Below are 283,841 nucleotides of genomic sequence, written 5' to 3'. Positions count from 1 at the left end.
TTTGTGATCAATATGGGGTGATGTGACATAACAAAGACAACCGAATGTTCGCAAATGGTTGTAAGAAGGAGCTTTATGAAACAAAGACTCAAAAGGAGTTTTATTGAGCAGTAATGGGGTAGGTGTTCTGTTGATTAGATAAACAGCAGCTAAAACACAATCTCCCCAAAAACGAAGGGGTAAAGAGGCTTGAAATCGCAAAGCTCTTGCTATTTCAAGAATATGTCTGTGTTTACGTTCTACTACCCCATTTTGTTGAGGTGTATATGGGCAAGAACTGAAATGAGTCACACCAAGAGATGAGAAAAACTCTCGGCATTCGGCTTTGAAGAAATCAGCAGCATTATCACTCCGGATAGATTGAACTTTAGTTGAAAATTGGCGTGTGATCATGGCAAAAAAATTCTTGAGTAGACGAAGGACATCAAGTTTTGACTGCATAAGAAATGCCCAAGTACCTCGGGAAAAATCATCAACAATAGTTAGGAAATATCTATCCCCATTATATGTAGGTGTTTGAAAAGGACCCCATATGTCAATGTGTATAAGCTGAAAAGGATGCAAAGATTTTGAAACACTCGTCTTGGGAAATACCAACTTGGTTTGTTTAGATTGTGGGCAGATTGTACAATGTCCCAAGGACAAATTATTAGTTAAAAAAGGTAACAAAGACATTCGAGAAACTGACATATGACCTAATCTCTTATGTCCAAATATCACAATCAATAGAACTCTTGGAAACAACAAGACTATCCTGAACACGTAAAGTGTTACAACGAGAATTGAAAAAGGAAGGTGGATACTCAGTAGGTGCTGTATTTGCTGGTTGAAGCCAATGAGTTGTGAGGTGATATAACCCATTTCTCTCTTTACCAATCCCAATTATCTTCCCATTCGTTAGGTCCTGAAATATACAAAATCGTGGAAAAAATATGACGAAGCAATTATGAGTCTTGGTGAACTTAGAGACAGATAAAAGATTGAAATGAAAATGAGGAATGTAAAGCACATGAGAAAGGGTAAGAGTAGGTGATATCCTAACTGAACCAACATGGCTAATAACAAGTTTGCTACCATTTGGCAGTCGGACAGAACTAGAAGAGTCTGCCATGGACTTGGCACAGTGCAAAATAGAAGAACAACCTGTCATGTGTTCATTTGCACCAGTGTCAATGATCCAATCATCACAGAACTGCAGCATGTTACCTGCCATGTTAGCAACCGGAGCCTCAGGATGATGGATGGTATTAGCCCCCAGTAACTTCATGATTTCCTCATACTGGGCGGAAGTAAACACTGAAGCAATGGGCGGAGGAATGGATGACTCGGCAATAATAGGTGGAGAATCCTCTGCTAGATTGGCAGTCATAGATGGTTTCCTTGATGTTCCATAACCTCTGAAGGTTTTCTTATTATCAGAACGAGAGTTCTGCTCATAAAGACGATGCCAAGGAGGATAGCCAACTAATTTGTAACATGTAGCTTTAGTATGCCCTGTCCAGTTGCAATACTCACAATAATTGGACTTGGAATGCTGAATCTGAGACTTCTTAGGTGCCTCAGATTTATGTTGAGAAGAATAAAAGACAGAAGCTGGCTGAACATCTATGGAAATCAAAGACCGATGTGATTCCTCTTGTGATATAATGGAGAATGCTTGGCCAACACTCGGTAAATGATCCATCATAAGTATTTGGCTACGAATTGACATGTAGCTCTCATTCAATCCTATAAGGAATTGCAGTAACTTCTGCTGTTGTTCATGCTTCAAATACTGCCTAGCAGTGTCACATTCACAAGAGGGGAGAGTGACCAAGGAGGAATACTCATCCCAAAGATGCTTTAGTTTCGAATAATACACAGATATAGTATTACTTCCTTGAACCAGGCGACTAATATCCCGATGAATGGAGAAAATTCGAGAACCGTTTACCTTGTCAAATTGCTCTTTCAAATCCGACCACACCACGGAAGCATCAATGGAATAAACAATACCGCTAAAAATCTCTTTGGACACAGCATTCATGATCCATGATAAAACCAGAGCATTATAGCGTTCCCACTGATTCAAAGTCGCATGGCCAGATTCAGGTCGTGGATATGATCCGTCGATAAAAGTGATTTTGTTTTTAGCTCGTAAAGCGATGATCATATCTCGACTCCATATGCCGTAATTCTCAACGCCCCGAAGTGACTTAGTCACCAAATTCATCCCTGGCATGTCCGAAGGATGCAGAAACAACGGGTCCTTGAAAGCGGTAATGGTTGACATTACAGAAAAATTGAATCAATTGCAATCAATTACAATCGGAAGAACTCAATTAAGCACTGATTTGCTGGAAAAAAAAAAATCCAATCGCGAGCTAGATCTCGATTTTACTTCAAGGAAAAAGATTGCAGGTAACGCTACAATAATCGCAGCAAGCTGAGCTAGACATTGTCTGCATTTCAATTGATAATCAGCAATCTCTCATCAGAAGTGATTGATCACAAGCTCTGATACCATGTTAGAGTGTGCAAGATATGAACTGGAAATTTATTCTGTATTTGCACTAACTGTTTACAAGGAACAAGCAAGCTACTATTTATAGTAGTTGGTCAAACAAGGAAACGTAAAACACCTAAAACACGTTTATTGGAATACCCAAATATACTAGCTAACAAATAGTAAATGTTTTTTATTTGAGAGATTATATTGAAATTAAAGCTTTAAAAAATTAAAATAATTTTTTTGTTATGAGTGATATAATTATTTAATTTAAAAATTAATAAATATAGATAAAGATTTAAAAAATATGAATGCGTGAAAATAATTCATATAAATTATTAAATATTTGTTGGTACAACATATTATATCGTGGCATAATTATCATTATTATTTATTGGAATAATTAAAATCTTATCTTAGTTGATTTTTTAATAGACATAGGCAGAAAATATTTTTGTTTTGAATGAATTCGACTCATATAAAACGATAATATTTTTACATTATTGAAAATCGGATATATAAATAAATTTTAACAATAAAACCAAAATTACAAATAAATTTTTTTGATTAAATAATGAATTGAAGGGATTATGTATATGTAAAACTAAAATAAAATATGCTTTCAAAAAAATTACAATAAAATATGATGGGATGATTTTACAGAATTAACGAAAATCACAAAAATTCATATGAGATTGTCTCATATATTAATTTTGTAAATGGAACTTTTATCCAACACGATTCATGAAAAATTATTACTTTTTATATATAAAAAATTTATTTTTCACTTCAAATATGAAATGAGACAACTTATCTAACATGTATATATCCGTGAGATCGTCCTTAAAAAATGTAACGAGCTTCTGGATATAATTTTTTTAATGGTTTTTTAATATATTTTCTCCAAAATAAACATGGACGGAAATTGCCTAAAAGTAGGAAGAAAAAAACATCAGTAATGCTACATGTACAATCAAATTTGTATAATAATTCTTATAACACAAAAAGTTCAATACAAAAATTCTATTTATCAACATCTCATGATAAATTCAATGCAAAATCTCACGATATAATAACAAAATATCATAATTTAATTGTTGTGAATATCGTTGTACGATATTTTGATTGTAACTTTAGCATTACTCAAAAAATATTGGGCAAAGTCGTACATCCAAACGAACACAATTTCACCTTTCATACGTCAAAGTAAACTTTTATTTATCAAGAATAATTTATGGAAAAAAAGAAAAAATAATAATTGTATTATCATCCACCATTTTATTTTCAATATAGTTGTTGAGTTCAGCATATATAAGTGAGATATGTATTGAGATCGATGATCTCTTGTGAAGCTCTCGTGTGTTAGCTGTCTAGACAGGTGAACCTTAAAAAAAGAGACATTAGATACTAATGAGTGAGATATTTATTTATATCTACATAAAAATACGAGTATGTATCTTGTGAAACACTCCACGTATCTATATCCGTGAAACGAGTAGATCCAATCTATACCTATAGTGAAAAATAATATTTTAGACATAACAAATAATATTTTTTCATGTGTCTAGTCGATTTGGATATTCATCTCATAAAATTAACTAGTGAAATGGTTATGTTTAATAAATTGTGTACTGAGTTCAATTTATTAAATAATTGACGAGGTTAATTTATACAATGAAATGCTTCAAATTTAGGATAATTCAATAAAAATTAAACACTAATAAAAAATTTAAAATACAACTAAATTAATCATAAAATTATTTTATAATAACTTGATAAATAATAATTATATATTTTTTTAAAAAAATCGTTTTAGGTTGGGGTGTTCTTACTCAACAAAATAACATAGGAATGGGAATTCTTGCACTCAAAGTCAGAATATGGGACTTTGATAACTGCCACACTCAAATTGCGTGCCACAACGGAACTACCGACCATAAATCGTGTACCACGATGTTTGTTAAATGTCTATTTTATTGCCTTAAAAATAGACTTAGAAGTCTATATTCTATATTATACCATATTTTTATTTAAAAAAAGTCTGTATTTACTTTTTGATATAATATAATTCGTCTTCTCGAACGAATATAATTCCGAATAATATTTTGAATTTTTAAATAAAAATAATATTTGATTATTAAAAATAATTTCATTCAATTCTTTTATATTTTTTCGATACCAATCATTGGAATAAAATATAACTATCGTTCTATTCCTATCTTTATTCAATTCCAATATTGATTTCATTCATGATACACAACTCGCTAAAATATAACAAAAAAATTCTTAATCCAATTGGATTGTTTACAAAACTCGCTAAAATTATAATACAATTTAAAATCAATTAATATGATATTTCTTTATCCAAGATAAATCGCATCAAATTAACCAAATTTATTATAAAATAGGCTTGGTTGATTTTAAAATCAGTCCAAATAGACGTCACAAAGAAATCTCATTCTCCCAATATCAGCCATCTTCACGTACCACACATGTGAAGTCGTCAAGTTGTGCTATTATTGATTGTATCAAACATATCGGGATTGATAGAAAGTGAAATATACGTCACAAAGAAATTAAAATTGATTAGAAAGTGTGAAATTAAAATTGATTTTATCATCTATGAAAAGCATTTCTACCATCATGTTATGAGTCTGCTGACTCTTTCAGTTTTTATCGTTACTACAGAATAGTCATTCTCAACTATGAATATCGTCAAAATTAGGATTCAAAGCAAAATAAATGATGATTTTCTCTCGGATGTATTGATGTTATTTAATTAAAGAGAAACTGCTTAAAATATTTGTATAGATGTTATTATTGAAAAAGTTTGAAAATTTTAAGGAATGTCGAATTATTTTTAGTTAGAAATTATCTTTTTAAAACGTATTGTTTATGTTTAGTTGAATATAACCGATGTAAATTTTGTCTTTCTTCTTTAGAAATTTTGTCTGTATTTTATAAGCGACCCCTACAGAGTCGAAATTCTAGATCCGCCCCTGCGTATAATCGATGTAAATAGGGATCATATCTTTATTTTCGAATATTTGTGATGGACTACAAATCATGAATCGTTAAAGTTATAACAAAAATAAATTAAATGACCTTATATTTTGAAATTTATACTAATATTTAAACTATATTATTTACTGGAAACCTCTTTCACTATCTTTTTTTTACTCCACAAACATGTCAACTTGTATTTTTCCTAGAAATTAAATACCTTTCTACACAATATAATTATATTTTAAAATATGAAATATAACAAAATTAATTTTGAATAAAAAATTACATGCATGTGTCGCAAGTTAAAATTTAGCTGTAATTATTGATATTAAAGTTAATTTCAATAGTTGATATTATAGTATGTTTCCAATGTTAGATTTTCATATATTTCCAAGAATTCAATTATTAGAGGGATAATTAAAACGCAATCATTGGTCTATGTTTGAAGAGTAATAAAAACGTGATGTGTGAGTTGTTGTGTGATTTTAAAAAATTAAAGTTACAATGTTATAACTGACTATAATTTTTTTATGAAAAAGTCAAAATTCGAACCAATAGACTCGTGATCTAAAAAATAAAAAATATCATAAATTTCAAAAACAATAAAAATTATCATATTTTAATAATAGTTCTAATAACATTAAAAATAATATTCTATAAATGCAGGGATATAATTAGGAAATAGTAAGTATGTGTATTTTTTTTAAACTTGGGTCAAATATTTAATTAAAAAAATGATTTATATACACTAAATTATTTTTTTAATTAAATAATTGACCGAAAATATTTTACAAATTTTCAATATTACATGCATAGGAATCCAGCATCAAAACTTTTTCACGTTTTTAATTTTTGGTTCCTTTTCCGAGCAGGGAACAATAATGGGATTGGAAAGTGGGGGTGAAAGGGTCTCTGCTTGTGCGTATAAATGGACCATAATTCTGCAAAAACAAAACGTGATTTTAAGAACCACGACGGAGATTTCTTGGAGCTAAACTAGAGGCGAGAATCCCTTGTGTTATCTTCAAATTTTCCAGCTAACTTTAAACACCCACTGACCCACATAAAGATTTCTCAAGCCCATTCAGTGACCCGCTTGCATCTCCCACTTGCGTGAGAAAATTCTTTAAAAAGCCGAAATCTTGGGTAGATTCTGAGCTAGGGGAATCATTTTTTCAAATGGCTGGCTGGGTTTTATCAGAATGTGGTTTGAGGCCGCTTCCAAGAATTTATCCTAAACCAAGAACTGGCTGTGACCAGCCTCCCTTGAATCCCAGTCTCTCCAAGTTGAGATTTTTACGGGTAGATCGTGGAAATGGTTCCTCCTCATCTTGTTTGTTTAGTGGGATCGATAAAGAGAGAGACTGGGCTTTGAAAGTAAGTGCCCCATTCAGAGTTCAGCAAGCTGATGAAGAGATCGAGGGAAGGGATAGAATATTGAACGGTGGTGAGGAGTTTTTTGACCCTGCTTCACCACCTCCATTTAAGTTATCTGATATTAAGAATGCGATTCCTAAGCATTGTTGGGTTAAGGATACATGGAAGTCCATGAGCTATGTTGCGAGAGATGTAGCTGTGGTTTTTGGATTGGCCGCTGTCGCGGCATATTTTAACAATTGGGTGGTTTGGCCTCTGTATTGGTTTGCTCAGGGGACCATGTTTTGGGCTCTCTTTGTTTTAGGACATGACTGGTGAATTTCCTCTTTTTTTTTCTAGTTTTTCTTTGATTGATTTTCAAGAAAGTGTCTTTTGTTTGATTAGCTATTCTGTGTTGGATTTTGTTTAGTTATTGTGCTATCTGAAAAGGTTTGATTTCTTTGATCCTAATATGCAGTGGCCATGGAAGTTTTTCGAATAATCCCAAGTTGAATAGTGTTGTTGGTCATCTTCTTCATTCTTCGATCTTGGTTCCCTACCATGGATGGTATGTTACCATGTCTCATATTTTAATTTAGGAATTCCTATTGCTTTGCTCATGAGAAAACATGTCGAAAATAGAGTTGAATGAGTGTATCCTGCAGGAGAATTAGTCACAGGACTCATCATCAGAACCATGGACATGTGGAGAACGATGAATCTTGGCACCCTGTAAATATTACGAAGTTTTCCTTCTCTTTTATTTAAGAAACCTTGATGTATCGTTTCGGTGTCGAAAAAATATGGATTAAAACTTTTGGTTTCTTGATTTATTTTATCTCCAGTTGCCTGAGAAGACATACAGGGGTTTGGATATTGTTACCAGGATATTGAGGTTCACGTTGCCTTTCCCCTTACTAGCATATCCCGTTTATTTGGTATGCTGCTTGTTTTTTTTGGCAAGTCTTTTACTGCTTTCGATACTACATTCTACATGTCCTATATATATGTATGTCTGTACATGTAAGTGATCGAGTTAATGGATGCCATAGTACTGAATAAAGTAGAAGATTGGGAATGATATTTCTTTAGCATGAGCAGTTCCAATCTTAATCTAAACAGAGTTACCTGATTAGTTTTGCTTGGTTTGTTTTATGATAGTGGAGCAGGAGTCCTGGGAAAAAAGGCTCGCATTTTGACCCTAACAGTGATTTGTTTGTCAAGAGCGAGAAGAAAGACGTAATAACCTCGACAATTTGTTGGGCTGCAATGGTTGCATTGCTTGTAGGGTTATCATTTGTAATGGCTCCTTTCCAGCTGCTCAAACTCTATGGTGTACCATACTTGGTTAGTAGCTTCTATCTATTTATTATGTGACTAACGTTGTTACTGAAAACAAAAGTATTCAGACAAGCAGCGCAATTGTAATTTCAACTCGAAGCAACGAATTTTTATGCGCTGCGAAATGAAAATTTCTTCCGATGATTTTAAACTTTTCTCGAAAATTGAAAGTAGATACATCTGTGGACTTTATGAGTTGAATAACTTTGATTAGGAGTTGGCTTTATCATTCTTGATATGTTCGTTTGAAACATCTCTGTAAAACATGAAATTTGAATTCGTGAATGCAGGGCTTTGTGATGTGGCTTGACTTGGTTACCTACTTACATCACCATGGCCATGAGGACGTGCTTCCTTGGTACCGCGGAAAGGTTATCTATCTTTGATATTTTTTACTGATGCTGTTCCGGCATGCAGAATTTCGCCCTGGAACAACCCATTTTTGTTTTTCATCTAAACCAGTTAACTGAGAAATTATAAACATCCAAGCCCGAGAATTTTCGAGACTAGGCATTTTTTTCTGGCAGTTTATAATATTTCTGTGATACAGGAATGGAGTTATCTGCGAGGGGGTCTCACGACTCTTGATCGTGATTATGGATGGGTAAACAACATCCACCATGACATTGGAACTCATGTTATACATCACCTCTTCCCTCAAATCCCCCACTATCATTTGATAGAAGCAGTAAGTGTTGGCTCTTCCCATACAAGCTTCTCCCATCAGTTTCATGTGATTATCGTTCAATCTAAACTTCATGGTTACCAAAATCTTGTGCTGCAGACTGAAGCAGCTAAGCCGATATTCGGAAAGTATTACAGAGCCCCTAAAAAATCCGGCCCTCTTCCACTTCACTTGATGGGAATCCTCTTAAGTAGCATGAAAAAGGACCACTACGTAAGTGACACCGGTGATATAGTGTATTATCAGACTGATGTATTATCAGACTGATCCTCAACTCAGCAGGCCTAAAAAATCGTGAGTCTATTCAATAATATTGTCACTGAGTTAGGAAGCCACCGCCGAGCTATTGATTATTTGTGATCTTCAACTAATTCTTTGTGGGTATTGAGTAAACTCGCTCAAAAATTCAGACCCACAACTTCACTCGAGAATCTCGGATTCTGAGTGACAATGAATCTTTTTTTCTACCCTGCATAATGATGTAGCATGTAGGTATTCCTATTGATACAAGAATACGAAGGCATTGTATTGAATCTTGATGTTTAGAATATGAAGGCCTTGTATGCTAGTAGTGCTTATATTTTGTTCATAGATTTGCTCAGTGGAAGGCATTTCATTATATCTGTTCTGTGTTATTATGGTACACACATCTTTATGGTGGCCAATAGAGAGTGACATAAGTTTCTTCTTTTGATTCTGGCCAAAGTGGAATCACATGAATACTCAATATTTTTGTTTCTTTGGCAATAAATCATATGTTGATATGCTTTATGTTTTTTGCCATTACAATCCATCTTTACCTCAAGCCACACATTTTATGAAATTTTATTTTTGTTCATACAAGTTGATAAAATATGATTATGTTCTTTAAATTTTTTTGATATGTAGAGTCTTAATTTCACTCTTCGTATTTAATGTTAGAACATATTTAGTTTTTATGATGTAATAGTAAAACATAACAGAAGAAGTGCATTTGTCTGAATCGGCGTTTTAGATCGAATGTACTTATTCGATCTAATAGAATTATTTTGTCGTATCCAGATTAATACCAATCCAAGCCATTTCATGAATAAAATGTGACCAATTAATCAATCAACAAAACTATTTATTACAAATAAATGTCTTGTTGTTGTATAAAAACATATAAATGTTGACTAATCTGGCTAATATTGAACTTGGTAAAATGAAATGGTTGAATAATTGAAAAATGAGATTATTCGAGAATACATATTGCCCATCTTTGAAATCATTTTGGCAGGCTCCACACCTCGTAAATAGGACATCCCGAAAAACATAGACAATAGTTTATAATAAAATACATTGAAATTATAATCATTTAATGCATAAACAAGGCCCAACACAACCCAAGCTCGATCATGAGCTCCACTGGCGGACCGTTCGTCTGGTGTTGAAAACTACTTTGGTGACCTATCATGTGCCCAAAAACAGCCACAACATTCTTTAGTAAAAATTGATGTTATGATTTCGATATGAAACCGTTAAATAACAATGATAATAAACATAAATCATACGTAAATAATATCTATATGTATATATATGAATGAATAAGCAAAGCATGAAATCGAGCTCAATACAAATGGATAACATGAGACACTAAATAGTATGATACAACTGGAACAATGCTCTAGTAATAACATACAAAAGGGAGTCATGTCATAGCTACAGCTAAACCGTCCTGGTCCAAATATGTCAAGAATATTGTGATGTATTACCGAACTGCCATCATGGCTCATCTCCATACTACTACGATACAACAGGAATGCACAACACCATAATATGCTATCACAATCCCGAGTGAACTCATCACACATGCAACACTGTCATGTATATGTGACTCAGGGCCGTCTTCAGAAATTTGGAGGTCCTATGCTATTTTTTTAGGTGAATGTTTTATATAATTTTTTTTAAAATTAAATATACAAATATCATATAAAAACTGATGATTAAATGCACATAATTAATCAACAGTATCTAATATGCTACATAAATTTATTTAATTATAGGAAATGACATATATAAACAAAATCAAATAACAAAATGTTCATATTCTCCGCGCTTTTTGTTGCGCAAAAGTGAAGAGAACGATCGATGATGGTAACTGTGAAGAAGATGAGATGAAACAATGAAATTTCAGAATATTAAGTTATATGAGTTTTTTTTTCGGGCTTGATTTTCTTATTGATTAAGTCCACTTTCAAATTTAAAAAAGCCCAAAACTAAAGCCCTAATTATATTAGAGGCCCTAACAAAAAGAGAGGCCCTAGGCGACTGCCTAGGGCGCCTACCCCTAGAGCCGGGTCTGATGTGACTCATATATAGGATGTGTCAATAATACAATACATTTGTCATATAATTATAATCAAGACTTCTAGAAGGCACAACAAGTTGGAGAGATCGGAGATGTTCATATCATGAGACATATCGATGGTTTTATCAAACCTAGTTTAAAATCCTATTGTTCATACATTGTTACAACGTAAGTAAAATTAATGGATGACTAAATTAAAATTGGTTTTGTTTTAAATCATGGACCTTTCTCTCTCATCATGATTATGATCGACCACTGATTTGACACGAATCCCTGGTTGTGGTGGTCAACGTTTTCAATATTAGTTGTCTCACATCGATTAGATAAAATACTTGATAGTTGCATATATGAACTCGTACAATTTTTTTATTTTGAGGTTGAGTTCAATTCAAGTCTCAATCTTAACATTCAACAATTTATCTGCACTCCATCTCTTCGAATACACATTTAATTCTGGGCGAGACTATGTTGCACGAGTTGTTTAATGCAGCTAATGGATTCGGACGTGTCAACACGTGACGTATCGACAATATCAATTGTAACGCCTCCAAGATGGGAGAGTTGATAGAGCAGCTGATCAGGAGTTTGATTTTATTCATCAATATTTTTGTGAGCGAGTATATCACATATAGTTTGCTTAGTATAATATATTTAATTAGTGTGGTTTGCAAGTTATTGTGTTAGCTCGAAAATTTACCTAGTACATAACGAAGAACAACAGCTTTAAAAAAAACAAAGATATTAAAACCGAACTTCATAAAAGAGTTTAAAAAAGCGAACAATAAAAAAAAATCATATTCTTGAAGTTAGATTGTTGAAAATTCAAAGATGGAATTGAAAACGAATTTGTTGAAGTGGTGACGGTCTCCACCAACTATCCTATTTTTAATTCAAGGCCGAACTTTAAATGATCATAATTTGTCAATATTCAAAATATTTTAAATTATAACTTGAGATGGCCCCATGACCTATTTTCGTCATTTTGACTTAATAAAACATCGAACAACTTGAAGAAAAAAAGTTCACAAAAGGAAAATCAACCTCAACAACCAAGAATTGTTATAAGATGTTGAAAACAGACAAGGAACATCAAGTTTAGGTAAGAATTAGATGGACACTTAATTGTACCTATTGAATTAATTGTACCTTTTTCAATTATTATATAAATAATCGAAATTTAACATTTAGAGCCAATTATTGGAATTAGAAATTTTCTATCCAAATAACATAAAATTTTGTAAATGTCAAGAAGAAAATGTTGGAAATTTGAATAAAATTATGTCTCATGAATGTGGGAGTGTCTTTTGGCTTTCCACATTTTTGAGTTAATTGAAGAGTTTTGGCTATTAATATTCTTGAGTTAATGAGAAGATTAATTAAGTTAATTAATCTTGCATGACTCTTTCTGTGCATTTTGGAACTTATAAATAGTGTGTTCATTTCCTCATTTCATGTACATGAAAATATTTTCTCTTTCAAATATTCTCTTACATTTCATATTGTTAGCTTTTTATTTGGCTTCCGTTAAATCTCGATGATAAAATAAAGGAATGTTTTCAGTTCTCCGTAGCAGTGTCTCGTGCTAAGTCACTGCTAATTGTTCCGTTGTATCCTGGGAAACAGACGTCCAAGACGATCCTCTAAGCACATACAGGAGGGGACGAATATATTTTAAGGACACTGTACTTCGTACAGACCTCAGTTTTGTTTAATTCATTTATAGCGTTTCTCTACTGTTTTCTCTTCACTATATTGCTCGCTGGTTTTATTGATAAAAACATTTATGTACTGTACCATTTGATATATTGTGCAATAGAAAATTTTGTAAGTAGCACGTACGTTGCATGTATATAATATAGTTTTCTTCCTCCATCCAAATAACCTAAAAATGAAGCCAAAATTTTTGAATTTTGGATTACCAAAATCAAAAGATTGTGCTCCGACACTCCAACCAAGTTTTTTTACAAAAAGTACTACGAATCAACTTTATTAATCTCGACCCTTCCTTCCTCACATAGGAAAGGTGGACATAAAGCGAAAAGGATGGTCTCCAAATAATTTATTTCCCAAGGGATATATATATATAATCATTCATTCACGTTCCTATGAAAAGTAGGTCTCACCACAAAAATCAATCATATTATTACAAGGACGAAGATAGACTTATTACCAACTCTATAACTTAAAGCACGAGTGACGTACCAAAAACTCAAGCAACAAAACTCATCTCTTTCACAAATTTAATTATTTTTATGCTTGTTTTGTTTAATTTGGGAAGTATATGTGTTTTTTTAGTGTATCTCTTATTATTTAACTAAACTTGAGAGTTGTATAAAAACTATGACGGTTTCATGGTACGACTGCTATTGTATAATACTAAAACCTTACCTGATTCAATGGTTCATGTTGCTAGCCGAGGAATAGGTAATAGCCCCAGATAGATATCCAGATAGCCACTGTGGCAAAGAGTTGGCAGCCTGAATGGAATTGATCGAGGTCGATTTCTCTCTCCTTCGATTTACGCCAGCGAAGGTTCTAGAGAAGATTCTTAGAGCCGAGGGACCATGATCATAAAGTGAAACTCCGGGTTCTTCCGAACCAAAAGACTCTGAAATCGCAGCTAAAGCAAGAGACAATGAAATATTTTTTATTAATGTTATGTAAACACAACGTGTATGCATCGATGATTAGTTATTCATTACTGTTAAATGACTTTTATGTAAGGATGAGATCATTAATTTTCAATAGTGGTTGAAGTATTTGGATTTCTCTAGTATATTCACAAGCTAGATTTGAGAGTCACGAGTATACTATGAGATACACCAACTAAAGGCTGTTTGGAAAGTTGAAAATTTGTTATATTTTCACAAGATTATTATTCATTTTGGAACTCCAAAAAGTCAATTTATTTTCTTCATCTCTATATATTCTATGTTGATTAAGGTGTTGATTAACATTTTAAATCATTTCTAAGATGACCGAACATGACTCATTATGTCCAAATTTAATATCCAACGTCCTCATAAAACCTGAGAAAAGAATATAGGACCTAAAGTCATCCTTTTTTTTATTACAACGGGTGAAAGTTTCACTTTAACGTGAGATCGAATACATATATCTCTCCTATTTGGAGCGGTTTATATTTTTACACTAATAGGGTTTTTGGCTAATATTCTCCAATTTTGCGAACATGATTTTGTTGTCTTCATCAAGTGGTTTAAATTCAGTAAATTCTAGTCCACAAATGAGACCAAGTAGAGGTGAAGTACAAGGATCCAAGGTTCAAGGGGTCAAAACTTCCTAGTCTTTCTTGATAAGTTCTCTTGATCCTATTTTAATAGGATTTATATTTTATTAAGAATAAATCTCTTGTGAGTCGGTCTCACGAATCTTTATATGTGAGACGGGTCAACCATATCGATATTCACAATAAAAAGTAATACTCTTAGCGAAAAAGGAATATTTTTTCATGGATGACCCAAATAAGATATATGTCTCACAAAATACGACCCGTGAGACCGTCTCACACAAGGTTTTGTATTTTATTAAAACATTAGAATTTTTTTTTATTTGCAATATATACTTTTAGAAAATTGTAATTTTAATCTTTTAAATTAGTTTGTTTCAGATTTTAGTATAATATACGCTCTTTCTCGTTTGTTCATGTTTAAATGTTTTTTTTAGGGATTTTCATAATTGATTTTGAAATTATGATATTTGTATCAATTAGAAACTTTTACTACACTTACTATTTTTATTTTATTTTGGGTGAATTACACAATAATGCATGGTCCCCAGCTTCTTCTTTTTTGTTAATACTAATAGTTTCTTTGGAGCTAATAATTGCATATTATAGTGAAAGACTTCTAATTATTAAACAATACATAACGTAATTAAAGGATTATAATGTGACTTAATTAAAGTCCATATTTTACGTTTATTCGTGTTAAGTAGCTCAATTGGTACAGGATTGCTGTCAAGATCTATATAAGTCCAGGAGGTCTTGGGTTCTAATCCTGAGAAAATAAAAACTCCAGTACCTAGGATGGATAAATCCTATGCATAATGGTGCGTGGGTATGAACTGAGGTTCATGCTATGTCATGACTCATGACCATTACGTTGTAATTAAGTAGTCATCACAAGTCTAGAGACGACCTGATCAAACGTGATTGTGCTTGGATCGATGGATGATAGATGAGTTTTAAGTGACATTTATTTCGAATGTAATTGAAATCGATCATAATTATTATTGAAATTACATATTTTGATGTTGAACAGATTTAAATCCATCACTTTAATTTTTTCATTAGAGTAGATCAAAAAATTTCTATCGACAGATCATAAATATTTTTAATTTATATAAAAACTTCTATTAAAGTTTGTGTCACAATAATTATATCGCATATGTGAACATGACAAGAATCATATGTTACCAACACAAAAGTTATCTACATTTATTGTGAGAAATTGACCGACGGAGAGAGGTTTCCATGTTGAGGTGGAAAGTATTGTGTTTATTTACGGAGGCCATTTTTTCCCTATTTTAATATTTAATAATTAATAATTATATAAAAGAAAATTATAAATAATTTTTTTGGCGGTTGGCTTTTTTTAAAGGAAATATTAGCAAAACAATTTGCATACTTCGGTTTTTTATTCTATAATATTATTTTTGTTTTTTTTCTAGGGTTTTTTTCCTAAAAAACATTGATATAGTGCATGAATTGTTGACATGATATCGATACATGGACTAGACGTTGCACTATTATTAAATGAATAATTTACGAGTGTCCAAATTTAGTTTTAATTTTTATTTTAACTTGTGTAGTGGGTTTCATATGAGACCGTCTCACGGATCTTAATCTGTGAGACGGGTCAACTCTGTCCATATTCACAATAAAAATTAATACTATTAGCATTAAAAGTAATAATTTTTCATGGATGGCCCAAATAAGAGATCCGTCTCACGAATACGACCCGTGAGACCGTCTCACACAAGTTTTTGCCACTTGTGTATAACGCAATAATTGATGGGCAAAAACTTGTGTGAGACGGTCTCACGGGTCGTATCTGTGAGACGGATCTCTTATTTGGGTCACCCATGCAAAAGTATTACTTTTTATGCTAAAAGTATTACTTTTTATTGCGAATACGGGTAGGAGTGACCCGTCTCACAGATTATGATCCGTTAGACGGTCTCACATGAGGCCTACTCTAATTGATGATATGAATTTTTTTTAAAAAAAAACACTATCCGAGTTTTGGATTACGTAATTGGAAAACTTACAAAAATTATCATATAAATTGAAGTTGATATCCAGTCTCTTGTGAGACGGTCTCACGAATTAGATAAATACAGAAATCATAAGAATTGCTAACAATCATGTGTCATAATTTTTAATCCTCGTCGTCGCAAATGACAATCTATCAATTATTAAATAATATGATAAAAATTTTAAATAGTGAATATACTTAATTAGGTACATAGTGACGTTATTAAAAGAACATAGATGGCAAAATATTCGGACAAAGTAACATAATTATGAGCACCAACTTTAATCATTAATATTTATTGTTAATAGATCTCAATCTAGAAATAATAATTTATCATCATAAAACCGGACGCGTTTCCGTTCAATAGCATTGTTATAAGAGACCAACTATAACATATAATTCCGATTTAAGTAACATTTCATAAATTTGAGTTTAATAGTCACGTAAAATAATTACGTTAGGTACAAATTTTGTTGTTAAAACGACATGTATTTGATATTGTAATTAACATCGGAGTAAATATCAAGTGTTACATTTTCATTATTACCAAGATAGTTTATTTATTGAAAGAGATATTATTATAGAACAACAATTATGTCTGTTAGAAGAGTAGTTATATGATTTAAGATATTCGAGTTTTATCGTTCTAACCATCGATCATGCATATTTTTGTGTGAAATGACAAACGTTTAATTGTAAGAAGAGATTTAGTAACAAAAAAAAAAAAAGTGAGTCTCATGTGAGACCATCTCACGGATCTTAATCTGTGAGACGAGTCAACCCTACCTATATTCACAATAAAAAGTAATATTCTTATCATAAAAAGTAATACTTTTTTTATGGATGACTCCAATAAGAGATTCGTCTTACAAATACGACACGTGAGACCGTCTCCCACAAGTTTTTGTCAATAAAAAATGATATTTATATACAAAATTCTGACCATCAATCGGATATAGAAAAAACAAAGGATCACGAAGGAATATTTCCAAATATTCTTCGATTGATTCAGAAAAGGCATAAAATTCACACACGTTTGCAAATTGCGGACAAAAAATGGTCAAACTTTCAGATTTTAAATTTTCGTTTTGCGTGATGGCAAATTTAATTTTTTTTCTTCCTAAAATTGATGCAAATACATATATGAAAACAAAGTTTATCCCTTTACACCACTATGTCAAAACTTGTAGTGCATTTTCAATTCCAATTTTCACTTTCTTTGCATTTCATTGATTTTAGTTGTAAAATAAAAATTATTTTCGGAGACAATATCACTTTATCATTACAAATTTATTTATATATATATAGGATTTTAAATAAATTAATTGATGAAAGTTTATGTATTTTATTTAAGATAATAGTAGGTCTTTTGTTAGACGGTCTTGTCAATTTTTATCCGTGAGACGGTCAAACCTACCGATATTCACAATAAAAAATAATAATTTTTCATAGATGACCTAAATAAAAGATTTGTATCACAAAATAAGACACGTGAGAGCGTCTCACACAAATTTTTACCTAAAGATAATACTCAAAAAATAAGTAAATTGTATGTTTAAAAAAAACAAAGGGCCCTCTTAAACGTGAAGATTAGTGGGCGACTACTTCTATTTCATTTTTAAAAAAAATATTTTTTTATTATCAAATTGAAAGAGGGCTACTAAGCTATTATTCAAAAGTTAAACATGTTTGAAACGATCTCATAGATCGTATTTTGTGAGACAGATAACTTATTTAGGTCATTTATAAAAAATATTATTTTTTGTGCTAAGAATATTACATTTTATTATAAATATCGGTAGGGTTGACCCGTCTCACATATAAATATTCGTGAGATCATCTCACAAGAGACCTACTCTTATTCAAAAAACAAACTTGTAAAAACTTTATATTTGACATATTTAAATAATAACTAAACGTTTTATGAAAAATAATTAATATAATTCTTATAAATTTTTTTGAAACAATCTAATTCTTATAGAAAGCATCCCTCGAAAATCATCATAAGTAAGAATTTAATATAATCTTCACTTATGTGAAAAGTAAGAAGTTAAACAATTTATAATTTGGCGAAATTTATTTCTTTCCGACTTCAATGGTGTAATCAAAGATTTCTTATATAACTAGAACGGCCCAACTATGCGCCTATCACGAATAAGAAATTCAAGGAAGGAAATCGAGTCGAATAATATCAATATTAGAAAACTTTGAATTAGCAAATTCAAGGTCAAAAATTTTAATCTTTTTTGCGCTTGTTCGATTCGAATAAAACCTCAAGTTTGAGCTTAACTCGAAATTCGAACATGTTCACGAGCTATTAAGAAAAAAAAAATTGAAATAAATATATTCAATAAATAATTATATTATTTTAATAAAGACAAAAACTTGTGTGAGACGGTCTCACCGGTCTTATTTCGTGAGACGGATATCTATTTGGATCATTAATAAAAAAGTATTACATTTTATACTACAAGTATTACTTTTTATTGTGAATATGGGTAAGATTGACCCGTCTCACAGATAAAGATCCGTGAGACCGTCTCACAAAAGACATACTCTTTAATAAAATATTGAAGCTTGCAATAACTCGTAAGTAATTTAATAAAATAATTTGAAATTTGAGTTCTGGTCAAAAAAATTGAGAGATATTTGACTTTCAGATTTAATAATTTCAAATACAAATAAATATTATTTTAGACTTGTCTTAACAAACCGACACCTTTCTCCCTCACACAGCTACACACAAAACACACCTTCTTTCTCAGTCTACACCTTTACATACACCGTATACATATATATGTACAAAGAGAGAGTGAAAGACAAGGAACATGCAGAGAATCGACTGTTGACCCTTCAGACAGCAGCCCGCTCCAATCCCATGAATTTCTTTTTATTTCTCCTCCTGCTCCTCCTCTCTTGATTCCAACTCTCCATTTTAGCTTCAATGGAAGAGGTTAAATTCGAATCGGTGTTGGAATTCTTGAGGAAGAATGGTCTATCAGTGAGTGAATCGGCTCTCATGGAGGATGTCAGGGACAAATCCCACCTGGGCTCTTCTGATTTCGAGAAATTCTTATTCCCAATGGAACCGCCGCCGCGGCCGTTGAGGATTCCGTCCTCTCGGCTGCTGCTGTTTGGTGGAGACGGCGGCGGCAGGAGCTCGAAGGGTTCGTCTGATGATGAGTTTGTCAGTTTGGGTTCGTCTACTACTGAATTATGCTCCTCTGGTATTAACTTTTGATCTTCCCTTTTTTCTTGTTGCATAATAATTTAGTTATTATTATTTAAATATCTAGTTGATTAATTGTTATATTTATTTTTTTTGGTAAATGGGATTCGTTAATTTCTGTGTTCTCTCTCTTTCTTTATCAGTTTCTGGGATTGAGTCTTGTTCTTTTTGGTTACTATGTACTGCTTTTGTTTCTGGGATTGGTTGGTTTTGTGTTAGAATTTGATGTATGCTCCATTTTTGGTGAGTAAATGTGCTAAATGTGTGTCAGTTTTAAATTCATTTTTTTGTAATGGCATCTGTTTACATACAGTAATTTAGTTGCTTCTTACCAAAATAAGCTGTAGAGTTTATCAACCAAATTTTCGATTGGAATATTTAGTTGTTCTTGGTTATATTTTAATTCAGTCGAGAACTCGTAGGATCGATTTTATGTGTGTTGCTAGTGCTTGGCATTGTTCTTGATTCTTTGTTCTTCTTCTGCTGTTTATTTTCCAGAATTTACAAATCCTTATGGGATTCGTACTACTCGACCAACATCTCAAGCTTCGTCTGACAGGTTGTCACAGTTTGGTACAGCTCGAGATTACCCCGATTTTGATATGCAAAATGATCTGTTCTGGTATAAGGAGAAAGATGAAGACTTTGATATGCCACCACTTTTTGGTGATGGGGATTTTGAGGGTGATCCAAGTGAGGACAAGTATATAATGACGGTCCAGACAGGGGAACATACCGAGGATAAATTCGGGTATAACGTTGAGTCTGTAGAGGGCGCTTGGGATTTAAACTCAAGGGAATACTTTAAAAATGAAGCTAAAAGAGATTATTATAAGTTGGGTGAACTGTTTCAGCTTGAGAAAAGTGAAGAAAAGTGTGAAGAACATTGCAATGATTATAGTTGTTCGGCTTCTCTCTGTGCTTCCTGCAGTAGGTTGCGAAGGGCTTATGCTGGTAGTCCCACATATTATGGCCTCGGAAATCTGAGCACAGCCAATGCACATCAGAGTCAGCTACAATCTCGAGAGGAAAAGCATGAGGCAGGTGTGACTAACATTTCGACTGAAAGGAATTCTAACGATTTTGTTGGAGGTTTCATTAATTCCCTTGATTTTTGTTCTGTTCGGAAAGATAGCCAATCCAATGGAAATGAAAACTTTGAATACATTGAAGATGATGTAATTTCGGGAGAATCTCGTGAACTCCAAGCTGCAGTAGAAGAAGAGGATGGTGCTCCATCAGATGAACTTATGATGTGTGGTGACAAGGAAGATGATTATGAAATATTCGACCTAAGAATTATACATAGAAAAAACAGGTGAATGATCGTAAGAAAAGGTCAAGTTTTTCAAGTTTTTTTTTCAACTTTGATGTGCAACATGTTAGCTTTTAAAAATATTTATATGCGAAGTCCCCGGAATTTCAGGTTTTGCGTATTTTGTACAGGTCTTTATACTATAGTTTACATTGCCGCCTTATTAATATTCCTGGCTCCGCTTATATCATTAATTGAGTTACCATCACTTTAATCTGTTTTAAATCTAGGATTTGAGTTTGTTTTTGCATTTTAATTTGTAGTAATACATTATTCAATAACTTACACGATTTCACAGGACCGGGTTCGAAGAAAACAAGGAGCTACCTATTGTTCTGAATAATATCATAGCGGGTAGATACTACGTCACTGAATATCTGGGATCTGCAGCTTTCAGCAAAGTAATCCAGGCGCGTGATCTTTACTCGGGAATGGATGTTTGCTTAAAAATCATAAAAAATGACAAGGACTTTTTTGATCAGAGCTTAGATGAGATCAAACTTCTAAAGTTTGTTAACAGGCATGATCCTGCTGATGAGCACCATATTTTACGTCTTTACGATTACTTTTACCATCAGGTCGTATATGACACATTGTTTAATATCTTACTTCAATTGTAAAATTGAACCGTGTGAAAGTTAGTTCGATATTTGTTTGATCTTATTGTATTTTCTGTTTAAATTTCTATTGCAGGAACATTTATTTATTGTTACTGAACTTCTACGCGCAAACTTATATGAATTCCAGAAATATAACCGGGAATCCGGTGGGGACCCGTATTTTACGTTGAATCGTCTACAGGTTCATTTTATTGAAAAATTCTTCTATCTGATCTGATTTCACTAAAAAATATTTTTGCAAAAATAAATAAGGTTGCCTGTTTTATTTGCAGGTCATAACTCGACAATGTTTGGAGGCAGTATCGTATCTACATGATTTAGGGATCATTCACTGTGATCTAAAGCCAGAAAATATACTTATTAAAAGTTACCGAAGATGCGAGATAAAGATCATTGACCTTGGCAGCAGCTGCTTTCAGACAGACAACTTGTCCTTGTATGTACAATCTCGATCTTATAGGGCTCCCGAGGTTATGTTAGGCCTCCCTTATGACCAAAAGATTGATTTGTGGTCTGTTGGCTGCATTTTGGCTGAGTTATGTACCGGGGAGGTATGCATATTGATGCATTTATTTTTAAAATTTTCGGAAAAAATTTGAAAATGTTTCTGCGACAATATAATTCGGTTAGCTGCAGTTAAATGGTTTACTTAGGAGAAAAATAAAAAAGAGGATCATAAAACTGTAATAGTATTGTAGGTACTCTTTCCAAATGAAGGAGTTGTGATGCTTCTGGCACGCGTGATAGGGTTGCTCGGTCCAATCGACGTGAGCATGTTAAAGAAGGGCCAGGAGACACACAAGTTTTTTACCGAAGAATATGATCTGTATTACTTAAATGAGGTAAACTTTTTATTTATAGATCAAATTCCCGATTTAAATGCTGGAATTCAGTAGGGGCAAATGGGTGCAGTTGCCCTCAAAAACGATCAAAAGAAAAATTTACTGTTTACTAACTCTTCTTGCATTATCTTTGTAAATATATAAATTTTGTTCCAGGAGACAGACCAAGTAGAGTACATTTTCCCCGTGGAATCATCCCTAGAGGATCACCTTCAGATTCCGGATCCTGCGCTCATTGATTTCTTGAAATTCTTGCTTCAAATCAATCCAAAGAGACGCCCCACGGCAAGAGAGGCACTGGAGCACCCTTGGTTTTCCCATGCATACCAGGTCAATTCTTTCGGAGTTCAATTATTTTCTTGAAGGAAGACTTTATGATTCCGGGATCATTTTCAAGAATACCATGTCCATGTTTCTTAACATTAACAATCCAGTCGTTTGACGCCGTTGATTTCGTCTAGTACATAAATATTCGTATATAATTTGCATAGGATTCGGTTTTTTTTTTGTTTTTTGTTCCAAAAATACAGCTACTAAGCTAATAGTCGTTGCGGGTTACACGTTTTTTGGGGTATCGTAATGGATCATATACAATATTTCCGGCATATTTTGTTAAATACTATGTGAGTTTAATGAACAGCGTGCAATATGTTCCTGTGGTGGTGGTTTTTTGTCATAATAAACGTGACTTTTTATAAGCTTTGCAAAAAAACTTGCACGTTGCTTGAGTGGGTTCATTTCACCCTACCTTGTGAGGCACTGTCCCCATGAGGTGATCAAAGGCCCAGATTTACACACACATACACCCCATGAAGTGATCAAAGGCCTAAATTTAATCACCATGTAAAATCAATGGCTGAGATCCTGTGAAGACACTGCCCCACAGGTAGCATCGACATTACCGCTTGAGTGAGTATTCTCTCATAGCTTTCAAAACAAAAAAAGGGTATTCTCTCAATAATTGGGTTTCGTATCCGATATCTCATTAGTGTCAGATGAACTACAAGTTATCAGTTACTATTGATTTTTTTTTTTTTTGGAACTTACAATGGTCATTATTGCACCATTTGTGTTTTAATACCAAGGTTCTCGGTTTTTAAGCGATGGATCCGGTTTTTTTATACATTTGGTCGTTGTCTCGATACGAGTAATATGTAGAGGTTTTTAGATAGATGTTGAAAAAAGACCAATTACAAGAGTGAATATAGAGGTTTGAGGAAAAGATCAAGGTTTTAAAAAACGTGAAACGTTCCAAAATGCGGATGTCGAGTTCCAAGCTTTTGAAACGTTTTTTTTTAGTGTAATTATAATTATCTCAAACCAATAATAGATAAAATAATACATAAAAATATGCTAAATTTAAGTTTGATGTATTAATTATCATATTTATAAAATCATAAAAATCTAAAATTGCAATCTTTATTTATTTTTGCAACTAGATCACATTAAAAATTGCTAAATATTTATCAAATCATTATTAAATATATTAATCATAATTAAAATTAAAAAATTAATATCTAAATTAAAAACCTAACTTATTATTATAAAATAAAAGACATACCTTCAAAATAAAAAAATTAAAAATAAATAGATGTGATTAGTTATGCTTAAGTACACTAAATTACGTTTAATTCAGACAAATTATAATTTAATCGTTTTTTCCAGTTTTTCTCCGAAATGGAGTGTATTTATCGAGCTTCACATTTTAGAACACTGGAAAAAATTGAGAGAGTATTGCTGTGGAGCCTGAGTCCCCTGCTTTGGCATGTGCAGTGGAATACAAGTAAAATGCCTGAATCCTTGTGCTTACGAAAACATTGGGCCGAAGTAGATGGACCGGTCTCAGATCTGAATGGTGATGAGACCCGGTTTGCGGGTCCAATTATCTGGTTGGAGTGATTCTACGAGTTCTAGGCTCGGTTGGATCGATATTTTTATTGTAGAGCTATTGAAAAAAGCAAAAAAAAAAAAAAAACATTTTCTCCCATTAACATAATACAAAATATGATATTATGTTCACCTATGTGGCGATGAAAACAGTGGATGGACGTCATATCAAAACTGTAATAGTAGATTTTTTACATTTGTTTTGGATAACCACATTTTATAATATAATTGATTTAAATTTTTTTTATCATTGCTACTTTAATTAATTAATAATGTTAAATACATCACTCTCTTTATAAAATTTTAATTAATAAAATTTAGTATTATAGCGATGCTAGTGGTCGTGTGCATTATGTTAGGCCAATGCTAGTTTAAACCATATAATAAAAAAATGTTTAAAGGTAATCTTGTCTATTAAAGATAGAGAAATAAATGTGCGGTGTTTATAACAATTTCTAGAATCTAAAAGGTATTCTCTTATTTAATTTTGTGCTAAAATATAGGATAATAATCGATTAATTTTGGAAAATATAAAAACTTAATTTTAAAAAATCAGAAATTTATATTTTGGGAAAAAAATAAATAAAATGGTAACGTTCCAAGAAAAATTTCCATGTTGCTTAAAAAATAATAGACTTTGCAAATAATTAATTTCATTTAATATTTTTTATTTTTTTATAAAAATGGTTACTTATGTTTCTCATCATAATTAAAGTTTGGCCTACCTCCCTATTTTAATAGATTTAGGGGGTTAATTTAATATTGGTGGGAGGATCTCCTGCCAGCTTAGTTGAGTTGAACTTTTCTCCGGCAGTATGATGCATCTTAATGTGGCAGTTTCCCCGAATGTTGCGCACTAAAAGATTGGTCTACCAAGCCGGACCAACTTCAAGACAAACAGGTCAATCGTCTTCGATTCTCTCTGAATGATGCATTTGGTTCGATAGATTTGAAATTCATTTATTTGTTTTATCGATTAGATTTAAGTCAATTATAGATACCCTCTTTATTTTATAATTATTATCATATTGTAAGACCGAGCGTTTGACGTTTTACCAAAAGTTATATCTGTTATGACAATAAATATTTCTATATTGAACAACAAGTGAGCAAGAATGATTGAATGTACTTAGGTGTTAATGATTTGAGATGTTGTATTGCTATAGACAGGGCATACCATACCGCCTAAGAGCACACAAAAGAGTTTTTGGATGCCATGAGAAAATATCTCAAGTTATTCAAACAATTATTACAATTTATACAAGCATACAACACTGAATATATCGATCAGTTTTGTGCCATAAATTAGAATATTTTTGAATTTTGACATTGCAAAGGGTGAAATAAATACCTAAAGAATTTAAAAAAATGTGTCCATTCAAATTAAATTAAGTCCTCTCTTTTTTATATTTTTTTCCCTAAAGAAACCTCCGGTGGTGAGACTGACACAATGATTTTGTCTGAAATTTCTGGGATCGTGTCGGAGCTGAAACCGATGAGCCCATGTTCCAAAAAGCTGCGTGCGCAACGAATGGACGGATAATAACAATATAATAACTACGATTCATATACAAACACGAATTCATATACAAACACGAATATTGCTTTTACATATTATATTACAAAAGAAAATAAAGGTCACTTTTGTGGTAGCCTTAATGTAATACTATATGTGCCTGTGGGTTCATTCACTCGGTTAAATGGCAGTAGCTAGAAAAGGAAAAACGGTCAGATTTATTCGCTCGCGTTTGGTTCGTTTTTTATTAATCTATAGACACTTGATTATGATTGAAAGCCCACACTATACATGTTATTTGTGTCATTAATTATACCTCCTCAAAGGATGTGATAATTAATAATTTTTGAATAGTGATCATGATAAGATTATATATTGACCATAATACCCTTGAATTGTTTTCTTCAATGTAATATGAAAATTAAAATTAGTGAAAATTTAATAATTAATATAATATTTAAATTTTTATTATATTTTTTTATAAATTAATTTCATATATTTTAATTATTTTTAATCATTTTAAAGAAAATAAATTATAATGCAAATCTATCTTAAACTAAATTTTTATAAATTTGTAATCTTGTTAATTAATTTTTTTTATGAAAATAAATATTTTTTCAATTCTAATTTATTTTTTTAATGATTTAAATTAATTTTAATAAATGTAAATTATAATTATAAATATTTAATTATATATCCAATTATTTTAAAAATATATATTTAATTAGCATTTGGGTCATTTTGATCATTACAATAAAATTTACAAATTAATCAATCATTTTAAAATCATACCAAACACCATGTTATTTATCCCACCATACTATTAATCCATATATCTTATTTTTTAATCACTCTAATTATTAATTATTTACTTATTCTATCACACATACCAAACAGAGCCAAGGTATATAAACTGGATTGTTAATTTGGCACTCAAAGTTGATGGCATATAGCGTCAATATTGTTGACGTCTCTAATGTCTTATCAATATTATGATTAAATAGGACCAAACACTATTCTTATGCTCCAAGTTATAAAAGCAAAAAGAAAGATGCCAATCTCTCATATCAGAGTTGGTGCCTTCTAGTTCTTATTTTGGTACTCTTTTGAAATTTTTTAGTTCATCCGGTGTATGTAACGTCCCCCGTCCATTGGACATTCACGCAGGCGTCATGCCCAATGGATGGTGGATGTCGCACCGGGCGAAAATCACCTGGTTTAACATAGTATTTGTCCATTTATTTGTTTGTTCCATGTGGTATCTTGGTGAAAAGAATTTTTGTGACTTTTGTCACCTCTCACCCGGTGTAGCATAATATTTGCTCATTTGTGGGGTTTGTTTCACACTACCCGTGCAGGCTCTGCCTGCACGGGCAATGAACGGCCCGGATCACTCCACATGAGTGATCCGGGCCCACCTCCATGTAAAAAAAAAAAAAAAAAAAATTGACTCGGAAAAATCCGAGTCGTTAGATCGACCCTTGCGGGCAGTGCCCGCAGGGGTAGGGTCGAGTTAACCCATTTGTGGTGTGTTCCTTGTGGTGTCATCGTGAAAAGAATTTTGTCACTTTTCATATCAAAGTTGTTACATATTCCATGATTTTATTTCCCCTAGCTCTAATATTTGAGTGTATTATAATATTAAATTAGTAGTTAATTAGGTATTTTAACAGGAAAAATAATAATTATAAACAAGAACAAATGGAATAAAAGTATGTCGTTAATTAGCACTATACTCGAATTTTGTTTTATCTTTCAAACCACCAATAATTTCCCTTTATAATTCATCTTAATTTTCTCAATTTCTTGAAATAAAAAATATATTTTTAATCATTTAAGCCATTGACGTTCACTTCTCCTCTAATTTGGCTTGTGTGTCCAAGCACGATAACCTTTTTTTTTTAAAAAAAATTTGTTTAGTAAAATATCATAAAATTCTAATTTAATAAATTTATAGCATACACATAGCTATCATATTTCATCCAATTTTCAGATGTTATAAATCTATTCATTTTTTGTGCAAATTACAAATATGCTTAATATAGTTATACATTATTTTTCTAAAAAACTGCATATTATACAAATAATATTTAAAAATTAATGTAGCGAAATAATTAGAAATATTTTCAATATAATTGTTCATAGCTTTATATAAATTAATTAAATTGATAAATAGTTATCCAAAAAAACGATATGTACATATACGTGACGCGTATATTTTGTCATTGATAATAATAAAAAACATTCAAAAAATAATAATAATGATAAAGGAAATCCGACTAAAACGGGTTATTTCCCGGACAAATAATATATAAACAAGAGTAGGTAGTTTATGAGATGGTCTCACGAATCTTTATCTGTGAGACAGATCAACTCTATCTATATTTATAATAAAATATCATTTTTTTTTGAATAGAATGTTTTTGTTTATAAACGACGTGTCCATATCTAAACCCTTTGCTTTCTCTCTCTACAACATTTTGCCTTCTCTCTCTATACAAATGCATCGAAACGTAACTCGCCTCACATGACGATACAATTTCCAGTCGCGATCGCCACCACGATGTTACTTCTGGCCACCCTGTCGCCACCTGCTCATGCACTTGGCGGCGGAGCATCCACCCTCGCCGTAGTATACGGTTCCTCCACCACAATATGCAGCATTGTGGCGGATCAGCCAGTTCAGCAAATTCAATGCTGGAGAAACGGTCAAATGCTGCCGCCCATACTCCCCACTACCTCCTTCGACGCTGTCTCCGGCGGCCGAGACGTGCTCTGCGGCGTCCGGTCCAGTGGGTTCAGTCTCCTCTGCTGGAACATCACCTTCACGCCCAAGCGGATTTACAACGACCGCGCAGCTCCGTTAACTTCTCTTACAATTGGTGACGCACAAATTTGTGCTCTGAGAAACGTTACTGCGGTTAACAATGCCATTTGCTGGCGAGGAAATTATGTTCCTTCGACTCAGTATCCCAAATGAGAATTCCCAGTTCGGCGTGATTTCATCTGGGCTTGGATGTACATGCGGAGTATTGGGGAGTAACAATCGGGTTATGTGCTGGGGAGATGATGCCTTCTCTTCTTTGATACAATCAAAGTTCGAAAACTTTTCAATGACGAATATTCATGTTGGTGGAAGACATGCTTGTGGAATTGATGATCTGGGATTCATCGTTTGTCGAGGGAAGCAACGGTAATGGACAATTGAATGTGCCTGAAAATTCAGCTTACCAATACAGGGCCCTGGCTCTTGGATGGAATCACAGCTGTGCAATCAGAAGATTGAATCGGACGGTTGTTTGTTGGGGTGGAAATGGTCAATTTTCAAGTAATATTACTGATGGGATATCTTTTGAATCCATAGTTGCAGGCCTAAACTTCACCTGTGGATTGATTACAAGCAATTTCTCAGTGATTTGCTGGGGTCCCGGTTGGCCTAATCAGGCTTATTTTTCACAAACTGTGCTGCCATTGCAGAAAACTCTTCCTGGACCTTGTGTTAACACTGCTTGTAAGTGTAACTTGTATCCTGAATCTCAAACTCTTTGTTCTGGAAATGGTCATATTTGTAGGCCTTGTGAGTTACCCATTGCACCACCTGCTATTAGTCCTTCCCCTCGCTCCTCTTCCAGAGGGCTTAAAAGGGGTCTATTTGTTTTCGCCATCGTTGGATCAGTTGGAGGATTTGCAGGGATTTGTGGCGTGGTTTATTTTTTGTGGACTGGTGTCTGTCTTGGGAAAAAGAAGATTCATAACTCTGTGCAGCCTACCATTACAGGTTCTAATGTAGCACAACAATCAAATAGCTGTAGTCCACCGTCCCGATCATCCACTCTTAAACGACAAGGGTCGATTTTGATGAGACGTCAGCGGAGTGGTACTTCGTCGAAGCATGCTGACAGGGCCGAGGAATTTTCTTTCTTGGACCTACAGGCGGCTACAAATAAGTTTTCTGTGGAGAACAAGATAGGTGCGGGGAGTTTCGGGGTTGTTTACAGAGGGAAACTGGTTGATGGTCGTGAAGTTGCTATCAAGAGGAGTGAGACGGGTCCAAAAACGAGGAAATTTCAAGAAAAAGAAAGCGCGTTTGATTCGGAACTGGCATTCTTATCTCGACTACATCACAAGCATTTGGTTAGATTGATTGGTTTTTGTGAAGAGAAGGAAGAGAGGCTCTTAGTCTATGATTATATGAAGAATGGAGCTCTTTATGATCATTTACACGACACTAACAACGTTCAAAAGAGCAGTAGTTTAGTGAATTCTTGGAAAATGAGGATTAAGATTTCATTAGACGCAGCGCGTGGCATCGAGTATCTACACAACTATGCGGTTCCGCCCATAATTCATCGAGACATCAAGTCTTCTAACATATTACTTGATTCAAACTGGACTGCAAGAGTGTCTGATTTCGGATTGTCCTTGATGAGGCCGGACAATGATCGTGATTTTACACCCACAAAGGCTGCCGGTACAGTTGGATACATAGATCCGGAATACTATGGCCTAAACGTCCTGACAGCAAAGAGTGACGTTTACGGCTTCGGAGTGGTGCTACTAGAGCTTTTGACAGGTAAGAGGGCGATTTTCAAGACTGGGGCTAACGGGGTTGACCCGATAAGCGTGGTAGATTTTGCTGTACCAGCCATAATGGCCGGAGAAGTAACCAAGATTTTGGACTCTCGTGTCGGTCCACCGGAAACGAAAGAATCCGAGGCAGTGGAATTGGTGGCATACACTGCAATGCATTGTGTTCATTTGGAAGGGAAAGATAGACCTAGCATGAGTGATATTGTTGCTAATTTGGAGAGAGCATTAGCACTGTGTGAAGATAGTCGTGGCAGTATTTCCAGCGATCCTATCTCCATTGCTTCGGAATGAAATTGTTATTATTATTATTATATAATTACAAGCATTTGATTCTTTTTCTTTACCCTTTTTCTTGTTTTTCCTAATGTTTTTTCAGCTAAATGAGTGATCAACACATGCTGTCGGGTGCAATAAACAAAATGCTAAACAAAACATCATGTTTTCTTCTATTGATATCAAACAGAAGGACTAATCACTTTTCAACTAACGTTGATTGTTCTACGTCGTCTTGTACAATTCTTGACACATGTTTGTAACTATTCAAAATAAAACTATTCAGTTTGAATAAACTAATTTACATTTTGATAGCATTTAATAGAAATGTTTAAATCATCAACAAAAAATTTCCCTCGTGACCTGTCTACGTGTTTTTATACAGTGGAGTCACTCGATAGCGCAACTCTCGCTCTCTTTATTACCATTTGATCGTGTGGATCCCTACATCATACAGAAAATGTTTCAGAAACGTCTTTGTGACAAGCAAGCAAGCCAAGATAACAGCCGACAAATTTAAAAACTTCCCCACTCGTTTTCTCGACGTTTTATGTAAACGAACAAAGATTTTTCTTCCAATCATGCACGATAGTAGTTGGTGGATGTCTTTACGATGCTTGTTCTAATAGCATGTTTTTTCAAATTATCCAATGGGCAACTGAAATCAAAATTTCATCGATGCTCATTTAGAACAGGCAAAGCAATGTTATGATCATATGATAGGAAAATGTCAGACAATAAATCATCTCTCTTGTCTAAGGGAAGAGGATAGGTTAAACTAGTTACAAAAAATATATATGCCACCAAGTTCCTATCTTTAGTTTACTTTCAAATTAAGGTAAAAGAATAATGAAAGAATTGCGCCACCAGAAAGAATTACACTTTCAGATATCTTGTCCAATTTAGCACGTCATCAATCATGAGACATAGATGCCATTAGCAGATAAAGGATTTAGACAGAAAAGTCACCTTCATCCATCTCGATAAGGGAAGCTTGAATGTGCTGACTATATTCGCGAGTACCTTCTTCTCTGTCGAGTTTCAATATCATTCATCCAATCTGAGAGCTGCATTAGACCTCTATAGCTAAAATATGCCAAAGCAACTATAACTAGAGCAACAATAAGATACAGAAGAAACCGTTGAAATTCAGCGACAATTCTCTGCAAAAGAATCAGTTATTCGTATGTTTAGGAGAATCTTAACAGGTAACAGTGCCACAGGTTAGGTAGAGAAGTTAGACCAACCTGAAATCTTGATATTTTCTCATCTTCAATTACCCTTTGTTTTCTCTTTCTACGTTTTGCAACATTATTGGTCGTATCCAGCTCCTTCACCTTCCAAAAGTGTAGACAAATAAGTATTAGTATTTCCCTCCCTAAAATTGTAAGCCTAGTCCACAAAATATTAAATATATCATGTTGCATCCCTCGACTAATCTGTAGGGTCACTCCAAGCCACTCACCCTCTCCAACGAGCTAAAAGAATCATATGTTATTCATTTTTTAGCTTCTACAAATCCATATCTTGAAAATGACATATTGTAATAACTTATAGAATGGATGGCTTTACCTCCGTGGGCTTTGCATTACGAAAATGTAGCTCAGTATCAGTGACCTTCAATTTGCTTTTGCAATCATCGCCACAAGGAAGAAGACCGAGTCCATATTGGTTCTTTGATACATCTTTAGGATCACAACCCGCTTTATGGTATGCTTCTTGTACATTTTGACACAGCCACTCCTTTTTTATAGTTTGGCATCCGCAACGTACGGTTACCTAGCACAACAAACTCAAATAATTTACTAATGACACTGACAACAGCTCAACTCGTCTTCTTTCTTGTTCCAGTTTTGAAGGTGCTAGTAAGCACATCAAAACCTCCACCCCCCCCTCCCCCTCACCCTCAAAAAAAAAAACAAGTATACACATTATTTTACCATTCCTGTTTTACTAATACTTCTCTCTTTTAACATTAATTCATTTATGCCACATTCGTTCTTTAGTATTTAGAGATATTAATTTTTCGCTAATTTAGTGTTCAATGCTTTATAAAAATTATTTTTATCTAAATAAAATTATAAATTATAATTTTTCATATATGTTTTCCAAAGGGACACATGTCTCTTAAATCAATACACTATATTCTAAAATTTTAAAAATACCCCTATCACATTACACACGTAAATATACATGATGTGATACCCTTAAATCCAACACACTTTGATATATCAAAATCAACATTAAACGACTTCTCCCTTAGAAAATAAAATAAAAGATCCATCATACTCTCCATTATAATCTCCATCAACATACTTTCACGAAAGTAATACCCAAAAATATCGAAACGAAACCAAAAAAATCATTAGTTTTGACAAGGTGCAGACATTGTTTTAAAACATAAACTAACATTTTGTTCATGCAATTTGGATGCTTTGTTTTTAGCCAATCAATTTTGTAAGAAAACTTATTGTTTGTTGTCTTGTTTATGATAAATGGTTCTAAGATGCTGAAAAGATAAGTTAAAAAAGAGTGACCTTCTTAGAACACGTGTCTGGTGATGGACAGGGCCCAGGATGACACATCTCCGGACATAAATGGTAACAATTCTGCAACTTTTCTGCAAATTTAACGTTGTAATCAAATGTTCGGTCTTTATACACATTACACACCAATGTATCATCTTTATGCCTTTTAGAAAAGAGATAAGAAATTAAAATATTTCAGGGACTAGAAGATACTCAGGAGAAAAAAACAATTATGGATACTAAGCACCAGTTTCACTTTGCAGGGCTAAAACAAACAAACACCACCAGCTTAGTAAAATGCATCCAAAATTTATTCAATTGATTGTATCAAAGGAAATATCTTCATTGTCTTTTGAACTATTTGATATCATGATAAAAGTTTTTAATTAGCCAAATTACCAAAAAATTGTTCGGATCCTAAATTATCAATCTAATAGCATAGAAATAGATAAAAACCCACGTCACTATTTTGGTTACATTTTGTTTAGTTTCCTTCCCCCAGGCCCGAAGACAGATGATTTCCATCATTAAAAGTCAAAAGGTAAATATTATACGGCTATAACTGGATAGACGGATATGGAGCAAGTTAATTTCAAATCCACACTGCAAATCTATCATTTTCATTTGGGCCAAAACAATATAGCTGGATTCTTTCCAAGTTTTAGACTGAACAACTTTTTTCATGTATTTGTAAATTACATGTCAGTACAGCCTACATGTATCAGCTTGCTTGCATGGTGCGGTTAAATCTCAGGCACAAACAACCAAAAAAAAGGTTAAAGAACACAATCTTAGGCGATAGAGGTATTCACATGACTGGCTTGTTTCCTTCAATGAATCGTGTCCCTGACATAGTCTGTCTCTTTCAAATAGAAGCATATCAACTTCAAGGAAAGCAAGTATCATGCAAAATATAGAAATTACCTATGGCAAGGCCCTTTACAGGAACGGGCATCCATTTGCTCTTTCTCAGACATTTGATTAAAATTTATGCATTCAAAAACATGTACCATAGACCCACAATGGCAAGAACGTTTAATAAGTGTCTTGCAAGAGGGGCATTCTCCCGGATGGACATGGCTGAGGGCAAGGATGAGGGCACGAGGGATCTCTCTCCTGAGTGAAAGAAGATATAACACTATGTTAAAAAAATGACAATCTTAGCCAGGCACACTTGAAGAAAAATAAATGTGATTCATATATTTCCTGCTTAAGAAAAACGACAAAAAAATACATTTGTGGTACAGAATTCGATGATGAGAGGGTAAAAACAGAAGATCCTCACCTTATGACAGGGAAGGCTGCACTCTTCACAAGAATTGTCTTTTCTTAGTGAATCTGATTTTGAAGAACTACTTTTCAGGGAATGACATTCATAAGTGCAATAATGGTTGCCACAGGAAAGAGGATTTCCGCACAAGTTACCACAAGAAAACTCTGCTGACTTTGAGCACACCATCTGAGAAGAATAAAATAGGATATAGAACCCACTTTTATACGACATAAATTAAAAATCCAATAGCAGTCAAGGCTTGTAAAACAAATTTTACATCCGCCAAATACCCATTTAGAGAAGTAACAAATAGGAAAGTAAAAAATATATGCATGCAAAACATTAATAAAATAACTGTTGCCAGTATTTCAAGACCAACCATCTTCTCGGCTCCTATGTGAAGGCCAACACATAGCCTTAGCACAAGTTCTGAGCAAGGAGGACAAGGAGAGCCAGGAATCACCTCACCCTGATGGTTAAACTTCTTCTTTTTGGGTTTTAAAGTGAATTCCGGAAGAGGAGCGGGTTTAGGTCCATGGCACCTGTATATAGCATGTAAAGAATCAATTCATTAACAATGTCTCTGGAGGAAATATTAGATATAATACCATATTTAAGGCAAACCTTAGTTTGCATTTGTGACCACATAGGTATTCCTCATCACAAATTAGCTGACAAGTGGGGCAAGGTCCATAATGGCACCGATGCGGCTGTAAAGGAAAAAAATATTAATACCCTGTCATTTATGACTTAAATAGCATTACCAGAGAAGCCAGTCATGCCTTGCATTTTGGCCCATGCCCACATAGAGGAGCTATACGGCATCGTTTTGGACACTTTGGAGGCTTTTGCTCTGCCTCTGTACCACAAGGTACCTAATTAAGATGAAAGATAATTAAAAAAGGAATGGTGGCATCTCAACTCTACAAATTATTTCAAAGACAGACATAATGATAATTTTATACAGCTCATAGTTGTGAAGGGCGCAAGGCGCACCGAAGCGCACAAGGGCTATGGAGCCTGAGGCGCAAGGCGAGGCGCGCGCCTTACCGAAGCAAGGCGCACATTTTTTATTTTTTTTAAATATATTTATCTTAGATTAATATATTAAAATATGAAATAATTAAGTCACAATGTCACACAAAATAACAAATAATTAATAAGTTCATAATAATAAGTAACACGATTAAAATTCTTCAATCATCCAAATCAAGTTCATCTTCTTCTATCGAATCATCAAAGTCCCTAGAACTTTTGGAGAAATTGCATTTTCAATTTGTGAACTTGGGCTGCTAGGGTTTGGGTTTGGGATTGGGTTGGGCCTTTTGCAATTTAAGTTACTAATTTAAAAAAAACGGAAATGCAACTTCTCTGTTAGTGAATTTTTTATAAAGAAAAAAAAGCAATCTCAGGCGCGCCTAAGCCTTTTGCAATTTAAGTTACTAATTTAAAAAAAACGGAAATGCAACTACTCTGTGAGTGAATTTTTTTTAAAAAAGCAATCTCAGGCGCGCCTCCCTTTCAAGGCGAGCCTAGGCGCACACCTGGGCTCACCTTTGTGAATCGTTGCGCCTGGGGCCGCAACGTCCACGCCTGGGGACGCAACGTCCACGCCTGGTTGCACCTCTCGCCTCGAGAGCCTTTGACAACTATGAATTGCAACTCACCTATAATTTTTTGCATGAGATACTAGCAACACAGCCCAGACACATGCCTAGAGAACATTAAACTATGACATGCTTTTTTATATAAACTTATAAGAAATGCAGGGACACATTTTATTTGAGTAGAGAAAAATATAAACAAATACTAGTAAATAATCCTTAACGCTTTGACTATTTAATTGAAATCTAATATAAAAATCCATGTGTTAACACCAAAAACCCGTTAGTGTTTACCTCGAAGTATGTTTCCCCACATGAACAAGAAATTCTCACCATCAGCGGGCAAGGAGCACAAGAACCTCTACAAGAAAACATGCCAAGCGATCATCATACTAGTTATATGGCCCATTCTATAATTCTATGCATGTGCTGTTCGGAAAAATAAAGGATTTCATTATTGTGAGTTAAATTTAATTAGTGTTCGTAAGTGACTCTAGATTCATTCTATCATTAAATCCATGTCGAGTTCAGAAGAGTAAAGAAGTCCATGCTCGGAAGTTCAATTAAATGCTTGTTCATAAATAATATAAAATCCAACTTATGTTGGCATCTAAAATCAAGACACTTGTCATGTAGAATAAGCCTTAATATATAACTAGTCGTTCCTAATAGCAGCTACTCAAATATATACTAACTGATGGTAAAAATTGAAAAGATAAACAAAGGGCTTTTCAGCTCACAAAATAAAGGTGAGCCATATGATGGACTGGAGCATGAGATTTCAGTTAAATTTTTTTCTTGAAAATCAACCTAGTTGCATTATAACGACCCCTCCTACATAAAGAATCAGTCTTTCCTAGGAATACACAATCATTTGTAAACTTATCTGCATCAGATCTCATCAGTCTCTCACAAGATTCATGGCATCATTCCCAAATCATCTCACTGAAAGAATTCTGATATCATTTACTTAAAAATTAAATTTTATACCCAAAACGAAGTGATAAACTTTTCAGTCTTTGTCCTTACAAGAGAAAGGAACTACCCAGTGAAAAAAAACACTTCGCAGGAAGATAGAGGTCAGAATAAGTTCAATCAAAGTTTGCTGGATATACTTCATGACTGCAAATGACGAGTTCATACTTCATAGCCACAGTAACTCATTTTAAGTGCTTTGTTTCATCATTTCATTAGCTTTTGCGTTCGATTGTCTGTGAGTTCAGGCATCCAACTAAATTTCAAAAACTTAGATGGCTCCTATGACTTCCTCCACATATCGCACAAAATTATGACAACAGCAAATACCTATGACATGGAGCTGGGCACTTGTGGTTCCTACATCTGAGCCTCTTGTCACAAACCTGCAGTCCAAAAAAGTCATCCGTTTTTAAATTTACATTTGCCCGTTATTGAACCCACAAAGCAAACACATTATACCAAAACCAACCTCAGAGCATGGTGGACAATCCCCATCACAGCATCGACGCTTACAAGCATGCCGTTCACAGTCCCTCACTTTCAGGCACTTCCTCTCACAAGTCAACTCTTGAAAGCAGGGAACCTGTTCTTAATTCAGTGCACATACCCCATCTTACAGACATTATAAACATGGCCTATAATGATAAGGATGAAGGATGAAAACATAATACGTCTCATAAACAACCAACTAATACCTGTTTCTTCAAGCTTCCACACCTACACGATTTTGTCACCATTGTCCTACACGTCTCAATGCAGGGTCCTCGATGGCACCTCTCTGGGCACCTATGGAAGCGGCAACTCAAAAGTTTATCACAGGTTGCTCCACACAATGGCACGGCCACGTCACATGGTGTCCCCTCATATACATTCTTGCCACAAGGACAAGTTCTCTTACCTTGAAGTGGGCAATCCTTGCAATCACCATCGTGACACCCCCTTTTGCAATCGTGCCTCCCGCAGCCCAACATCTTATTGCAAGGACTCTCACACCTGAAATCCCTCTCACAACACGCTCTCTCCATCTCCATCTTCCCGCATTGACACCTATAAACCCCCTTCTCTCTACATGGATGGCACGACCCATTGTGGCAAATGTCGACACACCTATGAACTTCGCACTCCAACAACTTCTCACAAACACCGTCGCAGGAGAAATGCTTGAACCCGCATCGCCGTGCATCCTCCACCTTCCCACAAAAGCATTTATTCCTGACTAACTTCGGGCAAGTTGGGCAAGGACCCGGGTGACATAACAGGAGACAATAATGCCCACAATTGTACTTCAATGCTCGGCGGCAGATTTCCCCACAAGAGTGAGGCAAAATCCATGGATCAGATTCTGGATCCTGAACTTTCCCACAGAAGCAGTAGTAGTTCTTTGGCGTTTGAGATTTCGAGTACTCGATACGACACTTGGGACATGGCCAGACAAATGAATTTTCATCAGGGATCACTGCAGCCCGTAAGACGGCGCGTGAGGCAGCAAGGGTGGTGGATTGGCGGGCCCAAGACTGGATGCATAGAAGGTGGAAAATGGCGAAGCAGCGGGAGGAGCAGGACCAAGCGGGATCGAGGGGTTTGATGCGTTCAAGACAAATGAGGCAGGAGAGGGCGCCTGATCGTGAGGAGGTGAGGAAAGATTGGATTTTTTCGAGGTCTTGATCAAGCCGGCCGTGATTGACCGAATTGGAATGAGAAATGTAGGATTGAAAAATTGAGGAGGAGAGATCCGTGTGGCGGTGGATAGCGGAAGAGTTAGTAAGGGAGTCGGAGTCGGATTCGGAGTCGGAAAGAAGCGGCGGAGAACGAGGTGGCGGGGTGGCGGATGGTGGAGGCATCCTTCAGGTAGCGAGGTGTAATTGCCAATCTGATTCGCTAATGCGGATACAAATTTATATACATTTACTTACTCTGCACACGCCGCTGAAAAAAAAAAATATATATAATATTAGTATCGTATATGAGTAAAATTGAAAAAAAAAAAATTGACACTCAAGTACAACCAAAATATCGTACAATGATATGTACAACAATAATATCGTGATATTTTATTATTATATCGTGAGATTTTGTTATTATTTCGAGAAATTTTATATTAAATTTATCGTTAGATTTTGATAAATGGAATTTTTGTATTGGATTTTTTGTGTTGTAAAAATTGTTGTATGAATTTGGTTGTCCATGTAGCATTCCTCTATTATTATCATATCTTCACACTTAATAATATTTTATAGATGATTTATAACAAGTTAATATCTTGATAAATACTATTTAAATATTTTGATTATATAATAAATATTGTAAATATTATATATTGTTATTGAAATGTATAAACGAATCAATTCAGTTTACGAATTTTTTGAATCAGCTGGATCAATATTTAATTCGTATTTGAATTTATCGAACTCGATATAAAATCGAATATGTTCGAACCTTTTTCGAACCGAACTCGACCCAAAGTTATTTTATTTGATAATTAACAAATTATTCGCGAATTTTAATATTTTATTAATTTATTTAATATAATCATATAATATTATCAATATATGTGTGTGCATTTTAAATTTTTTGTATGTTTCGACCTTTCAAATCTTTATTGTCGAATAAAGAAAGCAATGAATTCGGTCTAAACTCGATTTCGTATTAAACTCGTCTTGGCTGAGCGGGTTTAGATATGGTTAAACAGGTCTCAAACGAGTTGGAGGTGGGTCCAATTAATCACGTAAAATTGTTGATATTATCTAATGAATATATATAAATTTTTTATTATTATTATAAAAAAATAGTTATACCATGTAAGATAGTACTCAAATGAGTATAACAATATTCTAACATTAAATTGACCTTTTCACAATTGTATTCAATATATTGGCCGAGTAAACTGTTTTAAAAATAAAAAATATATATTTAAACAACTATATATTATTTTATCTATCAGAACTTTAAATTATAAAAAAAATATTTTTCATAAAGTAAAAATCATTGTCATTATTAGATGAATAAATTTTATGTAAAATTTTAAATTTCTTTGAGAACATGATAAAAACAATATTTATAATAAAGTTCAAAATAAGATATATATTAATATCAATTTACGAACAGTCAATATACCAAAAATTCACGATGATAATGTTCATTAAAAAATTGTAAAATATAATATAATGTAAAAAATTTATTAGTTATTTAATATTTAATAAAGTAATGAGAATTTAATATAGAAAGTAACATGAAACTCAAAATCATAATCGAAATTAAATGAAATGATATAATTAATGCACATGTTTAAATATAATTTATATTTTCAAATGACATTAGATTCAAATTTAAATTTTATAAAGGAAATCGAAAATAATTAACATAATATAAACATTTAACATTATTGGGTTGAGTGTGCATATGTGCGAGTAGTACTTGGATGTGTTACTTCTTGAGAAGTTATCGTGCGTCAAGTTGCTAACGTTGTACCGCTTGATCTAATTGGCTAGATGAGTTGTAAAAAAGTGACGTCAGATCTTAATGGATAATAATATTTTTTTTGGGGACATGGTCGCGGATATGGAAATGGTAAGATTGATAGTTAAATGAATAACAGCTAAGCTGTATAGACATGCATATCCATAAATTCATGGGCCCAACAGCTCAATCCAGTAACACACAAGTAGGTGCACTCTCCCAAAAAGGTCGTTTGATCCTAACAATTAGCTATATCTTTTAGCATAATGATAAATGTTTGATCCTAACAATTAGTATCAAAGCGAGCTCATTAGTTCAAATCTCCCAAAAAAACATATTTATATACTTCTTTGGGGAGAAAATGTTTGGTTAAACATGCATGCGTGAAAGTAATACTGAGAATGGTGACCTTCTCGGAAGTTATCGTGCGTCAAGCTTCTGACGTTACGCTGCTTGATTTGGTTAATTAAGTGGATCGTAAAAGAGTGACATCAAACCGTAACAAATAATATTGTCTTTGCTATAAATATGACCAATGATATGCAAAAGATAATACCGATATCTAAATGTTATAAGACAACACAACAAAGTTAACACATAAGTAGATGATACACTATGCGCTATCAGAAAAATAAGAAAATAAAGTTACGTCTTAACTAATATTTATAACTTTTAATCTAATAATAAACATTTGATCTAATAAATACGTTACGTCAATTACATTATATAATTATTTTTTTATTAAGTACGAGATTTTACTATAATTTACAAACAATTAGATTAAATGAAAATAATGTGAACTCCATTAAGCCTTTTATCCTTTGAATTTAAATGGGCTGTAAAACAAACCCGTGACCCCACTTAAAATTTCAATTGGGTTAAATTTGGTATGGTGCTCGCCAAACATTGTTTCCCTTTTTCAGACAAAAACCGTGGACAGCGAGAGAAAACGATCTTATTTGGGCGAAATGGCTGCCGATAAGAACCCTAAAAAGGCCAATCTTTTGGAACATCATTCCATCAAGCACATTCTTGATGAATCCGTTGCTGAGGTCTGGACGGTCACTCTCACAAATCACAATCACACACTCGCCAATGGTTCTGCTGAAATCTTCTTTTGGTTTCCTTTTTTTTCTGCACTTTATACATTTGCAGTTTCTCTTTTGTGGATTTTTGTCCGTAGATCGTTAAGAGTAAAGGGTATCCTGAAGATCTGAGGATGAGTAATATTCGGCTACTGATCGGGGCGATCATCATTATCATCGCGCTTTTTGCACAGTTTTACATCAAGAAATTTCCTGATAACAGGAATTTTCTTCTCGGTTGCATAGGATTATATCCTTTTCGTGGCGTGATTTTTTTAAATTAGATGCGTGGTATCTGGGATATGCTTTTGTTTAATGATCATGTTGTGGTGGAATGCATTTTTTGTGATTGGAAATTGGTTTTCGAGAATTTTTGAGATTGTTGGTACTGTGGTTCACGGTCACGGTTCAGCAAGGAGAACAGGCAGCTCGGTCGTGGTTCTGGCCATTCCGCAGCGGAACAGCAGCTTCCGTGACATAGTTACGGGCTAAAACGGATGTCTAATTGTATTGCCATTTTTTATGCTGGAGTCATGTTATGTCTATTTGTTTACATCCCCAAATCGTAATATTTTTTAGTATGAAAGGATGAATGGATATTTGCATGACAAACTTCATAGTTTGTCCAGTTTGAAATTGTTTTACCAGTGATAAAAAAATTATATGAATTTGTAATAACAAATACTCGAGTTATTGTTTTTTTGTATGAACATGTGATTGTTGATCCTTGACGCTGGCAAGTATATAGTATTCAATGGAATGTTACAGCTAACAATATACTTGAAGGAAAAGAATGCCATCCTATTCACATATCCACCAAATGTAAGTTATTTCTGTGCCTTCTTTAATGAATTCTTGCCGTTGGCTCGTCTTCATTTATGTTTTTTATTTGTGAATGAATGAAATAAGCTTCTGTTAGTTAGAGTGACACTGCAGTTTTTGGGTCGACCCTTTGTGTACCGTGAAGTATTTATTATTATTTTTTGTTATGACTTGATTGCTTACTAATATTATCTAAATAACTTTATATGTTTTGATTTTAATTTTTTATTTTGATACTGAGTTTGAGAATGGATTTTCTGATAATAATGTTTGATTATCAATGTTTGTTTGCTCAATATTCTCAAATCAATGTACGACGATGATTAGATCAGTCTTTGATGAACTCGAATTCTACGCTCTAATAGACAATAGACATTTGTATCTTACACTTAGAATTTATGCTAAAGAGCCTTTGATCTCGATCATTTCATTCTTGCAAAATCCCCACCAACTTCATCTTTTTCCTTGACTTTCAATCATTGTATGGTAGTCAAATGCTGCTGAAATCTGCAAAACTAAAATGGTTTTATGAACTACAAAATGTTCATGTTATTTTGTAGCACCTACCCTCTTTGATATAACTTGTTAGGACCTAAACCTAACCGTAATAATACGGTTTAGGGGAACATTTGGATAGATCATTAATACTGACAGAAATTTGTCCACTTGATTTTGATCTTCATTGCTTGCGATAGAGTTATCATTTTTCTGTTCTTGATAAGTTGAAGATTGCGAGTGAAGTTATAAATGAGTATTGAAATGATTATGCAATGATAAATGTCTGGTGGTGTAAATAATACCGTGAATTATAAGAGTTTGAACTATAGTAGATCTGACTGTCTGGACCGTGTAAAAGCTCTGACTTAGAGAATGTGTCCTCTTTCCTTGATAAATTTAATGCATTTACTGCCTCCTCAGGGCTTGGGGATAGAAATATTGAAGCCACGATCTAAATTCGCAAATCATCTCACTTGTTATTTTCTCTAGTCTTTTTTTGAATATTTTTTAATGAATCAGAAGCAAGGTAGAGCATTTTGTAATCAAAACTTGATGAAGGTTAAATGCATTTGTTCATGGATTCATTTTACAGTCTGAAAGTAAATGATAAGGTTTTTTAATTTGGAGGGCAAGGCTGCCATCCAATGCTCGCGTTCTGTTTTATATCATATTGAAGCTCCCCCACTCGATTATGGAATTACCTTTTTAAAAAAAAAACTAGAGTTACTCGTTGTATTACAATCATCCTGATTATAATAGTTCTTGCTGTAATTTATCAGTAGTTGGAACCAATATGGATACTAGGACTGAACTTTTACCTACTGTTGTGGAGTTTCTGTTTGCAGCTAAAATCATTCAATGTATGACCTTGTAAAATTTCCATAACTAATCACATATGTGTTTAGCATTTTGGTCTTGCATACGTGGTAAGTCCATTCACCGGACCTCAAAAGTTGAAACACCTGTGTGATTTTTTCAACAGGGATCTTTTAACATAACTGGATTGGTCGTCACTTCGAAACTGCCAAGATTTTCAGATATGTATACGCTTGTCGTAGGGAGTGCCGATCCCCAATCAATAGCTTCAAAGCCACCCGTTGAATTCACTAAAACCGTCACTCGATGGTAATCTCTAAATTTCTCCCTTTCCCAAATAGAAAGAGCACGCAGGAGAAAGAGAACCTTTCATACCTTCTCACGTGTCTTATATTAACTTTTTTGCTACATATTATGTAGGTTCACAAAGGAAGGAGTTTTGGTGGAGGGACTCTTCTGGAAGGATGTTGAAGCACTCGTAAACGAGTATGCAAAAGAAACTAAGAAGACCAAGTGAGCTAAAGCTTCATATATATTCTCGTGGAACATGAGGAGATGCAAACTAGATGCCGCCCTGCCCTTGTTGTATACTGTGTTAATGCAATCGTTGTACGCCTTTCATTTGACTCTCTATCGAAATGGTTGAACCTAATTCATGGGAGTATGTGCTTCTACCTTTTTGTCCTCAGGGCGAACAAAACATTTTTTGGGTCTATCTGTGCATTATGTGACAGACTCATCCCCCCTAGAATTACTCTAGTTTGCATCAGATTTAGCTGATGGCTCCTCTGTGCTTGGTCTAGTCGTCTCCTTTGGGCCATGATACTGATACATTTCTTACTATATGAGCTAGTATTACCTCTCTTCTGTCAATTATAAAACAAAATAATTTGGGTTAGTTCGGCTCGAAAAAAATTGAATATGAGCGAGTTCGAAAAATTTGAATACGAATTATATATTTATCTAGCTGGCTCGACTGTTCAATTCATTGACAGCCATGCCTGTATGTATTCACGCATCTTGTTAGAATTTCAAGAAAAAATCTATCAATATATTTATAATTAAATTGTTTTAAATCGATGCATAGTCAAATTTACGAAATAGTCCATTTTTTCTGGTGTTGTACTTGGCGGCAAGCTGCAAATAAATATATTAATGCAATCAATAAGATAACTAATAAAGATTCAATATCATATTAAAAATAAAGATTCATAGAATTTACTAGAAATATACAACAGCTAACCTAGTAGGTCGTCGGCGGTGGGCGGTTCAAGGTGGAAGGAGGCGGGGGGAGTGGTCGGTGACTTGGCTATACTATGTTATGTAAGAGAGTGTGTTGACCGTAAATAAATAAATGAATACATGCTCGGCCCATAAAAGATTAGAACTCACGATTTTTGGTGACAACCGGCCATGATCTATGGTTACAAGTTCCAACTAAGGATTTGTCCGCAAAGCAAAAACTTGTGTTAGACGTTTTCACATGTCGTATTTTGTGAGACGAATATCTTATTTGGGTCATTCATAAAAAAATTATTATTTTTTATGCTAAGAGTATTACTTTTTATTGTGAATATCGATTGAGTTGACCCGTCTCACAGATAAATATTCGTGAGATCGTCTCACAAGAGACTTATTCTTTGTATAAATACAAGGGAAGAAGAGAATGGAGATCAATAGCCAGTCATCAACAAATTCAACAAAATATTTTCTGCAATCTTCATCAAATATTTCATATCATTTCAAGTAGAAGTAGATTTTATTTTCTTTTGTTTCCGAATTGATGTTTTTTCGACACCTGACACGCTCACATCTTATAAAAGTATATGTCAAACAGAGTATATAAGTGTATTGATAATTATTCTTTTTTTTTAAAATTTGTTGAATTTTACCGTCTTGTCTGCCTACACTCATCTTCTACCTCCTACAGAACAACTTAATGCGAAAGTTGTACACGTGACGATCGCCTCCCGCTAGGTGCCCGCCATTTAGAAGGCAGCGGTCATTTAGAACACTGCTTTCTTCACTGTGTGACTCATCACAATTATTCTTACCATGATTCAGGTGTGAAAAAAAGATACTTAAATCATGTTCATGTGTATAAAAAATATTATATACGTAGTGCATATGTCGTCTGTCAAGAAATCACGTACGACAGATATTTAGTATACATGTCAAGAAAAATAATAATTTTAAATAAGTGGTAGATAGAAGAGGGGTAGTTAATAATTTTCGACGAGGACATTTCTGAATCACAACAATATCGGTGTCGCAATATTAGTTCCTAATTATAAAATTAGCATATAATAAGATATTGAATGATGATATGTTAGAGTGTGTCTTATGTAAAACTGTCTTACATATCTTAATCTGTGAGACAGGTCAACCCTACTCATATTCACAATAAAAAATAATATTTTTCATGGATAACCCAAATAAGAGATTCGTCTCACAAATACGATCCTGTGAGACCGTCTCACACAAGTTTTTGCCTATATGTTATTGTTTTATTTAATTATTATATTATTCATTTATATTGATGTAATATTTAAATATCACAAAATATTTAAAGTTTTCTCATTTTATTTTATATTAAAAATAAATGTTTATTTTATAGAAATTTGGGCTATCTACTACACTATCGCCGCCTTTGATAAGAGATATTAGCTACTAAATGATATATAAAATAATTATATTAGAGGACTATGTATTATATCACTAGATAGGGTTGGTTGCTTATATTTATTACATTTTCTATATAATTGCAGTAAAGCTATGCTCCTTACATTTTTTTTACTTTTGTTATTTCACGAGATTTTGATCTAATATTCTTATAATACACAATTTTCGTTTTTTAAGATAATATTTTTTAACGGTGAAATTCGTAGTTGGTACCTTTCCATGAATATTGGGTAAATTTCTGAGCTATTTTAGTAGTTTGTAAATCACGTTAGTCAAATTACTACATGTTTTCTTAAAAAAATGTACGTTGAGAGATAAATCAAATCCAAGACCATTGACGAAATAATTATCCACTTCATGGACACATATACGAAGGAACTTTTTTTTTGGACAAACAATGCATTCTCTTTGGATGACAGTATAATTAATGTAACTCAGATTCGGTAGATGTTAACTCATATAAACAGTGTTCTCCTTCATTTAACACATGACATGTGTGATAAGTGATAAATCATAATCATTTATCTATACACCATGATCGTCATATTTATCTACTCAACACACGTGACATATGTTGAGTGGATATAAATACTACATATATAGTTAGTATGAACAAAACCTGTAATTCATTATTATTAGTACTTGGAACTAACATAAAGTTACTAAGCGCAAGAATTTGGGTTTTTTTTAACTGCAATAAGTTGGGTATTTTTTACTACTTAATTGACATTTCACTAAAAATTTTAATGTGTTTCTTTCATAAGCGGGAGAATAAAAGGTAACCTCCATTTTTTTTTTACCTTTTGCAATAAAAAATTTAATGTTTGTTTATTTATTTATTTAGTCTCTCACACTCTGTAATATAGGGAAAGTTACATCAGAATCATCAAAATTCAAAAAAGCAAAAAAAAAAAAAAAAAAAAAAAAAACTAATGTGTAAAATTAATTACATCGGCAACCCTTGTTTTTATAAAATCGAGAAAAAAAAAAAACCCTGTACAAATGGGTTCAAATATGCTTGATTTTTTTTTAAAAATCAAGCTTTAGTATATTTAATATTGAACAAATAATGCAATTAATAAACTTAATAATGATAAGGAGATACTGATAAAAATGACAAAAGTTAAATTGGATGGAAGCCAAACAAAATTAACTCATATACAAAACTAATCAAGTTTAACATTAACTTCTCATTTGTAAGTGATTTAATTCCAATATTTAAATATTTTTAATATGTATTACCATAGGTAATTAACCCAAATATGAAAATTAAACACTCGATTTTACAATTCAAGAGTCTCAAAGGATTATTTGGTCCGACAGAAAGCACCCCCATTAAAAAAAGGAAAAAAGGAAAACAAAATTTATTACAAGGAAACGTGAAAAAAGGGGACAGTAACATAAACAAAAAACAAGAAGCGACGCATTGATTTATGTACACAAGCACCAGCATGCAAGGATGATCGGAGATCGGTATATATACATCACAAAATCTACGACTCGAGAAGGGCTGTCGTGTCCAACGGCTTCACGGTGGCCGGGAAGTCGGTTCTTTCACCAGCTAGCGAATAGTAGGCCAGAATATGGGCAGGATCCTCCACGATAATCCGTCCCCCGTCCAACTCTTGAACGTAGGACTGTCTAGCGGGTATCAGCTCGATATTCCAATTCGGTCGGACCATGGTTAAGAGGTCCCTGCCATTGCGGGACGCTCGGTATCCTTGCACCCACAAGTACCTCAGAGATTTAAGCTGAAGGGCGGCCAAGGACAATGCACGTTCACTAAAACAGCATCCCCTCATTTCTAACTTTTGAAGGTTAGGACACCCTTTGGAAAACTCCAGAAGACCCTCGTCCGATCTCCCGACATAGCCAAGAAGCATCCACCTAATGTTTGGACTGTACTTCCCAACGTAACCGAGGCCAACGTCTGTTAGGCCCCCAGGTCGGAGATACAAAGCAAACCTTCTGAGTTTATGGCAACCCATTAGCAGAGACCTAACTCCGTTGTCCAGGGGCAAATCGGCGATTCTCTCCTCACGGTCTAGCAAGACCAACCGGAAGTCACATAGGTTTTTCGAATAAGTACCCATACATTCCAAGGATGCATTTGTAATATCTGACACATACACGGCCAGGTATTCAAGTTGAAGGCATCCTTGAGCCAGAGCAATGATTCCTCTCTGTGTGACGACACCTTCTTCGTCTTCCATTTCATGTTCATCAGCTCCCCTCTCAATGCGAAGTCTTTTCATTTTCTTACAAAACTGGGCAAGAACCTCCAACCCTCTATCTCCAATAACATCTCTAGTCTGTTTAATAAAGATGGAAACATAGCTTCAGTTGGAGATCAGAATGGAAATCTATTGAATCCACCACAAATACAAAAAGATAAACTGGCTATGCATCTAAAAAATAAATTATTTGTTTTCCTACATTACAGGATTTACCTCAAGAAGTTCCAAGTTCGGACATTTTTGTAGCAAGGTACAATGGGCTTCAGTATCAAGCAAAGCGTACAGGAGATCCAACTTTTTAAGCTTGGATGCAACCGGATATATGATGGGCAGTTCAGCTTTGCCCAAGTAAGTAAGACCCAAGCAACACAATCTCGATGGTAATGCAACAGCACCGTACCTTTGCAATTGGACATTAAAAACACCTTCACCAACCTGCCCAGGAGGCTCACTAAAAGATCCACCGGCAAACTCTTCTAATGAAGACGTGGCTCGGAAAAAACCAACAAGGCCGGAAAGATCACAATCACTGATTTTGATCGAAATCAGAGACGGGCATCTTCTTGCTATCAGTTCAAGGTCTTCGGATCTGACTTTCGTTAGATCAGTCATGTAGAAGTTTAAAGTCTCAAGAACCGTATTGTTTGAAGCAAGCTCATGCAGCCATTCACCATCATTCTCAACTATCCCGCTCTCTTCCATAATCAAAACTCTCAGATTCCTGAAAATTTCAGTTTTTAAATTCTCAAATTGCAGTAACAAAACAATAATATATATTCCATGGACCAGAATTCCATTCTGAGTTTAGCCATGTTTAAGAATTAAGACAGGTCCCAGGTATCAAAATAGTGAAAGACACAAAAAAATTCCAACTCTTAAAAGAACAGTTTCGGCAACTTCGCATGAACTGCAGAAATGAAATTGACATCAGAAGACATTAAAAGAGATGTAATTTTCAATTACCTAAAGGCCATTCAGTTGCAGAGGGACAGATGTGAGAAAGATGAAACACAAAATGAATCAGATCAAGGGTATTTCATGCATTCTAGCTTCAGGGACTAACCACAGGGAAACAATTTATTCATCTCAAAATAATCCCATGGGAGAACCAGAATATTTCAACGACTGGGGATGCTGAGGATACCTAAACGGGCCCAAATAATCTCATTTAGCACCAAGATTGTAAAGAAAAAGAAAAAGGAGATGGATTTAACCATATACGAGCATACAGTCTAGAAAGTATTATTTGCATAGCCAATAACATAAAAAAGTAATGGTCCATACTCTATATATAAGTCAAGTTAACCCTCCAATCCCATCTTCTAGATATACCACAGCAGTTAGTTCACGGAAAATTCAATCCTGTAGCAGGAATATTGCAGCCCCACTACAGATCCAAGGGCCATATTTGGTCCTTACGAAAAAAGATTTGGGTAAATTATGGCACTTGGATCTGTAATGGTGGTGCAGGATCGCCTTTTCCATTAGTTTATTTCGAAGCACATCCAAAAATCGCACCACATGCATGCCTATGCACGGGGAGGATCAGGCAACCTGATGGTTTGGAGGTCGAGACTAAAATTTTTGGAGACATTCCACATAAATTCCATTAAGGACACAAGGAAAACCATGATTGAAGACAGCAAACTCCCCATAACAAAGGATTTGCTTCTAACTTTATTCAACAACTTGAAGATCGAAACTTGGATTGAAAATTTGAACCTTCCCAACTCACATTCACAAAAATTATGAAATACCACAAACTATATCTATAACCACAAACAAATCAAAATCAAAAGAAATCTCCACCAGGAAACATGGAAGGAACCAATGATGTCAGAACGGAAAGTTCGAATTTTGATTTTCACCCCGAGACACACAAATTCAATATCTTCCTAAATATATGAAAATTAAGTGGAATTCGATTTCGAAGTAAAAAAAAAAAACATTAGAGCGAAAAATCATAAACCCATGTGCCCACAAAGATGAAATAAGAGATCCAGCAAAGGTATTTCAAGAAACAATAGGAGAAAACCAAGCACACCAGTAATAGCAGAAAAAGAGACAGATGATTCCAAAACAAGAAAAACCCAATAACAAACAAAACCAAACGAAGATATCAGTCATGATTTCCAACCTGCATAAGCGCCCGATATGCAAAAGCCCATCAGTAGAGAAACCCGAGCATTTATCCAATTTCAAGACTTCCAAAACCTTCCCAGCTGCCGAGTTAGCCAGCAGCTCGAGATCCGAATCCTTCACAATCATCCTCCGGAAGTGCAGCGCCTTCATTTTCCCAAAAGACCTCACGATTTCCTCCACCCACGGCGTCACGTAGCCGCCCCAATCCTCCGGGATCAAATTGAACATGGCGGCGCGTGGCTTCCCCTTCAGCTTCAGCGACTCGAGCTGAGGGAAGCGCCGCGACAGTCTCTGCGGCTTGGCCGTGTAGCAGAGGGCCATGGTCACGTGCTTGCGCGTGATGGCGTCGATCGCGCACCACCGCTTGCACACCAGAGACACCGCATCGCGGTCACGTGGGTCCTTCACATACGGAATCACGCACTCCCAGACGGTGTCATACACCCCAGTACTGCAACTGCTGCCGCTCGCACAGCTCCTACTGGTACCACTACAGAAGCTCCCATTCAATTTCTTGGAATTCCTACTGTCTCCCATCTCTCAAGACACGCTGCCTAGAATCCCGGCATGGCCACAGCAGATCAAAAGAAGAAAGGCCGAGAAACGGGTAAAGGATGGATTGAACCAAGATATAGCAGATGGGATACCGAGGAAGTGGAGATGCGAGGACCAACCACTTGTTAGATCCAATCCAAGCGTATTTACCGCATAAATCTACACTCTAGGGAGAGACAAGAGAGACGGAGATTAGAGTCTTAGAGCCCGAGAGAGTGGGGCTCCTAAAAACGAGTGTTGAAGTAAAGGACAGAGGAGATGCTGATCCATCCAATTGGAGTAACAGAAAATCTTTGGCGCATTTAATATTTTCTTACAATTATTGTTCCGTTTTTACAATCAAAATTCAACACTAAATATTTCTAAATTTCTTCTGTTTTTTGTCATAAAAAAAAAAATCCATTTTTTTCTAAAAATTTGTAACTATGGTATTGAGTTACAACGAGTCCATCATTTATAATTCATTTTACATATAATTCGAGATTTAGATATAACAAATCTGTTAGGTGTAATAATTGTCTCTATTTGGTAGAACAATCTGATTGTGGTGCCTGAGCTGTTGTGCAGTTTAAAATATTTGAGTTATACCATTACCACTAGCTATAGCTTTCGGTAAAGCGGCAAACGCTCGGTCCTACAATTGGTATCATAGTCAAGATCATCGGTTCGATTCTCATTTATTGCAAGGAGTGTAATTATTGGAAGGGAGATTATTGGGGGCAATAATTGTCCATGTTTGGTAGAACAATCGAACCGTGGTACTTGAGCTGTTGTGCGGTTTAAAAGATTTGAGTTGCACCATTACCACTAGCTATAGCTTTCGGTAAAGCGACAAGCGCTCGGTCATACAAAACCATTTTCTCAACTTAAAAATAAAATGAACGATTAACCATAATCGTGCTCAAAATATTATTATTACTAGACATAAAATTGTTTTAAAAAAGTCACCCCATAATTTTTTAAAATGTTGATATAATTTCTCAATTATTTGCATATTAATTGATTTTACTGGAAAAAATATTATATAGTAACGATTTAATAGCGTGTTGTGTTCGAGTTACTAATAGTTTCGAGATCATGTAATAGTTTATCATATTATACAGCTAGTCAAAACCAAATGGTAGAGTGTAGACGCCATTCGAGGATCTAGGTTTCTCAATCCATTGCTATTAATCAGGTTCATGGAAATTTGAATGTGAATTGGGGAATTAAATTCAGCATACTTTTCAGTTACCATTGATCAATGTATCGAGTGTGATGTTGATAGAATCATGAATCGATATTAAATCTTGAGCAAACACCCAATTAATAGCGGTTAGGAGTTAGTCTCCCTTAACCAAAAATAATAATGAAATTACTAGACGTGATATTGGAATATTATTGATTAATGTTTGATATTGAGAGTTTTAAAATATTCATATTACGATTTAGACAAGGTCACGGGCCGGGTTTGGGTCACCTACAACCTCGAGACCCTTTGCTCGTTTGTGGTCGGTTAATAGAAGTAGTGATAAAATAACTCTCAAATTCCTAACTAGAACTTGAGGATCTTCGTGGAAGTTTCGTCTGTTCTCTTAATAAAAATTGTGTTTTAGTAAGTTTAAAAGTGATATTACTAGTGGTAATGAATTGTGTTTCATGTGAAACAATTTGTACATTATATTTGGTGTTATATTCATTATAAATATAATATAAATGAGTTTTAATATTAAACAAAATCTATGAGATATTAGAAAACGTTTCCGTGGATCTAAAGATTCATGATATAATGTTAACATTTCTTGTAAACTATCCAATTTAAGTCTAGGAAAGAAAACAAAAGCATATGAAAAAAATTTAGGAATTTGTAAAAAAATATTTTTTCTAATTTTCTTTTATGAAATAAATGCATTGTACTAATGCATCAACATTAGATTTATTATGTTCACTAAAAATACATGCAATGTTGCAATAATATGCTAAAACTAAATGAGAAATATGATACTAAACATCAAATAATTGATCACTAGCATAATTTAAAACTTTTAACATTTCACAAATATTAATGCATATGTTCTCTTAATTTGATAACAAATAAATATCACGAGCTTGAACATTGTTACGTCTTAAACGCATACAAATCTCGAGGATGAGATTAATGTTTTTAATGCTGTAACATATCCCAAAGTTTTTGTTTTGATGATACCAAAACTTGGATTAAAAATGTACTAATGTTTTATATTGAGGCATGCAGGAAATTAAGAACAAGGTTACGTTCGGAAGATCCGAAATTTGGTTCGGACGTTCCGAAATTGTGCAAATCAGAAGCAAAGTAGAAGCTGTTCGGAAGCTGCGAGGAGCAAGTTCGGACGGTCCGAAGACGTGATCGGACGTTCCGAACACAAGAAATCAAATCGCTTCAATCCGGAGACAAATTGATCTGACTGTTGATTGAGTAGATTTCGGACGCTACGATGGACATGATCGGAAGCTACGAAGTGTTGAAGATTTCAAATCTCCGGAAACGCGGGAAAGTTCGGACGGTACAAACTGGAGTTCGGACCTTCTGAAGTTGGTCATACACTGTCTGAAAGAATCGTTCGGAAGAAACGGAGTTTGATCGGTCCCTCCGAAGCATATGTTCGGACCCTACGAAGTCAAGAACGGAAGATCCGAAGTCATTCCAGAATTACGGAAATTGATTTCAATCACATCGGAAGTTCCGAAGCATAAACAGAAGATCCGAACCTTGGCGTCCAAGACTAGTATAAATAGGCCTTTGAGGATGCATTCTCAATCATCCCACTCCATTCTCTCTTGTCTCTTACAAAGCTTTCTACTATCTCTTGTGTGCGTTGATTAAAAGAGTTGTAATATCAAAAGAGTTGTAGAAAAAGAGTGAAAGTAATACTCTCGAGTGGGTTGTAAAGTTCGTGGCTATCCTTGGAGCCCTCAAGGCCAAGTAGACGCATCGAGGCGTGGTTGTAAAAGCTAGCTTGGAGCTCCTAAAGCCAAGTCGTTATAGTGATACCTCGATCCTCATCGAGAAGGGGAGACGTAGACGATTCTTCGTCGAACTTCCATAAACATCTCTATCCTTTTTTACTTTACGCATTTACTTTACTACGCATTTATTTTACGCACTTACTTTACGCATTCATTTTTATTTGTGATTGTCCCTCAAGTCTTCCGCTTGCTATTTTTGCAAACTCGTTTAAAAACGCTAAAGGGCCTTAAAGAACCTATTCACCCCCCCCCCCCCCCCCCCTTAGGTTCTTCAAGTGGTATCAGAGCCAGATTTTTCAAAATCTTTTAAATGGCCAATCTAGCAAGCGAGTATGCCCAAGGACAATCCACAAATCGTCCCCCTCTTTTCAATGGTACTAATTACGGATATTGGAAGAATAGAATATCTCTATACATCCAATCCGTCGATTACGACCTTTGGAAAATAACGGTGAAAGGTCCCTATATCCCCATGAAAACGGTGGATGATAAGGAAATTCCTAAGGGAATGGATGACTTCACCAAGGACGATATGAAACTTATCTCTCAAAATGCTAAAGCTATGAATATTCTTCATTGTTCCCTAGATATGAATGAATACAACCGAATCTCGGCTTGCACCTCCGCCAAAGAGATTTGGGACAAATTGGAGATTTGCCACGAGGGAACCAATCAAGTCAAAGAAACGAAGATAGATCTTCTCCAACTCAAGTACGAGACCTTTGAGATGGAACCCAAGGAGGATATCGAAACCATGTTCCGGCGGCTCACCCAAATCATCAATGAGCTTGCCCAACTTGGTGAGAACTACCCAACTAAACAAGTGTGGAGGAGAGCCCTTCGAGCACTACCGGCGGAATGGGATGCAAAGCGCACGGCTATCATTGAATCCAACAAGGGAGATGCGGCATCCTACGACCTTGATCAACTTCATGGGACCCTAAAGACCCATGAACTTGAAGTATCTACCCGAAAGGAGACAAAGAAAGATGACGACAAAGTAAAGGCGAAAGGGATCGCCTTGACCAGTCAACTTGAAGATAGCGACGATGAAGAAATGGCACTCCTCACTAGAAAGTTCAAAAGATTCATGCGGAGTTCCAACTTCAACAAGAAGATTGAGAAGGAAGTGACCTGCTACAACTGTCAACAAAAGGGTCACTATGCAAACGAGTGTCCCTCCAAGAAGAAGGCCGGCAAAGACAAGAAGAAGGCCCTTCTAGCCACGTGGAGCGACAGCGACAACGAAGAGGAGTCTACCCTATGCTTCATGGCGAAGGAAGATCATCTGACCGACTCGGATGACGACGAGGTACCCTCTTACAATGAATTACTCTCCGCTTACACTAGTATGTACAATAAGACTAAGTCACTTAGAAATGAGAATAAGCAACTTAAAACTGAACTAGAAGCTAGGATGCATGACAACACTAAGCTCAAGACAAACCTAAGAGACTTAGAGAAAGCCTTCAACAAGTTCAATGTGAGTAGCGGTAAATTAGAAAACCTCTTGAGCATGCAAAGGTGTAACTTCGACAAAGGAGGTCTAGGATATGAAAAGAAATCAGTCAACTTCGCTAGTCTTATCGCAAAGGCAAAACCAAGAACACCACCAACATGCACTTACTGTTGTAAGATAGGCCACATAAGACCTAAATGCAAGAAACTTAGACACCAACACAACAAGAATAGTTATTGGAAATGGATCCCCAAATCCCCAACTACTACTAACCTCAAAGGACCCAAAGAAACGGGTACCAACTATCAAACTGTATCTCAATCTTGTAGGGACAAAGGGGAGACAAGTCATCGAGCACTTGGTATCTTGACAGTGGATGCTCTCGACACATGACGGGAGAAAAGAAGCTGCTACAATCCATTCGACCAAAAGAAAAGGGATCGGTGACCTTTGGAGACAACAGCAAAGGGATCATAAAAGGCATCGGCTCAATAGGTATATCTAACTCTACTATTATTGATGATGTACTTCTTGTGAAAGGACTTAAACTTAACCTCCTAAGCATTAGTCAATTGTGCGATAGGGGTTATGAAGTCAAATTCACACCACACGATTGCACTGTATCACTCACAACTGACAAATCCATTAGTTTCAAAGGTTATAGAAGTGAAAATGTTTACAAGGTCGATTTAAAGATTTCATCTTTTTCAAAAATAAAAAGCCTTGTAACATTAAATGTTGATGACAACATTCTTTGGCATAGACGACTTGGTCATGTTGGGATGAGCACCATAGAAAAACTTTTAAAACTTGACCTAGTTTCCGGAATGCCAAAGCTGAATTTAAAATTAGATTGTTTTTGTGATGCTTGTCAACTTGGTAAACACACAAAGGAATCTTTCAAAAATAAAACTTTTGTATCCACTTCTATGCCCCTTGAATTACTTCACCTAGATTTATGTGGTCCCTCGAGGACAACTAGTCTAGGAGGTAAATCCTATGCTTTTGTCATTGTGGATGATTTTTCACGTTTTACTTGGACATTGTTTTTAGCCCACAAAAGTGATGCCTTTGATCATTTCAAAATTTTTGTCAAAAAGGTTGAAAATGAGAAAAATCTGTTGATCAAACAAATCCGTAGTGACCACGGAACGGAATTTCAAAATGAAAATTTTTCAATTTTTTGTCAAAGCAAAGGCATTGGTCACAATTTTTCTTGTCCTAAAACTCCTCAACAAAACGGTGTCGTTGAGAGGAAGAATAGGACCCTAGTAGAGATTGCAAGGACCATGCTATGTGAGCATTCTCTACCAAAATATTTTTGGGCTGAAGCGATGAGTTCTGCTTGTTACATCATCAATCGCGTATCAATAAGACCAATTCTCAAGAAAACTCCATACGAACTATGGAGAGGGAGAAAGCCTAACATTTCTTACTTCCGCGCTTTTGGATCAAAATGTTTCATCCACAACAATGGTAAGGACAACCTGGGTAAGTTCGATGCTAAATCGGACAAAGGTATCTTTCTTGGTTACTCTACTTCTAGCAAAGCATATAGAGTCTTTAATAAACACACTTTACTAGTTGAAGAATCTATTCATGTCATATTTGATGAAACTAACCCTTGCTTGCCTAGACCTGTTGTTTCTGATGATGATGATATAGATATCCTTGGCAAAAAGTTGGAGTCCACAAGCCTAGAGGATGTTCCTAAAGATCAAGAGGACGCACCTCTTCCGAAGGAGTGGACTACGCACAAGGATCATCCCATGGACCTCATCATTGGTAGCCCATCGAAGGGAGTATCTACTCGCTCTTCTAATATGTGCAATTATCTTGCTTTTCTTTCTCACATAGAGCCTAAGAACATAGAAGAAGCTTTACTTGATGATTCTTGGATTATTTCTATGCAAGATGAACTAAATGAATTTAGAAGGAATAAAGTTTGGAATCTTGTACCTAGACCCACTGATAGACCTGTCATAGGAACTAAATGGGTATTTAGGAACAAGTTAGATGAGCATGGTACAATCACTAGAAATAAAGCTAGGCTAGTAGCTAAAGGATATAGTCAAGAAGAGGGAATTGATTATGATGAGACTTATGCCCCTGTTGCTAGACTAGAATCCATTCGCATGCTACTTGCTTTTGCTTGCTCTAGAGACTTTAAATTGTTTCAAATGGATGTTAAAAGTGCTTTTCTTAATGGTGATTTGAAAGAAGAAGTGTATGTTGAGCAACCTGTTGGTTTTGAAGATGTGCACTTATCTGATTATGTGTATAAACTTGATAAGGCTTTGTATGGTTTGAAACAAGCTCCTAGAGCTTGGTATGAGAAATTGTCTACTTTCTTGCTGTCTAACGGTTTTTGTAGGGGTAAAGTTGATATTACCTTGTTTACCTTGACTAAAGATAATGATTTGCTGATAGTACAAATATATGTAGATGATATTATTTTTGGTGCTACTAATGAACACTTGTGTAGAGATTTTTCTAAGCTTATGCAGGATCACTTTGAGATGAGCATGATGGGCGAGCTCAACTACTTCCTTGGTCTCCAAATCAAGCAATGCAAGGATGGTTTCTTTGTCAACCAAGGGAAGTACATCAAGGAGATGCTCAAAAAGTTTGGGATGGAATCTTCCAAAGCCTCATCCACACCTATGAGCACGACAGTCAGACTCGACAAAGATGAGGGAGGTAAACCTGTTGACCAAAAATTATTTTGTAGCATGATTGGCTCCCTACTCTATGCGACTGCTAGTAGACCTGACATTATGTTTAGTGTTTGCTTGTGTGCACGATTTCAATCATGTCCAAAGGAATCACACTTATTCGCCTTAAAACGCATTTTCAAATATCTTTCAAATACTCCAAATCTCGGATTATGGTATTCTAAGAACTCATTTTTCGATTTAAAAGCTTACTGTGATACCGACTTTGGAGGATATAAGGTGGATAGAAAGAGCACTAGTGGTACTTGTTTCTTTTTGGGGAAATTGCTTGGTGTCATGGTTTTCTAAAAAGCAAAACTGTGTTGCACTTTCAACGACCGAGGCCGAGTATATGGCTGCCGGTAGTTGTTGTGCACAAATTCTTTGGATGAAGTATCAATTACTCGACTATGGTGTTACTTTTTCAAAAATTCCAATATTTTTTGATAATACAAGCACCATATGTCTAACAAAGAATCCAGTTCAACATTCTCGTACAAAACATATTGACATTCGACATCATTTTATTCGTGATCACATTGAGCAAAATGATGTTGAACTTCACTATGTTGACACCAAGAATCAAATTGCTGATATTTTTACAAAACCACTAGATGAATCTACTTTTACTCGTTTGCGTGGTGAACTTGGCATGATTGAGTTGTAAACATTAGTCAAATACTCTCGTACATATTTGTTAAATTGAGGGGGAGTATTATTAATGTGAGCATTATAATGTCGGATAATACAAATTAATTGTATTTATCCATAATTATGGCTCAACATTCTTTTATGTGCTAAATATTTTAAATTTTAGGTGTTCCTCATCTTGGCTACTTCGGAATCACCGTTCCTTATTCGGATGCTTCGTTTCACTTCGAATCCACCGAACGTGTTCGGATCGTCCGAACCGAGCCATAGAGAGTCGCGAGATACGGATTCTTAGCTTATGTTTTTGTTATTTTTGTTTATTTTATCTTTATGCATCATTGTATAAAAGACTTGCATTTATTAGTGGATATTTTTCCTGTTTATTTGTCTCTCCTTATGCTTATGTCTTTTTGATTATCGCAAAAAGGGGGAGAATTTATTTGGTTAAAATTGCTATTAATTCAACCTCTTAGACTTGTTATTTGATTAAGGGGGAGTTATTTAATAACCATTAGATTATGTTGATTATTGTTTCTCAATTTTTAACCAAGTTTTGTGATCATCAAAAAGGGGGAGATTGTTACTCCTTAAACGCATACAAATCTCGAGGATGAGATTAATATTTTTAATGCTGTAACATATCTCAAAGTTTTTGTTTTGATGATACCAAAACTTGGATTAAAAATGTACTAATGTTTTATATTGAGGCATGCAGGAAATTAAGAACAAGGTTACGTTCGGAAGATCCGAAATTTGGTTCGGACGTTCCGAAATTGTGCAAATCAGAAGCAAAGTAGAAGCTGTTCGGAAGCTGCGAGGAGCAAGTTCGGACGGTCCGAAGACGTGATCGGACGTTCCGAACACAAGAAATCAAATCGCTTCAATCCGGAGACAAATTGATCTGACTGTTGATTGAGTAGATTTCGGACGCTACGATGGACATGATCGGAAGCTACGAAGTGTTGAAGATTTCAAATCTCCGGAAACGCGGGAAAGTTCGGACGGTACGAACTGGAGTTCGGACCTTCCGAAGTTGGTCATACACTGTCTGAAAGAATCGTTCGGAAGAAACGGAGTTTGATCGGTCCCTCCGAAGCATATGTTCGGACCCTACGAAGTCAAGAACGGAAGATCCGAAGTCATTCCAGAATTACGGAAATTGATTTCAATCACATCGGAAGTTCCGAAACATAAACAGAAGATCCGAACCTTGGCGTCCAAGACTAGTATAAATAGGCCTTTGAGGATGCATTCTCAATCATCCCACTCCATTCTCTCTTGTCTCTTACAAAGCTTTCTACTATCTCTTGTGTGCGTTGATTAAAAGAGTTGTAATATCAAAAGAGTTGTAGAAAAAGAGTGAAAGTAATACTCTCGAGTGGGTTGTAAAGTTCGTGGCTATCCTTGGAGCCCTCAAGGCCAAGTAGACGCATCGAGGCGTGGTTGTAAAAGCTAGCTTGGAGCTCCTAAAGCCAAGTCGTTATAGTGATACCTCGATCCTCATCGAGAAGGGGAGACGTAGACGATTCTTCGTCGAACTTCCATAAACATCTCTATCCCTCTTTACTTTACGCATTTACTTTACTACGCATTTATTTTACGCACTTACTTTACGCATTCATTTTTATTTGTGATTGTCCCTCAAGTCTTCCGCTTGCAATTTTTGCAAACTCGTTTTAAAAACGCTAAAGGGCCTTAAAGAACCTATTCACCCCCCCCCCCCCCCCCCCAGGTTCTTCAAACATGTTGATGAAAAATATACATAATAAATCTTTATATTCAAGAAACGATAATAACAATTATATGTTGAATTCCAACAAGTTGAAACGTCTTGTGTAAACCGTTTAAGCCTCACACAATTTATTTTTTAAAATTTGCCCCATTGTTTCATAACTTGGGATGTGTATATAAATAATTAATCGTGTTCCCAATTAGTTGAATATGTGATGATAAATTTTTTAGTTCATTTTGAACACATAAATTTAAAATATGACATACTTACCAAACTAAAATGAAAAAATTTACCACCTAGTGATAGTTTGCATATTTCAATAAGCTCGGTAATACTAAAAGAATTTGTACTACCAATATCAAAATAAATTGAAACAACTTTATAAGTTAGATCATATTCTTCTAAAATAACGAATACAAATTGAGAAATATTTTGCGTTATATGTGTTTCGTTAAAACATCTATATACAAACAATCTTTTTTTAATCTTCCAAGAATTATCAATCCAATGACATGTAATACTCATATATAAACAACTTTACTAATAATCACTCCAAATATCGGAACACAAAGAAACTTTATTATATAAACTAACAAACTATTTAATTAATTCTTCTTTATTAACAATTAATTTTTTAAGTGTGCATTGGAAAGTATTTTGTGGGATATGTATAATAAAAAGATTTGCAATTGCAGAAAGCAAATTTTCAAAATATAATTTATCATTAAGACTAAAATTGTTCATCCACACAAAATTTAGTTGTTTCTTATCTAAATTTAGTTTTGTCAAATTTATAAAGTTGAGAATCATTATCCGATTGAGAAGAGAATGTTGTAATTTGAGCTTGAGAACAATCAATATAAATTTTTTACCCGATAATTTTTCTCCACGTGCCGCGACAAAGTTCCAAAACCGCATCTTTGTTGAAATTTGAAAATTTTCGAATAATATTTGCATTTGACTTGCATATCAACGGAGGGAAGAGTCACCTTTTCGAAATGTTTGGTGAATATATCGGATGTCGAGCTAGGCACCACTCGAGTTTTACTTTTAAACGTCATCATGTTTCTCATATTTTCTTGACTTTGATGATGACGTGTTTGTTAAGCCTCTTGTTCATAATCTTGATGTTCTTCATTGAAAAAATCAAGATCATAATCATCGATATCAAATGAAGAAAAACCGTGATGCTCGAACTTGGGAAGCATGATGTTTTTTCTCTTTCCTTTGCCACCCTTACGACTTAATCCATCTCCGACCATATGTATAAATATAAAATTGAAGTAATTATGAAAATAAATCAACAATTGACGATAAACCAATAAATATACTTGATATTTTGATAATCAAGAAACAATTGAGGCACAACAGTCACGTCATCATGACCATTGATTCCAAACAATTTTTTTTAAAAAAAAACGCTTGATCCGTCGAGTCGACAACAGTCACATAATTGTGACTGTAGATCTTCAATGGTCACTTAATCAACCGATCATGGTTGTTCATTTAAAAATATATATATATAAATTGGCTGACCTCGTGGGTTTACGAGTTTTATACCCGTAAACCATAACCAGGTCAAAATCATTGACACGATGTGATCATCAAAGCCGAAGAGAGATGTTTTCACTAGTTCCAACTTGTTGCTCTTCAAGTTCATTTGGTCAAGAGCTCCCTGAGTCTTTTAACACCCGCTTCACATCATAGTTAGCAATCTTGGCCTGTATTATCAGAGCATCATTGTGTGGTACGCTGATGCCCTCTAGTTCTCGGGGTCCAAAGTTGATAGTTTTCCTCTTCCCCTGAACAAAACTTTCCACTCCAAAGTTTTCTCTTCGACTCCAATCCTTTCGAGCTCATTAGAATCCCCATCTGTTGATCCCCCCGAGATCATCTTAATCACGCCTGAAGTGGGGGACTTTCCCCGATTTCTCTCTTCTCGGCCCATATCTCTTCTGGAGGGGTCATCCCGACCCTCCAGTCTGGATTGAAAACCTGGATGTTTGAGTGAAAGATGGGACCTAAACTCTTGGGAACCCTAGGAGGTCCCTGAGATCTTTTCGTCGACGGACTGACCTCAGTTAAGCTTGGTCGTGAATGAGCCAGCCTTTATTTTTTTGTATTCGCTGCTATCATGGGCACATTCCTGATGGAATGCACAGAGTTTTCCCGTCATCTGCTGGTCCTAGGGGTGTGAGGGATTTGGGATAGCCCTATCCTCATTGTAGATGTGTATTGTCTGATATCTTGAAACCTTTAAGAGAATATACACACATCAATATCAAAATATTAAATATCGTTCGGATAATGTTTTCAAATGATTGAATAAATTTACCTTTGATCATCGGTAGGGAATAATTCGGACCTCGGGAACACGATTCTACCCTTCAAATGAATGAGCCACACACAAAATCTTCTGAACCTAAGGGTGAAATTTTCGAAATCCTAAGGGGAAAAGGGAGAGAGGCTGCAGAAATGTGAAAAATAATGTAGAGAAAAAATTTGGCTTGGACCTTAGTTCTTAAATAGAAAAGTCTACATGCTGGAAGATGGACCATAAAGTTTAAATTTTAATTTTTTAGAATACTTCTCTTCCCTATAATTTTAAAAATTAAATAGCATATTTTAGTTTTAAATAAAAATTGCATAATAAACATATATTGCTTTAAAAATTTTAAACCTTGCTCACAGGCTAGTCTCGATTCTCTTCATCACTGGAATTATACTCGTATCTGAAAAACATCAAGATTCATAATTTAAATAATCAACACATTATTTTGTTAATAATGAATTAAAATTTCTTGTGAGTGGATTCGTAGATTTTTGGACCTTACAAACCAATGCTAGGCTGAGTCCACCAGTGTGGTCAGAAAAACTTTGCACATGATTCTAACCTCATAACAGTGCAACATGCTCATGTTCTCGAACCGGGTCATGTGCTACTCTGGATCTGTATTCCTATCATAATTGGTCGACTTGTGTGAATAGGTAATGGGTCATTCACTATCTGGGTAGAGAAATGACATCCCTCGAGTGGGTTCGGGGACTCCGGGAAGACCTGAACTGTCTTTCTAGCTTCTTAACTTTCTTTCTCAATTCTTCTAACTCCTTGCACGGTAAAAGCCTTTGACCCCACCTGAGAGCTCTCATCTTTATTTGTAAACTTGTCTCGAGGGTGATATTTGTCCTTGGATTCTTCATGCTCCTGATCATGACTTTTGTTGGGAGTTAATCTCTCTTCCATGACCTCATGTACAACTGCCGCTATCCATTGGGCTAGCTTTTCCAGAGAAAAGTGATGGTTTGTTGAGGGTCCTTGGGGGGCGATTTTAAGCAGGGGCGGAGGGACATGTGCTTGTACCCGGGCTGACCCAATTTTTTTGAAAAAATTTATAGGTAAATTTTGTATAATTTTAGAATAATATGATAGTAGCCGGGTATATCAATTTAAAATATTAAAAAATTTTAAAGATAAAAATTTTAGCCCGGGCGGAGTCATATTTCTGGCTCCGTCCCTGTCCTCAAGGACATTTGAGTTCGAGGTCTCCCTTTTGGAAGGATTTATTTGGGCTGATTTTCGGGTGAAACTCATATTTACGTCTATAGATCTGATTTCCCGCAGACAAAGCCAATGATGATGTTCAGGAAAATCAGATGAGCTAGGGGGCCAATTTCCCTGGCAGAGATGTTTTTCTTCCCTGTGATTGCTCGTGATCGGGTAGAATGAACCCAAGTTGGATGGTCTGCACACTTTAAAAAAAATTACTTTATTGGAGGCGCTAGAATGGTTTCCGGTACGGCCATTCCAACGCTTATTTCAGTCAAGTATTCATGCAAAGGAAAAAAATTGCTTTTTAAAGGTGAATATAGAGTAAATGCTTTTGAGAATGAAGTGAACTCCTTGATTTTACCTTTGCTGAAAGAATTTATAGGCTACCAGAGTCGCTGGCCTCTCAGAGATGCTCAGATAATGGCCACAATGTGAGGATGTGGCCAGCGATTGTGCTTTAGCGCGATATGAGAACATGGAATGAAACATGCTCCTTGATTATCGGTGGACAAGGATCATGAGCAATTGGCTTAGTCTTCCCGTGTTGCCCGATTGAAGCCATGAGCCCGGGCTTGTACAAGTTTGTAGTGGTCTGATAGGTTTCCCGGGTTGAGACTTACTCGAGATGGTTTAAACAAGGTTATCTTTTTTTACTCGAGCTGGTTTCCACCTGATCTCCTCTTGGCTTCCTGAGATCAGCTCAGGGTTCTCGGTCTTTTTTCTCACGTTCGAATCCAATAATTGTCACACCCTTACTCTATACTTAGCATAATTACCATAATCAAAATAAGGTTTGAATGATATAACTATATTATGAATCAAATCAAACAAGGGGCATCACTTTGACGGTTTGTAAAAATTTTGGCATGATGTCCCTATATTTTGTATAAGCCCAAACCAAGCAACAACATTCATATATACATAGACACAAACTCAACTCAAGCAACAACATCAACCCATATATATATAATCGTATTCTTACACACAAACATATTCTGTACCATCATACCCCTAGGCATAAACATTGTAAAACTTGTTTCAAACCCTGACATTCAATTCATTATAATACATATGCGGAAGCTATACAATAAGAAGCCCGGTTCTTGTCGAGGTGAGGCAAGTCACTAGCATCCATTGGCGAACCGGCATCCTACGCATCTTCACTACCTGATCCTGTAATACATGAGCTACGTGAGTTTATAAACTCAATAAGTTGGCACTTGTACGTATCAATATGCATCGAAGGAACATACGTATCAAGTCGTGATCAACAATGAATCTTAAAAACATGTCATACCGTAGCATATATTCAATGTTCATTTTTGTACTTGAGCCTCATTAGTTGACCTGTACTACCGTGCTTGCTTTATTATATAGCTACTACTGTGTTGAACGTCAGGGAGCAACTTTTGGCATCCCCACGTCCCATGAACATATATTGGCCAATAGCTTTGGTGGACTTAAAACCACCCATGATGTCAACAAGCTCTATATCATGTAAAAATCAGTCATTTTCCTTTCATGTTCATGTTCTTGTTCTTGACATAGCACCCATCTTCAATATTCATGAGTTCCTTACATATTTAATACATAACAATGGAATATGGTGCTATGTTTCAACAATAAATATACTAACAATGTACATATATCAATAATCAATGAGAATCATTTGAAATCATAATATTACTCATGTATTACTTCAAGAACATGCCAACTTACAGTCCAAGCGTACGAATACTTGTTTGAGACGATGTATCTTGCTCCTATACTGTCAAATACATCAATAAACCCGTCACTATGTATATACTAGGTGAAAATCACTCCTCTACATGTAGAACAACTAAAAGAGAAGAAAACTTACACCTATATGATGCTCTTGTGATGGAGAACTAAGTTTTCACTTCAAAACAATGAAGGAAATGAAGAAAGAGAGCTTTGGAGGAAGATTCTAAGTTTTTCTTTCGTGCCTTGCTGTGAAGGAAAGGGGAAAGAACTGATACAATGGCTCAGAAATTCGAAACTTATATTCTTGTATGAAAGGCCGCGCTCGGGCAGTAGTTTTCTACCGCTCGAGCGCGGAATGTTCTGTCCAAAACGTAAAATTTTGGTGCACCGGCGCTCGGGCGGTCATATTCTACCGCTCGGGCGCCATATGTTCTGTAAAATTGGTGAGCTTGTAAAGTACCGGCGCTCGGGCGGTAAAATTGGTGAGCTTGTAAAGTATCGTCGCTCCAGAAACGTCTCTTCCGTTCATAATCTAGAAAAGTGGTAAACTAGGAAGTTGTAGCTCTATGTCTTGGCTTGAATCTCCCACTGGTTTCAGGTCATTTGGAGGTCTGAGTAAAAAGTTATGCCCATTCTCCCAACATGTGTCATTGTAGGAGTGACGATACACACAACTCACTTCGGGGCGTTTTTGGCTTGTCTTCCACAATGATTTGGACAAAACCCAAAACGTGAAAGTTTTAGCATTACATCTTAGCTTTCTAATGGTTAAGGCCTCCCACAATTTGGATCAATGTTCAACTCATTATGCTAAAACCCGTACGACTACCATATTTACATCTCATTTCCCACAACTTCCATTACACTATCATTACCTACACATCTTACTCTAACTATTTAGACATATATTCATTCTCAATATATCATAGGCAATATAAAAGTCATGTTCAATCTCAATATTGATACTTCAATCATCACGTGAAATCTAATTAGCTAAATAACTACATAATAAACGACATAAACACATTATTATCATTTGTACGAGTAACCGGGCATTACAATAATGGTCCGGGCCTTTTCGAGTGTACGAACTATTATTTGAACACCATTATTTTCAAAATCCGTATGACTTGATTGAATTCATGATTGGTATGGGAGCATATTATTGAACGGAAAATTACGAGATTCGTGAACTTTATATGTTTTTATTTGTTATTTTTCATTTTCTTCACATTTATAAATTATTATTCCGCAAGATTCTTGGATTACAATGTTACATAAAGTAATTACGTGAATCTTGAAATGCAAAATAAAATGTCTTCATCAAAGAAAAACTAAATTAAATATCACATCAACATTTAATTTCTCAATTAAAAAATAAACTAGTATAAGAAGTGTCCAGATAAATATCATGTACGTAATGGTATCTTTTTGACATTATGATATCATTTATACATATAAATATGGGGACGTGTCAAAAACAAACCAGATCCGAGTCGATCGTAAAAAAATAGGTTGGGGTTAATTTGGATTTGGGTTATACCCAAAATCAAACCCGAAAAAATTAAAGCAAAAACTTGTGTGAGATAGTCTCACGTGTCGTATTTTATGAGACGGATATTTTATTTGGGTAATCAATTAAAAAATATTGTTTTTTATGCAAAGAGTATTAGTTTTTATTATGAATATCGTTAGGGTTGACCCATCTCACAGATAAAGATTCGTGAGACCGTATCACAAGAAACATACTCAAAAATTAATTGGGTGGGTCAGATTTGGGTCACCCTAGGTTGGCATGAGATGACCCGATTTTTTAACAACTTTTTTTAATAAAATTAAAAAAATTTGGCTACACTTTTTATATTGTTTGTTTGCATTATTTTTATTGTATATCGATATCATAAATTTTCATAATATAATATTTATTTTGTAAAATATTATTTTTTAAAACAATTGTTTATTTTTTACATTAAATACACTTTAAATTTTCTATAAGTTGATTTTCAAATTTATGAATTTATTCGTAAATGAGGATTGTTGATCAAATATTTATTTTGTGAAATATTTATTTTTGAAACAATTTATTGAAAGTTATTTTGATAATCTTTGACATTTTTTATTGTTATTGATCTCATTAATTTTTATATTGTAATATTTATTTTGTGAAATATTTATAATTCCTGAACAATTGCTTCTTTATTGAACTCTTAAATTTAAATATTTAATTCCAATCATATATTTAGGCAATATTTTGTTATTATGTATTTAGTTAAAATATTTTTTATATTTATTATGTGTTTTGAATTTTTATTTAATTATTTTTGTTAAATAATAAAATAATAATGTTTGCATACTTTTTGGGTTGATCGAGTGGGTCGGATTTTCCGGGTTAGTTCGGATTCAGGTTCATAGTTTTCGGGTTGATTTTATGTTTGGATTGAGTTCGAGTTGAGAAAATTTTTGTATTACTCATGCTTCAATTCGACCCAACCCGAAACTACCCAAATTCACACCCCTATAAAATTTATATATATAAGTACATTTTATGAATTTTTTTGTTAATTACTAGTTGTGTGTGTGTAAATTTTATGTATTTATTGCTAATTACTACTTTTTATGATATAGGAACCCGCAACGCTGCCCTTCAATATGCACTGGGTAAATTTTCGGACTAATTCAATAGTGTGTAAACCATGCTCAGAGCCGAATAAAAAATAAATTTGTGCTTATATTGGACAAAAGAAAAATAAATTTATTTTGAAAAAAATTACCAAAAGATCTAGGAATAATAAATTTTATAAATAAATTTAAAAGGTACAGGAGTAAAAAAAAAGTTAATACTAAAGAATAATAAATATACATTTTTTCAATTTACACACACACACATATATATATATATATATATTTCGAAATTATGGGCCTCAATAAAAAAGGACCCGAGTCGGATGACTCATTTGCCTTCAAATTGGAATAGCTTGGATCACGTTAGCCAGATAAATCGTCCGGTACTCCGGTGTGATAGGTCCATCCAAAAAATGTTGATAGAGATAATCGAACATGTAATTACTGACCAAACGTTCACCAATTCTGACAGCCCATCGGGACGTTACTAGTTGCTTGTTCATTCAAATTTATGTTCGACGAGATATATATCATATCAAATATCAAATAATTATTTTTTTAAAAAAAGCTCACAATAATGTATTCAAATTAGTGGAATTGACGAATAATTAATCAATAGTTAGAAGCTTGATTCTCTCTATATCAAGACTTGTCGATGAATATGTTGAACAAAATTTCCTCTATATGTACAAAGCTTCCCTCACAAATGTGAGCGATTAATTATATTATATTCCAAACCAATTAATTATTATTGTAGAATTTTAAAATAATCATACATTATTATAATACTAATATAAAAATATAATTTTTTTAGTCATGAAACCAAATCTTTATCATATATACATTTATAGGAAACTTTTTTTCAATAATAATAAAATGGAACAAAAAAAAAGCCAATAACTTTTTGGAAAAGCAAAAAGCATCTGGAGTACAATATTAGCTAATTTGTGAAAAGTATTGTGTTCTAGAAGTTGAATTAGTGCAAGTTGTTTTCCAAATAAGATGATTTTTTTTTGTCAAACTATTTTTTTTTAAAAAAATCTTTATTCTTAATTTTAACAATAATTTATTTGGTTGGTTGATATATACCAGTAATCAAAGAACCCCTTGCATAATAAATATTATTAAATTATATAATTTATTTAATCAAACAAAAGAGGACCACATACAATATACTTTTTTAAATATCCAAGTAGGGATCAACTAAATTTAATTGTGTTGAAGTCACCTATGGCGCCATATATTTGGCAAGTGGCCATTTATTAATGTGTGTGTATATATATATATATATATATATATATATATATATATATATATATATATATATATACATATATATATATATATATATACATATATATATATATATATATATATATATTTGTGATTACCTAACATTTAGACCTTAGTGAAACATAATTGTAAGGCCAATAATAATTCTTATAAATTAAGTCATACTCCAAGTTGTTTGCTTTTGAAAGTAAATGCATAACTACAAGATATTGGTCTCACATGATTTTTTTAAAAAATATTATCGCGTTTTCGGGTGATGCTTAACATTGAGAAAGTAGTTATAAATTTTTTATTTCTGTTGTACTTTTTAAGATCACTCCATAAAAAAAGAGATATCGTCGAACAAAATATTTGAATTATAATATATTATTTTCAGTTCAAATAAATGCTAAAAATACATGGAGATATCAATTACAAACGAATGAAATGCTTAGAAAAGTAATATATAGAATTGATTTAATTCAAAATCATATTCCGTTAATATGAAAATTCGATTATTTCGGTTTATTCTATTTAATTTTAATTATTTGTTTTTGAAAAATCAAATAAACCAAATAACCGATTTTTTCTAAATATATTTCAGTTTTTTGTCCTTCCTATGGAGTTGCATTACATTCAATCAGCATCGGGTTGGGATTGAGTTTTCCAATGAAAGTTGTTTTATGCTAGGTTTACATGAGTAGGTCTATTATGAGATGTTTTTACGAATTTTTATCTGTGAAACAGGTCAATCATATCGATATTCAAATAAAAAGTAATATTTTTTATGGATGATCCAAATAAGAGATATGTCTCACAAAATATGTTCCGTGAGATCGTCTCATACATGTTTTTGCAGATTTACATATATCATTGCCCTTAAAATGACATGTGAAGATTGAATCTACCCAATTGTCATTTTTTTAAAAAAATTTCAATTAAATTCCGTTAATAACATTAATCAATTTTTTTTGTTTCAATAAAAAAATTAGATGTGGGTCTCATGTGAGACCGTCTCACGGATACTAATCTGTGAGACAGGTCAATCATACTCATATTCACAATAAAAAGTAATACTCTTAGCACAAAAAATTATACTTTTTCATGGATGACCCAAATAAGAGATCCGTCTCACAAATTCGACCTGTGAGACCGTCTCACACAAGTTTTTGTCAAAATTTAGATGCTTCAATTTGTTTAGAAAAAAACTCAATGTCGTCGATAATTGAATTAATCGAACGCACGTGCACGGGAGTGATATTAGTTATTTTTTAAACAATATTAGGTTTTTTGAACAAAGATTAGTAATATCAAAATATAATTTGATATGCTATTCTCTACAATTTTTAGAATGAAGACCTTCGTTGGATTCTATATTTCTGGTAAAATATAATTTAAAATATTTTCCAAAAAATAATATTTTATATAAAATAATAAATTTTTAAAATGTTTTCCAAAATCCAGAGATATATAGATAACATTAGTTGAATTTAATAATTTTTTGTATCATCGTAAAACCCTAGAGTCTCCTCCTCTGGTCTCCTGAGTGCGAATCCATCTTTAACAGAGACGATACCGTAAATCACCGATAATTCGATCGTTCCGCCATGGCTCGTAACGAGGAGAAAGCTCAATCGATGCTGAATCGCTTCATTTCCATGAAAGAGGATGAGAAGAAGAAGCCCAAAGAGCGCCGCCCCTACCTCGCGTCGGAGTGCCGAGATTTGGCGGAGGCTGACAAGTGGCGCCAGCAAATCATGCGAGAAATCGGTCGAAAAGTTGCTGAAATCCAGAACGAAGGCCTCGGAGAGCACCGGCTCAGAGACTTGAACGACGAGATCAATAAATTGATTAGAGAGAAAACGCATTGGGAGAGGCGCATTGTTGAGCTTGGGGGGGCGAATCACGCGAGGTATTCAGCGAAGATGACTGATTTAGATGGAAACATCGTGGACGTTCCGAATCCAGGTGGACGTGGGCCGGGATATAGGTATTTTGGGGCGGCTAAGAAGTTGCCCGGTGTCAAGGAGTTGTTTGAGAAGCCGCCTGAGTTGCGGAAAAGGCGTACACGGTAATTTTTATTGTTCAAATTTGCTGGTTGAGTGAAGAATTGAGGCACTGTGTGTGTTTTCTTTCTTATTTTGTGGATTAGGGGTGAGGTTTTGAGTTTATGATGAGTGATATATATTGTTCCTGCTATGATAATGGTTTTGTTTGCTTTGCACATTTAGTAACCAAGGGAATTTTTTTCCAGCTGGCTACATTTTTTAAAAATTTATTGGGTACACAGTCCAATCATAAGGTGCATAAAATGAGATGGTTGTATCAAGTATACTTCTTTAGTAAACTTTTTACAGCACAAATAACAGGTTTCTGAATTAATGAATGGTTAAATTATGATAACCAATTCAGAGAGCCGGACTACAATGTTGGCCATATATGCCTTTATATTACTGACTAACTTGATATATAAGTTAGGAAACTTGGATTCTATATAGTTGTCTTGTTTGATTTTTGCTTTAAGTGAAAGTGTAAATTCATATCCTTGAATACTGAAATTTGTGATGTAAATTTTTTGGACTACGAAAGTCATGATGGGTTTTCTAATTTGTGTAATTATCTTATTGAATCCTCTTGCTATTTTATTTTATTTGTGAATGGGACTTGAGCTAATGTAGCTCATGCACATTATCCGCAGGTATGACATTTATAAAAGGATAGATGCAAGCTATTATGGTTATAGGGATGATGAGGATGGGATATTGGAGAAGTTGGAAGGGCCAGCAGAGAAAAGAATGAGGGCTGCAGCTCTGGAGGATTGGATGGAGATGGAAAAGATAAAGAAAGAGGCAAGGAGGGCGGTGAAGAGTGGAGAGGTGGCAGACGTGGGTAATGTGTCCAACATATTATTTGAGGAGGAAGAGGATGTGGTGGAGGAAGAGAGGATGAAAGAGAAGGAGAGAGAGGATAAAGAGAAAGAAAATGAATTTGTTGCGCATGTGCCACTGCCAGATGAGAAGGAGATCGAAAGGATGGTGCTGGAAAAGAGAAAGCAGGATATCTTGGACAAATACATAAGCAATGAGCTGCAGGAGGAGATGACTGAAGCAAAGACCTTGCTTAATATACAGAGATAGATGGTATGCTGTACTTGTCACTTCACATGGCTTAATGTTGCTGTTATTTTTTCAGCACGTTTAGTTGGTTGATGCATTCATTGACTGACGATCGTTGTCTCTTCTTGACATTGGGATCCTTGTTTTTTTATTCTTGTTCGTGGCATTGAATTTTTCCTTGGTTTATCAAATGAAATTTCATTATAGATGTGAGGATTATTTCAGATAATCTCCTTTCTGTTTGTTGCATTTTGAAACATAAAAATCTTTCATCTTTTTTTTATGACTGCCTTTAATAGAGGCAAAAGATATGGCATTGGAACGGGCGTATGGCATTTTCTTTCGATGAAATAAACCTGCCTTTTACTTGGTCTTTACGAGCCTGACAACTTTGTAGAGAGGTACTAGGCTGTGGTTGTCTTGCAGTTGAATCTTTTGATGAGATGTCTGATGTCATACCCTGAACGGAAGCGATCCAATTTTGGATGGCTGTGTTGTCATGTTTTTTTCTTAATCAGATTAACCTTGTTTGATGTATGATATGATAGCCATAGATGATGTCTCTATGTCCTTGCAACATGTAATAGTTGTGTATTTATTAAAGACATGCTACAGGAACTAGTGTGCTGATTCTTTCGGCCATGTGTTCTCTACCTTGGTCTAGGTTTTCAGCTTTTGTTTAGATTTTTCATGTTTCCATCTTATGAAGAAGTCAATTATATTTGCATGCTACACAGGTATGCCGTCGGTTGTGGTAGGTGACTGCTTTGCTATCAGTTGTGGGAGGTGAGTAACTTGAGATGCTTTTAAAGGTGGATGAATTATCAAGATTATGACACAATTGCTATTTGCAAGCGGCGTGCATGATGGAGGCTTAAGTAAGGCGAACCTGTCATTGATGGACTTGAAAAAATTGAGCCATAAAACTTTTGTTATGCCACTAATGATACCACTGTCAGTTGTGGAGCAATGGATATACAACTGTTGTGGATTTATTTTACCGTATGTTTAGGTTGAATGTAACCTGCAACGAGCTGCCTGAATGGTTTCTGCTAGAGGTTCCTGTATCAGGCGAGAGTTCTACTTGTTTATGTGTTTTATCAACTGAATTATTTTGTTATGCACTTGCTATTCTTGCAATTTCCGCATGTACCATGTTGCGCAAGATGAAAGCTTTTATCTATCAGATGGCACGTATACAGTCCCTTTTCACCGAACATATCAAGTAAAACAAGCTCATCATTGAAGAATGAACATAATGGTTGATATATGCGCTATTAGATTTGAGATGCAAGTGAGGTTAGGATTTTCTTGCCAAAAATTTGAACTGCACAATGACAATGAATCTTGGGGACTATCTTCCTCATTCTCTACTCTTCGTGAGATGTAGATGTTTCCTTTACCATTTCTCCCTATCCTCTGTTGTCAGCATATATGTCATGTAAAAAGAGGATTTGTCGAGTTACAAGTTACAGCATTTCAGTAATATATACATGTACAAGAAAAGAGGTAGAAAATATGAGTTTAGCCGAGCCGGATATTAAGAAACATTTAAAGCTCGGATTCGGTTGAATCAATTATATTCGAATTTGAATTTGTTTAAAGCTCGAAAATGTTAATAATTTTTTTGCTATCAAGGCTCAAGCAGGTCGAAATTCAACATGTTCACGAGCTTCTATGAAATTAAATGCGAAATGTTTGTATTTAATAAAGGTGCGAATAAGGGTGTCAAATATATTTGACATATAATTGTATAGTTTTAATAAATTGTATGTAGCAAGATTATTTTATACAACTTTTCCGTATACCTATGGAGAACACCTCCAACCATTTTAGAAGTGGCTTTGTCAGAATGTTTTTTCGAATTCACAAAAATTAGTAACAGTTCGAAGACGGTAGAAAAATGAGTTGGTGGTGGCCCGACTTTTATGAAAAGTTCCCGCAGAAGTGATCATTGTAAACTTCCACTATGTCACCTCCATTTATCAACAGTTGATGTTTGCTATGTCATGCCACGAGGTTTTGTTCTTTTCAAGTTCATTTTGGACCACTAAAAAATTACTATATCACAAGCTCGATAAAAAGGGCGACAGAATGAGATGAAGGTTACCACAAAGAAAGATAACTAAAGAAGATTATGTTTTCTTTTTAATGTTGCTCTTTAATTGCACAAGAAATGGAGGTTTGTACAGTAGGCCACATGCTACCACATTTCAAAATGATTTACTACTTTTGACAGTATAACTAACTCCCACGTATCCACAATTCTATACCAAAAACTGAAATTCCCAAAACCAGACAATTTCAATTTTATCTTCCCTCGAATTGAAATCAATCAATCCCCTTCATCAAAACGTGGCATACCAGAGTTAGATGGTTTCTCCTTTTGATCAATCAAATCATCTGTGCTACCGAATCTTTTACTGATGTCACTTCTTAATGGTTTCTCGGAGAATAAAACCAATCCCATAGTTGTCAAGCTTTGCGTTAAAACATCTACGTTGATGGTTCCACTATAAAGACCCCGGCTTCCAGCAGCAATCACATTTTGCTTGTCATCGCTGCTGCTCAGCATGGAAGGCAAAACATCAAGAAGCTGAGAATTGGGTTGGCTGGAGCCACTTATGAGCATCCGAAGCGTTTCCCTAGCACCTTTTTCTAACATGGATTCAGCATCTGGAAGAGGGTCCACAAGATTTGGATTTAATGCAGAAATTGCAGTCGAAATAGCAGGCCCTGCACTGACCAAATACCCTTGGCCAGAAGAACAGACATCAATCACTGGAATGTGGACAATTGGATCACATATCAAAGGTGTAAACGTAGGAATTTGCTGAGAAGTTGGCAGCCTGACAAAAGGCTCAGGTGCAAATGTAGGAAAATCTAGAGGAGTTTCGGCCATATTTAGGGATTGATTTGAGGTTAAAAGCCTAGACTGTCTAGTAGCTGATAGGAGAGAAGAAATCGGAGGCAGAGATAGTGATCCAGTTGATATAGATAGGTGTGAATTTCCTTTAGTGAATTGTAGAGCAGATGCAACAGGAGGGCACCAGCAATACTGAGGTGACAAGTGAGATGAGCCTGAAGAAGGAATTTGTATTTCTGAACCTGAAAATGGAATCTCCGAGGATTTTCCAAGTATCTCCAACAAACTGAATGCGGCAGAAGTACGACTTTCATTTGGTTCTGAAACTCTGTCTTGCTCAAAGCAATTAGAACTGGATGGATCAAAATTGTTTGATGAAGCAAGAGCTAAGCTTTCAACATTAGAAACGTAATTCTCCACACACCACTTCAATTTCTCTCTGGCAGCACTCCTTATAGAAGACACACTCTTAGACATGCCTTCCTTGAACTGGTTTGACTTAGGACTGAGGCTACCCTGGTAGATTAAGTTTGTCTTTGATCCTTGACTGCCACATTGCCGGACATAGGAAAATTTTTGGCACGTTGAGGAAGGTTGAGAAAAATGTTGTTCGCAAGGATCAATGCTGTCAGAGGAAGGGGAAGCTGACAGAACACCACTAACTTGAGTACTGGTTACAACTGATCCCGCGAGATAAGCATGAAGATGAGTTGCAAAAAAGTTCAGACGTGACTCACTAATTCCGCTTAGTTCAGTAAGTGAAGGTTTTCTCATAAGCAAATCCTTCATCTAGACAGACATAAAAAGACAGAATGAGGAATCATATTAATTACACAAGAAAACATTAGATCATATATGAATTGTATTGAAGATCTTACATTTTTTAGCAATTCATTTCCCAAAAGCTTAGATTTTTCAGAGCACCAAAAATAACAAACCACAGCATCGGAATTCTTAATTAAGAATGATCTTCCAGATTTGTCAGCAGAGATCTCTTCAATTTTAATGGCAGTGCATTGAGCCTTGGTGCAAAATGTTGCCAGTCTCTCCACAGAACCATCATCACCATAGAATGAGATGCGTAGGTCAGAAGTTGGCAAAAGTGAGAGGCATAATTTTCCTCTGTACAACATGACACACAAACGAAAGGATCAGAAAAGTAACCACCAGCGTGAAGCATATCACAATAGATATCAATTCTAAAGTAAAAGAGAGTTGTCATAGGCATGTGCAAGATTTCATACGTCCCCTGACTCCAACTATCAATACGAAAATGTGAGTTGTGATCGGAGTCCAATATTTAAGATGATAGACAAACTATCTAATCCTCTTCCAAAGTGATGCATGAATCTAAAGTTTTTCTCTATTAGGTACCAAGATATTCACAGATAAAGGTAAAAGGTTATGTATATTGACAGTTTCAACAAGTTTCATTTAATTTTTTTCACAACCAATTTAATCCACGGCTTAGAAGTTAGAACATGCAAGTAAGTAAATTATTAAAAAAGCCCCAAACTTAACCATCAGATATATATTGGTTCCATTCATAAGAATGAACAGAGGGAAAAAGAGATCAAATAGAATTTAAGTTGTGCAAACAATTAGAAAGATCAAAGCCCATGTAAACGTAGGAGTCCCATCCATGTCATCACGGGCATGCTATTAAAAAAATAATCAAATATCTAGAGAAGGAAAGTGGCCAAATCCATGTGATAAGAACCAAACGTACAAATTAAGATGTTACAGCAAATTTGTAAGGTAAAACTAACCAAACTATTAAAGCAAAGAATTACGATAGATATAGAACAGTTACACAACAGCAAAAGTACTATATCAGAAAAAGTAGTATATCAGCAAAAGTACTATATCAGAAAAAGCAGTATAAAAATGTAGTATGAAAAAGGACACAATTCTGGCAAGATATAGTATAATACATTAACATAAGATCATGAAGCTACCTTTAATTCTTCTTATTTCAGAGATCATTATAGTATAACGCCGAATTAACCTACAAGTCAAAAGATATTCTCACTTGGAAGGCCAAATAATTTAGCCATTACAACATAAAATACAGCACTTCGTAAGTACGGTATGGTCAACGTAGAGGACGAATAAAGTCATATTAAATACCACCTTGTCAGCAAATTATTCTTTTAATTTCTTAAACATAAATATTATCAATGAGAAATCTCAGCGACTACAAACATCTTATGCACATAAGAGAAATAATATGATACAAAAGAAAAAGGAAATGACACCAACATACTGAAGCAGATATATTCACTAAGTTGATTCAGTTAATCAGATTTCATATGAGGTTTTCATATAACAGAAGTCAGCAATAATCTCCCTTGATAACCAATATAAGAATATATATACACAACAACCTTCCCTGGTGGTCTTCACGTGTCATACGCGCACCTCATAGCAATGTAAAGTCAAGATGAAGGGATCTAAGAAGATTCCCGCATGTAGTGCCGAGATGATTTAGATAGGTCTGCACATGCACATACAAAAATGAACCCCAACATGTTCGGGGTCAGAGATGATAACACAACTCTCTAATCCTAAGAGTCAGTTGGCATGTAAAAATAATACGAAGACCCATATCATATAACAAATTGGAAACTGACCCATATCATACAACAAATTGGAAATTGTTAATTAAAAGCATCAATATGCATAATTAAGCACACACAGGCACACCAATAGATGCATATGTAAAAAACAAATGATTCTCTTCTTACAAAATGAAAGGGAAGATGATCATTCACAATGGGAAAAAAGCAAGTTTAGCAACATAAAATTGAACTCGGAAAATGTTAAAGAATTTATCACAACAAAACAACAGCCTAAGGAAACATAAAGCTGGTTTATCATTATTTTACAAAGCTATATTGTATCTTTACAACAAGTAAAAATTGAAACTCATTCCCATATAGCATTTCTGCAAAAAGATAAATTGGCAAAAGAGCTTACATAACACAAAATCGACTTCTAAAATTACATTCTTAAAAAATTGATTAAAAAGCCAATGAGGTTATCATTGCCTCAACAGACTACAACCACAATTTCCTATAATTTATTGGGCAGAGTATTTAGACCTCGTTAATTTTTATGTTATTACAGAGGTATATAAGTTAGTTGTACAAACAACGAAAAGTGTCACTAATGATTACCAATTGGGGAGTATATAAAACAAACCTCATGTCAGAATTCATATTAATTTTTTCACCCGTGACTCCTTGCACTCCAATTTATTTTTCGAAGCACTGTCTCTACCCAACCCCATATACTCAAACAAGTAAAAAGGCCCCTTTGTCTATCCCTCACATCCAAAAGAACCACCGAATCAAAAAAACTATCATAATTTGTGAAAGAAAATATTCTTAGGCACGGCACAAAATGAAGTGATCAAAACTTCGCCCATATAAAACCATATAATTTGTTATGAAACGGTACAAATGCGTGCAACAAACTACCTTATCGATGTTGGAGACAAAAGAGTTCCTTTCTTCTCGATCTTTCCAACCCGAATAGAAACAAGAGGTATGCACAGGCACCTGGCCAAAATAGCTACTTCTGATGGTTCAAAGTGCTGGGAGACGAAAAGTAGCAAACAAGTCAGTGGCCCAAAACTGAGAAAAGCAGAAGCTTCATACAACAAAAATGGTCAGAATATATACGAAGAGAGTACAAGGCAATGGAAAACTCAATTATAAGTTCAGTATCAAACAACTTCGTATATAAGCATCACAACCACAAAATGCAAGTTAATACAATTACATATAATTACTTTCATTATAAAATTACTAAATTAATGAATATCAGTTCAACAAATTGATTATTCATCAAATCAGATACGAACCCGGTTCCAAAACCTGCCACACCCATAAACCCTATCTGAAAGCAACAGGCAACACAAGCAAATCTAGTTCGACCGATCGAGCATACACATACCTGACTAAGGTGAGCTAGCAGACGATCCTCAGCCGCCCCAGTGGAAACATTGAGCTTCAGCAAAGGTTTCAACCTCTCATCCGCCCGGCACGCACCCATCACCTGAAAATCCAAAGCGCGAAACCATTGCAGAAATCCATCCTCCCTATCGCTAGTCTGAAGCAGCAGATCTCCATCCCCATCCTCCATAAATATCTCCGTCAACCTCCGCACAATCGACGGATTCGCGTTTGCCAACGTCTCAGCACCAGACGACGACTCGTCAATGGAATCATCTCCGTTGAAATTACGGTCCCCGCGATTATCATCTTCACACCGTCGGTTGTTTCCAGATTGCTTTTTCTCAGAATTAACCATTTGCCCAAAAAAAAGTTCGTAGATCTCAACGGAATCCGAAATGGAACAGTCCCTAATCTTCGGCTCTTCGAATCCGAAGAAAACAATACACAGATACAAAAATCTCAATCAAGAAACCGTAACCTAAATCAGATTGGATGAAATCTTCGGCCGATGATGAATGACGCCAAGATGAGGCATCAAATCAAATATGATTTGTAGAAGGCCCGGACTTGAAACATAATATTCTCTGTGTTTAGTGTTGGTCTGACGTCCGAAAATTATTATTGGTCTTGGACGTCAAACACGTCAGCACTGGGCCATGGTCGAGCCCATGTGTCCCACACTATAAATATCTAAGTACACGTAGCCCTACATTATTAAACAAAAAAAATATTAAAAAATATCTTTATCAAATAATAATTTATAAGTTAATTAAATTTAAAGTAAATTTTTTTTGAATCTCCAAATCCCTACTTAAGGTTGAAACAAATTTTTATAGAAAAAATGTGTTTAAATATCTGATCTTAAAAAAAATAATTTTGCATTCTTTGAGTACATATAAGTTTTTTGAGATGAAGATGGTTGCAAAACATTGAAAATATGACACTGATAAATTATATCTGAATACTAAATGTCTCAAATATGATACTAATATATGATTTTTGAGTACCCAAATATATACTACAAATATTTGTACTAATGAAATTTGTTTTTTTTGGGATAAAAATAAGCACATAATATTGAAAATATAATACTAGTATATGATATATAAGTAACAAATATTTCAGATATGATATTAATATTTGAGTACTTAAACATATGTAACAAATTTTGATATCAATAAATGTATCTAACTTTATACAGAATATATTATCTTTTGTATCATCTCTAAAATATTTAGCACTCAAATATCATATATCAATACTATATGTGTAATGTTTTGTAATAATTTTTACCCGTGCAAAAGAAATGTGGTCTTAGATAGTTCATAAATATTTTTTTGTAGATCAAGGAGTACAAACATATATTTTCTCATAGAGACTGAATGCAAACTTAAGTTTGAGGATTTAAAGTAAATTTATCATCTTATTAAAAGTTAAATTATAGTTGAGAAATTTGACATCTCTTTCATATTTTTAAAAATAAATAACTTTTATAGAACAAAAATAAAACTGTAACCACAATGGATATAAATTTTTTATCCTTATATGGTGTACTTCTTTGCGTTTTTTATGTCTTGAGTATGTCTATCGTGTTACGGTCTCACAAATCTATTTTCGTCAGACATGCTAACCCGATCTATGTTCAAAACAAAAGAAATATTCTTAGCATAAAATATAATACATTTTATGAATTGTGTCGGATTTGAGATCTGTCTCACAAAATTGGCCTCTGAGACGATCTCGTAAGTGTTTTTACGTGGTTAAGTCGATGCTACATGTGGGGGCATTGTCCCCACATAGTTTAGATGGACAAGATTCACACACATATGTGATTTTAAAAAAAATTGTGGACCCCATGTATGTGTGGCTAAATTTAGACCTTTGATTCTATCATTAGGTAGTGTCCTTACATGTAGGATGAAATCAACCTTAAAGAAGTGTTGATGTGTCACTGCATATATTATTGTCATGTGTGTCACATCAACACCACACTTACACTGCCACGTCATTGCCACCAGGGCTACCTAATTTTTCTTGGGCATGAGACGAATTTGAAAAAATGGATCATTTTAAACTATAAAATACGATATTTATTTTATCAATTTTTTTTTTAAAACAAAAACATTTAAAATAAAAAATAACTTAAATATTGTAAACTGTGACATTTGAATGCTAAAAATTCCATATAAATTTCTTTTACAAAAGTTTTATTTGAGTAGAGCATAAGAAAAAGCTAAAGAATCAAACTCTCCAACTAACGAAGGGATCTTGGCGGAATTTCCACATATGAAATTGAGCACAATTTTGCAAAGAAAGAGCCCACTTGTTTCTCGAGAAGAGATGGGAAACATGCTCATTTGATTGAATAGTTGACCCAGCCCTTTGTTGTTTGAAGAAACCCTCCACTTCAATTGATATTTTTTCACGAAAAGCAGACATGAGATAAGAAATCCAGTGTTTCACCAAGATTTCGAATAGCGGTCCCGAATCCAAACCTTTGAAGGACAGGGGTAAAATCACGTTATATAGAAGTGTTTTTTTTATAAAAAAAAATCTTGAATGACAATTTCATAAACAATTCCTCAAATAATTAATAGATGGAGTTGTTAATGCCATATGCAGAGTAAAACAAAGTTGTAATTAAGCTCCATCACTTACCATGACATTGAAATAACTTTCTAGAAAATTTTTAATAACTTGTTCGAATGTTCCAGATCAATATTCACCAATAAAAATGAAATTCAAAATATTATGAATGAGAAATCAAGAAAAAAGAATGAAAATTCATTGATCTCATCTACGTCACATTGTCATCATAGCACTGTTATACTGTATCATCTTTTTCAACATATTTTTTTATATATAGTTTATGATTCGAAGGGGCCCAAATTTTTTTTTCGGACAATCGAATTTCTTATATAATTGAATTAGCTAGAACTTAAAAATTTAATTTTTTTCAAAAATTAAAATCAATATATAACTTATTTTTTGGGGTTCCATTAACGTATGAGGCGAAGGCATCTTGGGCCTCCCCTAAGGTCCGGCCATGACAGTCGTGCTTATTATTATTATTTTAAAAAACAAACAAACAAGCAAGCAAGTGGCAACCAAATATGACATACCAATGAAATTTAACAAAGAGAATCGCAAGAGACCCGTAAATATATACATGATCAAATTTACAAATTTTCCTATTCTTGCTTAACACATGAGGATTAACTAGAATCATATGGATGCATAGACTATAGAAATATGAATATTCTCAAATGCTTGATATTATTGTTACATTTGATGAAGATTGGAATTTTTATCGCGTCTAGTGGTGGATAAAACTGTTGATCATCTATACTTCTATACTATATTATTAAGGTCGAGACACTTAGAATAACTAACTTTTGGTTTCATTATCTGTTTTATTTATATATAAATTATATTTTGATCCTCATTTAAATATAAACCAAATGAATTATAAAATAGACTTTGACACTCTGTTACCTTCTCCAGAAATGTTGAAATTGTGTAATATATAAAATTATATCATCCAGCTCTAAACGAACAGTATTATTACTTTGTAGATGCCGGCTTTGGAGTGTTGCATTTGTTGGCGGTTTAAACAATAGCAGTAAATTGAGAAACCCGAAGCAAAGTAAAATAAAGACCAGAGAAATGTATATATATATATATATATATATATATATATATATATATATATCCATCTACGTATCACAATTATTACATGCTATCACAACCTTAATTCCCACGAAACATTCTTCAAGAATGGCAACTCAAACTGCTCTACCATGGCCTCTTTTGATCACTCTCTTCTTCTATTCTGTGCTACGGATTGGCTGCAGTGCTGCTAACTCTGATGTCGAGCAAAAGGCAAATATCGGTCCCCCTTTTTGTTTCTTTTCACGGAAGAAATTTTTCGAAAATAATATTTCATTTTCGAGTCATATATATTCATCCATTTTCATATCAAATGAAACATCCTGCAATTTTAGTTTGATCTGACTATTTTTTTACTCCCTTGTTAACTTGGTATTTTGTCTCTCTCACTATGGTCCACGACTGTTAATTCCAGTTGCAACAGGAGTAGATAACTCGGTGCAACAGGATACCGGGTGACAGTAGCGAAGCCAGAAATATAGTTCCGTCCGGACTAGAATGTTAAACTCTAAAATATTTTAATATTTTAAATTGATATACCCGAGCTAATAATGTGGCTTTAATGTGGCCCGGCCCGTGCCGGGTGATGCACAGATCGGTCGCGCATCGTTGTTTAAATTTTATTGCTTTTCATGCATATATCTCTAGGGAAACTATGTCCCCTTGTGAAACGAAACACATATAGTGCAAGTGAAACTTCACTAGGATTAGGATATACACATGAACTTCCTTCTTTTTTTTTTGTGGGCGATGAAAGAAATTGTGATCAAATAGGATTTGGTGCAAAATCCGATATATTTCCCAAAAAAATTCGAAAATTGAAATTATCGATTTCAAAATGAAATGTTTATAATTAATATATAAATAATATTATTGTTATATATAGGTGTACATTGTGTACATGGGCGATCGTCCAAAAGGTGAATTCTCGGCAGCGGCGCAGCACTTGAGCATGTTACAATCCATTCTGGGAAGGTTGTTTGCGTAGCCCTCTAACAAATTATGGTTTATATTTTTATATTTTTGATGGGTTAAGTAGTAATTTTCATTCAAAGTAATCACCATAGTTTATTTGTTAAAAAAATTATGAAACAATAAATTTATCTAATGGTTTTGATTTTATTAATAGGGAAAATATCAAAATCAATAATATAATTAACTTGATCTAATTGTGATTTAGGTTTTTTAACTAGTAGAAATTCAGCCTTCTTGCCAAGTCAATTTCATTCATTTTATTTTGCTGGAGCACTGACGTGACACAATATATATTGTTGACGTCATGCTAATCATTGTTAACATACCCGGTGCCATATCAGGCAATTCGTTTATAAAAAATGACTAAGATTTACAACATAATTATTAAAGTAGTGATTAAGAGAGTTTCTATAAACTTGAGGTTTCAATGTATTGAAATTAATTATTTCGATTTTGAATATACATCTAGTAATTATTTAATTTGGTTGGATTTTGTAAAAGGCCGGCATTGGAATCCTGGATGCACAGCTACAAAAGAAGCTTCAATGGCTTTGTTGCAAAGCTGACTGAGGAGGAGAAGAACAAAATAGCCAGTAAGCGAGCTTCGATCGGTTTCATTTTTTATTTCTAAAAAATCATCGAACTTTATGCTAAAATGAAAAGTGTATGTTTTAATTAATAACTTTGGTTATTCAGGCTTGGATGGTGTCGTCTCCGTGTTCCCTAGCACGAAAAAACAACTTCACACCACGAGATCATGGGATTTCGTGGGGTTCCCTGAGAAATCTCCGAGATCGGGCAAGGAGAGTGATATCATAGTTGGAATGCTCGACACCGGAATTTGGCCGGAGTCCGCTAGTTTTGATGATAAAGGGCTTGGTCCACCTCCGAGCAAATGGAAGGGAAGTTGCCAATCCTCCTCTAACTTCACTTGCAACAAGTAAATAAGCTCGTATTTAAACCCTTTATTTGTTACTAATAGTCAATATACAAAGTCAAGAATTGTGTGCATTCATTGGGTGTCAGTGATTTCCTACTCGTCAGAAAAATAAAAAATTAATTTCATTTCTTCAACCGGCGATGAGAAATTCATGTTTTAAAAAATAATTCGCATAATGTGTATAAACCTGATGTTTGACAGCAAAATCATTGGAGCGAAGTATTACCACAGTGAAGGAGCAATTAGTCCACCAGATATTCCCTCTCCGAGAGACTCCGAAGGGCACGGAACACACACAGCTTCCACAGCAGCCGGGGAATCGGTAGCTGGCGCGAGCCTGTATGGCCTTGGATCAGGAACTGTACGAGGTGCCGCGCCTTCTGCTCGCCTCGCAGTCTACAAAATATGCTGGTCTGATGGTTGTTCGGATGCTGATATTCTTGCAGCATTCGACGACGCAATTGCTGATGGAGTTGACATAATCTCACTTTCTGTTGGAGGGTTCTTTCCTTCTGATTACTTCGAAGATCCCATCGCTATCGGGGCATATCATGCAATGAAAAACGGAGTTCTCACATCAAATTCTGCGGGAAATTCTGGGCCAGGCCCTGAATCCATTGTTAACTTTTCACCTTGGTCACTTTCAGTTGCTGCAAATGTCATAGACAGGAAATTCTTGACTAAGGTTCTGTTGGGTAATGGTAAAACTTATGAGGTAAGTAGATTTTTGCTATGAAATATTTAAACTTCGCCATACTGTATAAAATATTAGTCACTTTTTAAAATGCAACTTCTCTTATTTATGCATATACCACTAAAGGGAGTGAGTGTAAACACATTTGACCTCGAGGGCAGTTCATACCCATTAACCTATGGTAGAGGTTGTGATTCCCTGGACCCCGAAGCGGTGAAAGGTACCATTGTCCTTTGCGACTTTTTGAATGATTCCGAGCCAGCAGGCAGGCGCAAACGCTACCGGAACCATAATGCAGGACAATGGCTTCAAGGATTACGCCTTCTCTTTTCCCCTATCAGCTTCATACTTGGGACCAAGCGACGGTGCTGAAGTTTTTAAATACTTCAATACCACCAGGTATCGTTCCGCCAGACTACAATGGTTCATACTTTGAGAAGTATTTCACACACACATATAGGAAGCATCAAACTTTACACACCATGTTTCAATAAATAATTTGCTAGCAAAATTTGATAATGCAGTAAACCAACAGCAACCATATTCAAAAGTGCAGCAGTAAACGAGACATCGGCTCCATTTGTGGTGTCTTTCTCATCCAGGGGACCAAATCCCATCACAAAGGGCGTCATGAAAGTAAATATTTAATCTTATTTCAAGATTTAACCGACCCTGTTTCGTGATTGAAACCCTAAATATTTTCATATTTGCAGCCTGATCTTAGTGCTCCGGGGGTAGACATTCTAGCAGCATGGTCTGAAGCCACCACTGTGACAGGATCACCAGAAGATACTAGAGTTGTACCATATAACATTATATCTGGGACATCTATGTCTTGCCCTCATGCTTCTGGAGCTGCTGCTTATGTTAAATCCTTCAACCCAACATGGTCTCCCTCCGCCGTCAAGTCTGCTTTAATGACTACTGGTAATTAATTTCTTCTTAAATATCAGGGATAGAATTTTAGAAAGTAACCATAGTCAAACTTGAATTAAAAAAAAACTACCTCTATTTAACTAAAAATATGTCTTCTTATTCTTATCGTTATGCCTTTTGTAAGGATGATTTGCACAAATAGACTTGTACAAATTTTTTTCAGCTATAAACACAAGCTGATTAAGTGTTATTATTTCCATCACCAGCTACTCCAATGAGTGTGAAAACAAACATCGATGCGGAATTCGCATATGGGTCAGGCCAGATCAATCCCCTTAAGGCCAAGTCCCCCGGCCTAATATACGACATGGCAGAATCAGACTACATAAGTTTCCTCTGCGGCCAAGGCTACAGCAGCAAGAACTTGAAACTCATCACCGGAGAAGACATCACTTGCTCATCAGCCAAAAACGCGACCGTTTACGATTTGAACTATCCATCCTTCACCACCTTCGCCACATCTGGCACCTCGGCCAGCGGAACCTTCCACCGGACAGTCACAAACGTAGGTTCTGCTACATCGACTTACAAAGCAATCGTGTTGGCACCATCCGGAGTCCGTATCACCGTCAATCCTAGCACTCTCGAGTTCAAGTCTATTGGAGAGAAAAAGACTTTTGTTGTCAAGGTTACAGCGACTATAGGGGACGCAGTGCAGTCGGGTTCTTTGGTGTGGTCTGATGGGATTTACCATGTCAGGAGCCCCATTGTAGTACAGGCTTCAGATTCTTCAATTTAATTCTAACATATATAGCTTTCTTTCCCGATCTTTACGATCAATTCAATAAATCAACTGATCAGTTGAATGTTTTGTAATTTCTGAATGTTAATGAAATGTGACCGAGAAAAGAGCTATTTACGTAGATTCGAATTTATTCGGGAAATGTGTATAACGGAAGACTGTCACTCAAACAACAATATATGGCAAAAATTTGTGTGAGACAGTCTCACGGATCGTATATGTGAGACGGATATCTTATTTTGGCCATCCACGAAAAAGTATTATTTTTTATGCTAAGAGTATTACTTTTTATTGTGAATATCGGTAGGGTTGAACCGTCTGTGAAGGTTGAACTGTCTCACAGATTAAAATCCGTGAAACGGTCTCATATAAGACTCACTCTATTAATATTGCTTTCTATATCTAAATAATTAGAATGAGTCTCATGTGAAACCGTCACACGGATTTTAATCTGTGAAACGAGTCAACCCTACTCATATTCAAAATAAAAAGTAATATTTTTTTATAGATAACTCAAATAAGAGATTCGTCTCACAAATACGAACAAGTTTTTGCCAAACAATTATAAGTCAGTTGCAAATCATATAATTTTCGGGCTATTTTGGTCCAGACTTGGTGCTGGATATATTGACATTTTCTAATATTTTGTTAGCAATTTTTTGGCATTACATCTAATTTTTCGACGTCATGATAGTAATTTAAAAAATATGAATAAAAACAAGAAAAATTCTAATTTATTCCAACCAAACCAAACTTTGAATAATTAATGAACCGAAATTCAAAATAGAAAAAATCAATATGATAAAAAAAATATTTTCACGACTTTAATATTTCTTTTGGTTGTTTTAGCAAGTGTACTTGTTATAACGAAGAATTATAGAATCAACAAAAATCTAAATTAAATTTTTAGGTGTCGTTTGCCGGGCTAGGATCCACACTAGAGAATAAAATTTGGTAATGCACCAAAGCTGCCATAATCTATCTATCACTATTATTAAGTCTAAACATAATAGAGTCAAAAGTTTGGATTCATGGTCTATTTTAATTTTTTCCTATTGTTTTTTTTTTAATCAATATTCAAATTACAGTCTATTCTCTCGTTAATTTTTATAATTATAGTGCGACTTCATATAAATATAATCAATTCAAATTGCAGTATTACTTTAATTACTTTCTATAATTATGATAATATTTTAATTTCATCGTAAATAAAAATAATGATAAAAAATATTGTACATGAATATCACGCGTACACTAGTAACACTTTAAGGGGTCATTTATCATCCTATAGTATAATAAATATATATTTATACTATTTATTAATGTTAAACTTCATTTACTAACTAAATTTGGCATAGGGGTAAAACTTTTTATAATTCTCAAAACGCTCTCTAACTATTCAACTATATATAACACATTTTTTTCTTTAAATTTTATTTTCTTTCATGCCATTTCAATTCCACCAAGTAATAACTTTCATTAAGAAAAAATTCATTATCTAATTTTTCTATGGAACACATGCACGGTCTGATAGTTATTTATTAAAGTTAAATCCGAATAACTAACTTTGATACGTTATAAGTGAAGAAATTTTTTTTATAATTCCAAAAATTTATTTTAATAATCCAACTCCATATTTAACATTTTTATTTTCACTCTCACCATTGTAATTTTTAAAAATTAATAAATTTCATTTCATTTTATTTTTACAAAAACTATTTCGTTCTTTAATTTTTTTTTTTTTTTGGAAAATCACACCTATCCCATACTTGTGCCACGATCCACTAGTAATAGAATAGATACTAGTGGCTGACAGACATGCATTACGTGTACATAAGTAGCTAATAGTTAACATTGAACTTTAATTAATTAATATCCCAACATAATATTAAACTAATTACCGTGATGAAAAAAATATTTTAACCACTCCCAATAAATTGTTAAATTTTGATATTTATACAATAAGTTGGGTTGGTTTATACTTTCCATCGTTTTTCCTTCATGCCTACCAAAAAACTCTGATGGCATACAAGATCAAAAACCTGGAAAAAAAGGGTAAAAATTTATGTGAGACGGTCTCACGGGTCGTATTTGTGAGACAATCTCTTATGTTGGATCACCCATGAAAAAATATTACTTTTTATGCTAAGAGTATTATTTTGAATATAGGTAGGGTTGACCCGTCTCACAGATTATGATCCGTGAGACGGTTTTACATGAGATACACTAAAATAAAAAAAAAAGACGAATTCGCAAAATAGAATTTGAGAATTTTCCTTTTTTTTTTTTTTTCTTCTGTTTGACCATTTCCATTGTGTTTGATAGTTGGACAACATGGCTCCCACAGAGAGAGAGTTGTAGAAGTCTCCAGCTGCCCCGAGAAAATCTAAAGGGTCAGAAAAAAGCATGGAAGTTTAGACTTGATGTTCGCATGTTTAACTCACCGGCCACTTTGTCTTCTCAAATCAAATATTTTCCTGCAGATTCGTCAAAACAAATATATTCCATAGAATCAAAATATCTTGGGAAGAAAATAACTTTATGCATGTTTTGGTATATATCTTTAAGGAAAGTAATGGAACATTTGAGATAGAAACGGATCCAAGAATTTTGACAAGCTAGCTGGGGACGATATGAGAAGATCGGAAGAGGCAAAATTCCATTTTTCAAAAATTTATTTATATATATATATATATATATATATATATATACATATATATATATGTATATATATATATATGTGTATGTAAATATTCATATTAAGGATATCGATTTGCCTACGATAATAGTCAACCATCTACATGTTTGACCCGAAGATATGCTAAATGTATGAGAATAAGCATACATATGTCATGGCATATGTAAGAAAATATTAAGACATTTATCCTTTTCGGCACTACAAATCTACAAATTTTGTTTGCAGATAAATAATCTTGGAAAAAATACAATTTTATTCTTGTATATTTATCTTTTTGAAATTGTAATTTTAGTCATCTATTTTGTTATAGTTTCATTCTTAATTAATTAGTTATGTTTGTCTTTCTTTTTTATAATTTTGGTCCTTGTCCGTTGTGGTGTTGACCTGATGCGGGCGTGCCAGAGCCATATCACCAATTTCGATTAAAAATGACTAAATTTATCGAAAATAAGAAGTTATAGAATTAAAACCTGGTTTTAAAACATAACCCAAATTACGAAAAGGCAAATATGCATACCTGAAATTGTAAATTTTCTTTTTCTTTTTTCAAAGGTATGAATATATATTTTTATTTACTAATTTGAATTGAATTCAGATTCTTTGATACATCTCTAAACATGGTTGGGAGTTGGGGGCACGTGGGAGAGACCCACAAAGAAGATAACACTGGATAGATAATCGGATAAGGTTCTCAGAATCATGTTCATGCATATGCTGTCATAGGTCAAATTAGGAGTGGAGCTAATACTTCCATATTGAAGGGAATAAAAAATTAAATGAGACATTTTTATAGAATGCAAGAATATAATTATTTTATTAAAAAAATTGGTTGTGAAAATTACAATTTTGCTCCGATAAAATTGTCGTTTTTTTTACGTGAGGCAGATATATATGGTATTGACATGACGGTCACATGTGTAACATCACAACAACATTGATGAAAAATGGCTAAAAATGTCAAAACTTGTCAGATACTTTAAATAACGTTCAATTTTGACGATATATAGGACCAAAATTACAAAAACAAAAACATACGTGACAAAAATCCTAATTTTCCCAATTTCCACGAACAAGCGAGTAATTTTCAATTCCGGAGTATATTTGGTTTATTTATTATTAGGTCAAAGATACGCGCGAGGATGGCATGTTACACTATGACTAAAAATTACAGTCTTATATATATGAAAGTTTTTCATTTTTTATAATGTTATTAGTCAACTTACAGTTTTAGTCAATTAATTTATATTCGATAGGTCTCTTATGAGATGATCACACAAATATTTATTTATGATACATATCAACCATACTTATATTTATAATAATAAATAATATTTTCAGGAGTAATACAAATAGGAGATCGGCTCATAAAATTTTTTTATGATATACATTTTTTCGCATTTATTCGTTTTACGTTTTTGGCATCCCGATAAAAAAGTACTAAAATTGAAAAAAAAAATAGAAATTAACAGTTTAATAATATGAATTGACAGATAACATAACTAAAAAAAATGTATAAGTTACATGACAGAAATACGATTTTCTCCAAAAAAAATTTAAATTATATTATGAGCATTCAAGAATTCTTGTGATCTATATCTTGAAAAGGAGACATTCTCATCCCCTAGACCATATCATATCTTCGTTAAAAGGTGCATGCATGCCTATAAATATATGCCACTATTTCGTTTTCTTCATATCTCTACAACATAAATCTACCTACTTCCTTCCTTCCTTCCCCTAAATCTTCATCTTATTATTATTATTATTATTCATAAAAATTACTATTTTATAATTAATAAAAATAAAATAATACCGATATATATTATTATGGAGAAATCAAAGCAAGCGGGGAACTCATCTTCGTCTTTTACAATGGACTTGTTTGGTCCAAAAGAGTCTTCGACATCTCCTCTCTTGGGATCAATCTTTGCTCCACAAGCCAGTACTGTATGCTAATTACATTCATCTTCATTTAATTCATCGCCAATTTTTTTTTTTTACACACACATCTACGCTTGTAAGAATTGTTTTTATTATTATATAAAAATTTAGAAATTTATTTTTTGTAATTAATTAGAATAATATACAAGCACGATGGTTTTTTTTAATTATTTTTAATATTTCTGGTATGTGTTTTATAATAAGTTCTCTTTTAAATATTTTAGATTAAATTAGATAATATAATTTATCTCTCCGATCCACTACCTAATACTTTGATATTCTTACATATATATGCATTTATGTTCATAAAAAGGATACAACTAATTATTTTAATAATGTTAATGTTATTAAATCATTAAAAGAGTCCTTTAATCGTAAAATTTTGTGAAACGTCTATTTATATAATTATTCTCACAATCTATTTTTCAATGAAATATAACAACTTCAAAAACTAAAATATAATAGGATTTTGAAATTAAAAAATGAGACATGGGAAACAAGTATTTCATTAATTACAAAAATTTTTTTGTGAGATGGTCTCATTAATCAATTTTGTGAGACATATATCCTATTTATGTCACCAACGAAAAAATACTACTTTTATACCAAAATTATTACTTATTATTATAAATATAGATATGGTTGAGGATTGACTCGTTCTCGTAGAGAAAGATAGAGAGACAAACTATTCATTAATTATATAAAAGTAATAAATTTCTTATGATTTTTTTTTCTAAAGGTAACTAAAACCGATGAACTAGACGTTACGTATCTCGAAGGTTTGTGTTTATCGGAATCTTTCAATCTTTTTTAGAACGGAATATTTTGATTTCTTGTCACTATAACACTTTCTTTTAACCAAGAGTTGAAATAGATTAGAAATTTGTTTTGAATCGCCCTCGTGCCTTTGATTGAAGTTCTAGTCAAAATGACTTCGAGGATTTTTTCATTTTATATTTTTGAATTGGGGATAAATTTGTCACAATCGAGTCTCAAATATAAAATATCGTTTTAAATTTGAGATTATCAAATAAACTATAACTTATCGATAATATTTTTGAAAATTTTGAATTTTATATATATATATATATATATATATATATATATATATATATATATATATATATATATATATATAATTTATTTTCACTTTAATGTTTGAATTTCAGATCTCCAGCAAAGACACATCGACATCCACTCCTCCACTTGCTCGTGGTAACTCCAAGAATTCAACCACCGGTTTGTCTGATTTTTATAAGAATAATAATATATGCATTAAATATTTCATTCTTTGTTTTCCGTGGAGAATTGTCATGTTTATTAAAATACTTGTGTGCTAAATCTTTTCGAAAATTCGACAAATATCCCACGAAACTAAATAATCAAAGTCTTCTATATTTTTAAAAGTGAGTTTTAATACAGTATATTTCAATTTTTAACAATCTTAATTTTTTTTTTTATCGAAATTGTTGATGTGATAACAAACACGTTATATCATTACGAGTCAGTACCATGATAACTATTCCTCAATTATTCCGCGAGGACATTTATACAAATATCGTGTCTTAATCCTACGTCTTTTGATATTTGACAATTTTAATCATTTAATCTATAGGAGTAACTTTGTCGTGTTTCCTTTGTTTCATGAACAGATTCCAAAATTTCAAAAGGAAATAATTTGAATAATACAGTGGAGCCTTGCTACTACAACTCATCCATCTATTACGGTGCTCAAGAACTTTATCCTTCAACGAATCCTAATGTTAGTCCTCCCCAAGTTTGATTCTAGATTTTTATTTTTATATTATGGTTTCGACATTGATTGATTATCATCATCATCGTTAATTATCACCGAATTCGCATTAATAAATATGCATAAAAATAATATAAAATATCATATTTTTGATTATATTCCATGTACATAATTGATCAGCTAAAGAAAGATGGAGGAGATGCTGATCCGAATGAAAGCAATTCTAACTGTGCCTCCAGAGGAAATTGGTGGAAGGGTAATATGAAAATAATCCATATTAAAAACTTCCATATTTATTTATTTTTTAAAATATTTTTTTTATTTTTTTCTTATCATTGTTACCATTATTATTATTATTTTGCAGTAAGAGATGTACTAAATTAAGTTCAATATTGGGTATATTTTCAGGATCACTATATTATTAAGCTTTCTCTTTGGGTTTTGGCAAAGGTTCTACTTTACAATAGCAGGTAATTCAACAAAAAAGTTTCTTGCAGGACCAGCAGAAACAGGATAGAACGGGATAATTTTTTTATTTTTTTTTATTTTTATGTATAATATTTTTATTTAATAAATAATTTTAACAGCCTAAAACCGTTATCTTTAAACAACCACGCGACACATGCCAGCATCGATACATGAGAAGAGAACTAGACCAAGACCTCTCGAAAAAAATTCATACAAAAAAACTACTGCAAGACGCGCTTTTACCCACTAAAACCATTGTTCCTCCTTTAAAAAAATTTAAATTTTATGTAATTATCACCATTTAAATGAAATTTCCAATATTATTCGAAATTTTGCAGGAACAGAGGGAAAGTGATGATGAAGCTAGATTGGAATTTTAACGTAACTCAAGGATCAGTAAAATGATTGTAAAAGTTTCGCTTCAATGTAATGTTCTTTTTTTTTTACCATGGTTTTTACTAATAAATTTTGCTACAAATTACAATGTAACATATATGAAGTATATTTAATCAACAAAATGTTGACGAATTTACTGAATTACACGTTTTAAACCTTAGTTTCCAATTACCCTCGGTTCGAAAAATAATGTTAAATCGTTTTTCATCATCACGTAAAATCGATTAATATATCGAAATATATCGGGAAAAAATACAATCTTTTTCAGAACTTAATTCGAAGTGAAATATAAATTTTTATTAGCCACACACAAAGTACAATGAGATGATTAAACAGAGAAAGCATCCCATTTGGATACACGATATATTCCCCTTACAACACTCTTCATCCACAGAGCTTAAGGCAGTATGTAATCTGCAAAGTACACAAGAAAACAGACTATTAAATCCAGAAAATTTGGATTAGAACTTTTCATACACGAGCATGTTGTATAAATGTGAGATAGGACATTACAAGAATAAGGTTTAAAATTATATATTTAAGGCATAGTTTGGTACACATGATAGGATAAACCTGTGATATATAATATAATGATAAGTTAAGGATAAATAAGATGTAGTATATTATATTTAATGTTTGGTATGATTTTAATAAGAGTGATTAAATTTATATATTAGATTGTAATGACAAAATTAACCTTATCATAATAAATTTTATAATTTCAAAGTTGTTGCTTGAGTTCATATTTTTTATTTGTTCATGTGACGACAATACTTGCATGATTTATTTATTTTTACCTAATTTTATATATTATATAATATGATAATTGAGCTCTTGATTTTTCGATTCAAGTCAAATATCAATTTTTAAGGTTAATCGAGTGATACTAATAATTTTATTGAGATTTATAAAAATTATTTATATAATTATCTCGAATTCATTTATATAATTATCATATTATATAATATATAAAAATAAATAAAATATTTATTTGATTTTAATTTCTACCTACTAGCATAGATTTATAAAAAAATCATTTATAAATTGAGGGTAATTAAGTCATTTGTAGTGTATTTTATTATTAAATTAAAATTATCACACCTTCTATTAAGGATATTTTATCCTTCTAAAAAATTATTTATCAAGGGCCATGATATTATCATGAGCTTTTTAAAAAGGTACCAAACATGGGATAAGGAGGATTATGTATCAATCCCTCTCTTATCCCATGCATGTACCAAACTATGCCTAATAGTACTAGATAACTTGAAATTCAATTATTATAACGGTACGCCCCATGAGTCGACGAGCGTCGACACTGACAAAACTATGTATATATGGTAGATTCCAATCGCTAATACTCGATTCCGAATTGCCCCGACACGTTGATGTGAGATGTTAAAATTAGAATAGGGAAATTGATTTTTTTGGTCTGATTTGTCTCGTTTTTTGTTTTGGTTCACTTAGTATTCAAAGTTTGATTTTAATTAAAAAAAATTGATATTTTTTGGCTTTTTGACATTTTCTGCCGGAGTACTGATGCTGATATAATGTAGGAAGAATTTAAAAAGTACTAAATGAGTAGAAGAAAGAATTCATAGGCTAACCTCCACACTTGTATCCCACAGGCCTATCAGCAATATTACATCTCTTTGGAATGGTCATAGCAATTTCAAGCTTAACGCCCGAGCTCTTTGCGGTATTAGACAACATTACAGCACAAAGACACTTGGGATTCTTCCCCAGTTTCAGAACCTGAGTACAACAACTCCTAGAAACCACGGCATTCGCATCTAGAGCTGCAGATAAGCATGGAATCAGCTTCAGGAGTTCCATGTCTGGGGTCGATCTCGGGCACTCTCCGGCTGCGTTTGCACCATCGAAAATTGTGTTCCCGAGGAGCAGAATGAATCCCAAAATGTATAAACACTTGGATGATGTTTCCATTCGATCTGATTTAGTTCTGTTTTGGTGCACGGAGTCCTTGTCTATCCTGTGGTATTTTATAGAGGTATTTTAGAGCCAATTGTAGCTGACTGGAAATGCATTATGATCTGAAGTGCGTTAGGCATTATTTAGAAGATATATTACAATTATTGCTAGTGCTGCAATGGTACATCGAAGCATGATTTGCAAAGGGATATGAAGTGGAAATATATAGTGCTGTTATTTTATTGAATGCTGAATGGCAAAGACATGACCATTTTTGTTTTCACATTAACATATTTACCTAATCTAAACAAGACCCGCTGATTTCGGGGTCAGATCCGGCGGGTCGAAGGATCGGGATTTATATCAGACTAGAATCTATCATCTCTGATCTATATAGATTAGAGAGATCATGCCATCGAACCAAGAAGCACTTGACAATAAAGTTCGGTTTCTAAAAATGCATATTCACATGCAATGTAGAAATATTTCTAACTACCTTGATGTTTTTCCTTTCATAAATCATAATGATTTTGTTTGGAAGACAAAAGAAACTATATTGGTTTTTGTCTTTTTGTTCATTTACAAACTTTAAAAATGTAAACGTAAATCCTTAAAAAAATTGTCATTACTGCATTTCTGATCAGCAGCATCCACTCTACAATTTTTTTTTATAAAAAAGAAGAAAAAACCACCAACTTATCTATATTATTATTTTATAAACCTACAACACCCTATAATAAATTATCACAAAAACGGCCGTGAGATGATCTTAAGAGTTAATTTTGTGACACAAATTTTTTATTTTGGTCAGAAACAGGGATGGATCTAGAATTTCAACTCTGTGGGGGCCGCTTATAAAATACAGATAAATTATTAAAAGAATAAAGATTAAAATTTCATCGGTTATACTCACCTGTACGTTTAAAAAAAAATTCTAACTAAAAAGAATTCGATGTTCCTTAAAATTTTCAAACTCTTCAAGTAATAACATTTATACAAATATTTTAAATAATTTCTTTTTAAACAAATATCATCAATACATACGAGAGAAAATAATCATCTATTTTGCTCCGAAACCTAGTTTTGAAGATATTCATAGTTAACAATGACCGTTATGTATTAACAGTAGAAACTAGAAGAGTCAGCAAACTCAACACCTGATAGTTGAAAAGGCTTTTCATAGATTATACATTTAGAAGTAATAAAATATTAAAAAATTAAAAATAAATCAATTATAAAAAAAGGAAGAAAAACCTAGGATTCGAACCTAAGGTTTATTGGTATAGAAACTCTTGTCTTGCCATGGAGATACATGCTCTTTAATTTGCTGTGGTGAGGCATACCCCTTGTGTGCCCTACTGTAAATCCACCTCTGATCAGAAATATTAATTTTTATGTCAAAAAGAAAATGTACAACGACAATGGCACCACTTCCACTCCGTAAGTTTTATTGTCCTTTGATCTCTATTCTTTCCTCTAATTTTATAACCACAGAAAGATGCAATTCTTACAAACCAACATCAATCTGTTTTATTCATAACAATTCTTATGAACCAACATCAATATGTTTTATTCATAATACACTTGGAAACCCATCAAGGTAAGAATTTCTTCTTCGTTTCCAGTTTTGACTGTCCATATATGATCGCAATTTGTTCTGTGTCAGTTTTGCATTCCTTTTGTGTTGCTTTTCCAGTTTTACACGTGCATGTTTGATGGTTGTTGTGGGAGAACTCGAGAGGCTAGCTACGGCTGTTGGAGAAACCAGGGGCAGGTGGCTGCGTGGGCTCCTTCAGGGAGAACGGCGGTGTTTATGGTTCGCCGGAACGGTTGCGGTGTTTGGAACGGCAACTACTGTTCCAGTTCCAATGTTATGTTGTGGAACGGTTGTATAAAAAATTTAATAAATTCAAAAAATAGGTAAAAAAATTTAAATATAAATTAAATCATACTAAAAAAATAAAATATATGAAATTATTACAAATTAATATATTAATACAAAATTATTTTACAATAATAATACAATAAAAAATACACACTAAAAATTATAACATACCAAAGCTAATACCATGAAGAGTGACGCGGATGAGCGAAATCATTGTTATATTCTTCATCACTATCTCGTAGATTAAATTGATTTCGAACATTTGGATATTGACGTGATTGTCCATAGAGATATTGATTAGATTGAGATGACGAAAGATCATTAGAATGTTATGGCTGATTTTGTAATAGTGTTTCGTCACGACGATTATAGTATTCGAATCCACGATACACATTAGAACTATCAGCTGTACTTGAAGATCTATACTCGGGACCATGACGTCCAACAACATGCCATATAGATGATGAAAACCAACATTTATATAGAAAGGTACCTATAAATGTTATATCATCGAGACTAATACCAGGAGGAACGACGTGGAGGAACAAAATCATTAGTGTATTCTTCTTGGGGATTCAGTTGAGAAAATTGATCTCCACCCTCACTATATTAGCGACGGTTTTATGCCGATTTAATCGGCGACGGTTTTAACATGCATTAAACCGTCGCTAGTAGCGACGGTTCAAGACAAAACCGTCGTGAATTTTGTTCCGGTTCCGTTCCACCATTGCATCTCCGTTTTCCACCGTTATATCGCCGTTTTCGGTATACGAAACGCCGCTACAAGACATCTACCCACCCACCTCGGAACTTTGGAACGGCCTTTCCGGAACGGCCGTTCCGGTCGCAACACGGCCGTTCCGGCGAACCATGGTTGTGTTGTATTAACAATTGTTGTTGTCTCGAATATTTATGATTTAAAGTGAATCATTGTTCGAAAAGGTGAAATCGCTCACCTTAGGCGCCCCTCACCCCCGGTCCGACAGGATTGTGAGAGGAGGTAAATCATGGTGACTCAGGCAACCCCACATTAGCTAGACTTTATGCTACGCCGCGCACAAGGAGCTCCCCTCATTGGAGGGAATTTAACTCCCACACTGCCGCTCGCGAGACTCGATCCCTGGTCATTGTTCTAAGATTCACTGCTACTGACCAACTGAGCTAAGCCCATGCGGGCTATTTAAAGTGAATCATAATCCAAGAGAAGTTTGTACATCGTAACTTCATATTCAATGGAATGGTTTGGCTTTACATTAATCTCTCACTAACTTGTTTTCCATGAAGAAATTTTCATGAATTTATGTTCTTTTCGCTAGATTCTTCGTAGATGTTGAATTTGTCACAAACACCCACGTTTAACTATTCTTCATTTTCGTTCCTTCTTAAAGTTATATGCTGTATTTGTCACAAACATCCAATTTTATTCGTGATCTGATATTGGTTTATTGAAATTTAAAAATTGGATTAATGTTTGGAATTTCGAATTACTTAGATTGGTTGTAGGATACCAAAATTAATAATCTATACATTATGGTTTCTGGTTGTGGAATTAATGGAATTTCTTAAAGTCGTGCTCATCCAATTTCAGGTTTTTTATTTTTAAGGCAAAAAATTGTGTGAGACGGTCTCACGGATCGTATTTTGTGAGACGGGTCTTTATTTGGATAATCCATGAAAAAATATTACATTTTGGCAAAAACTTGTGTGAGACGGTCTCACAAGTCTTATTTGTGAGATGGATCTCTTATTTGGGTCATCTACGAAAAAATATTACTTTTTATGCTAATAGTATTATTTTTTATTGTGAATATGCGTAGGGTTGACCCGTCACAGACTAAGATCCGTGAGACGGTCTCACATGAGACCCACTCTTACCTTTTTATGCTAAGAGTATTACTTTTTATTGTGAATATTGATAGATTTGACCCGTCTCACATATTAAGATCCGTGAGACGGTCTCACATGAAACACACTCTTATTTTCTAATTTTAACAAAAAAATTTAAATATAGCGCATGTCGATCACCAACCTTAATACAAATTTAATTCTTTAATTTTTTAAGAAGCTATATATTATTATTTTTTAATATGTGATAAAAATTATTTTTAAATCAAATTCAATAAAATTAATGAGAAATACTTTTTTTAAAATTCAATAATTCTATCTAAATCCACGTTCACAAACAATTTTGTGACATGACAAGTGTTTGACACATTTGAATGATAACAATAATTGTTTCATCAATATCTTTATCCAAATGAGTTGTGATTTTATCTACAAAAACTCTTCATAATACACACAACAGCCTATTATTCCTAAAGAAAAATGAAATATGCTACTATATATAAATTATGTATAAACCAGAAAAGTTATTTTATTCACATTTACTATATGTATTCCAAAACAATGCCAATAAATTTAATAATGCGTCTCCTAATAAGATGCGTAATTTCTTTAGAATTGATTTAATCATTTCCATTACAGGTCATTTATACTATCATGTATTCGTGAACTTCGTAGAATAGAATAAAATTATCACATTAGTAAATATGTAATAATTAAAATTTTGTACAAATAGAAGAATAATATTTTTTTACTACTCGATAATGAAAGTCAGATTTCAAACTTAATTTCTCGTTATTTCTTCATAACAACGAACAAATATAAATTTAAACGAACATTACATCTTGGAAAGATTCAACTCACATATAGTGCTGAAAAGATGAGTCATTTCAGAATTCAATTTTGGAATAAATAAATTTAGTAAGATAAATAGAATAAAATTGGTTTTTAATATAATATGCAATATTACATTATTTATAATTTAAAATTCAAATTCTCAAAGGCTAAAAATTATACATTGAATGTTTTGGCAGAATTATATCATACATTAACTCTTTGAAATTATGAAAATCTCGAATTACATGCATTGGGTGTCTAAATTTTTTTTATTGAGGGTAATATACATATTTATTGAGGTTAATTTAATGTCCACTTGAAATTAAAACTCTTTTGAATCTATCTATTTTAATTTTCTTGTGATCTCTTATTTGAATGTTTAAGAAGACAATTCTAGATATACAATATACATATGGTTTTGGAATAAAACTACAATACATTAATTCTTTCAAATTAAGATAATCTCGAAATAATATGCATTTGGGATTTAAAAAAAATTATGATTATTAAACGATAATTTAATGTCCATTGGAAAACATTGTTGTACTAATAACTTTTAATACCCGACCGATTTTATTTTTAGAAATTTAATTAACTAATTAAATATTATATTTCTTTTTTAGTAAGTAATTTGGACATGAAATTACTTAAAATAGCAAAATATATTTTTGAATGATTTATCTCATGAATGATACTGAACATTGTAATCATTTTTATTTTAAATTTATTTATACAGTTTTTAAATAAATTGATTGATATAATCAATGCAAAAATTTTAATATAGTTTATGTTTTCAATAGAATTTAGTTTTGGTTTGAATAAAAATAAAAAAAAACATATAACACATAAATTACATTTGAAATAATATTAAAAATAATTAAATTCAAAATTGAATTAAATGAATTGATATAACCAATGCAAGCAATAATTGAAGTGATAATTTATCGCAGTACACATATTTCAATATTCATGATATATATTTCTTTTTAAGAAATGACATTTTGGAGGAAAATTACTAGTTTTGACAAAACTCTGCTTTTATATATATATATTTAAATAAAGAAAATAAAAAACATATAATTTATAAATTACATTTAAATTGATATAAAAATAATAAAATTCAAATTTTAATTAATAAAAAAATTGATATAATCAATGCAAACAATAATTGAAGCTATCATTTATTGCAGTACACCTATTTCGAGATTCATTATATTTATGTCTTTTTTTTAGAATTGTTATTTTGACGAGAACTTACTATTTTAAGCAAAACTCTGCTTTTATATATAGATATATTGGATAATATATTCAAATTTTTGTTCCACCGTAAATAAATTTTCATTTTCTATCTTTGAAAAATACTCTTTTTATCTCCTACGATTAATGGGCAAAACGACAGAATTCATTTTCCAGTTTTGCCCGTGAATATGTGTTTCACTTTTTCTTATGTTGATTTCCCATTTCTACACGAGGTTTAGATGGTCCAGGAACCTCAAAGGCCGCGAGGGGGCAAAGTAGTTGGAATCACTGGCGAGAATTTCAAGAATATCGATATATTAAGGTTGTTCTTGTATTGTTTTCAAAAAATTTTATTTTTTTTTTCAAATTAGGTCATTATTGATTGGGAGTTTCACGTTGCTGCGAGTTTTTTTTTTTTGTAATAATTTCCCATTGGTGTTTTTTGACATCTTCTATGAAATGATGAATAGATGATTCTTACATCAAATGATTCAACATCGTCTTTCGGTGAAATTGAATATATATCCTCTGCAATTTTATTTCATGTGATTAAATTTAATTTAGATTCTCTTAATTTGCGGATATTCTGATTCAAAATTTCTATGTAATGGTGATTAAGTTGCATTAATTTGGATTTACATAACAAAGAGGAGAAGTGAGTATTTTGATGGAAATTTGTTTCTGAATTGAAATGCACTTTCCTTGCAAGAAAATTGATCAAAGGTTTCTTTACAATGGGAAGAAACAAGAGGCACAAAGAATTTATTTGGTTAGTGATATTGAGATTTTGGTTTTTCTATGCAGCTCAAAGAATTCAAGATTACAAAGTGTCTTCGCCAGACTAAAGGTCTATCAAGATTTTTTGGCCTCCACTCAATTGATCAAATATAAAAAATGTTGCTACCAACTATTGTAGGCTTGTAGCTAATGACAAAAATTTGTTTGCGACGGTCTCACGGGTCGTATTTTGTGAGACAAATCTCTTATTTGGGACATCCATAAAAAAATATTACTTTTTATACTCTTGTAAGATTTGGTTCTTAATGGAAATATTATGTCAAATTGCATCATTTAGTAAAAATGACATTAGCATAATACTCACGGAAGGTATTTTGTGTTAGACCATCGTCATGTAAATAATATAGTTTTAACATAGTACTCATAGAAGGTATTTTTGTGTTTTTTTTAGAGGAATGTCTGTGTCGTTACCTTGTGTTCTATCATTTATTTATTTATTTATCAAATCCGATTCTAATAAACTACCAAAAGTATTTTATTTTTGTATGCCAAAATACCATAACTAAATCAAATACCTTAAAAACAAAATTTGTTCATTTACATACGTGTTGCGTATGCCCCCATTCGCTAATATGAATAAAATCATGTACGTTAAGGTCAAACGGATAATTATTTAAATACCGCCTGAAAAACATTAATAACAACTTCTACAATCTATTAGAGGGAATTTTATCCCAAAAAAATATTAGTGGGAATTGTATTTTATGTGGTAGGTCTCTTGTGATACGGTCTCATTGATCTTTATCTGTGAGACAAGTCTGTCGTGTTTATATTTACAATAATAAGTCATATTTTTAACATAAAAAGAAATGTTTTTTATGAGTAACTCAAATTGGAGATCCGTCATAAAAAATTGATTATTGAGACAATCTCACAAAAGTTTTTTTGGTATGTTATTATGCTACACGATTGAATGAATAAATAAGGTTTAAATCTTCCTTGTTATCAGACTTACAGCTCCTCACGGGTCTTTCTATCAAACCTAGAGACGACGCAAAGTCGATTAAGGCTTGTCTGCAGATGAATATTGGGGAAGATTGAGGAATAAATCGATAATAGTGTATCTAATAACTAGTATTTTATATAATAATTTTTCTTTTTTTTATACATTTTTGGGCCCTAAAAAAGAGATGAGCCTGAGTCATTGGACTCATTTGCTTCTTAATAGGCACGGCCCTGCCCACTCAACACGTTAAATATAACTAGAAATTGGAGGACGGGTCGGCCAAATAGACGGATTGAATTGATAATTTCTAACTCACACAAATGACGCTTTTTCTGGGTTGCGGACTTGCCCGATGTCCTTTTTGACAAGTCTAATTTCAAGATAACAAATCATTTATATTAACAATCATTACATTAGAGTACGCTTGAAAAGTTGTGTTAATTTTTATTTCCATTGAATTTCTTATTCAATGCGAAAAATAAACGACCTATATAATTACGGAAAATTTATTATTTATGTAAGACAAAACTCCTATAAAACTATCCCATGACTTAATTTTGTTAGACTGATCATCCTCTATATATCTAACCCAACCTATGAAAAAAATATTATTTTTATATTGAAAATATTTCTTTTCATTCCAGATATGGACCATATAAACCCATTTCTCGGATATAAATATGTGAGACTATCTCACGTCAAAAATATTAATAATTTATATGTAGTCCATAAACATCGATTAATTATTCGTAAAAAAAATATACAACCAGTTACTATTTTTATATATGAATCCATAATCTTCGGTTAATTATTCGTAAAAGAATAATGCTCACAGTTATATATATGCTGAAAAATGATACTGATACAACTCACACTATTTCTTATTTTTAGAAACTAAAAAATTTATAAATGTGATTTACATATTTTTATATTTGGATTTGTGTTATTGGTCAATTTATAATTTTATTAATTATCATTTTTTTTGTAAATTTTATTAACGATGATGACATCGTCAGGACATTATGACTTATCATCGAAAATTCTAATGATAGTAACAAAAATTGTCGACATGTCTCAATACTCTGTTGAGAAGAAACTAAAATTGAAAAAAAAAAACATATTAATAGAATATGGCTGTGAATTAATCGATTACATAACAAAAAAATGTAAATTGTCATGCCCCAGGGACGGGGTTGGTCGACATCGGCGTTGCTCTCAAATTTACATTCGAAAACAACAAGCCTCAGAAGGACAAAATTCAGAAACCAGTCTTTTATTCATAATACTGAATAAATCATTGTATGATACAAACTAAATAACTAAAGTTTTACTGTGGAAATGTAAAACCAAACATAACAATGTCTTAACAGATGTAAAAACATAAATTTGAACTGTGAGAACCCGAATTTCCAACAGCTATCATTTTTGCAGCAGCTAGCAATATTAAGTAGCAACGGAAAATTCCAGCAGAAGCTAACAATTCCAGCAGCAGCTAATGTTTTAGAAGAAGGTATTTTCCAGTAGACAAAATCCAGCAGACAGAATCCAGCAGCAGAAGAGTTCAGTAGCGCGAGCTTCCAGCAGACAGTTACTGATTCAGCTTATGACTTGTAACTAAAGCAATTAAAAAGTTATAAAGGCTGTTAATGTCATATTATGACCATTAATGGGGAGACTAACAGTCAGAAAATTTCCTATAAATAACACCCTCAGATATCTGAAATGGTGTTACACACACTACAACAAAAACGGCTTTCCGCAGCGCGCATATAAGCTTTCCGCAGCGCGCATTGCACGCTGCAAAGTTCCAAGCCGTTAAAAGTTCAGGATTATCCGCGGCGTGCATTGCACGCTGTTGATACTATTATCAACGGCGTGCATATGTACGCTGTTCATACAACTTTCCGCAACGTGCATGGGTAAGCCATTAATAGTCATAAAAAAACAAAATTCTAGCGACGGTTTTCGCTAAACCCGTCGCAAATCAGCGACGGTTCCGAAATTAAACACCGTCGCTACTATAGCGACGGTCTTCAAATAATGTGACGGTTAAAACGTTCGCGACGGTTCCAAAAGCCGTCGCTAAATTTTGCGTAAATTTAAAAAAAAATTACTTTTATAATTTATTATATTTTAATAAAAAATTCAATTAAAAAATTAACCAAAAATTGAAATAAAAACAAATATCTAAGTCGAAATTAAAATCATATAACAAGAGAAAAATTTTAAGTGTTAAGTGATGTCGAAGACAATGGAACGGAGATCGGGTTTAAATAGATAATTTGCGCTTTGTTGCGACGGTTTGTATGTAAATTGTCGCCGATGTGTGTCTATTAGCGACGGTTATCTATTAACCGTCGCCGATTGACATCGGCGACGGTTGTAGTTAGCCGTCGCTAAATGTGGCCTGGAAGCAATTCATTTTCCACTGCATCGGCGACGGTTTACGATAACCGTCGCTAAACGTTCAATTTTTCCGCAGCATCGGCGACGGTTTTAGATAACCGTCGCTAAATGTGGCCTTAAATCGAAATTCGAACTCATTTTTGGCAGCGTGCTAATAATATGCACGCCGTAAATATTACTATTAACGTCGTGCGATTAATGTACATCGTTAATGTCTGAATACGATTTATTTTTAACAGCATACATAAACTTGCACGTCGTTAATAATATTATTAACGGCGTGCGTTTATTGTGTGCTGTCGTTTATATAATTTATTAACAGCACACAAAAAGGCATGCTGCAAATATCACTATCCGCAGCGTGCGTTTAATGCACGCCGTCCATAGTAATAACCGCAGCGTGCTTTTAATGCACGCTGTTAATAGTATCAAGTTACTATCCGCAGCGGGCTTTATATGCACGCCGTCGATAGTACTATCCGCAGCGTTCGTTTAATGCACGCCGTTAATAGTATCAAGTGCAACACTATTAACGGCGCACAGGTGGGTGCACGCCGTGAAAAGTAGTATTCGCAGCGTGCTTTTAATACACGCTGTTGATGACGTGCTGCGGAAAGTCGTTTTTCTTGTAGTGACAAATCTTGAGTTATCACTTGAAAATTTGAGTTAACAGAGTGCTTATTTTAGAGCAGTAGAATTCAGTAGCAAGACAAGCAGATTCCAGACTTTAACAACCGAAACTTCTAGCAAATTACAGTAAATGAGCTTATGTATAAATATCTTGGAATCAGTTTGATAATTCCTGGTTTAAGTATTTTTGATCTCTGATTTTTGAAGCACTGAAACTTAATGAACTAATGGTACGAATATATATTCTGAACACTACTGATTACTGGCCTCACCCTTAGAGAAGAGAACATATAGAGGACTGATATCAGTTTAGCCATGAAATTCACGAACGTGCTCAGTGCTTATTTGCTAAATTTCTAATTTCTGACTACTGAATACTGATTACTGATTTCTGTTCTGAAAATAAGAATTTCTTTGTATTATTCGTATTACTGTTTCTGTTTAAAAATATTTTTGAACACTGGGAGTTGTTCCCGCCCCCGCTTACTGAGTGGCAACCATATTACTCACCCACCAAACCTATGTCAGATAAGAACGAGGAAGAATTGCTAGAAGATGAAGATCAGACTCAATTCTGGGGCTGGTGAAGAAGAATGTTATTTTTCAGTTTTAGTTTATGTTTTCCGCTGCATCTGTTAAGACGTTATTCTGATAGGTTTTATATTTCCGCTGTAAAACTTTATTATTTGACTTTGTATTAGACAATGAATATTCAGTATTATGAATAAAAGACTGGTTTTTGAATCGTGTACTTCTGAGACTTGTTGTTTTCGAATGTAAATTTGATAGCAACGCCGGTGTCGACCAACCATGACCCGGAAGCGTGACACGAACTGAGAAGTAACAACCTTCTTCACCAGCCCTAGAACTGATTCTGCTCTTTTTCTTCTAACATTTTTTCCTCGTTCTTATCTGAGATTAGTTTGGTGGATGAGTGATATAATTGTCACCCAATAACTGGAGCGTGAATAACTTCAGTTTTCAAAAATCACTTTTAATAGAAAAAATAATACAAATAATATACATAAAATATTACTTTTAGAACACGAATCAATATTCATGAATATCAGGTTTCAGAACAGAAATCAGAACTTAAAATCTAGCAAGCAAGCACTGAGCACGTTTGTGAATTTCATGATGATAGTAATCAGTAATCATGAATCAGGAATATTTCAGAATATATTTTTCTACCATTAGTTCACCAGATTTCAGTGCTTCAAAATCAAATATTTGAAATCAAAAATACATATACTTTGCTTCAAAACTGGAATTATCAAACCGATTTCAAGATATTTAGTACAAGTTACTTTCAGTATGCCTCATGACATGATATTTTATCCCATGCACATTTTACTTCAGTATTTAATCGTTACCTACGATATTTTCATGCTGAGTCTTTAGGCTCACTAGACTTGATTGTTGTAGGTACTGATGAGGCCAGGGCCGAGGGCGGGGACCAGTGAGCCAGCTTGGGTCGGCAGTAGTGGCACCCGAGGACCTCAGTCCAGCATTTGTTATTTTATTCCGCAAACAATTTTATCAGTCGTTGGATATTTTTAAATTGTCATTTTTGGCAAACTTTATTTTCTTCCGCTGCTATATTTTAAACATTGAACTTGAGTTATCAGTTGATTTTTATGAATGAGGCATTCCATTTATTTTTAAAAAGAAAATTTTTAATTTTCCGCAAATTTTCAAGCAAGGAGTTTTAGATTATAGTAATTTTCTAGGAGTTTCGGTTGAAGTCTGAAATCCACTTGTTCTCGCTACTGGATTTTACTGCTCGAAAATGCACTTTCTTAGCTCAAATTTCAAGTGATAACTCAAGATTTATGTAACACCATTTCAAATATTTGAGGGTGCTATTTATAGGCAAAATTCTAACTGTTAACCTCCAAATTAATGGTCATAATCTGTCATGATGCGCCATTAATAGTCTTTATTCCATGTTAAATACTTCAGTTACAAGTCATAAGCAGAATCAGTAGCTGTCTGCTGGAATCTCGCACTACTGAACTCTTCTGCCGTTGGATTTTATCTGTTGGAAAAAATACCAGCTTCTGAAATATTAGTTACTGCTGAAATTGCTAGCTTTTGATGAAAATTTCAGCTGCGGCTGAATATTGCTAGCTGCTGAAATTTCAAGTTCTCACATAAACGATCACATGGTTCATTTTTTTTTTCATCTTCTAGATAACATTAATATATTATTATAACATATAATGATGATTTCTGCAGTAAACAGTAGGAAATGTTTTATACTATTTCTTCTTTCTGTGTTTCCCGTTCTTTCTTTTTCTTTTCTTTTTTTTCTTACCTACTTCTCTCAGTATTCGTGCTCATATTCATTTATATTCAACATCTTATCGTACAAACCACTGTCCGGTTCTCAGAAAGAGAGAATGGAAAAGCTACAAAAATACTGAGGAGAACGTCGGTACAAAGGACCTGACTCGAACCCTAGCCCGTACCAACTGAATCTCATGTAAGGTATTAAGAATCCCTCTTCCACAAACAGCATATCTTTCCGTTTCAGGAACTGAAAATATACTGTATGTAATTAATTATGTTCGTATTTTCTTGGAAATAAGGTTTTTGTAGATCACTTTAATGTGTGAAAACTGGTAATGGTTCTTGATTTTACTGCTTTCCAAACGTAGATCTCTAATTTTTCTTGCTTATTTCAAGTGGGTTTCTACTCTCTTGGCTTTTTCAGATGAAATATTGTAGCAGTTAATAGATCAGGGTTTTCTCAAGGAAGAATTTCTAGTGTTTTGTTGTTAAAATCTAGGGTAATCTGTAAGAAAAAATAGAGCTGAGAAATTGAATTTCATCTGTTCAGATTTTGGGATTTCTCTTCCTTGGATCTAATTCTTGAACTAGATAGAATAAATATTTTGGAGAAAAAAAAGGTAAAAGGTGCAATATATTATTTATATCTCTTTTCTATTACCCCCGATGTAACGGAGGAGAGCTTGTTGGTGCATTCGAGAGTAATTTGTTTGTTTGTTTGTTGAAGTTATTAGGAGAGAGAAACAAGAAAGAGCTTAGTTTATTGTGTTCAAATCTTTAGCGTCATTATTTCTTGGAATTAGAGAAATTTGTTGAAGAAAAAGGAGATGGCGAATAGATGGTGGGCAGGAAATGTGGCGATGCATCAAGGTCACTCTCTTCACCTAGTAAACACCGCAGAGGATGAAAATGCAGCTCTGAATGCATCAAATAGTAGTGGAAGCAACCCTAACCAAAACCCTGATGATGGAGAAAACGAGGAAGATTTAAACCCTTCTGGGGATCTTGAAATCTCGGAACCATCCTCCAGCTCGGGACGCCGGCCGAGGGGAAGGCCTCCCGGTTCGAAGAATAAGCAAAAACCACCAATTGTTATCTCTAAAGAAAGCCCAAATGCCCTCCGTAGCCATGTCTTGGAAGTGAGCAGCGGTAGTGATGTTTCGGAGAGTATTGCGACCTTCGCGCAGCGGCGCCATTGCGGTGTTTCAGTTTTGAGTGGTAGTGGGATTGTTACAAATGTGACGATACGCCAGCCTTCTGCTCCAGCTGGAGTGATCACCCTCCAGGGAAGATTCGAGATACTCTCGTTGTCTGGAGCGTTTTTACCGGCTCCTTCGCCACCCAATGCTAGTGGGCTGACGGTATACTTGTCTGGTGGTCAGGGGCAGGTGGTTGGGGGCACGGTTGTAGGTGCCTTGATGGCATCGGGCCCGGTGATGATTATTGCAGCAACTTTTACAAATGCGACTTATGAGAGGTTGCCAATGGAAGATGAGGCCGCCGGAGAAGGAATGGAGATGTCGTCAGGAGCGAATACCGGGGCACTTGGTGGTTCGGGATCTACCCCTCATGGTTTGGCAACGAATCCTCCGGCGTCATCCATGCCTCTCTATAACCTACCCCAAAATTTACTTCCCAACGGACCGGATGTCTTTTGGGCTCCCCCACCACGCCCTCCGCCTTATTGAGTCGTGTAATTTGAATGTATGCAAGCCTCGTCCAGAGCATAGGATCATGAAGCAAGGTTAGGATTCATTGTGTACTCCTTGTAAATGAATTCTATCACTAGGTCTTTAATTTCTCCTTTTGCCATGTATTGTCTCTTAATTGTGAACCCATGAAAATGCACAACGAATAAGGTGACATCTCTGAATTTCTTAACTATTCGATTTAACCTATCTTTTATCATTATGTTTTTCTAAAATTTTAAGGTTCCCTCTCTGTACTTCTCTATAAATGGTGATTTGATGATATTAATTAGTATAGTAATTAGAAAACACACACTCACACACACTATATTTTTACATTGATTAGTGGTTTAATACTGTGTAATTAGCTTGAGAATAGAAGCATTAATCTGTATTCTCTCTTAATCTGTCATTTCAGGGTTCAAATTGGTTGGAAAAGTGGCCCATTAATTAACTTTTGATTTTGTTTGGTATCAAATCAATATGGCTTGTGTGGATATTTTTTTATTCTCGCAACTTGAGTGGAAATGACCCATTTTAGCTCTAATTCTAAGCATCGATTTGATCATCGTAATCCTTGCGATTATGCCTTCAAGAGCACAATGGCAATTATGGACTTGCGTATGGCGTATAGTTGGAAAATTGCATTTTTGGTTCGGAATATTTGGCTATTTGTGATTTCGGCCTTCAACGTCGTTAAATTAAAGGTTTAGTACGTAATATTTTTTGTGTGTGGCAATTTTAGTCATTTCTCACGGCTTCAACACTCCTTATTAAAATATCTAAAATTGTAAAAAAAATTCGAAAGATACAATGTTAATATTGAAATGTGATAACATAAAATATAGAAACCATTCATAATCGGAACCAAGATCACAATTCTTGGACTTAATTTAATGTGAAATTTTGGGGTGAAACTCATATTCTTGAAAAGATTTTTCTACCTAAGGTCAGGAAAGAAATTAGTCACATTTATTGGTAATCATCGGTAATTTTGGGGTCAGTTATTCTATTTTAATTCCATGAGCTTAGATATCCGAAGTCCTAAAATATAATTTGATCTTTTCTCATATGTCGATTTTTATTTTTTATTTACTTATTTTTTTACAATTTCGTTTAGCTTGTTAATTCTTATCTTTTTTGTGCATGAGTAGTAGGTTGGTTCATCATGAGACTCAACTCATGCTCATGCACAACTACTCGTAATGAGCCGTAGGTTGGTCCAGCATGAGCCATAGCACATGTCAATACACCATCACTCATAGAATATTTCAGCCCATGGAAAGTGATTTTTTTCACCTCCGTCAACACTTCATGAACCCAAGATTTCCAAACTTAAGTACCTAGATTCTTAAAATGTTGGTGCCGATTTGGCTATTATGGATGACGGTGCATGGACATGAGTTACGACTCTGGTTGGACCAATCTACGACCCATGACCATCAGTTGTGTATGATCATAAACTGAGTATCATGTTAGTACAATCTACTGCCCATGATCTTTACATTTATTTATATTGACATTTGAGAATAGGGGAGGCTTTTTTCTAGCTATTTTTTTTCTAGCTCTTTTTAAATAAACAGACCACCAAATACCACCGGTTTGATTCTTTTAGTTTCTCTAGTAGTATTGTATAAGAAGGAAAATACGGCAAATTTATTGGGTGTTTAACCCTTTATATAGTGTGAAATAGGTCTTCCAGGTGATTCTGTCACTGTTCTGTCTTGATTGACGCGACAATTTTTTTTTTCAAATCAAATAATATTTTATTTTTCAAGAACTATTACACCCACTGCCTATATATACTCTAAATATGTACAGTAGTCTGTATTTTTTAAAATAAAATCGAGTTTATTGCAAATCAAATATTTTTTTTTTGCTCAGGAAAAATAAAATTTTAACGAGTTAAAAGAATAAAATTTAAAATTACATAAATTAGTGAACTAAAAACCCAAATGAAATATTTATTTGTAAAGGTGGGGGTACACACACACAAATATATAGTCTAAGTTCAATTAAAATAATTAATTTGGTCTAAAATTATCACTCAACCAATGTGTGGGTCTTGGTTGAGTGATAATTTTAGACCAAATTAATTATTTTAATTGGACTTAGACTAATATACACCAATGCTTCATTGACACGTAGTATTCAGTTTCATTCGATTTTGATTCAAACGATTTTTAGTACTGATACATCTAAAAATAGTAGTCAACAATACACATCCGGAAATGAAAGTTTTTTTTTTTCTTTTTTGAAAAAATCGGTAAATCAAAATTGTACGTAAGATCCCCAGCTTGAGCATAGAAGAAAAAACAAATCAACAAGGACGATGTGGCCTCGAGTTTGACCGATCTACTCAAACTCAGCTAACCTGACAAAAAATCGAATTTAAAAGTTATTTTCAGAAATCCAAAGACTATATAATCAAATCAAGGTTAAGCCTGCATTTGGATTAATGACTTATTTGAAATGATGAGTTTTTTTTTAAATATTTTGTTATATTAAGCAGTGTATAGTGAAAATAATATCGAGATTAATAACTTTGTGGGATATTCTCGTACGTCAAAATGTTGATGTTGTGTCGCTTGATTTGGTTGATTTGATAGATTCTAAAAAATATTTGCAGCTACACAGGGGCGGTTGAAGAATAAGTATTTATTTTTCTATTATTTTCTCTTTGACTTTGTATTGAGACTTGAAGCTTTAGCCGGAAAGAAGACAAGATCAGGACGTCGATCTTAACATGTAGTATTGTCTCTATTGAGGATCAGATCAACAGAAGAAAAATAGTACGACTGATATCTAAAGGAAATGAGACATCAACAGCAGATTGACATGCACTTCCTAGGACTCATGAGCCTAACAACCTGACTCTTTAGAATTAAAGTATGTGTACTTTCCGCTGCTTTTTGTATAAGGAAATAAAGTTATGTCTTGACTTACGACCAAGGGCAGAGCTAGGTTAGGGGCTAGGTTGTGCTCTAGGCCCACATAATGTTTTAAAAATAAGAGGTATGTTTTAATTTAAATATTTGTTGATTAGCCCCGATCAATTTTCTCTCTCTTATTCACTCTCTGCACTCCTTGTGACTAGGGGTGGGCACAGGTCGGGTTTTTCGGGTTTCGGGATAGTTCGGATCGGGTACTCGATTTTTTCGGATAGCATTTTCATTACTTGAATCCGATCCGATTCTGGACAATACCCGCCTAAAATGTTCGGGTTTTTATTTTTATTATTATTATTTTTTAGAAAATAACATTTTATCATTTTGTGCCTATCAAATAATACGTGACGAGAAAATAGGATTATCAAAATAATATTGTCTCTTGAATGTCTACAAAAGTTAATCACAAAAAAATCGAGCATAAACTATAATTTAGATGCATATATAAGAAATTAACAAGTCTAATTTCGAAATCCAACTTAGGTCTTCACCGAAAAAATCAGAATCAACTTCTTGTTTGACTTTCAAAATATCATCTGGAATGTTTCATCACATGCATAAAGATGTAAATTTATTAACAAAAAATGAACATCATAAAACAAAGATAAAGTATATCAATAATTTATGTTTTTCATCAATGTAGGAAATAAAATCCATAAAATAAATAATAATTAAACTTCCAACTTTGAATTGATTACATTTTTTTCATATTTATCGTTGAATTAATCATGATAATCAAACATCAATAATAGATGTATCACCACCCAATTTTGTCAACTCTGCAAAAAAAGAAAGAAAATAAAATGTTAGTACTTCGAAATGTTGAGATATATCTAAAATATATAAAATTAAATTAAAATATCTTTGTCAATCTTTTCAATATATCTAAGTAGATTGTAAACAAACGTACACAGCCCATATGTTTTTTTTTTTTTTTTGCAAAATGGGTTTCCAATTTATTAAAGTGGACCGGTCCAATTATAAACTCATATGTTTTTTTTATTATTTATTTTTAAAAACATTCGGGGTATCCGATTGGATAATTCAGGTAGCAATTTTATACCCGAACACGACCCGACAAAAATATAATCGGGTTCGGGTACCCGATTTTACCCGAAAATTGCACCCGATTGGGTTCGGGTCGGGTGGAACCCGAAAAACTCGATTTGATTGCCCACCCCTACTTGTGGCATCTCCATTCTTCTCCCTCAAGCCATCACAATTTTCGTTACTTGAAATGGCCGTAATTTCACCGTCAGTCGTCGATTTTCAAAATCGATTTTAGATTCAGAAAGCCCGCGATGTAAACTTTCTTTTGATACCAAATTTTCGAAATTTCTTTTCCGTCTTGAAATCGACCGTCGCCCATCGGTCGTCATTTGCACCGGAAATCGTGAGAAAATTTTAATATTAGACTAACTACAGCTTGTTCTTGTTGTTCTAAGTTAGATTTCGAATTTTAATAGTAATTTCAGATTTTAGTGTTTCGAAATTTGGGTGTATTTTGGTTCTTCTGAATTCCAATAATTGATATATTTAAATTGATGATTTTAGGCACTATATTTGAGCCGATTGGAGGTATTGATAATTTTTTGGAATTTATTTGGGCATTATTTCGAATTTTTAGATTTTATATTGTGGGTTTTCAAATTTTATGTTGATTATTTTTTATTTGGATGTATAGATCCTATAGAAAATATAAATGCAAATTTATGAAATTTTGTAGGAATTTCTGAAAAATTCAAAATTATGTAAATGAGATTTTCGAACTTACAAGCCTATAAAAATTTTATATTTAAATGTATTATGTCTTAGGATTGTCAAATGTTAACTTCGGGAATTGTTTTGGAATAATTATAATTTTTCGAGTTTATTGGATTAAAGTAACAATTCTTTAGTGTCGGTAATGTTGATCTGATATAGTTAGCCATAATAAGTTAAATTAAGAAAAATCGAAGATCACAACTTCAGTAGCGTTTTAGCTACATGTTTTTGAGGGTATTAAATATTAAATACCCTTGTTCTATGTTTTCATGAGGTCAGTGTTTACATGTTTTTATTTTAAATTTTTTAGTTAATTATTTATTTTATTAAATACAGTATGGGATGAAGCCAATCCCATGTAATTTTGAATCGTGGCTCTGCCGCCCTGCTTACAACTATATCTTCTGACACAGTGATAAATGTTTGATAGTAACATATCTATTATTTGCATTCGCTTGATAAGGATGCTCTATTTCGACTCGATCTCAGCCAAAGCCAAGCAGAATATTTTGAGATGGGATACTTTTCAAATTTAACACAATGTTGGCAGACTTTTGGTTTATTGAACTCGAACTTTGTAATTGGTTTCTCGCCCATGATAGATTTCAATGTGAAGATACTTTAGTAGTGGGATTTCTTGAGCTTTGAACACACTGAGGATTTAATATATACCAAATCGTCAAATCCACACTAAACAATAAATGTGATATACAATCTCACTTTCGGATCCAAGACACCATGCATATGGAACATGATCATATTATAAATTTTCTTTGATAAAAATATCAGAAGTGTACATGTAAAGTTGCCTGATATTGATCTAACCATCTAGTTGATAAATTAAAATCGTTTAATCATTCAGCTTATTTTTCATTTTATTTTTTTTTCTTGTCGGGGTGTTAAGACATGATAGCAATATTCGACGTCATGTTAACAACGAAACATGCATGACACATTAGTCTCAACAGAAAAAGGACAAATATTTGATCAACTAAGGATATCAAAGTCAGAATTAGACCAACTGATACGTACCGATTTTATAATTTTTTCCATTTTTTTTACTCTGCTAGTATTTATCCTAGATATTGAAATTACTACAAGTTTGAACTAATTAACGCCATCACAGTTCTTGCAGTGATCTCAACATCAGGAAGTACACGAAGAGTACTGGTGAAATTAGCTAGGTGAGTTTCATCTTGGATCATCTTCCATTAATGGCACTGAATTCTTCAGCCATGGTGAGGTGTAAATAGTAATCTTGGTTCAGTTCTTCCACAAGACTTTCTAAGATACTCGAATCTAAGTATGCTTGAGAATTCTCATCCTCGATTCCAGGCTTCTGCCACGTCCCCGCATGGCTGCAGAAAACTTGGTTCATAGATTCATGCCCCCAGTGCGAAATCGGCAAACTCTGCAGGCTACCACGGTCGTCTATGACCTCACACCCGATAGATGGCTGTGTAACGAAGTACGGGTGATCGGTCTCATGAGGTGCTGCGATTCTAGCCATGTCGACTCCGAGATTAGCCATTTGATTTCCGAGCATTTCTATCTCCTCTTTTATGCTAGCCACCTGCACCATAACTCCACCAACCATTATAGTGAAATGGGTTGAACACAAGATTTTCCTAGAGTTACGTTAACAGAAGAAATTAACCTGTTGCTGTAGAGCAAATATATGCGCTACACAACCGTAAATCGGGTCATGCATACGTGCAAGGGCCTCGTAAGATATGGTAATGGCCGCATCACTTCTACTGTGCACCGGGAGATGCAACAATAGCTTTGAGACGTTACTTGCTCCAAAAACCTTGTGAACAGCTGAGAAGTGCGTCGCTGCTTGCTCGTAACAGAAGTATGGCGCGAAGACGCAGTCGCTGGTGCACCGTCTTCTCAAGAACTTGCAAGCGCCACACGATGAGCCGAGTCCCGTCATTTTTGCCTTTTAGTTATCTATATTTTTGATGTTCTTGGTGATCTTAGTTTTACCACAAGTCTATATGTTTGTGTAAGCTTGGGGGAATTAGGATCTAAGATTTATATAATTGTGCTAAAAAGAGTTGGATGTGCCTTTCATTAGGTTCAAGGGACATTCCTACTTTATGTCAAAAGTGAAATTCTTTTAGGTCTCCTTTGTGGGCAGCAATTTCATTCACAAATTGAGTAACCTTTCCTTCTTTGTGGTCTACTTAATAGTTCACCTTAGTACACTTATTTCTAGATAAATGGAAACACATATCATTAAATTAACATTCAGATAGTAGGATACTGAAAATATAATTTCATATTAAAGATACACCGAAAAAATCCATATAGCTTTATTTATAATGAGTAGGTATCTTGTGAGACGGTCTCACGATTCTTTATCTGTGAGACTGGTCAATCCCTACCAATATTTACAATAAAAAGTAATACTCTTAGCATAAAAAGTAATATTTTTTCATTGATAACCCAAATAAGAGATCTGTCTCACAAAATACGGCAAAAACTTGTGTGAGACGGTCTCACGAATCTTTATCTGTGAGACGGGTCAACCCTACCGATATTCACAATAAAAAGTAATACTCTTAGCATAAAAAGTAATACTTTTTCATTGATGACCCAAATAAGATATCTGTCTCACAAAATACGACTCGTGAGACCGTCTCATACAAGTTTTTGCCATTTATAATAATATTATAAGTGTTGAGTAATTTTCTCTAAAAAAAAATTTGAAAATTATGTTAAAATTAAGATTTTCAGGGGATGAATTTTTATACTAGTTTTTTATATAAAAAAATTTGGTCAGGTTAAAATTATAAGAATTTTTTGGGCATTTTATTATAATAATAAATAGTAGTAAAATAATATCGTACACATATACTATATCTGCTGATCGAAAAGGAAAGAAAGGAATGGTGCTTTTCTCACTATTTTTTTTTTACATAGAATTCCACCAGTGGAAATCTCGCACAAACAAGCTGTTACTTCATTGTGAGCCCAAGCGAAAAATTTGCAGATTATATGGAAGTGGTTCGCAATTGGAGTAATTTACAATCAATAGCGTTACGCATAATATATATGAGAACTTTGTAATTTCGGGGAGATTTTGCACAAACTTTTGTGTAGGTTGACATGTTTTGGGTTTTGCTCGTCTAAGTCGTCAAAACTTGGTCTTTATATCCTAAGCTTGTTTATTTTTTTTGTTTGCTTCTAGCTAGTCCTTCTTAGGTGAACTCGGCAATGTTATGTATAACATCACTTTGATGAAAAAAAATAAAAACAATTTATTTTATTAAGACTAAACTTTGACGGCTTACAAAAATGCCAGACATACAAACAAACTTTGACGGTTTACATGACTAAATTTTTTTATTAAGACTAAACTTTGACGGCTTACAAAAATGCCAGACATACAAACAAACTTTCAGCACTAGCTTTTCAATTTGTTTTTCTAATTTTAGGTTATCCATGCACAATATTTTTTGGTATTAATAAATAATTTTGTCAAAAGTTTAGAAATCATGTTAAAATATGAACTTCAAACACGAATGTTTTTTATTTTTTTTTACATAATTAATTACAATAAGTATTTAAATAGGATTTTTTGTTATTTTCCAATATATGACATTCAATAAAAATCTTTTTTATTTTCTTGATTCATAACAATCATATCACCAAAATTCTTTTCCTAAACCCTTAATTTATTATTATTGAAAAATCCCTTAATTATTACAACAATATAGTATATAAATATAATATAGATTTCCATGTCCAATCAACATTTGAATAGGTGGCTCAAAAAATGAGAATAATGCTGATTAGCAAGTAGCCTATATTAATGTTTTTTGGAATAGGTGAGTAGCCAAAGTACAATAGTGTGCTTGTCTCTTTATTTCTCAATAATGACTACTCATAATGCCTTTTACATATTATAATTATGGTTATAATTTTAGTTTCATAATGCCTTTTACATATTATAATTATAATTTGGCCCTTTTCATTGTTAATATTTCATTCTTTGCACCAATTGGATGTGATGAAAGTGAATTTACTTTTGTGCTTACCCATTCTACTCAATTAGCTCAACATAATGTCTTTTTTTAAAAGTTCCAAGTACTTGTGTTATCTCTCTCTAATTTGTATAAAAAGTTGTTTGAAATTTTTGTGTAAATTTGAGTTTTCGATATAATTTCTTACTATTAGATTAAGTGAAAAGATATATATCTGATTTCGCAATTATACTCGTAGTGTCGGCTAGAGAAGAAATTTTAAAAACTATAAACCCTATAGGTTGTCGCCACAAATTCCACCCCCAAAAATCATATTTTGACTACGCTTCAACTATATCAACGGTACTTGAACCGTTCTTCATAGACAAACTTGGGCTAGTGGAGGAAGACCTCCTAAGGGATACGAGACATAGGGCTAAAGAGAGAGCCAAAAAGGATCTTTCGTGTATAATCCTGCATGCCTCGATTATCCAAATTGTTGGGTGTAGTAATTGTCATTGCTTGGTAAAGCGATCGAACCGTGGTGCTTGAGCTATGTGGTTTAAAAGATTTGAGTTGCACTATCACCACCAGCTATAACTTTTGGTAAAGCGGCAAGCGCTCAGTCCTACACAAAGATTTACTATTAATTGTAAATTAAAATCGTGGTATCGTTGCAACTTAAATCTTATCAATGAAATTATATCATAAACGTGGAGTGTCGATGGAGATATTTACATATTGGAACTTGCAGCACATGATGTTAGATATTAAAAAAAAGTAAAATAAAAAATCAAATGGCTGCTGAATTTGTTATTCATTCTTTACGCAAAGCACTTGCATCATTGTCTTGGCTGTTTGCCACTATTTTTCTTGGTTGATAATATGCATGGTCCTATTTTTCTTCTCAAGTACTGAGCCAAAAATGGTATCCAACTTCTCTGTTGGAGCCCAAGAAGGAAGAAGATTATCAGCCAAAAAAGATGATTATTAGCGTTTTCGACGTATCAGGCTATCAGCGATAACCGCGACTACTTGATTTAAATACATATATAGTTTGCATGTGTATTTGTGTATATATGTATCTAGGTACATTTTATATATCAAGGCAAGGAGAACAAATTTGAAGAAAACATGTTGAAGTGGTTAAAACTGTTGAATGATTTTTGTGCTTCAAGTCTCTAGAAATAGCAAATTGAAGAGACAATTGGAGACAAAATGCCATTTCTGTTGACATGAGATTCGAACTTTCCGTCTTTTCAATGCCTAAAGAAAATGGTGGGGAGGAGCCATTCTACTGCTTTTCGACATAGAGATTAAGTAGTCCAATTCCATTATTATTATTATTTATTAAATATTTTTTATTTTTTAGTGTTAGGCTTGCTAACTTATTCAGCTAAGACTAGTGAGAACTAACTTGTCTTTATTTTTACACATGAGAATGTTATTTTTTATTTTGTCACGAGTGCATTTGGAAAGGGAAGATCGATCTTACACCAGCCGTGGTGTACGTGGTTCTTTGGGACTAAATTGCGGGTGTTGGTTAACTTGTCTAAATATAAAGGAATTCCTACAGCCTAGGCCAGCCCCGACTTGCATCCGCCACTGGTTTGGAACACATATTCTTACCAATTAGTTCAAGCTGATTGATTCATCGCTAGAGTATCCCATTTCCGATTGCAAACTCTTATATATGCTTATAAAACATACAACTATATTTGTCTCGAGTTCATACAAAATACATAGAAATTTTAACAAATTGAAAAATAAAAATCAAAAAAACCACTTACAACAATAATCTAAGTATATATGCACGAGTAATTTAATGTAATGGAGCTTGGGTTTATTTGATCTTAATTAGGAGTACTCTCCCCTTAATATGTGTATTTTTAATACTAAAGTATGCATTTAATTATTGTCCTTCAAATGCGACATATATAGATTAAGTGGACTCAGATCAGTCGACTATGATACATATGAAATAACATTCTCTATATGTTTTAATACAACATTTTCAATTAATTCTCTAAATTCAAAATAAAAATATGCAGGGGTCCCCGGATGATTAATTGAAATATACTGTATTAAAGTATAAGGGGATGTTACGTTACTTCAAATATAGCGTAGATCGACTCAATTGTGTCCGAGTGTTGCACGCAGGAGCGTAGGTCAATGTGGGAAAAGCTGGGCATAAGCCCGGCAGATAATTTTTACATTTTAGGCTTAGGTATACATGTCTAAAGCCCAATTCACAAAAACAAAAAAGAATGGATTTGATTTTAAAGTCCAATTAATGTTTAAAGCCCAATTTAAATGGGTAATTAAATGTGTAGATTTAAAGTCCAACGCCCAATTCAAAGGGTTATTAGGTGTAGACCGTAAACCAGTATTGAGAAGAAAAAAACCAGCCGTTCTTCCTTTAACTTCTTCTTTTTTCTATGATATGAAGTTCAAATTAATATTTAAACATATTCTGCCCACAAGAAAAAATATTTCTGGCACTTGTTGCACATGAGTTATTCGAATTTCGATAAAACTTTGTTTAAGCTCGTTTGCTGAGGCTCGTTAAGATAAACGGACTAAGCTCAAGTTTTACAATATTCGATTCGTTTGCTCGTGAACAATTTGTAGGTTAATTAGTCAGCTCTTAGATGAAATAACAAATATCTACCTATTGGACTAAAATTTCAAGTGACACAAAATTTTGTTTATATGATACAAATTATTACTAACATGTCCAAGACACGCTAGTTCTCCTTGAAAAAAATAAAGAAAGTAAAAGTGTTGGGGCACAATAATTATCTTTTATAAGAGAACGAACTATTTGAGTTGCATTGTTACTATTGTATATACATTTTGGTAAAACGAAAAATACATATACATACAAGTGATATAAGAGTCAATGTTGATAGGATCGATTAGGGGGGTAATCGTTGAGCTAAAATAGCTCGGTTCTTGAAATATTGAACACCGATGAATTAAATCGAGTTTGGTGTTCAAACCAAGCGGAAAATACTCGAAATAATCCTTCGTAGAAACCGAATAAATATTTTGTAAACCATTTAAAATATATGCACGTTGAATGAGTTAAAATATTCAGTTGAAGCATTTTATCAAACACTTGGTGTACAATATTTTGGTATTTGAAGAACACATAAAATGCTTCAACAATGCTTCTTTAAAACTATGAAATGATAAGTAAATGCAATAAAGAAATAGACACGAATTTGTTTATGGATGTTCGGAGATTTCAAATACTCCTACGTCACCCTTCTTCCCCTTGGGAAGGATCCACTAGAAGACTTTGATTCATACAACTCTTTGTACAAACCCGATCCGGAAGGGCAGCACCCAACTAGAACTCCTAGCACTCAAGATTGTAGGCAGCACCTCACAATCAGCATATTGTTTAATGTCTCATATGCAAATACTACATACACAAGTTTTACGTCTTTTTGCAAGACTCACTCAACTAAACTTGTAAACTCAACTCTCTCATATATGTGTGAGTGATTGTGTGTGTGTGAGGAATTTATCTTTTACAGTGCACATCTCAAATGTATCCACACAGAAGGGCTTGTGTTCTCAACTAGCTGATTTCTTCATGCTAACTGTCCATGCTTTGAATCCCCTTCCAAAGCTATTGTTTGATCTTCAATATGTTGTATTTATAAGCCCCAACATTGATATATACGTTAGACACAAGAATATGACCGTTTGGAAAGTTTCTGTGCTGTTTCGGGAATTGCAACGGTCAAATTCAGCAATTTTCTCGACTGGTCAACTCTGGTCAACTGGTCAACTCTAGTCAACTCAACTGATCGTTCAGTTCAACTGGTCAGCAGCTGGTTCAGTTCAGCAGGTCAGCAGCTGGTTCAGTTCAGCAGGTCTGGTTCAGTTGAGTTTCAACTGGTTTGCTGAAATCAGCCTAACTGATTTCAGTTGGTGCAGAATCAAGTAGTTTCATCATCATTTATAAGCATCGTAAGCTTCGATTCAGACTTTGACTTATAAGAATGATTTGTAGATCTTTGTCTTATCTTTCCAACGCATACTGAATCGCTTCGTTTCGATAACCGAGCTGAGAGATATGACCAAAATACCACAGCTGCTCAAAGCCAACTGATTGCTGTTTTCGTGCAATCAGTTCGTCACTTCAGCGATCAGTGAGCCCTTGATAACATCCGATTTTGCCCAACTGACGTGAAATATGATTTGTTCCAAATTGAGTTTTCTAATCACTCCAATTCGCGGATTGTCATTTGGATCATCCAGTTGAGCGATATCTTCAAAACACCGAAGCTTGCCAGAAATTTAGTTTGTGCAAAATTCAGTTTCAGCTTGCTTCTTGTGTTTGTAACTTCACACTTGAGTAAATATGTTAGAAACACAATAACAAGTTTTGTTAACATCAAAATCAAGATTGCGAACTTGAAAAGTTCCAACAAATGTTATGAGTTCGATTTTCATAGATTGTCATTATGAATATAAAAATTGAGACGAGATTATCGGGGGTGCAGTGCAATGATTTCTCTTGCTAACATCGATCAAACTGTACCTATAAATTTTGATAAACGACAAACATTTTGTCCTACAAAAATCAAATACAACTAATTGGATTTAAATTAAACTTAGAAGATTTACATGATCAAAAGTAAAAAAAAATGTAAACTTATAGGATGAAACATTAATTTTCTCTAAATAGTACTTATTCACTAAAAATAACAGAAAATTCATTGTGTTTTTAAGAGCAGAGATGATGTCTATTTAATATGACAAAAACTTGTATGAGACGGTCTCACGGGTCGTATTTGTGAGACGAATCTCTTATTTGGGTCACCCATGAAAAAGTATTACTTTTTATGCTAAGAGTATCACTTTTAATTGTGAATATGGGTAGGGTTGACCCGTCTTACGGATTATGACCCGTGAGACGGTCTCACATGAGACTCACTCATTTAATAGTTGTAAAATAGTAGGTATAGATATATACTGTAAATTTTGTTGGTATAGATATAATTATATTTCATATTCTCATATCGTATTGAAATTTCTGTAATTTAGGCGTAATCCGGGCCATGGAGGACACATTCTATAATCGGAAGACAAAACGATGGTTTTCAAGATTCTATGCCATAGAAAAAAAGGATAAAGCCTACAATGTCCCGATGTAATGCCAAGAAAACAATGTGACAAGTGAAATTACTAAATTTTGATTGGATAAGAGTAGACCAAAAATAATAACCTCAAATTTTCAAAAACTTGTGAATCTATGAAGATTATTCTAACAAAAAGGAAAAAAAAATTTCCTTCCATTCTTTGTTTGCCACGTGGCTTGTGGGCCAATCTCTATTGTATGGCCAATGGGAAAACAATGCCTAATCCTCAAGATTTTAATTTGTGTCCACAATTCAAAGTTTTCCCATACTATAAGTTATCCCACGCGACTTCCCTTATCTCTTCAGAGTGGCTCTCACTGCTCTTGAATTGGAATACAAACTCCACAATCTTATATCACATCCACTTCGATCACTTACAGCAATGGTTGCCGCAGTCCCGACCATTGGATCCGTTAACCGGGCGCCGGTATTCTAATTTCTTCGAGGGGTTTAGTTTGTGTCCTGTATAGATATAATGTGATATGGGATTTTGTTAAAGTAGTCTAAGTTTTGAATCAAAATGGAAACTAATCTAAACAAACTTCAAGCACTTTCTTGACTTTACTAGTATGATCAATTACATCAAGAGTATAATAAGATCAAGTTGAATATTGCAGGTGAGTTTGAATGGATCTGGGGCTGGAGCTGCAGTCCCCAGCTCATCCTTCTTTGGAAGTAGCTTAAAGAAGGTGAATTTGGCATTCTTCCCAAAGAGTTCGCGTTCAAGTTTCAAGATCGTGGCGGAGGACAGATGGAAGGGACTAGGTGAAGATATTTCCGATGATCAACAAGATATTACTAGAGGAAAGGGTTTGGTTGATGCTCTCTTTCAAGCTCCTTCCGGAATGGGAACACACGACGCCGTCCTTAGCTCGTACGAGTACCTCAGCCAGGGACTTAAAACGTAATACTGCTATATTCTCACTTTCGGTTTTATGTATAATTGTTTCATATATTAGTGAAAATTAGCATGAACAATTATTAATAGTGTTAATCGTTACTACCAGATATAACTTTGACAACATAGAGTCCGGATATTACATTTCTCCGTCTTTCATGGACAAGGTTGTGGTTCACATCACCAAGAACTTCATGACATTGCCTAACATCAAGGTGATCTCATATGCAAGTCATCTTAATTATATAAGGTTTTTATTAGTTAATATATCATTTTTATAAGATCGTTCTTCGATAAATTAAGATAGAAGGTTAAAAGGTACCCTTTTATGTATGCTTATTCAGAGAATAATACTTGATTCGAGGTTGTTAATGTTCGACAGGTTCCTCTTATTTTGGGTGTTTGGGGAGGCAAAGGGCAAGGAAAATCATTCCAATGCGAGCTTGTCTTCGCCAAGATGGGAATCAAGTATGTTGCATATAAATTGTTGTTGGTTGGTTTATGATCTCAATATCTGATAAAAATGATAAGAAAATCAACCTGACCGATACGTGTATGAACAGCCCTATCATGATGAGTGCCGGAGAGCTCGAAAGCGGGAACGCCGGAGAGCCCGCGAAGCTGATTAGGCAACGGTACCGTGAAGCAGCCGACTTCATCAGGAAGGGAAAGATGTGCTGCCTCTTCATCAACGATCTCGACGCCGGCGCGGGGCGTATGGGCGGGACGACTCAGTACACCGTCAACAACCAGATGGTGAACGCTACACTCATGAACATCGCCGATAACCCCACCAACGTGCAGCTCCCCGGCATGTATAACAAAGAAGTGAACCCCCGTGTGCCTATCATCTGCACGGGTAACGACTTCTCCACATTGTATGCTCCCCTCATTCGTGACGGGCGTATGGAGAAGTTCTACTGGGCTCCCACACGTGAAGACCGTATCGGCGTTTGCACCGGCATTTTCCGTACCGACAACGTCCCGTTGGAAGCCATCGTAACCCTAGTCGACACCTTCCCAGGCCAATCCATCGGTATGCTAGCTACCTTCATATCCTTCAATCTTGTTCAAAACCACTATACATATTTATTTATTTGCAACTAAAAAATTAGATAAACTGCAGATTTCTTTGGCGCTTTGAGGGCAAGAGTGTATGACGACGAAGTAAGGAAGTGGGTTTCAACTGTCGGAGTCGATCTGGTGGGACGGAAACTAGTTAACTCGAGGGAAGGACCGCCGAAATTCGAGCAGCCGGAGATGACACTAGAGAAGCTGATGGAGTATGGATACATGCTTGTGAAGGAGCAGGAGAATGTGAAGAGGGTGCAATTGGCTGAAACATACTTGAAAGATGCTGCCCTTGGGGATGCTAACAAGGATGCCATTGACAGTGGAGCTTTCTTCAAGTGATCAGCTTTCCATGTACGAATTAATTGATTAAATCCACCTTAATTTCATAAATATTATAAGATGAAACATTTAATTTTATTTTGTTTATTTTATTTCAGGTTATGATATAAATATGCAGCAAAGTGAGTGAATGTTCCTGTGCCTAAAGTTTGTAGAAACTGATCACCATAACGCAACTAGTTAATTTTGGTGCTTTTGGTTTCACTTGGATTGTTATCCTGTAATTGTGTGATAATATCATGCACTTCTGCCTTTGTTCATATATTTATTCTGTTAATCATTTTTTTATATTTTCTTTTTTGCTTCAAAGATTTTCATTTTCGAATCCGATGATATCTTTGTTGCTTTTAAATATATATTCGAAAATAACAAGTCTGCTGTCTACACACTTAAACCATTATATTATTCATAACAAAATATGTTCTTATATATTAATTGGGGTGACTGGTCTAAGAGACTGTAACACCCTAAATCCTAGCCAATTAAATTTCGTAAATATATGTATATAAGAATATAACTAATTAATGGGCTTACAAAATAAACAACAATTAGTTGTTGGCCCATTATATTGCATAACGTATACACACATATATTTATAAATAAATAAGAAAACAAAAAGAGAAAGAGAATCCTACCCAAAGAAAAATCTCATCAGCGACGTTACAAAAAAAAAGGCTTCTTCACCCAACAAATTGACTGACTCCTACTGCCTAGGTTGTGCGCACTTCTAATTCAAGATTTTGTTACTACCCAAGATTCTTGATTTAGTATTCACATTTAAGCTAAAGATCTCAGAATAGAAATGCTGCCACGTAGACAAGTGAGGAGGAACGACGATGTATCAGACGATGCCAACAACAATAATCAGAATGGAAATCATGAGGGGCGAGGTAGAGCAAGAGTTGCAAGAGGCAAAGCCGTGGGATTTCGAATGAGAGCAACAATTTCTGATTTTCTGAAATTAGACCCACCAAAATTCTATGGAAATGAAGAGGGTAGTCAGGCTGATAGCTGGATGCGTCGCATGGAACAGAGTTTGGAGGCTTATGGATGCGATGATAGGAGCAAAGTACGTCTTGCAGTTTACTTATTGAAAGATGATGCATATGACTGGTGGGAAAGTGTCAAGGCTCTTCTGGAAGAAACCAAGGTGTGATTACCTGGGGGGACTTTAAGAAGGCATTTTTGGAAGAATATTTTCCTAAAGCAGACAGATATTCAAAAGTTACAGAGTTCTTTGAATTAAAACAGGGGACCATGACTGTGGTCGAATATGCTAAGAAGTTCAGTACCTTGATCCGATATGCTCCTTGGGTTGCAAGAAACATGCAAAAAAAGATGCACCTTCTTGATATGAGTAGTACATATCAAATCTTTTAAGTCATCTTCAACTGTACAGTCCATTACATTGAACAGTCTCAGAATCCTTCTTATTCCGGTGTGGGTTCGTTTCATTCATGTTCCCTCCACCTAGAAGCCTGCCAGGAGCCGCTCATTGTCCGTGCAACCTCATGGCACCGGCGATCACCCCCTGCCCTCTTCGGCCTCGGGACTCACATGCCCACCAGCTTCCGCTTGGTTCGTCCCCGAACCACATCGTACTAAGAGAGGTCGGCTCTGATACCAACTGTAACGTCCAGATTCGACGACTGTCCTCACTGTATCAAGAGGGGTCTTTCCAGCGTACTTATGTCCTCACTCACACGCACCCTAGGAAACTTCCCAGGAGGTCACCCATCCCAAAATTGCCCCAAGTCAAGCACGCTTAACTTTAGATTTCTTATGTAATGAGCTACCGAAAATAAGATGCACCTTCTTCGATCGACATATCTCTTTTGTCTGTCTTGAGCTGCTATCAATCTTTTCTTTATCAATTGAACTTTTTCGATCATTGGTTGTATTTCGTCCGGACCTATAAGACTTCGTTTGCCTACTTCTTCCCAAAATAAAGGAGAACGACATTTCCTACCATAAAGTGCCTCAAAAGGTGTCATACCAATGCTGTCATGATAGCTATTATTATAAGCAAACTCCACCAACGGTAAAGCTTCTTGTCATCCCATGTTAAAATCCATCACAATGGTTCTTAACATATCTTCGAGTTTCTGGATGGTTCTTTCAGATTTCCCATCCGTTTGAGGATGGTATACAGTGCTCATACTCAGTTTTATTCCCAAAGCATCTTGAAAGCTTTCCCAAAATCTTGAAGCAAACCTCGGGTCTCTATCTGACACTATCGAAATTGGGATACCGTGATACTTCAAAATCATTTTAATGTATAATTGTGCTATTTCCTTGAATTTATAACTTCTTCGATATGGAATAAAATGTGCAGACTTTGTCAATCTATCCCCTAATAATTGTGATGCAATTTGGGTCATAGTAGATAGATCGGTATGGATAATCAAAGAGATGATGAAATCTTGTCCACGTTAGAAGATGAAAAGCGTAGCAGTGGATAATCTTCGGTATGAATTTCTGAAATCAAAGAGATGATGAAAAGCGTAACAGTGGATAATCTTGTCCATGTTAGAAGATCGGCTAATGTAATTGCTAACGCGTAAGCTTCTTTTTCTTCTTCCTCTCCTACACCATTTAGTTGGGTGAACGGTGAGTTTCCAACTTGGTTGACTAAGCTTGTAAACTCGTAAACATTTCTCTCCTTTGATTTGAATAAATTACAAGCTCTTATAAAAAAAAAAAAAAAAAAACAATACTCTTAGCATAAAAAGTAATATTTTTTCATTGATGACTCAAATAAGAGATCTGTCTCACAAAATACGACCCGTAAAACCGTCTCACACAAGTTTTGCCTTCTATGTAAAAATGTTTTAAAAGTTGTTTGAACAATTATTCAAAAAAAATTGATTTTATAGCTAAAAATAATTAAAAAGATGTTTGGAAAACTACTCTATAAAAAAATTTAATTCTCGTTTAATCGTCCTTTTTTAATTTTAAAAACATAAAAAATACACGTCTAGTGTTCTTTAAAAGCTACACTTAGATAACACATTTTTTAAAAATGTTTTCAAAAAATATAGGTATGTAAAAATATAAGAATTTTTAAGGAAAACACATAAATATAATGGGCCTAACTGTACCTAAGGTGGGCCTAAGAGTAGTTTCAAGCCCAATTTTGACGGGCCCAGAAAATATTTAATGTTTAGCCACGAAATCATTAAATTGCATAACCACTTAAACGTACAAATAAAAGAACGAAAAAAAAAAAATATTCTGATGCGATTACAAAAATAACGAGTTTATTTGTGAGACGGATCTCTTATTTGGGTCACCCATAAAAAAATATTACTTTTTATGTTAAGAGTATTACTTTTTATTGTGAATATGGTTAGGGTTGACTGATCTCACAGATTATGATCCATGAAACGGTCTCACATGAGACTCAAAGCTTAGAGTTCCAATGAATATGGAATTTATTATATATAACAAATAGATCTGTGTATATTAACGTAATATTTTATAATATTACTAAAATATTATTAGATATTTGATAGAATTTTTATCATATCATCATATTCTAATTTTAGTTTAATCCTCTCGATTAATTCAGAATTTTTTTGAAATATTTCTAGAAAATCCTTTTAAACTGGATTTTGTTTTAAAAAAATTGAGTTTTCTACTTTTAATTCTAACAGAAATTTTAATTAAAAGTTAGGTGATTATATGAATCTTTCTTGAAGTAACATTTGTCTTGTCGTGCATTTGATAATAAATTCTTGTAATTGAACCTTTTTCTTATCCTTAACATGTCAAAATAGCTAGACAAGTACAATTTAAATTAATATTTATATTTTTTTGGCATTATAATTTGATAATTCTATAAATATACTAATCATTATACATTATTTATCTTCTTTATGGCAAAAACTTGTGTGAGACGGTCTCACGGGTCGTATTTGTGAGACGAGTCTCTTATTTGGGTCATTCATGAAAAAATATTATTTTGTATGCTAAGAGTATTACTTTTTAGGGTTGACTCGTCTTACAGATTAAGATCCGTGTTTAATTATATCTAAACTTATACGCCACCGTTTAATTATTGAAAAAATTTATAAATGCAAAAATAAAAAATTGAATGCGACCTGTAGTTTGATGGTCTATATTTTTTATTCAATTAATACCAAAAAATTATCAGGTACAACCCTGGTAACAGGTACAATGTATTGAAGCCTACATTATTATTATTTTATGAAAAAGAGAATAGACGTAGAACATTTGGAGTTGACGTTGAAAATATTTCAAAAACCCCCCAAAGAAGGGTGATTATGGAGTTTTTAGCTATTTTTTTAAGATTACATCAATTTTTATTTGTTAATTTTTTATAATTTTACCGGTTGTAATTTGTGATACTACATGCTTAGATTTCTTGGTTTAATTTGAAAGGTTAATTTCCTGTTAAATCTCGATGTGACTAAACATCCTCATGAAAAAAAGTTGTTTTTATTAATTATCACGTTTTCAAATTTTGAACACACTTGTCTCAATAATTTTAAATCTTGAGCACATAAACCTTTTTCGGTTGACAAAAACTTGTGTAAGACGGTCTCACGGGTTGTATTTTGTGAAGCGTATATCTTATTTGGGTCATTCATGAAAAAGTATTAGTTTTTATGCTAAAAGTATTACTTTTTATTGTGAATATCGTATGGGTTGACCCGTCTCACAGATAAAGATCCGTGAGATCGTCTCACAATAGACCTACTTTTTTTAGTTCGTGTGCTCAAGATTTCAAAATACATAAAATTAATAGTCATTAGATAGTTTCAACAATCTTGAGATTTAACGAGTTATATATAATTAACTCTAGCTTGAAAGATATGATAAATTGATCCCAGTCATTTTATGTGATTTACCTAATTAAACATCCAAAAGACATATTTTTTTTTATAATTTAGCTTTGTTAAACATGATTTTAATATATATAACTTTCCCACTTTAACTATCTTTTGTATCTTTGTTTTTAGTAAATATCTGGATGTTGATTTGGAAAAAATATTAAAATAACGGAGAATATATATCAAACTATCGATTCAAAATTGTTTGACAAACAAACACCTTCAAAATCATTACTTTAATTTTCTTGTATTGTCAATAAAAATGAAACGGAAAATAATTTTTTGGGTGTAGTAACTTGTCCGAATTTTTTGTTTTGGTCTATTAAATTTTCAAATTCTTGTTTTGATACATTGATTTTTAATTTTCGACTATTTTAGTTTATTTTTTGGCGTGACGTTGTACTCGTCGTCAATTTCTGATGTCGTCATGTCAATATTTTTTGAAATATTTTCTAATATCACATCAGTTATCCAGTAAAATTGTACTGAAACAAAAAAGTCAAAGTCAGATATATCAAAATAAAAATTTGAAAACTTAAATAACCAAAATCCAAATTTAGTGAGGTAAAAAAATTATTTTACCAATAGCGAATAATCAATTAGTTTACTTAAAAAAAAGAGAAGAAAAGAAGGAAAAACATCATTTAAAAATATGTGCATGCTAAACAGTGGTAAACGGTTCTCCCAATTTGCAATATTTAACGTCAATAGCTGTGTCTGTCCCCCCATTTTCCTCTCTGTCCCATTAGTAAAACGATCCACGACTTGACTTCATCGTTCGCGTAGACTAAAATGGCTGCCAATGGTGAAAGGCCGGCGATTGGTATCGATTTGGGAACGACATATTCATGTGTAGCCGTGTGGCGCAGTCGAGATGATCGCGTAGAGATCATACCGAATGATCAGGGCAACCGGACCACCCCATCTTATGTATCTTTCACCGAAACCGAACGTCTCGTTGGCGACGCAGCTAAGAATCTTGCAGCAATGAACCCAGTCAACACTGTTTTTGGTAATTCTTCCTAGCTACTACTTCGTTACGCGGTTTAGTTAATTTCGATTGTGCTTGATGTGGGAGGGAGTTTATAGTAGAAATTTATGCAGAGTCAATGGCTTGATATTTCCTCAAAAGTCTTCAAAAGCGTTTGGGTCATAATGTTTCTACAAGTACCAGAAGAGACATGTTTTAAGAACTTCAAGTTTCGAAAATACGGAAATTATGGAAAACCAGTATATTATATCGATCAGAATGCTTTGGAATTCATAGATCTGTGCAGGGCCTCATGGTTGAAATATACAAATCAGTCTAATTATATGCTAAGAGAATGACTCAGCTTCACATATCATTCCTATTTAATAAAACAAGAGTTTTCTGATTAAATTACTCATTTCTTGTGCTTTTTCGCTCTATGATATGATTAAATTTACAGATGCTAAAAGATTGATGGGCAGGAGATTTAGTGATCCTTTGGTTCAGAATGATATGAAGCACTGGCCATTTAAAGTTATTTCTGGCCCTATGGATAAGCCTGTGATTGTGGTTGCGTACAAAGGTGAAGAGAAACAGTTTTCTGTTGAAGAGATTTCTGCAATGGTTCTTGCCAGGATGAAAGAATGTGCCGAAGCGTATCTTGGATCGACAGTGATTGATGCAGTTATCACTGTGCCTGCATACTTCGATGATTCCCAAAGGCAAGCAACAAAGGATGCCGGAATAATATCCGGGCTCAATGTCATGCGTGTCATTGTCGAACCCACCGCTGCTGCCCTTGCTTATGGTCTTGAGAAAAAAGGTAAGATCTCAGGTGAGAAGAATGTACTTATTTTTGACCTTGGTGGTGGTACATTGGATGTGTCGCTCCTCAATATCGAAAAGGGTCTTTTTAATGTGAAAGCCATAGCTGGTGATACTCACCTTGGAGGAGAAGATTTTGACAGCGAAATGGTAAGCTATTTTGTTTTAGAGTTCAAGAGAAAGCACAAGAAGGATATAAGTAACAGCCCCAGAGCATTAAGGAGGTTGAGGACAGCTTGTGAGAAAGCGAAAAGAATTCTATCATCCACGGCGCAAACAACTATTGGACTTGAATGTTTGTACGATGGAATTGATTTTGATTGGAAAATTACGCGTGCTAAATTCGAGGAGCTCAACATGGATAAGTTCCAGCGATGCATGGATCAAGTGGAGAAGTGTTTGAGGGATGCTGGTATGACAAAGAGTAAGGTCGACGACGTAGTTCTCGTCGGTGGATCGACTAGAATCCCTAAGGTGCAAGAATTGCTTCAAGATTTCTTTGATGGAAAGGAGTTGTGTAGAAGCATTCATCCCGATGAGGCCGTAGCATATGGTGCTGCAGTCCAAGCTGCAATTTTGAGTGGTGAGACAAACGAGAAGATTCAAGGCATAGTGCTGTGCGACGTCACTCCTCTCTCTCTTGGTGTGAGTATACGAGATGGCGACATGTCTGTCGTCGTCCCCAGGAACACCACCGTTCCTACTAAGATGGAGGAGGAGTTCAGTACGTTTATAGACGACCAAACTGATGTGATATTCCAGGTGTATCAAGGAGAAAATCCCCGAACTGATGACAACATTTTGTTGGGTGAATTCTGGCTGTCGGACATCCCTCTTGCTCCAAAGGGGGTTCCTCGATTCGATGTCACATTTGATATTGATGCAAATGGTATCTTAAATGTTTCGGCGGTGGATAAAACAACTGGTAACAATAGCAGCGTCACGATCACAAATGTCAAAGGCAGATTGTCTAAGGATGAGATTGAGAAAATGGTTCGGAACGCCGAAAACTACAGGGATGAAGATAGGAAGCTCAAAAAGAAAATCGAGGCTAGAAATTCATTGGAAGATTATATTTATAAAATGAAAGGTGCTAAAAACTTAGTGTTAAAGTCCGCGATCGAAGATGCCATCCAGTGGCTGGACATCAACCAATCCGCCGAAGGGTACGAGTTCGTGGATAAAAAGAATGAGCTACAGAGAATTTTCAAATAAACTTATTGTTAGTATGTATACGGTTACAGATCCTTGTATCAATCCATTTCTTTGAACATTATCCGTTTGATTTGGAACATAGACTCTCATGTCATTCTATTGACATTGACATATATGTATTCTGCTCTGCTGGGGAATTTGTGTGAGCTTGTTTATTATAAATCAATCAACTTTTATTTTGGGCATCTTTCAAAGTAAAGTTTAGTTTTGGTTTTGGTTCGATGGCAAAACTATAGGACGATCTTTCGATAAAGTCAGACACCCTCTTTTTCTGGGCGGTTCTTTTGCAAGAATTGGGCCTCTGTAAAAAAAGGTTTCTGAAAAAGTAAACCTCATTTCAGCTTTACACATATGACAACACATTACCCCATGTATTGTTTATCACAAGGTTCATATTTTTTTAAAACTTTATTGTACAGGTCTATTGTCGCAAATCATCCCTTTTCTTTCCTTGCTAACTTTACAAAGATAATCTTGAATGGATGTCGTTGTGACTTGTGACTAATTTTAACTACGACTGAATATTCGAGTATGGCCAGAATTCCAAACAACTAGGTGTTCTTCTGTTGATCTGGCTGTGTTGTTCGTGATTCTGGCGCAACACAGATGAAATTTTCCTGTCTTATGGTATAGAGGTTTGTGTCGGTGGATGTCTAAACGAAATGCACCTACAACTTGAATTAAACGAAGTAAAGGAAATCCAATATCTTGACACCCTCAGACCGGGAAAAAAAACAATTAAATCAAAGGTTCAGACATGAAAATCACATTTACAAAACATAAACAATATCCAAATAATATATTTCATCAATTTGGAGGGCAGAAAGTGATGACATATCTTGGCGCCATGCAAGTCTTGAGCCCCGTAGATTCATCATAAGCATAACTATAAGCACGAGGACAGACGGCCTTAAACAAATGTGCGAAAGGCGTCGGCTTGCACGTCTCCAGGCTCCTATACTCACCGGTGCAGCAATATCTATCTTCCCTCGTAGCCAAACAAGCACTCTTGCAAGCCACCACTTTCCCACCCCTCCTCACCGCCAACTTCTCCGGACAGCAACCGTTCAAGTCCGCCTCACACGCTGCCACGCCACATCCATGGCCACCGCCCACCGGAATCATCGACACCGGAAGATTGAATCCGTCCACTAAGCTCACGTCATAGTAATGTTTAGGATTCAAACTCGTTCCGAGTGTCATTTCAACCAATGTCGCTGGAGGCTCTCCCCCGGTGCCCGTGCAATGCAACTTCCCCGCACAGTCTCCTGTCTGGCATGATCCTTTACCAGTCTCATCGAAACAGCAGCCCTGTCGAGCCCATATCCGTCCCGACCAATGCTTCGGGCAGTCCACCACCACTTGTTGGCCGCTTTTGAGACGGAAACCGCCGTTGTTCAGTGTCTCGTGGCCGGCGGTGGCGAGTATCCCGGGCCATACGGGGCCCTTGCAGTTATTCACTACAATGAGCTGCGTTCCATCTGCAATCAAGAAATCATAACAACATTTTATAACTTCTGATCATATAAATCAAACTCTTTCTATGATCATAAAGTTCATAAAAACGAAGTGACAATAACAAACCGGAAGTGAATACTGATGTGATGAAGCAGAAAAGGAACAAGAACAGCTTCATGAAATTCGACATTTCCTATGATTTAATTATCTTTGATATTTAACGTAATTTAAAAGAAAAACATCGTTAAGAAGACAGAGGGATGATTCATTAATCTTGAATAAATGGTGAGCAACTGTTTATGAATGGAAATCAAGGCCCACGGTGTGCGGTTTTTCGACCCTTTATTCCACGTTCGATGAAGATGGGTGGATTTGGTGAAAGTGGAGAAAAGAGGCAAGTTTAATTATTTAGATCACGTAATCATTATTAATTAAACAATTATTTTTTAAAAACAAAATTATCATTAAAATAACATAAATAACCACGAGTAATTGTTCGAATCAAGTTTTGTGCTGGAATTACTACTTTTTTTTTGTATATTATATTTTATTTTATATAAAATCTATATTATCTATACTTCTATACCATTTTATTAAATTTGAGATACTTAGAGTAACTAACTTTGCTGTGATAGTCTATTTTAATAATTATATATATTAATAAAATGTTAAAATTTTAATACAAGTTATATATAGTTCAGCAGATATAGTCGTTGTTTATTGAGGTTTACGTTATAATTTCAATTCTTACTGAAGTCAATTTTTTATTCTTTTATTTTTCAATTTATTTTTTACTTCATATATCAAAATTACAGTGCAATCCCTCACTATTTCTTATAATTATATTTTGATTCACATTTAAATATAAATCAAATAAATTATAAAAAATATTATACTCTGTGCACTAGTATAATTGAAGGTGCCAGTTTAGTGTGGCCTCCATTGTGTGTAATTTTTATATTTTTTGATTTTATTCTATATAATATATTTAACTTTTGGACTTTTATGTCCGCATGAAGTATATGATAGGTTGACAAATTTGTTTGTAACTACGTATGTAGAAGACTAATTTCGTACTTAGGATTTTGTCTCGAATTTATTTCAAAATTTGATCTGAGCCTTATACCAATGTCGGGCTAACATAGTGTTGCGTGTTTGTACAATCGTTTTAATAAAAGTATTACATCCAATTTCGGTAAACGATAAATCCATCGTCCATCAAACGATCATAGGCATCATCCCCAGAACTAGTTAATGATAATTAGCTTCCTGAAGATTTAGATAATCAAGTTAAGTCATTGACCAATTTTTTTGTGGTGTAGAAAAAATTTAAAATAGGTATGAACATCATATGCGTTCATATGTATATATTTTGGTTACGTTAGCTCAAATCATTTATTCCGTTTTCGTTCAAATTTTAAATTATAATATCATGGAATTTGTTTGGTATGAACATCGAAACATGTGTTGTCTACTTGTTCATTTGATATTGACGAAACATGTTTGGTATAATATCATGGAATTATTGATAATGTTTATCGTTATCTTCTGATATTTTTATTTTAGCCCGTCACAAAAACATAAATTATAATTTTGTCTCTATATATTGTAGGCTCACACCCTATTAGATACATTAAAATTCATTAACCAAAATTTTAACCAATCAATTTAAGTTTTAGGCTTCACGTCAAGAGACAACCAACATCATATAATAAATTACACATAAACTCATATAATTGAAATTGACCCAACAATTTGAACTTATTTTTTAAAAAAAAAAACAAAAAAAATTACTAAATCCCAAGTTTAAAATGTATTCGTGCAAATTTTTCTCAAAGATTATTTAAAGATAAATATTTATCATTATATATGAGGTTTACTTAAAAAGTATGAATCATACACACACATACATATAAATAGCCATCATTCGACATATTTTTAAGAAAATATCCTAAAGATGACATATCATTGACCCATTTTTGTGGTGAAGAAAACAATTACAATAGATATGAATATGTGTTCATTTATATATATATATATATATATATATATATATATATATATATATATATATATATATATATATATATATTGGTGACGTTAGCTCAAATCATTTGTTCTCATTTTAAATTACAATATAATGGCATTTGTTTGATAGCACTCATTTACGAACATCGAAACATGTGATGTCTACTTATTATTTTGGCATTGACCAAACAAGAAACTGCAATAAAAAATATTAATAATACACAATTTAAAATTCACTTCTATATTTATTTGAGGTGAATCTATGTTATATTGAGAGCAAATTTTCGATTTTTATTTTGTATAAAATGATAGACGAATAATCTCATTTGATAATACAAAATATAAAATTTATCAATAATTTTTATTTTGCAGTGAAATAATCGACATATCATCCTATACAAATACATTAATAATAGAATTCTGGGTGTAACAGACACACCTATTTACTTGTAGCAATAATCATTTGCATATGGATAGGTGTTTTTTTTTCCCATTTTTTGGTTTTTGGGCATTCAAAACATTGTATATAAAATAGTTCAAGATTATATATATATATATATATATATATATATGTATAAATATATGTTATAGATAATTAAGATTTTGATAGTCAATCATACAGTTCAGAATATTATTAATTTCCTCGTATTCATAAAAAATAATTATATTATATTTTGTAGAAGTATTTATTTTCTTCTAACATATATAAGCAGTGGAACAGCAAGAATAGTGTTTTGATCGTTTCATCCATTTTTTCTGGCTCTGTTCATTAGATTTCAGATTTTATCTCTTATTCTTCATTCTTTCGTCCTCAGAACGATCAGATTTCTGCCCAGCTCTTCGGATTTCACCGCCGGATTTTCAGATTCGTAGCATTTCTTCGGGCATTTGTCCGGTGCTCGCCGAGCTCATTCACCGGATCCTTCGCGTACAGGTAGGATCTGGTTCTACGTTATTTCGGATTTGTGGAGGTATGGTTGATTTGGGCTTCTGATTTTGATTGATTTAGCTGAGTTCTTGTTCGATTGCGTTGAATTTTTCTGATTTCTGAATCTTATCCTGAAATTCTATGTGGGTCTTTGATCGCCGGTAGTTCCTAGACTTCTTGCTGGTAGGTAGTGTAGAGTCCGTCGGATGCTCGGGTGATTGTTGATGAAGAAGCATTCGGATTTGAGACTGCAAAAATCATTCACGTACTTGTGACAATGATGTTTGTGTTAAGCTATCCACTCAGCCGCCCCAAATAAACTATTCGAATAATTTAATAATTGAATTCCCAAGTAAAATACACATGCGAAAAGTCATTAAAGCATCAATATTGTGTGAAATATTTTGAACTGACTGCCCCTTTCCAAATTCTTTTCACAATCCTTAGCGTCGAAGAATGAAGCGGTCAACCAAGCATAGACGCTTTTGATCCAGCAAAAGCGAACAGGATAAGTTTTTTATGTTATGGAGTCCTTAATCTGGTAATTGAATCTTAACATAGAAGAGAACTAGTCCCGTTTTGTCATCTTTTCTTGTTAAAAAAAACCTCAAAGAAAGTGCTTCCACCTTAGACATGAATGCTAATATGCTATGTCCATCACCTCGGACAAGAATGCTGTGTGATGGACAAAATATTTTTCGTTTTGTGAATGCACCAGTCTATTGTAATATGAGATTGTTTTGTGAGGATTGTTCTCAGGAATAGTAATTCACTCAATTAAATTTAAATATTATTATGCAAACTAATTTACAATAAACATTAAAAAATGACTGAAGGAATTTTTATTTGGATTTTATTAAGAAAACGAGATGCAATAAGTTAAAAGTAAACTGAATCAAATAACTGACTAGCATGGTATGCATAAATAAATTTGTTGAGAACCCCCACAATATATTGAATCAATACATCAGACACTTTTTTAAGGATATCTTCAGTTGACTAGAAATGCCATGTGCTAAAACCTAAGAGATGGTGGATTACAATAACAGCTTCCAACATCCTCGACTTCCATGAAACACATTGGTTTTAATTTATAATTTTACATTTCTGAATTGGACATTTGGGATGCCAGGGTGAACGCCTGTGATGTTTTAGTAGTAGGCCTTTAGGTTTTAAACAATGTTCGAGTGTCTGGGACGAGAGTCCTCCATGGGTTCAATGCATGAATTAGAATGTTGGGAAGCCCAACATCTGGGCCGTGGGTAACATCTCGGTCGTCGGTCTTGATGCTCCGACACCCCGCCCGAAGTACCTGGACATTTTTGGGTGTTGGGACTTGAACTCGTTCATGCTCAAGGACATCTCGGACATTCATCCAGTAGTTAGGACATATAATTGTTTTTCAACTTTTAGATGTTTTATTCGAGGTTCAATTCCTCAATTTTGGTATTAAACACTTGGCATAAATGTTAATATATAAAACAAAAGTTATGTTACCATCGATATCATGTAATAACAATGTAATTGGATTGGTAATAACATCACATATTTTCAATAATATTAAAAGTGTGTATCATGTCGAGAAATGTGAAAATAGAATGGAATTTAGTTTTTAAGGGAGAAAATGAAAATTGATATTGTAATGTTTAGTTTCATTTTATGTGATGAGTTCCCGGAAATGAAATCAAACATAGCCTTCAATATTGCTTTCCTTTTACAACAAATAATACACATGAATGAAATTATTAAATTTATGAACTTAATTGAAACTTAACTATTTTGAAAACTTTCCTTGTTGAACTGATAGTTTAGTTGCAACATTACATCATTTCATATTTCAAATAAATAATTCAAGACAGGACTATTGCATTATGAATTTTTCATGCCACTGTTTTTCGACCAATCATCATACTTCTTCATCTTTTTCATTTAATAACTACACAACATTGTTTCACAACATATCAACTTTCGAAATCCACATCTGAAAACAATTTCAAAGGTTTTCACAAAGTATTGCCAAAGCCTTTTTTATTATTACGAGTTGAAAGTGATAAATAGCCAGATCAACATAAACATTTCTGCTCATATCTGATCTGGTGTATAATTGATTGGACAGGGAGAAATTTTTAATCGTCGTTCCCAAATCATTGGAGCAATATAGATCAGTCCACAAGAAGGAAATAGCTAGTTTTGGATTACTGTAGAGAGGATGGCATCGGTGTTTTTGTACCATGTGGTGGGAGATCTTACAGTGGGAAAGCCTGAGCTATGCGAGTTTGCTGATACGGAGACATTGGAAGATGCCATCGGCGCCATTGGGGAATCCTCAGAAGGAGGCATTCTGGTGTGGAAAAAGAAATCACAAAAGAACGTGATGGAGAATGCTGAAATGAGGCAACAAAGGTTTGTTGGCATCCTCAATGCCCTGGATATCGTGGCATTCTTGTCCAGAGAAGATTCTTTGTCCGATCAGGATAAAGCCATTAAAACCCCTGTTTCCGAGGTTGTGATCCCCAACAATGCCGCTCTCAAGGTTGTTGATCCTGGCACAAGGTTGGTCTCCTCTCCCCTTCCTTCCCAGTTTCTTTTTATAATCAACTTCTATCCAATCTGCTTTACCTTTCTTCTCTATTTTTTCAACAATCCAGTTATGTGAAGATATGATGATTGTTTTATTCACATTGTTAGTTTCCCTGCTCAAATGCGACCATAAGGGTTAAATATCTTCTTTTCTTACTGTGTAAATCCTTGTGGTTTTCAAATATAAGGTTATTCTGGCCTGTGTAAGAATTGAAAAATTTTATTTGCTTTGAATCCATGAGTCAATTTTTCTTTGATTTTCATGTTGTGCTGTATTTCTTCATCGCTTCACGCATCAAAAGGATACACATAAATGAATCCAAATGTTGCACATTTGTTTTGATCCACATCATAAAAAATTAGACCTAAACTTTTATGCCTGTAAAACTTAGTGTGGAATTCCAGAAGTGAGAAAAACTCTGGTGGTTCCTTCTTGTTGTTCCAGATTAATAGATGCTTTGGAGATGATGAAACAAGGTGTGAAGCGACTCCTTGTCCCCAAGAGTTTAGTGTGGAGAGGAATGAGCAAGCGCTTTTCCATTCTTTACAATGGAAAGTGGCTAAAAAATGTAGATCCTTCTACGGGCAACAGTCTGACCACTCTTGGTAATGCTACTCGACCATCAACATCTTCAACATCCTCCATCCAGGACAAATTTTGCTGCCTGTCAAGAGAAGATGTACTTCGCTTCCTCATTGGTTGCCTTGGTGCCTTGGCCCCTTTACCTCTTTCTTCTATTTCCACCCTCGGAGCAATCAACCCAAACTATAGCAGCATCGAAGCATCATGCCCAGCATCTGATTCCACCAAAAAGCTTCCCTGTGAACCTTGTGCTGTGGCTGTTGTGGAGCAAACACTAGACAGCCAACACAAGATCATTGGTGAAATTTCGTCATCTAGACTATGGAAATGTGACTACTTGGCTGCTGCTTGGGCACTGGCTAATTTTTCAGCTGGACAGTTTGTTATGGGAGTTGAAGATAACATGAATTTGAGATCGTTTCCTATGCTTAATGACATGGCTACTCAGACCGATTTAACCAATGGTGGTGAGGCAACAAAGTCAAGAATATTCAGTTGCAGAAGTATGGGGTTTGTTAGGAATCCGTCCAATCAAAATTTCAGAGTTGGTAGGAGCATGTATCGTGGTAGAGCTGCTCCTTTGACCTGTAAGGCGACGAGTTCATTGGCTGCTGTCATGGCACAAATGTTGTCGCACCGTGCAACCCATGTGTGGGTAACCGAGGCAGAAACAGAAGACAGTTTAGTTGGTGTGGTTGGATATGCTGATATCTTAGCTGCAGTGACCAGGCAGCCTGGGAAAATCGTTTCTGAAACCCACTCCACATCTTGAGCAGCACTCATTTCCGAATCAGACTGTGATATACATAATTTCAATCTGGCAAGTCTCCTGACTTGGGGACACTTGAAATTATAATTTTTGCATTATTGTTGTTTATATTTCCTCGTTTGTACAAGTGAGTTCAGTCATTGAATTAGTTTTATTTGTTCTGTGGGATGACTACAACTTTAGTCTCTATTGTTTTGGACCAAAAGTGTGTTAATTCCTCTTGTTTGCAATTGTGCTAAAAAGGTTCACTCTTGAATTTTTCGACGTTCTTGGTTTTTGACATTATTTTAACGTCAAAGGTAGTGCATTATGGTTCTCAATTTCTCCCCAAATTTGGTTACATTTTAACTGGAAACCAATTTTAACGATTAATTAATTAACGTCGAGGATCAAAAACATTTTTAAATGCATAATTCTTTTGACACATGGAAAACAAGAGAAGCAAAACAGTTTGGATACAAATAATAAAGATGAAAATTTGAATTATCCCTTTCATCTGTCGACCGAAAATTCAAGGTTGGGTTTATTATCGAGTAGCTTCCTTCGAATTTCTTTCATTCTTTATAAATTTTTGTTCAATCATTCAGTCTTGAGAATGTACACTGGAATTCAAATATGGAATATATTATGAAAATTTTCACATTTATTCAATTTAAATATGAATTGTTCGACTGGAAATTTGGCCTTGAAATAGTTATAATTTGAGGAACATCTCACGTGAAAAATATATCAAGGCATGTTGGTCTATCATTTTCATCAATGATCGAGAAAGAGCTCTGAAGAGAAATCAGAAGCTCCAAAAGTCTTGAAATTTTCTTTCTATAGTAAAAAAGATTAATCCTCGCCACCACATATTTCAATCCTACCACTTGTGAAATCATTCGTCAAAGTTCTTATCCCGACACACCTCAAACAAATGGCATCTCATCTCAGAAAGGAAAAACTGTCACCTATGCCTGATCTCTCATGTTTCCACATTTGTACACCAAAACAACATGATGTGATCCAAAATTCAACCTTTTGAAGAGACAAAATCAACTGCAGTTTAGTTTCAAAACCAAATCAACTGCAACTATAAGAGAATTTTCTTTATATATAGAAATCAACTGCATGATAAAACAATTCAAAGTAATACGCATTCTCCACAACAATGTATGCCACCGATTAGTTTGCCGAGACACAATACATAGTATAAACAAGCTTCCTAAGCTAAATTAGACAGAGAATATTAGAAACAAAGGTACACCAAATAGCAACATCAAAGGAACTACCATTTGCAAAATTGTGATAGAAAACAAATGCGAAAAAGAAATAGGTGCTCTTCCAAGTTCCAATAGCTTGGTTTGTTACCTCTACTCCGACATCTGATAACCCAATCCAGCCATTTTATTATTATCGTCCTCTGATTCATTCATCAATTTCGTGTCATGATTTTGCACAACTCACTTCATCTCCTCCTATATCAGCCAAATATCACCGCACCAGAAATCTAGAGCACGAAACAAGACTTGGGATCATTTACTCAGTTGCACGTCCAGCTATACATTTTTTGAATAGAAACAGTGTTCTTCCACCAGCACTCATCAGGCCTATTTATACATTCTCACCATTAACTTCGTAACGACGTCCACTAAATTGTCTCGAAGTCGAGCTGACCGAAGGTAGCAAGCCACTCCTCCGACTCATTCTAGAATCCGAACTAGAATTAGAGGATCCACCTCGACCAAAACAAGCAAAGAAATTACACAAAACCCTCCTCAATCCACTTCTCTCCCTTGACACGATTCCTCTAGAACCCCAAGAAATTGTCCTTGAAACCCCATTGTTATTAAAACCACCATCCACTTCTGTGTAAACCACAGGTAACTCCCTCTCTCCCCCTCTTCTGCCTCCAGAAAATCTTCCAACAGCAAACCCTCCGCCTGGTAATCTCCATATAGTCAGTCCCACGGTCTCATCATCATTCGCCACTTCATTCGCACCCCTGTTCACTTCTGTCGCATCATGAATTCCGTTAGCGTTGTCATTATCAGTCGGCAACTCATGTCTACAGACAGGGCATGAATTTTTCAAGGAAAGCCAGGGTAAAATACAATCTTGATGGTATAAATGATAGCAAGGCATTTCACGAGCATCAGCCCCCAACTCAAAGGGCTCTTTACAAACCGCGCAGTGCGATTCAAGCCCTATGTGCTGCCCACTTATCTCGACTGTGGGCATAGATTCAATGGCAGCTTTAGAAGCGGGCGGGTTTCGTTCAATTCTAGCAATCCCATTAACCTCGATTTGTGCCAATTGATCGAGCAATCTGTCAAAACCCGATCCAAGAAAGAAATCCGATATACTGGCGGGCAACGGCCTTAAACCCAACCCAGCTCCATCATCATAATACAGCTCGAATCCAGTACCACCTCCAGCAGCAGCTTCTCTTCCATCCCCGCCCTCGTTAAGACCACGGAAAACGATAACCGGATTGAACGGCGACCTATCTCCCCCCCTCATTCGGCTCCGTCTCAAAGCCGGCCCTGGACGACCAGAGCTCGAATCGGGGTTTCGCGAAGCTGCAGGAAAAGGGTGTCTCCTGGAGTCAGAGAGCAGAGATCGAGAGGGAGTGTCAACGACTTCCAAAAATCCGCCGTTGCAATCGGTGCAACTGATGGAATCTTGGGTCAAAACACTAACGAACCGGTTGCATCTGTAACACCAGAAATTCGAAGACGTCGACATCTACAGGTCGTCTTATTTTCAAAATTACTGTTTCAGCAGATCTAAAATTCGAACTTTCTTCCCAAAATAACACTGAAATTGAAGAAAACTCGTGGCGGCGTTGTATTCTGAGGAAATGGTAAAGAATAACTGAGACGGCTAAGAATGAAGAACAAGGATATGCGCGGAATAAAACTGCGTATTTGACGACAACAAATGAAAGCTCAACACTTTCAAACTTCTTTCGAAGTCTGATGTCATATTTGATACTTCTTTCAAACGAGTTCCCCTTGTATAAATTATTAAAAATTAAATATAATAAAATATAACTTAATCATTTATAAAATATTTGATTCATATGTATTTTTAAAAGAAATGGATGATAAATTGTGTGCTAAACACAATAAATAATTACAACAATATATTGTGAATTTTTTTTAATTTCAAATCATTCATGAATAGACACGTGATTTATTATATTTTCTTCATACATTTATTTTTTAAAATATTTGTAACGAGGTTTGTTTGAGCAAAATATAGCACGATTTGAAACATCATGCATAATAAAAAATTTCGTCCAATGAACAAACTATCTTATATACTTGTCTGTTTTATGGAATATGTTCATGTTATGAACAAACTGATTCTACCTTTATATTAGTCCAATGAACGTAAGGGAATCATATCTATGTATACAATTGTGAGACGGGTTGGCTCGTCTCTAGGGATGTAAACGATTCAAACCAAACCAAACAGTATCATGCTTGAATTTGGTTTGTTTAAAATTGTTGGAGGCTCGAGCTCGATTCGAGCTTCTAATATCAGGCTCGAGCTCGATTTGAATTGAAATTACTGAGCTCGAGAAAAGCTCGAGTTCGGCTCGTTTAGCATGTTAATCAAGTCAGACTCGAGCTTGATTCATTAATAGCCGTTTAGCATGTTTAACAAGTCTGACTTGAGCTCATCTCGTTTTCGAGCTCAATAAGCATATAATTGAGCTCGAGTTTGAATTTGAATCGAACTTGTTAAAAATTAAATATATCTATAAATTAATTTTAAATCAGACATAAAAATGTAAATTCATTCATAAATAACCAAAACGACACAAATAAGAGCTAAAAAACATAAATCAGTATATTATTGAACATTCCAAAATCATGTTTGCAAGCCACCTAAACGAGCCGAGCTCGAGCTCGCGACCCTATTATCAAACATGTTTGCAAGCTCACGAGCCGAATATCCTTAGGCTTGAGCTTGGTTTGATTAAATTTTCGAGCTCAAAATCGAGCTTGGGCTTGGTTTGATATGATTAACAAATAAACTCAAACGAGCTTTTTATCGAACCGAGCTTCGAATAGCTCGCAGACGGTTTGGTTCATTTACATCCTTACTCGTCTCTATTCAAGCTGTCATCAAACGGGGCGGGATTACTGTCATTTTGGCAATTGGAAAAACCTCAAACCTCAACCTAATGGCATTTCAGAAAGGAAAATTTGTCACCTTTTAGGTGTGGCTAGTTCTCTCATGTTTCAGAATAAATGCTCCCAAGTATCTTTGCAAAGGTAGTGGTAACCTCGTCCTTTCTCGTCCCTCAAATGCATATCAAAGTTCTTAAATTTCCAAATCCCTTGGATGTTGTTAAACAAGCATTACCATTCTTTTGCTACTTGGCCTTTACACCAGAAGTCTTCGGTTGTAAAGTGCGTTCATACTCGCAATCCAAATCAACCCATGCTATATCTCCGAGTAAACAAGTGTGTCTTTATCAGTTACTAGTATTTAATCCGTGCGATGCACGGGATGATATTATTAAAAATTAGTGAAATGAATATATATTTGAATTGAAAAAAAATAATATAATTTTAAAAAATAAAAAACAAAAAACTATTTTTCACTAATTTTTAAAAACTTTCTTAGATACAACGTATGTCGATTAATTTTTTTGGCTAATAATCATTGTCATATCTCAAAATTTTAGATTGTGTTAGCCTAAGGTAATGACATGATGCTTATCGTGTTTACTGTATTGATGTCGGCCACCAACCTTAATACATATTTAATTCTTTAATTTTCGAGAACTTATATATTATTATTTTTTAACATGTGATAAAAAAATATTTTTAAATCACTTCAATAAAATTAAGGAGAAATGTTTTTTAAAAAAATTCAGTAATTTCGTCTAAATCCACATTCACAAACAATTTTGTGAAATGACACGTGTTTGACACATTTGAATGATAACAATAATTTTTTAATCAATATTTTTTATCCAAATGAGTTGTGATTTTATTTACAAAATCTCTTCATAATATACACAACATTCTATTATTCCGAAAGGAAAATGAAACATGTGATCATAAGTAATTTATGTATAAATCAGAAAATTTATTTAATTAACATTTATTATTTGTATTCCAAAACAATGTCAATAAATTTTATAAAGTGTCTTCTGATAAGATGCTTATTTCTTTATAATTGGTTTAATCATTTCCATTAAGGAAAATTGTATACTATCATGTATTCATGAACTTTGTAATATAGAAGAAAATTATCATATTAGTAAAACGTAATAATTAAAATTTTGTACAAATAGATGAATAATTTTTTTTACTTCTCGATCATAAAAGACAGTTTTCAAAGTGTCTTGTTGTTCTCATTGTTTCTATATGTAGGTAGTTCATAACAACGAATAAATATAAATTTAAACAAACATTACATTTTGGAAGAATTCAACTCATATATGGTGCTAAAAAGATGAGTCATTTCATAATTCAATTTTGGAGTAGATAAATTTTAGTAAGATAAAAAGAATAAAATTGGTTTCTAATATAATATACAATATTGCATTATTTATAATTTTAAATTCAAATAAGACATCCCAAGGGACAAAAATTATACATTGGATGATTTTGACAGAATTATATCATACATTAATTCTTTCAAATTATGGAAATCTCGAATTGCATGCATCGAGTGTCAAACATTTCTGATTATTGAGGTTAATATACATGTTTATTGAAAGTAATAATATCCATTTGAAACTCTTTTGAATCTATCTCTTTTAATTTTTTTGTGTTATCTTATTTGAATTTTTAATAAGACAATTCAAGATATACACTACAACGCATTAATTCTTTCAAATTAAGGTAATTTCGAAATAATATGTATTTGAAATAAAAAAATTTATGATCATTAAATGGTAAATTAATTCTCATTGAAAAATATTGATGTAGTGATAACTTTTAACGTTCGGCCAATTTTATTTTAAGAAAAATTAATTAAACTAATTAAATATTTTATTTCTTTTTAAGTAAGTAATTTGGGCAGAAAATTACTTAAAATAGAAAAATTGATATTGAACATTGCAATCATTTGTATTTTAAATTTATTTATACATTTTTAAATTAAACTGATTGATATAATCAATGTAATTTTTTTTTATCTAATTTATGTTTTCAATAAAGTTTAGTTTTAATTTGAGTAATAAAACAAAAAAACATATAATACATAAATTACATTTGAATTAATACAAAAATTAATTGAATTAATTGATATAATCAATGCAAACAATAATTGAAGTGATCATTTATTGCAGTACACATATGTCAATGTTTATGATAATTTTTTTTAAAAAAAAATGACATTCTAACGGGAAATTACTATTTTGTCAAAAACTCTGGTTTTATCTATATATATAGATATAGATATAGATATAGATATATATTAGAAAACCTTGTTGTAGTAATAATTTTTAGCACTCAAACAATTTTATTTTTAGAAAAAAATAAATAAACTAATTAAATATTGTATTTCTTTTCAATAAGTAATTTGGACAAGAAATTACTTAAAATAGCAAAATGATTTTTTTAATTATTTATCTAATGAGTGATACTGAATATTACAATCATTTATATTTTAAATTTAATCATATAATTTTTAATTAAATTGATTGATATAAGCAATGCAAAAATTTTAAAATAGTTTACGTTTTAAAAAGAGTTTAGTTTCAATTTGAGTAAAAAAAATAAAAAAATATATAATATATAAATTACATTTGAATTAATATAAAAATTAATTAAATTCAAAATTGAATTAAATGAATTGATATAATCAATGCAAACAATAGTTGAAGTGATCATTTATTGCAATATACATATGTCAATATTCATTAAATGTTTTATTTCTTTTTTTAGTAAGTAATTTTGGCGGGAACTTTCCTATTTTGACAAAAACTCTACTTTTATATATACTAGTATTTAACCCGTGCGATGCACGGCATGCTATTATTAAAAATTAGTGAAAAATGAATAAATATTTAAATTGAAAAAATAATATAATTTAAAAAATTAAAAATAAAAACTATTTTTCGCTAATTTAAAAAAACTTTCTTAAATATAACGCATGTCGATTAATTTTTTTGACTAATGATCACTAACATATATCAAAATTTTAGATTATGTTAGTCTAAGGCAATGACACGATTTTTATCGTGTTTAGTGTATTGATGTCGAACATCAACCTTAATACATATTTAATTCTTTAATTTTCGAGAAGCTATATGATTTTTTTTAATATGTGATAAAATAAATATTTTTAAATCACATTCAATAAAATTAATGAGAACTTTTTTAAAAATTCAATAATTTCGTCTAAATCCACATTCACAAACAATTTTGTGACATGACACGTGTTTGACACATTTGAATGATAACAATAATTGTTTCATCAATATCTTTATCCAAATGGGTTGTGATTTTATCTACAAAATATCTTCATAATATACACAACAGCCTATTATTTTGAAAGAAAAATGAAACATGTGATCATAAGTAAATTATGTATAAATCAGAAAAGTTATTTTATTAACATTTACTATGTGTTTTCCAAAACAATGTCAATAAATTTTATAAGATGTCTTCTAATAAGATGCGTACTTTCTTTGGAATTCGTTTAATCATTTCAATTACGGAGCATTTTATACTATCATGTATCCGTGACTTTGTAGCATAGAAGAAAATTATCACATTAGTAATACGTAATAATTAAAATTTTGTACAAATAGAAAAATAATATTTTTTACTCATCGATCATGAAAGACATATTTCAAATTTAATGTCTCGTTGTTCTCGCTGTTTTCATATGTAAGTAGTTCATAACAACGAACAAATCTAAATTTAAACGAACATTACATCTTGGAAGGATTCAACTCATATATGGTGTTGAAAAGAGGAGTCATTTCAGAATTCAATTTTGGAGTAGATAAATTTAGTAAGATAAATAGAACAAAATTGGTTTTTAATATAATATGCAATATTATATTACTTATAGTTTAAAATTCAAATAAGACATCCCAAGGGACAAAAATTATACATTGGATGCTTTTGACAGAATTATACCATACATTAACTCTATCAAATTATGAAAATCTCAAATTGCATGCACTGGGTGTCAAACATTTCTGATTATTGAGGGTGATATACATGTTTATTGAGAGTAATTTAATGTCCATTTGAAACTCTTTTGAATCTATCTATTTTAATTCTCTTGTGCTATTTTATTTGAATTTTTTAAAAAGACAATTCAAAATATATAATATACTTATGGTAAAAAGACAATTCAAAATATACAATATACATATGGTTTTGGAATAAAATTACAATGCATTAATTCTTTCAAATTAAGGTAATTTCGAAATAATATGCATTTGAGATCAAAAAATTATGATTATTAAATGATAATTTAATGTCCATTGAAAAACCTTGTTGTAGTGATAACTTTTAACAATCGACCAATTTTATTTTTAGAAAAAAATTAATATTATATTTCTTTTTTAGTAAGTAATTTGGACAGAAAATTACTTAAAATAGCAAAATGTATTTTTGAATGATTTACATAATGAGTGATACTGAACATTGCAATCATTTGTATTTTAAATTTATTTATATATTTTTTAATTAAATTGATTGATATAATCAATGCAAAAATTTAATGTATTTTATGTTTTCAATAGAGTTTAGTTTCAATTTGAATAAAAAACATATAATACATAAATTATATTTGAATTAATATAAAAATGAATTAAATTCAAATTTGAATTAAATGAATTGATATAATCAATGCAAACAATAATTGAATTGATCATTTATTGCAGTATATATATATATATATATATATATGACATTTTGACGGAAAATTATTATTTTTTACAAAAACTCTGCTTATATATAGATTTAAATAAAAAAACATATAATTTATAAATTACATTCAAATTGATATAAAAATAATAAAATTCAAATTTGAATTAATAAAAGAATTGATGTAATCAATGCAAACAATAATTAAAATTATCATTTATTACAGTACACCTATTTCAAGATTCATTGTATTTATATCTTTCTTTTTTTAGAAATGACATTTTGGCGGGAAACTACTATTTTTGACAAAAACTCTGTTTTTATATATATATAGATATAGATTCTATTTTGGGATAAGTTCGACCTTAACATATGGTTAGTACCTTAATAACATTTGATCCACGGGTTACAAAGGAAACCAGTTCATCTTTTCATGTGATGTTGGGCAACGTGAAAAAACTCATGCAACCCCTTTACAATGATTTGATTAAAAGTTTGGGTATTGCCCCAAGAGTAGGGTGGAACAAATCTCTATTTTTTATAAAAATATTGTACTTACTCTTCAATGTCTCTCTAAGAATGCCACCTCCTTTGAATCCGAGTCAACTTCAGAGGGAAAATGTATGAGAAGACGAGTACATGGATACATCTTTATACTTTAACCATAATCCTTCTCCAGTTGTTCCTATTCTATCTCTCTCAAAATCATTCCTGATACTACGCCAGTCAAACATTATGATATGGAAAACAAGGAAACTTGCTCTATGAAAGATTGCCTTGAAGTCTGAACTACCTGTTTATTCTCAGAGATGACCTTATTCATCTAAGGGGAACACATCCAAGACAGACTGTGCGCTGCCAAGAGTCTAACCAGACAGTTTGCTGCAACACCAAATATAAAAGACCAGAATAAAAAAAAAAAAAAAAGACGTGTCTACTGATTCATCTTTCGAAGGGATTTTCATATTTGCTAAATTGACCACATCTTTGGCATGTGCCATTGCTTGACTAATTTTCTGTTCAAGTGCGACAAAGGATTAGTAGGCAGACAGAGGAGAATCCAATGTGTCGAATTGAAGACTTCGTATTTTTGGAAAATACAGTAATTTTCAAAAAACTTTTATATACGATTCAGTATGTTATGAAACTTAAATTTGCCAAATCACATAAAATTAAAAACTATTCCCCCATTCTTAGGGTGGTGTTATTTACTTATTCATACTCCACTTTTTTTATTTGCACTCAACTTGTGAATAAATTTGATGACTAAAACTTGTGTGAGACGGTCACACGGATCGTATCTGTGACACTGGTCTCTTATTTGAGTCATCTATGAAAATTATTACTTTTTATGCTAAAAGAATTACTTTCTATTTTGAATATCGGTAGGGTTGACCCCGTGAGACGGTCTCACATGATACCTACTCAAATTTGATACACATCATGAAGTGCAAATGTCATTACCTTTTTTCTTACTATCCCAGGCACTTCCAAAAATATTCCATACCATAACTTAACCTACAAAACAATGTATAATACATTTCTACAAGTACATTTCTCCTCCCACATTTGTACACCAAAACAATATGACGTGATCCAAAATTCAACCTTCTAAAGTGACAAAATCAACTGCAACTATACAACATAAGTTTTATATATATAGAAAATCAACCAGGTGATAAAACAGTACAAACAAATACGCATTCTCCACAACAATGTATAAGTTTTCTATATGTGAAGCCACCAATCAGTTTGCCCATATACCATAATACAACAAGCTTCCTAGGCTAAAATAGAAACAAAGGTACACAAATAGCAACATCAGAGGAACTACCATTTGCAAAATTGTGAAGGAAAACAAATGCAAAAAGGGAAAAGGTACTCCTTCAAGTTCCAACAGCTTGGTTAGTTACCTCCTATTCCGATATCCGAGAATCCAGTCCTGCCATTTTTAGTATTATATTCCTCCAATTCATCAACTTTATGTCATGTTTATGCACAACTAACTTCATCTCAGATATCAGCCAAATGTCACCAAATCTAGAACAGAAAACAAGACTTGTGATTCTTCAGTTGTTGCACATCCAGCTTATACATAATTTGAATAGAAACAGAGTTCTTCCACCAGAACTCATCGGTCCAATTTATACATTCTCACCATTAATTTCGTAACCCCATCTACTAAATTGTCTCGAAGTCGAGCTAACCGATGGTAGCAAGCCACTCCTCCGACTCATTCTAGAATCCAAACCAGAATTAGAGGATCCACCTAAACCAAAACAAGCAAACAAATTATGCAAAACCCTTCTCAATCCACTTCTCTCCCTTGACACGATTCCTCTAGAACCCCAAGAAATTCTCCTTGAAACCCCATTGTTATTAAAACCACCATCCATTTCTGTGTAAACCACGGGCAATTCTCTCTCTCCGCCTCTTCTCCCTCCAGAAAATCTTCCAACAGCAAACCCTCCACCTGGTAATCTCCATATAGTGAGTCCCACGGTCTCGTCATCATTCGCCACTTCATTCTCACCCCTGTTCACTTCATTCACATCATGAATTCTGTTAGCGTCGTCATTATCAGTGGGCAACTCATGTCTACAGACAGGGCATGAATTTTTTAAGGAAAGCCAGGGTAAAATACAATCTTGATGGTATAAATGATTGCAAGGCATTTCACGGGCTTCAACCCCCAGCTCAAAGGGCTCTTTACAAACTGCGCAGTGCGATTCAAGCGCTATGTGCTGCTCACTTATCTCGACAGTGGGCATAGATCCAATGGCAGCTTTAGAAGCAGGGGGGTTTCGTTCAATTCTAGCAATCCCATTAGCCTCGATTTGTGCCAATTGATCGAGCAATCTTTCAAAACCCGACCCAAGTAAGAACTCCGATATACTGGCGGGCAACGGTCTTAAACCCGACCCAGCTCCTTCATCATAATACAGCTCGAATCCAGCAGCAGCTTCCCTTCCATCCCCGCCATCGTTAAGACCACGGAGAACGATAACCGGATTGAACGGCGACCTATCTCCTCCGCTCCTACGGCTCCGTCTCAACCTCGGACTCAGATCCGGCCCTGGACCAGAGCTCGAATCGGTGTTTTGCACGGAAGCTGACGGAAAAGGGTGTCTCCTGGAGTTGGAGATCGGAGATCGAGTGGGAGTGTCAACCACTTCGACGAATCCGCCATTGCAATCGGTGCAGCTGACGGAATCTTGGGTCAAAACGCTAACGAACCGGTTACATCTGTAACACCAGAAATTCGAAGACATCGACATCTAGAGGTCTTCTTATTTTCAAAACTACTGTTTCAGATCTGAAAAATCCAAAGTTTCTTCCACAGAATTTAAGGAAACTAAGGCGGCGGCGGCGTGTTTCGAGGAAAGTATAAATAATAACTGCGATGGAAAAACAATGAAAGGATACATGGGTTAATGAGATCCTACCCATGTGGGCATTGTCTCCATGAGAGGATGGATGGTCAAGATCTTGCCAAACATACAATTTCAAAAAAAAATTGTGGGTCCTACATATGCATGGACAAATCTTGACCATCCATCCTATCATGGGGACAATGTCCACATAGGTAGGATGAAATAAACCGGATACATGGAACCTGTTGATGCTTTCATTCGACCCCACCGGAAACCATTTTTTTCAGTAGATCTTTTATTTGTGTTACAGATTAATTATACTATATAAAATATTCATAATAAAAAATAATAATTTTAACAAAAAAAATAATATTTTTCATGAATGACTTAAATAAGAGATCTTTCTCACAAAATATGACTCGTAAAACTATCTCACACAATTTTTTACCATATTTTTTTTATGTAAAAAAGTTGATGTGGTCGACTTAAAACTATTGGATAATATTTGGGCTATACATGTTTTTTTTTAGTTGGGCTTTATATGTGTACACTTTGATTTTAGTTGGGCTATATATGTGTACACTCTTTGATTTTGGGGTTGAGTTAGGTCCAAGTTCTAATCTTAACATGGTATCAGAGCTCAGGTTCCACCGTTATGTGTTGGACCACCCGTTCTGCCCATAATTGGTTCATTTGTAAACTCCACGCTCCAGATGTTCATTCATGGGCGTGAGAGGGTGTGTTAATTGTCTCACTTCGGTTGGATAAATAACCTGAGAGTTGTGTATATATGGGCTTGGACAATCTTCCCCCCTTGAGCTAGCTTTTGGGGTTGAGCTAGGTCCAAGTTTCAATCTTAACATGATATCAGAGCTCAGGTTCCATCGTTATGTGTTGGACCACCCGTTCTGCCCATAATTGGGTCATTTGTAAACTCCACGCTTCAGATGTTCATTCATGGACGTGAGAGGGTGTGTTAATTGTCCCACATCAGTTGGATAAATAATCTGGGAGTTGTATATATGGGCTTGGACAATCCTCCCCCCTTGAGCTATAGCTTTTGGGGTTGAGTTAGGTCCAAGTTACAATCTTAACAGTATATAAAATGGCTTCAACTTTTCTGATTATTAAGTAGATATATGATTTCTTGTAAATTTCTACGAACAAATCTCTTCCTTTATTCGATCGTCAAATCAAGTCCATGATCATCAACTTTGTTTCTCGTATAGATTGTACTAGAGATCTAAATGAAGTTTACGTCGAGATTAGATCGTCGAAATTTCAAAAATCCGACGGTGTTGAGGTGGCGTCGGAGCGGCAGCATGGTGGAATGATGGTGGCTGAAATATATATGGGGGTGACCGATATTTTTTGTCAGGGGAGAGAGAGAAGATTTTGTGTGTAAAAATTACGTTCTTTCACATAATTCTTAATGAAATATTTATAAATTTTAATTATTGATTAAATCAAAAATCCTACTTGATTCAGGTTATTGTAATGTCATTATTCAAAATTTCTCATGTATTTATTTTATACTATTGAAAATATCATTCATAGTTAAATTATTATCAACTTTTGATCATACAATATACATACATGTGTGTGCATATATATATATATATATATATATATATATATATATATATATATATATATATATATATATATATATATATATATATATAGATATATATATATATATGAGATTTTATTTAATTACTCAATTAATTATTTAATATAAATTATTCTAGAATATTTCATGAGAATGAGAATTTTACACTTAGTAGTCACCAATACTCATATTACTATTTAATAAGTAGATTTTAAATTTACTAAATAAATAAATGTGAACTCATTAGAACCCCGATCGACGATCAGACAACGTCGATGTATCGATGATACAAATCTCCTTCGTATAATGAAAAATAAAAAATTGAAGATCAAAATTTTTATCGATCCATTTTTTGCAGCAGCTAGTTTTGTTAACTCTTTAACTAAAACAGAAAGTTTCACTCTCCTCGCTTGATTAGCTCTTAAGATAACTTCCACATCTTTCATTACATGCAATCAATTTATAAATTCTTTTATAAATACTCTGTTTAATCTACATCAAAATACAATCGCCAAATTCAACTATTTGAATATCTCAACAGAAACACAAAATCCGATATTTCTGTGACCCTCAATGATTCATAAATACAGCTAGTCGCGGGTTCACAACTTCATGTGATTCTGAATAACATTTGTTCTTCTTCGAGATTACCTTAATTAGGTTCATTCTTTTCATCAGTCCTTTTATCAAGAACGTCAGAACTCAAGTCTGATTGTACCCAACGGTTGCATCATGATCTCCTAAGTATCACCGATAGTGCCTGCAAGAACCATAAGTTATAGTTAGTGTACAGTATGGTCCATTCAATTCATATATCCCGATCGAATAAACAACAATTGCTATCGAGAGTTGCAAATAAATTCGATAATTATGTGATATATCTTTGAGTAATAACAGTGAAATGATATATATAACAGATGAAACACTTTTCCAAAATGCACATGTCTTAATCTAGTCAGATATTTTTGCACTATTAACTCATCCGATCATATATGATATATTCACCCATAGGCGAACAGTGAATCCTAGAATGCAATGCGATGGTTCCTATGTATTTTGAAACTACACGTGATCTCGCCACCTGATGACCCTTAATGGAGTCGATAAACGAATTAAAGTGCATGTTAGTACATAGAGCGTCCACATTATCACAGGTCAAAGAATTAATGATGTACAACCATAACCGCTGACCAATGAAATCGATAAGTGATAACTACTTGCATCTACATGCACTTACCAATGAAACACGATGTTTACATCATAGATGATAGTCTCAAGCTCAAACGACATTTATCCTTATTTTAGGCGGCTGAATCGACTAGGAACATATTTAGAATATACAGTATACTTCTAATGAGTTTCATGATCTTACGTTGTGAGATAAACGTCATGATACCTTTTGTATATTCAGTAACTTTATCTTGCAGCTTGAATGAGTATACAGATAAAATAAATGTTATAATTGAATAATACTGTAAAATATTATTAAAATAAAGTTTTTTTTTTTACATAATAGTCAATATAGCTTAAGTCACAAGTTGACTCTCTAGACACCTACACTAACACAATGATCCTCGGGATCAACCAAATTTGGACCCGTGTAAATGGAAAATCCTAGAATGGAGTGGACGATAGACAACAAGAAAAAAAAAACACAAGGCATTCTATAAATAATGCTATGGATAAGAACATGTTTAGCAAGCTGCTCAACTACCAAGGAGATCGATCTATTTATATGAAGCGAATGACCAATGGAAGGAGAACAAGCTAACTACGACACAACAAAAGTTCGAGAATATCAATATGAAGCCAAAATAAACATTTTCGTGCCCGATGAAAGACTTTTACCTTTGCAAGAACTCAACAAGGTAAATAAACTACGTCAGTTAGATAATCACACTATCATCTACTCCAAAATCTCGCTTGTAAACATATCTGGGAACCGGATTGTTATTCAACCCTATAAGAATTAAAAATTAGAATTGCGCGGCTAACTCTCCATGAGGTAATTCCCTCTGGGGCGGAAGGATTCGAACCTCCGAAGAGCGGGAAACAATATATTTGATTATTTCTTAATTCGAAGGGGATTCTTATTTGTACAAATGGTATTTCGAACTTACTTTACATGCATAGTATGTTTATCCGGATTCTGAAATAACATATTGAATTACAATTGTAATAAAAGTCATTTAATTTAAATTTGTTTAATACCACAAATTGTAATGCCTATTTTAGTTTAACTTGATGATTTTGATCATATAACATTAATTCTATTTTGAAATTATTGTATAGTATTCAAAATAAGTAAATTAAAATAAAAAATAAATTGAAAAAAAATTGGATAAGCGATGTAATTTAAAATTGATTGAGTAAAATGATAAATTAATCATATACTGCGTTTAAGTACTGGTATAGTTGGTGGGAATAAATTAATGTAATTTAATGATATGATATTAAATCTGAAAGGAAATTAATAAATTATCCCCAATTGAGGAACTAATTCATGGGTAACGGCTAGTTGTCTTAAGCAAGGAGCCTACCAGCTCACTTAAGAGAGCCAGTGACCGTTGCAAGCAGAGCTTATTCAAACTCCGTCCGCCATTGCCATTCTCTTTCAAGAACTATTGAAGAAGAGAGAGACCTCTCTATCTCATAGGAGGAGGGGCCTTTCTCGCACACCCATTTTCGCAGATTGTTGAGAAATCAACAACCCACGATTTTTTTAAGCTCAAAGGCAATCAAGAAACTAGGAAAAAATGGATACAGCACAGAGAAGAAAGAGTGGCATTAATATGCCGGCGTCCATGTCCGGAACAAGTTTACGCCTAGAAACCTTCTCTTGTTCCTCTGTAAACCTCTCATCCCCGATAAAATCGATGTCACCGAGGACTATATCGAATTTATCGGCGTCCTCTTCGCCTTCCAAGTCCACTTCTTTGTGCAGCGACAGGTTCATTCCGTGCAGATCTTCGTCGAGACTGCATACGTTTGGGCTGATGGAGAAGGCGTCCCCGGTGAAGGAGGGTGGAGGAGGAGGAGGGGGAAGTGAAGCGTATTCCAGGTTGTTGAGAACCGAGCTTTTTGGAACTGATTTTGAGTGTGATTTTGTTGCAGGTACTGCGAAAGGAAGGTCGCCAATGAGTCCGAACAAGAACATGCTAAGGTTCAGGACAGAGCAGCATTCTTCTGGGCCGAATTCTCCGTTTTCACCTTCGATTTTGGGGCAGGAAAATGGGATCTCCGGTGAGGTTTCTACACCTCCAAAGCCACCTAGGAAGGTTCCCAAGACGCCTCATAAGGTACATTTTGTTGGATTAATTTTCCCATGGAGGATTTTCTTTATTAAAGAAACCTGATAGATTCAGATAGCATGAATCAGAGCTTAGATGCAAGAAATAATGAAGATAAAAGGTTTCTATTAGCATATGTTCTGAAGCGTATTATTTAATAAAATTTACTCCTCTTATGCATCAAGTTCACATATGAAAGCTAATGCCAGTAATGGTTTTGTGCTGATCTACACATCGGGTTAGCACTAGTATCGGAAGATTGATTGTCCAAAACAACGTTTAGATTCCAGTTGATCGAGAGAGGGAACCTGACTTCAGTAACAAGATTAGATATAAATTTGCATTTTTGTCCTCATAATCAAAATTTATTGATACCTCGTCTTCCATCATAAATTCATGCTGGTGACTAAATATGTTTGCAACCAAAAAGACTTCGCTAGGATTTATAACAGTATAATTTGCAGGTTCTTGATGCACCTTCCCTTCAAGATGATTTCTATCTCAATGTAGTCGATTGGTCTTCTCAGAATGTCCTTGCTGTTGGATTGGGAACTTGTGTTTATTTATGGAGTGCTTCAAACAGTAAAGTGAGTTCCTTCTGTTCGCCAAACTTCTTTCAAATAAATTCTGATCCCTATCACATGGTTGGATTGTGTGTTAGTCATCGAACTTCGATACCATTTTTCGATGCGTAGGTCACAAAGTTGTGCGACTTGGGGCCTAATGATAGTGTCAGTTCGGTCCAATGGACACGAGAGGGGTCTTATGTATCGATTGGCACAAATCTTGGACAAGTTCAGGTAAATTCTGAGTCCTTTGTGAGCGTGGCTCCTTGCTTAGGTGCTTTCTGCTTACTGGCATTGTTTCTTTTTTCGGGCCATAGGTCTGGGATGGAACTCAGTGCAAGAGATTAAGAACTATGGGAGGACATCAAACAAGAACGGGAGTGTTGGCTTGGAGCTCACGCATATTATCTTCTGGAAGTAGAGATAGAACCATACTTCAGCATGATCTTCGTGTCCCGAGTGATTATATCTCCAAGCTCGTGGGACACAAATCTGAGGTGAAAACTGAAAAATGCTGTTTCTTGAAAACTCAGCATTTTGCATTACATTTTTCGGAGCTAAGGCTAATCTTTGCCTTCGATTATTGTAGATATGTGGGCTGAAATGGTCACATGACGACCGAGAACTTGCATCGGGTGGTAATGACAATCAGGTAATAATCTTCAGCATATACTAGATAAATTTCGGAGTAAGATTGCAATTTGTATCAGAGTCTGGACCTAGAAAATTTTCGTAACTTGTTCATATGTGGTACCGGGGATTCAGCTATTAGTGTGGAATCAGCATTCACAGCAGCCAATCTTGAAGCTGACGGAACATACTGCAGCTGTAAAGGCCATTGCCTGGTCGCCTCACCAAAATAGTGTTCTGGCATCTGGAGGAGGAACAGCTGATCGGTGCATCCGATTTTGGAATACGACAACCGGAAACCAACTAAATAGTGTAGATACCGGAAGCCAGGTTTGTTATTATACCATATCGATACATAAATAACATATAGATCCAAGGTGTTTCGATATTTAAAATAACAACACATAAGATTCAGGAACTTCAATAATTTGTGCTTGGATTATCATTTTTTAGGTATGCAATCTAATGTGGAGTAAAAACGTGAACGAGCTAGTGAGCACTCATGGATATTCACAGAATCAGATAATGGTGTGGAAATATCCATCTATGGCAAAGGTGAAAAAAATGACAGTTTCATTTCACCTTACTCCATTTTTCTTGCAAAAATTATACATCTTGATCCCCCCCACCCCCCTTGATAGGTTGCGACACTTACCGGACATAGTTTACGAGTACTTTACTTAGCAATGTCTCCTGACGGTCAGGTAAAATCAGACACTGTCTCGTTCGCGACACAAACACCTAGTACAATGAGTTGTTTGACTTCAATCTTTTAAAACATTATATAAAATAATGAACTCAACTTCTGCAGACAATAGTAACTGGAGCAGGGGATGAAACTCTCAGATTTTGGAATGTTTTTCCATCCGTGAAAACGCCTGTAAGTGCCGAATGGTTGTTGTGTCCTGTGTTCACATATATCATGTGTCGGTGGCTCTCTTGTCTGATTCTTGCATCCAAAACTATGTTTCTCATACCGCCAAGTGTTGTGCATTCCAGGCAACAGTGAAGGACACCGGCCTTTGGTCTCTAGGGAGAACTCAAATCAGATGACGGATGCTGCAATTGTAACTCTTAATTTTACACCATGACCATATAGGGGCGCAGAGGAGTTTTTTGTTTTAACTTTTTCCTGTCATGTAAAACTGTATAGTGATTCTTTATTTGATTCTTCGTCTTGAGGCCTGATTCGTGTTTCTTTCCGAAAAGTGTTGTACAAATCTATACCGAGGAGCAAACTCGTGGTCTTTCAAAAGCATTTTTGGCTTTATTTGATTTAAATTCTTCTCAACACAGAACTTACATTATTAACAAGTTCTTTTACCCTTCAATATGGATTCAGGATGTCACAGGTTGTCGAAAGCCAAACTCGCAGAAGCTTACTTAGGTGGAGTGAAGATCAAAACCGAACTTGTCTAATTAATAAGTTTTTCCCTCCCCTTCAATATGGATTTCAGAACGTCACACAAAGCTGCGTTTTGACCATTATTTGGGTGATTATCGACGAGCATTTGTTTGCTAAGATGATATATATCCAATAGCCCTTTTGGTTGTTTGTCTATCATAGAGTTGTTGGCTCAGTCGTTAAATTTCAAGATAATACAACAACTGGTGTGAGGGCTCAAAAAATTTAAAGTACGAACCGCGCTGAGTCGCCTGAGCAATCAAGCATTGACAAGTTTGAAAATCTAAGCATTGACAAGTTCACAAATTATTAAACTTTCATGCGACACCAAGCATTATGGAGTATTCAAGAAGTAGGGAAGGGAAGTGTGCAGTTGGCCGTCCGACAATGTAAGGACGGACAGAGAGGCGATCACAGTACGGTTTTTTTGTCCAGATATTCAAATCGATTTGTCATGTGTGGTCCATTATCTTCTATTTTTTTTTGTTTTAGAATTTTTGCAAAAATATTACAACTAGTATTCAAGGACTCGACTCTATGAATTGAAAGATTCCAAATTTTGAGCAATTATTATTATATCCTAATGATGCGTGACTTTTTATAAAATTTGCCAAACTCGATGAAAAGAATTTCTCATGTGGAAAAGTTAAAGTTTCCTTGGTGACAAATTGCCAAAATTATGCAATTTTTTCCCCTGGTTTTACGCTTTGTTTGGTCAAGTAATCCGAAGGATCGGTCATTGGCCGCCTAATAAATGAAGACATTTGACCAAACAAATTTTCTGCTGGGAAATCTGTTCTTCAAAGCACCGAGTTTAAACAATATAATAGAGAATTTAATTGTACCTAATATTCTACGATCCAAAGTTAATAATTTTACAAAAAGTTGTAACTATTGTAAGTGGTGTTTGCAAATATTTTTTTAAAAATATTTGCAACAATTATGTACAAGTAAGTCTAAACGACAGGCTTTGATCATTTCAACACTCCAAATAAATATACTAGTATAATAACAATTATTATTATTATTATTATTATTATTATTATTATTATTAACTTGAATAATGATGGTTTTTATTTTTTAGAAATTTATGTATAGATTTTAGAATTTTAAGCATCTTTAATAGAATTATGAAGTGGAAAATTGTTCTACTGGACAAGATCATGAACTTGAAACCAAGGTTTTCATCATCGTATCGATAATCGAATCTATCTATCTTAAAAAAAAATGGTCCAACTATCGGATCGGTTTAATCCGACGGTTGGACCGAATTTTTTTATATTATTTAAATATTAATATAATATAAAAAATATGTATATAAATAGACAAAATATATATATATACATATTTACTAAAGTTATTAAATAACTATATACATATATTCAAAAGACAAATTATAATTGGTAAAAACTTGTGTGAGACGGTCTCACAGGTCGTATTTTTGAGAGACGGATCTCTTGTTTGGGTCATCCATGAAAAATTATTAATTTTTATGCTAAGAATATTACTTTTTAGTGTGAATATCGGTAGGATTAACCCGTCTCGCAGATAAAGATTCGTGAGACCGTCTCACAAGAGACCTACTCATTATAGTTATATATTTTTAAATAAAAATATGTTAAATAAGTACAGTTACTAAAATATGTTTAACGAAGTCCAAATTTTAAATGAGCGTGTATATATAACAAAATATTAAGTTTAAGATTTTAAAAAAATCGAAAATCGGTTGAATCGGTTTATCAGTTCATAATCGTTTATTGACCGAATTTGACCTATTGGACCGCTAAAATGGTTTTTGAGCATGTTTCAGACCAGACTCGTGACATTTTTTCGGTCGAATCGATCGATCCAATCTAATTTTGAAAACATTACTTGAAACATCTTTCGCAATTGAGAACTCAATCAGAATATATCCAACAAAAGTACATATTTTCATAAAATTTAATGTAAGTGATTATAAATTAATTGATCTTTTGGTATATACTGTCAAAAGTATATAATTTTTGTTCAATTTTATTGTTTTTAAGATAAATATTTTTAATATTACATCTTTTAATGTTAATATTAATTAAGCTAATGTAATATATTTAACACAATTTTTCTTTTTAAGTTTAAGAATGAACAATTAGAGCGTAAATTTAAAAGATATTATTGAGTGACCCATAAAAGCGACGCAATACATAACGTCAGTCCTGGTATCTAATATCGTGTTAAGATTACAAACTTTGACCTAATTTCACCTAAAAAAACAAGCTTAAAGGATGATGAGTGTTCAAGTCCATATGTACAAGTTCTAAAAACTTAATTCAGACGATGTGGGGCATCTAAACACACCCACTTCACGTCGTGAATGAATAACTGAAACATAAAGTTTACAATGTATTAACATGTAGTTTATAAAGATAGTCCAACACACAGTAGTTAACTTGAACTCTGATGTCATGATAAAATTTTGAACTTGAGTATAACTCCACCACAAAAAACTAGCTCAAGAGATGAAGATTGTCCAAATACACATATGTAATTCTCAAAAACTTAATCCAACCAATGTGAAACTTGACGGTTTGGAAATGGAACGATCAAACCATACTAATTTGTTTTTGGTAAAAAGAACAATATTCATTGCTCCTACTCCAAGAAGCATAATTCTCACATGTTTGATTGAGAAACCAAAAGCAAACCTGGATTGTCTGAGTAATATAATTCACGATAAAACATGAAATATTTTTATGAAAGATATTCTACTAATGGCTACTTAAACTCCTCACACTGCTTTTAACTTTTAAGTAACAACCAGAATTAACCACATATTTATTTTTATCTCTAATACACACCAAAAGACGGTTCCATCATCATAAAAACAAATGATGATATTCATAAATGATTAAAGTTATACATTATGTTATCTATATATATAAATTTTTTCTATTTATTATATATCATTTATTGTCAGATCGCCTAAAAGGATTTCACTTGTATTTCATAGGCAAAACACATACCACCAAAAGATTAAGTTTCTTGTGAGACAGTCTCACGGATCTTTATATGTGATACTCTTAGCATAAAAATTAATATTTTTCATGAATGATCCAAATAAGAGATCTGTCTCTCAAAATATGATTCGTAAAACCATCTAAACATTAATATTTTTCATGAATGATCCAAATAAGAGATATATCTCCCAAAATATGATTCGTAAAACCATCTAACAAAAATTTTCGTACTGCCAAAATATTGTAACTTGACTAAGTACCAAAATTATTAGTTTGTTAATCAATTTGCAATGGGTCCTACACCTATTTTCCACAAAAGAATATTATATATACACATTATTAGTATTATTAATAATTTATTGACCATTTAAGGAGAAAATTGGAATTTAAATTATGGACAGATACAAGAATTTATTGACGGAAATTTCCTCTTAAATCAATGCCGGATTTGGGGGCGGCCAATAGGATACGATGGGACGTTTCCTTCCTCAAAAACTGCTCTCCATAATTAATCACCAATTATAAATTTGTAATATATTATTATAAATATCGAAAAATTATATTGTCTCGTATATACTCACAATTTGACATCAATTTGAAATATTAAGTATTATTTTTCAAAAACTGCTCTCCATAATTAATCACCAATTATAAATTTGTAATATATTATTATAAATATCGAAAAATTATATTGTCTCGTATATACTCACAATTTGACATCAATTTGAAATATTAAGTATTATTTTTTAAAAAAATTAATTCATCTCCAAAGTACATAATTAGGTTTATTTAAAAATTAATATTATTTCACGTCTATTAACCAACAAAAACTAATATATAATTTTTTTTAAAGAGTATGAACATGGAACACAATTACACAAATAAGTTCCATTAGGCTTAATCTCCTCCACTTTCTTCATAAATAAGATCCTACAACCATTTCTAAAGATATAGAAGTAATTGTATTTCATTAACACAAGGAAAATAAAAGTTTTTTATAGGAAATATTTTTATTTTAGTTAATGAAATTCAAGAGTATCTAAATTGGTGTGACGAGTTAAATTTTATATTAAAATTATGACAAAAATTTGTGTGAGACGGTCTCACAAGTCGTATTTGTGAGACAAATATCTTATTTGGGTCATCCATGAAAAAGTATTATTTTTTATGTTAATATTATTGCTTTTTATTGTTAATATCGGTAGGGGTGACCCGTATCACATATTAGGATATGTGGGACGGTCTCACATGAAACCCACTCTAAAATTATTTAATTCAAATCGTTCGATCCAAACACACCTCCACCGTACTTAAAAATTTGTCGATGATTTAAGGGATCAAACATGACATTTAACTAAAGTGATTAAAGTTTCAAAAAGAATATAAAGAGAATTGAAAATCTTGGAAATGATATCCCCGAGGCGTTAAAATGGCACAACTTGATATTCAAGCAAAGCGGCGGAACCGTTTCATAACATTTGAGTAAATATGTTTCCTATGGAAACACACCTTTGCTTCCCTTTAATACCCCCTCAAAAACACCTTAATCCCATCTCTCTTTTTATAAAAAATTTGCATAATCTAAGGACAAATTTGTCAAAGAAAGAATCCCCAAGGGTTGATATTCAAAAGTTTCCGCCAATATACGCATTAATTTAGGAAAACATTGATTATGGGAGATGTGCATGAACTATGATATTCTCCTCAATAAGTAGTAGCTCTTCATCCATCTTTCATTTGTTACATGTAAGAAACCTAAAATTACCCAAAAAGCATGGCGATACCTTGTGTTTCAACTATCATTTCTAGTACCCTTCTTCTCCTACTAGCATCGAGCATCGTTGAAGGCCGGATCCCCGGAGTCTACACCGGCTCGTCGACGTGGCAGACAGCTCATGCTACGTTTTACGGCGGCAGTGATGCCTCGGGGACAATGGGTATGACTAAAATATGTCTAGTGTATTTTATAACTTTGGATTCGTTAAAATATTCGTAAAGAGTCTTGAGTATGACGGTAATCGGGACATATACATTATGTGGTGTTGTGTATCAGGGGGTGCTTGTGGGTATGGAAACTTGTACAGCCAGGGGTATGGAGTGAACAACGCGGCGCTGAGCACAGCGCTATTCAACAAAGGATTCAGCTGCGGCGCTTGCTTCGAGATCAAATGCAGGGATGCGCCGCAGTGGTGCCACCCAGGCAGGCCTTCCATATTTGTAACGGGCACCAATTTCTGCCCGCCCAACTGGGCGCTGCCCAACGACAACGGCGGCTGGTGCAACCCTCCGCGCCCTCATTTCGATCTCGCCATGCCCATGTTCCTCAAGATTGCCGAGTACAGGGCAGGGATTGTCCCTGTTTCCTATAGAAGGTCAGCCACCACTCTTTTGTTTTGTTCCAAATTTTGTTGATAGTGCATACTATTGGGAAGTTCAATAAAGCCGTTTTTTACTGAATAGTAAGCTCTGAAATTTGAACTTTCTGAGATAATGGATTCTTTCATTTCTTTGGTAGAATGGTCGAAAATAAATGGGGGAATAAGTTAAACTAGATTCTTGAATTTCTACTTGCTAACGCTTTTGATTCACGAGCAGGGTGCCATGCCACAAGAAAGGGGGATAAGGTTCACAATCAATGGCTTCAAATACTTCAATCTGATACTGATCACAAACGTGGCTGGAGCCGGAGACATCGTGAATGCTTGGGTCAAAGGGTCGAAAACCGGTTGGATGCCGCTCAGCCGAAACTGGGGCCAGAATTGGCAATCGAACGCCATATTGGCGGGGCAGTCGCTCTCGTTCCGCGTGAGAGGAAGCGATCGTAGGACCTCCACTTCGTGGAACATCGTACCCTCTAATTGGCAATTTGGCCAAACCTTTACCGGCAAGAATTTTAGAGTTTGACGATTTAATATATACAATTGTCCCATTTTTCTTTGGCACAAATCATTTGGTGTTTTGGTCAAATTTTGGTTATCGTGCTCGTCAGATTTTTCGTAATTGGATTCGTGAAATGTGATTAAAGTGTAGTGAAATTGTGATTTTTTTTTTAATGTAGTTGTTTTGGGGCTTGAAGCGGCTGCAAAGTGGAATTGGCCCTCACCTCACTCTCTCCTTTGTTTTCTTATCAATATTACTTCTATCAATAGTCACTTTTTGGCATATTTTTACATATATAATTTTTTCTTTGAATAATAATTCATTTATTTTATTAAAAAAATTTGGGAGATTATTATAGAATTAAGTTTACATTATAATTATTAAAATTGTCAGAAGGTAAAATACCGATAATCGTAAAATTACCAAAGATAAATTTGCAATTATGAAAATGAATAGGGGTGATTATTTGATAAGTAAAAGAGACTATTTCGGTGAGACGGTCTCACATAGTTATTTTCTTGAGATGATTCGATCTGATATTTATAGTGAAAAAAAATATTTTTGACATAAAATATTCTTGAACAAGTTATAATAACTAGAAAGTCTCTCCACCGTACACTTGCTCCTAATCAGTTTGTTCCTGCAAATAAAAAAATTGCTATAAATAAGAAATGTTTGAATTTAATTAAATTGAAATAATTTATATATGGACAAGGGGGGGCTTTGGGTTAAATTGATTTACCTTTGTTTGAAAAGTGATTCCAACTTTAATTTCACCATGATAAGTTCGATTGGCAGAAACAACTCTGTACTTCTGAGTATTAATTCCAGACTTGCCATCCTCCATCCCAATTTCAAATATTTCCTTCAAATAGATTCTGCATTTTTTCGATTTGTAAACTATTTAATTAAAATATAAAGCATATGGTATGATGATGTGATCTCCATAGTTGAGGTCTCTTTCCGGTTATATTGTAGAATAAAAGAGACACTAATATTTGAAAAATTGACACAATTAATGAATACTTGACATGATAACGGGAGCACGACGTTAGGATAGGAAAGAAGAGGGACTGAATCGGGTTAGAAACTCCAAACAATATGGACGAAAATGAGCATTTTCGCCGGAAAATTGGACACTGAATTTAGATCAAGTGATACGAAATTTCAGTTGTATCAGCTCGTTCGAAAACATACGTTAAATCTTCGAAGCACACACCGGAGATAACAAAATTTGTTATAAAGGAACTGTACTTACTACAAGTTTCGGTTTGATTTTGTTACTAAATATACGATACTCATACTTTCAAGTTACTGTTTTGTCCTTACGAGTTTGCTTCTATACTTTTGTTTTTAGTCATTTTGCTAACACTTTTCCAAAACACAATGGTGCTAAAAAAAGTCTCTAATAAAATCAAGAGTAGGTCTCTTGTGAAACGGTCTCATGAATCTTTATCTGTGAGACGTGTCAACCTTATCAATATTCACAATAAAAAATAATACTTTTAGCATAAAAAGTAATAATTTTTCATGTATGACTCAATAAAATATCTGTCTCACAAAATACGACTCGTGAGACCGTCTCACACAAGCTTTTGTCTTAAACCAAAGAAAACAATATTTCAAGATCTATTATTTTTATTTCTTCCAAGCATATTAATAGTGTTGTTTCAAAAATACAATTTAACGGCATGTAAGTTGATAAAATAGTTTAAAATTTATAAAATATAATTTTATGAACTGTCCAAAACAATTTTTTTAAAAAAAAATTAATACATTTGATTGGTTTCGTAGTGGAGCCAATATTCTTGTTTGTACGGGAGGAAAGTAGACTCAAAACACGTGAATTATTTATTATTCAATAAAAATGAAAATCATAAATATATTGAGAAAAAGAAAATGGCAAATAAGGGGTAGGTGCAGCCTCTCATGTGATCGCGAACATGCGTCGAAACTCGGGGATGTGACGAATTTTTTTTTTAAAAAAAAATTTAAATTTCAAGAAAGTACAAAATGTGACCAATTTCTATTCATTTATAGAAAAACAATAAATACAATTATATTAAATAGTCATTATTTATCGCAAAAATATAAGACAATTTTTTTTTCCTTGTATATTTCAATTTATCGTCTCACGAATCAATATCTAAAATGTTAGAGTCTTACGTTGTTCGGCCAAGAAAGCCATCGGGGGCGAAGAATATCCCACGGTCCATTAATTTGAGGACAAGCTTGGGGTGTTCATTCCCTTTGTCCGGAAATTCTACTTCGAACCTGAACTTCTCATTCCACAGTACTGGATGACTTCCATGCCCTGATTATAATATACATTCCCATAATTATTTAATTAGTAATTTGACCAAAAAATATATTAAATAATGTCATAGTAAATAAAAATATATATTAGTTCAGAGCCTTTTTATATTTTAAAATTCTAAAATATCTCATATATTAATAAAATAACTAAAATATACCTCGAACAGTACGACTTTTCTGCTCTTGATTTTTGTACTGAACCAAAACATATGGATCTATTTTACCTGCGAAACGAGAATGTGTATTATGCATAAATTAATTAAGTTGTTTCTCCGATATTAAAACTGTGAAAACTTTGGATAAATTCCAATCATAAAAGAAGTCGTCATTCCGAATCAGAATTTGAAAATTTGTATATAAACAAAACTAAAATTTCAAATCCGTCGTCGCGTGTAAAAAGAAAAAAAAAAATCAAAATCGGATCGATGTAAAACCCTATTCTTACCAAAGCAGTCTGTATTTTTTAGATCTCGAGCTCCGACAAGAGTGACCTCCATTATCCCAGTTGTCATTATTTATGTATCTTGGAATATGACAAGAAAACAAATATTACAGGAAATTTTGGATGATATTTATATATGTATGTGTTGCAAAAACGATTATGAAAATGAGTGGTATTTATATAGAAGAGGTATCGTGTGTAGACACGATTATTTCAATTTTATTATGGTAAAAATGTGCATAGTACAAGGCATGATGAAGTCAAATTTGGACTACGCCCGACGAGACATGCGTTTGGAATTTTTTTCTCGTGGTAATTAAGTTTATTTGGAACATTCCATGCAAACTTTAGGATTGTCCAGTTGATGGGTAGTTCATCAGGAGAATTTTAAAAGTTTGACCAGCCGAACGAGTATTCAACTGATGAAGAAACCCAACTGATCAGTTCAACTGAACGAGAGTGAAATCAGTTCAACTGAAGAGCCAACTGATTTCACCAGCTCAACTGAACATCAGTTCAGCTGACCAGTTCGAAGCATCAATCAGAATCTTTCAGTTATAGATGAAGACAAACTCTTTTAGTGGATTCCAGCTGTGCATGAAGGTACAAAGCCATTGTCCAGTCAAAGGACAATAATGGACGTTGCATCAGAGCATTAATGACAAAATGTTTCAAAAAGGGCAGTCGAAAAGTCGAGACATAAAGTCCAAGAAATGAATTCAATATGCAACAGATACAATAAATGAGTATCACTGTACGTTCAGTTTTCCCGCCTATATAAAGAGAAGATCAGTGAAGACTCAAAAACAAGAAAACAAGAAGAAGCTGAAGAAAAAGAACGAGATACTAAACAAAAAGCTTCTACAAGAGTGAAAAGAAAAGGCACACACATTGCACATCAGCTTTCAGAAGCAATCAGCCCAGAGGGATACCAAAGATATATCAGCTTAGATTAGAAGTTATTTTCCCTCAGTGTGTGAGAACATCTTTGTTCAGTTCTCAAACACAAATTCTCTCAACCACTCAAATTCAATCTTGCACAAAGACGTTAAACTCGTGTATGTAGTCTTTGACACATAGACATTAAAGAAGTGTTGGCTGGAAGGTACTGCTTTCAGTCGTAGCTAGAAGTTCAGTTTAGGCAGTAGTATAAGTCCTAGCTGAGTGGGTCTATACAAAGTGTTGTATAAATCAAAGTCTTCTAGTGGATCCTATCCGAGGCGGTAGAAGGGGTAACATAGGAGCATTTGAAGTCTCCGAACATCCATAAACATATTTTGTGTATTTAACAGATTAATTGATGTTTTCAAACTGTTTGGATCAATTGGAGTATCCGCCAGTTCAGTTGTCACCATAGCTGAACTGATGAATGCAAAAACCAATCTACCATTTTTCAATTATTCAGTTTACATGAGTTAAATTTTTTTTATATATATAAAAGTCATTTTCAGGAAGAATTACTTCAAGTTTCTTCCGCTTGGTTTTAAATCAAAGTCGATTTAATTCGTTGGTGTTAATATTCTTAGAACACGCGCTATTGCAACTCATTGTAGAATATAGTGCTTGAAATGCCATATATATATATAAGATGTCGCATCAATAGTTCTCACTTCTCACGTTGATGTGAATGGTAAATGCCATATATTATAATCATTAATTATTAACTTATTTATCATTATTACTATCTTAGTTTATGAAATTTAGAGCTGTCGAACGAGCTGTACCACCCCACCTCCCCCCGCCAGCTTATGGAGTGGGATGAGATGGCCCACAAACCAACCCACCACGAGTTGCGGGTTAAGCGGGCCAACCTGTCAATTTTTTTGTAGGTTTAGTTCTAAACCAATATCACGTTGACATGATGACGTTCATGTATACATTGTCGCATCATACATACTTCACCACAAAATCTTTTTACTATTTTTTTCATGGGAAAAAATAATGAAGAGAATGATTCGATTGCAATATATATATATATATATATATATATATATATATATATATATATATATATATATATATATAATTCATTAATAAAAATATTCACAATTTTTTTTATTGCAGTTAAATTACAAAACAGACAGCAAAAAAGTGCTAGAAAACAAATACTGTATAATATGATACAAAATAGAAAATATTTTTTTAAAAAAATGAAATAATTGCATATTTTACAGTCTTGAACTTGAATTTGAACAAATCAAATTAATTCAATTGACTAAAATGTGTTTTCCTTCCATCCACCAAAGTCTTGCTCGTTATTATTAGTTTCTCCCTGTACATGAAAAAAATTATTTGCATAAATAAAAATAAAAACAATAGTTGATATTTACTTAATTTGAAAATTGTAGAAGTGAATAAATATTTACCTGTGCAGTAAAAGTGACTCCAACATTAATTTCACCATGGTAAGTTTGATTGGCAGAAACAACCCTATACTTCTGAGTTTTAAGCTCGGCCTTGCCTTCCTCCATCCCCGTCTCAAAGAGTTCCTTCAAATAAATGCTATATTTTGGAATTTGCAACTAATTAATATATAATTAAGATATAAATTTAATATTTATCGTACAAATATCATATACTTCCATCAAATGGCAGACTTAATTATATCGAGATGGAATAGCATGAAAATTTAATCACGAATTTAGTTTTTTAAAAAAAAGGTCGAAATTTTCGAGATGTATTTGTTATATATTACATGCAAGAATATTCTTACGTTGTTTGGCCAAGAAAATCATCACGAGTAAAAGTGTCGCGGTCCATGATTTTGAGAACAAGCTTCTGCTGCTCAATCTTCCCTTTGTTTGGGAATTCAACCTTGAATCTGAACTTCTCATTCCACAATGGTGCACTGCCTTGCCCTGATTTTATATATATATATATATATATATATATATATATATATATATATATATATATATATATATATATATATAGTTTAGCCAATTATAATAATTTAAAACTAAAAAATATTAAATGTTATGAATTTATTCATACTTCAATTTATTTGTCTTCTAACATAATCAATATTTTAATTTGAATCATATTTTGTATCTATACATTATGAATATATGTATCCAATTCGATACTTCTTCTAAAATTCTAAAATACTTCATATATTATTGACAATATTTTACACTAATTTTCTAATATCATTTCACAATATTTTACACTAAATTGTTTTTTTTAATGAAATTTAAAATGCATGGATGAGAGACAATTGGAGTTTACCACTAGCCTTACGACTCTTGTGCTCTTGATTTTTGTATTGAATCAAAACATATGGATCTATCTTGCCTGTCAAAATTAAATTAAAAATATGTCATGCATTAAAAATTTAACAAATATTGCTACCACATTTCAAGAAATTAAAAATAAAATTATCTGTTGCAGAACAAAAAAAAAAGAAATTAATTAATATTCAAAATGACCATTATATTAATTACATCATGGGATGTTAATGCACTTTCACCCTTTAAAAATGACCCAAAAAAAAACGATTACCATAATCAAAATTTAAGATTGGTTTCGAACGTAATCCGAGAAATTCGACCTAAGAACTCTACGTATCACAATTGCATAAATATAAAAAAATATACCTAAGAAGTCTGCATTTTTTAGACCTCGAGCTCCCACCAGAGTCACGTCCATGATTCCGATCGTCATCTTCGTATCGGGGAAATTTGGATACTGAAAATAAGTATATACGAGCTCTCAAAATTAATGGTATTGATCTTATATTCAAAGATGTGTGAAGGATTTGTGTTTTTATAGAAGAGATATCATGTTGACATTGATTTATATTCAATTTCGTCATAATCAAAATACGTATATTATATTGATGTGGTCAAGTTCCGACCGTGGTTGACACACCGGCGCGTTTGGACTTTTTCTTTTAGTCTTTCATTAGGAAATAACGTAATGTTTATCAAATAAAGACAAGTTGAGGTAAAATAACATAAATCAATATCAAACAAGTATTACGACATTAAAATTGATTTGTTTTTTTTTTATTATTAAAAAAGAAAATTTTGAAATTAATAATTCAATTTATGATTCCCGTTTTGCCGTAAAATTTATTGTGTGGTAGTTTATTGATCATCTGTTCTACTACACAAATCATAATATATTATATTATGTTGGATAAAAAATCAGTGGAAGAGGGAAGTTTGGGAGGAGCAGGACATTTAGCCGCCTTTGGACGTATATAATATAATCTTCCAATTGCCCAAAAACATTTTCCACATTGGCGTACGATATCTCTGTTCTCACACATGGATTAGGTAGTTCTTATTTAAATAATGACAAAAAATTATGTGAGACGATCTCACGAGTCATATTTTGTGAGACGAATATCTTATTTAGATCATCCATGAAAATTATTAATTTTTATGTTAAGAGTATTACTTTTATTGTGAATATTGGTATGGTTACCCATCCCCTAAAGTAAACCCATGTTTATTAAACACAAAAAACCACATATAGGGCATGCGGGGGAGGCCAAGATCTTGAAATGCACTAGTCTAACGAGATTAAAAAATCGCACCAGAAAAATACATCCAAAAACCAGTAAGTGATCCTAGAAGAGAGAAATAAATATGGGCATCCAAAACAAATTATGCAATTTTTTTCATTAATCCAGTTAAGCTAATCCTTCAAATTTCAAATAGCATCTGCACACTCCAAATTCCACCACAATTTATTAAGCCTCTGAAATATCAGGTTGACAACCAGATTCTCAAGCTGTTTTCAAGAACCAAGAAACCATCACCAAGTTCAGCATAAATGATGCAGAATCAAGATAGTATCTACCAATACATGATAAAGCTACTGTTGAGATATCAGTGTAGAAACATTGCAAGTAACAAACTTTCCTGCGCCGGGCACTGAAAATATGCAACTACTCAAATTTCTTGATAAGGGAGAGGTCATTCAACATCTTCTCAATCGCCTCATCATCATGTGCACGTCCTCTTGTCTTGATTGTTGGAACCATAGCTATAGCCTCCTCTACCGTTTCTGGGCAGAGGTTCCCAAGCACACACAGCTCAAATTCAGCCAGCTGATATCTACTAAGAATTTCTCGAACTTGTCTGACAGCATCAGGATTTTTATACCGGCTGAAGCGCTTCACATATTGGAGTGATTTCTCAAAAACCTGTGACATTTGATTCATTGGGTCCTCGGACATCTGCTGAAGTTGCTCGTACTTATGTTCAAGAATCAGGGAAACTTCACAATTCATTAGGCATTTGGCTTTCAAAAATTCGTCAGGTATCTTTAGCTCAGCAGCATTTTCTTCTTCTTCTCCAGACATAGTTCAATCTTCTATCTGGACCTGTATCTCCCTTCAAATTCCACTCATATTTAGTTTAAGACCCAAGTATTTCTAAGCTGAAATAGTCCATTTACTCGAATCTAATTAATCAACTCATAAAACACATAATCACAACCATAACGGTGTGGTTGCATCCCAAAAATTTAAGATTTAAGAAGGTCCCAAAATCTATTCAGTTCACATTCTTTCACCTCAACAGAAACAGCCATAAATCCAAGAATTTAACATAAACCAAAATAAAATCACATTTTGACAGCCCTAAATAATATAATCAAAGACATGATTGGAGAGCACAACATCATCCGAAGAACAGTCTCAAACTGAAAAATCTACGTTAGTACGAACTCGAGTTCGGTTTACCTTCCATCTAAAATTAAATCTGCCCTATTTAAATCCATTCCACAAAATCTCAATTAACCCAACAAACGTCATGAATCGAAAAAAGAAGACTCAACACTTGCAGTAATATGTTCACAACAACAACAATAGCACCTATTTTTGCCCCGATTCGACAAATAACGAAGCCCTTTCAAATTAAGGTCCGTAACAGATACGAGACTTCAAGGGATCAATCACACATCACATCCTGTAAAAATCAGAACAGAGAATTCTAGTAGCAGTTTTCGTCCCTTACCTCGTACGCTCTCGCTCACGAAAAATCAAGCCGGCGGAGAAATACCTCAAGAATCGATCAGGGGAAATTAATAGGTGCAAATAGCATTTGACAGGGAAAAAGAAACTGTAAACTCAGTCGTTTAATTCTTTTAAGATCTTTATATTCTATTTTGTGAAATTTTAATTTATAGTCCCATAAATTAATTTTTTTAGCAATTTATGTAATTTATTTTTATGATTACTTATAAGATATTGTCATATCTACGTTGCCCTAAAAAATATAACGAGAAGATTATTTTTTAAAAAACTAAATTAATAGAAAAATCAAAGATAACAGACTCGAACATAATTAAAAAAATTAATTAAAAAAAGGAGTCAAACTTAACTGTTATAAATTAAAAAATCAAAATAATAATAATAAAACTTACATGTTTTAAATTGTAGTTTTCTCAAATAAAAAGATGCCAAACTCCTTTTGTACAATTAATTGTTTTTTCCCATAAAAAATCATGGCTTTTTAAAAGAAATATATAATGATTAAATATATTTTTTTGGATAAATAAAATTTCTCATCAATATATCAGTTAAAATTAAATCGATGGATTTTAAATGATGATTTTTTTTTTACCAATTTCAATATATTTTGGATAAATAAAATTCAAATAGATTTCATATTAATTTTATATCAAATCATGTAATTTCAATATATAGGTAAAAACTTGTGTGGGACAGCCTCACGGGTCGTATTTGTGAGACGGATCTTTTATTTGGGTCACCCATGAAAAAATATTACTTTTTATGCTAAGAGTATTACTTTTTATTGTGAATATGGGTAAGATTGACCCGTCTCACAAATTATGATCCGTGAGACGGTCTCACATGAGACTCACTCCAATATATATTAATGAATTTCGATTATTTCTTCAAATCTAATTTTATAAATCCAAACACAACATTCAAGAAAAACAAAAAAAATATGTTAAATGTGAAACACAAACGAATGTGCTTTATTTATTATTATGTATATGAGAAACATCTAACACACACATAACATAGAAATATAACAAGACATGCACCAGTGCCATGAGAACTGAGAAGAGGTGAGTTTCAGATAGAACACTACCACCTGTTGCCGACAGTAAACATACATTTCAAAGAAAAGTTTCAAAAATAGCATTTGGAAAGTTCAACAAACAACTTGATGGGGTGAAAACATGTAAAATATCCCCCTCTTATTCAGACCCAATCCCCAGCCAATCTCATGGAACAAACTCAGGTATAAACAGACGGCAGCTGCGAGACGACGACTTTGAAAGACAGCAAATCTCACTGTTCTCTTCACTCTTTGCTTAACTGACGAATGACATACTGGAGAATCCCTCCATGGTCAAAATATGTCAACTCAACCTGCACGGAAAAAAATAAAAGTGCTTATGGGATCTCCACTCATTGTTTGCGCTTGTAATTTCACCAAATTGATTGATCAAATCTCTGTATCGGTTACAAATGACTGAAATCTATTCTTGAAATCTTCATCCATGTGCAGAAGGTTTATCTACTAATTGGATAGCTATCTATTCCATCCAAATTTAAAAGTTTAAAAAGAAATTACAGTTTCGAAAAACTAGAAAGGCAGAAACTGATCACGTGCATCAACAAGAAACTAAAATCACAGTAGTGTCAGAGTGAGTACCTCTGTGTCAAAGCGTAAGGTACACGTAAAAGATTTTCCACTATCAGTCGTCACCGTAATATCTTGTCCAGGCCTTATATCACTCGCTTTTGATGGGAGGTCTATGGTGTAACGCTCGTGCCCGGTCAAACCTAGGGTATCCGCATCCTCGCCAGGCTTGAAGCAAAGTGGGATAATACCCATACCAACCAAGTTGCTGCGGTGGATCCTCTCAAAACTTTTAGAAATGACTGCTTTTACACCCTGAATTAACAATGAAAATAATACACAACTTGACTACAATTCATAATGTGACTGACATGACTTTTACGAATTGTTAAATATGACTCACCTGGAGCATTGGTCCTTTCGCAGCCCAGTCTCGAGAGCTACCACTTCCATATTCTGCACCAGCAATAACAACGGTATCTTGTCCAGCTGAGGCATATCTCTGACATGAGAAAAACAAGTCAAGTGTTTTAACAGTGATTGAGAATGTAGTTTTGCACAAGATCTACTACTGCAAATGTTTTGTACCACTGAATGTAAAAAACTCAGAACTATCATGCTAAACCATCAAGCTTACCATTGCTGCATCATACACATAAAGTTTCTCCCCCGTGGGAATGTGAATGGTCTTCGGTCCCACTTCTCCATTTAATAATTTGTTTACAATTCTAATGTTAGCAAAGGTACCCCTTGCCATAACCTCATCATTGCCACGACGACTACCATAAGAATTGAAATCCCTCCGGTCAACCCCACGCTCAATCAAGAACTTTGCAGCAGGACTGTCCTTGTGTATACTTCCGGCAGGAGAGATATGATCAGTAGTTATACTGTCACCAAACAGCAACAAGCAATAAGCATCCTTCACTCCACGGGGACCAGGAGGGTGCATTGTCATGCCGCTGAAATATGGAGGTTTGTGGATGTAAGTTGAGTTCGAATCCCATGCATAAAGACTTGACGAAGTTACTGTTAATTGATTCCATAATTGGTTGCCCTTCGTGATGGCTTCATAAGTGCTCTTAAACATTTCAGGAAGTACACTGGATTGAACAACCTACATGAGACACTTATAAATATTAATTAATAGTCTCCAAGAAAAATCATGATTCAAGGTCATACAAATCACGGAAACTCAAACTACCTCAGCAATTTCTTCGCTAGTAGGCCAGATATCCTTGAAGTACACACTTTTCCCACCTTTCCCAGTACCAATTGGTTCCTTCTCAAAGTCAATGTCAACCTAAAAATTCAGTAAAATCAGCAGAAATTAGTTAACCAATAAAAAGAAAGCTCGCCACCATATAAGTTGTAACGTATCATAGACTAAAATGAGCTCCACAAAAGTCCCTCAGCATACCGTGCCAGCAAGTGCATAGGCAACAACCAGTGGAGGTGAAGCAAGATAATTAGCTCTTGTTAGTGGATGAACACGGCCTTCAAAGTTCCTATTTCCAGAGAGCACGGCAGCAGCAACAAGATCTGCAATATAAGTTGGAACAATGACAATTGGAACATGACATTGATTAACAACGATAGAGTCACAATACCCAAGGAAAATGGGAAAGCAGTGGGAAAATACCGTTATCAGTAATTGCAGAAGCAACAGATTCATCGAGATCCCCAGAATTTCCGATGCAAGTTGTGCAGCCATAGCCAACGATGTTGAACCCTTGTTGGTTCAAGTACTTTTGCAGGCCACTATGAGAGATCATAAATACAAGTCAGTATCAAACATAAGAAATTGTGAATGAAACATCTCTCTATACCTCTCGAGCAAATATTTTGTTACGACTCCAGACCCCGGGGCGAGACTTGTTTTTACCCATGGTTTAACCTATTAAAACAGTCATCATGAAATATGTCAGGAAAAGTCGAGCTGTCTATCAAAAAATAAGAAATCAGAGAGCTAATCAAGCCACGACAGGTTAAAGCATAGGTGCATAAAAAATATGAAAATGAACCACAACAGAATCCATATAGATAATCCTGAAAGACCAATACTAACCTCTAACCCCAATTCACATGCTTTCTTTGCCACAAGACCAGCTCCAAGCATCACACTAGGGTTTGATGTATTTGTACAACTCGTAATGGCTGCTATAACAACACTTCCATGCTTGAGTTCTGCAGGCTGCCCATGGAATGTGAAGTTTACTACTTTCTCCTGTTGTTCTTTCGGCACCGCAAACCCCTGTAAAGTATGGAGAAATCTAAGTTAACACAATTCTTCTTTGCATCTATTACAATGGTTTCCTACTAGTTTCCGGATATTTCGCTCATCCATATACTTTCATTGTTGTTCAGACCTCAAGTTAATTACTGATAGATTATGGTCCATGTACTCTGCAACACATTGTATTATTGAACAATCAGTCTTAAATGGTCCGGATCGTAGTTCAGATGAATCACATCAGAGTAAGATCATTTCCTAGATCAGAATAACGAGATCCAAGTAATTCTAATCCCTCTATAATTAAAAAAAAATGAAATTTGCTGTTCTAATCATGTATTCAGGTAGATAGTAAATTATGACGAACCGTACAACCTACTTGAATCAAATATATTCTTTCTTCAAGTAATGCGACATTTGGATTCTAATAATAATAATACAAGGAAGCGGAAAATGGAATGCAAACATTGACATGTAATATCAATGTCGTTTCATATCTAGTTTTCGAAAGGTAAATACTTTGCATTAGGTTCAGACTGACCATTCAAAACTAGTAGATTTCCATTCACAAAGAATAAACAATAGAGATTTGGATGGTATGCTCGTTATATGATAGATTGATCGCACACAAATTTATCTTGGTTCAGTGTCATTATTTTCTCGTATTTTCAGTCAACTTGGTTGTAAAGTTCAAAAACAAGAATTTCAGAGTGCAAAAAAAAAAACCAGAACTTTGCATCTACCTTGAAACCAACTTTACTGTCGAGACATGAATGCCAATCAACCTTCATATCTTTTATTGGAACCCGGTCATGAGGCCTAATTTTTCATTGCAGCAACTTATTAACCCCAAGTAAAATATATTTTCAAGAAGTAACAATGTGGAACGGTGGAAGCAACAGCACTTCGATTTGCCAATGCCCTAAATAAACATTATCAAGTACAATACCTTTTAGGTCCTGAAATACAAGGTTCTACGTCAGTAAGATCTAACTCCAGATAAGACGAGTACACTCTTTCTTCTTGAGGCTGTAAATGCATTCACCCAAGTAAGCTCTTGGTTATTTTGTGCAACTTGATGGGCCACATGAAAAATAGCGAAGAACTCAGACAATTACCTCATTGTAGTCAACAAACATATTATTCGCACGTAGATATGCCTCAATCATTGCTACCTGCCCAGTTGAAGCATTTGACAAACTTACATAATCTTCATAAACTTTTATACGATATTATGATATCTGTATAAAAAGAAGTTGTAGACTTGTAGCAAACCGTTTCATCACTTCTTCCAGTCAATTTCAGGTATTGCAGGGTGACATGATCCACAGGGAAGAAACCCATGGTTGCTCCATATTCAGGAGACATATTTGCAATAGTCGCTCTGTCTGCTAATGATAACTTACCCATGCCTTCACCTACCAACATTTTAAGAGGTAGAACAAATATCAGCCACTGCACCATAAGAGAAGATGCAACAAGAAAACTTTGCGAACATTATGGATACAAGAGAGTTACCATAAAACTCAACAAACTTGCCAACGACGCCATGCTTTCTCAACATTTGTGTCACGGTTAAAACCAAATCTGTTGCAGTAACCCCATTACGCAATTTTCCAGACAATTTAAAACCAACGACACCAGGAAGAACCATGCTCATAGGCTGCCAAATTTGCAGGAGACAAATATTTATGCTCAACACACCGAGAATTTGCCAAAATCAATGCACAAAACAGAGCAAGATATTATAGGAAGATAACATAAGTATTGTAAAATAACATGCAACCAAGAGACGGATTTTAAGTATAGGGAGCTTTAACTTAGTGAAATCATGAGATGAAATCCAGTATTCGAGTCTCAAATGAATGATAATTAAAAAATTGTACTATTTTCAATTAAAAAGCAACACATTATCCTGCAAGCGAGAGCACTAATAACAAAGCAAACTAGAACTACAAAAAATAAAATAGAGAAGCTTTACATAAATATGTGAGTAAAATAGGCGAAGTACCTGGCCAAGCATCGTTGCCTCTGCTTCAATTCCTCCAACTCCCCATCCTGCAACACCCAATCCATCAATCATGGTAGTATGAGAATCAGTTCCAACAACACTGTCCGGATACAATATGCCATCTGTGTTAAAAACAACCCGCCCAAGATACTCCAGATTCACCTAAAAATCAATCATAGCATTCTCATGAACTCATGCTGCAGCAAGCAGAGATACCCAAAAATAAAATTGATATACATCGGTCCTAAATTATACCTGATGGACAATACCAGAACCAGGAGGAACAACGAGCATGTTGCGGAAGGCGGTGGATCCCCATTTAAGAAAAGCAAACCTCTCATTGTTTCTCTTGAACTCAAAGTCCATGTTAGCCTGCACAGCATTTTCTGATCTGGCCACATCAACCTGAACAGAGTGATCAATGACAAGATCCACAGGAACCTGTATGTAACAAGTGAAAAGAACACTGAAATCAGAACAATCACAGAATGTTATAGCACGGAGGTGACCATATTATTTCTTTTCCCTGACCTCCATATTATTTCTTTTCCCTCATAACCATACAATTCTCAAACTAGTTCCAAAATGTTCCTCCTCACCATAGACTCGGACATATTTTTTTAAGATGAATTAGCAAGAAAAGCATAATATACAAAATGATCAAATAAAATAGACATACGCATAATGGAAAGCTGCATAATACACACAGTCATCACATACAATATGATTACGCTTATGGAAAAGTGAAACTGCTAAGCATATATCAGGCAGGTTGTTCATTGCAAATAGGAAATGCAGCATACCAAAGGGTTTATTTTATCTGGGTTACTACCAAGATCCTTGATTGCTTCTCGCATAGAAGCAAGGTCAACCACAGCTGGAACTCCAGTAAAATCCTATGAGTAGAAAAAAAAAATATATGTGAAGCTGTTATAAGCATATTATCTACCTCCAACCAAAATTATCTGTCACCTGTAACAAAACACGAGCAGGCTTAAAGGGAATTTCAACTTGCTTCGGTGCAGACTTTTCCCAATCAACGATCTTCTCCACATCCTCCTTAGTGACTTGAAAGTTGTCACAATTTCTTATAGCTGATTCTAGAAGTATTCTGATCGAATATGGAAGCTTGTCTGCAAGTAAACATCAGCAATGAATGTGAAGAAAACAATGGCTAAACAAGAGCACAAACAAAAACACTGCCTTGACATAAGTTAGAAGATTGGCCAGACAATCCTTTCTAAAGCCAAATAAAAATTGCAGTTATAGTTTGTATAATTCAACAAGAGTGGATGGTACATAAACCAGAAAAAACACGGAATATGAAATGGTATTAGGAGAAAAAAGTTCATACCGATTCTGGGATCATTCAAAGCAGGTAGGCTGTAAAATTTTCCAAATTCTCCTCCTCCTGGTTTGGGAAGACCGGACAAAATTCCACTGAAAGGATGCTCAGCATGCTGCATGACATTTACAAATCTCACTATCAGAAATAGTAAAATAAATGTCCAACTTCTTAACTAAGAAGTAGAAGATAGCAAATACTAAAATAAAACTCATCTCTAGTACAATACGGAACGTTCAAGCCAAAAATGGGCGGTTGCCTAGGAAGGGTATACAGCAAGTCCAAGAAGACATTTGAAAATGAAGGATTGATAAAATCATTAAGATGTAAATGACGATTACTTTCAACTTACGAACAAACTAGAGAAGTGACAGAAAAACAAAGGTAATCCACATACCAAAACGGATCCGATCAAAAAATAATACATTTCAAAATCCATCCATGCACATTGCATAAAAAGATGCAGAGAGAAGCCACGTGACGGAATGGATGATCAAAACACCTCGCTCCACTAAAAAATCTAGTACATTTCATCAATCACTTCCCAATTCCAACAATCCAAAATGCCAAAAACACACACACAAGTCAGTGTTAAACCAATCAGAACACATCACATCATACCCATGGTCGCGATCTTGCGCTCGAACCGTTCGAGAACCGGAGAGGACGCCCTGATCTGAGCTCTAAGACTAACCGGCGATCGAGAGCCGACACCGCAACTCCAACTGGAGACAGAACACCGCCGCGATCGCAACGCGGACGAGAAACTCAACGATCGACGGTAACTGACCGGAGAACACAAATGAGCCCGAGAAGAGACGCTCGAAGCGAAACGAAAAGCTCTGAGAATCAAAGATGAAGATGATGATTGAGGATAGCAAGAGGATAAATACATGTCGTACTTTGTATTATTATTGAATAGTCAGAACCCTAGAGATCAGCACAACTACCTGTCTCAGGAAACAAACAGTATATATTTTTTTAAATTGGGTGGACCGTAGGATCTCCGGTGCGGGCATCCGACGGTGGTGAGAATTACGTATTTCGTTTGACTTTTGCTACGGCTCGCGTGGCAAACACGTGCTCGTGATCTGGAACGCTGTCGTTTTGGCCCCATCTGTTTACACCCCCACCACATTCGCCTTCCCTTGTATATTTTTGCAAGTTTCTCGAAGGTTTCAAAACAAAATATAACCATATTTAAATATTATATAATTGATTACATTAAAATTAAAATTAAAATTTAACAATGAATTATTCGAGAGATACAAATGACAATGATTGTCAAATATGAAAGATTATTATAATATAAAAAATATGAAAAAAAGGAAAAACTTGTTAGATATGGAGTTATGTGCGATCAGAATTGAGTAGCTCTCTTGTGAGACAATCTCCTGGATCTTTATCTGTGAAACGGGTCAACCTTACACATATTCACAATAAAAAGTAATACTTGGAGCATAAAATGTAATGTTTTTTTATGACTGACCCAAATAGATATATGTCTCACAAAATACGACCCGTGAGACCGTCTCACACAAGTTTTTGTCATCATAATTTTGTATTAAAATGAAGTTAAAATATGTCGTTATTTTTACATATAATGAAAATTTATTCTTCAAAATTAATGCATCAAATACTATATTAAATATATCATGTCACAAGGATAATATTTCATACAAATACGCAAAATAATAAGTCAAAAAAGTCATGCAAATGATAAGAACCATACGAGGATGGAAAACTTTAATTTAGCTGTCAAAGGTGGGGATGATATGTTCACTTGACATCGTCATCAGTATCATACATTAAAATTATTAAATTAAACATAACAAAATTTATATAAAAGATATTATAACTAAAAATGTAACTTTCAGTTGAGCAATTCAACTATTCACAAGTGTTCACTTTGATAAGAGATTAACTAAACTAGTCCAATTTTATGCTTAAGTTAGAAATATTAGTAATACACGTTTCAAAATCTGTAGCATTAAAACCAAAAAAGGTTTGAGTGCAAGTTAGAAATTTTAGTAATACGTACGTTTCAAATTGTGTATCACTAAAACCAAATAAAATTTGACGTAAGCATTTATGAGTGACCTGTTGAGAAGTGCGTCAAGCTGCTGAAACTTCGACGCTTGATCTGGTTAGTTAAGTGGACTATAAAAAAGTGACGCAGATTTTAACAAGTCATATTGACTCTACTGAGACATACCGACGATAAGAAAATGATAAGACTGATGTCTAAGAAATATGAGATAATATCAACAGACATACACGGATCTCCTAGAACATGAGTCTAATAGTCTGGTACCGTAGCACCTAAATTGATGTACTATGCACCGCTACTAATATGAGAAAATAAATTTGCGCTTTTGACCTAATAACAAATTATTGATCCTAAACATTGAGAAATAGAGACATTTGTGTTCAGTTTCAGGAATAATCTGAAAGTTCATTCTCATAGGCATAAATATATCAATATTAAATTATTGATTGGAGGCCACCAATATTGAATCCATTAATATTTTTAGAAATATACAGTCATTTATATCAAAAGTTAATTTGCTACACCTTCAAGGCCGTAGAAATAAAAAGTAAGAAGCGAAACTAAAATATTTAGCATAAGAAACAGTTTCATTTTCCCAGATTGTAACTAAAGTTACCTGATATATATATATATATATATACACACACACACACAATTAAATAGGATGGGATTTTGTGCTGGTTCACTTTTCTGCTTGTAATTTGAGGGAAAAAGTGACAAATTCAACCATTTTACCCCAGAAAGATTGCTTAAAATTGCACAAAATTGGAATATATGCACCCGATTTATGTGATATGAATTCAACAATTTATTATATAAGTTGGAATACTATAAGAAATGATCCTTACCAAAAAAAAAAGTGGTTTTTTTTATATTTTTCTTTGAGAAGCACATTGTATAAGTAAAACTTACGTAAATCAATAAATATGGTATCATAAAATTTTATTAATTTAAAGAGGTGTTAATCAATTAATTAATAATTTATTATTTAATAATAATTTTTTATTCAACTGACATAAAGTTAATAACATAAAAAGTAATTGTGTTTAAAAAATAGGACGTTATCATATATAAAAATAAATTTAAAAAATTGTACTAATATATATATGTATAAAGGTGATCCTATTGCTTCTGTTCCGGACGCCGCTGCGGAGACCGATTCTGATGATGCTGGACCGGATGAAGCAGGGAGGGGACCGGTGGTGGCGTCCACCGCCGGGGGACTTTGTTTGTTATCTTGGTTTCCATTTTGGTGGCAATAAATAATACGCGGAATCAGTCGGAGGATGCTCTCACTGCTAATCCCACAGATCAGGTCCTCTTGGCCTATTATCTCCTCCAGGCATCTCTTTTAGGTATGTAGTATCATTTTCCATTTTTTTGACTTAGACATTTTTTTTTAGATAATACTTGTTTTTTCGAAAATTTACAACGTGTCAATTGTTGGTCAACATAAAGAGTATACGAAACATGAATATAACTTCTGATTCAAATGACATATATCATGATTAATTTCTAAATATGACTTTTTCGGATTTGGATGCAACTAAATTGAAAATTAACTAAATACATATTGGAATAAGAGAATATATCGGCATATGATATGAATATTGCTTATCATGTCAGTTCAAATTAAAATAAATTTTTTGAATGTATGATGTACAATAAGTGAGTGGCACGCTATCAAAAAATATACAAATTGACACGATTGATGACATGATGACATCCTATTACCGGTGGAAGCATTCAAGCATCTTTTGTTTTGTAAAATCGAATATTCTGCGTCCTACGAAAAACCATAAAACAAGTCATCATCATCATCTTACATTGCCACCAACTACAGAAAACACACACACACACATATATTTGAAAGACTTATATTATATAGTTCAGTACGGTAGGAAGCCTTAACTAACGAATAATTATCAAGGGCAGTCTCTGTACATTTTCCGATATAAATATTTTTAAAAAATATTAATTTTATTCTGTCTTTTAAGGAGACCTACACTTACGTTTGAGATTAAGGTATAATATATTTTTGTCATTTGACTTATGTGGAGGATTAGAATTTAGCTGAATTTTAAGTTCAATTTTTTCATATATACTAATTGGATGGTTTTTAGTAGTATACAATTAAAATTCATTAACCGCTCAAATCTTTCAGCTCAAATCAAATCATATAAACACAACATTATAATTTTGTCAGTTACTCGTAAATTCTAGACATCCTTTCGCTCTCACATGGAAATTTTTGGTCCGGCTCGCTATCATACAAGAGTTATTATAAATTTGTGATTTTTCCTAAAAACTGTTTTCTAATTTTAAAAACACGTTACAGTATCCTTAAATTTAAGAAGTACGCCTACTCGATTTGATGTTTTATGCTAGTATTTATTGTTTACGTATAATTTATGTAGGACTTGGTCTATTTCTAGCACTGATGATCGGCATATTCCATTATTACATAAAATAAATTGATCCTGATCAGATAGAGGATGTGAAAATGATCACGAGATAGAGGATGTTACGAGAAAGAAAATCTGCTAGATTATAGGAATAATATTTTCTAGTATAGGAATGTATATATTAGTCAATAATTGGAATTGATTCTGTATATTATGTTTCCTAGAATAGCGCAACTTATGTCCTGTATAAATTCATGTTGCTCTTTATAGTAAATGGACAGAAATTCTCCCAATATTTACTTCTTTTTTCATGGTATCAGAGCATTGAACCTGGTGACTCTGAAATCTTTCAAACGCTTCCGCAATTGTTACAATCATGGGAGACAAAGGCAACAATGGAAAAGAATCAACATCGTCTAAGGCTATCACAGAAGCCCTGGACGCCTACAATCTACATCACTCGGATCATCCAGGTATGGTACTTGTCTCTAAGGTACTCGAAGGAGACAACTACAGCACATGGAGTCGAGCTATGCGAATTAGCTTGAGCGCTAAAAACAAGATTGGGATGGTCACAGGATTAATCAAGCCACTTTCTACAACAGACACTAGTTTTGATTCTTGGAAACGATGCAATGACATGGTTTTGTCTTGGATATTGAATTCTATTCATCCGGACATAGCCAGTAGTGTAATTTATTGGGAGACTGCAGCAGAAGTTTGGGCAGATCTGCAAGAGCGATTCTCTCAAGGGAACGATTCAAGAATCTATCAGATCAAACAAAATATTGTGGAACATAGGCAGGGACAACAATCTATTTCAGTCTATTACACAAAGCTTAAATCTTTGTGGGATGAACTCTCATCCTATCATGAGACATTATCTTGTTCGTGTGGAGGATTGGAGAAACTTAATCAGAGAGATGAAAAGGAGAAGGTTATGCAATTTTTGATGGGATTAAATGACAGTTATGCGGCCATTCGTGGTCAAATTTTGTTGATGCAACCTCTACCTTATACACGACGAGTTTATTCACTTATTCTTCAACAAGAAAAACAAGTTGAAGTCTCTCTCAATCGCGGGAACATGAACCACCATGCCATGATTGTAGGTCAAAATAGCAAGACAACTCAAGCACATCAAGAACAAAAACAAAAGGCACAGTTGCACTGCTCTTATTGCAACCGTGATAATCACAGCATTGAAAAGTGTTTCTACCTCCATGGCTTTCCAGTTGGTCATAAGTTTCACGGCAAGAATATGAAACCATTTAATCAACGCCCTTCAAATGCAAATAACGTGAAGGTGGCACCAGAGACAACGACAAAGTTTGTTTCAACAGATGATGGTCCAAGGCTCACAACTGATGAATGCAACCAATTAATAGCCATGATCCGAAAAACCAATGAGGGTAACACACAAATTTTTACAAATACTACAGGTAACATCAAATCATCATCTAAAGTTAATTTGGCTGCTTCGGGCTTGTGCTGGATTATTGACAGTGGAGCCACAGATCATGTGGCTTCCTCAGTTGAATTATTAGAATCAAAAAGAATATCAGGAACAACCACTATTGGTTTGCCAAATGGTAGTCAGGCACATATTGAATCAATTGGTTCATTACGTATTTCACCTGACATAGAAATTGATGATGTTCTCAGAGTTCCAGAATTTAAAGTTAATTTACTATCAGTTAGTAAACTAACAAAGGCATTGAAATGTATCGTAATTTTCTCTCCTGATTTTTGTGTTGTGCAGGACGCTACTACGAGGAAGACGATTGGCCTGGGCAAGCAACATAATGGCCTCTACTACCTAACACAAGACAAAAATCCAGCCTTGGCCCACACTATCCGCAAACACTCCAACCTTTGGCATCAACGTCTTGGGCATCCATTATCTAGTCCTCTTCAAATTCTTAGTAAATCTGTTCCTGCAATTTATTTTGATTCCAAGCATGTTTGTGAAGTTTGTCCTTTAGCTAAACAAACTCGTTTGCCTTTTCCATCTAGTTCAATTTCTTCTCAAGCACCTTTTGATTTGATACATTGTGATATTTGGGGACCTTATAAAATAAATTCTCATTGTGGGGCTCGTTATTTCTTAACAATTGTTGATGATTTTACTCGATACACTTGGATTCATCTTATTTGCTTTAAATCTGAAACTCAAGGAATACTACAATCATTTATTTCTTGGGTAGAAACACAATTTAAATGTCGTATCAAAACTCTTAGAGCTGACAATGGTGCTGAATTTACCTCTATGAAACATTACTTGGATAACAAAGGAATAACTTTTCATCATTCATGTACCTCAACTCCCCAACAAAATGGGGTAGTCGAGAGGAAACATCGCCACCTTTTAAATGTAGGAAGAGCCCTTCGTTTTCAAGCAAACTTGCCACTAAATTTTTGGGGAGAAAGCATTCAAACAGCTTGCTATTTGATAAATCGCTTACCTACTCCTCTTCTATCTCATAAATCACCATATCAACTCCTTCATAATAAGCCACCTACATACTCACATCTTCGAATCTTTGGGTGCCTATGTTATGCCACCAATCTTCTACCCACATCTAAATTTGATCAAAGAGCTAATCGTTGCATATTCATAGGCTATCCATTGGGTCAAAAAGGTTATCGAGTTTATGATGTTGTCACTCATAAAATATTTTCTTCTAGGGATGTTGTATTCTATGAACATATTTTTCCGTTTCATACTAATTCTCAAAAACAACCAGATGATATGCTTGTTCTTCCTTTACCACACACAATAGATGAACCAGCCCCCACACATACAATTGACCCAAAAGATATTGACCAACCAAACTTTCCAAGTATTTTGAATGAAAATATACCGGCCCATAATAGTATTCTACCACAAGCACCTGTTACTACTCGACATTCAGATCGTATCAAACAACCCAATGTCACACTCCGATACTTTCATCTCTACCACACGGCCAAGGTTGCTTCCAACCAGTCTTCTTCCTTGTCAGGTACGCGTCATCCTTTATCTCGATACATTTCTTATGCACAACTTTCGCCCACATATCGCAATTTCATTTGTGCTATTACTACTCTTGTGGAACCGGTGACTTATGAACAGGCAGTGTTGGACCCCAAATGGCAAGAAGCTATGGATGCCGAATTAAGTGCTCTTGTCCAAAATCGTACTTGGACACTCACACCTCTTCCTTTTGGTCACCGTCCGATAGGATGCAAGTGGGTGTACAAGATCAAATACAACTCTGATGGCACCGTTGAACGCTATAAAGCTCGTTTGGTGGCTAAAGGTTTTACTCAACGGGAGGGACTTGACTATAAGGAGACATTTGCTCCTGTGGCCAAATTAGCTACAGTCCGTTGTTTACTTGCTGTAGCTGCTGTTCGAAATTGGTCCCTGCACCAACTGGATGTCCAAAATGCATTTCTCCATGGTGATTTACTTGAAGAAGTCTACATGCAATTGCCTCCTGGTTTGCATTCTCATCGACAGGGGGAGATACCTCTGGTATTCCGACTCAATAAATCACTATATGGGCTCAAGCAAGCCTCCCGGAGTTGGTTTCAGAAATTTTCTACTGCTATTCAGCAAGATGGTTTTCGCCAATCTAAAGCTGACTATTCACTTTTCACAAAAGTTTCTGGCAATTATTTTACAGCGGTACTCATTTATGTGGATGACATGATCATAACAGATAATGATGACAGGACAATTGCTGCACTTAAAGAGTCTCTTCGTACCAAATTTCGAATTAAAGACCTTGGTCAGTTACGGTACTTTCTTGGAGTTGAAGTTGCTCGTTCTGCCAGTGGTATTTCAATATCCCAAAGAAAGTACACTCTTGACATCTTAGATGAGGCAGGCTTGCTTGGTGCCAAACCATTATCGACGCCAATGGAAGAAAATATCAAACTTCTACCTATGCAGGGAGATTTGTTAAAAAATGCATCTACTTATAGAAGATTGGTGGGACGACTTATCTATCTTACTATCACAAGACCAGAGATAAGTTATTCGGTTCACATTCTGAGTCAGTTTATGCAAGAACCAAGAAAACCACACTTAGATGCTGTTCATCATCTTTTACGGTATCTTAAAGGTTCACCTGGACAAGGATTATTTTTTTCAGCAAAAGGGAATTTACTATTGAGGGGATTTAGTGACGCAGATTGGGCTCGATGTTCAATCACAAGACGATCTGTAACTGGTTATTGTATTTTTCTTGGAGGATCTCTTATTTCGTGGAAGACCAAGAAACAAACAACAACCTCAAGGTCCTCGGCAGAATCAGAATATCGTGTTATGGCTTCTATAACATGCGAGCTTACTTGGCTTAGGTATTTGTTAGATGATCTACAGGTACAACATCCACAACCAGCAAAACTGTTCTGCGATAGTAAGGCATCACTGCATATTGCAGCAAATCCAGTTTACCATGAACGAACAAAACATATAGAGATTGACTGCCATGTTATTAGAGAACGTATTCAGTCAGGTGCCATAGAAACTGCTCATGTTTCATCGAGCTGTCAACTTGCTGATATATTTACTAAACCTCTCAGTTCATCAACTTTTCATTCTCTCCTTAACAAGTTTGGCGTTCTCAATATACACGCTCCCACTTGAGGGGGAGTGTTACGAGAAAGAAAATCTGCTAGATTATAGGAATAATATTTTCTACTATAGGAATGTATATATTAGTCAATAGGATGTGAAAAGCTCGGTGAGGGAGGACATAAAACATTTGAAAATATAAATTTGAAATGTATGGATTTCGATTATAATTATTGTTAACAACAAAATAATAAATTAAATTTTAAATTCATATCTTACTTATTCTATATTTATAATCTTCTCATTCGCAAAAGACACATATAATTTATTATGAAATATAATAAATTAAAAATTTGTGTGAGACGGTCTCACGGATCGTATTTTGTGAGACATATCTTTTATTTGGGTCATTCATGAAAAAATATTACTTTTTATGCTAAGAATATTATTTTTTATTGTGAATATCTGACCTATTTTACAGATAAAGATTTGTGAAACCATATCAAAAGAGACCTACTCATGTAATAATTCTCAAAAAATGAATGTGATCAAAGTTTTAGAATCAATTATGTATTTGAAGTTCATTAATACAGCCAAAATTTCGGGCTTCCACCATAACGAATGTGGAAAGGCACACCGTCCATGTTCAATAGCTCTGATTAACAATGAAATTCAGGCTTATCCAGTTTCTCGCGTTTCTCGTGACAGGTCACGAAATTTTACTTGGTCATTACGAAACCGCTAGGAGGACATTTTCGTCCTTTCGCCCGTGATCCTCTCCGTTATATGAACTTCACCTGCCATTCTCCTCTCTGTCTTCGTTCCTTTGGGTTGGCTGGCCAAATTGAATTTCTCATCTTTGAATCGTCAATTTTGATTATTGATAATAATTAATTTCACAATATAATTAATTAACAGGATGTTTCGATCTGTATTTTTATGTTTTGCCGAAATGGAACGTGATTTTTTGGCAATAAATTTCAGCAACTGCTTCCGTTTCTGCTGAAAGTTGTGTAATTGTGTTGTGATTCATTTTTTTTCAATAAACAAATGGTTCAGTTTTTGGATAGTTTTATAAAACATAGAAATTTCGAATTTGATTGATTCAGATCCAGGTTCAATTGGTTTTTTTATATGTATATTCTTAAATTGTTTATTGTATGCTCCGACTTCGCACATTTTTGTTTGTTATCAAGCATTGAATTTTGGAATCGAAGGGAAGGCTGAAACAGCTGAATATTCAATTTTGGACCTTGGATTCACTCTGTCCATCGGTATTTTATGAAATAATAAGCCATTTTTAGAAGAAGGTATCGGTTTTAGTGGTTGTTGGGTAATGAACTGTGGGGTTTGGGCCGCGTCTGGGGTGTGGGCGAACCAGATGGTGAACGGAAGAGGAGGAGGAGGCGGTGTTGTGAGCTATGAAAGCGAGCATGATTTGGCGATGATGGTGAGTGAGTTTATGGAGAATGGGAATTGTGGCGGGACCGACTCTAGATACAGCAGCGACAGCGATTCCGGTCTCCCTGAACTTGTTCAACTCGCTGATAAAATATCGGTAATATTCTCTTTCTCTATACTTGTAATGCCCAGGAAGGAAGTTAGTATATTTACTTCGGGGTAATTCCAAAAAAATCTGGTGCTTAGAAACGGAAATGTAGAATTTGGATTTTGATCGGTGTCTTAGCCTAACTCCCCCATTTCTTTCATGCACTTTGGATTTGATTCCAAATTTTGCATTTCCAGAACCCGTTAAACCCATTCAACACATTTATAAGTATTATCTGAGCACCAAAAATTTTCAGAATTATGAAAGTTACCAACTTCCTTGGCATTACGATATTGAATGAGGATTCTGAGTTTTTGTTCGGAATTAAGTATTGAATGCTGTATTTGTACCGTTATTAAGAATTACTTCCATGGAATAATTTGTTTTTGTGCTTGGAGTAGTTCAAGTAGCTCTTGAAAAAAATAATTAGATGTTGATGTTTGGTGGGTGTAAGCCGTTTTGAGTGGCAGGACTTCCAATGAGATGAAACGGGTCAGTCCTCCAGTAATAAGGAATAATTTAAGCTGGCGCAAGCATCAGCCTTGGCTTCGATGGTATATCAGTTTGGTGAAATAGTTTCATTGAAACCAAATTATGAGTTATTCGTGTTGCCCCTTTGGAATTATGCATCTACATGTTTTATGTTGGCCCAATTTGTCTCCCCCGTTTCTTTTTTCTCACAGATTGAATTCTGAAAAATGGTTCCAGCTTCTAAATTTTGAATGTTGTCTGTCTATCCAGCAAGGATGTTCGAACAAAGCCTTGCAGATGGCCACCCTTTCTCATTGTTTATTATAATTTAACCTATCTTGGTGCATATCCATATAGAGTCTGTACTTAGGCATTATGATGAACGAGCGTTTGTTGCGTCCTAGGTAAATTGGGTGTAGAGACGATTTGGTGATTTCGATAACCGCATGATCAAGTGTTTCAATTGACTTTGTTTGCTTTACAAGCGGTTTCAGGTTTCATTGGGCCATGTTCTTTCTTATTTTTATATTTGATTTTATGTTTACCTTTCTTCTTTTCTTATTTTATGTTGTTTCTGCATGTATCTTTGTTGTTTTCTGGTATTAGTGGCAAACTACTAAGTTCGTGCTTGGTTGTGCCTTATTTTGTTACAGTAGGCATTGTTTTTAATGATTCTTTGAATGATATCCCACATATTAGCGTCATCACTTGGTCTCTATGTTTGAAGTACTCCTTGCATACCTGCAACAATATTTTCATGTTTCAATGTTTACCAGTTTGTCTACGCATGCCTAATTAGTTTGCTTGGATTCTGCAGTATCTTAGGTTGGTGATGGATCAATTTGAAACTGAGTTGTTTTCAGTGGTCCATTCTCATGCTCTGTCAATTAATGAAAGAGACCTTTACTTTGCACATTTAGGTCTGTGCAATGCTAGCTGCGTCAGGTACTCCCTGGTAAAGCTTTTGAGGCTTTCAGGTTATGATGCTGGTGTGTGCATATCCCAGTGGCAACGGAATTCCAGTGTTCCTGGAGGTAATATTATTCTCTATCAAGTTCATGTTCAGCTGAGTGATGAAAAAGGCTCTCAGCTTTTCTTTGATGTATATTGTTGCTAATTCTTTGGATATTCATTTGTTTTTTTATCAACAATAATTGGTCCACTGGCAACGGTAGAATTTGTTGAGGATTTTACTCGGTAGGTATGTTGAGATTGCTTTTCTGGTTTGATTTGCAGGGGATCATGAATACATTGATGTAGTCCGATACAATGACACGGGAAGCACAGAGCGCTTGATTGTGGATATTGACTTCAGAAGTCATTTTGAGATTGCTAGAGCTGTTGATTCCTATGATAAGATTTTGAACTCGCTTCCAGTAATTTATGTGGGCTCTTTAGCTAAGCTTAAGCAATTTCTTCAAGCAATGGTTGAAGCTGCTAAATTTTCTTTGAAACAAAACTCAATGCCTCTCCCTCCCTGGAGATCCTATGCTTATTTGCAAGCTAAGTGGCAATCTCCATATGATCGGAAGTTCGATCATGATGTCCAGATCCATTATACTATTCCTGCAGAACACAACAAGTGTGTTGGACATCTAAAGAGGCTTCACTCTTCACTTCAATCCGAGATTGAAGGAGAGCGAATATTAAAACCCTTAAATAGTGATAGGAGATTTAATTTTGATAGGCGTAGACTTCCAAATTTCCACGCTTTCTGATATATGCCAGTTTGGCCCGAGTCTTGAAATTCTATTTTTTCCCATGGACATGAAGTTTTAGTATGCACCAATATTCTTGTGGTTGGACTCCATTTCTGCCATTGTGCAGCAGAAACCCCTTTGCTCTATTTGGTTTTGAAACGATGCCTTTATACGAGGATAACCGTCGATTAAGGGTGGCCTGACGTCCGTTATCTGTCAGGGACGTTTTTCTCGTGCCGGCGGGGCAGAAATTTTGTGCATTTTTCATGTATTTTATAAAATATTTGATCTTCAAAGGTTAATATGGAAAAGTAATTCGTGATTGTTTCAATTTGTTTTCAGTAGAAGAGCTTCAAGTGAACATGATTTATAAATGATTTTTTTAGTCCAACTGTTTATTTTATCTCATCAAATACTTCATAAGTTTACACGAGTTCTTAGAAAGATCGAGCGTTTGTCACACTTTTTTTTAGAGCTTAATCGCGCCATATTTTGAACCTTTTAAGGTGCAGCATGATTGCTTCTCATTATTTACTCTTCCAGATGATTGCACTAATTATGATTATGATAGTCAATATTTGAATTTAATTCGCATATAAATTGTGAAATCAAAAGTTTGTCACCATTTTATTAATTGATCGTGCTATTTAATTTTTTTTAAAGCCGTAAAGCAGTTATTTCTTCTCGATATTAATGCAACAACAGGCAAAGACTGTTTCATAAAAAATGTTGGAGGGATCAACATTTGATATACCGATAATTTGTAAAAAATAAATAAAAATTGTTTCAGTGTTTAAATTTAAATTACACGAAAATGTATGGATAAAGCTGGAATCTCAAATAAAACATTTTTTAGTTAAACTAGTTAATAAAATAAATACAAAATCAATTCGTGCTGTTTAACCATATGTTTGAAATCCAAAGTTGTCAAACAGTTGAGATGATTCCAATACAGTTAGAAAAGTCCAGTATTAACAAATGTTTCACTCTAATTCTAACACGCCACTCCACATATCAAGAAAAAGGGTATTTGTGTTTTTTTTCTTCACGACTCGCAACTGTTATCTTTCGATGTGCAATTATTTATTGTTATTTTTGGTATCATAAACCGAAGAGAGATCAAGTTATTCAAGACATTAAGCTGATATTATAATGTTGTTTGATGCTAACTAGTAAATTGATGAAGTTTTACGGTTACGAAAATAGACAAATCTTAATGGATTAGAAGATTAATAAACTTTTACAAATGAATTAAAAATAATTATGTTTTCGATATATTATACATCTTTCGTCATCTCGTCTCACGAGTCAAATTCATGGACATATTAAACTTTTGGTTAATCAATAATAATCAGGTCTAAAGTTTTTAGCCAGAAATTCTAGAAGAAAGTGAATTGAAGTTTCCATGTAAACACTCACCCCCCAAAACTCGTGTTAGGGAAGCCATACGGTCATGCTTACGCGCTGCTGAATGTGACCACTTGGGATATTCTTTCAATCTTATTATATATGTCGTGCTACTTTATATTTATCCATATTCGTCACGTAATTTAAGGGGTTTTTCGATTTAATTATTCTTATATGTCATTGGCGAAAATTATCTAGTAGATGTTTTATGAGACATTCTCATAAATTTAAATCTATAAGATTGGTCGATTCGATCTATATCTGGAATGAAAATTAATATTTTCAACATAAAAAAATAATTTTTTAAATAAATCGAATAAGAAAAACCCATAAATTATAGAGATGAAATTGAATATTTTGAGGACGATAATCAATATAATATTGAGTTGTAACTGAAAATGTTTGTTTTGAATCTGAGTCATTGCTTTGGTAATTGACTGACTATTTGCTTCATGGTCTTTATCAATCTAGAAGTATTCCTCCTATTGAGTACAAAATTAAAACGCCCAAGCTATTTATAATTATTTTAACTTAATAATTTGTCAGAGGATAAATCTAACACTCAAAGTCCAAGTCATTCTATCTCTAGAAGATAAAACTTTCTATGAATACGACTACTATTTTGTATATAATCGATTGTTTGCTGTTTTATCAAAAAATATAATAAATGATAATAATATAATTTAAATATTTTAAATCGTACAACAACTTAAGCGTTCTGCATCGATTGATCTACCTTAACAGAGACAGTTGTTGTACTCCAACGCTCTTCCTCTCAATAATCATGCTCTTTGCAATCAATGAGAATCGAACTCTTGACATTTTCTCTGATATCAAAGCGATTTATCAAATGCTATAAATTATGAGGATTGTGCTACTCAAACTTTTTAAATCATACAACAATTCAAATGTTGAACTAATGGCTGAAACATATCATATATCAGTCCTTCATGTTAAGAAATGTTTAAAAAAAATTGTGACTAAATATATTAAAAATAAACGTAGAAATAACTAAGTATTTCTACTTGATGCTTGCAGTCTATATCTTAAGTTTGAATATATGTACAATGTAATTTTTAATACATTAACCTTCATGTAAAATGTGAACACGATGGAATAATTCTCGCCCCGTTGGATGCCATGTTTGATTTTTCGGTTTAATAATAACAATAATAATAAGGGTGTTTATTTAGGAAAATGGTCTTTTAAAAATTACTATTTGATAATTTTAGATATTAAAAATTTTACGACAAAACTCTCCACCGCTAGCATTTTGATGTACACTGGGTAAACCCGTGAAAAATTCCCACACTTGATTATATAGTATATGTCGTATGTTGTACAAATAAAATCACGATTTTTAATTTATTTCGGAAAATAATACAAATGATCCACATTAAATTTTATCGGGATAACTATTGAGACGACACCGTAAGCACACATAAATATTGATTTCACACTCTAATTTCGTGTGAATTATCCTAATTACACAATATAATTAATAAAATTTAGTGGACACCATTTTATATATAATATCATAAAACAAATATTCAATCCGATTCAATTCATAGAATATATTATTTTTTTACGTTAAAAATATTTATTTTCATTTTATATATAATCGTTTATATAAATCTCCATGAGAGTCGAGATCGTCTATATTTTATGGGTAAAAATTTGTCTGAGATGATCTCACGAGTCGTATTTTATGAGACATATTTCTTATTCGGGTTATTCATGAAAAAATATTAATTTTTATGCTATGAATATTACTTTTTATCGTAAATATTGCAGGGTTTTCCGTCTAATAGATAAAGATTCGTGAAATCGTCTCACAAAAGACCTACTCCACCTATTATATAATATAGACTTGTGATTGCTTGTTAATATGAACTCACGAAACCGTACATATGCTTCATGTATTCCATTAGTTTGACTTCCTTGGCAAGTAATTGCCCAATTTATTTGAAAAGGTCAACTTTTTTGTTAAGTCAAACTCTCCAACTGCGGATTCCAACTTGTTAACTCCCACATATACATATATACATACATATACATATATATATATATATATATATACACATACATATAGTATTCCTTCAATATCACTTTATAATTAAGCAAAGCCATGATGATGAAGAGGAGTAGAGAAGAAAACTTTGATGTCGACTTAACAAACATGACAGATTGTTTGATGCTATTGTCCCGCGGAGGTGGCGAAGGTGGTGGAGATCATTTGAATCGTGTATTCGAATGCAAGACGTGTAATCGGAGGTTTCCCTCGTTCCAAGCGCTTGGCGGCCACCGCGCGAGCCACAAGAAGCCGAGGCTAGCGCCCGGAGATCAGCCGGCTTCGCCTCCGAAGCCGAAAACACATGAATGCTCTATATGTGGGCTAGAGTTTGCAATAGGGCAAGCACTTGGAGGTCATATGAGGAGACACAGGGTAGTCATGAATGATGAGAAACACAAGGATTCGCCTTTCAAGCACCTGTCGTTGTCTCCGCCGCAACATTCTCCGGTCGTCAAGAAATCGAGTAGTGGGAGGGTTTTGTGTCTCGATCTGAATCTGACTCCATTGGAGAACAAGTTTCTTCTTGGAAAGGCTGTTGCTCCTGCTCTTCATTGCTTCTTCTGATATTTCAACTTTTGGTTTCAAAATATTTATTTTTATTTTTTGATTTGATTAATGACAGAGATCCAGATTCATTCAATTTTTTCTTGTAATATCATCATTTAATTTTTCATCTGTATATGATTTATATATGTTTATTCAAACTTTACGATTCATATAATATTGTTGTTTGATCACACAATAATTTTATGTGTGATGTGAATCTAGATCAACAGGAATTAAATCCAAATTTAGGGGGTGGGGGTATTTGGTTATTATTCTTAATTAAAATCAGTTATTTATGTTAATAAGTTTTAAATCATTAGATTATGAATATATTAGAGTATTTTTTTAAAATCAATTTAGTTACAATGACAAAATATAATTTTCATTCTTTATATATACTATTTATATTATTCTATACGTACAATATTATAACACATACTAGCTAATTCTGGGGCATGGTTGAATTTTTTTATAAACAAAAAGTATCCCAATAAATTTTGTGTTTATCTATAACCATGAGTTAATTGCACCAATCATGATTGTGAAAAATTTAAAAGACATAAAATTTCTTTAAAAATATTATTAGACTAATACATCCTTATTTATTAAAAAATAAAACACATTACAAGACAAAAAATGTAATCCGCGTGATAATAGCTATACCATGTAAGGAACTCTAAACAAATGCATACAAAAAGAATCCATGCCAAAAGCTGATCTCCATTTTTCTCCATATATTCGTGGCATACCACAAGCATATATGTATCAGGCAATGCGCCGAAAATGTGTACCCCAAAAATCACTCGCACTCTATAGACAAACAAAATTTTATTCACTCGATCCACAAACTAATGGATTCCATAACCAACTCCTCAAACAAAGATATCTCGAGTTCTCTACTTATGACATTGGTGTCTTTGTCGTCCACCTCCCACCATTTCATTGCTCCCTCGACAACCTTCTCGGATGCATCGATGCTCTTTTCCCTTTCCAGGCTAATCACCATTTTCCACAGCATGTTTTCAACTTCATCACGCTTCATTCCAGCAGTAAAATGTCTTTGTAGACACGACGTTGCACGAGAATGAAAGTTTAAGAGTCGCTCAAGTATGGTCGTCAAACCTGAATTCATAAGGTCAAAAAGAAGCTGTCTGTCAGATTTTTGCCAACATGCTTGTCTACCATATTTTTTCTCCAATGCATCGAAGACCAAGGGGCTTATTGGGAGCTCTAGGGAATCCCATGACTGGATAATATCAATTATTGGTCTCTCCTTGAAACATCCTGCCTCGTCTAAAACATCGACAATGTAACAGAAATTCCTACTTTCGTCATCTCCCAACCACCTATGAACCTTTCCAGAATTATAAGAAAGATCGGCAATCCCTTCCTCTTTTTCCTCTTCGTTGCAAGAAACAACCATCTCGGATCCTTCAGAATACGCTTCTTCTGATTCAGAGTTAAAAACTTGAAATTTTGATTGCTGACCTGAAAGTTACAAATTGAAAGAATCTTATTAAAGAACAAGGTTGAATAATTATTGTTATGTTATGTTAATACCTGTACTCTCAAAGCATTCAAAAATTGAAGGATATTTTGTATCAAATGATTCCAGAACCGAATCAGGACTACACTGACCAATGGGTCCATCCAACTGTTTCTGAATCTCCGGAGTAACTAGTCTCGAGCAGTTTGAATAACCTGGCTCTTCTTCAGAGAATTCATATAATGATGTCTGCATTTGGGTGAAAAAGAAAAGGATCAGCTGCTGTAAAATTTGATTAATCTTTTTGAGAGAGAATAAATGGTTGAATGGGAAACGTTATTTATTCTAATGACAAAATGTTCATAGATCAACTAAATTTATTTTCCCGGTAGAGTATCATCTGCAAACATACTTACTAAATTGATAAAAATCTTTAGAACAACAGTATCTACGACTTTTGCTGATGACAATCTTGCTCAAGAAAGCATCAGTTTCATCCTCCATGATACCATATACCTACATCACTTCTTCCCAGACCGACAACCTTATTGGGTCACATTAACTCTAAATGGTGGTATATTAAAGATAAGGAGAGGAAGCTAGTTACTCTATAGACATATCGACTATAGGGAAACAATAGATGGTTTCAATGGATGAAACAGGTAAAATGTCATGCGTGATGATAGTTTCATACTTCAACAGTCAGTTGAAGAAATAGAGGGAGTAGGGTGACTGGAGTAAGGGTGGCAGACAGAGTTTTGGAAGTAATGGGATTAGAGGGCAGAGCCTGAATAATTAAGCAGAAATTTGTTAATATATGTTTTTGTATGTTGAGCTTGGTGCGGTGGCAATGCACTCGATAACTACACACGTTTTAACAAGTGTTCCATGTCATATTTCCACATACACCAATGAAATACGCATACCAATTATATATCAACCAAATATCTCAGCACAAAACAATAACTAGAAGTATATGGATCCCACTTTGCTGGACTTCCCTCACATAATATGCCACCAGTATTTCCAATGGGGAATATGGAAAATAGTAGTAAAAAATGAGATATATGTGATGTCCTGTGGTCAATAAATCCATCAGCTGTGGATTGGTGAGGTGAAATATTATCTGTAACAAAGAATGAGTGGTTATAGATACTTGAAACCTTATAAAGATCTAACGAACCTCTCCAGTGGAAGCTTCTTGAGAATAAGAGGAAGATGCATCCTTCACTGAAAAGAAACCAGAATTTGATTCTGGCTGCTGGTCCCCCATGATATTAGAAAAGACCCCTCCATTGAATGCTTCTACATCAGCCAACGCATCATTAGTTCTATGTTGCAAAGATAAATTTGATGGCCTTGAAACACCAGGAGCAGCAAGTTTTATTTCTCTGCACCAATCATTCTCAGAGCTACCTTCCATCTTATCCTGATTTGTTTTGGCATATGCACCAGGGGTATTATTTTCTGAGCATTTACTAGAAGAGTAACAACTCGATATCTCAACACTTGTTGCAATCCGTAACATGGAGGAACTCATAACGGGAGAAGAAAGTAGGTCACAGCCACTCCCACTTCTGTTTTTCAAGATATCTTGTTCCTTGTCCATCTTGCCACCGTTCCCAGCAGAAAGACTCTCTTTAGTTGTTTCAGATTCAGAATGTTGAAGATTTCCACTGCGGTCCTTCTCCCAAACTTTTATGTGGCCGATATCTAGAAGAGAAGTAGAATCAAAATTTCTACTCTGCTTACAGGATTGAGTGCATAAAGCTTCCATTTTAACATGAGTTTGGCCCCTCCCAGAAACTTCAATCTTTTCAATTTCTTTTTTTATCTTCTGTCTTTCATAATTTTTCTTAAATGTTTCTTGCCCCAAAGAGGACTTATATAATAAAAGACGTGAACTGTTATTGAACTTCCTATGATAATAGACACCTGGACAAGAAGAGAAGAACGCCTGAGACTTGTTTTCTAAGTAATTCTGATCTTCACTTGCTGGCCTTGATAAATCTTGTAAATTGCTTCTGCATCTTCGTTGTCTAGATGTTCTGTTCGTAGTTCGATTACGATCAAAAAAGCTACGCCTGAGTGGCTCAATATCATTATCAAACAGTCCTTTATATGCCAAGTCACAATGATTTCCACTTTCAGGCCTTAATGACTCTCTGATTTCTGATCTAGAAAGTAAATCCAACTTTGCAACTCCACAATAATTTGTAGTCTTCTCTAACTTTGGTGTACACCTTCTAACACAAGGAGAAACGTAGGATTTATCTATCACATCAGACTGGATTGTAAAGAAATCATTTGTGTAAACAGTAGCAAGGCTTTGAGCAGTAGAAGAACTGTTGTCAAGTTTCTGAAGATATCTTAGGACATTCCCTGGGGCACCATGCTTGCCGTTTGTAACAATTGCTTTTCTGTCCTCGTGGCTGGCTCCAGATGTTGAATTTGACAACGGAACTGCAGGCTTTTCATTTGAGATGACCATTTTTACCGTCCTAGTATTCTTAGGTGTGTGTTTGTTGGGAACAAAATGATTTTTGTCCTCGAATATTTTTACTCTGCAGGCACGCTTCACTCCCTGCAACATCTCATTATTTGTTTCTCTTGAACGTCCAATACGGAGTGAACTTCCCTGTCGTATGCCTACGGAAGCAGACTTACATATATACCCATCGGATAGTACTCTTTGATATTTATGGAGGGGCTGCTGATGGGGCAGTTCATCAATGCCCATTAATCTAGCAATTACACTATCAGACACAAGTGGTTGCCGTCTCTTTTGGCAATTCTTTTCCATCTTGATCAATAAATTCTGCTAAAATTTCATCAATGCAGAAGCAAGTTAATAATCAGAATCGCTTGAAATAAATGATTTTCCAATCCAATCCAATAAACGTACAATTACGGTATCAAACATCAGTTCCAACTAATAAAATTCGACAACAGATATACATGGTCTCGACAACCTTGACCCTCACTTTTTTTCACCAGTGAATTTCTAACATCAACGACGAGAAGAAAGGATATCACCTATTGCCACACATGTTAACTGTCAACAATCATCAATATTGGCCAAGAAGGCAACAAAAATTGATAGTAAAACACAAAAGAGATTTTAACTTCTAAGTTGAGGACGATACGACGTCAGTAAACACAAAACAACTAAAGAAATCGAATATCAATTTGTTGTTACCATTGAAACTATAGCATTTTAATCAAACTGTTGGCAGCATTTTTTGAAGAAGAAAATGATAGCCAAATTATTCCTACATTACGAATGCCGTTATATCATACATTCAAACTGCACAATATTTTGAGTAGCACACACGAACCACAGCACAGTGTTTATTTCAAAATGCATCAAATAATCTGGAAAACATCTAATGCGATCAACCAACAGTTAGGAGTGAATCGCAACCCGAGTTAAGCATCAATTTACACAAATTTACCGATTTCATTCGCGGTAATAACAAGTTCTATTTCTTACACTTCAATTTTTTTTAAAGCATACACTTACAAAATCAATCTGTCAGAATCCTACATGAGGCGACATCACAACAATACAAATCGAACGCTACATGAAATAACTACTCCCAATCGGAGAACCATTGAGCTCAAACTATAAAAAATAAGAAATTCTTGAATTTGAACAAAAATAAGAGCTTCAACTCAATCAATCAACATAGAGAAGCTGGTAGTGCTTAATAAGTAATAAAAAGAAAATGATGAAATAAATAAATGGCAAATCAAAACAATAATCGAAGGGAACGCTCACCACTTATGATCGTCGATGAATGCCTCCTCTAATTATCTGTATCCAAATTACATCGGATTAAAAGTGTGAAAAAAAAAAATTCGAATTCAAAAGCAATTGAAAGATGATACGCGTCCAATATTAAATCTTCGATTGTGATCAATTATAATAGTTGAATTCATACCGGCGAGTGTGGTTTCCATCCAAAATAAGAAACTGAAACTGAAACTTGATTCTGTTTTCCAACACGGGTGGAAGTACGCGCCGCCACTGATGTGGTCAACGCCAAATTTGCGCCAATGGAGACGCGATTACTTATAAATGAGCCCATTTCAATTGATTGGAGAAAATATTTTAATATTTTGAATTTTAAAATAAAATTCATTTTCGATGAAGATTCGAGCTCCAATTATAACAAAATTTTCTCTTAATTTTTAAAAATTTAATTAAATATGTTGAATGAATTAAAAATTTTGGGTTTGACGTCGTGATTTCGAATTTTTCATTCTGAAATCATATCCTTGCAACTTCTCTAACACATAAAATTTGACTTAGTTATACTCTTCTGAAATGAAATTGTAGATCAAATGATTTTATATTTTACCGATGCTTTTTTAGACTAGAGGTTTGCGCGAGCATTTGAATAAAAAAATATTACATTAAGTAGATTTTTATATATTATATTTCCACACTTTTTGACGTTAAAATTTGTATTTCTTTTAACCTTAAAATAAAGGTAAATCGAACCAATTCAAAGGACAAAATAAATTTAAAGAAAGTTATCAGATCAAAATCTTTTTTTTTTAAACCATAATTGCCATGCAACAAAGAATTGTTGGATTGTGATTTCAAAATTCATACCCATTTTTAAAAATAAGTATTTAATTGAATATATTTAATTTTTATTTTTATTTTTATTTTTGAATTGAATAAATGACAGTAAACTTTTGGGACCATTGGATGCCATACATTTGAAATAAGATTGTGGACAATTAAAGCTATTGAATCATATATGAATCCATCGTATTTCATGAGATTGCACCCTTGACAATGACACGATCATTTTCTTACTTGACTTTTCCAAAAAATAGATTAATACTCTAATTTACCAAAATTCTAATTAAATATTGAATTAAATTTGTTAAAACTTTAGAGACCCATATATGTACACATTAAATTGAGCAAGATGACCTATGGATGCGGTATAGCGATAACAAGTTTAGAACGAAATATTGAGTTCGATATCGAACTGTAACAAATCTCTTCCTGAAAAAAAAAAAAATTAAGTAAACTCCAACGTTACATGAGCTATAATCACATCTAGATTTAACCATGGGACAATCTAGAGCAAGGACATCCGGAAATCTGTTTTAAAATTAAATGTCTAAAAGAATTGCATCGAGTATGAAAACAATTAAGACTCGAATCAGTTATATTCGAGTTCAAGTCGATGATCAAAAGTTTTAAATTTTTTGGCTCAAATTCTATTTGAATCCAGTATCGACAAAACCCTGCAGCTTATATTTTGATCCTTCCAAAATAAACCCCTTCATGTTATCCTAGCCCTATCCATGCCTCACATAAGCCAATGCAAGAACTACTTGTCTCAGTTGGGCTGTACCTAAGGTCCTAAACCTTCTTGTGTAACAACTTATTCTGGCTACTGATGGAAATTGATGACCTTCCCCTGTTATGGTTTTTTGCGTGCCAGGGGTGTAAATATTGGGTTATCTTGGGCATGTGAGTTTTTCGTAACTTTCCAAATGGTGATATGTATTTCTGTATTTAAACCAAGAGGTATGGAATTCACCCGAATTTTACATAGGTGGGCATGCCTTTAATGATCAACTTGAGGAGAAAATCAAAAGTGATAAGCCTCACATTTCAGAATGATTTAATTAACAAGTTACAGTTTTCATTTAATATGGCTTCTGAATGAAGTCTTTGCATGTCTTCATAACTGGGTTGTGTGTGAACTGACCTTTTAGTGAATAGACTGATGCATTATTAGAAAATGATAAATGAGAGCAGAGGGTTGCTTCAAACCATTTATTTCAGTAATTAGTGGAAGATTGAGAGCTTCTGAAATATAAATTGGTTTGTGAAGTATATTTACATCATGCAGCTCGTGCACGTATATTGATTGTAACAGAGGAGTTCATGAAGTAAATGGCGAAAGTTCCGGGTTGTGTGAAGGTTGACGGATCGCTCGAGTACCAATGGAAGGAGTTGCGATTCACATTGAAAGAAGAAGCACGAGATGTGGAAGCATTTTGTAATCAGCTGCTTCAAATGGAAGAGGATGCCCTCCACAAAATCTCACATCTCAGTGGCTTATGAGAATTAAAGGTATTATCTGTTTACGTGCATGTAGTGTGCCCTTGTAGGATTATGTTTGTTCCAATTGTGAAGGGTACATTTCCCCTTCTTAACATTCACCTGAGAAAATCTCTGAAGTTTATTAAGCTTCTAAAAAAAATAACAGCATCTATCTCCTGTTATTTAGTAAAATCTTCTTAGAAATATTTCTTAGCCTTTCCAAGGAATTGTAATGGCTCTTATGTGGTAGATCATTAATGCTTTCCATTCTTCGGATTTGTCCACACTATTCTAGAACTAATACTTCCTCTTCGGTATGAATAATTCTCCGCCCTTGGATCCATCAACACCATTAACACATATGGCGGACCTCGCGAAAATAAGCGTAGCCCATATATATATATATATATATATATATATATATATATATATATATATATATATATATATATATATTTATGCTACATGTTAACTCTTCAATTAATTGAACTCTGATGCTTCGAAAAGTTTTTTTGAATAGGGGTACTGTGTTTGTTTTTTAAAAATGCAAGGTTTTAAATGTAATTAATTTTACACTAAGTGATTTTTTGGTTTTTCGAATTTTTATGAGGTGCTGATAAAATCTACCCTACCTTCACGCGCAAAAGCACATGAGAACAGAGAAACAGAGTTTCCTGGTTTTCTACCTAATTCTCTTTCAACAGGTACTCAAAAACCTATTTCAAATTTTAGACTGAAATTTGAACACTTGATAAATATCTTACCAGAGTTTCATCCATGCAAGCCAATAAGTCCAATTCTAGGTTTACTGCTTTAGAATTCATAAACGAATTTTTTACCCCTAAAGTAAACCCATGTTTATTAAACACAAAAAACCACATCTATGGCAAGCGGGAGAGGCCAAGATCTTGAAATACGATAGTCTAACGAGATTGAAAAACGCACCAAAAAAGTTATATCCAAAAACCAGTAAGTGATCCTAGAAGAGAGACATAAATATGGGCATCCAAAACAAATGATGCAATTTGTTTCATTAAACCAGTTAAGCTAATCCCTCAAATTCCAAATAGCATCAGCACACTTCAAATTCCACCACATTTATTAAGCCTCTGAAATATCAGGTTGACAACCAGATTCTCAAGCTATTTTCAAGAACCAAGAAACCATCACCAAGTTCAGCATAAATGATGCAGAATCAAGATAGTATCTACCGATACATGATAAAGCTAATGTTGAGATATCAGTGTAGCAACATTGCAAGTAACAAACTTTTCTGCGCCGGGCGCTGAAAATATGCAACTACTCAAATTTCTTGATAAGGGAGAGGTCATTCAACATCTTCTCAATCGCTTCATCATCATGTGCACGTCCTCTCGTCTTGATTGTTGGAACCATAGCTATAGCCTCCTCTACCGTTTCTGGGCAGAGGTTCCCAAGCACACATAGCTCAAATTCAGCTAGCTGATATCTACTAAGAATTTCTCGAACTTGTCTGACAGCATCAGGATTTTTATAACGGCTGAAGCGCTTCACATATTGCAGTGATTTCTCAAAAACCTGTGACATTTGATTCATTGGGTCCTCGGACATCTGCTGAAGTTGCTCATACTTATGTTCAAGAATCAGGGAAACTTCACAATTCATTAGGCATTTGGCTTTCAAAAATTCGTCGGGTATCTTCAGCTCAGCAGCATTTTCTTCTTCTTCTCCAGACATAGTTCAATCTTCTATCTGAACCTGTATCTCCCTTCAAATTCCACTCATATTTAGTTTAAAACCCAAGGGTTTCTAAGCTGAAATAGTCCATTTTCACGAATCTAATTAATCAACTCATAAAACACATAATCACAACCATAACGGTGTGGTCGCATCCCAAAAATTTAATATTTAAGAAGGTCCCAAAATCTATTCAGTTCACATTCTTTCACCTCAACAGAAACAGCCCTAAATCCAAGAATTTACCATAAACCAAAATAAAAGCATATTTTGACAGCCCTAAATAATATAATCAAAGACATGATTGGAGAGCACAACATCATCCCAAGAACAGTCTCAAACTGAAAAATCTACGTTAGTACGAATTCGAGCTCGGTTTACCTTCCATCTTAAATTAAATCTGCCCTATTTAAATCACATTCCACAAAATCTCAATTAACCCAACAATCGTCATGAATCGATAAAAGGAAACTGAACACTTGCAGTAATATGTTCACAACAATAACAATAGCACATATATTTTCCCCGATTCGAAAAATAACGAAGCCCCAATTTCAAATTAAGGGTCCGTAACAGATATGAATATGTTTAACACTTCAAGGTATCAATCGCACATCGCATCCTGTAAAAATCAGAAGAGAGAATTCTAGTAGCAGTTTTTGTCCCTTACCTCGTACGCTCTCGCTCACGAAAAAATCGGCCGGCTTGACGGCGGAGAAATACGTAAAGAATCGATCAAGGGAAATTAATAGGTGCAAATACCATTTTACAGGGAAAAAAACAATAAACGCAGTCGTTTAATTTTTTCAAGATCTTTATATTCTATTTTGTGAAATTTTAATTTTAGTCCCATAAATTAATTTTTTTAGCAATTTATGTTATTTCTTTTTATGATTACTCGTAAGATATTGTCATATCTACGTTGTCCTAAAAAATATAATGAGAATATCATTTAAAAATAAAAACTAAATTAATAGGAAAATCAAAGATAACGGAATCAAACATCATTTAATTTAAAAAAAATTAATAGAAAAAGGGACTCAAACTTAAATGTTATAACATAAAAGATCAAAATAATAATAATAATAAATAGCTTACATGTTTTAAATTGTAGTTTTCTCAAATAAAAAGATGTCAAACTCCTTATGTAAAATTAATTGTTTTTCCCCATAAAAAAATAATGGCTTTTTTAAATCATTTGTTTTTAAAAATTAGGCATATGACTTTAAAAGAAATATATAATAACAACAGTATGTTTACCAATCCTTATTTTGAAAAAATCCTGTTGATTTTATAGAAGAGTTTTTTGTTTTATTAATTGTCATGGCATACTGATTCAATTTGCCCAAATTATAAGTGGTCAAACGTTTTGCTTGGTGTGGAGCGGAAATGAGTCGTCCATTAACCTCTCTCGTACTTAACAATATAAGCGAAGGATATTAATAACCGTCGCTATATGAAGCGACGGATTAAATAAAAAGACCGTCGTTATATTAAGCGACGGTTCGGCGGATTTTTAAAAAAACCGGCGCTTAAAAAGCGACGGTGTTTATCGCAAAAATCAATATATAGACAGTGTTTATCCGTAAAAATCATAAAAAAAGTACCACAGAAAACGTAAAATTATGTAATAAATTTTCTGTATAAAAAAAATTTAAAACCTGATTTGTGCGAAAATTTGCAGCTCCCACGTAGCGTTGGAAGATCGCATCGACCAGCAAATCTACGAGATAAATACGAAAAAATGTTAGTACAAAATAAAAAAATCGAAACTTCGAAAAAATTGATAAGAGTTTAACATCTAACCATATAGACGAAATTGTTTAAGAAAATGATCGGGAAGGGCGGTATAAAAAGAAACATAGCGACGGTTTATCAAAAACCGTCGCTATATAGCAACGGTTGTGAAAAAAACCGTCGCCGATCTAATCGGCGACGGTGTAAGAATACCGTCGCTATTATAGCGACAGATTCATACAACCCGTCGCCGATTTAGATCGGCGACGGGTTTTTCATAACCGTCGCTATTATAATTCGTTACGATTTTATTAAAAACCTTAGCTTATTTAATTATGCGACCGTTTTATAAAAAATATACATGAAATCGTCGCTATTTTAACGACCGTTTTTAACTAAACCGTCGCTTAATTAAATAAGTGGTTATAGATACTTGAAACCTTATAAAGATCTAACGAACCTCTCCAGTGGAAGCTTCTTGAGAATAAGAGGAAGATGCATCCTTCACTGAAAAGAAACCAGAATTTGATTCTGGCTGCTGGTCCCCAATGATATTAGAAAAGACCCCTCCATTGAATGCTTCTACATCAGCCAACGCATCATTAGTTGTATGTTGCAAAGATAAATTTGACGGCCTTGAAACACCAGGAGCAAGTTTTATTTCTCTGCACCAATCATTCTCAGAGCTACCTTCCATCTTATCCTGATTTGTTTTGGCATATGCACCAGGGGTATTATTTTCTGAGCATTTACTAGAAGAGTAACAACTCGATATCTCAACACTAGTTGCAATCCGTAACATGGAGGAACTCATAACGGGAGAAGAAAGTAGGTCACAGCCACTCCCACTTCTGTTTTTCAAGATATCTTGTTCCTTGTCCATTTTGCCACCGTTCCCAGCAGAAAGACTCTCTTTAGTTGTTTCAGATTCAGAATGGTGAAGATTTCCACTGCGGTCCTTCTCCCAAACTTTTATGTGGCCGATATCTAGAAGAGAAGTAGAATCAAAATTTCTACTCTGCTTACAGGATTGAGTGCATAAAGCTTCCATTTTAACATGAGTTTGGCCCCTCCCAGAAACTTCAATCTTTTCAATTTCTTTTTTTATCTTCTGTCTTTCATAATTTTTCTTAAATGTTTCTTGCCCCAAAGAGGACTTATATAATAAAAGACGTGAACTGTTATTGAACTTCCTATGATAATAGACACCTGGACAAGAAGGGAAGAACGCCTGAGACTTGTTTTCTAAGTAATTCTGATCTTCACTTGCTGGCCTTGATAAATCTTGTAAATTGCTTCTGCATCTTCGTTGTCTAGATGTTCTGTTCGTAGTTCGATTACGATCAAAAAAGCTACGCCTGAGTGGCTCCATATCATTATCAAACAGTCCTTTATATGCCAAGTCACAATGATTTCCACTTTCAGGCCTTAATGACTCTCTGATTTCTGATCTAGAAAGTAAATCCAACTTTGCAACTCCACAATAATTTGTAGTCTTCTCTAACTTTGGTGTACACCTTCTAACACAAGGAGAAACGTAGGATTTATCTATCACATCAGACTGGATTGTAAAGAAATCATTTGTGTAAACAGTAGCAAGGCTTTGATCAGTAGAAGAACTGTTGTCAAGTTTCTGAAGATATCTTAGGACATTCCCTGGGGCACCATGCTTGCCGTTTGTAACAATTGCTTTTCTGTCCTCGTGGCTGGCTCTAGATGTTGAATTTGACAACGGAACAACTGCAGGCTTTTCATTTGAGATGACCATTTTTACCGTCCTAGTATTCTTAGGTGTGTGTTTGTCGGGAACAAAATGATTTTTGTCCTCGAATATTTTTACTCTGCAGGCACGCTTCACTCCCTGCAACATCTCATTATTTGTCTCTCTTGAACGTCCAATACGGAGTGAACTTCCCTGTCGTATGCCTACAGAAGCAGACTTACAGACATACCCATGAGATAGTACTCTTTGATATTTATGGAGGGGCTGCTGATGGGGCAGTTCATCAATGCCCATTAATCTAGCAATGACACTATCAGACACAAGTGGTTGCCGTCTCTTTTGGCAATTCTTTTCCATCTTGATCAATAAATTCTGCTAAAATTTCATCAATGCAGAAGTAAGTTAATAAACAGAAACGCTTGAAATAAATGATTTTCCAATCCAATAAACGTACAATAACGGTATCAAACATCGGTTCCAACTATTAAAATTCGACAACAAATATACATGGTCTCGACAAACTTGACCCTCACTTTTTTTCACCAGTGAATTTCTAACATCAACGATGAGAAGAAAGGATATCACCTATTGCCACACATGTTAACTGTCAACAATCATCAATATTGGCCAAGAAGGCAACAAAAATTGATAGTAAAACACAAAGGAGATTATAACTTCTTCGGTGAGGACGAGACGACGTCAGCAAACACAAAACAACTAAAGAAATCGAATATCAATTTGTTGTTACCATTGAAACTATAGCATTTTAATAAAAACTGTTGGCAGCATTTTTCGAAGAAGAAAATGATAGCCAAATTATTCCTACATTAGGAATGCCGTTATATCATACATTCAAACTGCACAATATTTTGAGTAGCACGTATGGATCACAGCACAGTGTTTATTTCAAAATGCAACAAATAATCTGGAAAACATCTAATGCGATCAACCAACAGTTAGGAGCGAATCGCAACCCGAGTTAAGCATCAATTTACACAAATTTATCAATTTCATTCGCGGTAATAACAAGTTCTATTTCTTACACTTCAATTTTTTAAAAGCATACACTTACAAAATCAATCTGTCAGAATCCTACAAGAGGTGACATCACAACAATACAAATCGAACGCTACATGAAATAACTACTCCCAATCGAGAACCATTGAGCTCAAACTATAAAAATAAGAAATTCTTGAATTTGAACAAAAATAAGAGCTTCAACTCAATCAATCAACATAGAGAAGCTGGTAGTGCTTAATAAGTAATAAAAAGAAAATGATGAAATAAATAAATGGCAAATCAAAACAATAATCGAAGGGAACGCTCACCACTTATGATCGTCGATGAATGCCTCCTCTAATTATCTGTATCCAAATTACATCGGATTAAAAGTGTGAAAAAAAAAAATTCGAATTCAAAAGCAATTGAAAGATGATACGCGTCCAATATTAAATCTTCGATTGTGATCAATTATAATAGTTGAATTCATACCGGCGAGTGTGGTTTCCATCCAAAATAAGAAACTGAAACTGAAACTTGATTCTGTTTTCCAACACGGGTGGAAGTACGCGCCGCCACTGATGTGGTCAACGCCAAATTTGCGCCAATGGAGACGCGATTACTTATAAATGAGCCCATTTCAATTGATTGGAGAAAATATTTTAATATTTTGAATTTTAAAATAAAATTCATTTTCGATGAAGATTCGAGCTCCAATTATAACAAAATTTTCTCTTAATTTTTAAAAATTTAATTAAATATGTTGAATGAATTAAAAATTTTGGGTTTGACGTCGTGATTTCGAATTTTTCATTCTGAAATCATATCCTTGCAATTTCTCTAACACATAAAATTTGACTTAGTTATACTCTTCTGAAATGAAATTGTAGATCAAATGATTTTATATTTTACCTATGCTTTTTTAGACTAGAGGTTTGCGCTAGCATTTGAATAAAAAAATATTACATTAAGTAGATTTTTATATATTATATTTCCACATTTTTTGACGTTAAAATTTGTATTTCTTTTAACCTTAAAATAAAGGTAAATCGAACCAATTCAAAAGACAAAATAAATTTAAAGAAAGCTATCAGATCAAAATCTTTTTTTTTAAACCATAATTGCCATGCAACAAAGAATTGTTGGATTGTGATTTCAAAATTCATACCCATTTTTAAAAATAAGTATTTAATTGAATATATTTAATTTTTATTTTTATTTTTATTTTTGAATTGAATAAATGACAGTAAACTTTTGGGACCATTGGATTCCATACATTTGAAATAAGATTGTGGACAATTAAAGCTATTGAATCATATGAATCCATCGTATTTCATGAGATTGCACCCTTGACAATGACACGATCATTTTCTTACTTGACTTTTCCAAAAAATAGATTAATACTCTAATTTACCAAAATTCTAATTAAATATTGAATTAAATTTGTTAAAACTTTAGAGACCCATATATGTACACATTAAATTGAGCAAGATGACCTATGGATGCAGTATAGCGATAACAAGTTTAGAACGAAATATTGAGTTCAATATCAAATTGTAACAAATCTCTTCTTGAAAAAAAAACTAAAATTAAGTAAACTCCAATGTTACATGAGCTATAATCACATCTAGATTTAATCATGGGACAATCTAGAGCAATGACATCCGGAAATCTGTTTTAAAATTAGATGTCTAAAAGAATTGCATCGAGTATGAAAACAATTAAGACTCGAATCAGTTATATTCGAGTTCAAGTCGATGATCAAAAGTTTTAAATTTTTTGGCTCAAATTCTATTTGAATCCAGTATCGAGTTTAAGTTCAGCTCGAAATTTATTTATTTAATATATAATTATGTTTTTAATAAAATATTATAAAAAATAAAAAATCCTAATCTCTAATCCAAGGTTGGATTGTTATAGTTTTTAAAATTTCCTCATTTTGTTTATCATTACCTTTCTCTAGTTGTACACGCTCTTAACAACGACGATATTACCGGCTTAAGGCGATTCAGTCAAGTTTGCCCTATGGGCGACCTCCTTATCCTTGTTGATCTTGTTTTTTCCTCTTTTTGGACGTTAGCTGCTGAGTATTCACTGCAGAGTTCTTTTTGCCCACCCTTTTGTCTTATTTTGTTTGATGTATTCCGAGGTACCCGCGGTTTTTTGGCATTTTGTTTTGCTGTATTCCGGGTTGTCCTGTTGTAGTATGTCATTATTTTATGTTATGATGTTAGGATTATGTAGCCTTTTCTGCGGAGATCTTGGCATAATCTCCCTCCCATTAAGTTTTTTTTGTACTGCTATTTTGTTGTATATACTTGTAGAGGTCCGCCTAAGCCCCGTTTCTGGTGGTGTTTCTTAAAAAAGAAACTTTCCTCATTTTGTTATAATTTGGTAATTTTTTATATTTTATAATATTTTATTAAAACTCTCATATAATTATATTATTTAAAAAAAATTAAAACTCTTAAATTATAGAACAAAATAATTTAAATTTGAGTTCAGTTCGAAAAAATACAAACCAGGCCAAGTTCAATCAGATTCAATAATTTTGAATACGAATAATATATTAATAAGCGTGGAACTATAGGAATATTACAGAGGGTTAGCTCGCCATAGCAACAACTGAATAAACCTTCGCCGATTAGTGTCAGCCCACGGATTGCGGGAGCAATCGAGGGAACGAATCATGCTGAAAGGTGGAAAATCTTCAGTCTTAACTCTTGCAGAGAAATGCAAGGTTGGTGATATCCTCAAAATTTTATCAGCTGATTCGAATATTCTTAGTCACGGATGCTACTGTTGTTTTACTCGCAGAATATATTGGCTTCCAATTGGAAAGGTAGTCTTAACTCCATCAAAGCTGATGCCAAAGGAAGGTATGCGCATGATCATTGTCAAATTGATTTGCCATGTTTTTTTTCATTTGGGTGCTTGTGCTTTTTGTTCTTCGATGGCCTCCCTTACATTGTTGTATTCAATCAGCAAGGAAGAGATTTACACTTCGAAAGTGAAATACTTTGTGAAGAAGGGGAAGCCATTTATATGGATACCTGAGAAGGACTTGCATAATGTGGTACACATCATTTTAAGTATTTCTTCTTAGGTTTAATGGTTATGTACTTCCTTAAGCCTGCGTTTAGTTGCATTTCTGGAATTTTGTAAATTTTACACGTTTGGAAATATGTGATTTTTCATTTCTTGATTGGAATTGTAACTGTTCTCTGGGGAGGGTTGTGTCTCTTCATATGTTCTTCTCATGAAGAACTTATTTAAGAAAAACACTCAATTATCTGATTCCTTTAGGAATTTGTTGTCCGAGGTAATATTGTTGTGCAATGGGAATTCTTCCTTTTAAATAAACATGTCAAAGGACTTCAACAGAGATACTTGGTTTCCATTGGGATATATAGGTATGATATTGCAGTTGATGGGATGATTTTGTTCATTCAGTTTCTATCATAAATAAGAATTGACTCTATTTGATGCTAAATTTGAGCTTGCAAGTTCAAATCACGATAACTGCTGAAAAGCTTAATGAGCTTTCATATTAAAGTCTTTCTGCTCCGTCTTTATGAAGGACTAACACCCCTCCGTGCATGTCGTAAGCTATTTCAGTTTTTAGCAGTTGGTACATGATAGAAAGTGACTATAAACAGAATTTTATTGGGAAAACATCATCCAGTAAAAAGTGAGATTCTTGGTCAGGCATTACTTATTTTGAGATTAAGATTTTTGTGCTATGCTAGCTGTGCACCTATGACATTTAAAGTGGGTATTGCTGTGGTTTGATCATGTGGAAGTGAAACTTATTCCAGGAGGCAAGCGTAGTAAGTTGAGGATTTCCATAAGGTATCCGAGAGAGGCAAGTGTCTGATCTTATATTAGGCCATAAGAGCTTAAGTAAAAGGAAATTGCTTTCAAATTGGGGAATACATGATTGAAAAGCAAAGCCTATCGTTTGTAGTGTCTTTCCCAGTGTTGTTAAAGGATGACCTCGGGTGCACCAAGCGCAAGTCAGTGCGCCTGGAGATATATCCCGGGCACATTTACGTCAAAAGTTGCGTGGTATCTGAGGTGCAAGACGCAGCAGGCACCTTTTGTCCTATTATTTTTTGTTTTTCTCCACACGAAATTTACAGTTTTGACAAGCATATGGTTTGAAGGAGTCTGTAGCCCACCCTAAATTACCAACCTCTATAAAAAACCCATCCTCTAGAATGGTAGTGGAAACTTTACCTTGAAGGTTGTGATAGGCAAGATTGATAACTTTGAAGTATGTGCAGATGCTGATTGCAGTCTTCCTGTTCTAGAGAAAATGTAACAATCCTGGAGAAGTTGAATCAAATTCTGCTTTCATATTTTTCTTAATTATGTTGCAATGCCCAAAAAATGAGTTCCTAAATATATTGCACATAATCTAAAAAAAGTTGTAAGACACCGTAATTACATGCAGAGAGAAGGAAGCATATTATGTCTGTTTACTTACGCTTGTTAATAAGATTTTTCTTGATCTAAATGAAGCAAGCTTCTGGATAATGTGGCTTAAATCTCTTGTATAGTTCTTGTACTCATTCTTCTGTGTTTCAGTCATGTATATTATCATCAATGCAGAGGAATACAGATGTAAATGTGCCTGTTATTATACTGTATCATTTTTTGCACGCTTGAATTGATTTTTTAAATTATTACTTTATCCTCATTGCTCAAAAGACTGGTTTTGTGGACTTGACCAATCATTTGGACAACAGAAGAAACAATTTAAGCAATTCCTCTTGGAAATGAGGAAAGACCAAAGGCTGCCAATGTTTATAAAAGGTGTTTCAAATTCCAAGATATTAATTGTGAAGTTGCAGTTTCTGCTGCATACAGCTCAGGACATAGTTTTGCTTATCTTGCCATCTTGACAAAAGACATGAGATTCATCAAGAGAAGACAATAGGACCATAATGCATATTTTAATCTTCAAGCATAGCTTGCGTGTTTATCAACTTCTTGGCTCTTGCTATGAGTGGTTGATTTTAGCCTGTTAATCCAGTGTTAAGCTCTCCTTGCTTAAAAAATCTTTCTTTTTTCAGAATGTTCTTATTGATGAACGCAGCTCTTTTGCCGTATCCAGTCCATTTCCTGGTCCACTTGCAAATCTATTGAAGTCAATAGAGAAGGTGCGAGCTTAGTTTATCATTCTTGGACTCTAAGCTTTTTAACTTCTAACATGGATTCTCTTGATTTTTATCCTTATTTGTGTTTTGGCATTTGTTCCCGGAAAATGGGCTTTATGAACAGAAAGAAGAATTAGTATGTTCTTGCAGTTTTTGTATGAATGAAGTAATTCTATACCTTTCTGCATTTGTGAAGTAATATGGGGAGGCTTGTATTTCGTAATAACACAAGAATATTTATAGCCTTTTGTGATGCAGCTACCAGCTCGGGTTGCTTTGATGGGTGATACTGTCCGACTTACTGAGGAAAAGGTAAATAAAATTTAAGAAATTTTAGCCTATATATGACACTTCAGTAATATGCTACCTTTCAATAATATTTTGTCTGGATCTACATTCATGAATCTTGATACCTCTCCTGGTGCACATGATGCAAATGCTTATCCAAAATTTGTTGATCCATAGTTTGACCAATTTGTCAAGAGACTAGAGAAATGCTTGCTCTTCTTTTTGTCTTCCTCAGGCCAAGTTGGTTACTGAGAGCATCAGAGAAACCCTATTAGCAGACCAAAATGCTGTTAAAAACTCAAGCTATTCAGTTTCTGGAATATTGAATTCATCCTGTGCTGGTCCTGTGCCTCGAAGTACGAACCTCCTGGAATTACTTGAAGGCAATGAACAATATTCTGTGTACAAGTTCGATATGAGGTTGTGAATCTTTCTAGACGTTAATTTTCAAATATTTTAAAATTGAATCGGCCAAATCAGGTCATGCTTAGAGATCATTCTCGAGTCATATTTTATTGGTGTAATTCGACAAAACCCTGCGGCTTATATTTTGATCCTTTCAAAATAAACTAGACCCCCTTCATGTTATCCTAGCCCTATCCATGCCTCACATAAGCCAATGCAAGAACTACTTGTCTCAGTTGGGCTGTACCTAAGGTCCTAAACCTTCTTGTGTAACAACTTATTCTGGCTACTGATGGAAATTGATGACCTTCCCCTGTTACGGTTTTTGCGTGCCAGGGGTGTAAATATTGGGTTATCTTGGACATGTGAGTTTTTCGTAACTTTCCAAATGGTGATATGTTTTCTGTCTTTAAATCAAGAGGTATGAAATGTACCTGAATTTTACATAGGTGGGCATGCCTTTAATGATCAACTTGAGGAGAAAATCATAAGTGATAAGCCTCACATTTCAGAATGATTTAATTAACAAGTTACAGTTTTCATTTAATATGGCTTCTGAATGAAGTCTTTGCATGTCTTCATAACTTGGTTGTGTGTGAACTTACCTTTTAGTGAACAGACTGATGCATTATTAGAAAATGATAAATGAGAGCAGAGGGTTGCTTCAAACCATTTATTTCAGTAATTATTTGAAGATTGAGAGCTTCTGAAATATAAATTGGTTGGTGAAGTATATTTACATTATGCAGCTCGTGCACGTATATTGATTGTAACAGAGGAGTTCATGAAGTAAATGTTGAGGATATTGAGGAGTCTAAAGCCGATTCTTTATGTAAGACCTATTTCTGTAATAGACAGTCATTATGCCCATTTTTTTCCATTTTATTTTTATGCTAGTCTTCCTTCTTGCTTGGATGTATTAAATCTAACATCGGTGTTGTTTAGCTCACTTTTCAATGAGCTTGATTGATGGAATTAATCAGAGTGAAGTGAGGCGTCGAGCTCTTGTGCTTTTCTGTATCAATTACCTGAACATCAATGCAAAGGTAAGGTGTGAATTTTGTTTTGTTGATAAATTTGATGAGTACATATCATGTATGACATGATCATTCAAAGATCATTGACATCCACGAATTTCTTGTGATTCATCCACTATCTTTTTGGCAGAGTTTAACTAACTTGTGGTTTATTTGAAGGATGCCCTACTTCTTTCCTTGGATAGAAAGGGATTTGATGTACTGGCGAAAGTTCCGGGTTGTGTGAAAGTTGACGGATCACACGAGTACCAGTGGAAGGAGTTACGATTCACATTGAAAGAAGAAGCACGAGATGTGGAAGCATTTTGTAATCAGCTGCTTCAAATGGAAGAGGATGCCCTCCACAAAATTTCACATCTCAGTGGCTTATGAGAATTAAAGGTACATCTGTTTACGCGCATGTAATGTGCCCTTGTAGGATTATGTTTGTTCCAATTGTGAAGGATAAATTTTCCCTTCTTAACATTCACCTGAAAAAATCTCTAAAGTTTATTAAGCTTCTAAAAAAAATAACAGCATCTATCTCCTGTTATTTAGTAAACATCTTCTTAGAAATATTTCTTAGCCTTTCCAAGGAATTGTAATGGCTCTTATGTGGTAGATCATTAATGCTTTCCATTCTTAGGATTTGTCCACACTATTCTAGAACTAATACTTCCTCTTCGGTATGAATAATTCTCCGCCCTTGGATCCATCAACACCATTAACACATATGGCGGAGCTCGCGAAAATAAGCGTAGCCCATATGGTCCAAGTGTATCGATAGGAGGAAGAGTGAAACTCTGGATATACAGTTCTACGGTATGAATAACTCCCCACCCTCGAATCCCTCCACACATATGGCAGACCTCGCGAAAATAAGAGTAGCCCATATGATCTAAGGGGTAGGTGTTGTTCGGAGGAAGAGAAACGCCTGAAGTAAGAATGGACAAATTCTCGTTCATCGTATTTTGCCTGTAATGGCTTTTCTTCGACAAGTTTAAAATACATGGTGGCGGAGTTATCGTGGTAGCCTATAAAATAAATGTAAACAAAATATTTATGAGCTTTTCATCATTCTAAAATCTAACAATTTTGTGAACAAATTTTTTTCTATTTCGTCCCGAAATATCTGAAGGCTCGATTTATCAACGATTTTTCTTTCTAAGGTCTTCTTGACATATGAAAAATGTCTTATTTTGTAGGTGGGAACAAAAATCTTTACCACCCTTTAAAAATGGAATGAAATTAAAATCTTGGTAGACTCTTGGGTAGACGAATACGAATCGAATCGAGTCAAATACGAAGATTTTTTTTGGTAAATCAACATTTTATAATAAAAGAATGTAATGGATAAAAAAAATGGAAAAAGTAATGGATGGTGATAATCTTGTCAAATATAAAATTTTGAAAGTCGAGTTGAGTGCATTTAACACGAAATGGACTGTAAATCTCATTTCTCTTGATATAATAGCATCATTTTTTTGCTTAAAATTTCACACATTGTTTATTACAAAAACCGATTGTATGGGAACGTTGTTGCAATGACACTAGTTAAATTAAAACCTAGTCATTGCATCATTCAATATTTATTTAGGCAATGTGTGAGACGGTTTCACATGTCGTATTTTGTGAGACAGATCTCTTATTTGAGTCATCCATGAAAAAATATTACTTTTTATGCTAAGAGTATTACTTTTTATTGTGCATACCGGTAGAGTTGATCCGTCTCACAGATAAAGATTTGTGAGGCCGTCTCACAAGAGACTTACTCATTTATTTTTTGATTGTTAAATTTTGCATTCCCATAAATCACCCTCATATCCAAACATTTTTAACTTAGCTGAGAATTATTTTTGAAAGACTATATTTGGAGCTTCAACCATAGATTGATGGGCTAATAACTTTATTTTAGTGCATGTTTTGTATCAAAAAGTAACTATTTTCGAAATAAACCGAATTGATGGAGTAATGGAGAGTCCGACGTATATTGTCCACCGAATCAACAAGTGTTGAAGGGTTGATCAAGGAAAATAGTCAATTTAGTTATCTAAGTTGTTGCGTTTGCGGTTTTAGTTATCTAACTTGTTAAAGTTGTGTTTCAGTCATGCAACTTTGATTTTTTTGTTGGTTTTTAGTTCTGTTTTGTTTGAATGCTAACATGAGTCACGTAAGCTATCCGATGACTTAGGACTAAAACTAACAAAATGCAAAATTATAAGACTAAAACACAATTTTTATAAGTTAAATGACCTAAAACAGGCTGATCACGTGATTAAATTTTTCTTTACAGTACTTTTTTCACCATATTGTTCACTGGTTTTTTACAAAAGTTTTCTGTACTTTATCGTTGGATATATTGTGCAACTCGATCTAGATTGATAGATTTAGCTCGTCAGACTGAAACGCAACTCGATCTAGATTGATGGATTTAGCTCGTCAGACTGAAACGAAGTCGATCGTGTGAGGTCCAAAGCCAAAGAGAGCGGGGGTGATCAATATCGAAATAGGATACATGTGATCCGTGGACTCCTCCTTTGGATACCGTGAATATGAAGAAAAATTACTCTCGCTGTGTGTGGGGGAAGAGATAAAGAAGTCATCTAAGAGCTGTTCAATATATAAAACAAACTGCTCCAATGAAATTCAGGCGTTAAATTTAGCTTTTATTTATTTATTTTTTAAAAAAGATTGATTTTTTTTTTTTAATATTTAGCTTTTTATTTAATCTAAGCAAAAGGGCATAGTTTTTTTTAGGGGGTTAATATGGTAATATAGTTGTTTACTTCTATTATAGAGCAGACACATGTGGATAGGTGGTCAAGGTCAACCATTCTTTATTCGAAATTCCAAACAAGTTGGGTTGAGATATTAATATTTAAAACAATTTTATTGATTGTTTTACTTAAACTATTTTATTGATTGTTTGAGACGGTCTCACATATCGTATTTGTGAAGATAGATATTTTATTTGAGTCATTTATGAAAAATATTATTTTTTATGCTAAGAGTATTATTTTTAATTGTGAATATATGTAGGTTTGAGTGTTGACCCGTCTCACAGACTAGGATATGTGATACGGTCTCACATGAAACCCACTCTAATATCCATGTGAGAAAGCGTGTCAAATACAATTACTATTTTAATCGAGTGACAATGGACGACGAAAATTAGTATTTAATTTTTAATGTCTTAAAAACACTTGTCTAAGGCATGAGATTTTTATGATGTTTATAATTTTAAAAATTAGTATTTAATTTTTACTGTCTTTAAAATATTTTTTTTATTACTTGAAAACTTGTAGAGTTTGAAGCTTGACTGCACAAGTAAACACACTTGAATCTCCCAACTCATGAAATTAAAAGGAGCTTGTATAATGTATCTTAACAAAAATATTTATGATTTAGTAATCGTTCTAAAATCTAAACAACTCTGTGATTTTTTTCTCTTTCTATATCATCCCGAAATACGTAGTAGAAACCTTACATTTTCGACGAATTTTCTTTCCAAAGTCTTTCTTAATTGAGGGCCGGAGAAAAAATCTCGATCACCCTTTTAAATTAAAATCTTGGTAGACTGTTTCCACAAGACAAAGGATGAAATCCATTTTTAAACTTTAATTTGATATTAATAAATTAAACAAGCTAAGCCATCTATGACATCAACGGATAAGCTAGAGCTAACTGGCGAAGACCGATGACTTTGTGACAAGGAAACTAATTAGCAAATCCCTAATTTTCTTATATTGTTTTAAACACGTACATAATGTCGGTAGATGAGATCCTACCTATCATGTGGACCCTACTCTCACTTCATTTCAACGGGTAAGATCTTGCCACACATACAATTTCCAAAAAAAAAATGGGTCCTATATATGCATGAGCAAATCTTGGCCATCCATCCTATCATGAGGACAATGCCCACATGGGTAGGATGAAATAAACCCATAATGTCTTCCCTAATATCCCATTAGCATTTTGTATCAACTTGACAAATCAAGAAAATAAATGGGAATAGTTTGTTCACGAAACCTATGGGATGTTTTCATATATTGTAGGACCGATCGCTTGCCGCTTTACCAAAAGCTATAGGTAGTGGTAATGGTGCAACTCAAAATTTTTAAATCGCACAGCAGCTCAAGCATCACGGTTCGATCGCTTTACCAAGCAAGGACAATTATTGCTCCCAACAATCTCTCTCCCAATAATTACACTCCTTGCAATCAATGAGAATTGAATCACTGACCTTGGCTTTGATACAATTGTAGGACCGAATGCTTGCCGCTTTACCAAAAGCTATAGCTAGTGGTAATGGTGCAACTCAAATCTTTTAAATCGCAAAGCAGCTCAAGTACCACGGTTCGATCGCTTTACCAAGCAAGGACAATTATTACACCCAACATATATATATCCTCTGTCATGTGTGACGGATCGGGGGATCATGATTTCACAATTTCAACATTAATTTTTTTAAAAAAAATCAGACAATTAGCAAAATCGTCTTGTAAATTGGTCCCAAAGATTAAGCACTTATCAGCTTTATCAATCGAGACATGATCTCGACTCTTATGACAATGAGAATTAGATAATATTTGTCCTTTACCAAAAATTATAGTTAAGACCAATTTTGCAACTCAAATATATCCAAGCATGAACAAATGTCGACGTCCAAGCATATTTTTGGTTTTATCCTTTAAATTAGGTCTTAAAACCAGCAGTCTTTTTAACTTCTAATTATTTTTTCGGTTAGAATATGGACATGATTCCAAATATTAATAACTATTTCCTCTCTTGCCACACTCTAACGAAAAAGAATAAAAATTCAATTTTTTGTTAAAAAACAACTTATTGGAAAAAAAATCAAATTTTACATTCTTACATTAAAAACAAAAACTCAAAATATATCAACTTATAAGATCATCATTGTAGTTTTCCTAAATAAACAAATGACAAAACTTGTGTGAGACGGTCTCACAGATCGTATTTGCGAGACATATATCTTATTTGGATAATGTGTGATTTTTTTATAGAAAAATAATAATGTAACTATATTACATGCACATATTTGTAATTTATAAGATAATGTATGAATTTTGAATTTATTATAAAAATATTATATATATTTGTAATTTTTTTTGTAAAATAAGGGTAGAATGGATATTTAAAAATTAATTAATTTTTAGTTGGATAGGTTAATATCGTCCTTTGAAGTATATATCTTATATAATTTTATAAATTGTATAGATATATTATATATTGACAATGACGTTATGGTTAACAAAATATAACGAGTTTCTTGTCCAGAATTTCAAAATTATTAGACTTTATTATAATTTTGTCACATTTTTAAGACTTTATTTTTATTTAATATATGATAACTTCCATCGATAAAAAAAAACTGTACGGATTAAATGTTTGTTAACTTTCCAATGTATATATCAAGGATGAATCCCGACCCTAATTACTTTTGGTCTCTAAACTACTGCTTTATTCATCGTTTTTCCCCCAAAAATACGGCAATCCATATTATCATTTTTTTATTTAAAAAACTGAATATAATAAAATTAAAATAAGCTTTGAAGCCAAAAGTAAAAAAAATTAATATAAATTTTAAATTCCACGTATACGTCGTGGCATGAATTTCTATGATTTAAAATATTAAATATGCACTCTTATTAATTACTATATCTCATTCTTTTTTCTTCTTGATTGCTATAACTCTCTGCTTGGAATACGACAACAAATTGCGCTTATACCGTTGTACGATTTAAAATATTGTAGTTATATTGTTATCACTGGTACAACTTTTAATATATAAAGCCACAAAATTCTTATGAAACCATCAAATTACCCTAATTAATATCAGCTTTCTCGAAATAATTCAAGGAAATAATACCCAAATAAAACAAAAATCAACTCTTATGTACGTATTAGTACAAACTTTACTTACTTGGTTAGGTACGAAAGTTTCAAAGTCGTCGACTGATACACACAAACATAGGTCTATAAAAGGAGGCATAAAGTTATGGATATGATATATATAACACAACACTTATAAATCAAATCATCTCACATATATAACTCGGAAGGCCGGAGAAATGACACCGCCGCCATCGACAGCCGTTCCACCTGTGGTGGCGCTTGCGGCTCGGATGATCACTTTCATTTGCCTACTGGTTTCAGCTGTCGTCATGGTCACCAACAAGATCAACATGATCGACGCCGAGTCGATCAAGTTCAGTGACTTTTATGTTTACCGGTTAGTTTTCATTATTTTTTTAAATCAAATTTTACTTGAACAAACCATATTATATATATATATATATATATGTGTGTGTGTGTGTGTGTGAAATTTATTTATTTATTTTTGAAATATATGCAGTTACATGCTTGCTGCGGCTGTGATTGGAATAGCCTACACACTCCTACAGGCTGCACTCACATTGCTTCATGTGCTCACAGGAAACAAGATTGGGGGCGATGGCTTACGAACTGTTGACTTTTTTGGTGACAAGGTTCGAAATACAATTTATTATAATCTTTTATATTTTTTAGAAATTAATTAAAACTATTTTTGATTAGATAAATTTTTATTAGAAAATATATATAATTTTTAATTAAATTAAAATTATAAATTCTGCTTCTCATAGGAATTTTTTGGCGACAAGATTGGATATTCATCTCACAAAATTGACTTGTGAGACCGTCTCATAAATTTTTTTTGTATATATCCAAATATTTTTAACTAACTAGAGGTTTTTTTTTATTGAGTGACGTGAATGGTTTGTTACAATTGGTTCTCCATCATGATTTTAATTTCTTTAAAACTAAAGTTAAGGTTTATTGAAATTAAGTATTATATGGAAACCAAATAAAATTATATCGATTGCAACTTAGCTATTTTTACCAACATAAATAATTTTATTTTAATGTGGATTAATTTTACACATGAAACATAATTAATTTTTACCTCCAACCAACCTAATATTTTAATTTAAAATAAAAATCTTAAAATATTTCTACCATTTATTTACAAATATTAATCATCTCTCATCAAATATATAGTGATAAATTTATTAATATAATATATTAAATTTATTTATGTGGTGTCATTACAAACTTCATATATTTCTCAGAACAACACAGTTAAATTTATTATTTCAAGTATATTTTATATGAACATAGTGACATCAATTCAACAATTGATATCACGTAAAAACCCTTATTCATATAAATATTTATCGTACATGCACACAATACGTGCGACGTCCATAGACACGAAAGTTTCGATATAACTACGAATATAATACGACTGACCATTAAATTATTTGTCTAGCTATTTTGATCATAATTTGTTTGAGCTCCATGCAGGTAGTTTCCTACTTATTGGCAACTGGTGCAGCCGCATGCTTTGGGTTCACCGTAGATGTGAAACGGCTTAACGATGCTTCGGAGAATGTTGCGGGAATTGCTGGTAACACAGACACTGATAAATTCCTGAACAAGGCGAATGCGGCCGCTGCTGTCCTCTTCGTTGGATTCATATTTTCAGCACTATCATCAATTATTTCTTCATTGTCTCTACCAAAAAGAGTCTGAGTACGTACAAGGGCAGAATATATATATATTGTGATATATTTGTTTTAATCTCCTTGCAATATCACCTCATTTTGGTAATAGTTTCTTATATATAGCGTTACCCGAGTTTCAATATTGAATTTTTTTAGGTGGAAAAAAGTACTATTTTGTTCTTATATTTTGTTTCTTTGGAGTTCTGATCTTTGATCTATGTAATAAAATTTCAGTATATATCTTGTATCTTTCAGTTTTGACAATTTTTAGTTATTTTCAATTGGATTGCTGATGTTATTACTCATGTCACCGTCGCATCAGTGTCACATTGAAAAAAATAAAATCGCAAAAGAAAAAGATATAGCAGACATTAAAACTGAAGTTTGACGTCATAGATGACAAAAATATTAAAGAAATAAATAAACATGACCAAAATTTAAATTTTCTTTATTTAATTTATAGTTATTTTTAAAATAAAAAATCAAAGAGATGTTTATTTATTTTTTCTAAAATCAAATTTTGATATCTATATAAGCCATATATCGAGCAACGAGTACAAAGAACTCAGTTTAGTTCACAAATTGTATAATTTCGATAATGTTCCCAACCAAATTACGTAATTTATTATAATTTTTAACATGGAGTTAATATTTAATTACATGCATAATACGTGATTTTGAAAATACAAATATATAATTTATATTACATAAAAATACTGCTATTATTATTATTCAATAAATAAAACATTTAAGATATAATATAAATCAATATTATAAATACCATTATAAATATCTATATATTACTATATTAAACTTGAGGGATAATATAGACAAAATTGCTGTGTGGTATAACCAATTGTCAAACCATTTATTATAATTATCGATCATATCACCTTTATTTTCTTTGATAAAATAAATATCTATTTTATCCATCTATTCCACAACAAATTACAAAATCAATCATATTTCACGAACTAATTAAATTTTTTTGATGAAATTGAAAAAAACATTAGAGTGTATAATAAACCTACAACAAGTAAGCTAGTTATAAACTAAATATTGTACACGTGATAATAATGCAAGATCAACTCAACTAATATATATATATATATATATATATATATATATATATATATATATATATATATATATATATATATATATATATATATATATATATATATATATATACTAGTCACTCTGCACACGCGGTGCGTGTGTACAATTTTTTTTATTATTATCGATGGACTAAATTGAAATTTGACAAATTATTGAGGGATTAAAGTGATATTTGAAATATTGAAATTTTAAAAAAAAATAAAAATGTTTGTTAAATTTTAGAAAAACAAAACAAAAACAAAAGTGTAATATCTATACTATACTAGTATTTAACCCGTGCGATGCACGGGATGATATTATTAAAAATTTATTATTATAAAAAATAATAGATATTTAAATTGTAAAAAAATAATATAATTATAAAAAATAAAAATAAGAAATTATTTTTTCGCTAATTTTGAAAAAATTTCTTAAATATAAATGTATGTCGATTAATTGCGTTACCCTAAGGCAATGACATGGTTCTTATCGTGTTTAAAATATTAATGTCGACCACCAACCTAGATACATATTTAATTCTATAATTTATGAGAAACTATAGATATTATTATTTTTTAAAATGTGATAAATAAATATTTTTAAATAAAAATTAATAAAACTAATGAGAAATATTTTTTTCAAATCATATCACAAATTAAATTGATTGATATAATCAATACAAAAGTTTTAATGTAGTTTATGTTTTTTAATAGATTTTAGTTTCATTTTGAATAAAAAATAATAAAAGACATATAATACATAAATTATATTTGAATAATATAAAAATGAATTGAATTCAAATTTGAACTAAATAAATTGATATAATCAATACAAACAATAAATGAAATTATCATTTATTGCAGTATACATATTTCAATATTCATGATATATCTTTCTTTTTTTAGAAATGAGATTTTGGCGAGAAATTACTATTTTTGGCAAAAACTCTGCTTTTATATATATAGATATATAGATATAGATTTTTAACACTCAACCAATTTTATTTTTAGAAAATTTAAATAAACTAATTAAATATTGTATTTCTTTTTAGTAAGTAATTTGGGCAGTAAATTACTTAAAACAACAAAAATTATTTTTGGATGATTTACCTCATGAGTGATACTGAAAATTGCAATCATTTTTATTTTTAAATTTATTTATATAATTTTTACTTAAACTGATTGATATAATTAATGCAAAATTTTTAATATAGTTTACTTTTTCAATATAGTTTAGTTTTAATTTGAGTAAAAAAATTAAAAACATATAATACATAAATTACATTTGAAATAATATAAAAATTAATTAAATTCAAAAATGAATTAAATGAATTGATATAATCAATGCAGACAATAATTGAAGCGGTCATTTATTGCAGTGCACGTATGTCAATATTGATGATATATCTTTCCTTTTTTAGAAATGATATTTTGGCGAAAATTACTCTTTTGGGCAAAAACTCTGCTTTTTTATATATATATATATATATATATATAGATATATAGATATAGAGTTTTAACACTCAACTAATTTTATTTTTAGAAAATTTAAATAAACTAATTAAATATTGTATTTCTTTTTAGTAAGTAATTTGGACAGTAAATTACTTAAAATAGCAAAAATTATTTTTGAATGATTTACCTAATGAGTGATACTGAACATTGTAATCATTTTTATTTTAAATTTATTTATACAGTTTTTATTTAAACTGATTGATATAATCAATGCAAAATTTTTTAATATAATTTACTTTTTCAATATAGTTTAGTTTTAATTTGAGTAAAAAAAATTAAAAACATATAATACATAAATTACATTTGAAATAATATAAAAATTAATTAAATTCAAAATTGAATAAATGAATTGATATAATCAATGCAGACAATAATTGAAGCGGTCATTTATTGCAGTGCACATATGTCAATATTGATGATAAATTTTTTCTTTTTTAGAAATGATATTTTGGCGGGAAATTACTATTTTTGGCAAAAACTCTGCTTATATATATATATAGATAAGAGTAAAATTGGGAAAAAATTTTGGTGTCCACTTTTGTCTCTATTAGGGAGATTCTTAATATATAGTATAGATAATATATATATATATATATATATATATATATATATATATATATATATATATATATATATATATATATATATACTAGTCACTCTGCACACGCGGTGCGTGTGTACAATTTTTTTTATTATTATCGATGGACTAAATTGAAATTTGACAAATTATTGAGGGATTAAAGTGATATTTGAAATATTGAAATTTTAAAAAAAAATAAAAATGTTTGTTAAATTTTAGAAAAACAAAACAAAAACAAAAGTGTAATATCTATACTATATAAGAGTAAAATTGGGAAAAAATTTTGGTGTCCACTTTTGTCTCTATTAGGGAGATTCTTAATATATAGTATAGATATAGATAGATATATATATATATATATATTTATTTATTTATTTAATTATATATTTATATATAATATATATATTTATTTATTTCTTAATTGATAAAAAAAAAAGAAAAAGTTTTATATTGCGGCTAGGAACAAAAATCTCTTCCAACCATTTAAAATGGAATCGAACTTTTCTTAATCGATAAAAAAAGTGGCCGGGGAGGCGTATTGCACGCATAGATTATTTTGCGAGTAGATTATATTATTTTTTGAGTAGTCCAATTATCGAAAGATTGATTTTTTTCTTTTATTCGAGTGGAGTTTACCGGAGACGATGATGTTGACTTTTCGCAGAGTGGGAACTTCCCACAATACATAGGATGAAATCCAATTTTCAAAAATGGTAATAATTAAGACATTAAGCTAACTTGTGTCGACCGATGACTTTGTGAAAGGGAATTTCGTAGAGTCCAAAACTTTGTGTATGTTTTTAAATAACACGTAAAGTCTTCTATTGTTCCATTGACCTTTTTTTTTTTTTTTTTGCAATTTGAAAGATTATTAGGAAATATAGAGAAGAAAAAAATGGAATTTGTTCACGAAACCTATGGGCAATCATTACTGATTTTTTTAATTTTTTTTTTTTATCAATTATATGATACATTGACAAAATAAAATAGAATTTTTTGCCAAGTTCTTTGAAATTATTATTATAATTCGTTATATATAATTTTCATCGAGCAATTTCACAAATAATTTTAATTTAAGAAACTAAAATATGTAATTGTACTTAGGTCATAATAGAGACAAAAATAAAATAGTGTTTTTGTGTAAATTTTATAATCTCTAAAATACCTCTATTTCATTTATAGCCCCCTATTTTTTAATTTTTCTTTTTTTTTTTCCCATGAAAATTAAACATGTAAAAAAATCTAATTTTTTTATTATTAAAAATCAGAAATTTTTAAAATTATCGATTTTAAGAGTACTTATATATATATATATATATATATAAAATCGAATGAAAATACAGAAAACGAGTGTACATATAAATCATGATAGTTAATTTTATTTAATTTAAGAAAAATACGTAATTAATTTTGTAATATATATATATATATTTCAACTTTTAAGAACTAAAAAAACATGATGAAAAGCAGAGTCAACTCCTACGTATGAATGCATACTTCCCTTAAATTCTTGCTTAGAAGTTTCATTAATGCCGACTGTAGCCTAATGTATTTTTGAATCCTGACTCCGTCCCTGAATATAGGTCTATATAAAAGGAGCCATAAGTGCCGGATATGTATCTATAATCTACACACAAATACTATATATCATCTTATATTATATCACTTGGAGAGAAGAAATGGCACCTCCACCATCGAAAACCGTCCCACCGGTGGTGGCACTCGCGGTTCGGGTGATCACCTTCATTCTCGTACTCGTTTCGGTTATCATTATGGCCACCAACAAGATCGCAGGTGCGGTCAAATTCAGCGACTTCTATGCTTACCGGTAAGTGCCTGTTCCTGATCGATGCATGCTTGCTTTGCTTCAATATATACCGTGTATGTAGATTTTATTATTAATTTATATATATATATATATATATATATTTTTGGATCGACAATTATTTTTAAAGAAATATTCTTTAACTATCTGCTGATTTATTGGAAATTAGTTTAATTTTTTTTTTTTTTTGAAATATGTGCAGTTACATGCTGGCTGCGGGTGTGATTGGAATGGCTTATACACTCCTACAGGCTGCATTCACAGTGTTCTACGTGAGCACGGGAAATAAGATTGGGGGTGATGGAATATCCGTTGTTGACTTTTTTGGTGACAAGGTTAGAATGAAACTATCAATTTTTTGCTTCTGTAACCGACTCATTTATTTCAAATTTTATTCGGATATGATATTCTTAAAATATTTCCATTATTTTATTTACACGTGTAATTTTTTCCCACCAGATATCTATTCATAAATTTAATAATATAAACCGAACCCAAAACCGGAACCATCTCTACAAAAACCGGAACAGAAATCTTCTTTTAGTCAGGTTGGAATTGTCAGCTTTCGGTTCGGTTTCGGTTTTTTACAATAAGGAACCGGAACCTTAACAGTAACCATAAATTAATATTAAATTTTAATCTTTTGTAGTGTAAACACATTATTTAATCAAACTACTGGATCTGTATAAATTAACATTAACTCCTTATTTTTATTTCTTTTTATATAAAAAAAATATTAATATTATTTTATAGTAAAACTATTGAACAATTAGTTTCATAACTCCACATATTGTATCTTTGTTTTTTTCCTTTAGAACTAAAATTATAGATTTGAGCTCAAATCGGTTCAAACAGTAACCGAAACCGATTTGGTTCGGATTTGACCTTTCATTGTAACTCGAACGGTCGATTTCGGAGCTGTGATCAGGCCTAGCATAGACTCAAAAGTATGATCAATATGAATATATGATAGCCCGATTGATTATTTGTCTATTTTGATAATAATTTGTTTGAGCTGCATGCAGGTAGTTTCCTACCTATTGGCAACTGGTGCAGCCGCATGTTTCGGACTCACTGTAGATTTGAAACGCATCAATGACCAGGGAATCGTTGACTCAGATACCGATCGTTTCTTGAACAAGGCGAATGCAGCAGCTGCCCTTCTCTTCATCGGATTCATCTTTTCAGCAATGTCATCCATAATTTCTTGTTTGTCTCTACCAAAAAGATCAGGCTAACTCTTGTTATACAAGGGCAGAATTGCAATTTTCTCATTTTAACCATCTTGTAATATCGTCGCCGGGGTTCGCTGCCATTTTTCAGTATCATGTCATCACATTTTTCCTAGATAGGAATAAGTTGTATGCTATGAAAACAAGGTGGTGTCATTGTTCAGGCTAAACGAAGAAGACTTCTTTTCAGTTCATGTATATTGTGTGGTTTGTGGCTGTAAAACCATGAAATTATTGGGTTTCAAAATACATCAAACTATGAGTTAAAATAATATTAATCTTAGTGGTTGATCATATTTTCAAGATGAAACCACTAGTTCTTAGGGATGCATGGATCCAACGTAGGCCAAGGTTGGGCTGAATATATTTATATGGCTTGGATATCCAAGGCAAGGTTCCTTGCTTATCATGAAATGTGTTGTTGGCCACTAAAATAGACAAAATGGGAAGACCCGTAAGGACGATTATAGCAAAACACACTTGATATAACATGTATATAATTTTTTTCCCGGCAATGTCCACAAATCATGTGAGAATTGCATACTTCAAAGTTGCATTTCACTACACAAATAGAAGCCAAAACCACAAGAAGATCAAGAATAATTCGTATCAAATCTTGTACGAGAAAAACATCAAATTTTATGCATTCCATCTTAAATTTGTTATATTTACGTATTATTTTATCCATTATTTAAATTGAGATAATTATGATTACTATTCGATTAAGTATGCTTACGCTTATAATATTTAAGACTTGATCTTCATGTTTCCCATGTTTCTTACTTTTTAAAAAAATTCCAAGAAAAAGAAAATATTTAATATAGCGAGGGCAAATTGTGAATTCAACCATTTAACTTGACAAGGGAAACAAAGAAATATATGGATTATAAAGAGGAAGGTAAACAAATAAAATCGTTTCGAAATATATTTCACTCATATGAGAAAAGTATCGAATTTGGATATGTTTGAACATTTTGTGAGATGAATTCGTGCCCAAAATGCTAATTTTTTTAAATATAATATAATTATATATTATTGATGTGAGGGCTTGTGCTTCTAATTAATATTTAATTACCAAACAACAAGTATTAATTAGTATAGACAGCGAAAACGAGTTTAAAAATGTTCATGCACGTAGCATCGAGAATGCGAGTAAGTCGCTCGTCCCTAACTGTCATCTGGAAATGTGGTTAATCCTAACTCACTCGTCCCTCTGATGACTCAGTATATATTTTAACAGAATCAATATAAATCGCCGTCAAATGACAGTCAAACAATTAATGCATGCATGCATCAAAATAAACATTCAAGGACATAATAGTAAACAACATCTATCGAATAATAGGTTTGAGCGTACATAAATTAAAACTTATAATACCATAATAATTTCTTAAGAACTTTCTGATGAAATCGCCAAACGATATAACCTACCATATAAATTAGTTATATACTTCAATATATTGAATTCCAACTGACTAAAACAATTTAAATCGGAGCGGTTAAAAATCGAATTCTCATTCTATAAGCCCATTCAAAATCTGGAATTTCAAGTTTAATATCTCAAGAATCGAGGCTAAACGCACAACGATGATCTCGCATAGATGACTAGCCAGGAATCACTGTTCATAATCAAAAAAACAAGCTAGATAACATGGGAAAACCTAAGGCTTCCACCAGTTGATGGAAAACAAGCCGATCGAGCTTGTGACCGTCCGATTCATGGCAGGAAAGAGGCTAATAGACTGGATGAAGAATGTTGCTAGCTGCTGCCCCGCTTCTCCGGCCGCTGGCGGCGCCTCGCGACTACTGCAGAAAGAGGAGAGAAAAGCGATGGGGTGCAAGGCAATAAGAGATTTCTTTCTTATGTTGTACGCAGAATACATTGCATAAGTTGTGTTAATTAATAAAGTGAAATGGGCTGGGCCCAAATTGGTTATAGGGCTCTTACAATTAAGGTGCAATAATTATTTTTATTAGGATATCGGTCGAAACGTAATTCTTAAGTTCATTGTCGTATAATTACCACTAATTATAATATTTTGTAAAATAATCAACTTGTTCAAAATGTCGTCAAATCAATCATGTTTGCAATTCTGATAAAATAAATGAACTGAGATATTCTAAGGATTTTCAAGCAACTTGAATGTAGATATTGTTGTCGATTCAAATCATGAGTTGCATGCAAACTATAAACAAATATGTAATAAATATTTTTCAAACATTTTTTTAATGGGTATGTCAATCATGCGCAGACAAGCGCTCGAATCACGGCCCTCAATCTCTGAGACGGTCAACCCTACCCATATTCACCAAAAAAGTAATACTCTTGCATAAAAAGAAATACGTTTGGATTACCCAAATTAAAGATCGTCTCACAAAATATGACCCGTGAGACCACCTCACACAAATTTTTGCCAAATATCGAGGAGCTATCCTAATATATATATTGGAAAGGTGGCCCGTGCTTCCATTCCCTTTGTACGCCTTTTATGAACCGCAGTGAACTCGTTTTACAGCCCAAAGGTGGCCCGCAAATCTTGTGTTTCATATTATAAAGACATTGAAACAGCTGTCAGCCTCACGGCCGTAATTTTTGCCACCCTCTCCGCCTCTTTCGTACCCCTGAAATTTTCTCTAAATTCCAATTAAACAGAGAAAAATGATGGCTTCATCCTCTCAAGGTAGCCTCCTCCTGCAAAAGCAGCTTAAAGGTACTTATATGTCAAGAATTTTCAGTTTTTCTTTCTGGATTTCTTGATAGAATAGACTTTTCTTTCTCCCAATCTTTGATAAATTTCGTGGGTTTAATGATCTGGGAATTGATTTTCAGATCTGTGCAAACACCCCGTGGATGGATTTTCGGCTGGTTTGTTGGATGAAAGCAACCTGTTTGAATGGAGTGTTACGATAATTGGCCCCCCTGACACACTCTAGTGAGCAAATATATCATGTTCTTTTTGTGTTACATTCGTGAATATTTATCCCCCTGGTTGGTATGAGAATTCGAATGCGTGTATGATTAGTTATTCAATCGTTTTGCTTTATGGTTTTTTCTTTCTTGTTTTTAATAAATCTTCTTTCGCAAGGGTTTTAGTTGATGTGCTGGTGTTTTTGGATTTTGGTCTTACAGCACATGAGATACTCTTTTCCGTTATCTAAATGTGATATTATGTGGCGATTATGGAAGATTAAGCATGAAGCGCGTGTAAAACACAACGATTTGATCAAAAACGGAAAAATGGTTAAAATCATGGTTGGCCATATTAAGCGTGTTTAAAGCGTAATCCAATTTAGTAAATCAAGTATTTGAATAAATAAATAAATAGTAACCACATATTATAATTTAAAATGTGTTTTAAATGACAATTTGTGTTTTAGTATTAAAGGTATTTATAATTATAAGTTGATTATTTTGAGTTTTGGTTTTTCTTAATCATATGTACATAGGTGCATATGTAATGATGTGAATTGTCTGGTTGTATTTCCTAATTCTTATGTTGTAATCCAAAATCTCCAAGGTGTGTTTGTAACTATCCAATGCCATCCACAAATTGAATCTTAGAGTTTCGGAATTCCATTTTACTTTAGGTTGACTTCCTCAGACATGCTATACTTGTCCGCATTACTTTCCTTTGTTTTCTGAATTTAAGTTTAGATTTGAAACTTACTAGTTAAAAGGAAACATTCAATATGTTTTGAAACTTATTATTTTTATAGCATCCAATCATTCTTCCACCTATAGTGCAGAACCATGAGCTGTTTTACAGTATTTTTTGTTATGAATGAACAATCCTATTTCTTCATGATTGTTTTTGTGTAATATCCAAGTCCCAAGATCCAAATGTCATTCTCTACAGAACCTGCCTTTGTCTGCTCCGCCTTTTGCTACCTATTCTGTGCTCCCGATTTCCAACACCAGCTTTTTTCAACCACTAATGTTCAGATCTATCAATTTTGATAAAGTTCTAATTTAATATCATCGTTTTGCACTTACCACCTGCTTCCAACATCATGCCTGTCTCCGCAACCTCGACGACCAGTTTTCTGGGCTGCTGCTTTCCATCCGAGAGTCAAGGAGTAGGAGTGACTTGTGAGGTGTTTTTTATGGATGGTTTCTGTGGTGGTCTTAGTTGGTTATCTTGTTTAGTTCAGTGATGGAAATTTTTTTTATGGATTAATGTTTGCATGAACTAGTTGAGGTGTCTACTGCAACATGCAAAAGTATTTATGAATTGTGTACAAATAGATAATATTTATGTGAAGTGACCAAATTTGGAGTTTAACAGGTTACCTATTTCAGTGAAACTTGAATCGTGGCAGCTCAGAACAAAAACTACAGTTAGGGACCTATGGTGATCGTAGAATATTATCAACAGTTTGGTGTTTTTGTTTAAATGAAAGACTTGTAATATCTGTATTTAAGCTGTTACCCATGATATGTTTTATGGTGGCAGCACATGTGGAAATTTTTGAACTAAGCAATTGTGAAGGATTAGAGATGTGGTGCTGAACTACAGGCATGATGTAGTTTTTTTATGTTGAATCAGTGGAAAATAATGTGCCAATTTAACTTTGGAATAGTGATTTGTTTGTGAATCTATGGAATTGAGGATAAAATAGTAATGAAATGAAAAGACAGTTGCACTGACATGTTGGAGCTTGGATAACCATGCCGTCTGGTTATGCATTTAAGAATCTGATTGGTCTTTGTGTTAATTTGGATGTTATTAATAACAATACAACTTATTGTGTGCTTCCTTCTAATTGTCATATTTAATTTGGATGCAGTGAAAGTGGTTTCTTCAATGCCATCATGAGCTTCCCCATGAATTATCCAAACAGTCCTCCAACAGTGAAATTTATCTCTGAGATTTGGCATCCTAATGGTTTGTATTCATTCTCTTTTTAAAATGTTAAATTAGATGGTTCACGGGGTTCTGATTTGAAGTCATAAATTGCAGTTTATCCTGATGGGAAGGTTTGCATTTCAATTCTTCACCCCCCTGGAGATGATCCAAATGGCTACGAGCATGCTAGTGAACGCTGGTCTCCTGTACACACGGTATAATCATGAATCAGTTTTGCTATATCATATTTTGTGATACATTCTTCGGTGGCTATGATTTTCGTCTATTGTAGTTGAATTTTCATGTACAATCGTGTACAAAACTGAGCATGTTAATTTGTAAAAAAAAAATTAGTAGTTTTAGCTACAATGCTTTTGCAATTTTTATAACATTGATCAATGCCTAGTGAAATTCCCACAATATTGTCGTATTTGAAATGAATCTGTTGAATTGAAAGTTTGTTGATCCTTTGTCTGGTTGTGGTTTGAGAAATTCTTTAGAGGTAAAGGAAACCTACCTCGACCTCAACATTTTTTTGGTAACTAACTCTGTAATAAGTAATTAAATGATCTGTTACTGTTAAAAGTAGGAGAGACTGAATAATTTGTTGATTGAGCATTGGTTTTGTAACCAGCCTGATTTATACTAGAGAAAATTTCTTGAGTTTGATTTTTATTTGACAAGTCATGATGTATGTCTTCAGTTAGAGCTAGAACATAGAGGGACTTATATATTCGGATTATTTATGCTCTTTATATGCTTTTTCTCATAGTTGGCCCTCCTGTTTGGTAATTTTTTCTTTTTATTTATGATTTTGCTGTTAATTAATGGAACTTGCGTTGAACTTGGTGCTTCAAAAAACTACTATTACAATTTACAGATGAATTTAGGATAAAAAATTGTTTGGAAAGCGATTCTCGTCAACTTGTTACTTTGTCGAGATTGTACTAGCTATTTTTCCTTCCATATGTTGTGAGCGTCGACTATTTGTGAATCACGCTTTTTTATTTTATTTTTCGCGATATTTCATTTCACATGGATGCGGCAAAAAAAACGTGATTGGCAGAATTGTGAGATGTTTTGGAGAAGCACGTGGATTTAAGAACTTGCAACTTCTCTTTTTTGTCTTTTTTCCACGGGTATGAGAATGTTTACCCATTCATTTGATTCCAAATGAGGGTTCTTTTGTCCAGTGCCAAAGTTAGTGTTAAATTCCGTCCAATAATTCAAGAGCTAATATTATCTCTTACTATTTATTAAGGCTGAGTAGGTTAGAGTAACTTCCTTGGTCTGTTTTTTAAAATACCTAAAATACCCTTCACCCCCACTCTCTACATTACTAATTATATATTAATAAAGTGTTAAAAAATAAAAGCAAGTCGCATGTAGTTTAGTGGATAAAGCCTATGTTTCTTAATCATGAGGTTGTAGGTTCAATTTTTGTTTGGGTTTTTTTATTCTTTTTTAATTTATTTTTTGTTCATATATCAAAATTATAATGTAGTCACTCATTATTTCTTATAAATATATTTTGATCCTCATTTAAATATAAATCAAATAAATTATAAAAACATAGCGTTGCGTCGTTGTACTAGTTTTCATTAAGAGTTGAATGGTCTTTGCAATATTTTATTTTTCACATGTGCTACTCTATTTCATCTATCTCTATCTTTTGAAATAGCAAGGATAAGCTAATAGGAGACGTTCCACTGATTGAGTGTGCCGGTTTCGTGGAATAAGGGATGGTTTGGAGAACTATTTGAAATAGTGTGGGACTTGGCATCAAGTTGAATTTCAAGAATTTGTTTTATCCAACAATTGTGAAGTTGGTTTTGATTTTGGTTTTGGTTTTGGTTTTGGTTTATGTTTCTGACTAGTAGAGGGTAGCAATGAGTTAGTGGTGAACCTTTTCATTTTTCAGTTTGTTGGATAACCTATTCAAGCATGTTAAGTCAGAAAATCCAGCTTGCCTGGGATGCTCTTTTGCAAGTAGCATCTTGTTTGTGAATATTTGTTGGTTTCTCTGTCTAATTTTTTATTTTTATTTTTTAAATCTAGAGCTAAAGGAAGCTTTTTTTCTCTTTGAATTCTTTTACTGATACTTGAGCATATGTAAACTTGGAGTTTCCAAATTTTTCCTTCTATAGCAGTGACAGCGTTTTATTCTATGATAAATGCCATACATCGTCAGTTGTTCTGCCCATGATAATTCTGTGAGAAAAAATTATGCAAATGATTCTGTTGTTTGCAGGTTGAGAGTATAGTTCTAAGCATCATATCGATGCTTTCAAGTCCAAATGACGAGTCTCCTGCCAATGTGGAAGCTGCTGTAAGTTCAAATGCATTAGATTTTATGATTTTATGACAAGTTTTTAAATGTGATTGCTACTGTAGGAGATCTTATAAGCTCTGAAAGGAGCCCCTATCTTAAATTATATTCTGCATAAAACATTCTTTAATTCTCATGTTCGTGTTGATGATGTCACTTTTTCCGACTCCGTTCCATGTTTAACTGTCTATGCTTTGACTTGTAATCCATCCATCCATCAAAATGAATAATTCGTTCCAATTTCTATGCAGAAGGAATGGAGAGAACAAAGGGGCGAATTCAAGAAGAAAGTCGGTCGTTGTGTAAGACGATCACAGGAAATGATGTAAATTGGTGATATCTTGTAGTGAAACTTGGTTTGGTTTTGACTGTTTTGCTAACAGATATTTGGTCTGTTGGGATATTGTTTGGCTGGTTTCTTGGACCGTGTAAATTTACTACATCCGAGCATTATACTGCATTCATTACTATAGGAGAGCTCTTCTCTGCGGTTAAAGTTTCACATACACATGATACATATGACGATTATATGAGATAATTGCAAATTTGGTCCCTGTTATTCGGGCTCCGAACCATGTTCCTTATTTGCGACGTAACTAAAAGGTAACTTGATTTATGAATTTTAAACAATTTTTTTCTCCGATATTACATTATCGTTGCGAAGTGATGAGAAATGGCACGAAAATACAAGAGGGTTCAACATCGTTTCGATCTCAAACAAGAGGAATGAAAAATATAATTATACCGAATCGTTTGTTCCCAAAAAAAATTTCCGCCCGAGACTGCCAAAGTAAAATTGAACCATAGTGACAAGGTTATGTCTCAAAATTCATATCGTATCAGGTTCAAATTCTACTCAGACTTGAACGTGAAATTATTTGTTCTTTATCATATACTAAAAAGGTCAAAAGAAAAAAATTGTAATTTGTTGGTTCAAAGGCATCGCGACATGCGGCCGGTTTGGGTAGAAGAAGATGAATGTCCGAAAGCAGCAGTGTTATGAAACAAATCTGACAAGTAGTTTCCCAGATTGTCGGGTGAAAACCTCGCCAACACTTCGAAGTCGATGCTTTCCTTGCTCAAAACTGTCATGTAACTGTCGTAGAATTCCCTATAAGCCGGCACGAGTTTCCTCGCTATGGACACTTTGATCTCGTCTCGGAGCTTTGAGTCGGGGATGACCCACGAGCTTTGCTTTCGATATTCGTCTTCGAAGACGGAGTTGAATTGCCTGAAACACTTGCTGATCGTACCGGGAGACATTTCGGCCACCACGTTCTCCGCCGGAAGACATGAAAGTGTTTTGCTCCAAGCTACTGATTCATAGTTTGCTGCGTATAGTTTCACCTTGTTTTGGAGTTTGGACAGCCATTCTTCCCCTAAGATTAGTTTCAACGCCGTCGTGCTAGCTTTTTCGAGCACATATTCGAGATTGTTTGCTAAGAAGAGATATGATAAACCCACGTCGTTGTAGAGCTCCGCTTTGCTGTCGAGCTTGCAGAGAAGGACGAGAATTATCCAGGCGAGGCGGCTGGCTACAGAGGAATTCGGAGCCGAGCTGTCGAAGTAAGATTCTGGGAATGGCGACCTCGTGGCGATGGTTTCTTGGTCTTCTGCCATAATTTCTGAGAGTGCCCCGCTGTTGTCCGCAAGTGACGAGACGTAATCCATAACCGAACATGTCATCGGATGAATCCCACCACCAGGTATCGTGGTTTTCGACGAATTCTTTTGAATCGACATAACATATTCGGAGAGAATTGTTTGAACAGAGTCTCTGAGTTTGTGAAGAGAGGAGAGAGCTTGTACTCTGATATCTGAGAGTGATTCGTAGGAGAAGACAGAATCGATATCGGTCCAGAGCTCGGAGATGGTCTCATGCATGTTCATCAATGGGAAAATCTTTTCTGGTGATCGCTTGCTCTTAGCTACTATTTCAGGGAATTTAAACAATTTGCTAGAACCTTCAACTGTTATAAGGGAGATACAGGCTTGTTTGATCGTCTCTGAGGCAGAGAAAACATGATCACAAAGAGATCTTTCCCCACGGAAGAGGGATCTTACGGCAATCTTCGCAGCCAGTATCCATTTTTCGATTTGATGCTCGAGAGCCTCCGAACCCAGCCGGTTGATTGCATGGGTAGACGGATGAGTCTTCACACCGAGACGGTAGAGTTCTTCGTCTAAGATTGATTTTCGGGTGATTCTGTATATTTTGAGGCACTCTTTGCCGTAACCTGAGCTGATCATGGTTTCAGCAATCAGTTTTAGGTCCGACATAACTCTTTCCACCTTCGACATGGGAGCATCATCGTCGTTGGATAGGTTGTTATACTCCTCGTCGTCTTCGGAGTTTCCAAACGACAAGGACCGAGATAGTCGTGATGATCCACTCGACACGGATTCCGGATTCAAGTACTCCCTGTTTGAAGATAGGATTTGAAAGAACTCCTTCTCTAGCCGCTTCATGGCGATCTTCATCAACTTGTTCCCTAGGACCAACTGATCGGAACTCGCATGTTCCGAGATCAATAAATGCATTACCCTGCGCAGGTCCTTCACACACCTGACGAATTCCTTGGCCTCTTTCCTGTTTTCTTGGAAAATCGCGATGAATTTCTCCATCGAAGGGTTGGAAGGATCCCATTTTCGGATCATGGCCTCTGATTTCTTGATGTTTTCTCGCATAAACGATTTGGAGAGCGTGGGCAAAGGCGAAGATGGTGTTGATAGAGAAGGTTGATTTGCATTGTTGGTTCTGGAAAAAAGTAAGAGACTCCCCATTGTTCTTTGGGGAGTGGAGAGTGTTGTGATTTCTTGAATTGCCATTTGGTTTCTTGGTTTTTTTTTTCCCTCTCCTCTTTTTTTTTTTTTTTGGTTTTAAAATATTTGATGTCTTTGTCACTTACAAACTGATGACTGGGGGAGTTTAACTTAGTTTAGTTGTTCCTTTAAATCAAAGAAATTGCAAGCTATTGATTTGAGGTTTGACTCGAAAATTGGGGCCAAATCCATTGACCAATTCAAAATATTTAGAATACTTGTCCACTTTCATGTACATACATAAATTAGTTTCACAGTTGACTTGAATCAAAACGGGGATATATCGTCGATGGCTTTTAGCTTTTCTAACATCAAAGTCTCAAATTTTGAACAATCTCAAGTCCGATACCTAATTGTGACGTTCGTGTTTTTCGATTTTTTTGTTTTGAAAATGGTATGCATATTTAATTACATATATATATTTCTTTTTCAAAATAGCCAAATATTTTGTTACATAATTTTTAATTAATTTGATTTCTTTCGCTAGATAAAATCAAACTTCCATCCAATTTTCTTAAAATTTTATTTCACTCCATTTTACCACTATTCTTTCTTCAAGACTTTCAAAATAAAATCAAATATTGCCATGCAATTTCATTGACACCGTGTGGTAATTAGAGGTAAGCTCGCTCGAATCACATACGCGGTTTTCCTCGAGAGAACCATTGACTTTTATCCAAATTTCATTTAGACAGTATTATATTTTTTTTATGTGACTTTCAATGTAATTACATCAAAGTTCACACAATTTTTTGTAGGACACATATTCAACTTTCTTAATTGTTATATCTATCTATATGCATATTAGGATCCATATTTGGATAAAGAATTTGTTATTTTATCACAAGTATAAATTAAATTTTTTAAGTCTCCTGACACGTAATGGATCTACCTCTTTTGAGTCCTGTAATCACTCAAGGATTCGAAACATGGGTATTCTAAGGTCCATGAGCATACCTTTTTTGAATCATGCAATAACAACCCTCGTAATAGCTCATGCGACACTTACTGACAGAACTCCTCACACCTGACTGTGGACTCCTATCAGCAGGGCAAGTCTACAGCCATATATGAGGAGTTTTGTCAGTAAGTGTCACATGAGCTATCATGATGGTTGTGATTGCAGGACTCAATAACAAACTACTATATCGGTAATTGTATTTCTAACTATCCATACAAATCAAATATGTGAAATTGACTCACGTTAATGTAAGTATAGCATTGACTTCTTATAGTAATTTTATATTTTTCTTGTCCTTTTCAACAGCCCTACATCACTTCCACGAAAGTTTCTAGTTTTGTTTTTAATTTCGAAGTCGATAGTTTTTATTATAATTCACTGACTTGTTGTAAGATTTATTGATAGATTCTAATAAATTATATTCGGATCAGGGCGTATCAAGATTTTAAAATCAGACGACTTAAATTCAATTAATTAATATTTTCTGACCAGCAAGATGTAATATTTTTATTGTCTTTAAAGTTGTTTTATCAAAAAAAACAAAATATAAATTTTGATATTTGTGTGATTGACAATTGGTAATGGGATATTTTCAGATATTCTAAAACATTATATTCACTAAATTATATTATAATAATAGGACAAAAATTTGTGTGATTATGAGACAAATCTCTTATTTGGGTCATCCATGAAAAAGTATTATTTTTTTATGCTAAGAGTATTATTTTTTATTGTAAATATCGGTAGGATTGACTCGTCTCACAGATAAAAATTCGTGAGATGCTCTCACAAGAAACCTACTCTGATAATAGAATATTTTGGGGAGAGAACTAGATGTGATTATAATAGAGCTAATTGCAGCAACACTTCCGATGAAAAACAAAAAAAAAATACTCGATGTAAAATTAATTGTTTTTTTTAATCCTGAGTTTTTATAACATATCAGTGAAATACCTTTGATTTTTAAAAAATAAATGTAGTAGCCTTTATATATTTTTTACGGAGGTTTATGTCGTTTAGATTTTAAAATTTTGACAAAAAGTTGGTGCAATTAGCTCGATAATTATATTATATGGGAAATTAAATAAATTTATTTCGAAAAAATTAATGTTTTCGAGAAATTTTCGGGTGGGGATTCATTCGGTTAACGAAGTCAAATTATGACATACGCTGACTGGCTTATAACCAATAACAAAAGTCAAATCAAAATGAAGTCCGAAAACACATTAGTGTGGTAGGAAATTGTTTCTACCAACTTTTTTCGTATTATATATTATTGATCTATATCATGATTAATATTTTTATTTAATTGTTTTGAATTTTAGGATCAAAGAGGAACAATTCATAGTTTCAAATTTTATAAATAAGTTCAAGATAAATTACGTCTACGACAAGTAATTTAATTTGATTTTTAAATTTCCGCATTTATGTTCATGTTTACGGCGATAAATCATGTATATTCGAAAAAAAGGGCGACGATTTGTCCATGTTTTCGATTTTTCGTTCTATGATACTTAGGTACGGTTAAAAATTGCATGATTTTTTCGATTTCAAATGTATACATCTCTAGTATTTTTGGTATGTATTCAATCAAAGGAGAAGAAATTTGTCTTGTGTTGTTTTGTTTTTAAAAAAATTAATGCAGAAGAAATTTTGATCATATCATTTATGAAACTGTCGTGCATGCATGGATTATATATCATAAAATTCAATTTGACTAATACTTAATTTCGTTGATTAAATAAATTAAATTTCATTTGAAAACGTTAAAATGTACCCATTCTAAAATTGATTCAAGTCAAACACGCTTAATTTTGAAATTCTTTTGTGATGAGCTACTGAAAAGAAGATGCACATTTTTTATATGAATAATACCTATCAAATCTTTTAAACATTCGTCAACTGCGCAGTCTCATACTTGAATATTTTTTTAATTCCTCTCCTTATGGTGTAAGATCAGTTCACTCATGTTCTTTTCGTCTAGAATCCTAACAAGCATCGCTCATTTTCCATCCAATCTCATGGCATCGACATTCACCCTATCCTCTTAAGCACCGTGCCTCACATTATATATTATAGTTAAAACTCTTTAGTTGTGTGTTGGTTAACTCTACCACTTATTTTCTCCATAATTTTCAAGTAACGCATGTACGTTTTGGACGCTAGTCTATATATTATAATCGTTACTCAAATCTTTTCTCAATAATCGTTATGTTTAACCACTAATATTTCTTCCATCATCTCCTAATTACAGGTTAACCGATTTATTTGTAAATATTTTTGTAACATGCAAAAAAACTCTAAATATTGGGAATTTGAAAATTGCAAAATAATTCATGAGAAATTGTATAGTCAAAACCAAAAATCCTTCATATTCGTGCACTATTGTCAGTCAGTCCGAGTAATCCAAGACTCAAACTCCAATTGGTATTAGCGTGATCGAAGGTTACGCTAACCAACTTCTAACTTGCAAGACCTCTTCGGAAAATGGCCGATTGCCCCGTCGGTATATCCAAGCGACACAATTGGCTTAATTTTTCTTTTTCACATATGAGATCCATAAGATAAATCTTATGATATATAGTGAAGGCAATATTCAACGTAAGTTCGATTATTTTATTATATCGAAATTATATCGAACACGTACTATCGTGGATTTATTAAAGTTCAAGTGAGTAATTTATATAAGTAATTTTAATTATTTAGATAATTTATTTACTTATTTTATATAAAATTAAGAGTATGTCTCTTGTGAGACGGTCTCACGAATCTTTATCTGTGAGATGAGTCAACCTTATCAATATTCACAATAAAAAGTAGTACGCTTAACATAAAAAGTAATATTTTTTCATAGATGACCCAAATAAGATATATGTCTCACAAAATACGACCTGTGAGACCGTTTTACACAAATGTTTGTCACAACGTTGATAGAAAAAAGAACTTGGAAAATTACTTCGAATGATTAACAAGTCTTCTAGAAACATAAATTCTTGAATCCAAGTATGCCAGACGGACTAGGTAACAGACAGTGGAATTGAAACAAATTTTGGTACTAAAGAAATCATTATAATCTCCAAAAATGTCAAATAAATCTGCTAGTCTTCCTCCCAATTAACGTGGACAAAACGAAATGTACGAGATATTTGAACCCACATAATCTATATTGATCAGATTATGTCTCTAGAAAATCACCACAATCCCATAATTTTAATATTGTAGTGTTATTACGATAAAACACGAGTTATTAGATTAATTTTTTTTTATGGTACTATGAATAAATTGATTTATTTTAGGAATATAATAATAATAATAATAATAATAATAATAATAAAAACCAACTAGATCAAAATTTGGATAAATCATGTTAATTGAAAGAATTTTAAATAGAGTGCATTAGGATGCGGCGTATCAGGTTTTGATAGGAGAAAAGAATTATATATTATCATTTGAGATTTGTATATTTGAAATGATATATAATTGGCTATCATTTCAAATCCTCCCAAAATCAAATAAAAATGCATTGAAGAAGGCTTTTAAGGGGGTGTTTGAGTGGGTTGTTTGATCGATTCCTTTTATCAACACATTCTCAAGCGACTTACTCAATATAGTTTATTTGACTAACGTGATCTATATGACATTGCTTTAGTTCGAGTATAGATCCAGTGCGTATTTTATGATCCTCATTTTTCTTCGATGCATTTTTTTTATGTCGTGAAGTGATTCACATATATCAGAACAGTTCGATGTTATTCGTATTTTTGCGAACAGAACTCGTATTCACAAGAGTAATCCGTCCTCATTACAACGAGTCAAATGATGGATATCTTCAAATTTAGCGACTTCGCCGATTTAAAATGTTTTCAGCCGTAATTCGTAAGCTTTCCCATAAAGAATTTTTTTGGTAAAATTGATTTTTCAATTGACTTCAACTCAATCACATCATTGGCAATGCCACTAAATTCAATATCGCTGCCATGTCAAATTATCTAAATTTAGCCACCCCTCCCTACAAAATAATCAACAACTGACTGTGATTTCAAGGACGTAACCAGGATTTAAGAATCAATTGGACAAAAACTTAAATAATATTTTTTAGAAAGCAGAATATAATGTTTTATTATTTTCAGATTTTTTACTACAATATAATACAATTATATAAGTGAAATTATACTATTTTAACACTTTTCTGCACGAGGGTAAAAAAAACGTAAATAGTATTTGTCAATGGAAATAATTTTTAAAATTTTTTTTTTTTTTTATTTTCAAATTTTTCCGTACAAAATAACAAAATCGTACAGGTAAAATTATATCATTTTTAAAATTTCCTACATGGGGAAAAACTTAAAAGTAGTCAAAATTAAATATTTTTATATTTTCAAAATTTAAAGAACATTTAAAAAAAAAGGTAAAATTTTATATTTAATAAAATTTCTGCTCGGCAAAAGCCCAGATTTGCCCACAATCATAGGAGCTGTGCCCCTTCATTCACGTAACAATCGAGTCCTAGGGAATGAATGAGAGATTGATTGGCTTATATTAATCATTCATATGCCAATCTGTCACCTTTATATGTCAATGCACCAAAGCCGACAGACAATCTAGGAAGAATATTGTTCAAATGAATTCCAAATCTATAACTTTTGAATCTCTAAATTTATATATTATTATCTTGTTTTATTTAGACACCTATTTGGTGCGAATGATATTTGAATCATCCGAACATTTAGCTCAAGTTTCGTTAAAATATTAGAGTTATAAATCATTATGTTATCTAAATATATTTATTCATTATCTATATATAAAATATTATTTGTCTTCTCAACAAATTATGCTACAGAATTATAAAAAATCACTGGACATTGCCTCTATTTTTTATTGACAGCAAACATAACAGTACACACCAACATACATAGCCACACCAGGAGATAGATCCAACGGGTTATTCATTAAGACACAGCAGCACAATTTTTAACCATTGACTTTGGATGCCCATCCTGCAACAACATGTTCCTTCGTAGGCTTTGTTTTCTGGAAGGACTCCAGAGAAAATAGCAGCTGTAAAATGAAAAGAATCAGCTTTTTTCTAAGCATTTACAATATTCCTGGTCTAAACAAAATTTGCTCCTCCTTGCCACATATTCAAGGGAATTTATTCACAAATTCGAATAGAATGGAAACTATTCTAGTTCTAGATGATAAATGTCCTTCAGGAAAAGTGAATTTTGTTTACCCAATAACAAGAAAATAGTAAAACAAAAAAGAAGGCAGCAGTTGAAGCTCATTTGAAGAAAGAAAATGATTTCATGCCAACAGCAACCAAGATCGGAGAAAGATCTAGCTAGAAGTTCAAAGCTGCTTGGTAACAAAATATGCTACAAGAAAACGTAGATGGAACATATGGAGGAAGTATATAAATGACCGGGCTGCAGTACCATCCATAATCTTTCAACAAAAATGAATCCAAATATATGGCAGCATACTTCCACCTCATTTCCATCACGCAACTCCAGATTGAGAAAGGCTGAGGACCAAGTACTATGTCGAAAATTATTTAATTAAAACATGACATGCATCAATTTTAATTTTATGTTGCATAATTCAAAGTATTGGTATTTGATGTGTTATTTGTCGTTTAATTTGAAGTTACGTGAGCTTTTTAATTGTGCCAATGAATTCATAAATATTTTGGCATCTATAATCTCTCCACAATCCAGAGTCTCATCAAGGTTCTAAAATCTTTAAGCGCTAGTCATGCTCCAGACCAGCGCCTAAAGCCTAGGCCGCTTAAATGGAGACTAGGCGCCGCTAGATGGATTCCTAAGTATCAAAAGACTTGTAATGGTTCTTAGAATAAATTTCAGCCCAAATTTTGTTAAAATCCAATTGACACCTGGTTCATTCCTCCTGCTTCTTCTGCTTAAGACGGTCAGGATAATACGTAATGCAAGAGAAATCAAAATAAAGAAAAAAATTATCTTTAGAGTCTGATTCGATTTTGTTATGTGTACAGAAATAAGCTGACAAATAAGACGAGAGTAGCGTGTTAAGGCAAACACAAACCAACAAATCGCGGTTTTAACTGAGCATTTGGGCTTTTAATCCCAAAAAAGTAAAAGTAGAGACCTATTATTTCTTATATCATGTTATGGTTTAATTGAGTTTTCAAAAATTAAAAGCCAAAAAAAAATTCCCAAGAAAAAATAAACGCCTAGGGCCGCTTAGAACCTTTTGGTGCGATCGGACGGTGCCTAACTCGAGTTTCAGAAAACTGAGTCTAATAGAATATTTTTTAATTTGACAAATTCAAAAGTCTGAATAAAACTTTTGACACACTCCATTTCACGTGCAAATCATCCAATATATATATATATATATATATATATATATATATATATATATATATAATATATATCTGACAGTCAACCCAGAAAATGTCGAAACCATAAAAGTAAAGCATAAATACAGAGGAAACAGAAGAAGTATGATTTTAAGTTGCTCCATACTATACCTTCATATAGTTGTGCACGTGAGAAAAGCTTTCGGGGATAGCCCAGCCTTTATAGTGGCCAAGAGCCACATCAAGATGGTAAAGCTTTGGAGCCAAACTCAAATCAACAGCACAAATTTTTTCTCCATTGACAAAAGGTCCCTGATCACACACAAAAAAAAGTTATTTTCATCGATAACAAATGTACAATCTTAATACTCATTTTTATTTGTCTCCAGCATAAATACATTTCTAACACATTCAACACCTTAGTTTTCAGATGTTCATCCAAAGCTTTCAATTCATCAAGCAGTGCTTGCTCAGAACCATCAGCAGGATCCTTGCTTGTTAAGAACTTGACAAAAGAAGGAAATATTTTGGAACCCCTATAATAAGAAGTTTGAAATCCAAAAATAAGTAATAAAAACACATGCGCAGAAAACCCCACGGTTCTTAATGGCACAAACTACAAAGCACACTAACATACAATATCGTAGGATATAAAATTAATGGATAAAATTATGTCAAGTAATATCTCACACACAGTTTAAAAACAGCGACTAACAATAAATCATACAGTCATTCATTTACATTATGAACGACTTATACTTTTAAACATAGATTCACAATCACAGCAATGAAGGGCACGATTAAAACACTTCTCGTGTGATTAAGAAATTTTTTTGAAGGCTGTTCATCATTTTTTTAAGAACTCTTTTAAAGTAAACCTGTCCATTTTTCTTCTTTAGCTGATGTTTCCAACTAATGTTTTCCAGCGTTTAATCAGATTTAAATAATTTTTTCTTTATAATTTCTTTTTTACCTCTCTGAGAAAAGGCATGGTTAACTAACTGGTGCTGTGAGTTTTAGGGGGCAGCAGATTTTCATTTTGGAGCTCCTCACCTGGTGGTAAACAAAATGCAATAAAGATGATGATGGAGAGGCACTGAGAAAGAGGATCAAGGATGTGAAATACATTGATTGCTGCCCAATTGTTGGACCCAGAGACATTCGGTTGAATTTTTTTGGGAAGGTTGCAGATGGGATTGGAGAAGTTGTCTCAGGTTTTTCCCCTAAATATTGTTGATCAGATTCTTTAAGTGCACTTCCTGTCTTGAAGGACAAACTAGAATTGAACTATAGTTTTGATGGGGCTTTTAGCACAAAATCTGCTTGGAAAATGGTTAGACACAGAACTGAGGTCCATGTTATCTTTACTCCTCACTGACCAAGCCTTTTATCTTTTATTGGAGATTTCTTCAGAGGAAGTTTCCTTTCAACTTGCTTCTCATTTTCAGTTCTGACACAGTGAGGGAAACCCTGGATCACCTATTTTTCCGGGGAGACCTCGCCAGACAGGTATGGGGATTTCTTTGCTCGTCTTTTTGAGGTCCTAATTACCAAATAGCTTCTGAGGTATGGAACGAGTGAAATTGCAACTTGTAAGGGGCATTTTAAGGAGATCATTCCTTTCTGCTCCTTCAATTCTTGTTGGTTGGTTGGGATGACTCTAAGCATAGAACAATCATTCATTTCAATGGATGATTAGAAAGGAGAGAATGGTTTCATACACTGAGGAAACATCACCAGGAGGAGAGAGACTAGGGCTGGGGTATTTCTCTTCGATAATGCCAACAATCACATCTGAGTCGCCAATCCATTTGTCATCAATTTTGGCCGCTGGCACCTTTCCTTCTGGGTTCACTTCCAAGAACCTGAAATACCATAATAAACAAGCATTTCCAGCAACCGAAAAACAATAACAACAAAACCCACATTTTCGAGGAAACAAAGTCACAAACACAAAAATTACACAGGGAACTGATGATAAATCATGCAAGTAGCAACAAATCATCAACCAACTATCAGTACCACTGAGGCTTTTCGCTGACGTTGATTAAATGCGTGTTGTAAGGAATTTTCTTCTCTTCCAGAGTCAGGAGGACCCTATGGGTGAACGGACCTAAAAAATGTTGAAATCAAAGTACAAAATGAAGGGAGCTAAATCAACCACAATGCGATGCTTAGGAGAGAGAGAGAGAGAGAGAGAGAGAGAGAGAGAGAGAGAGAGAGATTTATAGTAAAATACAGTCTCCGAGAGTATCGGGAGATCCGACAGCCGCTTTGGCGCAAAGCTCGATAGCCATGGACGGATTTTGAGAGTTTGCTGTTCGGTCGGAGGAGGAGAGTGGCGGAGTATGAAGAATACGCAGCTGAAGACCCTCGATCAATCTAGAACTTCTGCGACCGATCAAATTAAAATTTCAAGTTTTAATTCTGAATTACGTGTTATCGACATTAATAATTTTTGTATATATAATAATTATAAATGTTTGTGTTATATATTTACATAATTATTTTTTATTTGTTTGAGTAATTTTTTAAAAATAATTAATCGCGTTTATTTGGTTTGTGTATTTTTTTTCAAATTTTTTTGGGTGAGGTGATGAATTCTTTTGATTTGAAGAATTTTTTATTTTTATTAAATTGTATAATGTTTATTTTTTTGCTTTTATTTTTCGAGATAAATAGTAGAAATATATTTATTTAATATATGTTTTATTATATTTATATTTATATTTATAAAATTTTAAAACTCACAAACTATTTACAAATTGTTGAATAAAATAATTTTAAGTGAACTTCAGCTTAAAAAAAAAAAGTTAAATGTTTCAACTTGGCTAGAATTCCATATTTTTGAACAGTAATCGAATGTTTTTCGATTTGGTTGGATATATTTACACCATGATCATGCTATGACATCCACCACGAATAGACCCAAAACTTAGCAGCATAATTGATATTGCTAAAATCGGTGATGCTAACTGAGAGGTCAGATCTTTGCTTGGAGAGCTCGGATCTAACCGTGATACGCTGGTTGGGAGGTCGGCACGTCACCTGTGGAGCTCAGATCCAACACCTCGAAATCAAGAAACACAAACAAGAGTGTTAGAAGGGGGCCGGAAGGTTGTTCCGGCGTAGCCCCTCCGACGCTCAAGTCAGAGTATAGAAAACTGAGAGAACGTGTGTGCTGAGAGAACGTGTGTATATGAATCAATAAAACAATGAACGGAACCTGATATTTATAGGAGAACAATAGAGTCCTAGTTTGGCAGATTAGGATCCTCAGAATCTTCGGAAGATTTGATTAGATCTTGCCCAGATTTGGTTTAGATATCGTGCCAGATTTGATTAGATCTTTGATGGGCTTTACCTTTCTGGGCTTTGATCTCTGTGGACTACGCGCTTAATATCTGAGTAAGAGCTCTCGTAGGTATGAACCCGCCTGAATCCAGGACCTTATGGGAGCTCGGCTCGGGAGCTCGGCCGAGAATCTCCAATCGTCCCGATATCACCTTCTTGGAGGTCGGCCAGGGAGGTCGGCTTGGGAGCTCGGCTGACCTTTCCGATCGTCGTAACTGCTGATATGGGAGGTCGGCCAAGGATGATCTTGGGAGATCGGCTGACCTCCCCGATCGACGGAACTGCTGTTATAGGAGGTCGGCTCGGCATCATCTTGGGAGGTCGGCTCCCGATCTACGGAACTGCTGTTATGGGAGGTCGGCTGGGATGACCTTGGGAGGTCGGCATGGGAGGTCGGCGTGGGATGACCTCTCAGATGACCTCTCGCGCTTCCCTGAATGCCGAGTTCTCAACTAGATGGGCTACCGAGAGCGGACCGAGCCCATCCTCAATCCGAGGGTATCAATAATCGTCATGTTTACTACTGCATTCTCTACGCTGCCCCTGATGCAGCGAGGCAGCTCCCATTTGGGTCATTCCGGCCGTTTGTCGACACATTCCACATCTTACGATCCCGCAACATTCTCAATGTGTGCATCAACTTGAAATCATAAATTTTGTTCGGATGAAACCATGGAACAAGGAATACCAACCAAATGACTTAACAAAAACAAATATCCATTTTCCAATCAATATTTTATTTGATAAGTTATATGCATCAGCAGTACTGAAATGATTTCGTTGCATATTACACTAATTTCTATCCACAAATGAACTTCGAAAATTAAAAAAATGTCATGATCTCATGGACATTTAAATACATAAAATAAAATGGAACGTCATCATCTATATTAAAAGAATTATATATTTTTGCAACGTTTTTGGACACTTGCATCATTACAGCTACAAGGGTAAAAAAATGAAGAACTAATCTATGGGATGCTTGTCGGCCTGACGAGAGGTATAATGAGCAGATAGCAAAAGCAGAGATAGGAATGCACTGGCTGCAAATATAGCATCAAACCATCGATGGTAGAAATCGAATTGAATGTCGCCACCCAATACATCTGTTATGATCAGCCTGCAAACAGATCATCATCACAAAGGCAATGGACTAAAGCCAATTTATGCCCAGCGTGTGGCGTAAATTTACAAACGAAACACAATAGGCTATCCTTAGATATCTGGGAATAAAACAAACGAAGCATTACTTTCAACATCAATAAAAATATTTTTTATCCAACAAAATGCTCAATCTCGAAAGCAACTAGTAGCGGTCAAGCTCCAGATATCAAAGGTAGTTATTCAAATATGCGACCAAGATTTGATGTCTTTCAGTCTCCGGAGATTTAAGAATTATATAATTCAGATGGCAGGCCACATAATGGCTCCCTTGTGGCATGATGTGACCAACACCAACTATCGTACAATGAACTTACTTAGCTGAAAAAAGCAGTATCTTACAACTCTAAGATGCTATCTATTGAACACGAAGAAAAATCATGTGCAAAGAAACCGTGCAAAGAAACAGTAAAGAGCTAAACTAACAACATCCACAAGAAAAATAAAATGTATCCTCTGCTAGTAAAGTATTTGCTTGCATTCCTCTCAGGAAGCTGAACACTGACACATTGGAAATATCAGCTAACGAAATATCCATATTAGTTGAAAGGTAATCACAATCCTGCAATCTACAAGTCAAATGTGGAACTATCTTATCAACACTGAGACCAGCAACAACATTACTCCTAATCAGTTCAAGAAAATTCTGGAACTTAGGCAGAACAAAATCAAATGTTCCCCCAAAATCGAGGTAAATGTTTTTACATGTGACAACGGACAGGGTAAGAAAGAGTATCTTCAAAACAGAGATCTCATTGATGTCATGTTATATAAGTTCTTTCATAAATAAAATAATTCTGACATCAAAATGCTATTGTGAAAAAAAGAATGAACATCCCCAAAAGAGGAAATGAATGGATTAAAATAGACATAGATTGATTGCAATAGCTTCTATTGTTCAAATAAAAAAGAGAAACAAAACAGCAATAGGTAGATCTTTAGTAATGCCATAGCATTCTACAGAAACGTTATTCATAATTAGCACCAAAGTCCAAAACACAAGAGCTTGCAAGAGCAGACTCCCATTCAATAATGAAAAGGATCTATCACAATAGAAAATCTCACCTATACTCTGTTGCCAGGCTTTTTCTGATCAACAATATGGAAGAAACAAAGTACATTCCCATTATCTCAGAGAGGAAAAGGACAACATTGCTTGAAGATCCACTCCCAACTCTGGAAACTGCAAAAAAGAACTGTACAAAAGCCAGGAACTTAGGCGGTATACGATAGAAATACCCTGGTAATAAACAAAACAGATTCAATGTGATTAGAGCTAAATTAAAGGATTAATGAATTACAATATAAAAATTTAACTTATTGTATTGCGTTATAAACACAACTGCCTGCCATGCACTTCCTTGTAAAGATAACACTCACATTCCAAATTTACACAGGCAATCAAAATACGATGTCAAAAAAAAAATATATAAGGCACATTTCTTAAAGTTCATAACATTAAAAAGTGAACTGTAATTGCAAATCCAATCACAGGTGCAACAAAAATTTGATGAAAAGTATTACAAACTCGCCTTCATCAGATTTGATAAGAATCCCCGTACAGATATTACTATCAGCATCCCGATAAATAAGAGGGATATGTACTGCATAACAGAAGACAAAACGTGCCATACATGAGTAGTGATAATATATCATTTGGAAAATAGAATTTCATGACATTCATTTGTATAATGGGATGTGGTTTCTCTTGATTAATTTAAGTGGTTATTCATGCTAACGAGTCACTGAATTAATATACAGTATTCTCCACTCCAAGTTCATGCTATTAATTTGTGTCAACCATTTGAGGACGATTACCCTTCAAATGCTGCAAAGTCTTATCCTATGCCTCAAAAAAAGTTTTCCTCCTTCAAGCACGCTTCACTTAAACGCACACACAGATACGTAAATTGTAAAGTGGACCAGTATTTATAAAAGAGGGGTATAACATTGAAATTTTGAAGTTCAACAACCCCAACACATTAGAAAGATTATAAAAACCCCACTGGATACTATAAGCAAGTAGCAACTAAGATATACAGCATAATAAAGCTGTTGAAGTGATGCAAGGACAACACTGACCTGAGATACCAAAGTCACATTAATGCCTATGTCAAAGAACTGCAGGAAGATGCTGATTGTCTTTGTCACAGGATCAACAGAACCAGTCTGTGAACACAGATATGTTTTAAATCTTTGAAATTTGTACAAACATGGAAATCATATGACAAAAAAATGGAACAATTAAGATGTTAAGTATGGAAAGACAATCAAAGCGTTACCTCCTTGAATATAACACTTTGTAGAGACTGCATAATGAAACAAACATATATAAATAAAAAATCAGTTAACCCAAATTACAATACTATATCTTTGCAGATCTTAAACATGGAAAGTTTGTGTCAACTACTGATAAGTGTATCAAAAACCCTAAATCGTGTCTATAATTCGAAACAAAAATTTGGACATAAAATACAATGAAACAAGAAAGGCTGTCATTCTACTCCAATGAGGAATGCTCACCTTTATCATTTTATATACACAATATACCGAGCATGCATAGCCCAAAAAATTCTGCAGGTGCCCCTTCCAGGTTCGAGAATATGCAGCAGCTTCCTGGAAATATTGCAGAAATACTTAAAAAAAAGAAACATTTTCCATACGATGTAAAAGTTAACAAACTATTGCAGTTTGATTCTTAAAGGAAAGACCAAAATCATTCGGTACACCTTAGCTTGGCGTAGCTCATAGATTTCCAAAAAAAGTTGTTTTGAAAGCTCCTCCAGAGCTTGTACCTCCTCTTGCATCCCTTTGATATCTTTGTACAAAATGAAATCGAGAACAATAAAGTAACAGAAAAACAAAAAAATAACAAGTTGCTAAAACCAACTCTCGGAGACCTCCCAAAACAGGTCGAGCATGACAAAGCTTTGGTAATAATTAGCGGGAATGATAATGAACAAAGCAAACCTAACAAAAAAAGCAGGTCAATTTTCATGTGTGGATTTCTTGTCCGCTTCTTGTAATTAATAGTTTTTTAATTATCTAATATAATATCGTTTACTATAAAAAAAAAAGGCCAGTGGAAAGAATATTGCGCTACATCTTGGTTTTAAAAACTATGTTGGAGGTTTATGAAGTGGCTATAACACATTCTGATTTATACATCAAACAAAAACTGACCTTGCTCCTTTTGATCATCCTGAACAGACCGAACAACAGTTCCAACTAATCGCTTTAGGAAGGATCTATTCTTCAATTTCTGTCACATTAAATTTACAATGAGTAAACGTTCAAATCTGTGAAAAGAAATAAGCAGATGTTATTCACATTGACACGGTACATATCATTAACTTATCCTGTTGGCTACTATCATATAGCCTCAAATAATAATAAAATACAAATAGACAACAAATCATTCATAAAATAAAAATCAAAAGTGTCCACGATAAAACAGCAAAAGAAATTATGCCAAAAGCACTAACCCCCCTTTAACAATTGTTTCATACTAATATTTCACTCCAAGATCAGTCATGTTACAAAATTGCTGAGAAGACAAGTCTATAACAGACAATCATATCATGACATAAATCAACATCAAGGCAACAAAAACTCAATAAATCTTTGCAAAATGGCACAAAATGGTAGGCATTGCTATTGTAGCACCAAACATCCAATGCCATCAGGCTGCTAATCCACTAAACCTCCTATTATTTAATGTCAAATAATAAAAAAAAGGAGCATGAAATATGATTCAGTTAGTATCCAATATTGGTAATGATTACTATTGTTTTCTAATGCTAATTGCCTAGGCCAGTAAAACCATATTTTCCCATATTCATTTCTTGAAGTTCATTTCCAATGTGCGGAGTCAGTATAATATGCTGTGGTTGAATGATATTAAGAGGGTACTTTATGCTGTTGCACATTACAAAGAAGGTATGCTTGCCTTGCTTAAAAAGTTGCACAAACATCTGTGCAGATATGTTAGACATATTATTTGATACATAAAGCTAGATAAAGGGGGCCTAAGGAAACATATGATAGTTCAACAAGGTAACATTGATCGGCAGAGAGTTCAATTTAGTGTTATTTGCTCAAATTCTTTACAGCCCTTTCATGAACTAATTCCCATCATATCAAAGTACAACATTTAAAATGGAAAGAAAGCCAATTCACCCATAAAAATTGACTAAATCATTTTTATGCATCTCCAATTGACAATTAAGTAGATAATATTAAATTAGTAAAAGACAAACTCAATAAATATGAAGCAAGGCGAATGAACCTCTTCTGACCCTTGTAGACGCTCCATTTCCATTTGACAGAGAATAATCTTCTTTTTCTTTGCAATGCAGGTCTCAATTGACTGCATCAGCTGCCTTTCTAGCGCCTTGATATCTGCTTCCTCAATTTCTCTTCAAATTAAGGGGGGAAATTATAAAACCAGGAGTCCAGGAGAGTTACTAAATGGTGATTTTAAGGATAAACTGCAGCTTGCCTTTAACTCACGTAAATGCTAACTTTCAGAGGAGAAGAGCTAGATAGCTAAATCATGTATATATGCTTGTGTAAGTATAAACCTAAAGCATACCAGACTCTATAAAATTGCACTCATTATACACATAATTTGACAAGAAAACAGTATTTAAAAATTTTATTGAAAACATGTAATATTCTATAGAACTGACTAAATCTAAAAGAGCGTGCACTAAGAAGCGGTGAATTTAAAAACTATAGTTAAGAGATGAAATTATATTCCACGTGAACCCGAATCCTTGCCAACTTATGGTTACTATCCAAAGGCAATATATTAAAGGATATTAAGTTTTTCTAATCATTCAATCAATTTGAACTATGCACATGTCATTCTTCTTACCGAATAAAGAGGGAAAGATAACTGTAAGGCAAATTCACTGCCCCAAAACCAGATAGCACAGCCATGACAGTCACACCAATGACACCAATTCTGCTTACCAGCTGAGGCATGGTGAAAAATCCTGAGAAGAATATACATTAGATAAATACAGCTAAGAAGGAGAATACTTCAAGTAAATAATATCCAAGAGAGAATTGGAGGAAGAAGGTTAAAGAGATTTCGATAAGAATTAGCAAGCAAGGTTGCATTGCTCCTTCAGCTAGTTTTAGAGATATAAAAACAAGTGTAAACACGCAGAAACATATTCTCCAAGGTGCCTTCAAGAGATATTTTACCCTCTTGGCGACATGTACAATTAATTGCAAACCTTTGTCTGGAGAAGGCATTGGAAAATGAATGCCCATGCGCCAAAAACCATAAAGAAAAGCAAACAAAAAAAGAACAGCACCAAGCGCAGCACGCTCCTTTCTAACACCTGAAGCACAGAGTAGAAATTAAAATAATACTACTCCCAAAAAAAATTAAAAATAAAAAACAAATACGAACATATACGGATTAGAGTACATGAAATTGCTATAATTTCCTTCGAAGCTCCATTTAAAGCCAACCATAAAGATCTACTCGTAGTTTACGAAATAGTGAATACTAGCCACATATCAGCCTATGCAAGCATAATTTCCCATCTCCACTTGACAGATAAAACAGTAAAAATAATAATTTAAGCAACTGGAGTAGAGATGAGGGTGGAGACCTTACCACTTTTACAGAGCATTATATAACAATGGTAATACGGCAACATGAAGACAAGCAACAATATCAGGCAAAACAAATCCACCTTCCAATTCAACCATCTCGCCCTACAGTCAACATCACGTAAGACAAAATGGAGGTAAATAAACGAAACAATGCAAGGTTAAAATCAATCACACTGCCCTATGATGAATTGGTTACTCACTGTTTGGACAGAACAGGAATGATCTCGAAGAGAACGAGCTGAAATAGATTGCAAGAGAAGGCGAAGACGACGCTGAATATAATCTGGACCAACACCCGCTTCTCTTCGTACTCCTTGTAAAGCCGCTGATTCAAGAACCACAGCCCGCCCCAACCCAGAAGGACCAGCGACCCCACCGCCACCACTCCCTCGTACGCCGCTGTTATCCATCCCATCACACTATCCACTAATCGATCCTATTTTGCTGTAAACTTTCACCAATAATTTCGATCTAGACTTCTTTCTATTCCATTCTTCGATGCACCCCTTTCGACCCACTTCCACCTCCTCCTCCGGCAACTCCGCCGCCGCACTGAAACCTGTTGAAGAAGAAATCAATACTTCCACGCTTAAGCAATACGTTCTGCTTGGAACCTGCCAACTGTTCTCATCCAACGATCTGAGAGGTTTTATGATTATTATATTTTCGCAGTTGTAAAATCAATAATCATATAATCAAATCAGCCCTATTTATTATGCTACCAAAAAAAAAAAAAGAACTACATGTGATCTTTGGAACTAAATATAATCTTCTTTTTATTTTTTTAATAAAATTTAAACATTCACGAAATTATACAATACCAATATTTAATTACTCATTTACTTGCGCTGCAATAATAAATTTCGTTTCAACGCATAGTAGGTCTCTTATGAGACGGTTTTACGAATCTTTATCTGTAAAATGGGTCATCTTATCGATATTCACATTAAGAAGTAATACTCTTAGCATAAAAAGTAATATATTTTTTATGAATTACTCAAATAAGATATTTGTATATGACCCGTGAGACCGTCTCACACAAGTTTGTACCTTCAACCTACTTCGTTTGTATGAAATTTATTGTTATTATTTTTTCTAACTTGTATTTTTTGTCTCCTATTCATGTAAAAAAAAATTTAATCCTATTTTATGAAAGTATAATGTTACATTAGTATTTTTGATATCACGTCAATGTTTTTCGATACTATTCGTACCAATGTTCGAAATTGCGGCCTAGGCGTCTGCCTAGGTGCTAGGTAGAGACCAGCCGCACCGATAAGGTGCCAGGCGGTCAGCCTGGGCGCTAGCCTGAGCGTGCCTAAGTAGGTCTAGCGCGCCTGATTTTTTTAAAGAAAAGTTTGGGCAGGTAAAATTTGAACAATAACAAGTTCATTTGAAAAAATAAAAGTTGGGCTAGGTTTGTTTTCCAATCTCTCATTCCAGAGATTTCTTGGCCGCGATCTTTCTTCTCATTAGACTATTTTATTGTGAAATTTGGAAGAAATCTGAATTGTTTCTTGTTTTAACATTAGACTATGTTACGAATATTTTAAATGTATTTTAAATTTGATGTTATTGTGTTGAAGTTGACTTCTAGTCCGCGCCTAGTCGGCCTAGTCGTTGGGTTGACGCCCGACTAACGCCTAGCGAATTTTATAACTTTGACTCGTACATTAACAATTCGACGAAACATAACTAAAAACTGACAAAGAAAACTAAGCTAGACTACTAAAATTCAACTTTTACAAATTATATAACGAAATAGTACACAGAAATTTTACAATTTTTTCTTTTTATTTTATAACAAAAACGAACATATATTTAAATGAAAAATTGATATATTTTAAAAATGAAATAGTTTTAATAAATTGGTCCATAAAAATAATATTTTGAAAAAACAGCCACAGTCTATGCTTCCTTCTTCACCATTATCCATGTGGATCAGTTTAGCCACATACTGAGTTAAGCAAGCTCACACAAGCTTAGCTACTTCGAAAATCTCCCCACCTCCAATTTTTTTTCTCACAGTGCCGCGAATGGTCATGACGGTTTCGTCTCTCTCGGCCATCGCCTCCTCGAAATCCTTCTTAAACAGGGTTGGTCCATCTGCTCATCAATGTCTGCTTGAAAATTTCTAGTTTCAATTGCGCTATTGCGGTGTAGTTTCGATTTTCCTTTGTGAAATTGCAGCTTTATGCGCCATGCTCGATGAGTGTAGCAGCAGCAGCAGCGGAATCTGCAAGGTGTGATGGAAACACTTGTAATCGTGATGAGGAAAATGGTAAGATTCTTTCTAATGTCTTGCAGTTTCTTATCTTTATGTGTTTTTTTTCCAATTCGACTAGTGAATATGATTGGATGGATTATCTGTAAATGAATCAGGGAATATGTGTCTGTGCTGAGCACTTCTAAGGAATTAATTTGCGTTGTTAGTAGGATTCATTTATTAAGTTTGAGATTTATAGTATAATTAAATTATAATTTTATTTAAAAATATTTTTTATGTGGCATTCGATTCAGGGTTTGGTTAAGGGTTTGTCAGTTGTGGTTGGGTCGAGTGTAAGGATTTTGAATTTTGATCATTTCATAATACATAAGTCATTCTATATATGATTAGAACGTAAATATATATAAAAAATTTATTTGTGTAAACATTTTATTATGAGTTATATATTATAATTTAAGTGTGTTGGTTAAAAATTCATAACAATATTAGACGAATGTATCTCTTATCGGGTTGAATTTATGCTCGACTAAAATTCTTAACAAATTTTTAATTTCAATAAAAATTTAACAAATTTCGTAATAATAGAACCTAAAAACTCATAACATGTAAGACTCGATTCAAATTAAACTACTCTATCCAAAAATTGAGTATATTGTGTGGATTGACCCACGCAACCCAAAATACGCAACCCACTCAACTCAAAATTGGGTTGAGTGGGTTGCGCCACAGGGTTGTGGCGCAACCCACTCAGGCGCAACCCACTCAACCCAAATTTGGGTTGAGTGGGTCGCGCCACACATCAACCCAATTTTGGGTTGAGTGGGTCGCGCCTCAACCCAAAATTGGGTTGCGCCTGTGGCGCGACCCACTCAACCAAATTTTGGGTTGAGGCGCAACCCACTCAACCCAAAATTTGGTTGAGTGGGTCGCGCCTGGGTTGCGCCATAAGTTGTGTGACTAGAAACAATAATCCTAATACAATTCAAATCACAACCCGCTTTCATTTTTTATGATGTTATATAATTGATCAATTGATGAATCATTCTCTAAATATATTTTTTGTATGAGATCGTTATTAGATTGAATGTAGTAAAAAAATATCACATAAATTAACTAAAATCAATGCAAAATATCATATAAATGTTTTAATCCAACTATCATATAAATGTTTTAATCCAACAACCATAATTCATCACAAATACAACAACAACAATAATGCCTAAATTCTTCAATCTTCTGATAGTTCAATTGATAGGCATTTTCCCTGAACATGGTATAACCTGCTCTCGCTAAACAGTAAAGTCCACATTCACCGCTGCAATGAAAAAACAAACATAAATTATACATTGATATACATTAAACAATAATGAAATAATATTTTTTTAAAAAAATTAACCTGATTTTTTGAGTAAAAAAATTATTTGGCTTAGTTATTGGGTCGTGCTCTTCTTGGGTCAACACGACCCAATTGGGTCGTAATTGGGTCGTACTTACTGATGAAAAAATTAGTTTTTAAACAAATTTTAAACAAAGGATAAAAAAGTAAATTACATTGACTCCCTTTCTCTTAATAAACTTTTCCGTGACTCCCTTTTCCCTCATTCCCCCGAACTACGTGTCTGTGTTGAGCTCTTATAAGGAATAATTTGCGTTTTGTGTAGATTTTTATATTTGTGTGCAGATTATAGGATCCAAAAACACGTTTCCATGACCAAGTTTTCAGTTTTTGGAAAAAACCATCATTTTTTATTTGTTTTTAATAATGTGAAACGTGTTCGCGGTTGAAAGCATTTTTGTAGAGCGCATGAAATTGTGTTCTATTTTAGTGCAAGGCATATCTTACCCAGGATAAATGTCTACATAAATAGCATATATATTCTCTATCAACTCCATTCAAATATGGATGACATTTGGGTCATGGGCTATAAACCTGACCCCTATTATCCAATCCAACAATACAAATAGTACGTTGAAAAACAAAGAGTCTAAGAAAGAAAGTGATAATTAATTTTGACTGAAGTTGCTAGTGTGAGCTCCGATTGCAATTCTGATAAGAAAATGAGGGCCAGTCTCATACCCACGGTACTTAAAGATTTTTGTAACGGCTCTTTGGATATATGTATGGATAGTTTGGTAAAACCTAGAAACAATTCTGAGTTGGTATTGTTTTCTACTAGAGTTTCAGTTTTTGTTGTGCTGGTCCAGCAGTATTAGTATTAAATTCTTGTATTTCTGTACTCTAATGTAGAGTCCATGTGAAAATAGAAGGGAAAAAAAGGAACTTTTGGAATTTAGTGGAAAAAATCCTTTTTATAATACTTTTACAGCTTCAAGCACTGAGATACAAAACTTATTTAGGTGCATTCTATATTTTGTGCAACAGTTTCAGAAAAATGTAAGAGGAGGATGGTTGTAGTTGGAATAGGGGCCTTAACAGCTGTTAATTCATTATCAGCAAGCCCTCTTCCGGCACTAGGTATTCATAATACCTCTCTTCATTAGCTTCTTATACAGTTAAATGGGTTCGATATTTTGTTTTTGACGCAAATAAAAAGTGTTGTCCATCACAAAAAAACAATTTCCAATTCAATTCCATGCATAGTAAATTTAAAATGATTCAGAAAATGATATCTTGCATCAAACTTAAGCATAATTGCAGCAAGTTTTTCTTTTAGGTACATGCTTAGGGCATATTTACTCATAAAACCTACTCTTATATTATTTAGATGATATAATGAGGTTAAGTCTATCCTATAATGGTGAAACACATGAATTAAATCCTGAACAGTAAACTATTTTAAGTTTTTATTATTTGGGTTAATTTTATTGACTCCGCCAGTCATTATGAATTTAATTCATGCTGTTGCTTATGCCCACGACATTCTATTGTGGCTGGATAATGAATTGAAGCTCTTTTTGTTCGTGCCTTTTCATTAATACCTTACTAACTATTTTGTTCAAAATTTTGTTGAGAGTCTATATTGGCTCCATTAAAAATTGTGGAGCTGTATTTAACTTGAGAGGTGGTTCTAAACTATCTTTTTTAGTTGGAGTGAGAGTTAACCAAAGAATATCCCTATAATTAATTAATTGTATCTGAATATTATGCCATGCTACTATTTTTTCCCTACAGGAAAACCAGAGGATTACGAAATTTTTGTTGACAAAATAGATGGGTATTCATATTCTTACCCCTCGGACTGGAGAGTAAGTTGTGGCCACTGAAATTGTTTTCTGTAGGATTGATGCATTAATGAAATAGTTACTATGTAGTTGGAAAATTCTACTATTTCCAATGCAGGATTTTGAGTTCTTAGGTCACGATTCTGCGTTCAAGGACAGATATTTGCAATTGCAAAATGTGAGACTGAGTTTTATACCAACTAATAAAACTGATATCCATGAGTTGGGAACTTCAATGGAAGAGGTAATTACTGTAAAGTTTAACATCATTTTCAGAGCGTTACATGGATTAGTTTACTTTGAGACAATTTCATTCTCTAACAAGATTTTAATTTGTTTATTACTGAAAAAGATTGTTGAACATTTAACAAGCAACATTTACTCTGCACCGAATCAGTTTGCAACCATATTGGGAATGCAAGAGGTGATTAAAAGTCTCATCTCTTTGTCTGTACTTTCTACCTTTGTTTCTATCTCAACAATGATAGACTTTGTTCTATTTTTGTATGTGTGATGCCTAATTTAATAAAACATGACTTGTGCGTGCAGAAAAATATCGATGGTAGAAGCTACTGCACGTTCGAATACATACTCACGTCTCCAAATTTTGCCCGAGCGGCTTTTGCAACAATAGCCATCGGAAACGGTATATATGTGTGCATGCTCACATGTGTATTTGATTTATTATTCACATTAGCTATGCATGTCAATGCAGGGAGATACTATACATTGATTGTTGGCGCAAACGAAAGACGATGGAGAAGAGTTCGGAGCCAACTTAAAGTGGTGGCCGACTCGTTTAAGGTGTTGGACATCTAAATCTTTTTGTTAGTGTTGTTAATACGGCGCCCTTTCTTTCTTCCTCTCTGTATATTATTGTTATTTTTATACACATGTAACAGAACAAAGTGCTAGGAAAATTATCCATATTCTGCAACAATTACAACATCAACTGCGTTGCTTAATTTTGGTTGCTTTTCATTGGATTTTCTATCATTTGCATGATGTTTCTAAAGAATGTATAAAAAACCATTTTTTTACACGACATGATTAACCAAAAATAAATAAACGATCATGAAAAACATATGAGAAAAATAAAAGGAAACTCGACAGTGATAACAAATTATTGGTGACCGCTTATTATTAAATTAAAGAAACGATCAAATTTGTACTACAGTTTTGTTGATTACTAGATTTTGATATTGATATTGTAGTGATTTGCGAAAAATAAGGTTTTGATTATTTTCGAAGTCTTATTTCATACATAGTTTGACTCGATATCTATACTAATTGGAATTATACATCCTTATGTTAGTGATATGTTTCAATTAACTTGACAATCAGATCAGACATGAAATTAAATTACTAAAATCTATAATATTATCAATCCAATGTTTTTACTTGGTCGTGATTTTTATTTCTAGAGTGATAATAATACTTGCGTAAGTTCTTTGATTTGGACATGACATTTAATATATGTTGTTATTCTTGGATCCAGAGAGGTCGAAGCAAAATCTTTTTATTCATTCATTAGTAAAATTGTGTGAAATAATTTAAAGATTATTTTAATCAAATTAATTATTTATAAAATAACTACATCAATAGTTTATATTAAAACAATTGAAATTCAGCCCGAGACCGATGCATATTGACATCAGAGTTATTTAACAATAATGCAATTGTAAATAACAAGTCTCGTAATACAAATCTTGTCAAAACCAATTTATATAATAAATCACCAATGTCTTTCCTAAATAAAACTTAAACGAAATGTAAAAATGTAAAACATGTAAACATAAATAAAAACGAAATAGCATGATTTGTCTTGATTTAACTAGCTTGTTCATCATCCCAAAAATATTCGTGTTCCTCTTCCTCGATTTGTTTCTTGTTTTTATCTAGAGTGAGAATATAAGTGATGAGTATTTTGTGAAATACTCAGCAAATATAGTTGATTGAACACAGAACAATATATACATATATATATATATATATTATATATATGTACTTTCTAAATTCATAAACACGACATAATCATAATATTACGAACTTGAACATATTTTTATATAATAAGAAACGGTGACATTGGAATTCATCTCATAAACCACGATGTTATCGATTAATCTCTTATATGTAATTCTTCTAAAAGGTAATGTCATGTGTCAATTATTATTATCCACTGTATTAGAGTAATAAACTTTCTATTTTGAATCATAACAGTTCTTATAAACTTCAAAATATGATTGCGTCGGAAAAGAACATACTTTAACAAAAAGAAACGAATCGAAAAGCAAATCATATTGTGAACGATCACTTTAAAACATATATATTCATTTTAAAACGTAAGCTCACTTACTGGATTGTTCTTGAATAAAAAACGCGAAAACGATGTGCTCGAACTCGAAAATGACTAAAACTTTATTTGAATTTCAATGTAAATATAAACTACTCGTAAATATATAAAAATATATAAATATTCGATGAAATAGAAATATGTACAATCTCTACTAAAATATCGGATTCCTCCCATCACATTATCACAGTATATATATATAGTTTACTCATACCACTCCAATGATTCAAAGACAAGATAGTTTTCCGAATGCTGTAATATACTCTCTGGTTGGTTGGTAAACGAATCATTCTTCATTTCCGACCAAGATGAATCTTCACTCTTCAAGCCCTAACAGCTATGGCTATCTCCTTCCTCTACTGGTACTGCTACTGTTTTCGCCGTCCCTGGGTCGCAGTTCAACCAGTCGGAAGCTCAAACAGCAGCTCGATGATGGGGAGGCAGACTCTCTCCCCTATATTTGGCCACTGCCTTGGAATTACACTTTCGGCAATCAAACTCTCAACGTAGACCCCAATCTGTCGCTTGTTACCAGCGGGAATGGTGGCGGTTCTCCCATTGTATCGCAAGCCTTCAACAGATATAAAGGCATCATCTTCGAGCACAGTTCTAGGTTTCCGAAGATTGGGGTTGACTATGATCTTACGAAAGTCAATGTCATCGTTCATTCAGAGGATGAAGAGGTGTTTTCAATGGTTTTTTTTATGTAAAGCTTGCTTCTTCGATTCCAGCTTCTTTACAATTTTTTTTTTTTTTGAATTTGGGTGTTGCAGCTTCAACTCGGAGTTGACGAAAGCTACTCATTAATGGTGGCAGGAAGAGATGAGCTGTCGATCATTGGAGAAATCACAATTGAGGTGAAAGTTATATATTTTATTGTACTGGGTTTTCCAGTCACAGATAATTCATTAATGAATATAACTACGGCATACATTTGTTGCACATAGAGTTCATTAATGAATATGAGAATCTATTTGAGCCAGACAATATGATTTTTCCTTGCTATTTATGTTGGGGCCAATTTTAGTATTTTATATGTATGTTAACTACCTAGTGATGGAATTGAACTACAAGATAGGCTAGATCATTGTATATATTTATGCATTTTCCGTTCTAAAATAGAATTATTCAAATGACTGCTGGACATGAAGCTTATGTAATTGTGCTTAGTCAGTGTAGTTATGAATTACCATGTCATGAATTTGGGATACAGCTTCATCTTTTTTTTGTTGTCCATTAAAGTACCAAAACTAAGCTGTTTTGTGCTTATTATGCAACCCCCCACCGTGGCACTATTCCAATGTTAATTTCTAATCGTAGCTAATCTGTCATGTTGCAGGCAAATACCGTCTATGGGGCTATACGTGGCCTAGAGGTAAGTAGTCCACACCATACAGTTGTATGGTAATTACAGTTTTATTCAGTTCTGGAGAAGTGGTGATAGTTGATTGCTTGTAAATGTGTTTGCTAGATTCACATGTAAATGAGTCAGAAAAAGAATGGCGTTCTTGGGTTTTTTTTTCGCACAAATATTTTCCAAGGGAAATAAAAAAATTTTCATCTTATTTTTATTCATTGCCAGAACTAGATTTTCATTCATTTCATGTCCCCGAAGGTTTTCATTACCATTAATCAAATTTTTGCTACTCGACGTGATTACCCTATTATTTTATTGTTCTTTTCAATATGTTCTTGTAAAAAATTTAAAATTTTGTACACACTAGCAAAAAGTAAGTAAAAACCCAACGACTCTAGCATATTATGAAATTTATAAAAAAAATGCATCCTTGAGAAAACAAAAACTTAGTTCACATAGGATCGTATTTCCGAAAAACACTCTCTTGAAATAGTGGTGACTGGTGCCATGCTGTAGTATAAAGATTTTAACATATTGTTATGTTTGATTATTACACTTTCTTTTATCTGGGGTGAAGGGAAATAGAGAAAAAAAATGAAACAAAACAAGGTGAAAAGTTTTAGTTAATATTTCCTAAAAATATTTTCTGAAAATGTATTTCAAGAAGTTGGATTGGGGAATATGATGCATGCTTGGTTATATTTTGGAACGAGATATTTTCTAAGTAGATTTCATTTCATGTGAAAATATGTTGGATTATTTAATATTTTAAAATTAATATCAACTGGGTATATTAAATTTGAAGATATATTACCTATTTCTGGGAGTTGTAAAATTTGAATCAATATAGTGATTATACCGTGGAATGAAAAAGTGTGTTGAATGTGTTCTTGGAAAAGAATTATAAAATAATTTATTAGTATTTTTGGAAAATGAAGAAACATAGCCTTAGGGATTTATTTTGTGGATCAAAAGAGGGGTTGACGAGAATGCTTTTCTGGAATCCTTTTTTGCTTAGTCCTACTGTCTCACGAAAATATGGAGGAGATAAAAAAAATGTTGAATTAAAGGCTATCCTCTCACTTAGTTGATTATGCTGTTTGTCCAGACATTGAGCCAGCTATGTGATTTTGATTATGAAACAAAAAAAATAGAACTGTATAAGGCGCCGTGGTACATTCAGGATAAGCCGAGATTCACTTACCGTGGGCTCTTGCTGGGTAAGTGGAGTCTTTTGTTGATTGACAATCTATTGTTATTCTTAAACTGCTTTTCTTATGAATGACTGCAACATTCTCATGTTTTGGCAGATACCTCAAGGCACTATTTGCCAATTGAAATAATCAAGCAAGCTATAGACTCTATGTCATATGCCAAACTTGTGAGACCCGTTGATAACCATTTCAGTTCTCTTTGTTTGAACAATTTGTTTCCTTCTTTCTCTGGAATATAAATATTTTCTTATTGCATTCAGTAGAATGTCCTACACTGGCACATCATAGACGAAGAGTCATTTCCTCTTGAAGTGCCAACCTATCCAAATTTGTGGAAAGGCGCATACACCAAGTGGGAACGATACACCGTGGATGATGCTTATGAAATTGTTAAGTATGTACCTATTATATTTCTGTCACATTCTTGTCTAACTTAGCAGTTTAATTGCACCAAGAATAAATTATTTCTATTAGAATATTTTCTTGGAATGACATTTATCGGTTCAGTTATCCCTGTTGATCCCACTAGCAGGACCATGGATTATGAAAATCAGAATTTCAGCTTATTAAGCTCGCAGTAATTGATAATTTATTTTTCTTAGGACCTTAATATAGAAGCTTGGATTATAAATATTTTCATTATGGGCATACATTCATGTTTTTTGTACTCCTGTTGTAAATTCTAATGATGTTTTTATCTCTCATGTCTGCTGCATATGGCGGAAAATGAAGTTTCGCAAAACTGAGAGGTATGTTGCATGCCATGAGAAAGAAATTTACGAGTAAATTCTAATATGTACTCATGATCACTCTGATAAAATGGTTATGAAATCCTTGGCCAATTGTTTGAGCTATGTTCAGGATCAGTGTGATGAAGTTGAAATCTGCCAAAATTGAAACCATTTTAATCCTTTCAGTGACTGTAAATATTTTTCCCTCAAGATAACCAATTTCAACTCTGTTTTTATTAGTTGAATTAACTTGTGGTGTTCAAATCTATCGACTCTCCAACCATTCCTCGTGTTTAAATCATAAATCAAATTGCAACTTAAATTTCTATGGACTAACGGCTAACTGCTTCAATCTGTCTTTATTTCAGGCATAAATGTTATGGCAGAAGTTGATGTTCCTGGGCATGCAGAATCATGGTAAAGCTAATGACATCGTGAAATACAAAATATCTCTCTTGTAAATTATACTCTTAGTACCAAACAACTTGTCCGTTAACATTTTTATTGGCCCTAGTTAGGTTACATACCAAAAATTACTCATGTACTGGGGCTACAGTTATGATAACCATTTCCAAGATTTGTTTGTGAATTCTCTTAGAAACAATATATTAGAATTTCAGGTTTTATAGCACCAGCGTTTTGAAGTCACTGGGTGATTTAATTTTGGCTTTTATTTAAGTTTTGGGTCAAGAATGGAAGCAAATAGGTGCATAGAATGCTTGTAACTTGGATGGCGCAATTTCACATTTATGTATTCAGCAGGCATACCAATCAGGCTGCATGTTTATCGTATCATTATTTCATGTTAAAATGTTTCAGATGGCTAAATGAACATTTGTGGTTGCATACTTTCTAGTAGACCTGACCCACTTCTTCCCGTGTATGAACAATGGAAGCTATTTGGAGAGAATTCATTGTTGTTTTCGTCTCTAACTAAGCCAAGGATACGTAGTTTAGGCTTTGACAATTGCTTATTTTTCTTCACAAACTAAATTTATTTGTTTGCATCTGCAAACTGTGATAGTATCTTCAAATATATAACATCAAACAAATTATATTTAATGCAGGGGAATAGGATATCCTGATCTTTGGCCTTCTCCCTCCTGCAGAGAGCCTTTGGATGTCTCAAAGAACTTTACATTTGATTTGATCTCTGGCATCCTGGCAGGTCACAGTATACCTTCTTTTGGTCAAAATTGTGCATGAGTTGCTAAACTTGTGATTCTTGATGTTGAACTGTTATGATTATCTTGCCGATCCGTTGCAAGTTTTTCACCGAATAACATCTATATGTGGCCTATCTTTTTTATTTGAGATCTTTATATAAAAAGTTCTTCAGAAAGAGAGATTTCCTTTGAAGTAGTGAAAGAGTAATGACAAACAACTCACACATTCACGATTTATCAATGTTGCATATTACTAAATCGGCATAGCTTTTTTGTTGACTTACAGCTTACAAAGAATTAAATCTATATAATTCTGTCAAAACAGAAATTCAGTTTCATAGATGATGCCAACAAAGAATTAACTATGCGTAACTCTGTCAAAACAGAAATTCACTACCATATGATTGTTAGTTGCAAGTTCTTCTTGACTAGATCTTTGTTCGATAAGAATATAAACTCAGGACAAGTTATGAAGAGGCCAGAGATATCTCTAAACTTAAAGTTTTATTTGATTGGAGCCATCAAACTCAGGAGACACTGAATCCCTGATACTTTCAGGCCTACTATCTGCATAAACTATTGTGCTTGGAGAACCTGCTTCTATTTGTGATTGTGGAATCAATTTCCGTTTTGCAGACATGAGGAAGATTTTTCCTTTTGAACTTTTTCATTTAGGTGGTGATGAGGTCCATACAGGTGAAAACCAGTACTTTTTATTATTACCAGTACCTTCCTGTATGATATTTTTCTTTGCTTGAAGATATCTATAATGGTTGTTTACTTTTTTCGGAAAAAACTACAGGAAAATAAGAACTCGTTTGATATTTTATATCTTGAGCACGATAAGTATGATAAATATCTGGTACTGTATTTTGTCTTCCACTCGTGTGCTGTTGTTTGTGTTGGCACTTATTGTTTGACCTTGTCACCTTTGCAACTGGGCACAAATTAGTTTCTGAAATTGTATAAGAGAGCTTATATTGAAGACTGGTTGTAAGATCCTAAAAATAATCGTAAATAATGTCATTTAAAGGAACTTGGCCAGTTATATAGGGAACATAAGCCCCCAAAATGAAGATAAATGGTGTTAGTAACTTAGTTAAAAGCATTTTGATTTAAATTAATATCCTATATATATTTATGTATAGATTTTATGATATACCTTGTTTTTAATAAGGGGGAAATAGTCACATCACATCACATCAACATTGTTTAAACCAAATCTGTTTATATTTTTTTGTCTCGTTTATGTATTGCCTCTCGTCATGCTTGTCCTCAATTGACCCACACCTAACAATATTTCTTTTTGTATAAGGGTATCATTGTATGTTTTTTGTTCTTGTGGACGTCCTTATGATGGAGATGGGCAAGATCTTTAAGCTTAAAGAACAGAATATATGCAATGATACACACATGGACATAAATATTGTTAGATGTATGTGAATTGAAGATAGTCATGATCAGAGTCAATATATTTAAGACAAGAAAAATCGATAGATTGGGTTAAAAAGTTTGATGTGATAATTTCCCCCACTTTTAAAAAAAATTTAATATTTATATTTGTGTATATGTATTAAATAAATATCTAGGACAATAAATTAGATCAAATTTCATTTAAATGAAGTAATTTGCCTTCATTTTTTAGGCATTACATTCACCATATATATGGTATTTTAAATAAGTTAAACCAAATTCCTTTTAATGATATTATTTGCGATATAAATTAGATCAAATTTCATTTAAATGAAGTAATTTGCCTTCATTTTTTAGGCATTACATTCACTATACATATGGTATTTTAAATAAGTTTAACCAAATTCCTTTTAATGATATTATTTGCGATATATTAGAGATGGTATAAATATCGTTTTATATGTATTCCGTGATAAAGATGGTTGTACATCGTAAACCACTCGCTTGAGTATGGTTCTGAAACATAAGTGGTTAATGAATTTGCATGGGAATGGAACCTTGTGTGGCCTTCAAATGTTTCCCAAGCATTTATATGTTGATGATTATATGCATATGAATGGAACCTTTTTGAGGTCTTTATATATATGATGGAGCCTTACAGAGGGAATCAAATTACTGGTTTTGCTTGATGGTTAGATATTTTTTCTTAATGATTGGAATTCAAGATCTGCTCTCGGAGAAAAGTGGCATTTTGTTGCTACAGTTATGTAATATAATCTTGTCAGTTCTGTTAATTGCGTTCTAAGTTCTTCAGACTTACTCATGGTGCTTTGATATGGTTTGTTTCCCAGTGTACAAAAATCTTTTATACATTTTTTAAGACCAATATTCTGGTTGATTACATAGGGCTTTTTTGTTGTTCGGCTGGTAATTATATTGATGATTCCGAGGACCAGATTCTGCAATTTTAGCATAACTGATCTTATCCCTGAAACTTTTTACATTTAACCATTGTCTCGCTAAAGAAAAAGCAATATGACGATTTCACTTTATGTAGTTAGTGACACTGGGGCTCTTTAACATTTTATCATCTCTACATTTTCTGTTTGGTTTACCATTCTCACTTATTTGTGCAGATTGTTGGAACTCGACTCCACATGTGAAGCAGTGGTACTTTTTCTCACTTTTCCGTGACTTCCATATGCCATATTGGCTCCTTTTTTTATGCCAAGTTCCTTTTTGAGCCATAACTTCAAATTAGTAGCTTGTTGATCTCTTTGGGTTGGAAAATCTGTCAAATCATTGATAGTGCTTGCATATAGTTCTCGTTTATCATTTTTTGAATTGTGTAAATAAACTTTCTCATGCTTGAGAGAGAGACAGATGGAAGAATACCAGTTCGATGTTAACTATTATTGCACCAAGTTCATATTCTCGTCTTATGCCACTTTACACTGTTCTTCATTTGTCAACTCTATGCATGTGAACCTTTTTAGAAGAAAAGTAATTGTTCTGATTATTTTTACAGGTTCTAACTACTCCACTGATTTATAGTAAAAACGATCACAATTTTCATGATCAACTCAGATGGCAAGGAATCTATCTACTGCACAAAATAGGTTACCACCTAGCTAAAAGAACTGAATTACTTATCCTCAAAGATAAAATCGTCGCTAATTCCTACATTTTAGGCATTCCCTCACATTAGTGCATAGATATCAATCGTGCACATCTAAATAATCATTTGGTGTGGATATCTGCAATTTGTTGCGTGTTTGGGACAAATAGCATACAAATAAATCTATTATCAATCTTCTCCAATTATTTTTTATGGCAAATCCATCAGTGTCAAAATATTTCAGTGTGATCATGTTGTAGTGGGTTCTTATGATGGTCATGTTAACTGGTATCTATGGTACACGGATGCTTCTAAAACGGTCACAAACCATGCTGGATAATCCTTGGGTAATGATACTGGGTCTATAGAAGTATCCTTTATAGAGAAAATACACATACTGTATCTGACGTGGTTAACGATTATATTTGGACTGTATCCAATAAACCCAATGAACATATTTGACCATATTAGGTATTTTTAAAAAAAATTAAAAATTAGAAAAAAATTTAATTATTTTTTGTCGGAAGTCGGAACAATAAATAGAGTTGTAAAAATGTTAATTTAGAAATGATGTGTATAATATTGCTTTGAATCCATTGATAATATTTGCATGCTGTAAATTGCAGTACCCCATTGAGATTAACCATATTCTTTATTTTGGTTAATTCTTTATATTTGTTAAATAATTTAGAATGAGTTTGGACAATTAAATATTTTATTTTGTAATTTCATATATTTGTTTTATTGATTAGAATTAAATGTCCAATACAATGATAAATTTAAACCTTTTTTTATTTGAATGAATATATTATGTATCCTTTGACACCAGCTGGTTAATGTGTTGGTTTTGTAAACTGATTTATAGTTTCTTGTCATTGCATGTATGGTTGATGTTACAGGTTGATGTAGTCACCAATATTCCATTTTTAATGCATTTATATAATAAATGCACGTATTTTTATTTAAGTGGATGTGTAGATAGAAGCATATATGCAAGAGTTGTACTCTCTATGTATTATATCTTGATTTGAAAAATTATCAGAACACATATTCATATCACATTGAATCTTTTTTCCTGTATTCGCTCCCCTGCAAAACATAGATTCATATTGTTAACTCTTCTAGTATCCTTTACTTCCATAAGAACTAGTAATCATCGCACGTGGTTTTGCACGTGCTCACATAATTTAGTTATTTGAAGAAATTGAAAAAAAAAAATTTAAAAAAAACTATAGAGAGCAAAAAACATTTGAATTTTGAGATAAAATAGGGAGAGAAGTTGAAGAAGAAATGGGAAGATGATGGAGAGAGGTACGAAGATTGCTAATAAGTCCACACCATCAAAATTACATAACAAATTATGTCGGGGTAAAACTGGAATTAAACACACCAAAGTGGTGACTATGAGGTGATCAATTATTATATAATAGTAAAAATATCCCATTTACTAGTTTGAGTTGAATGTAGATGTATCTTAGATTGGTCTTTTTACATTATTTAATAATTAATAGTTTGATGGTTATTTGAAGTTTTATTTTGATATTGGGACTGCAAATGAGTGGTTTCTCTCAGCTGTCTTTGAAAGATATAGCTTATACTGATCTGACTGGTTATTCTGTCTTTTTCTGTGGTATATTCTGCTTTTAATACTCTATAGTTAGCACACCATTCTGTATTTACTCTGAGCCAATTATCTGCATACCATTTATGCCCTTCCTTTTTTTCTTATAGTTACAGTTTCCATATGCAGGCTTCAAGATCGTAATTTTACTGGTAAAGATGCATACAAGTATTTTGTTCTCAGGGCTCAGGAGATTGCAATATCATTCAATTGGATTCCAGTTAACTGGTAAATTTTTTGATTTGTAATTTCCTGAACCGAAAACTGAATTTTGTTTGTCAGCAAAAAAAATTCATTGAGCTACCAATATTAGGATACTGGGATTTCATGTTATCTAAATTCTTCTTCTGTTGAATTTTTCTGATATCAGAAGCTAATGTTTCAATAAAGGATATGTTTCTTAATTTTCATGTACTTTCTAGTCCAACGATAACTGTGATACTTGCATCAAATTTTGTTACTTCAGGGAAGAAACCTTCAATTCCTTTGCTGTGGATCTCAACCCCAAAACTGTGGTGCATAACTGGTTAGTATTTGGTTCTGTAGATCTGTATTAGACCATTTGAAGATGTACCGGTCCCTTTTTGGATGTAAACATTGTTGTGTACTCAATGTAGGTTGGGGTCTGGAGTTTGTCCAAAGGCTGTTGCAAAAGGTTTTAAATGCATTTATAGTAACCAAGGTTTTTGGTATCTTGATCACTTAGACGTCCCTTGGGATTCTGTCTACTATGCTGATCCCTTAGAAGGGATAACTGATGCTTCAGAGAAAAAACTTGTGCTTGGGGGAGAGGTTTGCATGTGGGCTGAAACAGCTGATCCCTCAAATGTTCTACAAACAATATGGCCTCGTGCAGCGGCTGCAGCAGGTATGTGTTGGAATACTGCATTGGCACTTTAATTTCAAGAACTTATTGCTATCGATCCTGTTTAAAAGTGTTGTCCTATTGGGGAAAGGTATAATAGTCCTTGTCTTCTATCCAATAGTATCTTTTAAGTTTCCCATTTTTATTTAGATACGAAATTATTGATTTAAAATCTAATGTACTCTTCAATTGTTAATGACTACATCAGTTACCCTCTCCAAATATTAATGTTCTTAGTACAAATATTCATAACCAATGTCGATACTTAGCTTTCGTAAATATCTTTTACCCACAGTAGTTTAGCTTTTGTGACTGACTATTCGTATAAATAATAAATATATTTGAGCAATATAAGTAAATAAAACAATTAGGATTGATATTCATAAATAACAAGTATATAAAATTTGTAAAGAAGTGATTATTTGTTCAATAATATTCCTATATTTAATTTAAAATATTCAATATTGATACATGAATATGCATGAGCGGAGTCACCATGCAGCACACAACATTCCAATTCCAGACATTTTCTGTTGGATTTGTCTTTATTTTGTAATAAATTGTTTATGTGTTTTTTGCTTTTGATGAACAAGGGGCCCGATTAATTTTCCTGATGGGGATACGATGACAATTTTGATTTTGTGCTAGCTATTGCAAGCTTTGTTATATTTTGGATGTAAGAAGTAAGAAAAATATGGATCCAAGTGTTCCACAATCACTATCCGTTCAGTTTCAAAAGTTCACCTTTGATGTTGTGAAGAGATCTAGGTGGTTAGATTTTTTGCTAATTGTTTGAAATCTTTATCTATTGGTTTACATCTAGTACCAGGATTTCCTTGTCTTTTTTGCAAATATATATGTAGAAAATGGCTGTACAAACGTATTCTGCTTGACTGGTGTGACTCGAATATATTTGATCCAGTAAAAACATTGTCTTTTTACAATGGGCATTCATGTTATAAGTTTTCTCATGTACAGGTTTGGGATTATTTCGATTAAAAAATAGTATTTATTGATGACCCAATACTTTTACTGATTTCTCTTGCTTGAATCTGTAGAGCGCTTATGGAGTGATGAATCAACGTTAGCATCTGTGAACTCCACTGTACTGCCAAGGTTGCAGAAGTTTCGATGCCAATTAACAAGGCGTGGGGTTGAAGCAGCCCCAGTTAAAAATAGTTATGCTCGAAGTGCTCCGGATGGTCCAGGATCATGCTACAAACAATGAACGGAATGTGTTTGTATTGAAGAGCATATGTTGTTGTTTGTTAGGTTGCATATATTGCTCCCATACATTGGGAAAGCAAATGTGAAGACGTGTGTTCATTCAGAATTTATTGGAGTCCTGACGTTGTTACTGTGTATCCCTATGTGGGGAATTGAAATCTCCATGTGTTTGGAACCAAATAAATATTTGAATAAGAAGTAAAACTTGAAATAATCTTGGGACCTTCTGAGAGTTTCCTCTGAAATTCTGAATTAATTCAACGACTGAACGAATGCCGAGTGGCGTCGATAAGTACCGGCCATGATAAGTTTTAAGACAGATGAAAGTGAATCAGCAAAGTGGATAGGTAACTGTATTTTAATTCAATATGTTTACTAATTTGTAAACATATTTGGGTCTATCAAATAGTACTTACATTGGCAATAATGGTCAGATGTTAGCGACCAAACAAAGCATCGTTGCATGGATACACAAATTCAAGCTCGCAAGCTCTCCCATGCACTGAGCAATCTGCATCACCAAATAGAATCAAACCATGTAAAGATCAGAAAAC

The 283,841-nt window shown here is 33.7% G+C and overlaps 38 protein-coding genes, 1 long non-coding RNA gene and 1 pseudogene across 57 annotated transcripts; 22 read left to right on the top strand and 18 right to left on the bottom strand.

Moving 5' to 3' along the window:
* The first annotated feature begins 6,390 nt into the window (after positions 1-6,390).
* Positions 6,391-9,497, top strand: LOC140824681 (omega-3 fatty acid desaturase, chloroplastic-like). The gene is made up of 8 exons (XM_073186230.1): positions 6,391-7,185; positions 7,329-7,418; positions 7,516-7,582; positions 7,696-7,788; positions 8,012-8,197; positions 8,482-8,562; positions 8,742-8,879; positions 8,976-9,497. Exons 1-8 carry the CDS (start codon positions 6,674-6,676, stop codon positions 9,141-9,143), a joined length of 1,335 nt encoding a protein of 444 aa, XP_073042331.1. The 5' UTR covers positions 6,391-6,673; the 3' UTR covers positions 9,144-9,497.
* A 9,756-nt stretch (positions 9,498-19,253) lies between these two features.
* LOC140824643 (serine/threonine-protein kinase ppk15) lies at positions 19,254-23,124 on the top strand. 5 transcript variants are annotated; one of them, XM_073186209.1, is made up of 8 exons: positions 19,256-19,708; positions 20,209-20,754; positions 20,842-21,028; positions 21,324-21,603; positions 21,719-21,826; positions 21,918-22,196; positions 22,344-22,487; positions 22,644-23,124. In XM_073186209.1, the coding sequence occupies exons 1-8, from the start codon at positions 19,426-19,428 to the stop codon at positions 22,848-22,850; spliced, it is 2,034 nt and encodes a 677-aa protein (XP_073042310.1). In that variant the 5' UTR covers positions 19,256-19,425; the 3' UTR covers positions 22,851-23,124. The 5 variants fall into 5 exon arrangements, with proteins under 5 accessions (XP_073042314.1, XP_073042310.1, XP_073042305.1 ...); XM_073186213.1 differs by having other exon boundaries at positions 19,254-19,708; positions 20,209-21,028; positions 21,324-21,435; XM_073186204.1 differs by having other exon boundaries at positions 19,258-19,708; positions 20,209-21,028.
* A 5,222-nt stretch (positions 23,125-28,346) lies between these two features.
* On the top strand, positions 28,347-30,819 carry LOC140824632 (putative serine/threonine-protein kinase-like protein CCR3; annotated as a pseudogene).
* A 447-nt stretch (positions 30,820-31,266) lies between these two features.
* LOC140824620 (NF-X1-type zinc finger protein NFXL2) lies at positions 31,267-39,019 on the bottom strand. Its single transcript, XM_073186196.1, is given in 14 exon segments — positions 31,267-31,916; positions 32,001-32,090; positions 32,326-32,532; positions 33,291-33,372; positions 34,206-34,354; positions 34,356-34,397; positions 34,567-34,740; positions 34,934-35,096; positions 35,179-35,264; positions 35,337-35,429; positions 36,453-36,519; positions 37,464-37,519; positions 37,606-37,719; positions 37,832-39,019. Coding segments are annotated over 14 exon segments (2,625 nt in total). The 5' UTR covers positions 38,978-39,019; the 3' UTR covers positions 31,267-31,760.
* Positions 39,020-41,480: 2,461 nt separating this feature from the next.
* LOC140824613 (signal peptidase complex subunit 2-like) lies at positions 41,481-44,675 on the top strand. The gene is made up of 5 exons (XM_073186188.1): positions 41,481-41,644; positions 41,776-41,927; positions 42,418-42,499; positions 43,980-44,122; positions 44,234-44,675. The coding sequence occupies exons 1-5, from the start codon at positions 41,561-41,563 to the stop codon at positions 44,328-44,330; spliced, it is 558 nt and encodes a 185-aa protein (XP_073042289.1). The 5' UTR covers positions 41,481-41,560; the 3' UTR covers positions 44,331-44,675.
* A 3,083-nt stretch (positions 44,676-47,758) lies between these two features.
* Positions 47,759-51,692, bottom strand: LOC140824605 (coronatine-insensitive protein 1-like). The gene is made up of 3 exons (XM_073186176.1): positions 50,870-51,692; positions 48,946-49,453; positions 47,759-48,807 (listed from the first exon to the last, which is right to left on the bottom strand). Exons 1-3 carry the CDS (start codon positions 51,409-51,411, stop codon positions 47,989-47,991), a joined length of 1,869 nt encoding a protein of 622 aa, XP_073042277.1. The 5' UTR covers positions 51,412-51,692; the 3' UTR covers positions 47,759-47,988.
* Positions 51,693-71,633: 19,941 nt separating this feature from the next.
* Positions 71,634-74,436, top strand: LOC140824582 (uncharacterized). Of its 3 annotated transcripts, none has more exons than XM_073186164.1 (3): positions 71,634-72,210; positions 72,838-73,279; positions 73,965-74,436. In XM_073186164.1, the coding sequence occupies exons 1-2, from the start codon at positions 71,747-71,749 to the stop codon at positions 73,274-73,276; spliced, it is 903 nt and encodes a 300-aa protein (XP_073042265.1). In that variant the 5' UTR covers positions 71,634-71,746; the 3' UTR covers positions 73,277-73,279; positions 73,965-74,436. The 3 variants fall into 3 exon arrangements, with proteins under 3 accessions (XP_073042265.1, XP_073042270.1, XP_073042259.1); XM_073186169.1 differs by lacking the exon at positions 73,965-74,436 and adding an exon at positions 73,555-73,938; XM_073186158.1 differs by having other exon boundaries at positions 71,635-72,210; positions 73,993-74,436.
* A 1,139-nt stretch (positions 74,437-75,575) lies between these two features.
* On the bottom strand, positions 75,576-80,625 carry LOC140824573 (uncharacterized). The gene is made up of 4 exons (XM_073186149.1): positions 80,082-80,625; positions 79,604-79,719; positions 77,000-77,243; positions 75,576-76,910 (listed from the first exon to the last, which is right to left on the bottom strand). Exons 1-4 carry the CDS (start codon positions 80,436-80,438, stop codon positions 75,591-75,593), a joined length of 2,037 nt encoding a protein of 678 aa, XP_073042250.1. The 5' UTR covers positions 80,439-80,625; the 3' UTR covers positions 75,576-75,590.
* A 4,615-nt stretch (positions 80,626-85,240) lies between these two features.
* Positions 85,241-88,141, top strand: LOC140810721 (cucumisin-like). Its single transcript, XM_073168609.1, is given in 8 exon segments — positions 85,241-85,320; positions 85,424-85,667; positions 85,869-86,382; positions 86,488-86,625; positions 86,627-86,760; positions 86,886-86,997; positions 87,075-87,288; positions 87,504-88,141. Coding segments are annotated over 8 exon segments (1,962 nt in total). The 5' UTR covers positions 85,241-85,247; the 3' UTR covers positions 88,037-88,141.
* Positions 88,142-92,426: 4,285 nt separating this feature from the next.
* On the top strand, positions 92,427-95,412 carry LOC140824543 (uncharacterized). Of its 2 annotated transcripts, none has more exons than XM_073186130.1 (6): positions 92,427-92,684; positions 93,848-93,893; positions 94,331-94,440; positions 94,612-94,687; positions 94,840-94,901; positions 95,238-95,412. In XM_073186130.1, exons 1-5 carry the CDS (start codon positions 92,565-92,567, stop codon positions 94,854-94,856), a joined length of 369 nt encoding a protein of 122 aa, XP_073042231.1. In that variant the 5' UTR covers positions 92,427-92,564; the 3' UTR covers positions 94,857-94,901; positions 95,238-95,412. The 2 variants fall into 2 exon arrangements, with proteins under 2 accessions (XP_073042231.1, XP_073042228.1); XM_073186127.1 differs by having other exon boundaries at positions 93,848-93,917.
* Positions 95,413-95,566: 154 nt separating this feature from the next.
* On the bottom strand, positions 95,567-97,292 carry LOC140824562 (uncharacterized). The gene is made up of 2 exons (XM_073186139.1): positions 96,903-97,292; positions 95,567-95,709 (listed from the first exon to the last, which is right to left on the bottom strand). The coding sequence occupies exons 1-2, from the start codon at positions 97,240-97,242 to the stop codon at positions 95,693-95,695; spliced, it is 357 nt and encodes a 118-aa protein (XP_073042240.1). The 5' UTR covers positions 97,243-97,292; the 3' UTR covers positions 95,567-95,692.
* A 1,439-nt stretch (positions 97,293-98,731) lies between these two features.
* LOC140810717 (uncharacterized) lies at positions 98,732-103,968 on the top strand. Its single transcript, XR_012113279.1, has 3 exons — positions 98,732-98,827; positions 103,270-103,352; positions 103,835-103,968. It is a non-coding gene; the product is annotated as an uncharacterized lncRNA (long non-coding RNA).
* Positions 103,969-110,102: 6,134 nt separating this feature from the next.
* Positions 110,103-112,010, top strand: LOC140824515 (AT-hook motif nuclear-localized protein 15-like). 4 transcript variants are annotated; one of them, XM_073186116.1, is made up of 2 exons: positions 110,103-110,295; positions 110,906-112,010. In XM_073186116.1, exon 2 carries the CDS (start codon positions 110,930-110,932, stop codon positions 111,788-111,790), a length of 861 nt encoding a protein of 286 aa, XP_073042217.1. In that variant the 5' UTR covers positions 110,103-110,295; positions 110,906-110,929; the 3' UTR covers positions 111,791-112,010. The 4 variants fall into 4 exon arrangements, with proteins under 4 accessions (XP_073042217.1, XP_073042212.1, XP_073042204.1 ...); XM_073186111.1 differs by having other exon boundaries at positions 110,830-112,010; XM_073186103.1 differs by having other exon boundaries at positions 110,103-110,300.
* A 5,585-nt stretch (positions 112,011-117,595) lies between these two features.
* On the bottom strand, positions 117,596-118,482 carry LOC140810706 (LOB domain-containing protein 33-like). The gene is made up of 2 exons (XM_073168590.1): positions 118,160-118,482; positions 117,596-118,075 (listed from the first exon to the last, which is right to left on the bottom strand). Exons 1-2 carry the CDS (start codon positions 118,436-118,438, stop codon positions 117,704-117,706), a joined length of 651 nt encoding a protein of 216 aa, XP_073024691.1. The 5' UTR covers positions 118,439-118,482; the 3' UTR covers positions 117,596-117,703.
* Positions 118,483-125,902: 7,420 nt separating this feature from the next.
* LOC140824506 (ribulose bisphosphate carboxylase/oxygenase activase 2, chloroplastic-like) lies at positions 125,903-128,205 on the top strand. Its single transcript, XM_073186087.1, has 7 exons — positions 125,903-126,059; positions 126,250-126,536; positions 126,640-126,745; positions 126,913-126,998; positions 127,094-127,566; positions 127,657-127,955; positions 128,042-128,205. The coding sequence occupies exons 1-6, from the start codon at positions 126,015-126,017 to the stop codon at positions 127,941-127,943; spliced, it is 1,284 nt and encodes a 427-aa protein (XP_073042188.1). The 5' UTR covers positions 125,903-126,014; the 3' UTR covers positions 127,944-127,955; positions 128,042-128,205.
* A 5,281-nt stretch (positions 128,206-133,486) lies between these two features.
* Positions 133,487-135,994, top strand: LOC140824494 (heat shock cognate 70 kDa protein-like). The gene is made up of 2 exons (XM_073186078.1): positions 133,487-133,811; positions 134,230-135,994. Exons 1-2 carry the CDS (start codon positions 133,592-133,594, stop codon positions 135,807-135,809), a joined length of 1,800 nt encoding a protein of 599 aa, XP_073042179.1. The 5' UTR covers positions 133,487-133,591; the 3' UTR covers positions 135,810-135,994.
* Positions 135,995-136,484: 490 nt separating this feature from the next.
* LOC140810698 (thaumatin-like protein) lies at positions 136,485-137,648 on the bottom strand. Its single transcript, XM_073168579.1, has 2 exons — positions 137,394-137,648; positions 136,485-137,290 (listed from the first exon to the last, which is right to left on the bottom strand). Exons 1-2 carry the CDS (start codon positions 137,455-137,457, stop codon positions 136,617-136,619), a joined length of 738 nt encoding a protein of 245 aa, XP_073024680.1. The 5' UTR covers positions 137,458-137,648; the 3' UTR covers positions 136,485-136,616.
* A 2,342-nt stretch (positions 137,649-139,990) lies between these two features.
* On the top strand, positions 139,991-144,419 carry LOC140824483 (CBS domain-containing protein CBSX6-like). The gene is made up of 3 exons (XM_073186070.1): positions 139,991-140,229; positions 142,340-142,776; positions 143,249-144,419. Exons 2-3 carry the CDS (start codon positions 142,433-142,435, stop codon positions 144,156-144,158), a joined length of 1,254 nt encoding a protein of 417 aa, XP_073042171.1. The 5' UTR covers positions 139,991-140,229; positions 142,340-142,432; the 3' UTR covers positions 144,159-144,419.
* Positions 144,420-145,228: 809 nt separating this feature from the next.
* Positions 145,229-147,070, bottom strand: LOC140824472 (probable E3 ubiquitin-protein ligase RHC2A). The gene has a single exon (XM_073186060.1). The coding sequence runs from the start codon at positions 146,880-146,882 to the stop codon at positions 145,749-145,751; it is 1,134 nt and encodes a 377-aa protein (XP_073042161.1). The 5' UTR covers positions 146,883-147,070; the 3' UTR covers positions 145,229-145,748.
* A 7,561-nt stretch (positions 147,071-154,631) lies between these two features.
* LOC140824450 (probable E3 ubiquitin-protein ligase RHC2A) lies at positions 154,632-156,414 on the bottom strand. Its single transcript, XM_073186041.1, has one exon. It carries the CDS (start codon positions 156,271-156,273, stop codon positions 155,140-155,142), a length of 1,134 nt encoding a protein of 377 aa, XP_073042142.1. The 5' UTR covers positions 156,274-156,414; the 3' UTR covers positions 154,632-155,139.
* Positions 156,415-160,552: 4,138 nt separating this feature from the next.
* Positions 160,553-163,747, top strand: LOC140824431 (protein FIZZY-RELATED 3). Of its 2 annotated transcripts, XM_073186033.1 has the most exons (11): positions 160,553-161,280; positions 161,736-161,858; positions 161,967-162,071; positions 162,155-162,334; positions 162,427-162,489; positions 162,603-162,797; positions 162,921-163,022; positions 163,109-163,171; positions 163,279-163,347; positions 163,467-163,534; positions 163,567-163,747. In XM_073186033.1, exons 1-10 carry the CDS (start codon positions 160,738-160,740, stop codon positions 163,518-163,520), a joined length of 1,497 nt encoding a protein of 498 aa, XP_073042134.1. In that variant the 5' UTR covers positions 160,553-160,737; the 3' UTR covers positions 163,521-163,534; positions 163,567-163,747. The 2 variants fall into 2 exon arrangements, with proteins under 2 accessions (XP_073042134.1, XP_073042126.1); XM_073186025.1 differs by having other exon boundaries at positions 160,554-161,280; positions 163,467-163,747.
* A 4,693-nt stretch (positions 163,748-168,440) lies between these two features.
* LOC140824461 (expansin-A4-like) lies at positions 168,441-170,027 on the top strand. The gene is given in 4 exon segments (XM_073186052.1): positions 168,441-168,802; positions 168,919-169,237; positions 169,461-169,483; positions 169,486-170,027. Coding segments are annotated over 4 exon segments (789 nt in total). The 5' UTR covers positions 168,441-168,639; the 3' UTR covers positions 169,770-170,027.
* A 158-nt stretch (positions 170,028-170,185) lies between these two features.
* On the bottom strand, positions 170,186-172,675 carry LOC140824422 (16 kDa phloem protein 1-like). Its single transcript, XM_073186016.1, has 5 exons — positions 172,507-172,675; positions 172,220-172,285; positions 171,912-172,059; positions 170,488-170,623; positions 170,186-170,385 (listed from the first exon to the last, which is right to left on the bottom strand). Exons 1-5 carry the CDS (start codon positions 172,571-172,573, stop codon positions 170,371-170,373), a joined length of 432 nt encoding a protein of 143 aa, XP_073042117.1. The 5' UTR covers positions 172,574-172,675; the 3' UTR covers positions 170,186-170,370.
* Positions 172,676-174,537: 1,862 nt separating this feature from the next.
* LOC140824414 (16 kDa phloem protein 1-like) lies at positions 174,538-176,300 on the bottom strand. Its single transcript, XM_073186006.1, has 5 exons — positions 176,100-176,300; positions 175,732-175,797; positions 175,217-175,361; positions 174,870-175,005; positions 174,538-174,775 (listed from the first exon to the last, which is right to left on the bottom strand). The coding sequence occupies exons 1-5, from the start codon at positions 176,164-176,166 to the stop codon at positions 174,719-174,721; spliced, it is 471 nt and encodes a 156-aa protein (XP_073042107.1). The 5' UTR covers positions 176,167-176,300; the 3' UTR covers positions 174,538-174,718.
* An 875-nt stretch (positions 176,301-177,175) lies between these two features.
* Positions 177,176-212,519, bottom strand: LOC140824397 (DNA-directed RNA polymerase II subunit 4). 4 transcript variants are annotated; one of them, XM_073185993.1, is made up of 2 exons: positions 212,384-212,519; positions 177,176-177,848 (listed from the first exon to the last, which is right to left on the bottom strand). In XM_073185993.1, exon 2 carries the CDS (start codon positions 177,815-177,817, stop codon positions 177,401-177,403), a length of 417 nt encoding a protein of 138 aa, XP_073042094.1. In that variant the 5' UTR covers positions 177,818-177,848; positions 212,384-212,519; the 3' UTR covers positions 177,176-177,400. The 4 variants fall into 4 exon arrangements, with proteins under 4 accessions (XP_073042094.1, XP_073042102.1, XP_073042090.1 ...); XM_073186001.1 differs by having other exon boundaries at positions 177,176-177,838; positions 212,384-212,495; XM_073185989.1 differs by lacking the exon at positions 212,384-212,519 and adding an exon at positions 178,473-178,611.
* On the bottom strand, positions 179,440-185,818 carry LOC140824361 (putative aconitate hydratase, cytoplasmic). Its single transcript, XM_073185959.1, has 19 exons — positions 185,673-185,818; positions 185,291-185,451; positions 185,122-185,214; positions 184,574-184,759; positions 184,319-184,480; positions 183,826-183,970; positions 183,583-183,725; positions 183,426-183,482; positions 183,257-183,336; positions 183,051-183,126; positions 182,143-182,328; positions 181,904-181,971; positions 181,717-181,835; positions 181,495-181,616; positions 181,279-181,377; positions 180,712-181,191; positions 180,478-180,576; positions 180,147-180,389; positions 179,440-179,860 (listed from the first exon to the last, which is right to left on the bottom strand). The coding sequence occupies exons 1-19, from the start codon at positions 185,782-185,784 to the stop codon at positions 179,792-179,794; spliced, it is 2,700 nt and encodes an 899-aa protein (XP_073042060.1). The 5' UTR covers positions 185,785-185,818; the 3' UTR covers positions 179,440-179,791.
* On the top strand, positions 195,401-198,538 carry LOC140824355 (uncharacterized). Its single transcript, XM_073185954.1, has 3 exons — positions 195,401-196,243; positions 197,523-197,739; positions 197,942-198,538. The coding sequence occupies exons 1-3, from the start codon at positions 196,022-196,024 to the stop codon at positions 198,421-198,423; spliced, it is 921 nt and encodes a 306-aa protein (XP_073042055.1). The 5' UTR covers positions 195,401-196,021; the 3' UTR covers positions 198,424-198,538.
* On the top strand, positions 201,890-202,595 carry LOC140810691 (zinc finger protein ZAT12-like). Its single transcript, XM_073168567.1, has one exon. The coding sequence runs from the start codon at positions 201,941-201,943 to the stop codon at positions 202,448-202,450; it is 510 nt and encodes a 169-aa protein (XP_073024668.1). The 5' UTR covers positions 201,890-201,940; the 3' UTR covers positions 202,451-202,595.
* On the bottom strand, positions 203,080-207,999 carry LOC140824332 (uncharacterized). 4 transcript variants are annotated; one of them, XM_073185940.1, is made up of 5 exons: positions 207,863-207,999; positions 207,700-207,735; positions 205,102-206,739; positions 203,993-204,167; positions 203,080-203,920 (listed from the first exon to the last, which is right to left on the bottom strand). In XM_073185940.1, the coding sequence occupies exons 3-5, from the start codon at positions 206,719-206,721 to the stop codon at positions 203,265-203,267; spliced, it is 2,451 nt and encodes an 816-aa protein (XP_073042041.1). In that variant the 5' UTR covers positions 206,722-206,739; positions 207,700-207,735; positions 207,863-207,999; the 3' UTR covers positions 203,080-203,264. The 4 variants fall into 4 exon arrangements, with proteins under 4 accessions (XP_073042041.1, XP_073042036.1, XP_073042046.1 ...); XM_073185935.1 differs by having other exon boundaries at positions 205,102-206,736; XM_073185945.1 differs by having other exon boundaries at positions 203,080-203,881; positions 205,102-206,736.
* LOC140824388 (DNA-directed RNA polymerase II subunit 4) lies at positions 211,058-212,516 on the bottom strand. Its single transcript, XM_073185981.1, has 2 exons — positions 212,384-212,516; positions 211,058-211,744 (listed from the first exon to the last, which is right to left on the bottom strand). Exon 2 carries the CDS (start codon positions 211,711-211,713, stop codon positions 211,297-211,299), a length of 417 nt encoding a protein of 138 aa, XP_073042082.1. The 5' UTR covers positions 211,714-211,744; positions 212,384-212,516; the 3' UTR covers positions 211,058-211,296.
* LOC140824367 (uncharacterized) lies at positions 211,607-216,802 on the bottom strand. The gene is made up of 5 exons (XM_073185964.1): positions 216,665-216,802; positions 216,502-216,537; positions 213,911-215,545; positions 213,375-213,436; positions 211,607-211,734 (listed from the first exon to the last, which is right to left on the bottom strand). Exons 3-5 carry the CDS (start codon positions 215,528-215,530, stop codon positions 211,725-211,727), a joined length of 1,692 nt encoding a protein of 563 aa, XP_073042065.1. The 5' UTR covers positions 215,531-215,545; positions 216,502-216,537; positions 216,665-216,802; the 3' UTR covers positions 211,607-211,724.
* Positions 216,803-218,745: 1,943 nt separating this feature from the next.
* On the top strand, positions 218,746-224,063 carry LOC140824374 (uncharacterized). 2 transcript variants are annotated; one of them, XM_073185974.1, is made up of 10 exons: positions 218,746-218,912; positions 218,990-219,051; positions 219,158-219,248; positions 221,251-221,337; positions 221,593-221,646; positions 221,858-222,042; positions 222,777-222,859; positions 222,973-223,073; positions 223,224-223,445; positions 223,711-224,063. In XM_073185974.1, the coding sequence occupies exons 1-9, from the start codon at positions 218,862-218,864 to the stop codon at positions 223,434-223,436; spliced, it is 927 nt and encodes a 308-aa protein (XP_073042075.1). In that variant the 5' UTR covers positions 218,746-218,861; the 3' UTR covers positions 223,437-223,445; positions 223,711-224,063. The 2 variants fall into 2 exon arrangements, with proteins under 2 accessions (XP_073042075.1, XP_073042070.1); XM_073185969.1 differs by lacking the exon at positions 223,711-224,063 and having other exon boundaries at positions 223,224-223,682.
* Positions 224,064-229,078: 5,015 nt separating this feature from the next.
* Positions 229,079-230,852, top strand: LOC140824320 (CASP-like protein PIMP1). The gene is made up of 3 exons (XM_073185925.1): positions 229,079-229,302; positions 229,426-229,558; positions 230,415-230,852. The coding sequence occupies exons 1-3, from the start codon at positions 229,142-229,144 to the stop codon at positions 230,640-230,642; spliced, it is 522 nt and encodes a 173-aa protein (XP_073042026.1). The 5' UTR covers positions 229,079-229,141; the 3' UTR covers positions 230,643-230,852.
* Positions 230,853-235,345: 4,493 nt separating this feature from the next.
* Positions 235,346-237,109, top strand: LOC140824326 (CASP-like protein PIMP1). Its single transcript, XM_073185929.1, has 3 exons — positions 235,346-235,634; positions 235,834-235,966; positions 236,657-237,109. The coding sequence occupies exons 1-3, from the start codon at positions 235,486-235,488 to the stop codon at positions 236,867-236,869; spliced, it is 495 nt and encodes a 164-aa protein (XP_073042030.1). The 5' UTR covers positions 235,346-235,485; the 3' UTR covers positions 236,870-237,109.
* A 2,241-nt stretch (positions 237,110-239,350) lies between these two features.
* LOC140824314 (ubiquitin-conjugating enzyme E2 7-like) lies at positions 239,351-244,618 on the top strand. The gene is made up of 6 exons (XM_073185917.1): positions 239,351-239,574; positions 239,694-239,796; positions 241,652-241,749; positions 241,825-241,925; positions 243,962-244,039; positions 244,291-244,618. The coding sequence occupies exons 1-6, from the start codon at positions 239,523-239,525 to the stop codon at positions 244,366-244,368; spliced, it is 510 nt and encodes a 169-aa protein (XP_073042018.1). The 5' UTR covers positions 239,351-239,522; the 3' UTR covers positions 244,369-244,618.
* A 132-nt stretch (positions 244,619-244,750) lies between these two features.
* On the bottom strand, positions 244,751-246,940 carry LOC140824308 (exocyst complex component EXO70H1-like). Its single transcript, XM_073185911.1, has one exon. It carries the CDS (start codon positions 246,866-246,868, stop codon positions 244,973-244,975), a length of 1,896 nt encoding a protein of 631 aa, XP_073042012.1. The 5' UTR covers positions 246,869-246,940; the 3' UTR covers positions 244,751-244,972.
* Positions 246,941-252,665: 5,725 nt separating this feature from the next.
* On the bottom strand, positions 252,666-256,589 carry LOC140824301 (glutathione S-transferase DHAR2). The gene is made up of 6 exons (XM_073185905.1): positions 256,403-256,589; positions 256,186-256,276; positions 255,885-256,028; positions 254,582-254,699; positions 254,335-254,475; positions 252,666-252,881 (listed from the first exon to the last, which is right to left on the bottom strand). Exons 1-6 carry the CDS (start codon positions 256,458-256,460, stop codon positions 252,795-252,797), a joined length of 639 nt encoding a protein of 212 aa, XP_073042006.1. The 5' UTR covers positions 256,461-256,589; the 3' UTR covers positions 252,666-252,794.
* Positions 256,590-258,383: 1,794 nt separating this feature from the next.
* On the bottom strand, positions 258,384-264,999 carry LOC140824294 (GPCR-type G protein COLD1). Its single transcript, XM_073185897.1, has 13 exons — positions 264,513-264,999; positions 264,314-264,414; positions 263,925-264,032; positions 263,558-263,678; positions 262,967-263,096; positions 261,862-261,940; positions 261,408-261,496; positions 261,202-261,294; positions 260,961-260,987; positions 260,761-260,847; positions 260,211-260,282; positions 259,744-259,874; positions 258,384-258,637 (listed from the first exon to the last, which is right to left on the bottom strand). The coding sequence occupies exons 1-13, from the start codon at positions 264,725-264,727 to the stop codon at positions 258,484-258,486; spliced, it is 1,407 nt and encodes a 468-aa protein (XP_073041998.1). The 5' UTR covers positions 264,728-264,999; the 3' UTR covers positions 258,384-258,483.
* Positions 265,000-266,205: 1,206 nt separating this feature from the next.
* Positions 266,206-270,726, top strand: LOC140824290 (photosynthetic NDH subunit of lumenal location 1, chloroplastic). Its single transcript, XM_073185892.1, has 8 exons — positions 266,206-266,408; positions 266,503-266,593; positions 268,923-269,015; positions 269,673-269,746; positions 269,841-269,966; positions 270,075-270,146; positions 270,272-270,368; positions 270,438-270,726. The coding sequence occupies exons 1-8, from the start codon at positions 266,349-266,351 to the stop codon at positions 270,539-270,541; spliced, it is 717 nt and encodes a 238-aa protein (XP_073041993.1). The 5' UTR covers positions 266,206-266,348; the 3' UTR covers positions 270,542-270,726.
* A 1,550-nt stretch (positions 270,727-272,276) lies between these two features.
* LOC140824285 (beta-hexosaminidase 1) lies at positions 272,277-283,501 on the top strand. The gene is made up of 15 exons (XM_073185887.1): positions 272,277-272,758; positions 272,849-272,932; positions 273,415-273,450; positions 274,541-274,652; positions 274,743-274,813; positions 274,910-275,040; positions 275,379-275,395; positions 275,746-275,794; positions 276,445-276,545; positions 277,180-277,239; positions 279,093-279,126; positions 281,325-281,423; positions 281,662-281,721; positions 281,813-282,063; positions 283,119-283,501. The coding sequence occupies exons 1-15, from the start codon at positions 272,384-272,386 to the stop codon at positions 283,286-283,288; spliced, it is 1,650 nt and encodes a 549-aa protein (XP_073041988.1). The 5' UTR covers positions 272,277-272,383; the 3' UTR covers positions 283,289-283,501.
* Positions 283,502-283,841: the final 340 nt, after the last annotated feature.

Source organism: Primulina eburnea, chromosome 1, assembly GCF_022965805.1.
Source record: "Primulina eburnea isolate SZY01 chromosome 1, ASM2296580v1, whole genome shotgun sequence".
In the NCBI taxonomy this organism is placed as follows: domain Eukaryota; kingdom Viridiplantae; phylum Streptophyta; class Magnoliopsida; order Lamiales; family Gesneriaceae; genus Primulina; species Primulina eburnea.
The sequence above is the reverse complement of the archived record's forward strand: the minus strand, read 5'-3'. Positions and strand labels throughout refer to the sequence as shown.

Excerpts from the sequence above, each read along its gene's own strand:
- LOC140824355 (XM_073185954.1), top strand. The coding sequence starts at position 196,022 with ATGAACTGTGGGGTTTGGGCCGCGTCTGGGGTGTGGGCGAACCAGATG. Across the intron at positions 196,244-197,522 it reads AACTCGCTGATAAAATATCG|TATCTTAGGTTGGTGATGGA; the intron begins GTAATATTCTCT and ends TGGATTCTGCAG. Across the intron at positions 197,740-197,941 it reads GAATTCCAGTGTTCCTGGAG|GGGATCATGAATACATTGAT; the intron begins GTAATATTATTC and ends TTTGATTTGCAG.
- LOC140824582 (XM_073186164.1), top strand. The coding sequence starts at position 71,747 with ATGGCTCGTAACGAGGAGAAAGCTCAATCGATGCTGAATCGCTTCATT. Across the intron at positions 72,211-72,837 it reads TTGCGGAAAAGGCGTACACG|GTATGACATTTATAAAAGGA; the intron begins GTAATTTTTATT and ends CATTATCCGCAG.
- LOC140824294 (XM_073185897.1), bottom strand. The coding sequence starts at position 264,727 with ATGGGATGGATAACAGCGGCGTACGAGGGAGTGGTGGCGGTGGGGTCG. Across the intron at positions 260,283-260,760 it reads ATGTGACTTTGGTATCTCAG|TACATATCCCTCTTATTTAT; the intron begins GTCAGTGTTGTC and ends TCTGTTATGCAG. Across the intron at positions 258,638-259,743 it reads AGCCTGGCAACAGAGTATAG|GCTGATCATAACAGATGTAT; the intron begins GTGAGATTTTCT and ends ATCTGTTTGCAG.
- LOC140824543 (XM_073186127.1), top strand. The coding sequence starts at position 92,565 with ATGGAGAAATCAAAGCAAGCGGGGAACTCATCTTCGTCTTTTACAATG. Across the intron at positions 92,685-93,847 it reads TTGCTCCACAAGCCAGTACT|ATCTCCAGCAAAGACACATC; the intron begins GTATGCTAATTA and ends TTTGAATTTCAG. Across the intron at positions 94,441-94,611 it reads ATCCTTCAACGAATCCTAAT|CTAAAGAAAGATGGAGGAGA; the intron begins GTTAGTCCTCCC and ends ATAATTGATCAG.
- LOC140824320 (XM_073185925.1), top strand. The coding sequence starts at position 229,142 with ATGACACCGCCGCCATCGACAGCCGTTCCACCTGTGGTGGCGCTTGCG. Across the intron at positions 229,303-229,425 it reads AGTGACTTTTATGTTTACCG|TTACATGCTTGCTGCGGCTG; the intron begins GTTAGTTTTCAT and ends AAATATATGCAG. Across the intron at positions 229,559-230,414 it reads TTGACTTTTTTGGTGACAAG|GTAGTTTCCTACTTATTGGC; the intron begins GTTCGAAATACA and ends AGCTCCATGCAG.
- LOC140824450 (XM_073186041.1), bottom strand. The coding sequence starts at position 156,273 with ATGTCGATGTCTTCGAATTTCTGGTGTTACAGATGTAACCGGTTCGTT.
- LOC140824367 (XM_073185964.1), bottom strand. The coding sequence starts at position 215,530 with ATGGAAAAGAATTGCCAAAAGAGACGGCAACCACTTGTGTCTGATAGT. Across the intron at positions 213,437-213,910 it reads AAGAAGCTTCCACTGGAGAG|ATTTGCTGGTCGATGCGATC; the intron begins GTTCGTTAGATC and ends TTTATCTCGTAG.
- LOC140824472 (XM_073186060.1), bottom strand. The coding sequence starts at position 146,882 with ATGTCGACGTCTTCGAATTTCTGGTGTTACAGATGCAACCGGTTCGTT.
- LOC140810691 (XM_073168567.1), top strand. The coding sequence starts at position 201,941 with ATGATGATGAAGAGGAGTAGAGAAGAAAACTTTGATGTCGACTTAACA.
- LOC140824374 (XM_073185974.1), top strand. The coding sequence starts at position 218,862 with ATGCTGAAAGGTGGAAAATCTTCAGTCTTAACTCTTGCAGAGAAATGC. Across the intron at positions 219,052-219,157 it reads AAAGCTGATGCCAAAGGAAG|CAAGGAAGAGATTTACACTT; the intron begins GTATGCGCATGA and ends GTATTCAATCAG. Across the intron at positions 221,338-221,592 it reads TATTGAAGTCAATAGAGAAG|CTACCAGCTCGGGTTGCTTT; the intron begins GTGCGAGCTTAG and ends TTTGTGATGCAG.
- LOC140824613 (XM_073186188.1), top strand. The coding sequence starts at position 41,561 with ATGGCTGCCGATAAGAACCCTAAAAAGGCCAATCTTTTGGAACATCAT. Across the intron at positions 41,645-41,775 it reads TTGATGAATCCGTTGCTGAG|ATCGTTAAGAGTAAAGGGTA; the intron begins GTCTGGACGGTC and ends TTTTGTCCGTAG. Across the intron at positions 44,123-44,233 it reads ACTAAAACCGTCACTCGATG|GTTCACAAAGGAAGGAGTTT; the intron begins GTAATCTCTAAA and ends CATATTATGTAG.
- LOC140824506 (XM_073186087.1), top strand. The coding sequence starts at position 126,015 with ATGGTTGCCGCAGTCCCGACCATTGGATCCGTTAACCGGGCGCCG. Across the intron at positions 126,060-126,249 it reads GATCCGTTAACCGGGCGCCG|GTGAGTTTGAATGGATCTGG; the intron begins GTATTCTAATTT and ends TGAATATTGCAG. Across the intron at positions 126,537-126,639 it reads CTCAGCCAGGGACTTAAAAC|ATATAACTTTGACAACATAG; the intron begins GTAATACTGCTA and ends CGTTACTACCAG.
- LOC140824515 (XM_073186116.1), top strand. The coding sequence starts at position 110,930 with ATGGCGAATAGATGGTGGGCAGGAAATGTGGCGATGCATCAAGGTCAC.
- LOC140824605 (XM_073186176.1), bottom strand. The coding sequence starts at position 51,411 with ATGGGAGACAGTAGGAATTCCAAGAAATTGAATGGGAGCTTCTGTAGT. Across the intron at positions 49,454-50,869 it reads CATATCGGGCGCTTATGCAG|GAATCTGAGAGTTTTGATTA; the intron begins GTTGGAAATCAT and ends TGAAATTTTCAG. Across the intron at positions 48,808-48,945 it reads CGAACTTGGAACTTCTTGAG|ACTAGAGATGTTATTGGAGA; the intron begins GTAAATCCTGTA and ends TTTATTAAACAG.
- LOC140824326 (XM_073185929.1), top strand. The coding sequence starts at position 235,486 with ATGGCACCTCCACCATCGAAAACCGTCCCACCGGTGGTGGCACTCGCG. Across the intron at positions 235,635-235,833 it reads AGCGACTTCTATGCTTACCG|TTACATGCTGGCTGCGGGTG; the intron begins GTAAGTGCCTGT and ends AAATATGTGCAG. Across the intron at positions 235,967-236,656 it reads TTGACTTTTTTGGTGACAAG|GTAGTTTCCTACCTATTGGC; the intron begins GTTAGAATGAAA and ends AGCTGCATGCAG.
- LOC140824361 (XM_073185959.1), bottom strand. The coding sequence starts at position 185,784 with ATGCAGCATGCTGAGCATCCTTTCAGTGGAATTTTGTCCGGTCTTCCC. Across the intron at positions 185,452-185,672 it reads TTTGAATGATCCCAGAATCG|ACAAGCTTCCATATTCGATC; the intron begins GTATGAACTTTT and ends GTTTACTTGCAG. Across the intron at positions 184,481-184,573 it reads GTTCTGGTATTGTCCATCAG|GTGAATCTGGAGTATCTTGG; the intron begins GTATAATTTAGG and ends ATTGATTTTTAG.
- LOC140824681 (XM_073186230.1), top strand. The coding sequence starts at position 6,674 with ATGGCTGGCTGGGTTTTATCAGAATGTGGTTTGAGGCCGCTTCCAAGA. Across the intron at positions 7,789-8,011 it reads TAGCATATCCCGTTTATTTG|TGGAGCAGGAGTCCTGGGAA; the intron begins GTATGCTGCTTG and ends GTTTTATGATAG. Across the intron at positions 8,563-8,741 it reads TTCCTTGGTACCGCGGAAAG|GAATGGAGTTATCTGCGAGG; the intron begins GTTATCTATCTT and ends TCTGTGATACAG.
- LOC140824643 (XM_073186204.1), top strand. The coding sequence starts at position 19,426 with ATGGAAGAGGTTAAATTCGAATCGGTGTTGGAATTCTTGAGGAAGAAT. Across the intron at positions 21,604-21,718 it reads ACGATTACTTTTACCATCAG|GAACATTTATTTATTGTTAC; the intron begins GTCGTATATGAC and ends TTTCTATTGCAG. Across the intron at positions 22,488-22,643 it reads ATCTGTATTACTTAAATGAG|GAGACAGACCAAGTAGAGTA; the intron begins GTAAACTTTTTA and ends ATTTTGTTCCAG.
- LOC140824388 (XM_073185981.1), bottom strand. The coding sequence starts at position 211,713 with ATGTCTGGAGAAGAAGAAGAAAATGCTGCTGAGCTGAAGATACCCGAC.
- LOC140824285 (XM_073185887.1), top strand. The coding sequence starts at position 272,384 with ATGAATCTTCACTCTTCAAGCCCTAACAGCTATGGCTATCTCCTTCCT. Across the intron at positions 272,933-273,414 it reads TTGGAGAAATCACAATTGAG|GCAAATACCGTCTATGGGGC; the intron begins GTGAAAGTTATA and ends GTCATGTTGCAG. Across the intron at positions 281,722-281,812 it reads AAAACTGTGGTGCATAACTG|GTTGGGGTCTGGAGTTTGTC; the intron begins GTTAGTATTTGG and ends TACTCAATGTAG.
- LOC140824431 (XM_073186033.1), top strand. The coding sequence starts at position 160,738 with ATGGATACAGCACAGAGAAGAAAGAGTGGCATTAATATGCCGGCGTCC. Across the intron at positions 162,798-162,920 it reads GTGTAGATACCGGAAGCCAG|GTATGCAATCTAATGTGGAG; the intron begins GTTTGTTATTAT and ends ATCATTTTTTAG. Across the intron at positions 163,023-163,108 it reads AATATCCATCTATGGCAAAG|GTTGCGACACTTACCGGACA; the intron begins GTGAAAAAAATG and ends CCCCCTTGATAG.
- LOC140824562 (XM_073186139.1), bottom strand. The coding sequence starts at position 97,242 with ATGGAAACATCATCCAAGTGTTTATACATTTTGGGATTCATTCTGCTC.
- LOC140810706 (XM_073168590.1), bottom strand. The coding sequence starts at position 118,438 with ATGACGGGACTCGGCTCATCGTGTGGCGCTTGCAAGTTCTTGAGAAGA. Across the intron at positions 118,076-118,159 it reads TATTTGCTCTACAGCAACAG|GTGGCTAGCATAAAAGAGGA; the intron begins GTTAATTTCTTC and ends GTTATGGTGCAG.
- LOC140824332 (XM_073185940.1), bottom strand. The coding sequence starts at position 206,721 with ATGGAAAAGAATTGCCAAAAGAGACGGCAACCACTTGTGTCTGATAGT. Across the intron at positions 204,168-205,101 it reads AAGAAGCTTCCACTGGAGAG|ACATCATTATATGAATTCTC; the intron begins GTTCGTTAGATC and ends ACCCAAATGCAG. Across the intron at positions 203,921-203,992 it reads TGAATGCTTTGAGAGTACAG|GTCAGCAATCAAAATTTCAA; the intron begins GTATTAACATAA and ends TGTAACTTTCAG.
- LOC140824483 (XM_073186070.1), top strand. The coding sequence starts at position 142,433 with ATGGCATCGGTGTTTTTGTACCATGTGGTGGGAGATCTTACAGTGGGA. Across the intron at positions 142,777-143,248 it reads GTTGTTGATCCTGGCACAAG|ATTAATAGATGCTTTGGAGA; the intron begins GTTGGTCTCCTC and ends TTGTTGTTCCAG.
- LOC140824397 (XM_073185993.1), bottom strand. The coding sequence starts at position 177,817 with ATGTCTGGAGAAGAAGAAGAAAATGCTGCTGAGCTAAAGATACCTGAC.
- LOC140824290 (XM_073185892.1), top strand. The coding sequence starts at position 266,349 with ATGGTCATGACGGTTTCGTCTCTCTCGGCCATCGCCTCCTCGAAATCC. Across the intron at positions 269,747-269,840 it reads CTTACCCCTCGGACTGGAGA|GATTTTGAGTTCTTAGGTCA; the intron begins GTAAGTTGTGGC and ends TTTCCAATGCAG. Across the intron at positions 270,369-270,437 it reads AACAATAGCCATCGGAAACG|GGAGATACTATACATTGATT; the intron begins GTATATATGTGT and ends ATGTCAATGCAG.
- LOC140824314 (XM_073185917.1), top strand. The coding sequence starts at position 239,523 with ATGATGGCTTCATCCTCTCAAGGTAGCCTCCTCCTGCAAAAGCAGCTT. Across the intron at positions 239,575-239,693 it reads CCTGCAAAAGCAGCTTAAAG|ATCTGTGCAAACACCCCGTG; the intron begins GTACTTATATGT and ends ATTGATTTTCAG. Across the intron at positions 241,750-241,824 it reads TGAGATTTGGCATCCTAATG|TTTATCCTGATGGGAAGGTT; the intron begins GTTTGTATTCAT and ends CATAAATTGCAG.
- LOC140824422 (XM_073186016.1), bottom strand. The coding sequence starts at position 172,573 with ATGACAACTGGGATAATGGAGGTCACTCTTGTCGGAGCTCGAGATCTA. Across the intron at positions 172,286-172,506 it reads AAAAAATACAGACTGCTTTG|GTAAAATAGATCCATATGTT; the intron begins GTAAGAATAGGG and ends CTCGTTTCGCAG. Across the intron at positions 172,060-172,219 it reads GAAAAGTCGTACTGTTCGAG|GGCATGGAAGTCATCCAGTA; the intron begins GTATATTTTAGT and ends TATTATAATCAG.
- LOC140824573 (XM_073186149.1), bottom strand. The coding sequence starts at position 80,438 with ATGGTTAATTCTGAGAAAAAGCAATCTGGAAACAACCGACGGTGTGAA. Across the intron at positions 79,720-80,081 it reads TGCTAGCTCACCTTAGTCAG|CACTTTGAACCATCAGAAGT; the intron begins GTATGTGTATGC and ends TTCGTCTCCCAG. Across the intron at positions 76,911-76,999 it reads GAAATGAATTGCTAAAAAAT|ATGAAGGATTTGCTTATGAG; the intron begins GTAAGATCTTCA and ends ATGTCTGTCTAG.
- LOC140824414 (XM_073186006.1), bottom strand. The coding sequence starts at position 176,166 with ATGACGATCGGAATCATGGACGTGACTCTGGTGGGAGCTCGAGGTCTA. Across the intron at positions 175,006-175,216 it reads GATTTTCTTGGCCAAACAAC|CATTTATTTGAAGGAACTCT; the intron begins GTAAGAATATTC and ends TCCAAAATATAG. Across the intron at positions 174,776-174,869 it reads GAGTCACTTTTACTGCACAG|GGAGAAACTAATAATAACGA; the intron begins GTAAATATTTAT and ends TTTCATGTACAG.
- LOC140824301 (XM_073185905.1), bottom strand. The coding sequence starts at position 256,460 with ATGGCTATCGAGCTTTGCGCCAAAGCGGCTGTCGGATCTCCCGATACT. Across the intron at positions 256,029-256,185 it reads GTCAGCGAAAAGCCTCAGTG|GTTCTTGGAAGTGAACCCAG; the intron begins GTACTGATAGTT and ends ATGGTATTTCAG. Across the intron at positions 254,476-254,581 it reads ATGAACATCTGAAAACTAAG|GGACCTTTTGTCAATGGAGA; the intron begins GTGTTGAATGTG and ends GTGTGTGATCAG.
- LOC140824494 (XM_073186078.1), top strand. The coding sequence starts at position 133,592 with ATGGCTGCCAATGGTGAAAGGCCGGCGATTGGTATCGATTTGGGAACG. Across the intron at positions 133,812-134,229 it reads CCCAGTCAACACTGTTTTTG|ATGCTAAAAGATTGATGGGC; the intron begins GTAATTCTTCCT and ends TTAAATTTACAG.
- LOC140810698 (XM_073168579.1), bottom strand. The coding sequence starts at position 137,457 with ATGTCGAATTTCATGAAGCTGTTCTTGTTCCTTTTCTGCTTCATCACA. Across the intron at positions 137,291-137,393 it reads CACATCAGTATTCACTTCCG|ATGGAACGCAGCTCATTGTA; the intron begins GTTTGTTATTGT and ends TCTTGATTGCAG.
- LOC140824308 (XM_073185911.1), bottom strand. The coding sequence starts at position 246,868 with ATGGCAATTCAAGAAATCACAACACTCTCCACTCCCCAAAGAACAATG.